The sequence below is a fragment of the Atractosteus spatula genome, chromosome 2 (genome assembly GCF_055471065.1).
Source record: "Atractosteus spatula isolate fAtrSpa1 chromosome 2, fAtrSpa1.hap1, whole genome shotgun sequence".
In the NCBI taxonomy this organism is placed as follows: domain Eukaryota; kingdom Metazoa; phylum Chordata; class Actinopteri; order Semionotiformes; family Lepisosteidae; genus Atractosteus; species Atractosteus spatula.
Window position 1 is genome coordinate 72,499,411 of NC_142707.1, and position 213,360 is coordinate 72,712,770.

The 213,360-nt window shown below is 44.5% G+C and overlaps 5 protein-coding genes across 14 annotated transcripts; 2 read left to right on the plus strand and 3 right to left on the minus strand.

Annotated features, from left to right (window-relative positions):
- Positions 1-2,680: 2,680 nt before the first annotated feature.
- Positions 2,681-11,509, minus strand: rpf2 (ribosome production factor 2 homolog). Its single transcript, XM_088909234.1, has 10 exons — positions 11,386-11,509; positions 10,650-10,782; positions 8,246-8,283; positions 7,985-8,024; positions 7,032-7,113; positions 6,868-6,944; positions 5,668-5,767; positions 4,996-5,098; positions 4,024-4,168; positions 2,681-3,199 (listed from the first exon to the last, which is right to left on the minus strand). The coding sequence occupies exons 1-10, from the start codon at positions 11,406-11,408 to the stop codon at positions 3,023-3,025; spliced, it is 918 nt and encodes a 305-aa protein (XP_088765360.1). The 5' UTR covers positions 11,409-11,509; the 3' UTR covers positions 2,681-3,022.
- A 7,221-nt stretch (positions 11,510-18,730) lies between these two features.
- On the minus strand, positions 18,731-38,343 carry amd1 (adenosylmethionine decarboxylase 1). The gene is made up of 9 exons (XM_088909254.1): positions 37,957-38,343; positions 27,866-27,952; positions 25,655-25,781; positions 25,310-25,412; positions 25,053-25,095; positions 24,217-24,361; positions 23,721-23,813; positions 23,376-23,531; positions 18,731-23,036 (listed from the first exon to the last, which is right to left on the minus strand). The coding sequence occupies exons 1-9, from the start codon at positions 38,064-38,066 to the stop codon at positions 22,893-22,895; spliced, it is 1,008 nt and encodes a 335-aa protein (XP_088765380.1). The 5' UTR covers positions 38,067-38,343; the 3' UTR covers positions 18,731-22,892.
- A 2,139-nt stretch (positions 38,344-40,482) lies between these two features.
- cdk19 (cyclin dependent kinase 19) lies at positions 40,483-106,881 on the plus strand. The gene is made up of 13 exons (XM_088909262.1): positions 40,483-40,739; positions 44,725-44,800; positions 65,632-65,742; positions 66,349-66,489; positions 77,825-77,882; positions 79,518-79,649; positions 87,825-87,968; positions 93,644-93,713; positions 93,893-93,965; positions 94,556-94,653; positions 96,037-96,115; positions 100,888-101,148; positions 106,621-106,881. Exons 1-13 carry the CDS (start codon positions 40,612-40,614, stop codon positions 106,744-106,746), a joined length of 1,497 nt encoding a protein of 498 aa, XP_088765388.1. The 5' UTR covers positions 40,483-40,611; the 3' UTR covers positions 106,747-106,881.
- A 16,859-nt stretch (positions 106,882-123,740) lies between these two features.
- On the plus strand, positions 123,741-182,462 carry tab2 (TGF-beta activated kinase 1 (MAP3K7) binding protein 2). Of its 3 annotated transcripts, XM_088908802.1 has the most exons (8): positions 123,915-124,095; positions 150,946-151,108; positions 170,401-170,591; positions 170,717-172,412; positions 175,390-175,550; positions 176,731-176,824; positions 177,557-177,652; positions 180,497-182,462. In XM_088908802.1, the coding sequence occupies exons 3-8, from the start codon at positions 170,490-170,492 to the stop codon at positions 180,640-180,642; spliced, it is 2,295 nt and encodes a 764-aa protein (XP_088764928.1). In that variant the 5' UTR covers positions 123,915-124,095; positions 150,946-151,108; positions 170,401-170,489; the 3' UTR covers positions 180,643-182,462. The 3 variants fall into 3 exon arrangements, with proteins under 3 accessions (XP_088764925.1, XP_088764927.1, XP_088764928.1); XM_088908799.1 differs by lacking the exon at positions 150,946-151,108 and having other exon boundaries at positions 123,741-124,095; XM_088908801.1 differs by lacking the exon at positions 150,946-151,108 and having other exon boundaries at positions 123,778-124,016.
- A 1,676-nt stretch (positions 182,463-184,138) lies between these two features.
- LOC148840194 (putative ribonuclease ZC3H12D) lies at positions 184,139-199,087 on the minus strand. 8 transcript variants are annotated; one of them, XM_088909489.1, is made up of 7 exons: positions 199,009-199,084; positions 197,256-197,345; positions 194,011-197,072; positions 191,024-191,163; positions 188,619-188,853; positions 187,097-187,203; positions 184,139-186,288 (listed from the first exon to the last, which is right to left on the minus strand). In XM_088909489.1, exons 3-7 carry the CDS (start codon positions 194,592-194,594, stop codon positions 185,249-185,251), a joined length of 2,106 nt encoding a protein of 701 aa, XP_088765615.1. In that variant the 5' UTR covers positions 194,595-197,072; positions 197,256-197,345; positions 199,009-199,084; the 3' UTR covers positions 184,139-185,248. The 8 variants fall into 8 exon arrangements, with proteins under 8 accessions (XP_088765615.1, XP_088765613.1, XP_088765614.1 ...); XM_088909487.1 differs by having other exon boundaries at positions 194,011-197,171; XM_088909488.1 differs by having other exon boundaries at positions 194,011-197,340; positions 199,009-199,087.
- Positions 199,088-213,360: the final 14,273 nt, after the last annotated feature.

The following is a 213,360-nucleotide window of genomic DNA, read 5'->3' on the forward strand; positions in this document are numbered from 1 at the left end:
ATGCTACTTTCATTTGCAAGTAAAATAAAACGCCAAGCATCTGTGAAATTCAGCAGTGCTTACCTCATTCCTTACCATGCTGATTGTTAAGAGGGGTAATTTAATAGTGCCATCTGGGTAATGAAAAGTATCTTAAATCCTGCTTAAGTAGAACGGAGTGCATAAAAGAGCTCAATGGTCTATTTTAATACGAAAACAAAATTAATAAATTTAAATTGGTATAGCGTTTTAGAAATATACTACTCATTCCATACATACTAATCTATACAGCACATGAACAAGTAATAGGTTTATTCCATGCTTAAAAAAGAAAAAAGAGAACACAACGTTTCGGCCGTGGAGCCTTCTTCAGGTGTGAGAGAGACAGGGCAGTAGGCAAAGGTAAAGTAGCGGGAGAACAAAGGCTGGGAGAGAGGAGGAGTGAGAGGCGGGAGCAGGGGACAGAAAGAGAGGCCAATCAAGAGGTGTGAAGTCAGAATGGGTGCAGAGAGGTGTGGCCTCTCTTTCTGTCCCCTGCTCCCGCCTCTCACTCCTCCTCCCTCCCAGCCTTTGTTCTCCCGCTACTTTACCTTTGCCTACTGCCCTGTCTCTCTCACACCTGAAGAAGGCTCCACGGCCGAAACGTTGTGTTCTCTTTCTTCTTTTTTTCAGCATGGAATAAACCTATTACTTGTTCCTTTGCAGCCTACGTATGCTGACGCAGCTACCAACCTGAACTACTACCGCCTACAGCACATAGCTTGGGGCTTCACAGTAAGAGTTTCCACAGCTGGTTAAAGCCCAGGGGACTTTAACCAGCTGTTAAAAGTCGCACCAAGCGAGCATACTCACGTGAATAACTTTAGCAAACACCTTGACATAAATCTGCCCTTTCAGTTTCGCGAAGCAAGATCGAATTGTACCCCATCTATAGCAACACAACCTCTATTCTTAATCTGCTCCGGGGCAGGCTGATGTAAAACCGAGTCGGACTTTGTGGTTAAGAGTTTGACTCAGACCAATAATTCCCCTGCAAAAAATGGTGTCTCTTTTCTTCAGAGATCCATTTGACATTAGAGCTTTGTTCAAGAGATCGCTAAATACCATGACAGTTTCTTGAGCATTTCTGTTGGAAAGATACCGTTTCAGCAGACAGGATATACTCTACACTCACAAACCCCTACATTGTTAATTCTGCTCGTTTTAGCTCAGCGTTAACAGAATTTGAACTCCATGCATAGGGCTGAGATTCATTGCGACTTCTGCAGTTCTTTTACTGTGCTGGCGATCTGGGAACGCTTCAGTAAAGTGACATTTGTTCTGCAGTAAGAAAAGCGATGTTTGCATTAAAACAGTGATGAAGCCAGTTCAGAGATGGGGGTTATTACGAGGGAATGATTGGTAAAGGCCAGGGGGAAATTTTGCCAGGACACCGGAATAACACCCCTACTATTTTCGAGAAACGCCCTGGGGATCTTTAATAACCACAGAGAGTCAGGACCTCGGTTTTACGTCTTATCCGAAGAACGGCCCCTTTTTTACAGTATAGTGTCCCCATCACTATACTAGGGCATCAGGACCCACACAGACCGCAGGGTGAGCACCCCCTGCTGGCCCCACTAACACCTCTTCCAACAGCAACCTTAGCTTTCCCAGGAGTCTCCCATCCAGGTACTGACCAGGCTCACACCTGCTGGGCTCCAGTGGGCTCCAGAGCGATAGAGCTGCTGGATTAAGACGCTTGTTCTTTCACAGGGGGTGTTGCTGGCACAGATGAAGGATTCGTAGGGAGACCCTCCTTCGCTACTGCAGTGCAGTGTGAACACACAGTTAGCCAGATGGGCTGAATTTGATTTGCTTTAACCAGATAACGTAAACCTAGTTTACCTTTGTGAATACAGAGCATGTCTCAAGTCAGTTATCAGTTAATTCAATCCACCTAACTTCAGTGCATCTTGAAATAGTTAAGCCTTCTTCGGGACGCAGCCCCTGGGAACTGCTCAAGGCTGCGCTTAATGAGAACAGCCCCACCACCTCAGGCCGACGCCAGCAGACGTCATAAGCCAAGCAAGGCTGGACCTGGACAGCACTAGGGTGGATGGTAGACCTTATACGAAAGCAGGTTTCTGCTGTGAAGTGCTGCTGCTGGACCAGAAGATGGCGCTGTTCTCACAGAAGTTTCACAGCAATGTCCCATATGGTGGCAGCGGATACTGGGTGTTAACTCTGGTGACCTGGCTAAATCCCACCCTGGTCTTGCTCAGTGTTACTAGCTCAAGTCCTCTGTTAATCAAGCCGGTGAAGTAATGTCTGACTTCTGTTCCTAATTATGTCTGGTAGTCGGGCAACCGGCTTGGTATCACCCAGGTGGTGCTGCCCTTACAGTAACTGCATCCCCTTCAACACAGGAACAGCATAAGAATCCTCCGAGACAAAAGCTTCACTCCAGCGCAGGCAATATTTAACTGTAAGAGTGCAGTTTCTGATCAATGATGCCAGAGAAGAGAAGTTGTGGAAAACACAGAACATGTGGGAAAGATGTCTGGTGTTGTAATGCACAAGATCTTCTCAGGTGACTTATAATAGATTTAGAATAATAAAACCGCTTTCTGGAGGAAAAAGGCCAGTTACAAACCAGAAGAATGACAAAAAAAATTAAGTACAAAATTGTCATCAAAACGAATACAAGGAGAGGCGATTTCTACGAAGTATTTTAATAACCCGAATATGACATCAGCCTCTCTCACTGAATACACTTTCACCTCTCCAGAGTCTCTCAACTGGGATTGTTAAACATCATGTAAAACCCTTTTACACACCCAAGTAAATCTGTATGAATCTGGCTCATGTAGAACAGGTCCGTAGTCGGAAAAGATACTCATCCACCATTTGGATTCATAAATAGCTAAAAGAACCAAATCATTCAGCTGCTCACTGGGCTGATCAGCGGGATCATTATCTCAGTTTCCTGCAGTGATTTGGTCAATCGCGTTCGCCAGGGGTATAACGTGCAAGCGAGTCACAGAGAAGTTGTGCGCCCCAGTTAAGGCGTCCTGGCTTTTTTGGCAGCGCTGGGCCCCCGCTCCGCGTCCCCTCCTCTCCTCTTCCTCAAGCCCTTCATCTTGCGGGTCTGCAGCTTGCCCAGGTCCTGCTTCTGCATGTGCAGCCGGCCAAACCTGGTGCCAAAGGCATCATGGGAGATGTTCTTCTTCTTCTTAGCCTGGAACGGGAAGAAGCCGTGGTATTAATATCCCAGCTCCGTGGGAGGGCGAGTCTGGGAGAACCGCCAACGGCAACTGTATTAGACCAGATCTGGAACCTCTTTGCTGCCCCACTGCCTCGACATGCATTTGAAGTTCTCCCATACAGCTAAACCGGCAGATGCAAACTGACTCTGCTGGGCATAGAAGAGTTACACAGTGGCAGAAAGGTAGACCACTCAAGAAAGAAAACCTAGGAGCAGGAGAAAGTGAAATGAAACTAAAATGTCAAATATTTTAAGCAAGTTGTGTAAATGATATGGTGCTGCTTGGTGGGACAGTGATTAGCATTGCTGTCTCGCAGTGTTGAGGCCCTGGGTTCGATTCCCCTGTGGCTATCTGTGTGGAGTTTGCATGTTCTCCCTGTGTTCAAATGGGTTTCCTCTGGGTGCTCCGGTTTCCTCCCTCAGTCCAAAGTTAATTGGCTTCTAGAAAAACTGGCGCTGGTGTGAGTCTGAGTGTGCGTGTCTGTCTGTGCCCGTGTGTGCCCTGTGAGGGACTGGTGTCCTGCGCCCGCTGTGTGCCAGGATGGGCTCTGGGTCTCCCGTGACCCTGAATAGGATGAAGTGGTTGGAAATTGGATGGATGGTTATGAACAAATTTATTCCATCTTCTTTGGGTAGACAGTATAATACCAACATCTCTTGACTGCTTGTGTTAAGCCACAAACATTTACGATATTTTAAATTACGCATGGTATTCTCCAACTACCATTCGATTTACACCAACAAAAGCACTGGCAACGTAGCAGAACTGTCACAGACACAGACTGTTGTACTTGTACCTTCAGGGCCTTGGGCTGTTTGTGTGCGGTCTTGTAGAGGTCATCAGACGCCAGATGTGTCCTCCGCAAAACAAAGTCAAAGGAGGGACCCATCTCCTCCAGCTCTATCCTCGGAGTCCGGCACCCGGATTTCTTCAACAGCACCCTACACCGAACAAGAACAAGGTGCTAACATTGCTCTGGGGTCGGGAGTCTAATTTCCTCAACTAAAGAGCAAAGAGTTCAGGAGAAATTTCAAAATAGCCTTCTGCATCCCAGAAGGACAGACTGCAGTCAAACAGAGATACCAAGGTTCTCACAGAACTCTGAAGAGAAAATTCTATTCTTTTAGCAGCAATTTTAAAGGATAAAATCCAATCATTATTATGGCTGAATGTGGAGGACTATACAGCCAACTGAAAAACAAAAATTTCCCATGTTTGTTTAGCCAGTCTGTTATTCCAAGCCAGCAAATGTGATGGTGAAAAAAACTGGAAATAATGAAGCCCCACAATAACCTAAATAGAAAAGGACATCAGAACATTTTCCCAGTGGAAATCATATTTCATTGGAAATATTCCTAAACAATTTACACTGACTTCCACCCGAAGCAGCAGATTAAGGCCAGACCATGTCTGAAAAATGTTTAATCAGTAATCATGGCTGGAAAAACAATTAGCAATAATTTTAAAGTTAATCTAAGAGAGATTTAAGGTTTTAAGTTAAACAAAATCCAGTATTACTTATCAATTCACATTTCCTGTGAAGTGTCTCAATTCACGTTTTCTGTCAAGTAACCTGAACAGCAGTACGCTTCCGAGCTGAAATCCTAACACAGGGCGGTCAGTTTTCAGGCCTGTCCTCCGACCGCGGAGAACACGCTCGTGGGCCATGTGACTGAAGCCGAAGGTGCCCGCGGAGGAGACGCGCGTACGCGAGGACTGGGCCCGGCGCGCGAGCCCTGCGGAAGGTCTTCAAGCTCAGGGACCTTACTTGTAGCTCCTCAGGAAGATCTTCCCATCCAGCGCGGTGAAGTGAAGGACGTGCTCCAGCCCCGCCAAGCGCACACAGGGCACCGTCGGCCCGCGGAAGAAATCTGAGCAAGACACCGTTCGGGGGGGGAAGAATGATAACTGCATCTCTCAGGCCCTACACCCATCCAGTGACAAATTCGATCAGTTCATCCCGCTGCCCCCCCACCTCTGTCTTCCCTGCACCTGCGCACTGGTTGTCCTTTACTGACACACCTCAGGCCTTACTGCGACTGCATAAGAGGGGACAGAAATAATGATTCTTTTCAAACAAGATGACTCTTAAGGTAGATAAGTGCAGAGTGTAACATGGTGTGAGTGCAGGAGTGTCCCATTTCACAGAGAATGCATTCGAACGCTTTTACACTGGGGGACAAAGAGGACACAGGGTGTGGCTCTTACAGTGTAGCTCTGCTCCTGGCCTTGCTGCTTGGAATCTAATAAAGGTTCAAAGGTCACAGTTCATCAACAACTGGCTATTTCAGATTGAGACAGAGCAAAAAAGCAAAACCAGTTTCCGACTTAAAGAACAAGACAACCATCTAGTACTTGAGCCACTAACATCAGCGTTGCAGAAGTCCTTCCTGCCAGGCAAACCACTACAGTGGGCTTCGCTCATCGCGGGAGGCCGTACCTGTTAGAAGACTCTTCAGACGTCTGTGCTCATTACTGAGGTCAAAGGCTTCGCCGGCAAAGACCAACAGCGGCTTCGTCCCTTCAGGGAACTTACTGTTCTGAGGTTTCAAGACAAGAGGCACGGTCAGATATCTGAACCATCACCGCACACAGAAAGGAAGACCCATCCCCTGCCTTCCTCAACCCGCCATTTAAAAAGGAAGGCAAAGCCCATGCCTTTCTTCGGACCTTCCTCGACGTTCGTGGTAGGCGAGAAAACGCTCACCACTGTAACGTTTCCGTTTTCAATTTAGTTACACGCACACACAAAAGACCCAAACAAGCAAATACCAAGACGCCATATATAACTGAAGGAAAAACACAGGCGGAATTCATCTTCGTTAAAATCTCGAGTCTGGTAAGGGGGAGGAAACAAAACATTTCGCAGAGCAAATCTAATCAAGGGAGACCATTGAGCAAACTCAGATACTGAGGCATTCAAGAACAGGGGGGGGGCTCAGATTCCAGTAGATGAATTTACACGATCACGGGTTCGAGCCTGGGTCATGTCACCCGGCAACTGTGACGCACAACTGTCCGAGCTCTGCTGGGGGTGGAGTGTGATTAGGTGGCCACGGCTGTCTTGGCTCTCAGTGACCCCTGTGGCACCCCAGGTGCTTGCAGGCATGTCAGTGACAGACACGCCTCTCCACCAATCAGCTCTGAAACACCCGCAGGAGGCGGAGTGGCCTCCGACATCCGAGAAGACGATTGGCTCAAAGGTGGGCAGGGGGGAGGGGTCTGCCTGCCTAGTTCTCCCCTGTGATTGGTCACGGTACAAAAGCCATGAGGCTAGACACGGAAAACGCACTATGGGGGGGGTATTCCAACCTTGGAGGGTACAACTCAAATTACTGGCAATTTTGACACATGAGCTACTGAAAAGTAAACCAACAAGCAATGCTTGTAATTGACCATTGAATCCAACTTCCTTTTTCTTTTAATCATGACTTGTTTTAGTTTCCTTGTATCCATCAAGACTAAACTCATTATCTCCATGGTTACACACTGATACAAAAAATTTTATTTCCACTTCTGCGACAGAGGAAGGGGGGGTCTGGCTGTTACCGCATTTTGAAATACCCTGCATGTTGCTGGGTTTCACCCAAGAGAAGCTCCATCTTTAATATTTACTTTTAGCCCTGTAAGATCGCATTACCTTGAAGTCTTTCAAAGGCACGAACTTCTCCATTCCCAGCTCAATCATGTCCAGCACATGGAAATCAAACATGCGCCCTGCAATTGGTAAAGAACAATCAGTCTTTCAGACCACTTTTGGCCTTGCAGTTTTGGTCTTTCTGTGGTAGGAAGATGCATACGTACCAAATACGAGGTTGTTGGGCCGTTTCTTATTGTGAGAGCCAAATACAAACAAAGAGCAGTCCGACTTCTTTGAGAAGAACTCCTGCAACGGCAAATAAAACAGTACAGCTAGTTTAAAAGCAATCTGGGGGAGTTAAATACTTAATTCCATCAATCCATTTTCTAACCACTTCGTTCAACTCTGGATTACAGGGCAGCTGGAGCCTATCTCAGGAAGCGACGGGCACAAGGCGGGTTACACCCTGGGTGGGATGCCAGTCCATCACAGGGCACACACACACACACTCACATCACGGACAGTTTCCCCAGGTGTCAGCTAACCTACCAGCATGTCTTTGGGCTGCTGGAGGAGTCAGGAGCACCCAGAGGAAACCCCCCGAATACATGGGAAGAACATGCTGTACAGACAACACCCCAGGAACTGCACCCAGAGCCCCAGCAACGCTAAATTGCAGCACCCCCATGCTGCACAAAAGCTTGCTTAACAGAAGAAGTGAATTCTTACATCGTTTCACATTTGAATTCTTTTTTACAGTCATGTCCCTGAGTAAGAATGGAGTATCTTCTAAACTCATGAAGCACCTGACAATATAAACTTCCCAATCCCATCGCAGGCAAATGTACAGCTCCAGAACAGGTGGGTCACACCTAAGAGGCAGACCTGTGAAAGAGTCCAGCAGAGGATCTGAACCCCCCTCCTGGGTATTAAACACATGGAGAAAACGGTAAACCTCAATGCACAAAAGCTCACCCCCTGTCCTGTGCCCGACAGCTCTGCGTGTACATGTGTTTTTCACAGGACCGTTCCTCTACAGAGCAACACGTGTTTAATCTCAAAGTGAAATATTGTTCTGTCCAATGGATTTGCCCTGTGCCCTCGATGGAAAAGTTTGCATTAGAGCACAGAGTGCTACACTGAGTGAAAAGAAGCAAAAGAGTTGAGAGCTGCTTACGATGGATGTTTGGTCCTCAAAGGGTCTGGTTATATTCTTTCTGAAAAACGAAAGAGTCCCATTTTAAACAAACATACACATTTCTTCATGGTTCCTCATTGTTGGAAAGATTTAACTTTACTAAATGTGTACTAGATTAAATATTTTATTAAAAGATAAATTAAAACATAAAATGCATCAATTTAAAAATTACCAGCACTGAAAGCAAAGTAGTAGCCCTTTTTTAACAATGCAGCTCTTGAAAATGTTACTTATACTTACTTTTTGTAAGTAACAGCATTTGGTTTTTTCAGGGAATACTGAAAAAAAGAAGAATGATTTATTACCACAAGTCATTTTTTATGGTTTTAAAAAGATGCATTGCTCTGAAAGTAGAAATGCCCCCCATGTGGTCTCTGCTCACACTTCAGACCAACTGGTGCTGTTCTCGTGTTAACACACTGATGCACGATGACAACACAATGGTTTAAACACTTCAACAGCTCACGGGGCACAGGCCTCAAGATGCTTTCATTTGAAACACTGAGCAGATAACATTTTGAGCAGCGGTGCTCCTTGTGAAGGTGTGATCTTATAAAGAACGACAGACGCTCAGTGACTGGCAGCCACCTGGGGTACAAATCGACAAAATCAGCCGATTAAGACCTTGTGCACACAGCATTTCTATTCTGTGTCCGAGTACGCTAGCGGCAGTGTGGAAAAACTACCCAGCTGTGTTGTGGAGTCTACACCCTGGCTCCTTTGATTCATTTACTACTAGATACAAAACAGTCCTGATGGGTGGAATGGCCTGCTCTCTTTTGAAACCCTTCTTCTGGTTCGTTTAGGATTAGAATAAGGGAAGGTGGTCTCTCGGTGAGAAAGTGCCCAGATGACATGCTGACGTCCTGTCGGGAAATTAAGCTGTCCAGTCCAGAGAAAGCAGGCTGTGTACCTGGCAGACCTGTGGACAGGAAGGTTCACCAGTCCTGTCACAATCTCCGATGGCAGCATGACAAAAGTAGCCTGCATATAAGCTGTAATAAACTGTCAGGACAAAAATGATCTGCCTGCTGATGTTCGGAAGAAACGCTGACAAAATCCCTGCCTTTAGCAGTCGAAGAATAGGCGAGATAGAGCCAACAGAGAGTTGCAGTGGAATGACTCAGGAATGCCGTTCTGCCCTGGACAAAGCTCAGGGCCCACAGCTCGTGCAGCGATCTGGGCGAGCAGTGTGCGGGTGCTTATGTTGCTCAGTCTAATCGGGCCTCTGGACCAGCTTCGCCAGCTGACTGCAGAGGCACAGCAAAAGTGGTATGGCACTGCCAAAGCAGTCTAGCCGAAGCCAATCACATCTATGCATCAGTGCTGGCAGGACTGTGTTAAGATGCAACATACTAAAGTGATATTACATACGGATGTATTTTGATGGATTTTCACCCGTGTGCTGTGATTGTTTTATTTGCACGCTTAAAATATTTGATTAAATCCTTGAGAACTGATGCATTTCCACTGTGCATCAGCACACAGCGGAAATCCTTCCAGGCATCTCTCCCAGATCGTTTTTAAGCAAAAGCTATTCAAATGTTCAAAAATCCTAATGTGGACTCATTAACAAATGATTTGCAGATTAAACGAGTTCCAGACAAATTTCAGGAAAAGGTTTATAATAAAACATTTGAATACTGAAAGAAATACACACTGTTTATGTCCTGGGAGTTTTAAAAAAACAGCTTTATATCCATTTTTTTTGACAAAGAAGTGTACAGTTTATGCCATACCCTTATATTTTCATGGTACAGCTGTACTACCGCTCATGACAGAGATGCACTACAAAGGGCTGTGGTAACAGCACAGAGGATCATAGGATGTGATTGACCATCAATTGGTGAGATTCACATCATCCTCTGTCACAATAAGGCTCAATCGCCCAATCCATCCTTCAGGATCCCAGCCATCCCTGCTCTCTGGCCAGCGGTACCACACTGTTAAAGCACAGGCCACTAGACTCAAGAACAGCTTCTATCCCACTGCAGTGCACATCCTCAACAGCTATCTGCAGTGCCTCAGAGTCAATACACATCTGCACACTGCACTATTTGCAAAGTCGACCATGTTTTTTTTGTCTCTCACTACTACATATTTACAATCCCACAACATATTTATCGTTCTGGTTGTATTATTTGTTAAGTTTGTAAAGTACAGTCTACATTGTGTGGCACTGTCTGCTGTACTGTGCACATCCCGAGAGATCGCACCAATAAGAATTCCAATGTACGTGGTGTAAATATGGCCAAAAAAATCCTCTACTCATGTTGAGGAATCTTCAATCCTACACCCAGTTTCTAGTGGGGGTTGGGGTGATCCAGAGAGTACGCAGGACATATCACTGATCATGGACACTGTGCTGTAATATCCATTCCTTCGGATTAGATGTCAAACCATGGTTCTGGTAACTTGCTCAGAAAAGACCCTACGCCACTTTTAAAAACGAGTTTGTGTTACCCTGGTGTAGTGGCTAAATGTCACTCTGGGCTTGCTCCCTAAATAAACTGGCGATAAGCGATCTCACTTCTCCAGCAGGTCTACCGTGGATGAAGCGTGTCCCCTGCTATATGTCAAGCGCCCTGGGATCCTACACACACGCAACCCCTTACAGGGATCATCGGAGAGAAACGACACTCACAAGGTCCTTCAGAGCCTGGGTGACACTTTCACTGGTGTTCCCCCCTTTGATGAGCATCGCACTCTTCACATTTTCACTGAGCTTGGGCTCCCGGCTCTGGAGAAACCTCTTCGATCGCCTTGTTTTGGGTTTCCTGCAGGTTAAAGAATTGATCAAGATGCACAGAGCTACACACACTGAAAAGCACACTTTTCTGATTTGGGAAGTGAAAAGCTCGTGGAAACGTACCCCCCCCCCCCCTCCCCGCCCCCCAGCCAAAACCTACTGTAGCTGGGACGAACTCTCTCTTGGGCGTTACCAGGATTAACAGTAATACTCACCAATAACTTAACCCCCTGTATAGATACGCCAGTGTTAACCTGACAAGAATTACGTCCTGCATTATTATATTAACAACACAAATTTCAGGTATTTCACTGGAATCTAACCAAACCTTCAAGAAGGTGTGAATTTACACATAGACCGAACACGTTAACCGCCTGCATACCCACCAAACCCAAAATACCATTCATCGGAATATTTCATTTATCCAAGGTAATGAATCCAATTTATAACGCACTGTCCCACAAATGAAAAATTACATTCTTAAACACTGATCAGTTTACTACAGAGTTTCCTATGCAAGTTTCACCGAATACGCTACAAGCTTCCACGTGTTAAACTAAAAATACTCGTGCGGTTGCTTCTCTAATAATATTAAAAGAAACACATAATTGTAAAATGTTTGGTAACTTACACTACGGCATCCAACTGTGTCATTTTCACGGCCTTAATCGATAAAACGCACAGACGTTTGAGGAAAACGCCGTCTCTCCACGTGAATCTAACACAGGAAACAGTATTCAGTTAGACCCACCCCCTTTGTTACGCAATTTCCTCTCATAGCATAAACACGTGTGAAAGCGTACATACGCTCCCCTTCCACTTCATTATCTACTAGTATAGTCAAACGAGGAGCTGCGAGGGTGGCTCAGTGGTCATTTATGTCCATTTGTTATGTCTCTTGGCGCAGTGTTTAGCATTGCTACCTCGCAGCGCTGGGGTCCTGGGTTCAATTCCGGAACTGGGGTGTGATCTGTGTGGAGTTTGCGTGGGTTTCCTCTGGGTGCCTTGGTATATTCATTCTGTCTTGTGCCTACCAGTAGGGCTGTTCTCATGATGTGTAGTATTGAGAGAGAGATTCCTGGGCTTTTACCTGCAGAACGTCTTATTGTAAAGCTGCAAGTTATGTGTAGACTGTAAGATTAGGGCGTGTAGAATGAGTAGTATACAGTGCCTTGTGTTATACATGTTACATGTTGTTATGTGTTACACTGTACATGTGCATCAGAATGATGTGCAATGTTTTTCTTATTTTTTGTAATAGTATAATGTGCAATATTTTTCTTTTCTTCTCTTTTTTTTTTTGCATTCTATTTAAATGTACAGGAGTGCTGGGTGTCCATAAAAAAATTCCCTCAGGGGACAATAAAAATCTTATCTTGCAGAAGTATTCAGACCCTTTCAAATGCTTCTGGATTACAAATGATACCTGCACATCTTTTTCCAATCAGTGTTTTTATTGCTAACTCACGCGGTCAAATAGATTTTTTTTAAAAAAGACAGAATGAGTTATTTATCAGCAGATACCTTAAAAAACCGAAAATGCTGCTTGCACAAGTATTCAGACCCCTGCTCTCTGGCAGCTCGAAGTTTATGGAGGTGAAAGAAAGTGTCCTAACAGGGATCTGATCGCCTGACCGCACAGCCGTGACCCTCGGTTCAATTTTGTACTATACGTTCTCCTCCTGTTCGCGTGGGTGTCCCCGGGTGCTCCGGTTTCCTCCCCCAGTCCTAAGACATGCCGGGAGGTTATTTGGCTTCTGGGAGAACTGGCGCTGGTGGGAGTGTCTGTCTGCCCTGTGATGGACTACTGGTGCCCCGGGTGTGTCCGGCCTTGGGCCCGTTGCTTGCTGGGATAGGCTTCAGCTCCTGTATGGATAAGGCGGTTATAATAATAATAATAATAATAATAATAAACTTTATTTTATATAACACCTTTAAAGGTGGCTTCTCAAAGCGCTTTAAAGAATGACCACAACAATAAATAAAAAGAATACACAAGATAAAACACATTAACACTATAGAGAGGAGACCGTGGTTGGTGGTACTAGGAAAGGCAGAGGGCTGAAGAATGGAACCCGTTCAGTAAAGGCTTTTCTAGAGAAGAGGGTTTTGAGTCTGGATTTGAAGGAGTTTAGAGAAGGTGATCTTTGGGCAGAGAGTTCCACAGCTTGGGGGCATAAAGTTAGAAGATGAACGGGATTAAAAACTGTGATCTACGTTCTCCATCACAAGGAACAGGTAACGGTTCATTCCATGCCGAAAGTTAAAGAAAAGTAACACCACGTTTCGGCTGTGGAGCCTTCTACAGGAGCGACGCTGCTCTTGCTCTATCGTCCTCTCTCTACAATTATCAGCTATGCAGGCTGACAGGCGTGTGTCAATATGCATGAAATCGGGCTTGAAAACTTCACAACTGAACTATCTTTCATACGCTGGTCACGTTTCTGTGTATTTCCTTATATCCGTACATTTCCCTCTATCCCTTTGTTTCCAATTGTACAAGTCCGCGCATCGAAGACACACAATTGTCAAGCTTGCCGCTAGATGTCCTTAAAGGCTAATGGAAAAACTGACGAGAGCTGGTTTCAAAAAGAACCTCGATATGTTTTAGGTTTTGTGGGGGGGGGCATTCATGGAGCACCTGCCTTTTCTTTGCCTTAATAAACTCCCAGTTGATGTATTGAGGGTGTGAATAAAAATGCGAGCTCGACTACTAAGTGGGGCGGAATGGTTTGTTTCTGTGAGTGAGCCATTCTGTCGAGAAGCAGGCGGAATTGCTCGGCACACAGCGTCTTCCGTGAAGCGTGACGGCCATGTAGCAGCAGCAGTGTCAGATCAAGCCCTACCTCGACGGGCAGTGGGCACAGCTGCTATCGGGACTGTCTCACTCGCCCGTAACGATGATACAGCGAATGACGGCGACAGGAAAATGACCCCTGAGCTGGGCGGAACCATTTTGTCTGATGAGGTCGAAAGCAACGATCGGGCAGCATGACTATGACCCAGAACAGAAGGCCAGTGCAACCACCAGAGTCGATCAGGTGGAAAAAGAGCAAAAGCTTAAAGACCTGACGAAGCGAATCTCCAGATTTAAATTCAACTGCGTATGCATTTTCCAAGTTAAAGGGAAAACAAAGCGGAAGTCAGAACAAGCCAAGAATGGGTAAGAACTCCAAAGTAGCTACAACAAAACTCCTCGGCTGCCGAAAGTGTTGCCTCAAAGGCACCTGCAACTCAATACTAGCTTTCGCGCTAGTGTGTTTTTGCTCTAACTGTTCTAATATGATCATACAAAATGCACGGAATTACCCCCAAAATAAAATGCTGAGAATGGATGATCGCAAATATTAATTACATTACTGTAAAAAAAAAAACATCAAGTTTTCACTTGGCTGTGCCAACGCGTTTGAAGGGCACTGTGTATAATATGTGTATACATCTATAGTAACAGTTGCTCCTTTGTTCCTGGAGATTGGGATACTGGGCTAGCTCCAGCTTACTCTCATTATAATGTCTACCTAATTAAAAGCGTCATTAATGACAATATGAACAAGATGTGGCCCAGTAATCAAAATGGCAATACAATTCAAGATCAGATTATAAATTCGTAGTTTACAATACCGGTGTTGTCACTTTGATTTCTTCTTTTTTTGCTTGAAGTTCTTGTGTTTCTGGACCTGTTGGTAATTCACCTTTTATCTCTTGAAAATGCAGGCACCCACAGAGGGTGGTTGGGGTACCCTTGTATGTTTTTGAAAATGTGAGGTGTTGTTTTTTTGAGTACCAAAAAACTGGAAAAGTAAGGACAGCTATGAAACCATGAGCTACAGAGAAGTAATTAAGCCTGGAAGTACAGTAAAATACCCCATGGCTACAACACAGCATTCCTGTGATGCCCAAGTACAGTGGTGTGAAAAAGTGTTTGCCCCCTTCCTGATTTCTTATTTTTTTGCATGTTTGTCACACTGAAATGTTTCAGATCATCAAACAAATTGAAATATTAGACAAAGATAACACAAGTAAACACAAAATGCAGTTTTTAAATGAAGGTTTTTATTATTAAGGGAAAAGAAAATCCAAACCTACATGGCCCTGTGTGAAAAAGTGATTGCCCCCCCCCTGTTAAAACATAAATCAACTGTGGTTTATCACATCTTTGGAAAGCTGAGTTCAATTTCTCTAGCCACACCCAGGCCTGATTACTGCCACACCTGTTCTCAATCAAGAAATCACTTAAATAGGACCTGCCTGACAAAGTGAAGTAGACCAAAAGATCCTCAAAAGCTAGACATCATGCTGCGATCCAAAGAAATTCAGGAACAAATGAGAAACAGAGTAGTTGAGATTTATCAGTCTGGAAAAGGTTATAAAGCCATTTCTAAAGCTTTGGGACTCCAGCGAACCACAGTGAGAGCCATTATCCACAAATGGCGAAAACATAGAACAGTGGTGAACCTTCCCAGGAGTGGCCGGCCGACCAAAATTACCCCAAGAGTGCAGCGACGACTCATCCAAGAGGTCACAAAAAACCCCACAACAACATCCAAAGAACTGCAGGCTTCACTTGCCTCAGTTAAGGTCAGTGTTCATGACTCCACCATAAGAAAGAGACCGGGCAAAAATGGCCTGCGTGGCAGAGTTCCAAGACGAAAACCACTGCTGAGCAAAAAGAACATAAAGGCTCGTCTCAGTTTTGCCAGAAAACATCTTGATGATCCCCAAGACTTTGGGGAAAATACTCTGTGGATTGACGAGACAAAAGTTGAACTTTTTGGAAGGTGTGTGTCCCATTACATCTGGCGTAAAAGTAACGCAGCATTTCAGAAAAGGAACATCATACCAACAGTAAAATATGGTGGTGGTAGTGTGATGGTCTGGGGCTGTTTTGCTGCTTCAGAACCTGGAAGACTTGCTGTGGTAAATGGAACCATGAATTCTGCTGTCTACCAAAAAATCCTGAAGGAGAATGTCCGGCCATCTGTTCGTGACCTCAAGCTGAAGCGCACTTGGGTTCTGCAGCAGGACAATGATCCAAAACACACCAGCAAGTCCACCTCTGAATGGCTTAAGAAAAACAAAATGAAGACTTTGGAGTGGCCTAGTCAAAGTCCTGACCTGAATCCGATTGAGATGTTGTGGCATGACCTTAAAAAAGCGGTTAAGGCTCGAAAACCCTCCAATGTGGCTGAATTACAACAATTCTGCAAAGATGAGTAGGCCAAAATTCCTCCACAGCGCTGTAAAAGACTCATTGCCAGTTATCACAAACGCTTGATTGCAGTTGTTGCTGCTAAGGGTGGCCCAACCAGTTATTAGGTTTAGGGGGCAATCACTTTTTCACACAGGGCCATGTAGGTTTGGATTTTTTTTTTCCCTTAATAATAAAAACCTTCATTTAAAAACTGCATTTTGTGTTTACTTGTGTTATCTTTGTCTAATATTTCAATTTGTTTGATGATCTGAAACATTTCAGTGTGACAAACATGCAAAAAAATAAGAAATCAGGAAGGGGGCAAACACTTTTTCACACCACTGTATATCCTGTCTATTAATCACACAGTGAGTCACACCACTGAGTAATTAAGCACCTGTCTGACAGGCACATGAATATGAGTGAACAGCTGAATCTCAGTTCTTTGGTGAAAAGGATAAACTGCTGGAGACCTCACACTGCCACATCAGGGTTGTCCAATAAACACACTATGCGCTGTGCAGTAAGCTCTCGTTTTTAATGGGCTTCAGATTTAATGGACAAATGTGAATTTTGTATGTAGAATAAATACTGGACATTCCCTGCAATAATGGGGAAATGCTTAAATACTAAAACATGGGCATTGTTTGTGATTTGTGTGCTTTAGAGAGTTTTACATGGTATATTTACGACATTATATAATGAGCTTATATTTTTGATTAAAGGGCGTGGGGACAATTTCCATTGACTGTGCTGTTTGCTACTGCTAAAATAGGTCAAAAGATCCAGATATCAGAGCTGAAAAAAACAATTTGCAATTTAACGGACATTTGACTATAATGGATAAACCCACCCCCTATTACTCCATTAAACCGAGAGTTTAATTTTACTTAGTTCATTTAAGATTTTGAAAATAATTTTTAAGATTACTTTATGAGCCATATACAATTTCTTGCATTAGGAATTTGTCTTTTCGCAGACCCCAGCTTGCTCTCCATGTGACACACAGACAGGGAGAGAGAAGCTGGGGGTCAGAGCGCAGAGTCAGACATTTATACAGTGCCCCTGGAGCAGTTGGGCTGAAGGGCCTTGCTCAGGGGTCCAGCGGAGTAGGATTCCTCTGCCAGCAGCGGGATATGAACTGGCAACCTTCCAGCCACAGAGCCACCGCACCATAATGCCATTATGAAATGACTTGAAATGTCCTCCACGTTCCCAGTACAATGTGACATTTTGCATGGCAAAGCCACATGGTCAAGAATACTATCTTACACCACAACACTGGACTTTGCATTAAAACTATTCTTTCTGTACAGTACATTTATGCTGGCGTTCATGCACAAATTGTCCCTCACCATGGCTTCTCTGTAGAACCTGCACTAGAAAAAAAAACTGCCTGACCACATAAGTGTCAATAAAGTAACATCTTGGGAGTATCTAAACCTTCTCTTAGTAGTTGTTGGTAGTACTAAAACTCCAGAAAGTGCAGTTTTCACATAATGACAAATTTATAACAAGTTCAGAATAAGACAGAATACACTCACTGTATTTGGCAGAAAGGTTACAACATGTAGAGGGGCTAGTTCCTTTAGGCATTTGTATCATTAAAACTGCACTGTGGAGCAATTTGCACCTGGGACATAATGTAATTATTCAGGTGGGTAGCTGCGTCACCATGCGTAGGCTGCAAAGGAACAAGTAATAGGTTTATTCCATACTGAAAAAAAGAAGAAAACACGTTTCGGCCGTGGAGCCTTCTTCAGGTGTGAGCCGAGGTGTGACCCTCACACCTGAAGAAGGCTCCACGGCCGAAACGTTGTGTTTTCTTCCTTCTTTTTTTCAGCATGAAATAAACCCATTACTTGTTCCTTTGCATAATGTAATTATGCTCATACCTGGGATTAAATTACATATGCAAAATAAGAGTGTTAATGGAGAAAGTTTATGTGGTTACGTGAACACACATTCTGCATCAACACTACGATACCCCAGCCATTTTGTTTCCTAGCCAGTCTACACGCATGGGAGATATTCCGTGGGTGTTAATACACATGTTGATGCTCTTACTACAGGCAACTCCAGAGGCTTCACTGCAAAGATTTTGTACTGTATAGCTGTAGGCAAAATAATTGCTATACAAGGGAGTATTAGTTGGAACATTAACATAATGCAGGATGTTTTCTCTTCGTGGAAACATACAAAATACTTTCTGGGTGGTAGTTGCATGCTGTCAGGATCTAGCTACATTGTAAACCAAAGATTGTAAAGCAAAGGTCATCTTTTGAGCTCTGAAAATCTCTTGAATAATGGTTAAGTGATGGAACAAAGAGCAGTAATAATACGCCCTTCCTAACCACAGCCCATTGCCTGAACAGCGTGTGGACTGACTTACCTCCCTAACAAATTAACTTGAGAAGAACTTGCCACTTCATTCCGTGAATTTTGAACCCGACAAGGGAAGTCATGATTCATTTACATTCAATACAATCAGTCCACCCCTTCACCTGTCATGCAAATTAGTCTGAACTGGTATGCATCCAACTTCACCTGCCCGTGACTCAGTACAGTGTGAAAAAAGGTTTCACTCATTCCTCTCAACATCTGCAACTCAGAGGTGAGTCAGACTTACTGGAAATCATCCCCGAATATTCAAGATGACCTGCAATTGTCAGATTTAATGACAACCACTTATCTTAAAATAATAACTTTGTTCATTTGAAGACACAGCAGGCGAAAACACTGCGACACTTGAGGGCTCTTAACGTCTTTAAAGAAAACACACATGGAAAGAGCAATCTTGTTTATTAAAGCATAAAGCTCATGGTACAGATATATTTGAGCACATCCTGACCAACCAAAGAAGAGCAAGAAAAGAAAACGGCAAAGCTTCCCTTCGGAACATCCTGATTCTCCCAGATGAGCGCCCAGTCCTCAGCTCGCCACACGAGAGGCCTGTCAAACTCCCTTCCCCTGAAAAGCCACAACAGGGCATTGAGAAACTACCGAACCACATCGATGGATTCTTCTTCCTTGTGGGGAAAAAGAACTGAACTCTTGAGCATTCTTAACTGCCACCACTCATTTTTGCGTTAAACATTCCCCAGGTCATTTGAAATCCTTAGTAAAAAAAAAAAAGTTACAGAACAAGAAAAAAAATTGGTCCGCATTGAAAACGCACCCCTTCCAACAGGCATCACATTTCCTTTTTTTTCAGTAAAAAAAAAACTCTTGGAAGTGAAAAATGGTTCAGTGGTTTTCATATAAAAAAACAACAACTTTGAATCTGCATAAAGTTCTGAAGTCAAAAATCTACCTAACCATTCAGCAAATCAAACAGATCATGTTTGTGGAAGTGTGCACACGCTTATATCCCTCTGGTTTACACACAGAGCTCCTGTTCCAAAGTGACTGCTACTGGAAACAAACTTGAGGTGCACAGCTTGAGATAAAGCTACCAGCAAGGACCTCCCTATGCTGGTCCTTAAACATAGCAACCCCACATACAAGCCAATGGCACTGCTCAACGACCAGAGGCTTTCAGTGGAAACAGTGCTTGGTCCTTGCTTAAGCTGCAGGTGGTCCTTTGAACTGGAAATGAGGATAAGTTATTTAAAATGTATAGATGCTCAACAAAACATTAGACTTTCTGTCCTTATTTTGAATTGCTTTTAGGGGTTTTCGGAGATCCTACAAGTCATTCCCAACGAGACACTCAAAAACCTTATATTCATCTGCAAATGCTGAAAATACTGTTGGGACGTGGTCTTCAGTGTAAAAACTGAATTTCTACAGAGGCTTAAGACCTGTCAATGAGTTCAGACAGTCTCTGGCAGCAGGAACAGGAGTACTGTGTGTGTTCTCTGAATCACTTTTACACCTATATTCCAGAATTTTAGCATTCCATGGCTTGCTTTAAGCACTACAGTATACACAAGCTGCGAATTACAGAACCTTCCAAGTTTCTAGGAACAGAAGTAAAAGTTCAAAATTTACCCATTTTCATGATGACCCACTCGATAAACATTAGGAAGAATCACCGCCTATATAAACATTAATAGGAAGATTTAGCACGTTAACGCATACAGGAGGAACAGAATGCAGCTCACAACACAGCACGAGTAGTCACAAACACCACAGTGTCACAGATCTTTCAGTCACTGAACAAAGGGCATTGATGCTGCTCCAAAAACTGCAACGGAGTCACATTTTGGACCAATTCACTGCAGAACGTCCATTCACAATAAAATTAATAAAACGGCAGTTTATGCAACAGTTATACGCAGAATAATCCGGGATGACCCTGGCACGCTCAGGTTGGTGCGCGTCTATTGTCCGGTTACCAATTTCTGTACAGAAAAGGTAGATATATTGTTCTCGGAAAGAAAATGCTTTGCTGGACAACCAACTCATTAAGCAAAGAGTCTGAATCATTACTTTCATTCAGTCCCGCAGGGTAGTGTCGGGGGAGCCACACAATCAGCCGACGGTCTCGCCTTACGACCAGAAATCCCTACTGTAACACAATGGGAGGCACACATTGTTCAGCTCTGTCTGGATCGTGTTAGCGCATCAGCTTTGAATAACACTTCCTTGGCACGTCTGCATCCGCTACAAGCCAACCTGGTTAAGGTCTAGGATGAAGCAAAACAATGATCCAGATCTGGGATGAAGTAAATCGCCACTAGTTCTTATGCCATGTTACGGATTTCATGAGGCAGCGTTCTGTTCAATAGCATGGGATTTAGATCCTGTAATGCACTAAATGTTAAGAAGCTGATAAAGGCCAAATGTGCCTAGGCACCAAAGCGCCATTAGTTGAAAAAGGCCGAAATCCTCTATTGACTTACGGGTACAAAAAGAAAAAAGTAGATATAAAAATATACAGCTGAACTATAAACCTGTGATGATCAGGGCCCATGTGTGTGGTAGCTGCTGAGCCATATCACCCTGTGAAACTCAGGGGGCTCCAACTCGACTGCAGTCCTACGGTCTAATGGGTTTTGTACAACCTGGTGTCTCAGTCGCACATGGGTCTAAACTATCAGTACTTTAAGCTGGACCCAAGAAGTTCCAAGGGTACCATTTTGAATAAATCAGCTACAGATAGACTTAAACTACACATCTAAGGTTGGAACAAAAATTAGGTGACACCTGGCCCTCCCAGAAGGATTTTAAACTTCCTAAATCTTCTGAGGCAAACCCCTTTACATCTTTTCTGTTGCAGAGGGCAAAACCCCCCCCCCACTTTGCACTGGATATTTCCACTAATGCCAGAAAGCAATCCATGCAGTCCTTCGGGATCCACTATCCGTGCAGCTGGAGCAGAAGGCTCGGAGTGATCCAAGACAACTACAGGATAACGTGGACAGAGTGCGGGGGGGTCAGGGCGACAACGAGGACGAAGTAAGGCTGGCGATCAGTACTATGGACTAGTGAAGCAGCTGCCGGCTGTAACCTTAGGAAACTAAAATAAAGCCTTTATTTAGTGAAGAAGAATTCTTCACTGAAGTTGTTTGATGCCGTGTATTATGAATTGCTGACACTGACCTTATCAGATGGGCAGGAGTTCAGAGCACTGGCAAGGAAGCCAGAATGTGTAGACAGAACACGCGAGCAATTCGCAGGGACATGGTGGCAAAATGACGAAGGATGCAGGGTACTAAAACTCCCTCGTTAGAGAACTTTATTCTGGCCCCAATGCAGACGTGTCAAGCAGTTGTATCGGCTTTTTATCAACGTGGATTGACAAAAACATCTATGACCTTACGAAACAATGTGTTGACAGCTGCTAAGAAACCTGCAAAAACACATCACATGGCTTGGTTTCTTGTGTAATAGTAACCGTCTCTCTATAATTAACCCGACAAGGAGCGAGGAAACCTGTTCCTTTGACTTAACACTGGGCTTTCATTCCTTTCCTGGAATTCAGTGAAGAATGTCAGTGCTTTTAAAAAAATAGCTCACAAAATTAGTGGGTATTAAATGACAAGCCATTAACTACAAAAGGTTTTTTTTTCAGACATATGCAATGCACACTGGGGATTATAAATGCAATCCTTATCTATATGAGTTAAACTACCTACAGGTCTGCACTGTGACTGGGTTTCAGAAGTTTGACCACAACAAAAAAACAGCAGAAACCTTCATTACAAAGGCTGCCGTGGACTTGTTTCCTAAGTGCTTAGGAAATGAAATAACCGTCTCCACCGCACTCTACCAGAGAGCTCATGCACTGCTAGGCTGCACTGAGCTGCTCGTTCCAGGTCCGTGAGATAAGACATCAGGACGAACAAAGCCAACAGAACTAATTCCAAGTGCTGCAGTATTTCAGTTGAGCCCGACCAGACAGGGGACAGCGAGATTTGGGAAAAAAAACAGAACATCCACTTTTCTCCGCAGTACAAAAAAAAAAAATCCCAGACACTCACACCGAAGAACACAAGAACAAAACCGGTTCGCTCCACTTTGGTTTTTCTGATCCCAGAGATACCCTCCTCAACGGTTTATGCTTTCACTTGTGAAAGTGGTTCAGAAAAACCAGGGGGATGTGGCCCGTTTTGTATATGGAACACGTGAAAGTCACACCGCGCGTGCGGGCGGGCGCGCGCCCGACCTGAGCATGCCAGGGCTCTGGCCTAGTGGGCTCGAAAGCCCTGTCTGTGGGGGATCAGGGGAGACACCTGCAGGAAGGGGCCGCGGCCCCCGCGAGAGCCGGCAAGCCTCCGGCGGCAAGCGTGGAATCTCTCGACATGCACTTCAAGATCACAGCAAGAGTGAGCTAGAATACCTAAACAGAGAAAGGAGCTTTCATGCAAGATATCTAAGTCGTAGATACAGTAATGCATACAATTCACACTGGAGGCTAAGCTGGGGCCCACGGCACCAGCGCGGCGGTCCGGCCGGCCGCCGCCGGCTCGCCGCCTCCGCTTCCTCCTCATCCCCGCGGCTCAGCTCTGCTGGTTCTGCTGGCGGCCCTTGGCGTAACTGGTGAAAACGAAGTTGTAGTCGTTGAACTGGGCCAGCTGGCGGTCAAGACGCTTGTACCCTTCGAGCTTCTGGGCAGACGAGAAGACACTGCGACATTTAGAGCTCTGGAAAATAACCCCCCCCCACACAAAAGCCAGGAATTAAAACTTTGGAAATTGGAATGAAAGACAAAGGAAGGATATTTGTGCACCCTGAGATTCCCATTAATGCATTCACAAACCTCATTTATAAGGATATTATAAACCTACTCATTTGTATCCTTTCAAAATACTGTTTACAGAATGTAAACTTCAATGCTTATGTGTTCCAAGTTAAGGATTTCAGTGAGGTATTAAGCACAAGAGATAAGTCTACACAGTCACTGCAGTCCACTTTCAAAGACACACGCTGAAGTTAAAGCTGTTTTTCTGAAAATTAAAAGACTAATGGAAAACCGTACGAACCTGATTCACAAAAAGTGTAGTCACAAATTTTCCTGGCTTGAAGACATCCACCACCTTTCTGATTAGCTCATCATAGGAGGACTGGGAGAGATTGGTTTCAAAGCTAACATAGGAGAACTCTGGCTCTGGTGTGATGTGGATCGTCCAGTAAGTTCCCTGCAGAAGACAAGGGGTACATTTCAACACAAGTCCAGTTAAAGAGCTTCTGCCTGACTGAGTAATGCCAAGATTCAAACATTCCTAAACAAGGCTAATTCCAAGGGCACTGGTTAGTGGGATGTTGTCAGATTCACACTCTGAGTTAACCAATGGACAGGCCTCATGAGGTTTCTAAAAATTACTTACGTCTGTTTTCATTCCATTCATAGAATAGCCACATGGATTGAACATTGTGGCATCAATCACAGAACCTGGTATCAGGTCACGTATTCCACTCATCTAAAGAGAAAAAGAAGAATTATATGATGGGCTTACAAGTGAAACGAGGATGATTTGCTGTAACTGAGAATTCCAGGTTTCTTTATTAAACTTTTTTACGTAACTGCAGGCTGAAGAGGCATCACTATTGAATTACACGCTTGCGGAAAAAGATGTTAAGCAGGCTTAACTGAAATATTCTGTACAGTCCATGCGTTTAAAACCAGCTACAGAAATTACTGTGCTTCAGACAGTGTACATAACCTACTAAAAGGGTGGATTCTTAAGAGTGACCGAGCGAGCAGCTGTGGTGGTGAGACAGTAAACTCATTACACGAAGAGCTCATCCAGAGCTCAGTGCGCAAGACGGGATATAAAGAGAGCCTCCGTCTCTTTACACATGCTGTAGCGAGGGAAGCCTTACACGAGTGACATCATTTGCAGAAACATCGTCTTTCATGTAGAACTGGTCCATAACCGTTGGGTCAAGCTCACTCATGAGAACTTCCAGGGTCTGATCCGCCTGCTTGTTCTCCCAGAACTCCGGCAGATCCAGAGTAAACAGGTACCTGGGAGACAAGGATCTCAAATCAACCTCCCATCCATCAACGAGGCCTGCCTCTCCCGCTATCAAACAGTACCAGCCTTGAAATGGGTCAGGACTGTTCCTCATTACCCAGCAGTAAAAATGTTCAGCCCTAGCATTAAAAATCACAAGAGATATGAAAGGCGGTCCTCTTCCCTTCTGTGTCCAGTACTTTTGCCAGATATCAGCGCTTGTACTGATGGTTTCACTCACGTGGTTTAATTTCTTTTGCTTTATCGGCTCTTTGCAGCATCTACGGTTATGTTTGAAAAAGATGACAGGTTAAAAATTGTGATATTCCAATCCTAGGCAGTTGCTGCATAATCGTTGATAAAAAAACACAAGTAAATCATTTAGCTCTCCAGCAGCTCCACAGATGTGGATGCTACATTCAACAAGATAACTAAGTTACAATGTGCACTTGCTGGCAGCTGTAGAGAAAATACAATGACAGTAATTCTCAGGACAAAATAACCTTACAGATCACGGATGTGTACTTTTAAAGAGCTTACTGTCCAGGGAGAAAAGTTACACCTGAAAATGAATTATGTCCCTATGCCATAAATTCACCCTCAAGCATTCTACTTAATATCTGTACATAATTTCATTATAATGCGTTCCCGGAATAAAACTGGATCAGCAGGGGTTTTACAAACAAGTCAAAAAAGTCTTACCAACAATCAGAATTCAAACGCCCCATGCAGTAGGCCGCGCCATCTGGAAAACAGAAGGTTTCTGGGTTTTACTTGCGCTGTTTCAGACATCTCCAGAGACGCGACGCCACCTGATCCACCCACGCTCTTATCCACTGGGACCCAGCTCCCGCGCTCACCCCACTCCACGCGAGCCGAGAACGCAAGCAAGCCCAGCCACCGGCTCTTCCCGCGGTACTAAAACGGGCCCCGCGCGGCGAGCTCAGCTGACGGCTTACTTGGAAAGATCTGGCTGAGAAACTCGACTTCTTCCTGGAAATTCCGGTGAGGGAACTCCTGATGGGCTGGCTTCATGAAGTTCTTGCGGGAATAGAAGAAGTTCTGGGGAACAAATCAAAATCAGGGGAAGGCGAGAGCCACATGGAATAAACACCAACGCACTGAGGAGCAAAGCTATTTTAAACCACTTATGAAATGCAGTGTTACTGCAGTTCCCAGGCATCTCTGATCTCACAGAAGGGCAACTAAAAACCTGTGGAACACACAGTCGCTGGAATGCAAAGCCGGAGTTAAATCCTTTCAGTGAAGGGACGGCGGGAGAACACGGCGCCTCTTGCCCGTACCTCGATGGCGTCGAAGCCGCAGTACTCCCGCGCGAGCTCCAACAGAGGAACCAGTGCTTGCAGTAAGAGGGTGGTCCCGCAGGTCTTCAAAATGAAACGTCTCTTGGAGACAAACATGCTACTCTCACTGTGGACAGAAAGGGAAGACGTTAACAAGGAGGCCGAGGCCGAGTCCTACAGGCGGCTTCGAAAGCGGGTGTCAATGCAGAGCAGCACAGCTTTTGGTAGATGCCCTCAGGCTGGGTGAACGCAATGCTATGAAGTGTAGGAAGCAGAAATGCAACAAAACTTCATGCAAAGCCTCCCACCAGCACTTATTAGCTCAAAACGTCACCCTCATAAAAAGGTTAAGCCAACTAATCAAAAGGTGGCTAATCAGCTAGATGTGCGAAGAGATCAACTGCTTGATACACGCTTCTGTTACTGTAACCAGGGCCGGGAGCACTTGGTTCCAAACGCTGAGGAGAAATTCACTGTCTCCAGCCAAGATAAGAGGAGGGTTGTCTAAGCACGGCCGTTGCGATGTTACTCAAAAGAGATTTCACATCCAGCATATCACAATGCACAGCTAGACCACAGTGTTGCTACACGGTGAAAAGCATGCAGGCCAAGTGCAGGCACTTAGAACCAGTGGAATCTTCCTGTTCCTCTCCTAGAAGGCCTTGATTAAATAAGACTGAAACCAGACAATGGCCATCCCAGGAAAACAGGACTAGAGAGTACAGATGCACCGCCTTTTCAGGTAACGCACAAAGTAGTAACCTGATCCAAAAAAACCCCCCACATCAAACCCCTTATTATTCACTATCGGTAAGAAAGTGGGCAGATTTCTGAAAATAATCATACCCCAAGGAAATGCAGTAAGGGTGCAGGATCATGTTTGGACACAGGTAAATTAAAACAGGAATTTGGATTCAGTTCTAAAGACTACAGGGGATTTATGTTTAATTTATGTTTAGGGCACATGCAACTCTGCAACTTGGAAGCCGATGTATGATGGAAGCTGGAGTGCCGATGCGATCTGGCAGCCTGTCAGGGTTTCTTTGTTCTGCTTGATCCCCATTCCCAGAAGAGCATGAAATCTGTATCTTAAGGTAACGGACTCGAGCCAAGGACGACTCAGTCGAAAGGACTTTGCTTCCAGGCAGAGCCAACCACCGTGCAGAGCTGCCAATGAATATCTAAAATTTGGAAAACCTTTCCGATCACAGAGTCCAGACAAGAGCTCACACACAGCACCCCCCCCCATCTGTTCCACAAAGAGATGGCCAAATAACCACACCCGGAAAGCCAGCCAGTGTGTGTAGCCCAGGGCTCCTTGTCTGGAAACTGCCAGAAGCACTCAGGGGATTGGCCTTAGCAACACAGGCCGACACACCTGAAGCACTGGCAAGACAGGCTGGTCTTAACCAAGGTCAGCTTCCCAGGCTGACTGATCAGCTTTGCGCCATCTCACTCTAATCCGCTGTTATTCTCGGAGCCCGTGACCTCCGCCGCAGGGCCGCCGGACAGCCCGTCCTGTCAGACAGACAGATTACAGCAGGGCGCCATCAGGACCGCTGCAGCTCGCGGCACGCCATCTTCGACGAAGAGCCCATTCCCAGCTATTTCAAAGGCTTTACTGCCTTCCCCTGATGACAGGCTGTTTATCATCTCTTCACAACCTGATTTTGAGAAGAAAAACTGAGACCAAAACGAGGCAGGCAAATCCAGACGCAAAGATGAGAAAATAGTCTATCCTCTAGTGCAAAACGTGCTCCGCTTCTCTTCCAAACACAATGACAGAAGAATTCTTCACCTACATTTTATGAACCTTTAAACTGCAAGCCTTGCTAGAGAGCAAAAGGCTCCTAAATAACCTAAATTATCAGCAATGGTATTCCATTTGCTCTTTCCAAAGAAGTCAAGTCACAGGTATTCAGATCGCTCCTTCCTGAATCCAAACCACTTCACACCTTGGAGGCCAAAGACCTTTCCCCCGGGAGCAGTGTCTCCCTTGTTTCTAAAAAGGCTGGCTAGTTCCCTCGGTCGACATCCAGTTCTGCCACAGAGTTTAGCACCAAACTCGTGCTCCTTGGAGAGACTGCAGCCTTTCCCCCACGTACAAAACCAAAGGTAAACTATGGGGTCCTCGCACCCTCGCAGCTCTACATTCCAGAAAAGAAACGGTCAGGGTAATTAAACTGAACGGCTGAAGGAGATGAAACTTACCTGAGTATATAAGCTTCCTGCTTGTCAGTCTTTGTCACACTTATGATCAAACAATGCACATTCTCCAGAAGTTTGTCCCACTCAAACCTAGAGAAACACAAAGTGATTAGCCCATGTTACACACACACAGGCAAGGGAACATATTAAAGTGGCTAAAGACATTCAAAATCAGCATCACTGCACCTATCAGACTATATATTATCCACGATACATCGTTTATTTATTATATATAAGATGACCATATATAAACTGAATTCTCTGTGGTGTGTGATTTTTTTAGGAACATTATATTTGGCGATATGAGTTATATCAGTTGTCCGCTTTACAATTCTTTATACTTATCTCTGCACAGTAATTATAATGAAAAAATAATGGCTACACTGGGTTACTGATCACCCATGTTTCTGCAGGCCTTGACACGGAGCCCTGTGATTGTCGTGTGTTAACGACACTCCAGAGGCAGGAAAGACGCGTGCAACTACAGTCTAGACGTGCAGCACTGCTGTGCAGCCCCTACACCAACACAGAAAGGCAAATGTCAGTGTGCCTTGAAGGAAAAGTCCCACGTCACTTCATAAAAATAAAATCAGGCAAGATGGACTTCATGCCAATAAAACATTCTGAATGGTCAGCTCTCAGCTCTCGCTGGTGTATTTATATCTTAGTCAAGAGTACACGAGTGAACTGCAATCAATTAAATTTTACTCCTGTTGTGCAAGACGAACCCCAAGAGAAAGACACACACTTATCAAGGTTGATTTGTAAATACCGAATTGCAGATTTTTCCCCCCAAAAAGTGGGAAAATGCTTAAAAACCTGGATTATCCTTTATTCCCTTAGAAACTGATTTCAGAGCAGCAATATCTATCCTATGAAGTGATGACCAAAATCGTGTTCAAGATCCACAGTGAGATTAATTTAAACTTTACACTTTACTAGATATTCTAGCACTTTGTTTGCCACACTTGTCTGTCAGGATGAAGCAAATGTGTCGAAAAACCTCAGTGTTTCACAAGCGGCCTGTTCCCCATTTTGGAGTTTGCTACCTGGAAACAAAACCCCACACTTGTACCATATTGTCTGCCAGGTGTTGGCCCAGTCTCGAATTTGATCTACAGCTTTTTGATGTTCATTTGCTGCTCCTGCGGTGTTTGCCAACACGCCTCATTTGAGACCTGCAAAACAGCTTGCTAACTATTCCAGAATCTAGATCACCGATATAAATTAGGAATTGCAGATCCCTGCGGTATCCCACTAATTACAATTAAAAATACAATACTCTGCAGAGTTTTCTATGAACCAACATTCAAACCAAATGCAAGCATTTCCCAGACTTTCTACCACCCGTAATTCGAGATGAATCTTTTGAAGAACTTCATCAAATGCCTTCTCAAATGGTCTATGATATCTTTTTGTAAGATATCTGCACATCCATTACAAATCACAATTTTCAGATGAGCAGATTCAAGATGGGAACTGCTGTTTAATGGGCTATATGTAAAGATGTGTTAATATTTAAAGATAAAATCAGAGCACTTAAGATTAATATTTGACTGTTTACTTGAAAAACATCTCAGCGTATGTCAAAAGAAACAGGCTTATGTGCCAACAGGCCCACTTTTATCATAATGCCTGTGCTAGGTCTGTGCTATCAGTTAAGGACTGTGCAGCAAGGAGTAAGATTTTTTTTCCCACCAAAAACAGCACAGAAACTCTTAATAATTCTTAATCTTAAAAATAAGAACCCGACATTGCAGCCTGTGAAGAAATAAGCAGAAAAGACTACATTTTTTGCAATGAGCCGTAGTGCATTAAAGATACAAATCCCGATATGCAGCATTTTTCCAGGACTTTTTCTGTTTTAATTTTTAAAAATGCTTTCCAGTCTAATAGCTGCCCACAGTGAAAAGATGCAACAGGAAGTGTTAAAAACTTTAATGAAATTCTTTATTAAAATGCTCTCCCTTCTCTTACATCCTGTATCTTGTGCTTTTAGAAGACAGACTGCAGCCAATGTTTTAAATACATTTAAAGTTCTCGGTTTTGTAAGGCAGTACTCAAATCCCTTCATTGTGTGGGAAACCTAATTATTCTGAATTCCACAAACAACCCAAGGAGTCAACATACTGATGCTACAGCGAAGCTGAAAGAGTCATAGGATTTAGGTCACACTTTTCAGATGAATCCTGCTCATCTGTGGTTAATGCATGAGACTTCCAAAGCAGAAGAAAAGCAAAGAAACGTAAGCAGTGACGATGCTCTGTTCTCCTGTCCAATACCACATCGCACAACCTTTCGAACTTGTGGCTCTGCAACAGATCCCAAAAAGCCTCCAAGCACATCGACTGGCAAGCCAATGAAAATCTGCTCGATGAACAGAACTTACAAAGAGCATCAGGCAGGCTCATTTTTCATTGAGCCACAGACAGCTTAGTAACATGGCAAAACCTGCAGGGTTCTGTTCATTTAGCAAAGCGCTAGGTGTGGAGAACGGCCTGGTGAACAGCTGAGAGCACGGCGCTTTGTCACACACTGAGGAGCGAGGAGGACCCTTCATCCCAAACCCAACTAAACAGTGGCAGATCAAACTATTTCACAAACTAGAACAGGCAAAACAAAGGTATACAACGTACTAAAAATGAAATTTCTACAGACGAAACAATTCTGTTGTAAACATTCTAACGCCACACTCCATTACTACTATAGTTAAATATATTTGCATTGCTCCAATTATTCACAGCGGTAATGCAAGCAACACAGGGCAGAAATCCGTCCAAGGAAAATAACCAGTAGAGAACCTAGTACAAAAACACATTCACATCTGACCAAGGCCAGACACTGAGCAGATCCATTCAATCTGATCCACTTGATCCAGTAAGGCTTGCAGTCTTCAACACATCACCTAAGGTCAGAATGGGATATCCTACTGAGGACAGAGAAGCCCCCAGGTGCTGCTGCTGTTCGTGCATGTAACCTGCTCTTGCATCAATTTGCACAGACATGGAAAAGACTCCAACACGCACACAACACGTTTAGGAAATGCACAATTAAAGGGTTTAAGTTAAACATATTGTTGGATGCAATGCTTTCAGTGCTCAGAACAAAAATCAGCAGATACATGTTTTTCCAGGACTGGAAATACCAAAATAATAGAATTAAAACGCAAAGGAAATGTCAAAGTTACCATTTGTTTTTCTTGTTTAACGTTTATTCTCAACATCACAGGTTGATAAAGCGCATGATGCCTTTTTTTGGCATTTTGAAAGAATGGTGCTTGAACCATATGCTAGAACTGATTACTTCTGTTCCTTGACTTGGGTTCAGGTTCCTTCCTGCAGCTCTTGAGGTAACCAGTCAAGGACTGAGTAAAACCATCTAGAGAAATACTGTTCAGGATATTGAGAAATAACAGTTCAAAACCAACCCTATAATTACAATTATACACCAAATATAGCTACACCTAGAAATACAGAGTACAACGAATCAGAGCATTCCCTTTCGACAAATGTACACAAACTGTCCATTTCCTTACCCGCCAGTGAGCTGCTTAGTACAGAACATCACTGGGGAGTTTTCCTGACCTGACCGCAGTAAGGGTTAGCAGGAGCTCAGAAGCAAGGCAGAGCGAAGTGCACTGCACTCACTCCCCGCTGCTCGCCTCCAGAAGACATTCGCCACACTCCGTGCTCTGTACTCTACGCAGCGTGAACTTCCCAGAACTCAGAAACATTACTACGGGACCTGTGGGAGGCCGATGTCAGGTCCAATTTGTGCGCCGAGTCTGACATAACCGGAACGCAAGAGTGCATCCGCAGGCTGGGCTGGAATATTAACCAGACATTCAGAATCACTCGCACGCACTTTGAACCTCAAGTTAAAGTGTAACACGCACACGGTGCACTTCTCAAGCAGCAGCTGTATTAACGCGGAAGGGATCAGGATCCGTCACGGTTCTGAAGCCCATCCAGACGTCTCCACCTTCAGCCCACAACCATTCCAGCGGGGAGCCTATTCAAGGGCAGCCGCTGCGTGAATCCAGCTTCGCCCCGCGAGCTTACTGGGACACTGGCTGCCTCCCAGCGCCGTGAGCTCCTCCTGCACCCCCCTGGGCTGGCAAATGAAACGCTGGCAGACCTCTCCCCTGAAAGCAAGCAAGAGCTCGGCACTCCACGTCCAGGGCGCCGTGGGATGAAGCACGGCAGTCTGCCCTGTTCCCCCCACGTAGGGAGAAGCCTGCAGAGCTCTCCCTCGGCACCGCACGGGGCGCGACTTCACGCCTCTCGAAACCCAGGAGCAGAAGCCCGTCCCGGACACCGCCTGGATCTTCCGGTTTTTACTAAAACTACCAAACCCTCACCTGATCCACCTGGTCTGTAATCCTCCCCTGCACTCCCAACAGCTCGAGAAACCTACCCGACCAGTATTATCTACAGACATGTCACAATCTCTACTTCAGGATTAGTTTAAAACTTCCCTCCAAAACGCCATCTAAACTAACGCTTGACTAACCCGGATTATAAAGATCCTTGCAGATGTGCAGACTTGTTCAAAGCTCACCATGAAGCAAACCCAAATGGGTGTCATTCTGTAACCCTTCGACTAGCACAGGGTTAGTGCTAATTTCTAGTCTCCTCTTATCATCCAAGAACTGCTTTTGCAAAAGTAAACTAAGAAAAAAAACTAAAAGCATAATACGCTTAACCAAGAGAGAGCTCCTTTAGCCTCTGTGGTTCCAGGACCAGGATTGTGACACTACAATAGGAAACAGGCATTCTTAAACGCAAAACACTTCTGGTTTCAAGTCCCCCACATCTCTGGCATTTCAACATTGATTATGTCTACTGTGAAGAGGAACACGCACCCTATAGCACAGTCCCAAGCAAATCAGACTTCCAGTTCCGCCTCATCTGGAATTGGATGGAGTGAAGTGACAGGGCATTCTCCCAGCAACAAGCTGCTCAAGCTAAATGGTTTGGAATGAAGTGGTTTGGAACCAAAACCACACTCAAGTCTGAAAAACTACACACTCACAGAAAATGCACAAGAAAAACCTGAGGTGCTTGACGGATTATTAACTTATCTCTAAAGAGCCTTTCCAAACCTAAAGGCACTGAAACCGTCTTTGGGTAACTGTTAACCATTTTATCAGCACCTATAAAGCTGGTAGCAGAGCTATATTTATAGCGTGTAAACTGAAAGAAACAGGAATATCTTCTTGCCTCTCTTTTCGTCAAACAGCCACTCCACTTGGTTTGTACAATTTAATCAACGAAGCCACAACTGACAGCTCCCGGAGGCTTTGTTTTGCACAACACTGCTTGCGGATTCAGAATTTATCTCGGATTCTTGCACAGTAGTAAGTAATCATTATCAATGAGTCATATACCCAAAAAGTAAAACTAACAAGACTTGTTTGGTGAAATTATCCCACAAGGAAACATCTGCACAGTACTAGTACTGGCAGGAGAGAAATGCAATGAATTTCTTTGTCGTGAAAGTGCTAAAAACATTCAAGTGAAAATGTCAAAAGAATTGCAGCACCAGAACTCAATACAACACTTTCTAAAAGACCTACCTCATCTTACGGAGAAACTACACAACATCTGAGCAATTCAGTTGCAACTATAGTTGAGAAAAAGTTTGTGAACCCTTTGGAATTATCTGGATTTCTGCATGAATGGCTCCTAAAATGTGCTATGATCTTCATCCAAGTCAGTGGTTCTCAAACTCTTTGGACGAAGTACCTTCCCTGATCAAACCAAAGCATCCAAGTACCACCTACAAGTCATCTTCTCATAGAAACCCCAGAAGATCTCAATGACCAACATGAGCATGCACACACACTCACAATAACAAGAGCACTGAGCACTTGGGTCGTACCGCCTTGTAGCCCCTTCCTGACGCTTGCCAACACTAGCAGTGCTGTCTGTGTCGGGTTCAGCAGCAGAGCTGGTGTCGATGGCCGATGTATAATCCTCCTTGTTCTCAACAGGTGTGCGTGACCTATCGGAGCTGGCAACAGTACTCTTGGCGTCTACTCCTTTCAGCCATGACATAGTACTTGATTTCTGTGACGTGTTCATTTTCGATCATCTGTTCTGTTGGCGAATGTGTGGCTAAGCTGTCTCTGAAAGCTCGAGAGGAGTATGACCACTCAAGTATTAGCGTGCACCGTATCAACGTAGCTAAGTAAATAGGCTGTATTTGACAGAAACTAATTTTATTACAATAGAAAATATGAAAACCCATCTCAAGCTTTCTGAAACCGATTAAGTAAATTACAGATGAAAAATGTACATAATTTTTAATTATTCAATTTTTAATTCCCAATTTTTCAGCACACAAAAACAAATTTCCAGGGTCATCAGCTGTACCACCTGGTGGCGCTCCACAGTACCACAGTTTGAGAACCACAGATCTAAGTCATAATAATACATACTTATTTAACAAACAACACACAACATTTTACATTGTCCTATCTTTATTGAACAAATGGTTTAAACAATCAAGGTCATTGATGGAAAACGTATGTGAACCTCTTGGATATTGACATCTTGAAAAGATTAACTGGAGTCAGGTATTCCAATCAATGAGTCAGCTGTTCCAATCAATTTAGGTGTGGGCTTGATCTGCCGTGCCGTATCAAACAATCACGCAGTTTTGGTTACCTGCTCTTCACAACAGAATTGCAATGTGGCCCGATCAAGAGATTTCAGAGGACCTCAGAAGAGAGAGTTTTTGAAGCTCATAAGACTGGAAAAGGTTACGAAAGGATTTCTAAAGACTTGGGGCTCCGTCAGTCCACAGTCAGGCAGTTTACAAGTGGAAGAAATTCAGCACCGTTGCTACTCTCCCTAGGAGTGGGCGTCCTACAAAGATCAGTGCCAGGGCACGCCGTACAATCCTCAAACAGGTGACAAACAACCCTAGGGTGACAGCTAAGGATCTGCAGGCATCTCTTGCACTTGAATAGTTTTCATGAGTCCACCATGAGAAAAACACTGAACAAGAGTGTTCATGGGAGGTCACCACGGAGGAAACCGCTGCTCTCCAAAATAACCATTGCTGCCAGTCTCAAGTTTGCCAAAGACCACCCGGATGTTCCACAGCACTACTGGAACAATGTACCATGGACAGATGAGACAAAGGTTGAACTTTTTGGTAAATGTACACAGCGTCATGTCTGGAGAAAACAAAACACTGCATACCAACACCAAAACCTCATCCCAACTGTGAGGCACGGTGGAGGGAGTATAGTGGTGTGGGGCTGCTTTGCTGCCTCAGGGCCTGGACGGCTTGCAATCATTGAGGGACCAATGAATTCTAAGTTGTATCAGGAAATTCTACAGCAGAATGTCAGGGCGTCTGTCTGTGATCTAAAACTCAAGAGAAGCTGGGTCGTGCAACATCACAATGATCCAAAACACAGGAGTAAATCAACAACACAGTGGCTCCAACAGAAGACGTTCCATATTTTAGAAAGGCCAAGTCAGAGTCCTGACCTCAATCTCACTGAACTGCTGTGGCGTGATCTGAAGCAGGCCGTTCAAGCACTCATCCCAGAAATATACATGAAGTGGAACAGTTTTGTGTAGAGGAATGAGCCAAAATACCTCCTAACCGCTGCGCAGGTCTGATCAGCAGCTATAGAAAGTGTTGGGTTGAGGTTACTGCCAATAAAGGAGGTTCCACTCGTTACTAAATATAAGGGTTCACATACTTTTTCCTTCAATGACCTTGATTGTTTAAACCATTTGTTCAATAAAGAGATGGCAATGTAAAATGTGTGTTTGTCAAATAAGACTGGCTTTATTTATTCAGACTTAGATGTAGATTAGATCACATTTAAGTAGCCATTCATGCAGAAATCCATATAAGTCCTAAGGGTTCACAATTTTCTTTTAGACTGTAGGGGGATGCCTATTTTATTCTGAAGAAAAAACGACTTCTATCCATAATCCAGAAAGTTGGATTTGTTCAGTTTGTGTGAAGGAGAAAAATGCTTCAGCAGCGGCAAATGTTCTCAAGACGTATGAATATATGTGCAATTCCGATCAAGCTTATACTGGGGTTAAACAAGGCAAAATGTCTAAATCCCTCAGTGCAGCAGAAACGTTAACAGTTTCAACGGTAACGGAAGTGCTTCCAATACATCAGTACAACGTTAAAAGGGAGGAAGTAGACTCACCTCCCTTATAACTTCTTACACTGTACTGTCTAACTTTGCTCAGGTCTGTGCTGTACACGTTCACCCCTGACTGCGCAGCAATGTTACGCCACTAGCCTTCCTTGAGAGCACTGCAGGGTAAACCACGGAGAGCTAAAAAAGGCCAGGGAGACTCAGGCCGTTTCCTCATTCCGGCCTCCCAAGAGGCTATAAATAACAAGGTGGCATTTCAGGAACCAGAGGAGCCAGTGAGTAGAGGAAGTCGGCTTCAGACTGGCACAGTCACGAAAGGCTCAGACCTCCATGCGCTGATGACAAACACTCAGGACAAAAAGGAGGCCTGCACCGCACAACAGGCAAGCAGAGAAACACTCGGGTTTTTCACCCGGGTTTAAAGGCCCTTTTCTGGCTCTGAAGACGCACTGGAAAGGCGCCAGCGCAGGGAGACGCCGGACTGCCGCCGAGCGGGTGCCCAGCCTGGCGACGGGTCCGTGCGACCCCCTGTGCAACCCCCCCGGTGCTCACAGAGACGCCGGGCAGAGCCTGGCGGGCTGGGTATGAGATTAGCGCTCACCCGTTCGCTGCCTGGAGGCTGCACTCCTGAAATCAAAGACTGGATTTCCATAGATGGCTCTTCTACTACACCCATCCCCTGAGGGTGGCTGGACTGGGCCCCTCCTGTATGCAAAGTGCTTTAGAGTCCTCTGCAAAATACGCTATAAAATAACACACTGTCAGTCCGAGAACCACCTGCTGCTCGCCACCAGCCGAGTGTGCGAGGAGGCCAGAGAGAAAAGAAAAAAACACACACACATCTAAAGCAAACTCTTTCCTCGCCCCCAAAGCGTGCTCGGGGCTTCCAAGAACTCGCGGAGGGAGCCGCTGGAGCCATGTGCCCCTCGCGTGGAAACGTCTGTCGCGACCCGCCCTCTTGCACACGGAGGGGGTGGGGTGGGGTGTGCCCTTCAGAGCCGCCCGCGATGACTGAAGGGCGCACCCGGCGGAGCTGGGAGGGGCGGCCCGATCGCGCCCTCAGGACTGTCCAACCCCCGCCCCCGGTGCGCCGCGGGGGGAACCGGACCGGCCGCATTCCCGGACCCCCTCCGACAAGGGATGGATCCGCCGACAGTCGGCTCCACGCAGCCCGTGGGGGGAGCCACGTTTTGCCTGTGCGCCCAATTGCATTCACTCGACTGCCCCCACGTGTGAAGCCCGTGTTTTTTCTCCCCCCCACCCCTGACTCGCCACTTTTCTTTCCCGTGGCACCGCCGTCTGTCACAGCCCAGACCACTCGCCCCCCCCCCCCAAGTGGGGGGGGGGAGAGGAGGGGTGCAGCAGGCCTGCAGTGGCAGTAAATCACCAGCGGGCACCGGTGACTGCGCACAGAAAACCCACCCGCGATCCCCCACGCATGCAGGCACACGCATCGCTGGAGACGCCTTCGCCGGCTCTCTCTCCCCGCGCGTGGGAGCCCGGCTCAAACCCCCACCCCCCCCCCCGGGGAAGGCGAGCCCCGCAGGACGAGCGGGGGACAGGCTCGGGCCGAGGCGGGTGCACGGCCGCGGGAGGGAGAGGGAGAGAGAGAGGGAGAGGGGGATGGTCTCGGTGCAGAGCCAGCAGCACACGGCTCTCCCCTCGCCGCCGCCGCGACGCGGACACGACACCCGACACACGACACGCACCCGGGCCAGCGAGGCTTCAAGGCGCCACGCAAAACGGATCGCCCGCTGTCCCCACACGTACATACGCACCACAAATGAGAAAAAAAGACTAAATCGGCCCCGTTTTTTTTTTAGGGGATCGCGTTTTGCAAGGGGGGGGGGGTCGGTGCGATTAAAAAGCGCGCAGCCGAGCGCGGAGGGCAAAGGCTGCCGTGTGCGAGAGGGACTGCTTTCTCCCAGCGGGGTCGCCCGGCCGCACCAACCTGGGGATGTTGCGGAGGTCTCCTGTCCCCTTGCTCTCGTCCTGCCGGGAGAACCACACCTCCAGCAGCTTCTCCGTCCCCTCGAAGAAGTGTGCACCGTTCTCTTCCATCGTGAGGCAACAGACACCGACAACAGAAATTACAAATTACACGTCGGGGTCGGGTGGGGGGGGGGGTGGTGTTGGTGGTTGTAATTTTTTCAGATTTGCGTTAATCCTGGCGAGGTTCGGATAACTTAATGAAATGGTTAATTCAGTCTTGTGTTGTTGTTTTTTTTTAAGCAGTCCAGGTGTCGTTTGCTTGATTTTTTGCCGTCTTCCCTTTGACAGAGAATACCGTTTAGCGAGCGCTAGCTAATGTCGCCGGCCATACTGTGTAGAGCCGCGAGCGCCGCTCGCCCGGTGCTTTTATTACCTCCCTGGCGACGTCACAAGCGGGCCGCGGCCAATCAGGCGCCTCCGAGCCCATGGGCGGCGCGCCCATTGGCTGCCCGCCGTGCCAATAACTCCTGACAGGGACCCGCCTCGGCCTACAGTTACCTTGCGCACGCGAGGAGCAGCTGAGCGTTCCTAATGCCTCGCTTGTTTGAGTGTGTGCTTTCTGGAGGAAAGTGTTAGGACGCCTGGCCTATTGCGAGCGTTTGACACAAAAGTGACTTAAGGTTTGTGCAAGATCTGCTTATTAGGTCTTGGGGCGAATGCAACGCAATAGGGTGGGATACGCATTGCACCCTAGCCCATTAAAGTAACCTTTTCCTCAGTAGGTAGGTGCAAAGGTATGTTGGGGTTTTGTTTTCAAATTGTTATTTAAGCCTGGCGGGGTTTATCTTCAAGTCGGTCTTCATGCATACGTCTGCACTCTGTTTTGTTCTATAACATCTCATTCAACGTGTGAAACACAGCCTTATTTTTTGTGACCATTAACTTTTCTCTGGAAAACGCCACCGGAGAGCGTTCGAATTCCGCTGGATTGATTGTACTGTAAATCTCTAGTTCGTACACACGAGGAATCGTAAAAACAGCATTTCTTTCAGTAGTTCCAGCTACTGGACTCATCACGTGCACCTTTTTAATCACTGTTATGTTCTATCCAATATGGTGGGTGGGACATTATAAGTTAGATGTTGGATATTATACGTTATATGCAAAGTTCCTGATAAACCACTCTACATAGAAGAGCACAATGACACTCCAGTTACTTTGGAGTTTATAATGCAAATGTTTTGTTGAAAATGAGCGGCCATGAATTGGTGTTATCGGATAATTTTATAAGACATGGCGTGCTGTTGGCAAAAAATACCATATACTGCACGTTACTGAGAGATTGAGTTGTTTTCAAACAAAATAGAGTCTGGGGAACGGTGTCAGATGTTTAGAAAACGAGGAAAGCTGTATATAAGTACCACTGAATGACGGTGCATTTGTAAGAATTTGACCTGTACTCAAAAACTCAAGAAACAAAACAGTAACAGAGATGTTCTACATACACATTAAAACTGTAATTTACAATGATTTGCGTCCCGCAGCCAAGTTATTAAATTCACGGACTACTGGAATACACGCGTTGTACGCGTAACAGCTGAGTTATAAAACATGACCTTAAGTTTTCAAACAGTTTTCAGTAAGTTCAAACATCTGCCGTTACTGATGCTTTCACGTGCAAAAGTGCTTCTCCACACGCCGATCGGGACTTCCGCCCCAGTTCGAGAAAACACACAGCAAAGGATTTAAAACCATAACGACAGTCTGCCGCGCTGCAACGCGGAAACTCGAGATCGGGGGGGGGTGTTTCAGTTCTGAGCACATGTAAAATCTTTGTATCCATAGGCTTTCCCGCAAGTACACGTGTTTCACCGACAAGATGTTAACGTGCAACGCTCTGGACCAATTAAATGTCCGGTGCCTCTTGGGCAGGTACTAGTGTGAGTAATGTTACGAGAGACTACCACATGCACAGAATTATACCCCCGCAAAGGGTCACCGGTCCAATACAGAACACACACCTAACGTGAAATGCACACGACTATTATACGCCCGACTTCTTCCTTATTAAAAAAAAAAACACAATTGCGATTTCTGCTCTTGGGGTGACCTCTCCACAGAAGTAACCGAGTCACGGTGTTTTATAACGAACTGGGGGGGGGGGGACGGCATCCGCACGCGATTAGGTAATCCTGGGAAAACAGGACGGCTTTCACGGTACCGGCCACACAGCGACACTGACAGAAGACACCCCCCCTTTAAAATACGCGTATGCGCCCATTCCAAGCCCACTAGACGCGGGAGACGGACGTATGTAGAGATAAACATTGAAACATTAGCCGCCGATCCCGTGCTGCTGCATTTTCGTGGGGGGTTGTAAATCCCGACTGCGCAGGCGCGTCGCCCGCAAGGGGCTGGCGGGGAGTGTAGTTTCGGGACGGCGGGGGCTCCGTTAAGGTAGTCCGCGGGCCCCGTGGGTAAGAAAACCACAACCCCCAGAATGCAAAGCGCGCTCACCCAGAAACGTCAACGAGCCAGTGAACATTAAGCGGAGCAGACCAAAATCCCAAACAAGGAAATGATGGGGGAATTGAACGCTTAGATTATTTAATTAACACATTTAATAATTAATATTTTATTTTTGTTGTAAATTAAGAAGTATTTATGGGTTAAAATGGATTACGATTTCAAAACGAAGCTTGCAGCCGAGAGGGAGAGAGTGGAGGATCTGTTTGAATATGAAGGTTGCAAAGTGGGTCGAGGCACCTACGGGCATGTTTATAAAGCCAAGCGCAAAGATGGGTAAGAAAAACAACTGACATTATGATGATTAAAACCCGGTCATTTTACATGCATGTGCTGCCCCGACTGGTGCTGGAACAGTCACAGGCTTCTCCGACTGGATCTGGGGGTTGTGCATTCCGGCTCGGACCCTGTCCCGGTAACATGCACACCAAATGTTGATTTTTCTGTCACTCCATGTCAAGGGGATTGCACGTAGCTAAACATGGACATACAACACACTTTATTATCCCCTGCAGAACAGCAATTCACCGTGGTCTGAGCAGGGCTGGGGACGCGACCGGCAGGTCCTCGGGGGCGTCTTGAAAACTTGGAAATCTGGTCAGGCGATCAGGGAATTGTAGCGTTAGGCTGAGGCGTGCACGGCGCTGGAAATGTCACGCTGTTTTTGTTTTCTGGAAACAGATCTACTAGAAAGTTATGGTCTTGTTCAACCCCCCTCCCCCACGTTTTCAAGTGTGCATCCTCTAAGCTAACGATGGATGCTGAAAAGCACTGTCGTCAAGCAGTAATCTGCGCGACGGGCACATAACTTGCATATTTCAATGCGGACCCACGAGTCGATACGTGCACACATGTAAAATAAACGTGATCGAGGAGCCTCACTGGGAAGTTGGTTTGGCACGGCGATGTTGCTCGTCAGCCCAGGGTAAATGTTACATTTCAGTGGTTGGCTCGGTCGGTCTGAGATTCACGTGGAAAGCGAGGTCAACCGGGTACTTGAGTTACTGTGTTGCAGCGGGAGCTGTGCCCCTGGTTTTCCGTGAAGGGTCCCGCGGGTGCACGATTGGGTTTCACGGATGCACAGTCATCCAGTACCGGTTCTGCTTGGAATAACCGAAATAAACATTTGCTGGACTGAAAAAAACAAACGGGAGGAGATAAATAACACCGTGAAGTCTCGGGCGGCAGAAAGTGAGCAAAACTCTGCCGCCGTGACACAGGCAGTGCACAGTTTCTGAATCCGGGTTTGCCGTGTTGACAGTTTGTCTGCAGGCCGCCCAGAAGGAGACGGTACGAAACACTGTTTGGGTCAAGTGCATAACTGTGACTTTACACGTCGAGGCCCCGGTTAGCTCCGTCTTCCCAGCCCCGCTCCTGAACTATTCCCGTCTCTTTCGGGGTTTTTTTTCCCTTATTTTGTTTCAACCGATACCTCGATTGTTGAAGCTTTCGTCGGGCTGTTTTGCCTTTTACAATCGGCACCGTGTCGGAAGCTATTTTTCAGAATTCTTCTCGTTTTAAGAGAAAATGTAAAGAGTGTCCGTACAGATCGGTCCCCTATCTGACAGACCCCTACTGCTTCACTGCTGTCCCCTCCTAGTGGTTTGCCCTCCTCCCTGGACTCTTCATGACCTCTTTTGAATCAGTTGTTTACTTAATGGGTCTTTCCTGTCAGTGAGGTCTAGATCACCCCAAGACCACGCAGGCCCAGTTAGTGACTAACTTCTCAGTCCAAGTTAACACTAGGAGGTGTTAAAAGGCATTCTGTTTAGTTAAATGAGCTTAAATGACTGTTGCCCTTAACAAAAGGCTGTTGCACCTGTATGTGTGTGTGCCTAATATTTTCTTCTGGTGTCTGAAACGTTTATTATGTTTAGAGTTAGTTTCTGTTTCTTCCCAACCAGCTTGCTCAGGGAAGAGAACGGTTTGAATTAATGATGCGGTTTCAATTTCTCCTTATTCTCCAAGCACTCTTTAGATGCATACGCCAGTGCAGAAGCCTGGAGTGTATCTGTTGGTGTATACTGTAGTGTCGGTCAGGACCAAGCCTGAGGCATCACTGAGTGTTGTTTAAGTGTCTGTTGAGGAGGTGCGAGTTAGTCTCCTGTAAGGAAGCACAGGGGAGTCTAAAACGAGGTAGCAGGGCTGAGAGCAAAATGCAGTGAGAGTTGAACCGGAGAGCAAACTGACCTTGCTGTCTTTTTTCCCAGGATTCCTTTTTAATAGAGGTAGATACCTGCTGCAGCTTTGTTTAAGACCGGTTGTATGAACATGCCGTCTTACATAGGTAATAGTGTCAACCGGTACCTGTACAGGTACAATGGAATTCTTACTTGCAGAAACAATGCAGACATGAATTCATGACGGTTCAAATGCTGTAGGGTTTTAGAGTTGAATAAAGCTTCTTTTTCTTTTTATTTTGTATTTGTAGTAAAAAAAAAATCTTGAAGTTAGCATATATCTGAGTGTAAATTTTACATTGCTATGATTGGGAACGGGTAAAATATTTGACAGCAGGAATTGTAACTAAGTACGATTCCTGTCCTTAGTGACGATGATTGGCGTCCCTTCCAGGGTGTATCCTGCCTTATGCCTGTTGCTTGCTGGGATAGACTCAACAGGCAGATAGCAGCCTGGGAATTGAACCCAGGTCCCCAGTGCTGCAAAAAAAACTAATTACTCGTAATGTCTATCCATATTTTCAAATGGGCCGAATGATGTCTTCTGATCTGTAACCTCTCTTCATCCTGAGCAATGTAATGTGAAACTAGCACCGAACACTCTTCTGTTGCAGCTACAGTATGTAATCACCAGCCTGCCGATTACAGTGATCTGTAGTGAGCAAGCTTTCAGTGGAGGGCTGGGCTTGAAGCAAGCAATGCAGGAAATGTAAACATGTTAGTTGTGACAGCTGAAAGAGCACAGCAGGCACCTAACAGGAGCGGAGAAGGTGAAAGCAATTAAGGGGAGTTGCCATTTTGCATTTGCTAATGCCGACAGACCTTGCAAGCAGATGTACTTCTGTAGCGCTCATTGGAAATGAGCCTTGTCTCAAAAGCAAGGCAGTTTTCGAAACCAAACAAAACATTTAGCCATGGTCAAGACTGGTCAAGCCATCGCAGTTTGTCTTGGGACACTGATTGAATGTGAACACATACTGTACTACAGTAGTAATCTGTTATTCCAAGCATGATGACATTTACCTAAAGAGCTAGTTTGAGTTTGAAATGTGTAAATATTCTGAAATAAAGCACCAGCAATGTTTTTGTTTGCTTCACCTTTAAAAGGACAATTCTCGTATTTTATCTATGCTGTATTTCACCTGAGATAGCGCCTGCTGGCGGGCCCAGGGCTGAGGTGGCACTGCCTTTTACACAACAGTGTGACCAGACTGACCCCTGACCCCTGACCCCACGCCTACTGCTACTCCCACTCCCTGCGTCTGATAAGCCAGGGTCCAGTCTCTGAGGCCTTTTTCGGGAATTTTAAAAGATCTACACACGTTTCTGAAAAAAGTGTGCTTTTTGGACTCTGCACCAAAAGGCTGATTTTCAGGAATTCAGAGTTTGTTAGTTCAGTTAGTTACCCTTGTTTTGGACATTTGGAGGCCGTCTTCTCCAAGGCGCCATCAGTGGGGAAAAGGTTACATGGAGTGATTGGGTAATTTATCTGTCCCTGTGTCAGATTCAACTGGTTTCATTTTCCTAACGAGCAGGGGGACACAACTCTAGCACCAGTTTCTGGTTTCTCCTCCCACCTGAGCCCTTAATTAGCCAATGAATTACCTAAATGAACTCGTTATTTGCTCCATCTCAGTTGAACGTGGAGAAGTCCTTTCATGTCCTTAAGAAGCTGGAGATTGAAGGGGACTTCTCTGATGGAGAGCAGCCCTTGAAGATCAGAGCTGGGCTCCTCTGCGACTCCAGGTTACAGAACCCTGACATATGTTACTCACCTATGTTTTTGATCCAGGTGTCTGTTACACACCCGAATGTAGAGGAACAGGGTGTCCGCTTGTCCTGCTGTGTCCTCTTGTCTCTGTGGTGTAAGTAGCAGTCCTGTGGATGAGTGGCTGTATCAGGCCTTGAGTGACGCACATGGCCAAGCTGCTGTCTGTCTGCTCTGTACACGAAGCCTCCTCGTGCTGTCTTGGAGTAAGGACAGCCGGCTTTAGTGTGGAGGGGCTCTGCGTGTCCCGCGGATGTGTTTAGAAAGCAGCCGCTGTCGTGCTAAATGGTTTCGTTTGTTTCTTCCCTTGTAGGAAGGATGAAAAAGAATATGCACTGAAACAAATTGAAGGTACTGGAATATCAATGTCCGCCTGCCGGGAGATCGCGGTAAGTGGAAAGATTCCCTCTTTAGGCTACCAGGAGCCCCGATATGGGATTCCGCCTGTTGCTGGAGGACACTTGTGTGGCAGAAGGTTGTTGTGTGACCTCTGATGAGGTCTCTCGCAGTCATTATTCACTTACCGGTTTCATCTTTGTCATTTCTGGGAAATGTGGAAGCAGATGGGATTATCTCTTTGTATTTAGGTTCTTATTGTACATAAGTATTGTCAGTGCCATTTATCTGGTGGTGGTGTTCACTTTCTTGAAGAAGGGCTCGCTGAGACAGAGTGGTCGACTGTAAGGCGAGATGATCTGAACACCAGCGTGATGTCTCTCCTCTCTCTGTTCATACGCACGGGAGCCGGCCTGCCAGGCTGGGACACTTGAGACTTTGCAGGACGTACTGTAAGCAGGAGCTGGGAATGTGGCTGTGTGGGTGGAGGGAGTCTTTATTTGACGTGCGCATGCGGGCTGCCCCACACGTCTGATTGTGGGGCAGCTTTGTTTGAACATAAATGAGGAAGAAGGTGTTTTATTTCAGACTTGTTTGTAATAATCAGGAACTGAAATCATCGACTGTGGCTTACAGACCGCGCATGTGTGGTGGGCTTACTGCCCTCTCAGATATTTATCTCAGGAGCTGCAGCAGCTCCCGCAGGCACAGGGCTGGTAATTCTCATCCAGGCGCTAGTTTTTACATCCATATCAATCTCTCTGTCTGTAGCTGTGAAGCTATCGTGTGCTCAGTAGTTCTACAAGGCTCTGTTCTGCTTATCTAATTTCTGGAGAACTTGCTAAACACTCCAGGGGAAAGGGATGTTGTGGACGATGGACCTGAGAAAACTATTTCTTAGATAAAGTAAAATGTGTGATCTGCTCAAATGACACTGACGCTGCATGGCTCTTCATTACAGAACATGAAACAATATTGTCGGAAAACACGTTATTTTTTGTGTCTCCGAATGATGTAGCATACTGCTGATTGCAGCAGTACTGAGTTTTGGGTCCTCAGGAGAAGCTTTGTTCTGCTTATAGGTTAAAAGCAAGCATTCCTAGGGGGATAGATACTGAATGTTATCCGTGTGAAAGAGTTTGTTTATGAAAGGCTGATATATTGTGCAGTTTCTTCATTGTGTAATTTACACACGTGAAAAGTTTTCAAAACAGTGTGTTCGGAAGCAGTTCAGTGTTTCTGAAGAACATGGTGCCTTTACCCTGGGCGCACTGTTGTGTGTTGTCTGTGCTCTTGCTGTTCCCGTCACTAGTGATCTTTCGGAGTGAAGCTCTGCTGGCAGCACTCGCCTGAGCCTGCCCCAAGCACCTGTTTGTTTCAGCTTGGTACAAGGGTAATTACATGAAAAGCTTATGCTGATGTTTATGCACTTTTAGGTTTCATTGGCTTTGAGCTGACAATGAAACCTGAAGCCCGCAAACACGATTCAAGTTGGATGCGCCGCAAAAGCATGCTTCTGCAGGCAGATCAGTCAGTTTTAGAGCTCCTGTCTCCGCAGGTGCTGAAGTCATTTGCACAGACAGAGCTACAGATTATTTCCTATTCCGTGCCGTCGTTGTCTGTGTAAAATGTGGGAAAGGATAAAGTCAGAGTTGAATCTGAGGCAGTGCACCCTGCTTTGACAGCAGCCCAGGCTGGGCGGTGATGTATGTCAGCAGGAGAGACCTGCTGCAGCCCTGTCTGTCTCCCGATGCGCACCAGGGCGGGAGAGAGGGTTCCAGGAAAAGCTTTGAAAAACAGGCAGCTGGCTATTTTTAGAACAAGCCTGTCAGCAGATTCACTCATTCATTGCTTCCATGCCTCCAGCTCTTTGACGGATAAAGTGTGTTTGCTCTGGAAGAGGGGTTCTGTGGAGCACTGCAGCTAATTAAAGTGTCTCGTTACCTGGCTTCGATTTCTACCAGGCAAGAGGACAAAACAGGCCTTCTGAGTCAACAAGAACAATTTGCGGTGTTTTAGGGCAGCTCTGCTGTTGAATCACGAGGTCTTGTGTGTTATCCTTTGTCATGTTGCCAAGAAACAGGTGCACTTAAAACAGTCCTCTGTGCATCTGTGGTGAGTCAATTAGCCTGGGAAAAACAGGATTCTGTCCCGAGTACATGATCGCCAGCTGGTGTGGTATCAGCTGTAATCACAGCGAGAGTGTACTCCTTTGTCGCCTTTACTTGCGCTTTTTTGCAGGACGCCCATGCAGACCTGTCCGTGTGAATCGGATTCTCTCCATCTCTCCGCAGAAGCTGAAACCTTCCAGAACCTTCCTTCGGCTTAGTGCTTCCTTACCTGTGCTTTCTCTCCCGTGGTCTCAGGGCGTGCGCTCGCACTGCGTGTTTACAGGATGCGTGGCTTCTTCTTGCGTGTGACCGTCTCCTTCCTGACGTGATCAGCTCCAGTCTTCCGGTCACCCAGTTCTCCAGGCAGACATTTACAGGGGCTGTGTTTTCACTGACCCCGATCTGGGATGTGGCTTAGAAAACAATGAAGCCGACTGCAGATATTTCTCTGCATTCTTGAGTTTGTGATGTTTGTATAAGCAGGGATACACAACTCTAGTCCTGGAATTTCTGGATTTCCCTCCACCTGAGCCCGGAATTACCTTTCTGAACTCCCTGTTTGCTTAATTAAACAATTTATACCCTTTCCTTGTTCCTAAGATGGGGATTTAGAGATCTATAAAACCTCCCGGACAGTGTTGCTTGGGGATCTCAGCTGGGAACTCCTCTCATAGGAGATATGAGTTACTTTCTCTCAGCAGTTTAGACACACTTGGATTGTGTGTTAAGTTAGGAGATAATATGACCCAGTCATCCTGCTGTATTGTAAAAAAATTTAGCCTAAAAATTTCCAAGATTCTTCTACCACCACACACAGACACACATTGTGTCCTTTTCAAAAGAAGAGTAAGAGTTTCAAATGTCTCCATTCATGTGCTTTCTAGAGGTTCGATGAACCTCTTCCAAATGAACAGCAATACACAAAACCAGAAGACACATTCCAGTAGAAACTGCAGGGAGTGCATTTAAAGCTGAGGTATTTGTGAGACGCTGGGGAAGTCTAAGGCAGACTACTCAGCTGTTGTACTGAAGCAGACACTCTGGCTTCAAGAAACGACCTCAGGAGGTCAGTCACCCAAATGAACAAACTTTCTTATGGCCAGTCTTCATGCTTGCTCGATTGGCTTGTTTTAGCTAAGCTCTTTGCTTGGTTTTCAGTGATTTAAGTGCCAAAGCCAGTGAAGGATACCTGCCTGCTGTTTAAAGATATTCCTATCTTTTTTTTTCCCCCCTGTGTTTTTGTTTATTCATTGTACCTCATGCTAACGTCACATCTGACCTTTGGACTAGTTCTTCCCTGGCAACACCGACGTTTCTGCGGAGGCATACAATTATCCAGAGGGATCAGAGTCCCTTCGCAAGCGCAGCATCTCCCACATGGGAACTGGCAATGCCATGGATTGTAGGTGCCACGAGGTGGTTAACTATAGGTTTACCTCAGTGCTGGTGTTTAAGTTCAGTACTACTCTCTCGGGGGCAAAGCTTGCGTTTGGTGCTGAAATTGTTTGATCAACATCTTTGAGTGATTCAGGTGCTTCTACCTCAAAGTGAAGAGATTGAAAAAAGCAGCAAACTGCATTACAGTACGTGCACCTCGTGAAGTGTTTGCAGGCTTTTTAGAGATCTTAAACTGCATTTTTGTTTCTGTCCACAACCCATCTGCCCACTCATAACATTTTAGTGGCTCACGCTCTTCTGTTAAGAGGAGGAGAGGGGGGACAGGAATTTCACTACGTGTGTGTTGGCAGGCACAAAAACATGGTGTCTGCAGCAAGGAAAAGAAGACTTTGCCAACTTTGAGACGAATAGTAATCTTCATTCTTTGTAGCAAAGCACTTTGCTCTAAATAAAATGTCCACAAACAGAAATAAAAATGACAAACCTGAAAGAGAGCAATGTAGGTGGAGAAGGTAATCTCCGTTAAACACGGGGTGAGGATCGGGTCAGAAACAAACTAAAGTCAACCTGTAAAGCGCTTTGAGAAGCCACCTTTAAAGGCGCTATATAAAATAAAGTTTATTATTATTATTATTATTATTATTATTAAAGGCAGGAAGTCAACTTGGTTGCAGTTGTAGTTCTGCCCCCTGGTGACAGCTGATGGTGTTCTGTCTGAGCACACGATGGTGTACGCTCTGTGGCAGTGCACTGGAGGAGCACCGGTAAAAGGTCAACGCGCTGGTGTGAGGTTAGCACGGGCCAAGAATAACACAACAAGAGGTGAAAAATAAACAGAAAAGCCCAGAGAAAGTGTACCACCGGGCCTCCTGGCTTCCAGGCTGGTCGTACCCTATTTATGGGGGTCCAGTCTGGTAGAGCAGGGCGCGTGAGGCCACAAATGGCGGTGCGGAGCGGTGGCTCTGTGGCTCAGGATCTGCGCCTGTGGCTGGAAGCTTGTCGGTTCGAATCCCGCGGCCAGCAGAGGAATCCTACTCCGTTGGGCCCCTGAGCAAGACCCTTCACCCCAACTGCTCCAGGGGTGAATTTCAGGATTTAAGATGACCATGTGTCCATGAAATAGCCGCTCAAGGCGAAGGTGAGAAAGACCAGGTGTTTAAAACTGCAGGTGCTCATTAGTCTTTCAGACAGGCCGCAGGCTTCCCGTCAGAGGGGACAGCCATGATGCCCCAGTCGTCCAGTCGTGCTCCGAGAGTCCTTTTCTAGCGCCCTTCTAGGGTAGATTCACGAAAACAGACACGCCGGACTCCTAGACAGCACGGTGCTTTGTGAGCCAGGGTATTTTCCCCATCTTCTGCATTGCTGGCCACTGCGTTCTAATAAGAGCGTCTCTTGGCTGGGCCCTTGGGAACAGCAGTGAGTTGTGTAAGCAGTTGGCACAATGTCAGTAGCGTTTTAGGATTATATTTCGATAAATGGGTCCGCAGCTCCGAAATAAACTGGCTGGGTTATGGACAGGACTATACAGCCACCACATGCGGACAGCTGCAGGGCCTCTGGGATTTGAGCTGTGCTGCTCACATGGCTGCTGAGGTTTAGAACGATCAGACGGGAGTTCGATAAACTTTTTTCTGTCTTGCGCCTCAGCTGCGGCCCAGTTATTCTAGCGGATGCGTTTTCAGAGATATCGTCTCATTGTAGGGTCGGAATAGCCTGTTTTTTGGAAGTTTGTAAAAAATGTTTTCTGCCAGCTCGCTAATGAAGAAATGCCCATACTGTATGTCTTATAAGCAGTTTTTTGTTTCCATCAGAGCCAGTTTTCTCTCGCATCTCTCCTTTTCCTGTCACCTTGTTTAAACTTGCTTTGGAGAAGTTATAGTGAGAAATGCATTTGAGATTCTCCAATTAAACTGTTCTCGTTTTTTTTTCCCCCCATTGTTTTCCTGAAGTCGGCCATCAAAACCCTGCTCGTTTGGGAGAATCTGTTTTGAAGGGATTAACTGTTCATCTACAATGAGCCTTAGGGGCGCTTTGCTCAGTGACTGATGCCAGAGTTCTGAATACCCAGCGGTCCTTGCAGAGACGGTGAAAAAGAGAAGTGGTTTTGGCATTGAAACTTGTGGTAGGAATGGAAGGAATAGAAATGTTCCTACAGCGTAATTGGAGCATTCTGCAACAAGGAATGTGTTCAAACACTGCCCTGCTTGTTTAAACAGTATTAAATGTGCTCCTGCATAGAACAGAATATACTTTCATAAAGGCTTCGGTTTTGCCTGAACTTTGCCTTTGCTCCGCACTTTGCCAATACGTTTAGTAATGCGGTGCAGTGTTTAATCCTGCACTGAAGCTTAGTGTCATAAATCATTCCTCATTCAGTCGGCTTCAGTGTATCTGTGAGGGCTGGGTGGGGCACAGAGCTGAAGAACAACTGTAATTGCAGACCGTATCGCCGACAGTGTTTGAAATTCGAGATTGTAAATACGATTAATACAGCAACCTGACCTCCCCGCCCAATCCGATAGTTTGTCGGCTCAAGAACAGGCTGCCCCAACGACGGTATATTTCCGAATGCTGTCTGTGCTTCCGGCAGGGGTGCAGCCAGCGGAGGCGGTGTGTGCCCCTGGGCTGGCTGGTGTCTGGGGGTTGTGCTGGCCCCTCAGGCTGAGCGGCCCTTGCTTGCCCCGAGGAGCTCCGTTCGTCGGCCCGCGTGCTCCTGATATATCGACTGGTGATGGAAGGGAAACGTGAGCGACACATGGGAGGAGTGCCTGAAAGGTCATTTTGAGCAAATGTAAAAGTTTGTATGAAGTATTGTTAACTCCGATAGATTTGAAGTCGGTAGAGTGGGTGGCCAGATCCACATTGGCCTCCTTAACATGCCTCTTCCAGACAGTGGTGCGGCCTTCCTCGCTGTTTCTTTGCCCTGAAAGATCGTCAGTGCAATGAAGCATTCTGAACCAGCAGTCCTGCAGGTGCAACACATTAAAGTATTGAATTCTGCTGTCTGCAAAAAAAACAAAATCGCCTCGGCCTGGTAACTGGCTCGCCGGATGTGTTTTTCTGCTTTTTCTGTGAATTTGACGTTTCCCAAGTCTTAGATAAGAAACCAAACAAAGGTCACGGCTCCACGAGTGCAGTGGTGCAGGGTTACATTTTGTAGTATTACATGACTGTGGTACGTAACTTTTATCACATAACCGTGGGACTTCTGAGAATTGGGGAGCAGCTAAATTCTGAAATTTGCCTCTGCAGATCTTTAAAATTGATGTAACATGCAGCTTTACTAACTGGCCTCCTTAGGTTTTTCTTGAGTTTCAGAATCTTTAGCCTAAAAATGTCCTTTTATTCCTTATTAACCGATAATGCGCTGTGTATCCTGAGCTCGGTTACATTTTAAAGCAGCGCCTTCTGCTTTGATATGGACTGCTGTTGGGTCTCTTGTCTTTTAGGCTAGGTGGGTGTGTAGGTGTGGCAGAGTAATTACATCTTTAGATAACAGGTGTTTTTGAAGGGGTTCTCAGGCTCTGTGTTTGTGGTAATGGGTTATATTACAGCCTTTCACTTTTGTGCTGTCCAGCTTTGGTTTTCATTTTAGATCGAGATCAATTTATTGCATGAGTGAGCTACTGAACCAACATCTAGTTTAGCCCATAAAACTACAGCCTAGCGTATGTTTATTTTCAATGTGAAAAGCCTTCCAAAACATCTGCAGTCTTTTTTGTTTTTCTGGCGATTCCTACAATGTGACCGGATGTATTTTCTCCTATTGGACAGAAACCCTGTTATATCTCGCTGGCCTTTTGACACAATGCCCATTTTGCACCAATTTTCCATTGAATTCTCTTTAACACAATGGCTTTTGTTTAGGCTGCGTATACAGAGGGTATTTTGGGGATAGGTTTCTACTTAAAGTACAATCGATATTCTTCTTTGTTTCCTTGGTCTGAAAGATGAATTATTTAAGACTGCAGGTGTTGCTAAGTTGTTTCAGCACACGTGGAGTGGACTGGATGCTCGGATGAACATATCCTGTTGCAGTGGGGTAAACACGTATGGTCATATATATCCAATTCCCTGCTACCAATGAATATGAACACCAGCAGGAACAATAGGGATCTGTATTCCAGTAGCTCCCTTCACTCCCCAGGACTAGAGAAGCAGGGGTCATAAGGTAGACCCTGAAGACTATTCTTTTTTGTAAAACACATTACAAAAACATATAAAACAAGCAGAACTGTTCGGCGCAAATGCGGATAAAGTGCTTCTTGTTGGGAATGTCTCGAAAGAATTGAGCTGACAGTGTTTAGTTTTTGCTATTAATGATTGTAGGCAAATGTTCCTGTGCTGCTTAGTTCTTACTGATAATCACTAGTGCTTTCCACTTAGTAAAGCGCTTGGATGTCTTGTTAGGGTCTCTCATAATGCTCTTGCTGGTAAAATGACCAAACGTAAGAAACCAGGTGGTTGTAGCTCCCCACTCCTGTGCAGTTGCAGTTGCAGTTGCAGTTGCAGTTGCAGTTGCAGTGCAGAGTTACTGCCTTGTGTACCTTTAGTAAAGAGCTTCCTGGTGAAGTTGACGGCACTGTCGGACGGTGGAGCAGCTTTTCCTGCAGCAGGAGCCGGTCAACGCGTCATCACACGATCCGCAGATCCCTGATCTGACCCTTCGGGGCTCAGAGGGGAGGGAGAACTGTGCTCGCTTTTATTGTGTTTGCAGACCTAGCAGTCAAGCGGCTCCCCGCTATGTTACCATGGACGCGGAGCCCGTTCCTTTGATTAAAGCGCTCACGCAGAAGGCCGACAATTAGCTGAACCTGAAACGAAGCGGGGCGGCTCGCAGATCCTGGCAACTGGCGAGGGCGAGAACCGAGCGGCGGGCCCGCGGGCGTCCATCTGTCCAGTCTCGGCCACAAGTGGCATAAGGGCACGATCCGCCCTGCCCGTCTGTCACAGGGGGGCACACACACTTGAACACGTGGGGGGGGGGGGGCGAATGAGAGACGTCAGTCAACCTAGACAGCATGAGCTTGAACTGCAGAAAGAGATCGTTCCACCTGGTGCAGGAATGCCGTCGCGAGAACATGCAGTCTCCACACAGAAGGTGCTCCGGGTTGGAGCCAAACCCAAGATATTGGAGGAATCAGCAGTGACTGCTCCTGCACCGTGTTGCAATATCAATGGAAAAATGAGACGTTTATACAGTACCTGTGAAGTGTTGCACCTGCAGCCTTTGGTTTTTGTGCTTGCGCGACCGATCCAAGCCTTGGGTCTGGGCCTCTACAGCTCAGGGCGGCAGGCCTTGTAGCGCGCCTTTCTCTACTCCGCCTTGGATATCGTGAACCACTCAGGTGCCCCCCCGTGGGTGTGGATGTGTAGAAACGCGTGACCGAAGAGTTTTAGGAAGCTGAACATGCACGTTCTTTGTTAAGGGAGATCGCGTGCTTTCATTTTCCCATCAGGAAAGTGCAGGCCGTTATTTCCACCCATCGTGATGGTCAACACCGTTCCACTTGCAGGTGGGCTTCTAGGTTTCACAATCAAGAAGAGCTGTTCTGTTCCTCTGCGCTACAGACTGACAGTCAGGGTTTTGTTGGGATCTGCTGGATCTTGTACAGCTTGAATTTCTGGCTTCCACACGTTGCCCAGGCCTCTAGGTGTCTATTGTTCCATGTTAGCAAAGCCCCAAACTGCAGACAATATATTCTTTTATGTTTCCTGCTGCCTTATTTTTCTTTTCTACAGAGAATAGGCTGGGAATCTGTTGATCCGATGTGCCTTTTTTTTTTCAAAACTAAACATTTGGTCTAACAATAGTGGAATTGTTTCTAGGAAACAAAGTGCTTATTTCAAGAGGCTTGTTGTGATTTAAAATAATAATAATATTGCTGATTTTGCAGTGGGAGTTTAGAGGCTTTCCTGAGAACAGAGCTGCCTGTGACTGATGCCTTTAAAATGCCTTTGAATGAATAAACACATTTTTTATATACTTTTTCGATGTATGTTGAACAAATAATATTTTAAAATGCCTTTTCAACTTAAAATTGTAGAACTGCAGAATGTTAAAATATTTCTTGTAAATCTTATCACTATTTCTTTAAAAATGTCTCTTTCTTATGTGCCTTCTTCAGAACCAGTATTGCAAGGATATGTTCCTGGTTTTTATAGATAATTAGTTGCTTCTTTATATAGTATTTTCTCTTTTAGTTTCATGGAGTAGGTTAGGATGTTAAAATATAAATTCCCAGTATATAAAAAACCACTGTAGAATCTGTTCACTAAGCCACCATTTTAAGAACTATACTTAATATCAATCCATAACACATATTTAACATAATGTATGCGGTGGCTCTGTGGCTAAGGATCTGCGCCTGTGGCTGGAAGGTTGCTGGTTCGTATCCCGTGGCCGGCAGAGGAATCCTACTCCGTTGGGCCCCTGAGCAAGGCCCTTAACCCCAACTGCTCCAGGGGCACCGTATAATGGCTGACCCTGTGCTCTGACCCCCAGCTTCTCTCCCTGTCTGTGTGTCTCAATGAGAGCAAGTTGGGGTCCGCGAAAAGACAAATTCCTAATACAAGACATTGTTTTGTAATAAAGTGATCTTAACTTATCATTTTCTAATCTGCTTATCCAGTACAGGGCCATGGGTGGAACCCAGCTAACCTAGCTGCCAGCCTAGCAAGCAGTGGGTATAAGGCGAGATTCGCCCTGGACAGGACATCAGTCCATCGCAGGACAGACACTCACACTCGCACACCTGGGCCAGTTTACCCAGAAGCTAATTCACCCACCAGCATGTCTTTGGACTGTGGGAGGAAACAAGAGCAGCTGGAGGAGACACACATGAATACGGGGAGAACATACAAACTCCACACAGACAGCACCCCTGGGTCCAGAATTGAACCCAGGGCACCAGTGCTGCAAAGAGGGAATGCTATCCACTGAGCCATTATGTCACCCTAAAATCATTTAACTTTTTTTTAATATATACTTTTCTTGTCAATTAGGACATTTATTTAATTACTTGACATGGCATTAGTGTGTATTGAGGGAATGCATAAACCCCACTCTTCCTCTCCTTAAAAAAGACATTCCAGGTAAAGATGGTCACCTTTCAGTTTTTCTGGCCTCCCTGCAGGCTCAGTACTCCCACTCATTCAATGTCCATGCAAGTGAAAAGACACAGGCAGCATGGAAGACGGTCACCTACAGCAGGACTGACCCTGATGGACAAAAGAGTTTCAACAAAAAAGCACTTGCAGAAGATCTTACTGGGATACAGGGCTGACTTCAAAACAAAGTATTCAAAATCCTCATAGGCATTGATAAAGTCACCCCAGTGAACTTCTTCAGTGTCGCTGAAACAGGATCCCAAGGGCATTTACCTTTGTGAAGAGCGTTCTGTGAAACCACCCACCTTGAAGCTGATACCCTGGTTTCTTTCAGGAAACTGGTGGATGGAATCTTCAGACAAATTAGCAAGTAACTATCAAACGGATAAGATGGACCCAATATCCTCCTCTTGTTTGTAACCTTTCTTAGGTTCTCTTAACTTTTTAAAGAGTTGATATCACTCTAGGTCTGTGGCTTTCAACCAAATTTATTTTTAAATTGACCTTCATCTCACAAAACCTTGAATGAGACACATAGTTGAAATCAACCAGTTCTTCTGGAAAGGCAAGAAGATAACGCTGAATTGTCTTGATTGACAATTGAATTGAATTGACAATTGAATTGTCTGATACATCGTCATTCCCACTTTATTTCTTGTTCATCAATCGATCATGTGATGTTTGATCAGACCGAGCCAAGCCAAATGAGGAGAAGCTCTGTATGGTTTGCTTGGAAACAATTTGCTTGAAAACTGAAACTGACTGAGTGTAGAAACAAATTAACCAAAAGTCCAAACAAGAGCTGCCAGATTCCCACTGCTGTAGGTGTTTGACACTGCGGGCTCCTCGGCGCTCGGCCCGAGAGTTTCGCTGGATCGGGCCGCGGGCTCCTCGGGGCTCTGTGCTTGGCCCGAGAGTTTCGCTGGATCGGGCCGCGGGCTCCTCGGGGCTCTGTGCTTGGCCCGAGAGTTTCGCTGGATCGGACCGTGGGCTCCTCGGTGCTCGGTGCTCAGCCCGAGAGTTTCGCTGGATCGGGCCGCGGGCTTCTCGGTGCTCAGCCCGAGAGTTTCGCTGGATTGGACCGCGGGCTCCTCTGTGCTCGGTGCTCGGTGCTCAGCCCAAGAGTTTCGCTGGATTGGAACGTGGGCTCCTCAGTGCTCGGTGCTCGGTGCTCGGCCCGAGAGTTTCACTGGATCGGGCTGCGGGCTCCTCGGCGCTCGGTGCTCGGCCCGAGAGTTTCGCTGGATCGGGCCGCGGGCTCCTCGGGGCTCGGACCGAGAGTTTTACTCGTTTAGGAGGGATATTTGAATCTCTGCAGACTCCTCAGTGCCCAGCTAGGGAGCTTCACTGGGTTAGGGCGGGATATATCTTTCACTAACAGTACTAGCCTCCAAGCACCTTGAAAACCTGAGGGGTGAGTGCAGTGCAGCCAGGAATAAGGCTTAAGGCCAGCCGACTCTCTCCCACACTGTGCACCATTGCTAGGAGAATGCCCATTGCATTCAGTGAACTTAAAACCTTTGCGAGTTAATGAAATAAAAAAATCCTTAGCTTGACCTAGAATAAGTCAGATAAACTCCAGATATCCGAATTTTCTCCAGAAATCCGAAGTTCTTGTATGTGGTCTGAAACGCCAGTGTGCGGCTTTGAGAATTTTAATGACTGCTGAACCGCAGGTGGTGTTGCATGCTTTTTTGCTAAGTAGGACACGGAGGTTGCTGAAAAAGTGGTAATTACTGTTGAAAGGGAGGTCTCATACTTCAAAATAAGCACAGAAAACTGGAGGTTCTGCTTTTATCACAGACTGGGAAAGAGGATTTTGGCAGGCACTGTGTCCCAGCACTCGGGATTGGTAACCTCGCTGTGCAGAAGGCCCAGCGATCCAGCTGCTGTGGGCAGGTTAGTGGAACTGCAGGCATTGTCATGGAAATGTGACCTTCGCTTGACTCCAGCTGGGTGCTGCATCAAAGAGGAGCCTGTTCTGAGGCGCAGACAACGCCTTTGGGGTGACTGCCGTCCTGGGCGCTCTCTCGCTCAGGGCCCAGCGCCGAGTGCTCTGCTCATCAACACGGCAACGCTGCTGTGAAAGACTTAACATCCGTCCTCCGTCGCGCTAAAACTTGTCATTGGTGTCCAGCAGTTTGAAATCGGGAGAAACTGGAGTGGTATATCAGAGAAAATGTTTTGTTAACAGCCATCTACAATTTTCCAGTATTGAATCAGTGGTTAATCAATTAATCAATCGATCAATTAACAAATGAATCATGAGTGTAGATCTTACCGTTACGTGGCAAAATGTTTTCAATGCCATGTGGTTTTTGGCAATTACAATGAGTCAGTCACCTGTGTACTGAAACAGTTCTGCTTTATTATTGACATTAAAGTTGCTTGAGTTCTTGTAGGTCATTCTGTCGCTTACAAGGGAGTACAAAGGAGTAATGGGGACTCCTCTCCACCACCATCAGTATGCAGCCCCACCTGGATGATGCAGCAGCAGCCATAGTGCGCCAGTATACTCAACCCACACCAGCTCTCGGTGGGGAGGAGAGCAGAGTGATGAAGCCATTTCAGTGATGGGGATTATTAGCAGGCCATGACTGGTAAAGGTCAGGGGAAAATGTGGCCAGGACACCAGGGTTATACCCCTACTCTTTTCGAGAGATGCCCTGGGATTCTTAATGACCATGAAGAGTTAGGACCTCCATTTAACATCTCATCTGGAAGGCATTGCCTTTTTTTTTACAGTATAGTGTCCCCATCTCTATACTGGGACATTAGGACCCACACAGACTGCAGGGTGAGCGCCTCCTGCTGGTCCCACTAACACCTCTTCCAGCAGCAGCCTTAGCTTTCCCAGGAGTCTCCCCTCCAGGTACTGACCAGGCTCACTCCTGCTGAACTTCAGTGGGCTGCCAGCTGTGAGCTGTGAGCTGCAGGGTGATATATCTGCTGGTATATTGATTACTTTTGTATTTTTCTTTCTTGATTTTCACCAGGCTTGCCACTCAACAAGTTAAATAAGGTTATTACTTTTGCCCCTGTTGAATCTGCTGATAATGAGGTGATTCAGTGCGTATGCAACAGTCACTTGAGTGTATCATGGTCAGTCATGAATGATCAATTTATCAAAGTGAGGCCAAAAACAAATTTAGTCAATACTCAAATCCTATGCACTTTGTTTTTTTTAAAGCATCCAGGCATAAATAGAAGAATACGTTTCTTGTTATACTTAGGGTATAAAATGGATGTGGTTTGTTCAAAGTGAAAATTATGCTCCTGAAAATTTCCCCGAGGACTTAAACAACAGTAATTATTTGAATGTAATTGAATTCAGGCTATGATGACTGCTGATCACAGGGAGGGTTTTCATGTTAAGGTTTAAAATGGATTGCTTCCTCCTCGTTCGTTAGCAGTGTCTTTCAGTGTCTGTTCCTTTAGTAATCTTTTCCGCCTCTAAGAAGAAGTGAGTCCATGTTTAAATCCGCTTCAACTCCTAGTATCTCAGTAAGAAAGGTTCTGGGTCTAATGTTGAATACAGTCACGTTCAAAAGCATCTCACTTAGCTTATTACTGAGCTAAGTTCATGCTTGTTGCTGTAGAGACCATCTTACGTATACCTGAGGATTGACATCCTATATGGAGTTTCCCTGCCCAAGTGTTAGAAGAGCACTGTACCTCATGCTCACAGTGCATGACTGTACCTCACAGTGAGCAACTCAGAAGAGTCCCCGTCACTATACTGGGGCATTAGGACCCACACAGACCGCAGGGTGAGCACCCCCTACTGGCCCCATAAACACCTCTTCCAGCAGCAGCAGCAGCCTTAGTTTTTCCCAGGAGGTCTCCTATCCAGGTACTGACCAGGCTCACACCTGCTGGGCTTCAGTGGGCTGCCAGCTGGGAGTTGCAGGGTGATGTATGCATGTGATATTTCTTGGAATGAACAATGGACTTAACACAGTTTTGGAATAAAATACATTATTTCTAAGTTCATCCACTTTAAAAGTATGAGCTAGAATTTGTTTCCCCGCTCAGTTAAGCATTCATAGAAAATGTCCATAAACTGTGTGGAGCATCCAAAATCATTAAAACATACAGTGTATTTTCTGAATTTTTACAGTAGAGTGCAAATTAAGACCATACTTTGCTTCTGTATCTTCTGCGAATTTTATTTGTTGTGCATACAAGTTATGGCACTGTAACTGAAAATCCTGAAAAACTACCAAAATCAACAAAAATATCCAGTTGTTATTGTGACCTACATTTATACACCAAGTACATCAGCTAGTATAGTAAGTGAAAAGGCTTATATTGTAGCCAAATAATAGAAGCTTATGATCTAGCAGATTTTTGGTGTTGATCTGAACAAAATAGGTTCAGAACATAGATTAAGTTTGGTACCAGGTATTAGGTCCAACATACTACACCCATTTGGGTAACAGCTCAGTATTACATATTTTGAAACCCTGACAGGAAACTTTGAACTGTGCTTTTAGTTTGGGATTTGTTTTGCATTAAATGTAATGTTTCCTACAGTATTGTGGGTGTGTGTGGAAGGGTAATCAAATAGCAAATATTCAGCTTTAATATCCATGCATTTTCTAACCACTTTATCCAATTCAGGTTCACAGGGGAGCCTGAGCCTATCCTGGCAAGCAACCTGCACATGGCAGGATACACCCTGGGCAGGAAGCCAGTCCATCACAGGGCACACACACAACCACACCAGGGTCTCTTTTCCCAGAAACCAAGAGACTGCAGCACCCAGAGGAAACCAACGAGAACACAGGGAGAACATATAAACTCCACCCAGACAGCACCCCAGGAATTGAACCCAGGGCTCCAGTGCTGTGAGGCAGCAATGCTAACCACTGCACCATCATGCTTCCCTGAGCTTTAATATGTTTGTGCAAGATTGTCTTTCCAGTTGCAGCTCGTTGTGCTCCCTGTTGCTTTGCAGGAATATACTGGTAATCTCGGAGCTTATTAGTACAGTAGTGCGTCATAAAACAGGATAAGTTTGTAATGGAAAGCACACGCTTGGTTTTCCCTGCTGAAGGTTAAATCGCAGAGGCGCTGCTGCAGGATGGAGAATCAAGTGCTGCGTTGTTCTCCTGACTCTTCTTTTAATTCCAGCTGCACCAGGGGCTGCAGCTGGCGCTGGCCGCATAACAAAGGCATAAACTAATTGCTGCTTATTAGCTGTGCTGTTCTGTGTGTAGCAAGACAGGGCCTGCAGAATACAGTAAGTGATGCATCTTATCAGTGCTCTTCGTTCATTAAGCTTGCGCTGCTCAAAGTGGCAATGAAATTAGACCTTGTCACGAAACCAGCCTTCCTTTTTTACAGGAAGCAAGAAAACACCTGGCATCTGATAACTGGATAGTGAGTTTTTAAAACTAAAATAATCTATTAAATGCAACTAGTCTATAATAGACTTAGTAACAGGTTTCTTCCATGCTGAAAAGAGAAGAAAGAAAACGCAACGTTTCGGCTGTGGAGCCTTCTTCGGGTGTCAGCTACCCACCTGAACTACTATAATGGGCTTATCCTACTACTTTAAGGGTAACATTGTAGTTCTTCTTATTATACAAGGTTATGTCTCTGAAACTTTGATTACAAGGTAGCACAACATGCAGCACATTTTGAGACTAGTTTCTGAACGTGTAGCTCTCCAGTGTTTAGAAGATATAAACAGTTTTTATCCAGCTTGCCAAGAGTTGACCTAAGAGGTTAACAAATGGATGGATGTTTTATCCATCATTAGAAATATTAGTATCACTCACTTCCCCTGTCTATTGGAAAGAGAGCATGTTTGAGTTGTAATTTCAGTTGAAATTTCATAATACAGTATGAGCCATCGCAGATGTTGTCTATACATTTCTAACAACACTCATCTGAAACAACATTTCTGCAGAAATCCAAAACGGTTTGCCAAGTGGGCGTCAGGGCTGGATACCCGTAACCAAGTCCATCCAGGCCTCCCGGGGCTGACCGCCTCCCGTTGACCAGTGCAAGAGTCTGTAACATTTGTGTGCGTCAGCAGTGAAACTGCATGTTGATTGGTGGAGGGCTGAGCGGGAATGACGGTTGCTCAGGGTCACGGGTCATAGGAATGTAGGAGCTAACGGGTTCGGAGTTACAGGTTAAAAAGTAAAGAGTTTGTTCGACTGTCGCATCGTCCTCCTGGGTTGTTCATTTCTATACTATATGTGTACAAGAAACAAGACAGTGTCCACACCCCTGCCCTGGCTCTGAAGCTGCGCTAGGCCAGTTTTCTGCAGGTTCACAGAAGGACAGAGGTTTTACGGTTTCCTCTTCAGCCCTTGAGCAGAGCACCGTTCGTCATCACGCATGGCCATTAAAAGGTTACTGGAGATCCACCGTGCCTCAAGCCAGTTCCCTCGGCTGTTCAGCGTTCAGGGTTTCTTTTACAACCTGCCGTGTTACGGCAAGTGTCCACCAGCTTTTCGGGACCTTCTTGTGAGAATTCCCTGCGCTACAGCTATCCGCCGCTGTCTCAGGTCACGCCGTTCGCCTGCGGTTGAAGAAACGCAGAAAATGAAAGTGCATAAGAGATTAGACCAATTTCCAAACCCTACTGTGAGTTTGTAAAATTGAATCGTTTTCTTGGCGCTTAGACTCCAGCAGGATTTAGACAGCAGTCGCAGAAAAGTCCAGAGTTGAATGTCCCGGAGAGGGCTGGCATATATATTAAGACAGTCACTGGCTGTGGTCTTAATCACAAGATCACGCGCGCACAGAAAAGACACCGCAGTGGTATTCAGACATCTGGTGCTGAACCTCTGCCTCTGCTCACTGAATTGTGCTGGGAAGTCAGCACGAGTATTTCTAATCTGAAGCACTCTGAAAAGATTCTTTCATGTAATGAATTTAACCCCCGATTAAAGCATAAGCAGATGTCCTTCACAGGCTCTCTGCAGTGCAGTGCGAGAACCAACCAGCTAGTTTTTTCTCTTGTCCAGATTGCCGAAGTGCAGTAGATCAGGCTGACGCAGTTCAGATTTCTTTTTGCCATCCTTTGCTGCTCGGTGTTGTGGTGCTTATGTTCGAGTAAAGGTCTCGGTACTTCAAAGGCCAGTGTGGTTTAAATGTTACAGGATGCCCAACGTCAGAACTCCAAATGATCCCTGTTGGTTGTTCTTCCACTCTGTGTATTGGAGACACTTGGCTGATCAGCTTGGGGAAGTCCTGTGGTATGAATATCCATTCGTATTGTTTGCACCAACAAAATCTCATTATGTGTAGTGGTCGCATTTCACAGGGTCCCATCAAAGACAAATTCTGAATCATCAGCTCCCCTCCGTCTCATTGAGTTCTCCTGACGATTGTCTCCAGTCTTCAAGGGACCTGGGGACGTTAGATTTTAATGATGCTGTCATGGATCGTGGCAAGGAAAACAGCCTGATAAGTAGCAAGCCACGTGCTCAGAAAAGAATGAAAAAACAACATTAGAAAACGCGATGCACAATGTCGCCTGTTTCAACACCGTACCCAATGACTGCATCCGTCTTTGAAGTGGAAAGGTCGTTAAAGCCTCAGTAGGGAAGGTTTAATGAATGAACTATAGAATAAGAAAAACAAGCCTGTGACACAGCCTAAGAGATGGCTTCAGCTGTTGGTGCTTCTTCGGCGTTGTGTGCAGATAGTGGGCGTTGGCGTTGGCATTATAAACTATAAATACAGAATTGAAAACATTGTGCAAGGAGAGACTGCTGGTGAAAAGACTGGAGGGTTTATGTTGACACAACAAGTTTGTCTTCCGGACAGTGCGGGAAAGCAATTAAATAGGCGAATGCTAGGCTGTTCAGTTAAAAGCACAGAATATAAATCAAGAGAGGTTATGTTAACACTATATAACACACTAGTAAGAATATTTGTAGAGCTGTGGCCACCGCATTATAGAGAAGACATTGCAGCTCTGCAATGTCCGGAGAAGAGCAGCCAGATACATTACTAGCTATAAAGGAGTGTCCGACACTTAGAGACTAAAAAACAAAACAGAGAAGACTAAGAGTGGACCCGATCCTAATGTTCAAACTCCTCAAAGACCTTCACAAAGTCAACCTGATGGACTTCTTCAGAGTCGACAGTGAAACACGAACCGGAGGACACCAGTGGAAACTGAGCGTTTAAAACCAGGAATAGGAGGCACTTCTTTACGCTAAGGGTTGCGGGTGGATGGAACAAGCAGTCAGGCCACGTCGTTGAGGCCGATACCCTGCCTTCTTTCAGGAAATGGCCGAAAAGACGCCATTGGCACCTGACTACCAAATGTGTTAGAGGGGCCAAACATGCTGGCTTTCTCTTGTTTGTAACCTTCCTGTTACTCTCGTGTTGTTTGTCGGGTTTGGTGCGGCCCTTTGTTTCAGTGCTGCAGAGTCCTGTGAGAGCTGTGCGTTGCTCCTTGTTTTGCTCACTCCTCTTTTGGATGTGTTCCCACAGTGAGCTGTTTACAACTGCTGGCCTGTCTAATGAGCAGTGGCCTGTTTCCAGCACTCGTTCAAGCTGAAAGAGCAAGAAGGAGAATTATGCTCCACACCGAATTAATCAAAAGCCTTGGAAAAGAACTGCAAAAGATGAAATTGTTCGGAAGACTGTGCACGTCCTAACCTGAATGAGGCTGCCTCTCTCATTCTAACTGTAAACCACTTTACGATCTTTGGTGTTTTACAATGATCAAACTGCTTTGTAAGTTTGAGCTGCTCTTCTCCAGTGGCAGCTTGCTTTTGTGAATGACCCTGTTAATGTTAAGGATATAACCCTTTATTGTTCTACAATTGTTGTTGTAGAATTCAGTAGTCATTCAGAAAAATGAGGGGATCCATAATATTTAGTGCCCTTGATATTTTTGTTATTTATGCAGTGTGTGAGTATTTTTCTCCTGTTTGACATGAGCAGTAAAAAGCTGCACAGTAGTTGGATGTTTGCCTGTGTTAAGAGAATGCGCCTTTGCACTGAAGTGGTTTCATGTGCTGGAGTATGAGTTTCTGCATCAAGTCAGGCTAGTAATGTTGCTGTCAAAGGTATGTTATGACAATTTATTTAACATGGTGCTTTTTCTGATCTTGCATCCAGAAATAAATTGATTGACTATTTCTGTGGGTAATTGTGTGAAGAGTGCAGCAAAACTTTTTTTTGAAAAATCAAATATTATCGGAAAAGATGCTCTATCAAATTTGGTCATGATAAATGGTCAAAAGCTGCGTTGAGTACAGCGTCTTTTTCTGAAAGGTAAGTGCTACAGTTACAGACGGTGGCACAGTGGTTAGTTAGCATGGCTTCCTCCCATCGATCAGGGTTCAATTCCTGGGCTGCTGTCTGTGTGGAGTTTGTATGTTCTCCTCGGGTTCGCTTGGTTTCCCCTGGGTGCTCCAGTTTCCCCCCCCACAGTCCAAAGACGTGCTGGTAGGTGAGCTGGCTTCTGGGAACATTGGCCCTGGTGTGAGTGTGTCTGTGCCCTGTGATGGACTTGTTCCCATTGCCTGCTGGGATAGGCTCCAGCTGCCCTGCTGTATCGGTTTAAGCTGTTAGACAATGGATGGATGGAAATGCTCCAGTCATCAAAACATGAGCTCATCGGTACCCTGTTCCATACTTACCAGAAAAAAAAAATCTGACTGTACTGTAAAACAGGATTTGATTGCAGCATCTTAATTTCACAAATCACCTTGGAGGTATGTTTTTGAGATGCTTGCTTAAGCCATGTCTTTTAATTTATGGCACATGTTTCATACAAATAATATATTTCACCAAGTGTTAATTTTGCATATTTATTAGTAGTCGCAGCTCTAGGAAAAATGTGTTGCTGTAGAATGAATGGTGGAATAAAGAAATTTGTAAATTGTAGAATAAATTGTATAGAATAGTTTTTTACAGTAAGTATGTTCTGTATCTACTGTCAAGTACATTAGGGAAACAGAGCAATAGCATACATTTTTGTTGTCTTTTCCAGCTCTGTCTTGTTGCGTATATGTAGTTTCATTAAAATAAATGTCTTCGTCTGTTTAAATGCCTTCTTGTATAACGTTTTCGTTAAGGCAATGTTGCTTAGTAAAGCGCTGTGCTTTATTTCATGCTTAATTCCAAAAATAGTAAAAAAAAAGTCAGTTTGATTTATTTACAGCCCATTTTTTCTCTTGCAGTCTTGTAAGCAGGTAGTGAAGCTTCATATGGCGAGAATTTCACGTTCGCCTGCTTGTTTGGAGGACGTGGTCTCACTGGTGTCACTTTCCCTTTTTCAGCTGCTCCGAGAGCTGAAGCACCCTAATGTGATCGCACTGCAGAAGGTCTTCCTGTCTCACAGCGACAGGAAAGTCTGGCTTCTCTTCGATTATGCAGAGCACGATTTGTGGGTATGTCAGAAAAAGTTAGCCAGGTGTGGCACCCTGTTCGTTCTGAATAATATGGGATATGGGAACAGAGCAGAGCATTTTTACATGAGTCATGCCTGGGCTCAGACGTTGTGATTTGGCACACATACAGTACCTACTCTTCTACAAACCCACGTCATCTAAACACTCATTCAGGAGACTTAGCTTACCACACCTTATGAGTAAATATTGCCAGTCCTTGATGTTTCTGAAACATAAAAAAGAAGAAACAGTTATATAAATCACTCGTATAATCGAATTACTTAAGGACTTTAATGTCTTTGTATGCTCCTGAGTGCGTACATTTGTCATCTGTAATTGCGGTATACGATTTCATTCTTAATTACCCACAACGCATAGAAATAATTGTGGTTTTTGTTCTTAATTACCCGCAAAAGCCATAATTGTAGCTTAGACAACTTAATTATCATTTGGAGAATTTGTCGAAATGATTGAAGCCTCCTGAATTCTAAAAATAAATATTGTCCCTTATTTTAAATGAAAAATAATGGGGTATTCCTGTTGGACAGCTATACCTTATCCAGAAACCTTAAGCAGTGTTTTTAATGTCTCTTTCTTTCCTCGCAGCATATTATAAAGTTTCACCGTGCCTCCAAGGCCAATAAGAAGCCCATGCAGTTGCCCAGAGGGATGGTGAAATCACTGCTTTATCAGATTCTCGATGGAATTCATTATCTTCACGCAAACTGGGTGCTTCACAGAGACCTCGTAAGTAGTGCCTTTCCCAGCTCTCGTGCGTAATTCCCAGAACCAGTAACTGGGCTTCGTCAGTCGTGTGGCGTACCTGTACACCCCAGCACTGTGAGGAGTGGCACGGACTGCACGTGGGGTGCCTTCACTTCATGGTGGCGTTCACCACCTGTCAGGGCCGAGGGGTACCGCTGTGTACATCCTCCAGGACTCCAGGAAGGCTAAGGATTAGTCTCTTTAATTTTTTTGACAGGCATTCTTCTGCAAAATCACCAAATGTTAAATCTATGATACATGCTTATAGACAGTTCCCACAACGTTCCTGTCTGTATTTATTGGGACACTATCTAAATGGTGGTAGTTAATGGAAAAGACAGACGTTTGATTTTTGCCTGTCTTCAGTGGCAGTGCAAGGCTCAGACTGCATTGTCGGTCTTGACCTTGAGAAGCACTCTCACCTCCCCTTACAGCCCCGTGAGATGGCCTTCCTCTCATTTTCCCACACTGCTCTCCAGGGGAAAGCTGTTTTTCACCTGCTCTGTCCTTTCCACTGTCATCACATCTGCCTTTCAGCGCAGAGGGAGTGCAACGGCTCAGATTGTGTAGATGTCCCCCTTTTCCACTAAATATCTCATTGTTTGACAGCGCCATATGTTTAATTTAGGGAATTTCCTACTTAAAAGCACCGATCGCTCCTGCGTCTCGGCTCACAATGGCCACGCCTGTAGCTCTCGAGGAGAATGAGGTAGGCCTGACGATCTGGGGCAGGCGCCCAGAAAGCTGCAGGAGGCGCAGTGTCGGCGAGGTAGCCTGCCCCAGGGACTCACCCCCCTTCCGCTGGCTGAGCCGGTCAGGAGCCCACTGACCTTAAAATATGTGTTTGCACACTCGCCAAAGAGTGCGTAGATTGGAGGCTTAGCGGCACGTACGCTCTCTGCATCCGATTCACAGGATTACTGAAACAGTTTTCTTGGCTGGGAAGAGGTGACTGCATGCAGCAATCACCATGTTGTTTAGACAGAAATATCAATTGAAAATGTTTTCCTAACTCAAGATGTTCATGCATACCTGATATCTTAAGGCATCTTCTTCATTTGCTTTCTACGTGTGGTGTGATGTGGTGTGTGGTCTGTGAGTCTGTGTGGTATGCCAGAGCTAAAATGTCTGCTTCCTGTTGTTTGCCTTACACAGATTAGATGGGTTAAAAATCTCCTGCCAGCTTTATCGTAAGTGAACTAGTTTAATCTCTGTGCTGCCTTTTCTTATCTTCAACCACAGAAACGTCTTAGTGCTCAACCATAGCAACTGGAAAGTAACAAAAATGTAGTTATCTTTGTGTGTGCATCTTCACCCTCCACTTCGCGTGTGTCCCCGATCTGCGAGTGCTTTCCCCACGCTCTGCATGGAGATGAAAAACGAGTAAGCTGCCCTTATGTGTATTTGCGTTATCACTCATTTGAATCGAGTGATGACTTCATCCAGTGCAATTTGCAGCTTGTGCTGAATTGTGGAGCTGGGAGATGTGGGATTTGTACTTGTTTGCACACACAGCAGGACTTCACCCACCAAGCTGCTCCTCTCAGCCCGGCTCCAACAAGTGCTGGTGTTTGCCCAGGATATCAGCTTCAGGAGCTCTTGGCCAGGAGCTCTTGGGCAGTCCCAGCCATAGCGGCGGAGGATGTAGCACTGACTTGAGCTGACTGTTCAATGACCAGACAGCTTTTCTAGGGCTCTACCGGCTGAACCAGTGGAGCTCTATTTTTTAAAATGTAGTTATCATTGTTCGATTTTTCATTTCCTCCATACGGAGGAAAACTCCTAAGTGTTGGAGACAGTGTGGAAACCAAGGTGATCATTGGCATATATTCTGGAACTGCCCTAAAATAAGGCTTTTCTGGAAGGGGTTACATGAGGCCCTGGAAACTATATTTGAAAGGAATGTACCCTTTACATTTGAGGCTTTATATTTTGGTAAACTGGATTTTGTTTGGAGGGGAAGTGATGAATATTTGTTTGGAATCCTTATATCAGGAGGGAGAAAGCTATAACAAGAAAGTGGCTTCTCACAGATCTACCAACAATGAATGATTGGATTGAATTAATAAAGGAAATATATATATAATGAAAAAAATAACATTTTCACTAAAATTACAAATGAAAAAAATTGTCAAATATTGGTCTAGATGGGTTCAGTACATTAAACCTATAAGGTCAGATTTTGTTGAGATACAAAATAACTGAAATTTAATAAGATACATTTATATACAGTAGTCTCCTCCCTTTTCATATTCATAAATGTATACATCTTCCTTCTTTTGCATGTACAGTATATAGTTTTGTTAAAAAGTTATATAATTGTAAAAAAAGAGGGGAACAAACAGGAATTTGTGCCTGTGATGTAAGGCTGAATAATGGTTGTTCATATGTAAAATGGTTGTGTTTTGTTCTCTAAAATAAAAAAAAAAAAAATGTAGTTATCATGGCAGAAGCTTCCAATTGTAAGAGCGCGGCTTGTCACAGTCAGGGCTGCTGCAGCCTGGAGCCTAGTCCAGACAGGTAGGGTCAAAGTGCCAACGAGGGTACAGGACTGCTCTCACCCTGGACAGGACATGAAACAAGCAGCAGTTTATTCTTTCCTTTTTTTAAAACAAATTTTAGAATTGCACGCTACGCTGACGTTGTTGTTTTTTTCCTCCTGCACATTCAGGTGAAATGTGGATGAGTGCAAGGCAGGTAGGCACAGTAGCAGCATCTGAATAATTCTCATCGGTGCCGCCGGCCATGGGCATTAATTATTTACCCCCACAGTAAATCAACACCTGTTTCTTTTATCCGCAAAGAAAACAAGCGCTAAAGCTGTCAAGTCTCAAGTTACACGTTCCAGGCTCTTAATTTATAGCCGATCCTTACAGCCAGCTTAGACATTTCTTCTTGGTTGGGTAAATGTGATCATTTTCTGAAAAAACAAATGGTGAATTTAGTCAGGTGGGAAGTGTGAATATATTGTTTGTGTGATCATTTGAGACCTTGGCAACCGAAGCCAGGAAGTGGAAGACGGGTACAATCAGTATACATGTATATGAAATGCGTACAGTCTGTGGGAGCAGTTTATGGATTAGGAGTAGACTTTTTAGTTGAGCCACCTTTGGTCAGTTTGGATCTGAAAAAGGTGACATTAGTGTCACCATGGTAACGCCTTTACTGATAGCCCTCTGGTGAAAAGCTGCTGCCGTGTTGCTGTCAAGTTATCCTCCCTGAAGTTATCAACAGGAAGGAGATAAAATAGCACCCAAAGTATTTTGGGCCTTAACAAACAAAGCCATAAGTTAACCACCTTTCACCGTTTTCCTTCATAGTTTCAAATAATGTTCCTCCCCTTAAAGCCCTTATTAGCACCTCAGGTGAAAAAGTGAGCCACATTGCTTACTTCTCAGCCTTCTTGTTTTCGGATCCTGGCATTTGTTGTTTCTTTGTCGTCCAGTGCCATCAACAGCTCGTGCTGTCTGAGCATACAGATATCTTAAAGAGTTCCTGTATTAAAACCTGTAGCACTGGTCATGCTTGAGAACGGTTACAGTGCATATAGAAGCACAGATACTTTTTTGACAGTCAGTCATCAAGAAAATCCGTTTTTGAGAAAAAATCTAAATCAAAATAAGAAAGGGAGCTGGAACTGAAAAATGCAGTTGAACAAAGTTGAAAGGGGGTTGTTTGTACCAATCACTCTAGCGTTCCCCTGCAATTTTAATATTTGCATAATCATAATAGTTTGAACGTGTTTTGAATTTTCTCAAGTCAATCAGGCTTGCAAACAATGAAATCAAGATGTTTTATCAATATCACGTCTGTTGCATAGAGCCCCCTCTACAAATGTGCGTGTACGTACTGTAATAGTAATAATAATAACTATTTAATATTATAAATAGTAACTATTTAATAGTACAGCCTGTCACTCTCAAGCATTTTAGAGTGGTCTGAGTGCTGATTTTTTAACTAATAAAATACTAATGTTGTTGTATCTGTTCTGTGTTGTGTTTTGCATCGCTCGCTGTTTAAATTCCCCCTCTGGGGGATGAGTAAAGTATTTGTAATTAAATTTAACAGAATTAAAAGATTATTCTACTGAGATTTAATATTTCTGTGGGCTGTCCTGCCCCTGTAGAGATTTTTTTTTTCCATGTCAGTCTTTACTTTTTTCTGCTTCTTTTTGGCTCGCAAAAAGTTTCTTAATTAACAGTCAGAAGGGGGTATGTTCGGCGGTTTAAAAGTCACAGTTCTTTGCAGTGCTGTTACGGCTATGGCAGCGTGTCAGGATCCAGAAACAGTGGAGAGACTGTTTGCTGAGAGACGTTGATCAATTTTCTGGTTTGCCCTAGTAAAGGAACTCCTCGGTAAATCACTTAGACTCATCAACAGTCCAGAAACACAGGAAAAAGACAGACAGGTAGGCAGAAGCAGAGAGCCAAAAAGAGGCAGGACGAGGGAGGGAGAGACACAAGTGCGTGCCAGGCGAGAGCACTGTGATCAGATCGGCCTTAAAGACCAGATTCTCGCTAAGCGCTGGAACCTTGTTCAAGAGCGCTCGCCTTCTGTGATTTTAGGACACAACGATTTTCTTTAGAAATGCCATTTTAAAGACACCCTCTCCAGGTTAGTAATGCATTTCAGAAAATAGGGTCCCCCCAAAACTTTGGAGCGTCCATCTATAGTAAGAGTGATTTAGCTCTTGGGTGTATTCTGTTCAATTTCGGATGTAGTTTTCTCTCTTTTTGTTGGTGGGTTAGACATGGTATTACTTAGTCTGTGGCATTGTCGTTGTTAATAAATATTTGTTTCTCCCAGTCTGTCTCATGTATTACTCTATCGCCAGAGTTGTGACAGAAAAAGAACCGGTGTGCCTCTAACTATACCAGTCACTCTGGCACATTTTTGGCACGTCTTGTACAATTTGGGGAGTCATGATTAATTATCTTAATTATTAATTATCCTACCCAGTATTTCAGTTTCTTAACCCCTATATTTGTCACAATATCTTCCAGATTAAGAAACAAATGTGCATGCTACGCATTTTCAGGTTATGCAACTGGAGTTATAATTATGGGTGTTGATACATGAGATCTTTCAGATGTCGGCTGAGGCCTGTTACACAACCCGTGTGGTATCTGTCCACTCAGGGCGGCCACTCTGACCATGCGGCGATGAGGCCCACAGACAGCTGACTCAGGAGTGTTAGCGTTTTGCAGGCCTCAGGTTGTTGGTGTTAGGTTATTCCAGCAAGAGAAACCCCATTGCATTCTTCAAGCCAGAAAAGGAACAAGCGTGTTCTTGAGACCAATGTGGACAAAATGGGTGACCAATTTTTGAAGAAATAAATACTTGTGATCTGAATTAACCAGTAAATGTTCTTAAGCTACCGTCATAAAAGATTATTAATGAAGACAGTCTGTTTTGGCAGATGCTGCTGACATTTCTTCTGGTATGCGGGTGATGTGAGTCTCATGCTCTGAAGTCTTGAAGGGTTGAGGGTACGAATGAAAAATATGAAAAAGCAGTGTCAAGACGGGTTCAGTTCCAGACCGGGGGTGCTGTGTGTGTGGAGTTTGCATGTTCTCCCTGTGTTTCCACGGGTTATCTCCAGGTGCTCCAGTTTCTTCCTACTGTCCAAAAATATACAGGTAGTTTAATTGGCTTCTGGGGAAATTGGCCCTGGTGTGTGTGTGTGTGTGTGTGTGTGTGTGTGTGTGTGTGCATCCTGTGATGGACTGGCGTCCCGTTCAGGGTGTACCCTGCCTTGTGCCCGTTGTGTGCCAGGATAGGCTCCGGCTCCCCCACGACCCTGAATTGGATGAAGCGGTGAGAAAATGGATGGATGGAGTGTAAAACAGATGCTTGTCAATTAAAGCAGATTGTAGCAGTGGTGACCTCTGAGGTCATCAGTAATTTCAGCAGGCAGGGGCCTGAGACCCCTGCAGAGTGACAAGAGGATGAGGAAGGCACTGATGCCTTTGAACTGTCTTTCCAGTTTAGTCTGGGACTCATCCCCTGTCTCAAGAAGAAAACCAGCGAAACTTCACCTCCAGAGCAAGTCAGGTCTTAAAGTTTAAGCACACATGCTGTAGATATGTAATCACGTAGAACATTTTGTGTCAACCTGTAGTCAATGAAAAGACCTAATTTCTTGGAGACCTCATGAAAGAACAATGTGCGCTTACACGTTTAAACAATGGATATTACCTAAAAAAATTTTGCTTGTTCGTGATCTGAATATGCGTTAATATCAGCAATATTTCAGTAGCTCCCAAACATTGTTTTTAGGAAAGGCTATCTAACACATAAAACTTCTTTAGACTAGAAGAATCATACTTTATTTGGAATATCGGTCTCAAAAAGTAAGGAGGCTTTCAGCATTGGGACATTAGTGTATTGTGCTTTTTAAAACGTCGTCTCAAAGTAACTTGTTGTTTTTAGCTGGTTGCCGTGATGTCTTATCTTAATCCTTTCCCTTCCTGCCTTGAATAGCCCTTTCAATACCCGGCCTGATTTTTGTTAAACAGATCTGATCATTTATCAAGGTTCCTTTATTGTAAACATTCTGCCTTCTCTTCCTGCGATTGTGGCTCTGTATGAGTTTCACATGTAAGTCAAAGTGCCTCTGAAATGTGTACTTTCTCTTTTTAAGCTTGCCTTTTATGTTTGGAAGGTCATTCAAAGTGACTTAATTAGAAGGGTCAGCTGAACATGCACTTTATACTCCAAAATAAATGTAATTAATTGTCCGCGTTTTGGGAAACAAGCCTTTATCAGCTTGTCCTGAAGACGGTTTGTTTGCCAAAATGCTGACAATTGTTAAATACAATTTATTTTGGAGTATAGTGTGTGCATTGAGCCAATTCTGCTATCTATACTGTTTTTGTTCGATACTGTGATTTTTGAGTGTGTGTTCTTTTTCTCTCTTCTTGTGTTCAAAGTGATTACCTTCCCCAGGAGGTTCGGTCTGTGTATTTCTTATGGTGTCGTGTGTGCAATTCTGGGGATTGCGGGAAAAAAAAGTAGGATGTTGAACAACTGCCACCACAGGTTCGTTATTTGAAAGTATGGCTAGCATTCCTATCGGTGCTTTTGTTACATAAAAACAGCTGTGTACTTGTGGCTTCCTGTGTCATGCAAGTCGATCAGTCAGGTGTAAGTGAATTAGTGCAGGTCTGGAAGAGGAAGCCATGCCTGCGAATATCATTATCACATATGTCGCCACTCTGGATCGGCCATTTCACTAAAGAGGAAACAGCTTCCATTCATCCAGGCACAGAGTGTATCATTCATGTCATAAGAGGAATAAGGAGTCCCTGCTCCCTGCTGGAGGAAATCATGACTGGACATCAGATATGTGACACGCTTTGCAAGGGCGTTTTCAGTGCTACTGAACAGAGGTTGGTTAAGGAGGATTGTTCTCTCCAAATGGAATATCTTCCATCTTTCCACAGAACAGAACGCAGATAGAAAAATGGCTCCTTTTAAATCCTGGAAAGAATCATTTTTGCTTAGAAGTTGATCGGCAGACGCATCGGCTGATTCTCTGTGACACGTCCTGTCGTTTCTTTGTCGCGTGCGGCGCTGTTTCAGATGTGTAGGCCTGAAGGCCGGATTTAGGCGCCACAGTGCTGCTCGTCACATTTGCAGGGCTGGACTGATTATTCTGCGCGAAGGCGGAGCGGCGGCCTTCAGTCAACGTGGGGAAGTAGATTGTCTCTTTTGTGTGCCGCGGCCGCTGTGGCTGGGCGGGATGAGAGCACGTGACCAGCGGTGCCAGCGGCCTGGACTGCCCGTGCTGAGTGGGGATACGCCATTGACCGGCTCTGGCAGGACCAGCCTGTCGAGGGAGGGGGTGGGCCGGCCCCCAGCACCTCCGGGCTCGCCGTCATTGTGAGTGATTTTGCCAACAAAGGGCAGAGCCAGCCACTGGTATTGGCGTGTCAGTGTTTTGCCAGTTTTCTCTTACGCACGCTGTTCCAAGCGGCCTGCGGGCCCTCTGCGGCCGCTGATGCTGTTATGTAACAAACCCCGACCTCCTTGGCATCCCATGTGCTCTTTAGTAACTCGCCTGCTCCTCTGACCTCAGAGCAGATGAAAGCTCACATGACGCTCGGGGAAAATGCTCCTCTTGAGGGGGCTGAGGCCGAGCGTTCGGGGGGGGTAGACCTCATGGCACATCATGAATGACCCGAGGGTGACAGCACAGCCCGACCCGGAGTTTATGAGGTGCTATAGCCGACTGAAACACAGCAGCATCCACCAGAATCCTTACTCATCTGTCAGAAGGGCACAGCCCGGCAGCGTGCGAGAACGGACAGTGTCGGGGAAAGTTACTTTAAAAGGCAGTCCATTACAGCTGCAAGGGATTACTTTTTAAAGTTAATGGGGGGGAAAAATATTATTAAACAGTCAGAACTTTTTCACGTAGTGTGTGCACAAGTGCTGGCTCTACTGAAATCAGACAGGCATTAGCTGGTAAAAGGCAATTCCCCCAGTTTAGAAAAGCAATGGATAATGTTTGAAAATGAACTTTCCCCAACAATCCTGAAGTGAACTATAGACGTATCAATGTGGAAGACATCATTAGAAATGTGGAAAGGGAAAAGGGAAGTGATGTTATTGGGTGGCATTAAGTGCAATTTTACCACAATTGTTTCTATTCTTATTCAAACCATCCTTTAATTTTTTTTTATATACAGTATTTAAGGTCTCCTAGCAAGGAGGGTGGGAGTTCCTTAAATATTGCAAGCTTTTTAAAACTCATGGTCAGCGTTTCAGCTCTGAAGAATACATTTTTTGTCTGACTTCTGAAATTCACTGTCTGAGAAGTGCATTTTGCAGGAGCTCAGGACACCAAAAGCAAAGTTCTTGGCTCGTCCCACAGTAACCCGGTTTAGCCTTGAAGCTGTTGTATTAAGAGTGAGCTGTGTTCGGCTGTTGGTTTCTCTGGCTTTCTTACTGACAGCCTTGGCTGTCGGGTGTTAATACTCGTGGCTTAGAAACCTCAGCTGCACAAAACCTGATGTCCCTTCAGGTGTTCAATGTACAGCACCTCTGTATCAAACTGAATTAGGGAGAAAATCCCACGACTCACCCGAAGGAATACTTTCATTCCTGACTGTAACCTCCCCCCTTTTTTCCATGAAAGACTCCTCTGCTCACCGAGGCTGGGGAACAGCGTTTGTGTACGCTGCAGCACCTGGAAGAGCAGCGCTTTGAGGCGCAGTAAAGCGTGGCGCCTCGAACATTTGCATCATGCAGCTCGTTAGTAGGGCCGTTCCCATAGTAACAGCCCCTGCTCCGAGAGGAAGATGAGTAGGAGGCGACATGCGGCATCACAGATGGAACACGGTGTCTGACAGGGAATGTCCTGAAATGGAAGAAGGCCAGAGTCTCCTACATTTTGCAGTGTTGAGTTTTTTCAGTACAGAGTGGCACTATCAATCCTCAGTGCTCTGTGTGGGGGGAAAAAGGTATGTAGCGTAAATAGACTGTAACTCATTTTCATGTCCTTGGTAAAAATCTTTTGTGCATCCTGGCTGTCACTGGACAGCGTTCCATTAATCCAGGATTACGTTGAGAGTCTCCTTCCAAATGTTCTTTAAATATTTGTTGCCGTATGCCTTAGGGTCTCTCTCTCTCTGAATTTCAGAGCTGTATTGATTATTTTACACATTGGACAGTATACAAATTGACTACACATGACCAGTGCCAACAACTACAGTATATCACCCTGAAGCTCACAGCTTGCTTCCCATTGAAACTCAGCAGGAGTGAGCCTGGTCAGTACCTAGATGGGATCTCCTGGGAAAACCCAAGGCTGCTGCTTGAAGAGGTGTTAATGGGGCCAGTAGGGGGCGCTCACCCTGCGGTCCATGTGGGTCCTAATGCCCCAGTATAGTGGATGGGGACACTATACTGTAATAAAAAGGCGCCATCTTCCGGATAAGATGTTAAACCGAGGTCCTGACTCTCTGTGGTCGTGCACCTGCGATGTCCCTGGGAGGTGTCTGTAGGAAGGACCTGTTGTGGCTCAGCCAGTAAACCAGGGTGGTCAGTCACTGAGCCAGAATGGTGACTGACAGCCGTAGGCAGAGATAATTACATCAACCCAATTGAACAGAGCAGGGCTGTCTTTCCCAGGAAAGGGCCAGCAGAGAGGGAGAGAAAAGGTACAGAGGGAAGACTTAACAACTTGCTATTGTATGTCTGATTCCAGACAGGGCTGAAGCTTATTAATGTAAAGATAGGCCAATTCATATAGCTGGAAACTTTGTCATTCTTAGTTTGTCATCTGACTGGGAGGAAACTAACTCCAGGGGAAAGGCCCGTGTAGAACATGCAAACTCAATACAAAAGGTTTCCCAATATTGAACCCAGCACTCAAGAGCTGCGAGGCAGTGCTCACCTACATGACATTCTCACTTCTTAAGAAGTGTCACTTTAAGATGACTGCTAAATGAGACATTTGACACACAGATAATCTAGTAATTATCTGTACGTCTGGCATATAAGGTTTATTTGAGCCATTATACCTAATTTGATGGTTTCTGTTCATAAAGGATGGCATTTCAGGCTGAGATTACATTAAAAAAAAATCAGTGACTGTGTTTTCTGTCTTATTCCTGGGCTAAATGTTTGTGTTGTCTTCAGCTGTAATCCAATTGAGTGGTTCACTTCTGTTGTAACATCAAGAGTGGGAGAGGCTGTGGAGCAGCAGAAGAAAAGAGAGTATTTGCCCTCATTCTGTAGTAACCATTATGATGAATTACTGTTTTAATATACGGTATAAATGTCTGCGCTTTGTTGAGCTGCGTCAGCCCTTGGTACAGTATGTACCCGCTTCTGGGTGAGCATGAACGACTCTGGGCTGCTGGGGTCACCTGCATGTGACCTTTCCTCATCGGCCAGCTCTGCAAGATCTGGACCAAAGCAGGCTGCACATGTTGTGTTCATGCCTCCGTAACACAGGCCTGTGTGGAAGTGGACGAAGTGTTCATTTTTAGGGGCCTCTTGTCCTTCAGCTGAAATCAAATGGTTGTGATTCTCATAAATAGAAAAAACAATTCCCTGCCTTTTGGAATATCCACACTTCTTTGTCTCTGCTTACTGTATTCAGACTTTGGAAGAATGTTAAACTACAACTTAATCTCTCACCGTGTCTCATACGGAGTGCAGTACAAAAAAAATTGTCCTCAGGATGTAAATGGAGTGTGTCCATGTGCCAGGAACAGCCGTGCTGCGCAGTGGGAAAGCTGGAGGACTGGCTGTTTCTGGGAGAGGAACTCTCAGCGTCTAAGACACCTTCTCCTTGTCCTTTCAGAAGCCAGCCAACATCCTGGTAATGGGCGAGGGGCCAGAGAGAGGAAGAGTTAAAATCGGTAAGTAAAGCAAGATGAGTTTCCCCCTTTGCCCTGTGTAACCTCCGCTCAAAGCACAAGCGAGTGGCTAATGAAAATCCAGCAGAAACTGTGCCACAACGTCGCTCGGAACCGGCTTACAGGTCTCCTTGAGAAGAACGTTTTGAGGACATTTGCCAATCAAGCTCGTTTGGGGAATGGATCTGAGAATCGTCTCCAGCCTTTTCTGGAAGGAAATCAGTTTCAGCATGTCCCTGGGTGGCGTGTTCTGGACTCTCACTGACCTGCACGTATAGAGGCATCTCCTAGCACCAGACACATCCACTGCCCCTTAAATTCCTCGCAGCCTCCCGAGGTTAGACCATGTCGTGTGTAACATCGCACTTAACACTGTTCAGGTGACCTTGCAGTCCTTGATTAACTCCACGGCTCCGGCGTGAGTTTTTATACCATGTTTACTGTGTCAGAATATTTTGTAGCTAGCTTATCACGGCTTCCTGGAAGTGACTGTGCAGTTAGAAGGTATTAAACCAGCTGGCAAACCTGTCCCCAGGACCTGCCAAGAATCTGCAATCAAGACCTGGAGCCGAGCTACGGCACAGGATGTGAATGCTAGTTCAGATAATGTTGAGAGAGTTTCCATTTTATTGTCAAACACCCTCTTCACTTGTATTGCTTTTGATGAAGATGGGTTAGGAATTTGTAAGTGTTTCATGGTGTGCAGTATCCTGTGGAAGATATTCAATCATTCTTGTGCTTATGAAGCAGTGTTTTACAAAAGGTTGCCAACACTGAAGGTCACATTACTTATCCGAGTTAGGTTCCACCCTTGTTTTTTGGGTGTCACTGCCCAAATTAATTTTTAATTAAGTTTTAAAACACGATTTCAGCCCCACTTTTTGAAAATAATTACAAAAGTGCCATGGTGCAAGACCCCTACTGGTGGATACAGTACATCCGTGAAGGATTAAGGGAGCAAACCCTTTTCACTCTGGAAAAATGGAATTCCTGTTTAAATGTTCAAGGCAGGGGGGAGACAAATCTTCACCAGAGCAAACAGGTTTAAAGTTAATCTTTAATTTTTGTTTTATCAGCAAAAGCCCTCAAAATCTGGTCGTGCAGCTTGTTCTGACCTGGATGTCTGGTTTATGAGTTTATTTTACTGCTTTTGTTTTGATTTACGGTGCTATGGAGATGTGAGCTGAGCTCCATGCCCGACAGTGTAGAAAGGCATGCTTTCAGGGCAGGGAGAGAGTGTGTGTGTGTGTGAAGGGACAGAAGGTAAACGGACTGCCCCTCGAAGTGAGGTTATAAACAGTACACAGAAACCCGACAGTGGAAGTAACCAGGGAATGTTGTGAAAGCGAATGCATAAACAATAGCTGTTACACATTGATCTGTGTGAATTGTTCTTTTCTGTCTTTAACATTACCAAGACATCATGTTAACTAAAACAAACGTCACCTGGGATTTAGCAAAATGTCATGCCATGGCAAAATAGATTTGAGTTGTCAGATTGTTTTAGAGGTGTACAGCCCTGTGTTTGATCATTTTGTAGTTATACAATTTAATTTTGCCATGCCCTGCAGATGACCAGCATCTACATTAAAATGTCTTGTCTAAGGCTGATTCCTTTGTTCTTGTTTCTGCATGCAGCTGACATGGGCTTTGCAAGGCTTTTCAACTCCCCGCTCAAGCCCCTGGCGGACCTGGACCCAGTGGTGGTGACGTTCTGGTACAGAGCCCCCGAGCTCCTGCTGGGAGCGCGGCATTACACGAAGGCCATCGGTGAGCGCGCCAGGCCCGCTCTCCCGTCGCGGGGCTGGAAGGCCCGCAGAAACCGCACACTCCTTCATCGTGCGATGGAATATTAGAGGGGGTTGAATTAGATTTGTCCCGGTTTCGTCCGCAACAACATCTCGTGTTTTGCTCCCGATGCGTTGCCAATAAAAGCGAAGGAGGTCGTGTGTGTCGTGGGTCACACACTGTTCAGGTCAGGTGTTTTCAGTACCAACATTAACTCCAGCCGAAGTAAAAGATTCTCAATACTTAAAATACATGCCAAAAGAGAGAGTTATTTGTCTGTGATATTATTATTATTATTATTATTATTATTGTTATTATTGCTGGCACCCATTCCTAGGACAACATACATTGTATACAGCTTCCATTGAGGTCAGAGCAGACATGCCCTGTGCTTGTCAGTATTATTTATCTGAAGGGCACAGACTGGCACTGGAGGTCTGCAGTCAGTCTTGGCGTGGTGATGAGGTTGAGCTGGAGGTCGTGGCGGCCAGAGCACCCTCACTTTCCCTCAGAACGGTGACATCTGTGATTGGTCCGCAGGGAGAGATACTCTGCTCCTCCAGTCGGTGCACTCTGTGTCATTGGCGAGAGGAGTGGAAGTCAGAGTCCTCTAGTCCTGGTTACACCCGTGCACGTGTAGGGATTATAGCAGCAAGCACACTGATCAACAGTTAGCCAGTTTTTTTTTTTAGGGTATTTCTATTTTTAAGAACATTGTAACAAAGGTTACAGATGAGAGCGGGCCTTTTTTGTCTGTGTCTAACTTTCTTAAATGCACAGTTTTTCATAGAAAAAGGAAGAAAAACTAGATATTATGCGTTAAAAAAAACAACAAAGCAGGCTTCACCTACTGTACCTGGCAAAATCCCCCGCGGTGATCTTCCCTTCCAAATTCGCCTGCGCTGTGCTCGGTGTCACCACTCAGCCCTCGCCGATGACAGCTGCCTCGTTACCTGCTGCTGTTGTCCCCGTGCCTGAGAGCTGGGCTGGTGCTGGCAGTGTGCCGCTCGCACCAGATGTGACACGACTGTTTGGATAGAAACCAGGAGGTTCTATTTTTCTCGCCTGACTGTAGAGCCCTGTGCCTCATGCCCGCAGTGTATCGCACAGGAGATTTAAGATGAAACGTTTTCAATAAGGGCGTCCTTCTTGCCAAAACGTACATAATTCTCCTTACACTTGCTGTATACGGCGCTTTTCTGGACACCCCACTCAAAGCGCCTTACAGGTCATGGGGATCCCCTTCACCCCCACCAGTGTGCGGCCCCACCTGGATGATGCTCCAGTACTCTCCCCACATACCAGCTCTCAGAGGGGAGGAGAGCAGAGTGATGAAGCCAGTTCACAGATGGGGATTATTAGGAGGCCATGATGGGTAAAGGCCAGGACACCAGGGTTAACACCCTTACTCTTTCCAAGAAATGCTCTGGGATTTTCAACGACCGCAGGAAACCTCAGTTTTACATCTTGCCGCAAGGGCAATGCGTCCCCATCACTAGGGTACTTTACTATGCAGAGCAACTCCCATCTAAGACCTAGTTTGTTTCTGATCTGTCAAAGTTACTGTGGGCTACACAGGGGGATCCCTAACCACTTTCCCACCTGCCTCTCCACGCAGTTTAGATGGGCAGCTTGGTTTAGATAGTGTCAGGGTTGTATGATACACGATCCACTTCTTAATGATTGATTTCACTGTACCGTACTTTAAGGGCTAAATAACTTTCTGATCTTGGCATCTCTGCCACTTCTGCCTGGGCCTGCTTCAAAAGCTTCTTGGTCTCCATGGTGGGTTTGCTGATGCTCCTTTACCTTATGGGTTTACGAGTTGTGTCGTGGACTTCTATCTCTCTCAGCGGGGACTTGGCCTGAGTGCTGCCTGCTTGTGTTTAAACACAGAGGTTGAATCAATCAGAGTGAATGATTGAAGAGTGAAGATGCAGGTGATTCTTTTTCACCTGGGCTAGTTTAGGGTTGGCGTAGCAAAGGTTTTGAAAAGTTCTGCACCCGAAACTCACATTTTCACATACGTTCAGCAGTTTTAGCTTTATCAGTTAGACGAGCTGGAGGACGTGGATACTGAAAATGATATATACAAAGTCCTGTTTTATGTTTTAATTTAACTGATGCTTCTTTCTTCTCTTCTCATACTGCTTGTCTGACCTGTTTTTTAAGTTGTATGTTACTTATGGTTGTTGCAGCTGCTGTTCTTTGTATTGTGTTTTGATGATTCCTTAATGTCTTTGTGTCAGAGCATACATGCAAATAAGCGTTTCATTGCATGTGTGCATCTGCTTAAAAAACTGAACTGAACTATTTGAAAGTGACAAGAGCATAAGCTCAGGTAGCAACAGAATATAAAAACTTTGCTGTGAGGATGGATAATTTTGTAAGTTAACTTCTAACAGGGTAATATCTATATGTCCTTTCATAAAGCTCTATGTCAAAACAAACAACATTCCGTTTTATTCCCAGATAACTAAACAAATAACTTATATTGTTAACATGCAAACCTCCAAGGTCTACTTATTTGGTAGTTTTATAATGAATGTGTATTTAAAAGTCTGTTCTCCTGCTTCTGAAAAATGAGCTTGGGCTTTAACCATGTGGATGAGAAGCACATTTGAGACACTGCAACTGATTTTGTGAAGAAGAGTTTCCTATTCTTCATCCCAAACCGATCCTTTTTAATATTTCCAATCACATTGTTTACACAGTGATCCCACGTCCCTGAAACACAGAACCCAAAGATGTCCTCTGTGTCAACCCAGTGTGTACGCCTTTGCGTTTAATGCACTTGGATCGTATTTTGCAGTGGAGTTTGAAATTGGTATATACCCTGTACCAGTGCTGACGTTTCAGAATCGCCCTCATTCAGGTGTGTTAGCAGAAATGTAACCAACTGAACCTTCCCATGAGGAAAGAAAACACTTTTGGGCTTGATGGATAAATTCTTTGCCACCTGTGTCTGTTTATCTTGTATCTCGATCACCTGATAAGAGCTGTTTGACAGAGGAAAGGGAGCCAGCTCTTAATAATCTAAGGAAAGGTGGAATAACCTTCTTTATCCTGAAGTTACTGTCTGAACCATCCAGCAGATCAATTCAAAGTATCAGTTAGCACCAGTACCTCAGAGCTCAACTGGAACAAAAACTGCAAACACAGTAGTTCCCCATGATCAGGGTTGGGAACCACTGTTCTAGACCAAAGAGACTCCTTTCCTGATTTTCGCTTCCTGTTATTTCTGCCCCTTGCACCTACAGTTGTGTAGGTGTCAAATCGTATGTTTCTGTGAATCCAAGTGAAAAGAAGCAGAGAAAAAGTTCCTCTGCGTGGTGCAAACTTGAACTTGACATCTTCCGTCTAAATTTAATGCATAATTACTATTTGCAGTTTAGTAGATATTCAGGTTAGTAAAACAGTGAACATGATGTGTGCAAAAGTTTGGGCACTCTTATCATTACGTGGTAACGCCTCCAAATTCTGCAATTTCCCTCACGGGATCAATAAAGTATCTATCTATCATCTATCTATCTATTGGCAGAAACGCCAGCTCCCAAACGCTTCCTGAAGGCAAGTCTTTCGGTTTTTGCCTTGGGAATTTTTTGCCACGCTTCCTTGCAGACCTATTCTAGTTCAGAAATATTTTTAGGTCTTCTTGCATGTCTTGCACGTTTGAGGTCTCTCCACAGATTTTCAGTAATATTGAAGTCTGGGGACTGTACAGGCCATTCCAAAACCTTCATCCTGTTGAGTACCTCGTGGTTGGTTTTGAGGTATGTTTCTGAATGTCGTCTTGCTGAAATATCCACCCGCTTTTCAGCTTCAGTTTCTTCACTGACTCCAGGATATGAGCTTATTAGCTTTAGTTTAATCCATTTTTTCCAATATTTCCTGTGCCACTGGCTGCCACACAGACCCAAAGCAAAATAGATCCACCCCCGTGCTTAACAGTTGGCAAGGTGTTTTTTTCTTCAAATGCTTCTAAATGTATCTGCCGTGGTTGTGGCCAGAAAGTTCAGTCTTTGTTTCATCAGCCCACAGCACTTTGTTCTAAAACCTTTCCAGCTTGTCAAGGTTTTGTTTTGCATACTCCTGACGTTGACCTTTGTGATGAGGTTGTAGGAAAGGTTTCCTTCTGTCAGCTGTCCCAGGCGGATCATTTGTGTGTGAGGAATGCTGTACTAAGCCAGGAGCCATATCACCCTGCAGCTCAAAGCTGGCAGCCCACTGAAGCTCAGCAGGGTTGAGCCTGGGCAGTACCTGGATGGGAGACCTCCTAGGAAGCTATGGTTGCTGCTGGAAGAGGTGTTAGTGGGACCAGCGGGGGGTGCTCACCCTGCGGTCTGTGTGGGTCCTCATGCCCCGGTATCGTGACCCCGGGGTATACTGTAGTGGGCACCGTCTTTCAGATGAGACGTTAAACCAAGGTCCTGAAAGATCATTAAAGATCCCAAGGCATTTCTCAATAAGAGTAGGGAATTATCCTGGGGTGTCCGGGCCAAATTAACCCCCTCGGCCTTTACCGTGGCCTCCGAATTGTCCCCTTGTATGATTGGCTTGCACTGGCCCTGCGATGGACTGGCGTCCCGTCCAGGGTGTACCCTGCCTTGCGCTCGTTGCTGGCCGGGTAGGACACCTTATGGTATAAAGCGGTTTGGCACATGACATGACATGAATGCTGTACTATGGACCTGAGGGCAACTACTACAGTTTCAGCTAAATCCATAGGTTCTCAGATCTGACTGGTTTTTAAGCAGTGTTATCAGTTTTCTTCTGAATCTTCTGGATCTTACCTTGACTTCAACAGTTCCCTTTAACTTCCATTTCATACTGATGTTTCTAGCATTCTAAATTGCGAGCCGGGAGCGTTTAGAGACCCTTTTAAAGCCTTCCACTGATTTGTAAGAGTGAATTATTTTTATTTTCATGTCCGCAGACAACTATTTAGAGGAGCCCATGGATGTTAAAAATAAGCAGAACAACAGTCACCGCCTGAGAGGTCAGGAGGGTCAGCGTATTTGTGAATTGCCTTCACCTGATTTAATTTAGGGCCTAACAAATCAATCACGTTTTCGGGCCTTTGAAAAATACAAATGAAAAAAGTACTAATTAACTTTTGCTCATCAAACGTGACTTTTTTGTTTTTTTCAATTTGTTAAGATCAGCAAATAAATACTAATCGGGCATTACAATTTGCAGAACAATGTCATTGACATCACCAGACACCTGTTTGCTTCATTTTGCCAGATGTTTTGCCAGGCTTTAACTGTAGCCTCTTTAAGTTGCTGCTTGTTGGTGGGGCTTCCTGCCTTCAGTCTCCTTCTTATCAAATGAAACGCATGCTCAGTTGGATTCAGATCTGGTGATTGACTTGGCCAGTTTAAAATGTTCCCACTTTTTCTGTCCCGTGCGGTATGTTTCGGCACATTGTCCTGCTGCATAATGAACTGCCGCCCAATAAGTCTGCTGCCATTCCTTCTTACAAGATCTGTTTATCCCTGAATTCATCTTTAGTTAAGTCACCAGTAAAGACCAGTGAGCCTGTTCTGGAGTCAGACATACATGTCCAAGCCATGATACTCCCTTCAGCATGGTATACTGAAGAAGTGGGGTGCTTATGGTTATTGGCCGTTCCTGTTGTTCTCCACTCCTTAGCCTTTCCATCACTTTGATAGATGTTTCTTTTGGTTTCTTCTGTCCATAAGACCTTATTCCAGAAGTCCTGTGGCTCATCTCTGTATTTTTATTTTTGCAAATGCCACTCGAGCTCTTCGGTTGTTCCTGCTGCTGGTGAGGGGCCGACACCTTGCAGTACAGCCTCTGAGGCTTTCTTGGTGAAGTCTTCTCTGGATTGTGGTACTCGAGATTTGCACCCCCACACTCTGGAGATCGTTTGATTTCACTAAAATACATTTTGGGGGGTTTTCTTAACACTTACAGTAGATATATTTTTCTGTCATTCACTTCATTTGTCTTTTTGTCCTGTTCTCAGTCTGTTCTTGACTCCTCCAGTTCTTTCGTTTTTCTGAAGAACATTCCAGACTTGTTGATTTTGTAATGCCAAGAGCCTTGATTTCTCTGATGGTCCATTTCTTTCCTCTCATTTTGAAAATGGCCTTCTTTTCTGTCATAGTGAGATCTCTGGTCTCTCGTGTTGGGTTTTGTTGGCTAATTTAAGTTAAAGACCTCAACCATGCCTAGATCTTCACAGCTCTTTTTTGTGTGTGAAACATATAAGATAAGATCACTTTATTGGCCCTATACATTTTCATGTATTAGGAATTTGTCTTTTCACATACCCCAGCTTGCTCTCCAGGAGACACACAGACAGGGAGAGAGAAGCTGGGGGTCAGAGCGCAGGGTCAGCCATTTATACGGCACCCCTGGAGTAGCTGGGGTGAAGGGCCTTGCTCAGGGGCCCAACGGAGTAGGATTCCTCTGCCGGCCGCGGAATATGAACCGGTAACCTTCCAGCCACAGACGCAGATCCTTAGCGACAGAGCCACCGCACCACCCCACTACATACGGCGTGTAACACCCAAGTAACACATACTTATGCTCATCTGTGTCAATTAACTTATATCATGTAGTCTGCATGAGCTGCATGGTGTCCTGTTGTTTGTAATTATTCTTATGTTCTTAATTACTTAAAATGTGATATCATTGGTAAGGGTGAATATTTTTGAGAGGACAAATTCCTAAGTAAATTCCAGGTTTTTCAGTCTTAAATGGAGATGTTAACAGGCTTAACCCACGGAACCCCAGGACATAATTGACCATGCCTTGTGATACATACCCAAGTGAAAATGACATGTCCTCACACATACTGTATAGACACATAACCACAGAACTAAGCATTTTGTTTAATCAGGATTCTGGTAACAATTAATCTTCAGTAGCTTTTAACTATGGATTACCCAGAAAATAAAAAACAAGAAAAACAAGTCAGACCTGAAATTAGCTGATCAAAGGCGCATAGCTATAAGCATTGTAACGATGATCAAAAACCTATAAAATAAAAACTGCAAAAACACATTTCTAACATTTTTGTCTGGTGACCAAGTCTGACATCAGCTAACAGATATGTTATGCATCTCAAATGTTTCAGGTGTTTAAACAAACTACTTCTCAATTTAAACCTGGGGTTGTTTGAGTTAAAGTGCATAAGGCATTGCAAGGTGCAAATTATACAACAAATGAATGCTATGTTATTGTGCTTTTATTATGCCATATGAAAAGATAAGCATTTTAGTGCTTAATAGTATTATTTCTGAAGGCGGTTTTGTTATTAATTTTGTATTTTGTTTTGAGGAAAAATGATACTTGCTCCAGTGCTTACTCTCACTGGAACAAGGTCTCAGTACGATGCCTTATGGTCCACAGCCCCCGATGTCATGATTGGCTTGGTCTCTTAGTTTTCGTTGGCTTGTTTTCATCAGTGCTTGCTGTGCAAGTCATCAGACACTTTGACTCATCTTATGTCACCTATGTTGAAAGACTAGTCAGATGAAGCTGTGGGGTATATCTCTTAATTATCACACTGGAGAAAACACATTTGTCGGCCACCCTGCTGGGCTTGCTTTTCCAAATCTAATTTCTGTTGTAACCTGTTAAAAAATATCATATTTTAATCCACAATGTGGAGTCAACACAATGATATTCATCCTGGTCACATACAATAATTACAATTCCGAATTGTACACCTCTTGAAATTCTTTTTTTAATATATGAGCCCTGGAACAATAGTCAAATGCCATATTCTTTAAAAATAATGAAGTCCTTGATAGAATAGTTTTTATTAATAATATTCATATGGACTACCGCTCTTATTCAGAGTGATTTGCATACAAATGCAGGTGCCCATTTATACAGCTGTATTTACTGCATCGGTCTAGACAGTAGTCTTTTGCTCACTGCTGTAGCAACAGTGTCCTCACCTGGGATTTGAGCTTGTGTTCCTCATCAAGAGTCTGGAGCCCAAACCACAGCACCACACTGCTGCCCACCATTCTGTATAAATGCAGAAGAGATTTTGGTTCATAAGTTTCTCTCAAATCTGTTGTGTACCCTTCAGAATTGTACATATATTGCCTCTTTTGTTGCTTTTATCGAATTGCTTTGATGAACATTTGTTTTTAACACTTTCCCTTTTTCTAGATATTTGGGCCATCGGTTGCATCTTCGCCGAGCTTCTAACATCAGAGCCAATCTTTCACTGTCGTCAGGAGGACATCAAGACCAGCAACCCCTTTCACCACGATCAGCTGGACAGGATATTCAGTGTAATGGGCTTTCCTGCAGGTAGACACAATACATTTACATATCAGCTTCTAAAGAAGTAAGACTTTCATGTTTTTCACACGTGACCTGCATTCCTACAGGTTCTAAGCTTTACAAACATCCTGTGTTTACTTCTCTTTGATTCTGTGTTGTGTTTGTGCGTCAACACACCTTCATCTCACAACACTGATATATTGGTCGTGAGGGAGCTCCTTGTCAAAGTTTATACAACTAATTTACACAGCCTTGTTGATGAAAATGTCTTGACAGGTAAGTAATCTGAGACCTGAAGATGGCTTTCATAATATTTCCAGTCTTAGAATATTCATAAAATTATGTAACATAGGTATGCATCTTTTCTACTATATGCAACTTTAATGGCAATTGAAAAAGACGGCTCAGATGTCAAGTGTTAAGTGGACAATGTCAAAAGAAATTCAACCTCCTTACAGTCTTCTACTAAAAACTCTTTAGGAGAGCCCAAAGACCCGTACATTTCTGGCCTAAGGAAGGTGGAGACCTGATCAGGGAAAGCAGTCAAAACCCAGGGAAGATCTGTTCAGTCACAGATCCTTTGTCGAGTGTTTTATTCAGTTCCTTCAGTTCCACAATGTCTAAGCTTGTCTCTAATCAGAACCCGAACAACAATTAACTGGGTGATGAAAGCCGTCATGCAGACGTGTACAGGAATTTCTGCTGTCCTTCCATGGGCTCATCATAGATCTGGAATGAGGAGGTGATCCTGTGTGACTTCAAGGACGCTGCGGTTGTGACAGTCTTTCACGAAGGAGATAAATCCATCTGTGGGAATTACAGAGGGATCTTTCGGCTGTCTGCTGCCATCAAGTTCATTACAAAACTTCTCCTGAATCACTGCTCTTGTTGAAGCACTTCTCCCAGAATCCCAGGGTGATTTCAGACCCCCGAAGGGAGAGGCCCCTTTTACACTCTCAGCTCCTAGGAAATGTCAGGAAACACACTGTCGCCTCTAGTTAGCATTGTTTGACAATGACAGAGACACCTCACTCTGTGAATGAGTGAATTCCTCTGGAGGGTCCTTCTGAGGTATGGATGTCCTCCAAGCATTCATCAGCACGCTCCAACAGCTTCATCATGATGTGTGCAGCAGTTCTCAGGAGTAATCTCAGCACTGCGAGCATGTCAGCTTTTTTTTTCAAGTTTTAAATGGCCCATCTTGACCTTTAAGCCCATTTCCGGGATCCGAGCTCTTTCATGTTGTTTCCCCACTAAGGGGAGACAGCACGGTCCTTTTCACCTCTTCATCAGTCTGTATTGTTGTAACACAACCAGGCACTAGAGTATTAGCTTAACATAACTTCTTTTCACCCAAATCGCTGTGTTCACTCAAATCGCTTCAGCGCAGGTCTTTTTTCCCAGCTCTCACCTTCCTGGCTGTTCCAGTTCACAGGCAGGTGTCCCCGGCAAACAGCACCTGCATCTCGGACACAACGGCAGCCCAGGTTGTTGTTTTCTAGCTCTCGCAGTCAGGGACCGCCCACCTGCCCGCCCGGGGCTCAGCCGGTGCCATCTGGGCGCCTCGGCAGTGGGGGGAAGTTATGCTTGCCACCTGGCCGAGAGACACCCCACTTCTCCAGGTGCCCCACTGAGCCTGGCAAATGAGTGACCCTGGAGCCCTGCCTGTCCCTTGGTAATGTCTAAGCAGTATTTTCTCAAGCATCCCTCATTCACCTGCAAGCCAATCCAGTCCGTGACTAATAAGATCACTTTATTGGCCATATACAGTTTCTTGTATTAGGAATTTGTCTTTTCGCAGACCCCAGTTCGCTCTCCATGAGACACACAGACAGGGAGAGAGAAGCTTGGGGTCAGAACGCAGGGTCAGCCATTTATACGGCACCCCTGGAGAACTTGGGGTTAAGGGCCTTGCTCAGGGGCCCAATGGAGTAGGATTCCTCTGCCGGCTGCGGGATTTGAACCGGCAACCTTCCAGCCACAGAGCCACCGCTCCGCCCGCCCGCTTCCTTCTGGAGCTCTCACTCTCCCTTCTTCCAGGCTGGAGCCGAGACGCAGACTGACACTGTTTTCCTCTTGGCGATTCATATTAGGCTCTTAATTAGCCCAGAGGAGTAGCTAATTCCAGGCAGAGCCTATCCTGACATGTGGCACTTCCTTCATGTGGAATTTCACTCCCTATGAGTGCTGATGACTCAATCAATTGAGCGCTGCCTCATTCCACAGGCAGTCTTGTCCAATTGACAGGTAGCTTCCTCTCACTGCCTCACACTGGCCTGCGGCTCCTTCGATTTTTCAGATGAGAAACACGTTGCCTCACTGAAACGTACAGTATGTCCCTTTGTAACTTGTGCTTTGAACACAGAGAGTCTCCTGTCAAGTCTGGGTTGTGCCGTATGGGAGATCTCAAACACATTGATAAGTTACTTGTGATGATTTTAATTGCTTCCCATCTGCTTTTTAAATAGCTTGGTATAAATGGGTTTTTAAAATAGCTATGTTTTGTCAAGTGAGATACAAACTGTGTTCTCTGTCTCACCAATATGGGTTTTGCCACTGCTCTGGGTAGTTCAGTTCCATCTCAAAAGGTAGTTTAACTTCAGGTAGTTTAAAGACAGTAATTGAGGAGCTTTGGTGCTGAAAGTCCCCCCTCTGGTTTTACTCTGTTGAACAGTTGTTGTTTTTTTCTAGGTTATTTGTATTTTTCTAATAAAAGATAAAATAATTTTGAGGTTTTTGTCAAGCGATATGAAGCCATTTATTTTCAGGACAGTCACAGAAGAAAAAAACAAGTTTAATTGTGAAAATTCTTTCGGACCACTGTGACAGAGGAGAGTATACCCACCTGGGCAGATCGCCAGTAATCGGTCTTAAAATGGGGACATGAGACCTGGAACTGTTAGGGCATTGCTGTTACTGTGGGGTTTGGTAGGCTGCGGCTTCAGGAGAATCATTTTGACATCTGATGGTTGTTTTTGAAGGTTTTAAAGAGACTGATACATACAGGTTAAGTGCCCACATTTGCATGTGGGAGAATCACAGCACTGTGCCGTCTTGTTAAATAGAGAAATTGTGAGATCTACAGAGAGAAGCAGTCAACCAGCAACAGTGGTCTCTGGCTATAGCTCCCGGCTAGAAGATTAACAGCTCGGCTCTCAGTACCTGATTGATTGATTAGTTGATTGATTGATTTGTTTGTTGGACATCGTATTCCGGGAATAAGATGAAGTTTTGGAGTTGTAAGGATTTTTGATGGTTTTGGAGAGAGGTGAGGAGCGCAGTCGCTTGGTAACATCAATCTCTGGTTAGTGCTCCCAGTTAGGAGATTAAACAGCTGGCCCTGTGTTGTGAGGGCAAAAGGGTTAGTTTGAAACATGGCTGGATAGGTTAGGTGGTTGAAGGGAGAAGCACAGTTGGCTTGAATACCTTGAATGTATCCCAAGTCACCACCCAGGGAGCGGGTTTGCTCAATGTGGTTAACGAAGGGAAAACTGGGAGGGGAGGATCAACTCTCTGAGCGTGGGTTAACTCCAAGGGCTAGGAGGCTCTGGTCTTGCCCTCTCCCATCGGCAACGGAGCACACTGGTCAGGGAACAGCAGGCCTAACTGCTGTTGTGTCAGGGACACTGGTTTGGATTCTGGTTAGCGTCCCTGGCCCGACAGGATCAGCAGTAAGGCTGAGTGTAAAGGTTAAATGGCAAAGGTTGCGAATGGTTGAGTGTGGCTTTAGGGTGGAGGGAGAGGGTTACGGGTTTTGGGATGCCAGAGCTCTGCGACTCTGAAGCTGACCGCGGAAGGCTGGCTGCTTTATGCTCAGAGACACATACAGGTGGTGTACCACTCCTGTGAGAGTGTTGGTATTCTTCAGCACATGAATCAAACTGAATTCTAGGCGCCCAGTGTTTCTGGGTCAGTGTCTGCCTCTCACAAAGCTGCCTTGATCTGGATAAGCTAGTAGTGGAATAACTGAGTCTCCCGCTGCTTATCTTTATATTTACATTAAGGAGAGATAAGAGGTGGGAACTGGAGCATAGTGAAGGATCTAAATTTGTTTTAGTGTTACTGAAATGAGTGCAGAGTTTCATGAGTGAGGAAGATTCATAAAAGCAATAACATGTTCTGCCAGTTTTAACAATGTTGGGGATGTACCTGTCCAGAAATACTTTAAAGAATTCTACCTGGTAGCCATCAGTTCCTTTTTATTTCCCATTTTACTTAGTGAACACTGGTAATGTAACTCTTTCACGGTTGAAAACCACCTCAGTCTTATGCTTGAGATTTGGCTTGGTTAGGAAGTACTGTGTTGGTAAGAAGAATGTTTGTGTCGTCGTGTTTGGTTTCAGGTCCAGGTTTGTGCAAATCAGCGCAGAGTGATTTGAAAACACTGTAACGCGAGGTTATTTTTCAAGACCTGAGAGAATTAGTGGAGAGACTGAGCTTTAATGCCCCTGGCTGTTTACAGGGATCCCAGACACCTGAGAACAAAAGCGCAGGCTGACCTCCTTAGAGCTGCAGGGAAGGGACACACACTGGGGTTACTGGGGAAACGAGTTCCAGGGTCACCCACTCTAACCACAGAGCATCACCCTGCCACATGTCTGGAGGGGAAGCAGTGAACACTGTTATATCGTCAATTTATTATGGATCTGGTGTCAGATTTCCTGCTAAATCCCCTTAATGACAAGCGTGGCAGATTTGTTTTTAACGGACTTGCAAGTAATCATCCCATCTTATCGCCAAATTCAAACGTCCTTCGTCTCCGTGTTGTTAACATGACTCCTGCCCGCTCAGTTATTCTGTTATTAAGTTCTGATCTTGCCTGAAAGTTACTTTTGTGATTGGCAATGGAGGGAGACCGGGCAAACAGCTCTAATATTTTCAGGGTGTCTGTAGTTGCTTTTCGGGTGGTGAATATGGGATGGTAGCACCTCTTAAATCATCCTTGGTGATCACCCACAGCAGAGTGGGCGAACATTCAGAATCGTAAAATTCTCGGATGTTAGTCCATTTTTATTGACTAAAGTGTGAGTTTAATTCCTAATTTTTTAATAGAGATGTGCCGCATGGCCTTACCTGGAATATCGTTAACAGAGATTTGAGAACTGGTGACAATGGTTGTTATTACTAGTTGTAAAAATAATAATGAGAAGAGTTCATCATAATTCCGCACACTTTTTTCACGGCTCTCTTCTCGCCAGTCCACTCAAAGTGCCATACAGGTCGGTGCTGCAGGGTGGACAAACACACGCACCACGTGGCAGAACACATGACCTCTGATTTCTGTTAGTTTTCACGTTGCCGGGGTTACCTCTCTCAGGTCGTGTTTGCAGTGTATACTCACCTCAGCTAATGTAACCACTGTAAGGAAGGCATTAGGAAACATTCCAGGTCACGAGTGAAAATAACACTCAAGCTGTAAACCGAAGAAGGCTCCACAGACAAAACGTTGTGTTTTCTGTTTTCTCTTTCCAGCAGAGAATAAGCCTTTATTTGTTCCTTTGCAGCCTACGCATGCTGACACAGCTGCCTGCTTGAAGTTATTGTACTGATTTGTATTGCATTTTTTCTACCTTTGTAAGGTTACTTGCTAAGCAAAAAATAAAAATTGTAAGGATATGGTTAATTTCTACATGTGTACTATGTTTCAGAAGGCGCTTCTTACTGAAATATAATTTATTAGTTTGTCTTTTTTTCGTCCATAGATAAAGATTGGGAAGATATTAGAAAAATGCCAGAATACCCCACACTTCAGAAAGACTTCAGGAGAACAACGTGAGTTGTCAAAGAAATACAGCACGTCTCGCATCCAGCATTTTTCAGTGATGCGCCTCCCTTTGACCTCTGCTTCGCGTAGGCAGTTTGGTTCGGCTTTCTCTTCATTTCATAGTGGTAGTTCAAATTCATTTTGAAATTCATATCTCCTTTTTGTTGCCTCTTTTGATCTTTTTCAGGTATGCAAACAGCAGCCTTATCAAATACATGGAAAAGCATAAAGTGAAACCTGACAGTAAGGTCTTCTTGCTGGTAAGTATCTCTTGAATAACCTCAAAAGGCTTTGCTGCAGCTTTTCAGAAGAAGGAAACACCTCTGTATCGAAACATACACTCTAAAAGCTTTGATTTCTGTGCCCTGTGGCGCTGGAACTACACAAGTAAGCCATAACTAGCCAGCTCTGTCCACAACAAGGGCAAAGTGTGGAAAGCTACTTTTGGGAAGCATGGCAGCAGCCCAGAGCTTGTCCTGGGCGCTTGGAGCACAAGGCAGCGTCTTCAGCCTGGCCAGAATGCCAGGCCATTGCAGAACACGCTCACACGCTTTAGAGACACATGCACGGCTTTGAGAGGTGGGAGGAAAGCAGCGAATCTGTCTGGGGAGGGACATGCAAACTCCACACACAAGGTGCCCGTATCCGTAATCGAACCCAGGTTCACAGAGCTATGAGGCAACAGCAGAGACTGACACGCCACTGTGCTGCCACATAATGTGCACCTTTAGGTGTTAAGTTCTGCCTTTCAAATGTGGTTTCTGTGTAGGCCCTGGATGAATTAGGACGAAACCTGGAATTGCCTGAAGCTGTTTTCTTTATGTTAATTTTCAATGATTTGTTATTTCAGCTGCAGAAACTCCTTACTATGGATCCAACAAAAAGGATCACTTCGGAGCAGGCTCTGCAGGATCCTTATTTCCTCGAGGATCCCCTGCCTACATCTGAGTATGTACAGCACCTCACTTCTCGGTCCCACAGCTGTGTTCTGTGCAGCTAAATCCCTCCTGGAGGGTTCGGGTTAGGGTTTTCACTCGCTTATCAGCATGCATATTGCCATTTCAAGAGCTTTATATTTGTAATATTTACACACAAATATTGTAAATGAGATAGATGTGATCAGACAGGGGCTGTCTGGCCTTTTCTTGATTTGCTTTCTAGTTGTTCGCACACCATGATTAGATGAGAGGGTGTGTTATCTTGCTCTGCGATGTGTGTTATCTGTCCACGACTTCTGTGGACTGGGAATGAAAGAATGGAAACTCTCACAATCAGTGTGATGCAAGTCCAGTATCGATTATCATATGGATTCTTAAGCATCTAGTTGCTAATTTAAAAGGTATTCACAGGCATTTTTGAGCTTGAACGTTTTGCATCCTTTGAAGAAAAGATATATCATTCGTCCTACTTTTGTGTTTTTACCAACGTCCTGGATAATCTACTGCTAACAGAAAACCAACAAAGTCTCTGACGCCAGTCCTGGTATTTTATCTTGTTTTTGGCCTTCTGCTTCTTTGTTAAAAAGTACAGAAGATTAAAGGGCTGCTCATTTCTTTAAAGAGCCAAACTACCTAAAATGCAGAACTGTGAAGTATTGTGAAAACTGAAAGATTTCCTACTTAACCAGTTTGCTCCTTCCTATTTTTATTTGTGTAAGTTATAATTAAATTAGAGATCGTATTTACCTTACATGAGGTGTTTAATAATCATTTGCTGGAAACATTTCTTTAAATGTTTTTCATTTTGTTTTTTTTGTGTTTTTGGAATATGGGTTAATTTATACAAAAGCCAGGAGCTTCAGTTGCTTATTAGACATCTAATGTTTTCTGTTTCTAGTGCTGTCTTATTGGGAAAGTTACAAAAGACAAATGCTGGGACACTGTCAGTTTGTAAAACTTTGCTGCATTGCTATCTTAAGGCATTGTCCTATTTATAATGCAAAACAACAGCTTTGGACACATCTAAGTGATAACAAACACACTAAATGTAGCGTTTCTCTATGACAATAGCATTAATTTATATTCCTCACTAAATACTAAATACAAATTATGTCTTGCCATAAAACTGGGGAATCTGGAAAAAATCCAATGCATTCAGAAGTTATTATAATATTTTATGTAATTACTTTCAATCACTTCTGTAATTTCCTTCACTCTGGTGGTTTCAGGGTCACTTTTCTTGGCAAAATAAGTCCTCACTGATGGTGTGGGCCAGTAATGAGGACAGCTAGACAGGTATCAAAGCCCGGATACAAGGCTGATTGATGTTAATGTGTCCAATGAGCTTAAGAGATTGCTTTTATATAAAAGTTTTGCATTATTTTGCTTTCAGTGTTTTTGCTGGATGTCAAATACCATACCCTAAAAGAGAATTTCTTACTGAAGACGAACCAGAAGAAAAAGCTGATAAGGTAAAAACAGAAATGCACGTTATTAAGATTGTGTTCAATAAACAAGGGTAATACAGCCCACCTGCCTGGGGTAGTGTGCTCTTTGGGAGTTTTATGTGCCAACTTTATAAATATTAACTGAGTAAAATTTCAGAATAACTGGAGTATGAATATATTTTGCATTGTCACACACTCTTGCCTTCTCACCTGCTTTGTTCCAAAAGATGCAATATGAAAATATATATGTTTTTTAATATTGTCAATGTGTGACCTGTTAATCCTGAGTTGTTTTGCCCTCTTGCCTCTATAATATATTTAAACAGCTTTTATCCTGTGGAGTGTTATTTCATTGAGCTGAATGCAAGTTTTTGTATCCAATATCTGGACGTGAATTGTCAGTATTATAAGATCGCTGTAGGGAAAGTACCGGTATCTGATCTGATGTGCTGCTGTACTGCGATGGTTGTGTTCTGTGACTTCTTAGGTGCGCAGCACAGAGCCTTGGTGAATGTCAGAAAAAGAAAGTTGTAAGCAAAAGACAATAGGTACTGGAAAACCACAGTAACACAAACAGACTTGGGTCTTATTGAACAAAGCAGTTTGGCTGGTATTATGTTTTACTGTTGAAAAGTGATGCTAAAAATAATGCTTTATCAGACAGAAGAACAATCTGACTGGTGGCCATTGGTCTTGTCACCACCAAGACATTCAAGGCTTTCTGTTGCAGCTGCCCTTGTGATGCCTCCAGGGGCGTGGTGTGGCAGCGAGTCCTTTTTAAACAGGCAGGTCAAGGGCAGCAGATACACATACAGCACTGGCGTTTATTTTCACACTGAGGGAAGCTTACAGTCAAAACACAAGCCAAACCAGACACACAATCTGCACTCTCTTTTTCTTCTGCTGCGGTCCCTGCTCTGTCAAGAGCTGCATGCCTAAACTGCTTTCCAGCATCAACATTTTTTAACAAAAAGATTACAATGCAATGCCCATATGCCAGTTGGTGAGTTCCTTCTTCCCTCTGGTGTGGCATATAATTGTCACACAAACTGTTTTCTGGGTAATGAGGTCCAGACAGTATCTGCCATCTTGCTGAACCTACTGCCCTGAAGGAGCATCCAAAATGGTTGCCACTCAGATGGTGGCTTTTATGCAGTTCTTATACGGTTTTAAAAAAATCTATAAATGTTCTGCTTGTATTCATGTTCGTATCACCATTTGCAGTAAACTAATCCAGCTCTGTTCATAGCAAGGTCTTTGTAAACAGACTAATCAAAGATTGAGAAACACACTGTGGTCAGTTGCGTATGCAGGGAAGATATAATACAGGAGAAAGTGGAGGAATGCAGGAAACTAATCGCTGTGATGCAATGAGTGAGGGACTTCAATCATGACTGGAAACCAAAAGCTTAACAATTCCGAATTCAGGTACAGATGTAGACAAGGGCCACAAAAATCAATGCCATCGGCCTTCAGCATTATGCTGATTTGCTGACCTGGCTGCATAAAGCCATCTATGAAAATTTAAGAGAGGGGGATACAGTGTGAGCATGCGACAATGCACAAGTTCATGGAGTTGTGCTACTGCGTTACAGTGCACCAGGCCCGGGCTGCACTGCGTGGGTTTGAACCGTTGAATAATCGCCCAGCAGCCCTGACCTAAATGAGATACTATTACAGAATGTGTCCTGACATGTGAAGCCTGTATTATTTGACAAACACTTCTGAGAAGAAGGTTCCTTGAAGTCTGCCCTCTGGCAAGAAGTCGGAGCAGTGGCCGGGCGAATGCAGTCAGTGGGGGATTTTCATTTGCAGGAAATAGCTGGCTGAGTGCGTTCCCATGAGGGATGATAACACCGGCAAAAAGCGCAGTGCAGATGTTATGTTGTCGCTGTTTACACGCAAACATGCAAACCTTTTGAATGCCTTTCATAGCTAAGATGGGCAAGAGATAGGCACTGTCCGCCCTGGAGCCATGAAGCGAGGTGTCTGCTTTTTTGAACATCTTAATCACTGGTACAGCAGGGCAACACGTCTGCACCGGGGGGAGAGGCTGGCTCTGTTCCTCACCTGGTCCAAGCGTCACTCTCGCATTTCAGCAGCGCTCCAGGAGGAAGAGCAGCAGGGTGTTCTGGGAGCCGCAGAAAAGAGTCCTTGCTCGTGGCTCACAGAAACACTGCCGCTGTCTGGAGAGGTAGATGTAGAAAAGAAAAGTTGTACAAAAGCAACAGTTAGAATATTAGAGCTGGAGCAAACTCAACACATTAAAGAGAAATTCTGGTTTGCGAACCAGGTGAAATTACTAGAACAAACAGCAAGACGTTGATAATACATCATTACTTTTCAGCCTTATTCAATTTTCCTGTTCTTGCTTTGAGACAGCGATGACTTGTTTAAAGGATAAGTTAGTTATTTCGCGACTTGCATTAAGGCAGTGTTTTTGGTCATTTTGTGTTGAACTGCCTGCCTTCTAGAAGTTTTAGAAATTTAAAGGGGAACTGCAAAACTATTTTTATATTCCAGGTTTAGAATCGGCATTGATGACCCTATTTCAAACCGCAGTGAGAGCTAAATCTCCAATTTAGATCAGAAAATAGATATGTGACCTGTATTCCAAAATATTGCTTTTGACATTAAGATGGTTTTGCTGAAACATACTACTTGTTAACTCTGCATGCAGGTCACACTGGAACATTTCTGGTGTGAAATGTCTGCTGCACAACCTGTACTACTTTGATTGTACATCAGGTTGCATCAGTCGTTATGGTGACTAGTGAGCAGGAAGGGCCGCTTCACATTGCAATTCGGGGGACCTGTTGCTCTTGCCTGAGGTGAGACCAGGGGTTTGCGACATGGTGACTTGCAGTACTTTCACAAATTTCATGATCGTGTGCTTAATTCGAAATTTGTAAAATGTTTCCATGACGTCAATTAATTTATTTTGTTACCGAGATTTAGGAAAATGGGACTCCAGTTCCCCTTTAAAAAATGTTCAAGTGTTCAATTTAAACAATTTTTATCCTCCCAAAGAGGCATATGCCCCTCGTAAAAGAGGTATTTTAGTCTGTGAATGAAATGTCTTTAACACACACACAACCCTGTGTGTCCAGGCTGTAGTGTAACAGGCGGTGTGTTGTGTGCAGAAGCAGCAGGGCAGGGTGTGTGTGTGCAGGTCTGTAGTGTACCAGCGGCTGTGTTGTGCGTCCAGGTCTGTAGTGTAACAGCAGCTGTGTTGTGTGTCCAGGCTGTAGTGTAACAGTGGCTGTGTTGTGTGTCCAGGGCTATAGTGTAACAGTAACCCGGTGTGTGTCCAGGGCTGCAGCGTGACAGGGCTGTGTTGTGTGTCCAGGCTGCAGTGTGACGGGGCTGTGTGGTGTGTGTCCAGGCTGCAGTGTGGCGGGGCTGTGTGGTGTGTCCAGGCTGCAGTGTGGCGGGGCTGTGTGGTGTGTCCAGGCTGCAGCGTGACGGGGCTGTGTGGTGTGTCCAGGCTGCAGTGTGACGGGGCTGTGTGGTGTGTCCAGGCTGCAGCGTGGCGGGGCTGTGTTGTGTGTCCAGGCTGCAGTGTGACGGGGCTGTGTGGTGTGTCCAGGCTGCAGTGTGACGGGGCTGTGGTGTGTCCAGGCTGCAGTGTGACGGGCTGTGTGGTGTGTCCAGGCTGCAGTGTGGCGGGGCTGTGTGGTGTGTCCAGGCTGCAGTGTGACGGGGCTGTGTGGTGTGTCCAGGCTGCAGCGTGACGGGGCTGTGTGGTGTGTCCAGGCTGCAGTGTGACGGGGCTGTGTGGTGTGTGTCCAGGCTGCAGTGTGGCGGGGCTGTGTGGTGTGTCCAGGCTGCAGTGTGGCGGGGCTGTGTGGTGTGTCCAGGCTGCAGCGTGACGGGGCTGTGTGGTGTGTCCAGGCTGCAGCGTGGCGGGGCTGTGTGGTGTGTCCAGGCTGCAGCGTGACGGGGCTGTGTGGTGTGTCCAGGCTGCAGCGTGGCGGGGCTGTGTGGTGTGTCCAGGCTGCAGCGTGACGGGGCTGTGTGGTGTGTCCAGGCTGCAGCGTGACGGGGCTGTGTGGTGTGTCCAGGCTGCAGCGTGTCGGGCTGTGTGGTGTGTCCAGGCTGCAGTGTGGTGGGGCTGTGTGGTGTGTCCAGGCTGCAGTGTGGCGGGGCTGTGGTGTGTCCAGGCTGCAGTGTGACGGGCTATGTGGTGTGTCCAGGCTGCAGTGTGGCGGGGCTGTGTGGTGTGTCCAGGCTGCAGTGTGGCGGGGCTGTGTGGTGTGTCCAGGCTGCAGTGTGACGGGGCTGTGGTGTGTCCAGGCTGCAGCGTGACAGGGCTGTGTGGTGTGTCCAGGCTGCAGCGTGACGGGGCTGTGTGGTGTGTCCAGGCTGCAGCGTGACGGGGCTGTGGTGTGTCCAGGCTGCAGCGTGACAGGGCTGTGGTGTGTCCAGGCTGCAGCGTGGCGGGGCTGTGTGGTGTGTCCAGGCTGCAGCGTGACGGGACTGTGTGGTGTGTCCAGGCTGCAGCGTGACGGGGCTGTGTGGTGTGTCCAGGCTGCAGCGTGACGGGGCTGTGTGGTGTGTCCAGGCTGCAGCGTGGCGGGGCTGTGTGGTGTGTCCAGGCTGCAGCGTGACGGGGCTGTGTGGTGTGTCCAGGCTGCAGCGTGGCGGGGCTGTGTGGTGTGTCCAGGCTGCAGCGTGACAGGGCTGTGGTGTGTCCAGGCTGCAGCGTGACAGGGCTGTGGTGTGTCCAGGCTGCAGTGTGGCGGGGCTGTGTGGTGTGTCCAGGCTGCAGCGTGACAGGGCTGTGTTGTGTGCAGAACCAGCAGCAGCAGCAGCAGCAGACGGGCCCCCAGCCTCAGGCCCAGCCTCAGCCCCAGCAGCAGCAGGCAGTGCCGCAGCAGCAGGCCCCCTCACAGCAGAGTGGCGCCCAGACCAACGGCACGGCGGGGGCCGGCGGGGGGGGCACCGGGGGCGGCGGGCTGCAGCACAGCCAGGACCAGGGACCCCCCAACAAGAAGCCGCGGCTCGGGCCATCTGGGGCGAGCTCCGGCGCGGGCGTCATGCAGTCCGAGTACCAGGTGAGATCCCCAAGCCTCTCCTTAGTGTGTAATAATAACAAACTTTATTTTATATAGCGCCTTTAAGGGCGGCTTCTCAAAGCGCTTTACAGAACGACAACAACAATAAATAAAAAGAATACACAACATAAAACCCAATTCCAAAACACAGAGGAGACCGTGGATGGTGGTAGTAAGCGAAGCAGGAGCAGAGGGGTAGAGAATGGAGCCAGTGAAGTACAGTAGAGGTGTACTGTAGCTGCCAGGAGAACCTGGAAAACTGCAGCAACTAGACCCGTAAGGAAAGAGAAGACAGCAATGCACGCCCATAACTCCCAGAGGTGCAGCCCGGAGACGGCTGGGCGTGTGCTCTGTACTCCTTAATACATTTCTTTTCACTTGCTGTCAGCGGTTCTGCACAACAGCCTCCCTCGGCTCACACACGTTTGGCTTCCTGGAGATCCACTGGACTATAGGAAGGTTGCCCAGTCACCCACCTTCCCCACGAAAGGAGACCTAGGCTTTGTTTTAAATTAGAAGGGCTGTTAAGTGAGTAAACAGACCTGCTTGATCATATACACTACATTCGAGATTCATATACCAAGACCAACATGTATACAAACACCACCAAAGCACACACGCATGATCAGAAATAAAATATCCTCTTCAAATTGGTTTTCACAGCTTTTCACCTTTCACATCAATCAGCTCGTTAGGTGTCAACACTAATTCCGTGTTCATTGAATCTGGTTTTAATGGGCAACCCAGAATGTCTCTCTTATTTCTCAAGGCGGTCCTTGGCCCTCTCCTCGAGATGTGGACTTCTTCAGTCTCAGTCGTGTGCTGCACTTGACTGACTTGAGGGGCTGAGCGATACATCCAATTCCGACTCCTAATGGAGCTCCTGTGTGCAGAAATTCTTTAACATGCCCTTTGATTGGACCATTATAGGGTTTGTCACGGGGGACAAGTGATCATATAGATCACAACGAGGTCTCTTTCTTTTGACACCTAATGTTTCCCTGCCAATATTGGGGTGACGGAATTAGTGGGGTGCCAAAGGGATCTGTACTAGGACCACTGCTTTTTTAAATCTGTGTCAATGATCTAGACTGTGGTGTAGCTGGGAAACTACCCACTTTTGCGGATGGTGACAATTAGGAAGATTAGTTCCCACTTTTGGAAGCGGCAAATGAAATTCAAAGACATTTAGGTCCAATGTAGACATGTTCCAGCAGCAAAAGCAGGCAAATGGAAAAATTATGAACAATCCACGCCGAATGGGAGACACTGAGCTAGAGTCTACTATTGAAATAGATTTAGTCTTTTTTTATGTTGACACATCATTTATATCTTCTAGACAAGATTTTAAAAAAGGCAAACAAAATACTAGGATAATTAGTTAAAAGCATAGAATGATGTTGTGTTAGAACTGTATAATGCACTAGTAAGGCCTCATTTAGCACATTGTGTATAGTTTTGGTCACCACATTATAGAAGAGATGCTGCTGCTCTGAAGTCAGTCCAGAGACGTGCCGGCAGGTCAGTGCTGAGGCTTAAGGGAGTGTCCTGCACTACCAGACCCTGACTGCTTTCCAGAAATGTCTAGATTAGATCCCTGGCCTCTTCTCGTTTGCAAAATGTTCTTATGTACCAACTTCTTTCAGCAGTTCGATGACAATAATACTAAGAAAAGAACACTTTAAAACTGGAAATGTAATAACCTCCCGTTCAATTTATTTGTTCAAAATGTTTTTTCTCAGATTTTCTGTTGGAAAAAGTCTCTTGTACGGTACAGTATAGTACGTGTTCTTAAGCTCGATACCGCAAATGTGGTATTTCTGCTCAATTGTGATTTTAAAGCACATTATTATATGCAAAAGAGGCCATTCAGCATTCCACTCAGTTGAGCAGATTGCTATGCGGTCGTTCAGGCTGGAGTTGTGTTATTTTGTCCCAGTGAGGTATGAGACCACCTTCAGCGCGAGGAGAAAGGGTTTTTGGCACTAGTATGAGGTGTGCTCTGTGCAGATTAGTCAATGTAGGCCAGTGTCAGAAAACTACTACTGATTTGGCACAATCTGGTTAATGCTAATATTTTGCTTATCACATCTGAGAAAATCACATCCTCCCCAAGTATCGCTTCTTTGGGGTTCTGAAATAATATTTCAGTATTAACTAGGGCTTTCAGCTCAGAAACATTCGTTGTCCTCTTGGGCATTAATGCTCGTTGACAAATGGATTAGTGGCAGTATCAACAGGAATATATTTTCTTTATGTAACACAATACGAAAGTTGAGATTAAAAGTGCTGTCACATATCCTACCTCTTAAAACAATTGAGAGGCATTTGATCAGTTGTTTTACATGTGCCTCTTTTCCAGTATTTCTATCGTTGTCTGGTGACAGTGCTTACTTCTGTCACTCTTCCTTGGGGGGGTTTGTTACGCCTGGTGGGAGATAAACAGTGATGTTCCACTCAGCCCTGTCAGTTGATTGTAGTTCTTCAAAAACTCTACATCAGTCTTTACATTGAAGTCATGCGAGCGAGTCATAAACAGGAACGTCCTGTTCTTTATGTGTTGGATTTTTTTTAGCTCTACTTAATGATGCATTAAACCTTGTACAATTCCATCTAATGGAAAACATTTCTTTGTAGATCTAATTTTTTATGTAAACTTTTAAAAGATCGTCTATTGATTAAGTACTGTTTAAACAAGTTATTCAGTAGTGGTTCATCACCTGACTTTTGAATATGGAAAGTAGCTGACTCTTTCACTACAGTTCAGAATATTCCTGCTTTGCCTGAAGCTTTCTCTCCCTTCCACAAAAGGGCTTTGTTAAACAGCTGTTCACTGAGATATATACTTTCTAATGTTCTAATGTAATGAATGTTTGCCGTAATCCAAAAATTGCATTCAAAAGAATGTAATTTGCAAAGTCGTCTCGGGAATAATTGCTCGAAAACAAACCAACCATTTTTCTTTAATGTTATCTGTCACAAACATAGGTTGTTCAAATAATGTTTTCTCCTGACATTGTATATTTATATTTAATAAGTTGGAATTGCCAATATGTTTGGTTTTGTACATACCGTCCCTAAAAGTACTTTGTATACATTTAAATTTTCTGTTCGTAACAGGAGAAGTACAATCCAGGAGTTATTGAAGACACATTGACTTTATTTGAGTTAATTTTTCAAGTCCTGTTTGTTTAAATGAAAGCAAAGCATTTGTTGTTGGAGAACATTCCAGATCACTGTGTCTTCAACACTGCCTTCTCTCATGAGGAACTGCTGTGTCCTAAAAAATCTGCTGTTTTTTGTAGATGTCGCCAACAGCCACTGTGGCTGTTTCTTTTATTAAGTTCACGACTTAAGCGTCTTAACAAAAAAAGATTTAACCTCTGGATTAGGAACAGCACAAACACAAGAAACATTGTTTGCAAATGAGATGTGGCCATTCTGTGTTCTAGCAAGAAATGTCACATTACTGGGTAGCTTATTCCAGAATCCCACTTTTTTGTGTACCTTAGTGCCTCCTGTCCTGTGTTTTTAAATGCACTTCTCCTTCTCTGGTTTGTGTTGAAAGCTGTAACAATTTAAGTCTTGTATCCTGTCGGTGTAGGACGTTCCGTTGAGCGCTGGAAGGTGCCTATTTGCTCTTGCCTGGCCAGATTCCAGAGCAGACAAATCCTTTCCGTCTCGTGGTGCCCAGCGCCGTGCACAGTCAACAGAAGCCCTCGCGTCTTTCCCCTTTCATTCTTGCTCTTTGTTTTTGCTTCCTTAATGGAATACCTAGTACTTGTCTACAGTCAGTGTCATCTTTCAGGTGTTTTCACTACAGAGCTCCACCTGTGTCTCAAGGGCGTCGAAAATATTTCTACGGCTTGGCTCATAGCCCTGCGAGAGCTCTCTGGGGTGTCTGCAGGCTGTGCTTTTCCTACACTGGAGATATGTTAAGTGCCATTCCGGTGGTTCCTACAGAACAGCAGTTCCTGCAGTAGTGACAGTAATGCATTGACTGGGGTGCGCATAAAGAAAATGGCATTTTGTCTCCCTCTTCAGTAGTGTATAAAGCACCCGACAGTGTCCATTGTGTCCTGTGGAAACACAGACAGCAGTGACAGGGTTATATCACTCTGTGGCACTCAGGGGTCAGCGCTGCAAAGCAGAGTGTCAGTTTTGTCACTGTGTTCTGTCCCTGACAGACTCGCCCTAACAGAACAGAGGAGATTACGCACGACACGATCATCAGGGGAGCACCTAGACAGGACTTCCCTGAGTACGATTAATCTCTTCTGAACCTGCTTAGAAAGCGTTCAGGAGGTTGAGATGTGTCACCTTGCAGCACACGGGTCTATATTTAGAAAGGACTGAGCCTGCACATGGACAGCTGTGGCGTTCCAAAGTCACCGCTCAGCAGAGGTATAAATATCCCACGGAGTGTGTGAGCCCGCACAGGGCTGTATGGACCAGCCAGCTCTCCACATTGTAGCCCCTCATTTGTAGGCTTTTGTCTTCAGACGATGCCTTCTCTGCTTGACTTTTACTTGGCTCTCTCTTGGGATGGACTGACTCTCACTGAGGTCAGTCAGCGGGGAGCTTGATCTGTAACAGTCCCGAACACCAGGTACCGCTGGAGCTGCTGAAAATGTCCGCTGTGTGGTCATGTGTGTAGAATTCCCGTATGTGTTCTTTCAGCACGGCGTTTTCAATCCCACGATGAGATATCTTTGTCAGCCCCGGACTTTCAACAACGACAATAATAATAATAATAATAATGAATGATCTCACAGTGTTACATGTGATGACATTGCAGGGATTTGAAAGAGAACATTGCCATCAAGTGGCTCACAATTTATTGTGTATTCATAACCTGTTCTCGAGTCGTGTGACTCGCACTCCCTCAGTGCCCTCTGAGCCGTGTGGTAATTAACGATCATCTGCGCAAGGACCTTCAATGTGAAGCTCCAAGGACAAGAAGAATAACATCAGCACTTAGGGAGACACTGACCATTCTATACAAACTTAAAGTCAAAACACAGCCCCTGACACCTGTGTTACACTCCCATTTCTTCACTCTGTCGCTCACTGGGATGGAATTAAGAGCCTTGAAGCCATTTCTACAAATATTTTATTTTTTTATTGAATGATCTGCTTCCTGTCTCTTTTTCTCGTCACGCTAAGAGCACATGTGCGGCAGATGTGTTTCCCTTTTCCGTCTTTCAGTCCGGACATTGTTTTTCCTGTTTAGAAATTGACTTGCCAGCAGTTTTCACATCATTTGACCCACTGCGTGCTTCTTAAAAGAAAGTCTTGCTTTTTAAAAATCACTTTGCATGAAAGCTGCTGTAACTCAGTTAATTGGAAACTTTAGATGACTAAACTTTACGATCAGAGCTTGGAATGACAGCTAACATACAGTAAGGGACTCGTGGAAAGGTGAGCCGCCTACTGCTGCTGTTGATCTTTCTTTTTCCCTTCCCTCTGCAGCACTCCGGCTCACGGCTGGGTTACCAAAGCAACATCCAGGGTTCTGCTCAGTCGCAGGGCACTATGGGATACTCCTCCTCGTCCCAGCAGAGCTCCCAGTATCCTCACCAGTCTCACCGGTACTGAGGCGCTTCCACGAAGAGAAGCAGAACGGAAACAAAAAAGGAACCAAAAAGACTGACCGTTTATTCTAGGCCTCTGGTGACGAAGAGCACCAGGAATTGTTTCATTTTGTTCCCAATGTTACCTTGCCTTTTTTTTTTTACAGTACAAACAAACTAAGAAAAAATAACAAGGACTTTTTTTTGTGATACTATTAAATAGACTTGTCTGTCTAAACCCTGCCATACAGACGATGCTGGGGTCGAACCATAGTGCTTAAAGTACAACAGTTCTTCTCGAAGAGGAATTGCAGACCTGTTCATTTCTATACAGCACCTTTTCTACGTGTTTTAACAAGAGCCCCGTTTTGTTTGCTGCTCCGTAGAGTTTTAAGTTTACTTTCGTGCTCTCTTGTTTTGTAAATATTTTTATATACAGGACCGGGGGAATGAGCGCGCAGGAGAATTCCCTTATCCCCCCCCCCCCACAGACTCTGATCTCTGATCTTGATGTCCTGAACAGAGACAAACCTTTCTTCAGCAGATGCAGCTGCAGTCAGCTTTTTACAACCTAGCTCACTAAGGAGGAGCAGCAGCTGAGCAGCCTGCATGTCCTTGCAGGGAATATCTAAATATATAGTATGTATACATTTATGCTCATAATGTTTTGGGGTTTTTTTAATATGGAGTCAGGCAGCCTGTATTTATACAAATGTGCACTACTGGATATGCTGACAGAATCCTCCCCTCCCTCCTGCCTTCCAAGGAGAGTGAGCAGAGAAGACTGCTGTCGAACGATCGTGCTTGGCAATAAAGCAGAAGGTGCTCCCATTCCGCTACAGGTGGGATTCCTCTCTGCTTCCTGGACATCCACACAGGTCGACACCGGGGTCCTTTCCAGACCAGCGCTAGAAGAGAGATGGCATCTTTTCAAGTGATCTGCACATTTCGGTCCCTAAATTCATTGAGACTGGGGGAGTGATCCCTCACGATCCTCAGCCTATCACTGCACTTGCCTAGGAGACTTTTTATTTTTTACTTGGGATTTTTATGAAGCATTGTTTTTTATATCTTACAGCACTTGTTTTCTTTTTTTTTTGTAAAGAACATAGCAGTTGCTGATGGGCTGTTCTCTCTCTCTTTCTTTTTTTACACTTAGAGCTGTCAGGCTGTGTTGCTCAGCTGCCCCATGATGGTATTCTTGGAGTTGTGATGTAGGATTTTGTGGAAACAGCAGCCCTTTGCAGTGGGAATTAGGAAACGGGGGAAGCTGGTTGCGTCTGTTGTCGAGACCATTACCTCATGTTGATTAATTTTGCCAAAAGTACCGCTTGGCAGTGGTATTGTCAGCATGGCCTGTGAAAGGTTCAGGGACAGAGAGAGAGTGGGATATCCTAAAACACTTGGGTGAAGACCCAGATAGCATGGCCCTACACACACCAGATGGATGGAGCACTGAGTATTTCATTGAGCAGCATGCCAGACAATTTTTTATTATTGTTGTTGTTGTTGTTGTTACTCACTTTGGTGGTATCTGTCCTGTGAAAATAAGAGACCGGAGCTACATTGCTGGCCTCCAACAGAGACTAATGTGGAGATGCGGATAATGATGCTTACAGAAACACCAGTTGCCAAGAATGGGGTCTGAATCTCAGAGGCCGGTATAAGGCGATGCCACATCGCCCTCTAATGGTCAGAGAGGGAATTGAGATTCCCACACCACAGTAAGATCTCATGAAACCTCCTGGTGTCACCAAGAAAAGTGACCCGGAGTGATTTTTTAAGCAGCAGATACCAGTCATCCCTTTGATCTCTTTTCCTTTCTGTTCTTTTACCCACATAACTGTGTGAGGATCCCAAAAAGTCATGAAGTCCTGTCTTGTTAACATCAGGGAGCTTACTGGCAAGGCGTAGTTGTACACACTCTCAGTACTGCCACTGCTGCTCAGACATTGGAGAATCTGTAGCGTTCGTACACGGGAACAGTTTCTGATCTTGTCATGGTCAAGTAGCAATACGAACTTGGCTTTTGCGGATGGAAATCAAAGAAACTCCGCAGTCTCTTGGCTCTTCTGGGAGGTGCTTTCCCATTTGTGCTGTGGAGACATCAGAAAGCAGGAGCCTTTTTGTTGACCATTCGTTGACAGCGTGAACCGCCTGAAAACAATTTTCATGACGTCTGATGAAACGACTGCCTTTCTCCCAGTTTTCTCCCTTCTGTGAATCACCATAGACTGACAGATAAAAGAGCTGTTGGAACCCGGAACTTGGCAGCCCTACAGGATGGGTTTCGGACGACTCTTTCTGGGTGTCATGAGGTGAAAGTCAGATGTGTAAAAGGCACTGCTCCTTTTTTAAACAAATTTCTTAGGACTGATCCAGCCTTTTTGTATATCTGTTTTTTTTTTTACAAAATTTTTTTTTTTACATGTTGGGTTTTTTTTTTACGTAACTGTTTTAATTTTTGTTTTGGTCCCAAAAAATTGCTGAGTATGACCGTTGTGATATACAGACTTCAAGAATTGTGGTATACAATGTAACACATAGCAGCAGCAGGTTTTGTCTTGAAGGAAGATGTATAAATGACCCTTTTTGACACAGTGTTAAGATGTTTCCTGAAAACCTTAGTAGTAGCCACATAATGTACTACTCTAAAGCAGTAGGTACTATACTAAAGCTCATGATATTGTGTTGATTTTATCTCATCTCAAGTGTGTTGCAACTGTACTCATCCTCTGTTTCAATGCCAGGGCGTTAATGCAAGTCTGTTGTTCCTATGCAAATGTATATCTACCCGAAACAGATTGGAAATATCATCGTCATTTCACTTGCAGAATCAGTCAGTACTATTTTAGATTCCCGCTACTCCTTGAAAACCTTATGTTTTACTTTCAGTTTTTGGCTTTGGTCTCCAGCACTGCAGTTTCGGAATCAGTACTGTCTTTTCCAGAGGTTGCTTTGCCTTTTTGTCAGAATCTCCCGTCCATATCGTAACATCGTAAGTGAGGATCCCAGACTGAATTAGAAAGGTCCTGACTGGAGGCCTTTGACTTTTGGGATTCAAAACAAAACCTGTGCTGCACTGTAAACGTAAGTGGAGGTTCCTACGTTTCCACTGATGTGTGACGGGAAACACCCTGCATTCTGGCGTGCTAATCTTAGTGACGACGCACTTCTGCAGGAGGGAGTACTGTATATAGCAAATAGCAGAATGGAACCTGGGGGATACATACTGTAAGCTTTGGAAGTCAGTTACGGCCACCAGTCTGATTGGATTCTGACTGGAGTGAAAGGAAAACATGATGAAGAGGAGGGTGTGCTTCTGTCTGGGATGGTGTTGAAATGCTTTAGGGCAGTAATGCCTCCTGTGCAGCAGTGTTATTTTCTGTGCACGTGTGTTATTCTGAGACAGCTGTTGTCGGTAGGGAGCTCTTCAGCGTTTTTGTTCTGGCTTCTTCAGTTTTTCTTTTTTTTTTTACTGAAGTGATGCACTTCAGTACGTGGACAGTGCCTTTTGGAGTCTGGGTATTAACCTCGGCGTCACAGTCCAATTCTAACCTCAGTTTTGCCTTCTTCAAGAGGTTTGTGCATTTCCCAAGTTTGTGTCTTTGCCGAATTTGATTTATTTGCAGCAAAATGTGACGGTCGCTAGATAGAGTGCTCTTAAATGAATTTCTGTCTCATTAAAAAGAATATTGTGGAAAGACGGTTTAGTGAATGAAATGCTTTTCTGTTCTAAGGAATATTAACTATCATCATTTAAATGAATTTGAAATATTGTACATAAGACCACATTTTAAGAGTTCTTCATTATCATGGAATAGAAAAATGTATTTGCTATGGTAATTGTCCTTAATGCACTGTTATTGCCGAACTATTTAGTGGTAAATTAATACTATTTAATATGTTTTGTTTGTTTTTGTTTTTTAATGTCGTTTAGACACTAAAAAATGACAAAAGAAATAAGGACAGAGAATGTCCATTTTAACAATCATGTATGAGAGTTTTTTTATATAGTATATATAAACAATAGTGCACTTCTAAAACTGCACCTGTTCACATTGCCCCTTGTTAATGTGTGTTGCATGTGCTTGTCTTTTTCAGTCCAAACCTTTCAGCACTTAAGTCACTCATTCAGTTATGTGTATATATATACCAATACATTCACAGAGACTGGACATAAGGAAATAGATGCCCACGTTTGGAAGGGTTACACGTTGTCTCATGATACAATACAGAGTCTGCTGCCATTAGTCAGCCCTGTGCTATGTTTCTTAGTTTTCTTAGTTTCTTTCGGTCTTTATGTTGAATTTGAATGTAGGAAAGAAACTGGCTATGCTGTTAACCAGACACAAGACCAATCCTCAGTCGTGTCTCAGAAGCAGAAGCCTTTCCTGCGCAAGGTCTGGGCTCACAAGGTGTTAACCCCCAGAGCACTTCAGAACAAAAATCCATATCAACCTTGCCCCCCCCCCCCCCCCCCCCCCCCAAAAGACTCAAAATGGCCTACTTAATGCAAATAAAGCAAAGAAATTTGGGTAAAGGCGTAAAAAAGGTTTTTCTTTCCAGATCTGGGTGCCTGTTTCCTTACATCTGTTTTCTGTGTGTGTCTATACTCGGACCTTATGTGTAGAATATCTGCTGTGATTCCATAGCTTTTTCAACTAAGGCAATATGAGAATAGCACAGTGCAGGAAAAATAAAAATACTAGTACAGCTGCTTTTAGCAAAGTTGTCTTAATTTCACTGTACAAATGACTGTTAAATGAGAAAAAAAGTCATGTATATTTATTTTATATCCTCTATTGTAATAAAATTTCTTTTGCTTCAGATGTGATGTTTTGTGGTTGTTTTATTTGATAATTCCCTCACTGTTTGCAGGTTTAACTGAAATAAAATAACATGCTCCATTTTTGGTTGTTTTCTACCAGTTTAATTTGTAAGGCATTTAATTCTTTTGTCCCCCAAAATCCCATTATTACCGATAATGGTTTGCATACAAGCACATGAAGCCATGATGAATGTAAGATGGCTGTTAAAATGCATTTTAAAGATTTAAACAAACTTTGGTAAGGCTTGAATTAGTGAATGTGAAAGGGGTTCCCATGCAGTAGTGTTCAATATGGTGTGTATTAAATCTCCAACCTTGAAGGAGACATCTTCAGCTACGCTCTGCATTGCAAAACACAGCTTAAGAATTTGCTTTGATAATTTCTGCGGAGTCCAATTGAAGCACAAATGCTGCATGGATATGTCTACATTGATTTCTTTGTAAGAGAACAGCATCTTGTGTGTTGGGAGAAATCCCATCTTCTCACAGCTTTTTCCAGTTCAGGGACATGGGGGCGCTAGAGTCTATCCCAGCAGGCAACAGGCCCAAGGCAGGAGACACCAGTCCGTCACAGAGCACACACAGACGCAAACACACACCAGAGCCAGTTTCCCCAGATGCCAATCAACCTCCCAGCATGAGCTGTAGGAGGAGACTGGAGCACCTGGAGGAAACCCATGTGAACTCAGGGAGAACATACAGACTCCACACAGACAGCACCCCAGGGCTGGAGCTGAACCCAGGGCCCCAGAGCTGCAAGACAGCCATGTAAACCACGGAGCACTGAATTTGGGAGGAGAGTGACTACGGGATGAAATATGGCATCGATGATGGATGGATGGTCAACTCCTGTGATCTTGTTGGTCAACCTGCCTGTCAAACACACTTGCTGTAAAAGCTCGAACTGATTAATTGCTCAGTTCAGGTAAACTGCTCCTCGTGCGAAATGCTGGGAAGATTCCCCTTCCCACCTGCACAAGAAACCGCATGTCCCCATGTTTTGTTGACATATTACTAAGTTCTGAATTTGCTCAGCTTTGCCCAAAGCAGTTAGGATTCTCAGCGTTGTCACTAAATCAGCCCTTCTATATTTTTTTTTAGGAAACAGTATTGTTACACAAAAGACAAGACAAGAAATATCTGAGTTGAGACACTTTGACATAGCTGAGGTATCTCTGTGGCCTTTTTAATATTTTTTCCAGAACAGTTTCTGTGTCTGTGCAGGCAGAGACAGTGAAGTCGGGATTATGTTTGTGTGGTCATGTGTGTACATGACAGGTCACAATCTTACAACATGTCTTCATTAAATAGTTAAAGTATATTCGGGTTCCGTGTTCACACTGTGGAATTTCATTTGCCTGACGTTTGGTAACTGAAAATATGTGTATGTCCCTTGCAACTCATGGAAAGCAGGCTAATAAGAAAAAGAAGCACTATCCTCATTAATTTTACTTATCCACATAAAATAAATGATAAAAACGACTTCTGTGCTAGCCCATCACTGAGTTAAATGTGTACGTTGGAGTGCTCAGCAGAATGGATTGACACAGATGTGACCACAGCTCCACGCTGGCTCAGAGCCTCTTGCCCTGAATGAGTTATAGAGCTCGTTCACTCTTCACTGTATACACTCGGGCTGCGTCAAGAGGGAGCCGCAATGAATATTTGTCTATGAGTTCACTGGCTGAATCTTTCATTGGTGGTAGGGTATACTGCAGGGTATTTCACTGGAGTAATTCAGGTGGAGTACCTGGCTCAAGGGTACAACAGCGGTGTCTCCTTGGAATTTGAACCCACAACCTTCCAGTTACTAGTCCAGAACCCTAACAATGGCTGCACGCTGCTTCCTTCTGAGTACATGGTCAGAGATTCAGAAAGAATTAGGACTCTCTCCTGGCGCAGGAGCCTGACTGAAAAGGTACCTTCCTAATTCTGTTGGATAAACCTGGATAAAGGTTGGATAAACCTTTTTCTTAATATACTCTATCACATTTTCGACTCTCAATCTGCGAACTATCATAAGACTCTTTTGCGTGCTTTTAATATTAAGAAAAGAAGAATGATGATGTAAGAAATTCATCAGCTAATGTTGCGACATCATTAATGGATGCATTAATAAACCTGGTTTTACTTTAAAAATTAGATTACAAGATCATATAACGAATTCTATTTTCAACATTATATAGTAAATGTTAGGCAACACTCTTGAACTCTGTTGAAATATCATTCTGTAAGATAACATTTGTACTGTTTACATCATCTTATTATGGGCTGTTGATCATGAGTAGGTCTCGGCCTGTTTTCTGTCAAAGCACACAGATCCGTTAGGACTGTTAGTGTGTTGCAGAAAAGGCTCTGACAAACTGAACGTGCAGATGGTTTGTGGGGCTGGGGGATGAAGTTCTGTTCAGCCGCCACTCGGATTTCCTTTTCTAGCGAGAATAAATATTCATCCCTCTACCGATTTCTCAACAGAACCTTGCCTCATGGGAAATGAATGCACTGAGTGCTGAACCTGTGGTCTGAGGATCAATGTTTTGCTCCGCCTGTGTAGTCATTTGTGGTCAACTCTGTGCATTATAAACGACTGCCGTTTGAAATGTCTGTAATTCCAGGAAGCTTCAACATCCACTTCTTGGCAGTGGGAGGTTCCATTTCAGCTGCACCATCGTGTGTGGCAGAGCCAGTCTCTTGGGACTTAGAGGAGCGATCTTGCTGAAGAAGATTCCCCTTCCCTGCGGCATCCCTCTTTTTCCATTGCTCTCTCTACGAGAGTCACCGCGCCGTTTCTGCAAGCCAGATGCCCAAACAGGCTTACAGGCCGCTTACGCTGAGCAATGGATCCTTTCTTTTTTCTCCATCAGAAAGGCTGAAAACAAGAAACAAGCTTGTTTGGTTTTCGGCAACGAATCCATCCTAGCTTTCAGCAAACTGGACTATTTTCTGTGGAATGCTACAGTATGTGTGATGTTACATCTCCTTAACAGATAATTAAGGTTCAATCTGATCTGCTTCCTGCTAACATTGATATGAATATGATTTAAAGACTTTGAGGATTTGCTAGAACCTAAGTCCGATGTCTGTTCTAGTACACGAATGAAAGCTTACTTACACCAGTTACTACACGGTAACTGCTTAGTTTGTTTTTTATTACAAAACAGCACATGTGGGGAGGTTTCTTAAACCGTTGGACCTTGATATATTGTGTATTTTAAACAAAGTAAATATTGTTAAACCTTCTGCTTTCTTAATGCTATTATTTGTATTTTTTGTGCATTTGTCTATGCCGAAGAAAGTCTCAGCCATTAATGATTCACGATCAAGTCAAATGTCTCTCACTGGCCAAGTGCCTCGTCTTATCTTACATTTTTGGAAACGTTTATTTTTTCCGTACGACTTCGGAAGCACTGGCAACATGTTTGTGTGAGGAACTCGGGGGTGCCTTTCATTCACAGAAACAAGCAGTAGAGTATCCCCTGCCTGCAGCTGTGTGCCAGCTGGATCCGCAGGTTTAGAAGCTCTGTTGCCTTCACTGGCACAACCTCAGAAAAGGACACACAGCTGCAAACACTGCCTCACAGTTCTACATCTTTGCCTCGAAATGCAGGGCACACAGCTCCAGTCAACACATACAGTATAAGACCACATTGTATAAATGTCTTTAGCGCCTTTCTAAGGCAGAGAGCCTTAGCTTTTCAGTCAATTTTAAAATATTAGGAAGAAGGAATTGATTGACCTCATCGACAGCAGAAAGTCAGCCAGTTCCTAATCTCGTCGTCAGGATCTGTAATCAACGACCCACTAGGAACGTGCTCATTTCTAATTTTGTGAGGGTTAGTCGGTATGTCTTATTGATCTGGTGTGAACAATATTACTCCCATTTTGCACTTTATGAGCTGCAGGTTCTTCTATAGAGTGGCGCTAGGAGCTGGATATGTTGAGCTTGTGTGGGCTGACCTGTGAAATAACATCACCTTTTTCTGTCCCACCGGTACCAGTTGCGTAACAGCGGGCTTGCCCTCTCTAAAAGCCGAAAAAGATGAAACTGTAAAGAACGACGAGGCTTTCTTTTTGTATCTGAGCGCAAATCTTAATCACGTGTTCATGATTTGTATCGATTGTTTTATACAGGGGATGCGGCAATATTTTCCACGGCCTGTAAAATCACTACATGGTCCAGGCGTAAGAAGGGCTGAGCTTTAGAGCCGCAGTGATCCACAGCGAGCCTGGAGTGGCAGAACAGGAGGCGAGACCGTGCTGCATGCTAGTCAGAGGTGCTCCAGTAGGAAAACGTTCATTGGAATAGCTTCTAAACATCTCTGGCTTGTTAAGCAAACGGGACACCACATATTTTAGTAAAAGTCTTACTTTAGCAGACTCCATAGCCACCCTGGTTTTCACATTGAAGAAGTGGACAGGTTTCTTCCTTCTTGTGTGCTCAAAACTGGTTTGTCTTTTACCACTTGGACGTATTATGAGATATGCTATGCCCAGCTGAAAACCTCGTGATGATACAGCTAAGAGGTACACCTACTGTACGTGTGCACCCTATATTAGTCTTATGAAATAGTGATCGCTTAACCATCTGACCGTTTGTGAACCGCATTAATGTAGAACATTGAGGATTTTATCCAAGTGACAAAAGAAACCCTCTCTTCGTCACTGGCGCAGTAGTAATAGTGGAGTAGGGCATCAGTACAGTAGTGTAGTATTAGTGGAGCAGTGGTTAGAGTTCTGGATTTGAAACTTAAATTTTGTGGGTTATAAATACCATGTAGGGCAATAGCATTGTGTTTTCTCACCTACAGCAGTAGTAATTAGTAATCCCATTACTAATAATATAAATAATATCTAGCATATCTAGCAAAGCAGAACCATTAAGGTTTCCAGAATCAGCAGCTAAAAACAACTTTCTGGAATTATGTTACAAGATATGACTTGCTGAATTGATGGTTGCTGTCAATATTTGTTAAACATGAACATAATCTCACTTAAAGATTAAACAAATTGGCATTTTGATACGTCACTGTCATCTATTTGCTCACATTGAATACTGTATCTATTTTTCTCAAAGCCACAGAGAACGTAACAAGAAGACTAAAAATTGAAAATAGCTCTTCAGAACTTTACTTTTTTTGAAAAGCTATTTAAGAAATAGAAATGTTACAGAAAAGCTAATAATAATAATAATCCATACACTTATATAGCGCTTTTCTCCACTAAACACTATACAGGTAATGGGGATCCCCTCCACCACCACCAGTGTGCAGCCCCACCTGGATGATATGAAAGCAGCCATAGTGCGCCAGAATGCTCACCACCACACACCAGCTCTCAGTGGGAAGGAGAGCAGAGTGATGAAACCAGTTCAGACATGGGGATTATTAGGAGGCCATGATTGGTAAAGGCCAGGGGGAAATTTGGCCAGAACACCAGGGTGAAACCTTTGCTCTTTTCGAGAAACGCCCTGGGATTTTTAATGACCACAAAGAGTCAGGACCTCGGTTTTACGTCTCATCCAAAGGACAGCACCTTTTTACAGTATAGTGTCCCTATAACTATACTGGGGCATTAGAACCCACACAGACCGCAGGGTGAGCGCCCCCTACTGGCCCCTCTAACACCACTTCCAGCAGCAACCTTACTGTAGCTTTCCCAGGAGTCTCCCCTCCAGGTGCTGGCCAGGCTCACACCTGCTGGGCTTCAGTGGGCTGCCAGCTGTAAAAGCTGGTTTAAAAAGGCATCAGCATATTACTCTGTGTCACAACGAACTGTGTGAACTGTATCATTACACCACAAAGAGATGTACAGATGATTCATACCTCTTTCCCAATTATCACAGGCACACAACACAATTACCAGAAGGGCTACAGTTTTGTCTGCTATCTACTGTCCACTCACAGGTTATGCAATTAGTTTTGGTGGACAATTATTTTGGCGCGTACATTAGAGCAGGTTCATGCCTTGTGAGAAGAGACAATAAAAATGATTTACTACCGATGCCTCAGTCCTAGATGGCACAAGTACTTACAAGAGACTTTAACCTCCTCCCACTCCTCTCTCCATGGGTGTGTACGCTCTGAAATGAGTCAGAGCGGCTTGCCTGAGGCGGACATCCTGTGAATAATAATAATAATTAATACTTCCTTGCTCTCATATAGCGCTTTTCAGGACACTCCACTCAAAGCTCTTTATGGGTCATGGGGATCCCCACCACCACCAGTGTGCAGCCCCACCTGGCTGATGCACCAGTACTCTCCCCACACACCAGCTCTCAGTGGGGAGGAGAGCAGAGTGATGAAGCCAGTTCAGAGATGGGGATTATTAGGAGGTCATGATTGATAAAGGTCAGGAGGAAATTTGGCCAGGATGCTGGAGTGACACCCCTACTCTTTTCAAGAAACACCCTGGGATATTTAAAGACCACAGAGAGTCAGGACCTCGGTTTTACGTCTCATCTGAAGGACAACGCCTTTTTACAGTATAGTGTCCTCGTCACTATACTGGGGCATTAGGACCCACACAGACCGCAGGGTGAGCACCCCCTGCTGGCCCCACTAACACCTCTTCCAGCAGCACACTTAGTCTTTCCCAGGAGGTCTCCCATCCAGGCACTGACCAGGCTCACACCTGCTGAGCTTCAGTTGAGCCCTGAAGTGAAGTACTTCACTCACATTGCTTTATTAATACGCACCCTTGTAGCAAAGGTCACAACTTTAAGTTGCTCTGGATAAAAAGGTCAGACAAATGTCCTCACAGGTGCAGACCAGAACTCGACTGTGATTCATTTCCTGAGCTCATTGTACGGCAAAGACCCCCAAAGCAGATCTGCAAGGTGAACAGCTGTCTTATGCATCGATTTGCACTGCTTTGGCTGAGCTGTGGTTGTGCAGGCTTGCACCGCCTGTTGCTGTATGATACATGACGGGTCTTCCTGCGATCCACACCTCTCTGTGGTAAGGGTCTGCTGGTCCAGCTGGAGTGCTAGTGGTTTGGATGAAGGGATAAAAAAGCAGGGCAAAAGCCAGCCAGCCAGTTTTTCCCAGGAGTCTCCCATCCAGGTACTAGCCAGGCTCACACCTGCTGAGCTTCAGGGGGCTGCTAGCTGTGAGTTGCAGGGTGATATTTGAGTTGCAGACATGATATTTCTTGGTATGAACAATGGACTTAACATAGTTTAGGAATAAAATACATTATTTCTACATTCATCCGCCTTAAAAGTATTAGCTAGAATTTGTTTCCCTGCTCAGAGTTCATAGAAAATTTCCATAAACCTTATGGAGCATCCAAAATCATTGAAACATACAGTATATTTTCTGATTTTGTGCAGTAGAGTGCAAATTTAGACCATACTTTGCTTCTGTAGCTTTTGCAATTTTTATCTGTTGTACATACAAGTCATAGCACTGTAACTGAAAATCCTGAAAAACTCCTTTGAAATTACCAAAATTTTTCACCACCCCCCCCAGGTGGTAGCGGCTGTTGGTTATTCTCCAACACACATGGAAATCGAACGCAGCAACAAGAAATGATCAATATTTGTAATGCACAGATTTTAAATGATGTGTGATTCTTAATCATCACCTCAATCAATTTATTCGCAAGGGATTGTGGTGCATTTGCGTGAAGATACGTAAAGCTTTTAAGTTCTGATTAAGTAATATTCACTTTAAAAAACGCACAGATATAATTTGTAAATTCAATAAAATGGGATGCCTTCGGAAAGAGGGGAATACTTTTGCAAGGCAGTGTATATTGAGCAACCCCCTTAGTGAGAAGGCTGGTGGTGTTTCCCTCACTTCAGAGAGAAGATGTCAGGTACAGACAGAGCCTTAAGTGCAGATTGATTTTCTTTTCCGCAGGGCCCCTGTAGTAGCTTTGCCGATCACCAGGGGTCCTCGGACCACAGGCTGGAAACCGGTGGCTGAGACTCCGAACTTCAGTTTTTAACACTGTGCGAAAAACCACTGAACTCACAGAAAGTAACTGTATTCTATAGGATGGTTGGAATGTTTACAAAATACTGTATATAATGACTATTCATTATCAATGAAGATATTTTTATCATCATCATTTGTTCAATTATCCTTGAAAAGCATGGTGGAATGTTCCAAAATTAAATAAAAAAGCACAAATTGTGCGTCTCAGTGGTAGCCTCAGTGGTGTGGATATTTATCAGAGCGGTATATCCACGGTCGTGGCAGTGGTGAAGTCTAAAGGTCATTCGCCATTGAGTTATGACAAATGAATGCGTAAGTGATTCACAGGAACACAACACGCAGCGTCTTCTCATTACAGAAAATCAATGTGATGACTCCAACAGTAGCAGCCTGCATGTACTCACAGCTGTATGGGCTAACTCTCGGTTGGCACGCTGAAGTCCAAGTTATAGCGACAGCATATTCTGAATCATGCACACGCCTTATAAGGCTTAGACCGTACAGAATGTAAAATGAAGTGATTTGCACAGAAAGAATTACAGAAGCAGATTCTCATTAATGTTATTCAGAACAAACAAAACAATGTTTAGGAGCAGAGAGCAGAGCAGGTATTTATCTTGCTTTGTAAAGACGAAGTTTAAATCATACACAGAAAAGGACTTATACAATGTAAATATGCTTCTTCACTCATAAACGTTCAACTGACTAAATCTGGACTCTTACCTTTTCTCTTTCTTACCTCAAGCTCACCATTCTGTTCTTAAGTTCTGTCCTTCATAAACTCAATATATTATATAAGACTGAATGAAAAAAATGTCTAAAGGCCAAGAAGTCACACCTGAAGGTCAGTTGATGAAAACTAAGAAGCCACTATGTCTTGTTTAATAAAAAGGTAAAGGTTATAATTCTAGTTAAACTAATGTCTTCTGTTCTTTTGAAAAATATGAAATAGCTCCAATGTGACCACTTTTCTTTCCTCATCACACGTCTCTGTAAATAAAACTGCTGTTATTATTGCTTTTTATTAAGCACAAAGTAAAACCATATAAATCTGAACACTAGTGCTAAATATGTGAGGCAGGTAAAATAGTTGTTTTATTACGCCATAACGGTTTATACCATGTGTGATGTAACTAGATACTGTAATAATTAAAAATATAATCATGTTAAATAAAATGTAGTCTGAATGTTGGTGCAGTGATGAGTGTCTGTGTGGGTTTCCTCCTACAGTCCAAAGGCATACTGTATATGTCGGTTAATTGACTCCTGGGAAAATCGGCTCTGGTGTGAGTGTGTCTACCCTGCAATTAAAGGAGGGTTATTTCAGATGATGACTAATGTCCAAATATCACAGAAACAGTTCATGGCCATCATTCACTCACTGAGACACTGAGTAAAACAATGTGGAATACACAGAAACATATTTAAAAGTTTTGTTTAATTGTTTTAGCCTTTTTAAATACATTTTAGTCACTTGCATTTGTCTGTCCTTGTTTTTGAATATTGTCAGATGTTCCTGTTTTTTTAATCAAATGCAAATAGCAATTCTACAAGGAAACTACATTGTTTTTTTCTTCTCCAGCTGTTCTTTCTGCTAATTGCTCGACATGTTAGAACAGGTTAGTGTTGCAGACCAACACCCTAGTATCTAGAGTTTAAAACGTAACTTACCTTTGCAAAGGCAAATAGAAATCAACTGCTGGTATAAACAAAGATGCAAACAGTAACAATACTTACACAGCGATGTAACATAGAGATATTGCAGGGACGTGGAACCATCAAGTAAAAATAGATATTTTGTCCAGTTCCTTTTCAAGAGGAAAAGGACACACCATATAAAACATACTGGATTTTCAATGATTATAATATATGCAATGTATTGGGTGTTCGTAGCTGTTTTATATAGAACGTGAATTTTGTATATTTGAGGGTACTTTTCATTTTCGTCTTTAAGAAAAGATTGTGCAGTATGACCTTCTCCCTTCACGCTCTCAGTAGGTTATCGAAAAACTGTAGAAATACAAATCACATCTCAGTAGACTACTACTGCATCACCAAGCTGAAAATAGCGTGAAGTTTCTTGAGTTGTGAATGTGTCTTTTGGGACAGATACAGTGGCAAGGAGGAAGTTAGAACTCCCTTATTCCTGGCAGGGGGTTTGTGGGTTCAGTCTTGGATGGAGCCCTACAGTTAGTAATAATAACTCCTTACACTTATACAGCGCTTTTCTGGACACTCCACTCAAAGCTCTTTACAGGTAATGGGGATCCCCTCCACCCCCACCAGTGTGCAGCCCCACCTGGATGATGCAATGGCAGCCATAGTGCACCAGTATGCTCCCCACACACCAGCTCTCAGTGGGGAGGAGAGCAGAGTGATGAAGCCAGTTCAGAGATGGGGATTATTAGGAGGCCATGATTGGTAAGGGCCAATGGGAAATTTGGCCAGGACGCTGGGGTTACACCCCTCCTCTTTTTGAGATACACCCTGGGATTTTTAATGACCACAGTCAGGACCTCGGTTTTACATCTCATCCGAAGGATGGCGCCTTTTTACAGTATAGTGTCCTCGTCACTATACTGCGGCATTAGGACCCACACAGACCGCAGGGTGAACGCCCCCTGCTGGCCCCACTAACACCTCTTCCAACAACAACCTTAGTCTTTCCCAGGAGGTCTCCCATCCAGGTACTGACCAGGCTCACACCTGTTGAGCTTCAGTTGAGCCCTGAAGTGAAGTACTTCACTCACATTGCTTTATTAATACGCACCCTTGTAGCAAAGGTCACAACTTTAAGTTGCTCTGGATAAAAAGGTCAGACAAATATCCTCACAGGTGCAGACCAGAACTCGACTGTGATTCATTTCCTGAGCTCATTGTACGGCAAAGACCCCCAAAGCAGATCTGCAAGGTGAACAGCTGTCTTATGCATCGATTTGCACTGCTTTGGCTGAGCTGTGGTTGTGCAGGCTTGCACCGCCTGTAGGTATCTCAGCTCTGCCCAAGTGGCCGACCTGCACAAACTCCTCTTTCAGGCAGGAGGGCACTGGGGACGGTTGCAGGAGGATGTGGTGTGTGTGTGTGGTGGGCAGTTAATTTTTTTTCTTGTACTTCATACGCTAAAAGCACAATGTCTTACGAGTACACGCAATGGGTCTCAAGTGCAACATTTTCTACCCATTTTGGGGTCGACGGGTACACAGTTTTGAGTAGACATGGAAACAAAATTGTAAGGCAACTGGATTTCTGATGTGTTCCCTTTTTTGTTTTTCTAAGTATCGCGTTTGTAGCTTTACTACAGGATCTAGAATCACAGCAAGTCCAGTTTTTGTCAAGTATTGGTAACGTATCCATGCAAGATGGACTGTAACATTTTGATTTTGAACGAACTTATTTTTCCACCCTTAAAAAACGACAAGTAAATGCAAAGACAATCTGTACTGTACAAGAAGTGTTCTTTAATTTGAATGGATGTTTATTGAACCAGTTTTCAATGCGTGTACTCCTTTTCAGTTTTTGCTATCGTGAGAATTTTAAAATTGATAACCTGAAAGGTGAAGAGTCCTTAATGAGTTTCCAACTTTACGTGTACGTGTCTTTAAAATGGGGGGGGGCATGAGACAGCCAAAGAGCAGATTTTCTTCTTTTAAAATGAAGGGGGGAAAAAATGATTGTGTCGGCAGGACACGAAAATCGACGCGTTTCTTTTCAAACGCATTAAACGTGGAAGGCGGGCCGGTGCAGTGCAAACCGCGAACCCCACACGCCGGGAAAGGCACCAACCCCGCTGTTGTCCCCGATAATCGCGATACGTCAGCCTGAGAAACTTTTCCGAGATGCTGCATCCCCGTCTGAAGCCCAGGATCCGGCCAGAAATCGACACACACACAGGGAAAAAATCCTCCCACCTGTTTCCCTCCCACGTGTCTAGTAGTTTCCACTTGAGCAACAACAACAAACCCTTTTTTATCCCCCCCCCTGCCTCTGTCCTCCTCAACCCAGAACCTGGATATACCCCCCCCCCACCTCGGACCTTAAACAGAGACGGAAGAAAAAAGTGAGGAAGGAGGGAGAGAGAGAGAGTCAGACACACACACACAGGGAGAACGAAGGGGAAAAAAAGCTCAATCTCGCGATAGGGGCTGGCTAACGCGGCCGCCATATTGTGTGACAATATTTTGATTCGTATCGGTTGTTGGAAGAGAGAAAGGGGGGAGAGAAAAAAAAAGAGAGAGAGGAGCCCGGGGGGGGGGTCGTGAAAAAGGGAAGTTAGGAGGAAGAAGAAGAAGAAGAAGAAGGAGGAGGGAAAGGAGAAGAGGAGCCGTGGGGGGGACGAGTTGCCCGAGACGGTGATCGGCGGGGGGGGCTGCGGCGTGGTGTGTCCCCGCACCCTCCTACCCTCCAAGCCCAAGGCCAGGGTGCTGCTCCCTCCTCCCCGCTTGTCTGACAGCACCCCGGCCTGCGGAGACTCGGCGGCGGGGGTCTCGGGTGGCGAAGGTGGCCCGCGGAGCGGCGGCGGAGACGGTGAGGGAGCCGCCTGGGGCCTGGCGTGTCCGTGTGCTGGGAGTGCGGGAGGGGGAGATCGGTCAGCCTGGCTCTGCTGGTGAGTTTTATTTTCTGCCCGTCCGGTCCCGTCCCGTCCCGTCCGCCTGGCTGGCTGGCTGGCTGGCTGGCGAGCTCGGCGTTGGCCGCGGAGGTCCGTCAAAAACTTCAAAAAGAGGGAGCGGAACAACAACAACAAAAAAAAAAGAAAACCCAAACTTTTTAAGACTCGGCTTTTCCAGGCGTGTGGAGGGTTTTATTCCCTTTTCTCTTTTTTTTCCCACCCTCTTTTAAGTATTCCTAGGAATGCCGCAGTGGATTGGGTTACGCTACTGCAAGATTGACTTGACGCTGCTGTCAAGCGGTCGGTTTGTTATAGAAAGTTAAGTTTTTTTTTTGGGGGGGGGGGTGGGTGTTCGTGGCGTGTAAGGTTTGAAAGTGGCTAGTTATGCATATATTTTGGGGTTCCTACACACGCTAGGAAAGCCTCCCGGGAGCTTGAAAGCAACCCCGGAGCTTTGCCTGCACTTTCCGTGAAAACGGAAAGTCCGCAGGCGACTTGCCTGCTCTCCGCCAGCGGCGACCAGGCTGGGAGCTGCACACTTTTTTTTTATATATCCCTCTGGTTCCCTTTTGCTTGCGAGCTTCACACATGTTGCTGCCGGGGGGAAACCACCAGCTAGAAAGAGAGAGAGAGAGAGAAGGGAGACGGAGCTGGGAGGGAGGGAGCGAGCGAAGAAGAAGGGGAAAAAAACCAGCCTTCTCGTTTTCTGAACGGTGTTTCTGTGGTGCCACACGTTATGGGCGCTGAGCAGTCCTGTCAGGCATAGTTGAGGTTTCAGGGGTGTGTTTGACTGCGTTGTTAGTTAAGTGGGAAACGAGTCCGTGACCGTGCGCATCCCTCGAAGTGCAGGCCTCGTAACGAGAAGACCGGGGCGGTGTGGGACATCCCGTGTACCTAGCGGTGAATCTGGGTTGCACGAATATATTGCAAATGCAACCCCTCTCTTCCTCTTACTGGCAACGGCCCTGTGACATGGCTTGTCTCTGCCTCATCAGCAGCACGGTTAACTCTTGCACCTCTGGGTCAGCTTTTCTTTCTTTCGTTCACTTCAGCTAAGCCTCCGTGCTTGATCAGTAGACATTTAATGATCAGATACCCCCCCCCCCTCCACCCCCTGTTTCACCTGTGCAACCCTTGTTTTGTCACATCACAAAAAATGCAGTCTGGAAGTTAAGTGTGGAACTATTTCATTTCAGGAACTTGTGTATTTTGCAGATCTGCGTTTGGGTTCTGACAACACTGTCTGAGCACAGTAACCCGACTGACTGGCTTGCTTTTTCCTCTTGAGGTCCAGTTATGTTGAAACCCACCCTGCTGCAGACTCAGTATTTACAAGCCCGGCTCGTGTCGCTCTGCAGATATAGGCCACCTCAGCGCAAGATTGCCTCTTCACCGCCTGTGGTTAGCGAGCCGTTAGTGTTATCGTCGCACTTCCCTGTGCCTAGTGACAGTGCTCGATGAGCGTGCTGGCTGTTTGCTGAACGGGGCGGTGTATTCTGACCTCCTGGTTCGGCTTAAGTTTCGAAACGCTGCTCCGCCTGTGTTTTCTCAGGCTTGTCGTTGTGGACCGGCCTGATCCTAGAGGTACTTCGCGGGTCTCGGGAATCGGGGATCGCAGCCCGAAGCCCGAGCAGGGATGATTTTATTCCTGCCGCCCCGGCACGGTGGGCTTGAGGCTGTTTGTGAGTGTGCTGTATTTGACAATGTGTGATTTAGAGGTCGTGGCAGACCTAAGTCTAAACAGGTTTTGAGCATTCTCAGCAGTTTCTAGCAGAGGCTGTTACACGACTTATCGCTGTTATCTCTTGCCCTGGGAGTTTTCAGCCCCCTCCCCCGCTCCCCCAACCAGTAATTATCTGTGAAATGCACCTTTGGTCTCGGAGCGGGGGCACCTGGTGCATAACGTGTTGGGAAATAAAAGAATCCAAACCAGCACAGTGGGTATGTCCTTTCTTTCCATGCCTTCCTGGCGTCTTGGGTGTTGTCTTTCGAGTTCCCGATGTGACGTCCGTGGCGGGGTGCCGCCTGCAGAAAGACAGGCCCCGTGCCCTGTGCGCTGGCGGTGTGACCGCTGGGCAGCCGTGTTGGCGTCCGCAGTGGGACTGCAGTGGGAGTGGCCGGTGTGCTGTGTCTGTTGGTACGTATTGGGCCGGCGGTGTCCAGTCTGTGCTCTCGTGTGGGAAGTGAATCCCGGGTCCAGTCGCTGGCAGCCTGCGCCTGTCCTGACTTGCGGTCATGATTACACTTCGGAACCGCAGGCAGTCGGACGCGGCTGTAAAAAACCCGGTCCCGGTCCGGGGCAGCACGTGCACGTTCGGTCGTTTTGGCTAACTGCTCTTGCTCTTCTCTGAGGGGCATTATTAAAGGCTTTCTTCGTTTTCAGAAATCAAGCGACTTTCGGCAGCTTTCTTTTGTTGCTCTCCTGCTGTTCCAGTGAGCGTGCAGTGCGTGTTCCTGCTCTGTCAGTGGTGTGAGTTCATGTAGGGGAAAGAGGGATGTGAAATGGCTGATAAAAACAAAAACCTGCGTTTCCTAACCTTGAGGTAGTTGTGCCTCTGCCAGCAGCAAGATGATTAATCTATTCTGTGAGCGACCCGCCACAGTCGACTTAAAAATGTATCTCACTTAAAATGTATGTCATGTTGTAGACAGAAAGACAAGGGGGCATCAAGATGAACAAGTATGAAATTGTGATATTTTCTGCGAAGTTGGTCTTAGTATTTGTTTTCTTGAAGAAGGGGTTGTGAATCTACATTTTCTTTCACCTCCAGCTATCACTTCCTTTCAAATAGAGGTTTTTAAATGTCTGGTTGGAAGTTTGTCATTGGGCATGACTTTTTTTCCATTAGATGTGTTCACAGGGAGAATCATCAAATGTCTGTCTTCAGTGAGTTAAATCCTCCAGCCTATTTCAGAAATGGATCTGCCTTTTTGGAGGAAAAGGGTGAAAAGCAGTGCATCCTTCCCAGAGAAACTGCTAAAGACATTTTTTCTTTTCTCTGTCCTGAAAAGCTCAACTATTTCTTGAATTTATATGGCTGATTGTGTACCTGTGACAGGGTCCCTGATAACCTTTATAGCTGTTAGAAATTTCACAGTATATGTATTTTTCACTGCATAATATATGCTGTCTGAAAAATGAAACTGCATCGAACAACATTTTTTGAGGTATAAGATAGACAAGGATATAATTAATTCAGATGGGCAGCTGCATCAGCATGTGTAGTCTGCAAAGGAACTAGTTACAGGTTTATTCCCTGCTGAAAAGAGAAGAGAGAAAACACATTTCAGCTGTGAAGCCTTCTTCAGGTGTGAGCCTTTTTTTTTCTTTAGCTCACACCTGAAGAAGGCTTCCCAGCCAAAACGTTGTGTTTTCTCTCTTCTCTTTTCAGCAGGGAACAAACCTGTTACTTGTTCCTTTGCAGGATATAATTAAGTCTACAAGGAATGTAGCATTGGGTGAAGCTGAAGCAGTGTATATACACCTCCGCTGTCCAAGCATTGGTCCCTATAACATCGCACTGGGGGTGCAAACGCCAGCCACAGAGTCAGTCAGTTACATCTGCTGTGCTCATGTAACCCGTTGCTGACTGTTTGCAGAAGGAGGAGTACTGAGGCGCTAGGCAGTGTTCTGCCTGTTGAAGCTGCCGTCTGAAGGTGATGCCTCGAGACCCCTGATCTGTTTGTCCCGTGGCGGTACATGGGGTCATCCCGGGCGGGGCCCTGCACTGATGTTAGGATTGGCACCGTCGCGTCTCAGAAGTGCACTGATGCTGACATGTGTTAAGCGGTTTTCGACTGTATATATTGTTGACCCAAGGCATTGTGGTAATGTCAGGTTTATTGAAGGTAGCAGCGGCTCGTTAATCATTACAAACCCACTGATGGTTCGAAGTAAGGGCATTTTGATACTGTATCTTTATTGATATAATGTTCTGCATGAATAGCATGGTGTTATGAAATTACAATAATAAATTTTACAGGGCTGCTGTAAATAATGATAAAAAAATACAATGAATTCTTGGGAAGTGTGGAATCACTGAAATCTCTTTACACCCTGATATCTTTAGATGTTGTCCAAGCTTCTGTCCAAAAGAGGTATTTTCATGACAACTGTATGAATGAAATTTTACAGCTTTAGTCTTATAGGATAGAAAATAATTTTTTCCCTTCTTTATCCAACAATTTAATATCAATGCAGTAAGTTTGATAAGCTGTCTTTCTCTATTTTATTTACTTGTATTGTGTCCAATAAGTCTATAAGTGACCTGATGTTCTTTACTCTTTTCATGCCTGATAGTGTTTCCTGGTTGTCAAGGTGTTGTTAGGTGTGGTGCAGTACAGTGACCAGTGATGCCAGGCAGTTGTCAATTTTGGGTTTACTTTATTCCTTAAAGCCGAGAATCCAAGCATATATGCAACAAATGTGCATGTTTAACATTCAGTTTATAATTCTCGGGCATACAGTTATATGAATAGGTTGATGCACAGGATAGGCTTCTGAAGATCCCTTATTGGTAAGATTATAGGCAGAAAAAAGTTCTATTTAGATTTTTTTAGATATGCATTTGTGCTTACAGTTCTTCAGTGAGAGCACACGTGAGGTGCTAAGTCTTGGGTTTTTGAGGGCTTGGGCAAGATTGTTCAGGGAATGTGGTGCTCGCTACAGAATGAATGCCTTGGTATTGGGTGGGAATCACCCAGACGAGCTCCGTGCTGCCGCCTGTACAGTATCCTGAGCTGAGGTTTGTGTCTGGCTGGGCGTGGGCTCCCATTGGTTCCACTTGTGATCTCTGGTTGGCTCCTTAGCCACAGAGCCACTGAATTTATTGGCCATCTACAACTCCTTGCATTAGGAATTTGTCTTTTCACATACCCCAGCTTGCTCTCCATGAGACACACAGGCGGGGAGAGAGAAGCTGGGGGTCAGAGCGCAGGGTCAGCCATTTATACAGCACCCCTGGAGCAGCTGGGGTGAAGGGCCTTGCTCAGGGGCCCAACGGAGTAGGATTCCTCTGCTGGCTGCGGGATTCGAACCGACAAGCTTCCAGCCACAGGCGCAGATCCTTAGCCGCAGTGCCACTGGTCCGCCCTGAAGCAGTGTGTAGCGGTCCATGTTGCATGAGAATAATTTCTTTCTATAGAGTGGTTTTTAATCCATGTTGGACTTCCCACCATCATGTGTGACGTGGAGCTCCAAAAGATGTCTGTTTTGGACTTAAGCTGGGAGTATAGACCTCGAAACAGATGCTTAAATGATGAATCCATTTAATCCAAATCACCCTCATGTATTGTTGAAAACCTGAGCATTTTTCAAATCCCACAACCATAAGCAGTGGAGAATGAGGATGTGTGATTTTTTTAAATAGACTAAGATCCATATTGGTTGTATGCATGAAGTGTTTCACAGCTTAGATTCACAGTTGAGGAAGGCAGTATTTCTACTGAAGGTAGCTCAATGAGGTATATGTGTTAACCAGGTTCTAAAGAGAGCAAGGGGCCAGGTTATTCAAGGCCTTGTAGGTCAGAAGAATATAAGGAGGAGACCCTTTATCCAGTTTAGGGTTGCAGGGGAGCCTATCTCAGCAAGGATGCCAGTCCATCACAAGGCACACAGACACACAAACTCACATTGGGGCCAGTTCTTCCAGAAGCCATTTTACCTACCAGTATGTCTTTGGACTGGGGGAGGACTTTGAAGCACCCAGAGGGAAACCCAGGGAGAACATACGAACTCCACATAGATAGCATCCAAGAATCTCCTTCAGCTGTTCTTTGAAGGAAATCACGGTAACTGGTTCAACAGCATGGTTCCAGTGCATGTAAAGTGTCTCCAGTTCTCAGTTTTAATTCAATCCTTGTAGAGTCTACTTGTCAGAGTTTCAGCAGAGTCGGTTTTAACCTATTTTTTAATATTCTGAATCTTTAGCAACTTTACTAGTTGTAACTATGAGTAATATGTTAAGGGGGACCTCGATTTGGTTCACATTGGATTAGCTGAGTTTCTGCCACATACTGCAACAGTCCAGTCTGAAAAAACTCAAAATGAGCTTCTAGGCATCAAAGGACAGGAGGGATCAAAGTCAGGCAATGCTGAGCCTGAGTTAAATGACAAACAGTAAACAAAATGGCTTATTTGGCAAAATAGACCATTGTTACTTGGTTTATTTGGAAACTCCAAAATGCATTGCACAGCAACGTAATAATATGCTCTGTTAAGGCTGCTGTATCAACATGGCGTTGTGGAATTAAGATGTTTCTGGTGCAAGGCAGGATGGAAGAGAGTAGAGGTTGAGAGTGCAATGAAAGTTGAACTATTAAAGCTCAGAAGCCTGCTTAAGATCCCAATTTTTCAAGAATTAAACACTTGTTTTTGTCCTGATTACAGGGTGGGATTTAAACCGAAAATCCTCTGTTTTGTTTTTAACAGTTTTGAACCCTGCCGATGTCTTTGTGGCTAGGCAACATTGCACAACATACTGCTAAAGTTGCTAAACCCGTTTTAGGCAAAACCCAGTGCTGCTAGTGCATTCCTTTTCCGAAGCATGAAACTGAAGTGTCTGTCTGAAACGTGCTGGTTTGAAAGGCAGCGCGATGATAATGAGGAGACGAGCTACGTGTCTGGCTGAAGCGCAGAAAGTATCTTATTTTTTGTGGTAAAACCTTAATCTGCACAGTGATGAAGATTGGAATATTATTTTTTGTGTGTATTCTGAAATTCCTCCTTTGCCAGTCTTTTGTAAGTCCTTCAGGTTGGTCTTTGTTTTATTTCTGCATTTGTGGAGGGGTGTAAGAATGTCTAAATGACATTTAACTAGTTTTGGGTGTTTAAATGTTCTGTTTCACAGTCTGGAATTAAAGAACACAGAGGTGAAAAATTTGCAAGAGTCCCACAGAAATGAGTAGCTTTAACCACAATTATAATGCTTTTTTTCTGGTGGTTTAGAAGTTTGCTTTATGGGGGATATCGATCCTAATGGTGGTGCCACTTAAAGGATGCGGTGCCAGTCTTGAGTCTTGTACTGTATCATAGTGTTGTTTACTTGTCGATATCGTGTGGGACTTGAGGAACAGCAATGCTAGTTTTATATTTGCAGGTATGTGCAGCGTCGTATTCTGTGATTCAGAAAGAGGTAACCAAACTCTTGGTGAGGTGAAGCAACCCTATAGCACTGTAAACAAGCAGGCTTGTGAATACATCTTTTAATCCGGTAGAAATACTGCTCTCGGCTTTGAGACGGTTTTGCCGACAAATACTACTACAAATACTTGCATGCGGATCGTGTTGGAACATTTCTGCAGGGAAATGTCTGCTGCGCAACTTGTACTTATTCGCTCGTTCAGCGTGTTACTTTACGGTGACTAGTGAGCAGGAAGGGCCGCATCACGTCGCAATTCATGTGAACTTGTGCTGGTGGCGAGACCAGCACTTTGCAACAACATGGCAAGTACACGTTCACAGAAGTTCACGAATTGGTAAAATTGTGCGATACAATCAGTTAATTAATTTCGTTACCAAGATTTTGGGAAATTGGGATGCGTTGAACCAGCTTCTTGCTTTGAAAGGTATTTGCAATCCACACTTCCTTTTTCCCTTTATAGGTAAGCTGGGTTAGAGGGTTGTAGGGACTTAGGGCGAACTGTCTAAAGTTTTTTTTTAAATATCATGGCATGTTTTGGCCTGTGCTTACGGTCATTATGATGTTGTTACCCCTGTCCAATCTGTATGTTATGCATTTATTTATATATACACACACCACATCCACTTGTAAAACTGTTTTGCTTGGTTTATGAAGAGCCCTAACAAAGGTAGGCAGTGGTTAGTGTCCTGCTCGACTGGTCTAGGTCTTTAATCCGAGGATTAGTAGCTGGGCCATCCTGCTGCTCATCCCTGTGCGGACCACGCTGCCGCCGCCCCCGAGTGTGGTCTTCACAGGCCTTGCTGGGCTGAGCGTGGTCTCTTCTCTGTGCATCAGTTTCTCCAAAGATTTCTAGTCAGACCCGCTTCGTGTTCTGCAGTAAATTTGCTTCCTGTTACGGTAGATCAAAAGATGTAGACCGCCGTTGAATTATGCAGGTACGAGAAATAAAAGTAAAATAAATAATTCACCTACCAAATACCGGAAAGGGTGCTTTGCTGTGCAGACAAAATAAAATGGTAAAAGCTGAAAGGGTAAACAGATTGTATTGGTAGGCATATCTTTTTAAACTCTTTGCCCTCCTACCATGTGGGAGAAGATATCGCAGTGTACAGGCCAGCTCAACCAGACTCTGGAACAGCTTCTTCCCACAGGCTGTCAGGCTCCTCAACACCCTGGAATCTACTTGCGCCCACCCCAATTCCAGAAACAGGGTTTAAAACCCCCAGTGTGTTGTGCCTATTGTATTATGTATTTGCCTTGTAATTTGCACTTAGCACTATGTGTATCCTGCCTGTCCTGTCTGTATTTGCACCGTGGACCAGGAGGAACGATATTTCGTTCCACTGTATACTTGTATATGGCTGGAATGACAGATAAACGTGAGCTTGAACTTGAATAAGTGCAATAAATTTGCAGCTCTCCAGGTGAAGAGCATTAGTGCAGGGTAGGTTAGTGAAACTCAGTCATGCTGTGAGCAGTTCTGATTCCTCTGAAGAATGAATGAGCTCTGGAAGTGCGAGAAACTGGCAGGAGAGGAGGTTCAGGACGCTTTTTCATTTTTAGAGCCAGTTGATGTGTTGGGTCATCAAGCAGTCAAGGTGTTTAACATAAATAATGATCATTTCTCCTTTTTATGACAACTTTTAGTTCGTTTCCTGGGAATTATAGAAGCAGGTGGTTATACCATCTAGTGGTCTTTTCCGGTTGTTTGATAACGGTGGCATAGCGATTTAAAGGAAGAATACGTCACTAGCCATCAAAAGTAAAATCATGTTTTTCAAACATCCACTCGAGAACCACTGAAACAGAAAAGTGGATTAAAAAAAACTTGCAGCCCTTAAAACGCAGTGGTTTTTAATTTTTGCTCCAGCTGTAAAATATGATACTAGCAAAGCTATCAATTTAAGGAAAACAGAATAGGATCTTAGTTGGGCTCCCCTGCCTGTGTCGTTGAAATTAATTCAAAACAGCGTGGCTTGTGGAATAGCCAAGGGATAATTGAAGAGGCCAGGGGGAAGCAAAGGTCTTCAAAGACACCAGCACAGTTTGTTTTTCAGACTTTGTGCGCCTTTTCTATATTTGACAATTGGATCGCGAGAACAGCATGCATGCAGGTTTCGCAGGAAGCAGACATCCTTTTTAACTTTTTTTTTTCCTCCCGCTGTAAAGGACAGCACGTCTGTTGAGGCTTAGAGGAATGTCTTAAATTGAATTTATAGTACAGGACCTAACACATTAGCTGCACATTCTTCAGCTTGAAAGGAATTACAGGAGAAGTCACTTGTAAGTAAGAAGAGCAGTCCAGGCGCAGTGGGAGGTATGAGGGAGCTGTCTAGCATCAGAGTAGCACAGCAAAGAAGCTCAAGGCATAGGAGTGGGGATGTCGGACCTGCTCTAGTAATACACTTTTATGAGTTGCTAGAAGGAATGGTGTATTTTTTTATGTCCCTTCCTTCTTTCCCCGTCACTTGTCCTTCCCAGTTTGCCAAAGTCCAGATCCACCCCTCTTGTGAGGGCCGACAGGGATTTGAAGGCTGATGCAGGTCGGAACTCACTGCGGAGCTGAGTTTTTATCTCGGTCCCTTCTGAGCTGGCTTCTCTATGCACGTGTTCAATAGGTGGTCTTTGGCGGGCTCTGACCTTGCAGAAACCAGCTGTAGTAGAGTGGATCTGACAGCTGGAGTGTGCCATCGATGAAGCTTCGGGCAGTAACAACCCAGTGGTAATAGACATCTTTGGTTTGTTGCTGGATTGATTAGTAAGATTAGGTTTGCCCATCTATGTTTAATTGACTTAAAACTATTAATGATATCAGTGTTCACCCTTTAAAAACAAATACTAGTTTCAGTAGTTTTGCATTTTTAGACATTTCCTTCATTGTCATTTTAATCTTGCTTTGTGTGGGTACCGTGGAACTCCATAAATAAAGAAAATAAAGATAACTCCAAAATAAAGAAGAAAGAGCTTAAACATTGTTTGGGCTTCTTTTGGAGGAGGGAGATTTTGTTGTGAGTTCACAAGGTCTGTGAGCTGTAATAATTAGGGGGTGAAATCTTGTTTATAAAGCTACAATATTGTTTTCTGTCAATTTTGGTATATAATATAGTGTAAAAATGAGCAATGGAGCTTTTAAGCAGTGGTAGTGTTCACTATTTCTGTTCTCTGGAGGGAAAAAAAGGTTTCTTGACATTTTCCGAGTGCGGGGGAACTGCTGAGCTTTGTCACTGCACACCTTGCAGGATATAAAAGTCTCTCGGCAGGGATGGGGTGCAGGTGTGCCGGTTTCCCCACTCCCTGGGGTTTTGAACTGTTTGAGCCGTTGACTGTTTGCCAGGTGAGTGAGTTTGTTTCAGTATCTGCATTTGGTTCTTCTACACAGTTCTTGAGTTTGAGTTTGTTTAAATTGGATGCCGGTGAGACCTTCATTGATTATGCCTGATGAGCTTTGACTTCAAGCTTAATTTTCTGCAATTGGTCACTTATTGATTGATATGGCGGCCCTTTCACATGTTGCTGGGCGATAATTCCATAATGATAATTATCGCGATATAATTTTAACAAAAGTTCGATAAATGTTCGATATATATGTTTATGCTTTGCGCATGATATGTGCATGCGCACAAAATACTGCGCGAGTGCGCGTGCGTGTCGCAGACCGGGCAGCTAACGTGGTGGTGTTGACCCACACGGTGGTGGCTGACAGGATTGTAGTTAGAGTGGAGGAATGAGCGACACTGAAGCAACTGTAGTGCTGCCAACGACCAGCTCGAAGGACGATGACATCGTCTACAGAAAAGGTCATTCAGCTTTATCACACTGCTGTATTTAATTTTTCTATTAAGATATTTATTTTGTAAATTTTACTCATGCATATTTTGACATAAAAAAGACTTGAATACTCTCTACCTCAGTTTTGTTTAATGTGTCTGCTGTTTGGCAAGTGTTTGTTGTGTTCTTAAAAAAGTTGTTTAATTTGCCAATTAACTGTCTGGTTTCTTCAACTTTCACTCAGGAGAAAAAATCTGCCTTTAAACTTGAAAGAAATAATGATTTGACATTTATCGTGATAATTATCGATATCGACTGATAGGAACATTTTTATTGTGATAATGTTTTTGGCCATATCACCCAGCCCTACTTTCACATCAGCAATGGCAAACTCCACTGATCCGCAGCTGGTGCTGTGTAATTTTTAAAGTACAGCTGCTATCTTTGAATTACTATTAATTTTAAACCTAGATTGGGTTTCCGGCCATTTAAAAGTGGAGTTTTGTAGTGGCCGACGAATCTCGAGTGTCTTTGGATGAACCCAGGCAGAAGCAGATGTATGAATGATGTTCTCGTCGGGCAGCAACGTTGGGATACAGTGCATGGACTTCATTGTTGTTTCAAGAGGCTTGGCAATCTAAACCAAACCTTTCCCTTGTGTTTAAAAGCTGCGGGCATGGGTAGGGTTTGTGACCTGTTTATCACAAATGTTGTGATCTCGGCTCCCAGAGAGCCCATTGATAGAAGGTGACAGTTATCTAAAGGAAAAATACATTCAGAAGAAATCTGTATATATACTGATGGGGGAAAAAGAGAAACACAACACCTCCTCCTCTACACTCTGGCCCTCCCGTCTGCGTGGAACAGGCTGAAGAGTGACTCATCTGTGAAGAGGACCTGATGCCACTGCTGACGAGTCCATCGGCGCCTCTGTCTGGCCCAAGCCAGTCGGGTGTGAGCAGAGGGCCTCTGTCAGGTCGCCTTGCCCTATGGCCAGCAGCATGGAGCCTCACTGTCCTGTCACTGGGGCGGGCATTGTGTCTGCCGGCAGGTTCAGCAGCAGTACGGGTGGCAGATCTGAAACGATCTCTCAGATGGACCAGTCTGATGTGTCGGTCCTGCTCTGGTGTGGTCACTTGAGGGCGACCGGATCTTGGACGGTCATCTGTCCTGCTGGTCTGCTGAAACCTTCTCTGCAGTCGGGACACAGTGGAGTGGCTTACTCCATAGTGTCTGGCAGTGCTGGCACATGACATGCCTGCCTGCAGCATGCCAATGGCCCTCTCCCTTGCTTCTGGTGACATTCGAGGCACAGAAAACTGACCAAGTGTGGCCTTTCTCTTGGAGTGACCTAGGCTTTGAATTAAGGCCTTTTTAAAGGTAACCTGATCAGGCATTGTTCCACCTGGACCTTGTTGGGTAAAAGTGCACCTAACGAGCTTTCGTGTGATTGGCAAGTTGCAATGCCTCACTGCACAAGCTGTATTGCTGGTCAGGGGGCTTAAAACAAATTGACAACTTTTTGTGAAAGTACATAATCTATAACTATAGTATTCTCATTCCAGAAAATGTTGCGTTTCTTTTTTCCATCAGTATATATTGTATTTTTACATGGACAATTTTAGCTGCTTTTATTGTTCAGATGCTTATGTTTGCCTAGTCCTAAAAAAGATGATTACATATCATTACAGCACTGCAAAGGTGGTAATACTGTGTTGTCTTTCTTCACAGATGATCTTGAATAAAGATCATCTGCATAAATTAGGCTTGCCCAGCCCATCTGAGTCAGCTTTTAGTAGTTATCTCTTTCTGCTTCTGCAGTAACATTAAACATATTTTTGAGGACTTTTTTTTATCTAAAAAAGATGAATGGTTGTTACTTTTGTTGATAAACTTCAAACTCGACCTTGGTGATGGCAAAATCTTTGTGAAGGGATTGTGCTTGTACACACAGCTGTGTGCTACTGTGCACATACTGTAAATTGTGACTCATTGGGGACTCTGGCAGATTCCTATGTATAATGCTTTTTGCTTCCACAAATTTTTGGAATAGCCTTTTAGTTACTGTCTGTATTAAGCTTCACGGTCTGTACACGTGTTGGAATGATATGCGATCCCCTTCTCTTCCACAGCTCAAACAGGATCACTCTGGGGCCAGGTCAGTCTCGGCAGGCCTGTTTTCGTCACTGAGCAAGGATATGAGCGTTATCAAAGTGTTTACAGGCTTTGATGTGTATTGCTTTGGGAAGGATAACATGAAAAAATCGAAAACGTTTGATTAAGCTAGTTTCAGTTTTTCCGCTAATAGTTTTAGAACGGTTCCTCGTTTCGCAATCTGTGCTTCTGGAATTGTTTATGCACAGCCATTTCCAGTTGTTTATGTTTTTAAGGGTAAAAGCACAGTTAATTGAGGGAGGATACTTTTAAACATTAAAGAAGAACTACTTGGAGTAGCAGGCTCCAGTTCTTCTTTGAGCAAAATTCAAAATAAACCAGCAGTGATCATAAAATGAGAGTTTTGAAAAACCTGAAAACAAAAGAATGTGAAAACATGGTCAGGTTTCTACTATGGGGAAGAGCCAGAGTTACTGTTTAAATGTTTAGATAAATAGCTACTTTTTTTCTCAGTCTTCATTACTGGAGGTTTAGAGCTTATCAGACATACCAGCATTCTCTTACTTGACAGCAGTAGCCTTTCTATTAGGTGGGTAAGTCACATGTATTATAAATGAAGTTCTGAAATTATACAACTGCGTTTCACGTTGCAGAGAAGCACAAGACATCAGTTTAACTTTCAAGTTTAGCAGGACCTCGCTCTCGCTCAGAAGCTGATCTGTTAAAAACCACAGGTTGATTCTCAAGTTAAAGTCTTTCAGGGGTCAGCTCAAGAATGTGGGCATGCACAGGTCGTAGGAAATATAGAGACAAGCTGAGAATGAAAGTAGAACTGTAAGTATTGACTCAACCAAGCGCCGGAGAGGAAGTTGTTCACCTTTAGGCAGTGGAAACCCAAACGAGACTCCAGTGAGCAGTGTTAACCCATGTAGCTTTGCACAGATTATGGCTTAGAGAACAGTTGCACCTGGCTGTGGTTAATAAGTCTGTTTCATTTCTTCTCCTAACAACACAAGCTCTTCCACACGGCTCATTTTTCTGAAACTGGGCACACAGGCTTCAGTGAGCTTCTGTTTGTTATATGTGGAGTAAGTCACGATGCGCTATTTACTTCAGTGCTATTGACATGGGCTCTTGTCCAGACCTCGAAAAAGAATGCTAAGCAGTGGAAACAAATGGAAAGTGGAAACCGAAGAACTGGACTGTGGCATTTTTTTTCATGATATTTCTGAATCTGTGAAATTGTGGCGTTAACCTTTACCGTACCTTGCAGGGCATATAGTCAAGACACAGACAGTGGTATGCTGTCCTTAATTAGTGGAAAAATATGTCCAAGGTGTTGTTACTCTAAAAAGCCGTAGCCCCCTGTTTTCACAGCTTTCTGTAGCGTGCATTTCAAATTGCCCGTGCTCTTTTCTGGTGACTAAGCTTTCAGTCTTAGTTTCAACCTCAGTTCAATTTTCTTTTGGATTTAACTCCAGGGTTTTAGGCTGGAAAATTAGATTTTAACCTGAAGTAATTACAGCTTGGAAAGCAGTGTATGAATTTATAACCGCAAAGCTTTTAACTGTATGAGATCTTTTTCTGATAAAAGCAAATCTCAAAAACTTCACTTCAGATCTTTGTTCACTATAAAAATCAAATGGGGCGTTTGCCATAAAATGTTAACATCAGCACGATTATTTTATTTTTCATTTGTGTATAAACAGTTTAGAAAGGTAAATGTCTTGTTTCTGTGGATCACTCCAGAACCACATAGTAGATGTGGTATGTTGGTCTGATTAATTGTTTTGCAGATTGCAGTGCTTTTGACAGATTTTTTATTCACTGATTTTTTGTTTGAAGGGGAACTGCAGCACTATTTTAGAATTGGCATTGATGAGTGCACTTCGAACCACAATGAAAGAAAAAATGTACACGGCGATCTGTAAAAAAAAATTTCCATCACAAAATAGATTAAATGTCCAGGTGTACGCAACAGCATATTCAGTGGTTCAGAATGAGGCTCAAAACGTCTGGTGACATGAAGTGGCCCCTTGACATTGTAAACAGGCAGGCTTGTGAATACATCTTTTTAATCCAATAAAAATCTTGCTTTCAATTTTAAGATGGTTTTGCCAACAAAAGTAACTTGTTAACTCTGCGTGCACGCTGGAAAATGTCTGCTGCCCGACCTGTACTTATTTGCTCTTACATTGCGTTACATTGGTCATTGCAGTGACTAGTGAGCAGGAAGGGCCGCTTCACACCGCAGTTTGCGCGGACTCTCCTGCCGGTGGTGAGACCAGAGATTCGTGACAACATGGTGACTATCCAGTACTTTCACAAAGTTCTTTTTTTCCAAAGCTTTTTTTTGCAAAATGCTTTTTTGTTAAATTTTGCAGTGCTGTCAATTTATTTTGTTAGCGAGATTTAATAACCAGCCTGAGACACTGGGACAGCAGTTCCCCTTTAACTTTTTTGAGGTTTGTACACAAATCCTTTCTGTTCTCCCTGAAATGCTGAAACATTTTCATGAGCATCTTTCTCTCGTCTGTCTTGCCAGACATTTCTGGATGGGCGTGGTGAACAGAAAAGTACACAATTGGCCTCTTGTCAATGCTTTTGTTTGTTGTGGTTTGGAGTGGCTGTACCTTTGGCAGCTGGGCAGTCTTGTCCTATCTTGTTTATATTCCTTAACTGGCTGTGGTCAATTTAAATTACACTTTATGAACTTTTTGGAAGTCTGTGCCATCAGGGAAGCGTTCTGAGCCCAAACAAAAACAGCAGGTCAGGTTTTAGTTTTGTACACACAGAAGTATTGAACAGCACCATTTCATCGCTTGCACATTCGATAGTATTCAGAAGCAGAAGTAGCACACGTTTATATAACGAGATATGCAGGTAGTAGAAAATGAGAAACTCCAATGTAAAGTCACTTAATTAAGTGCTGGGTCACCACATGAAGCCAGTGCAGCCTGTAACAGGGGTGGGCAGCCTGGTTCATACTCTTTTTCCGCTGTTAAATTTGAAGATCGTGACAAGTGCCACGTGTGTACTATTAGCTGATACCAAGGGTTAATCATTTCACATAACTATAGTCTAAAGCGATTCTAACAATGTATTTAATAGCCCAGTAGATCACAAATACTCCCTTAATTAACCAGTTTTAATCTTTTACCTGGCTTTACAGTACGTCGCCAGCAATGTCCTTTGTACGCTGCTGAAAGAGTATCTTATTTTAGCCAGAATATCACTTTTGTTGGCAAAGTCCTCAAACATATCCTCGGCACATTATAAAAAGCTGTTGTTAAAAAAAATCACCGTCTGTTAATGGCGTTTCTTTGTGTGCAGAACATCATGCCGCTGGGTAACTTGCCTTACTGGAACTTTTCTGTCTTTTCTGTAAAATTCCATAGGCTGTCTTTTTTTATATGTTCAGCTCCGTCAGCAGTATCTATACGTGACGATGATTTGTGTTTTGTGTTAAAATGTCTCAAAACACAAGACTAAACCCGATAGTTTCGCAACACGATGTGCAGGTAATCCTTTCTCCTTGTGGCACAAATCCAGAGTTCTCCTTCCTTTCATTTTGAAGCAGTCGAGCTGTCTTTGGCTCTGACATTTTTTCCCCCGAAAGGGTTAACTTGCAGCAATACCAGCCATTCAGCTGAAAGCGTTTTGGCCATACATATAACGCTTACACACACATGTGTAGGGTGTTTTACAGAATATTGCTCAGAGGCTGCCAGTATACCAGTTTATGTCACGGCAGACCCAACCGGTCTAGCTCTGGTCTGTCCGGTTTGCGTGAGGTCTGTGGCCGTGACGTGATCCTCTTCCCTTAGGACTTCAGCCCTGCTGGGATTTACAGCCTCCGGTTCAGTATCAAGTAAGCAGCAGATCAGTTCCCATAAAAAAAAAAACTAAAATTCCAATTTCTATTGATCTGAATTCTTTTTTTTTGGCTGCTTTTTGTGTGCCCTGCAAAATCTCAGTGTCGTGCCACCGGATGCCGACCCCTGGCCTATAGGTACCCTGGAAGAGTCTGCTGGGGACTGGGATTCTGTGCCGTTCCTCTACGAGAAAGTCAGTCGGCTCCTGTCTGGCTGTTGGCGGTCGAAATCGTTGACTTGGATCTCGTTTCAAAACATTCCCAGCTCATAATCTGCGAATGGGGGGGGGGTTATCTTCCTGGAAGACCCTGCCCCTCCTGGGAGGATAGCAATGCTGCACGTTGGGAGTGACGCTGATCACTCAGTACCATCTTGTAGCCTTGAGCATTGACTTTGCCTTCTGAGGGGATAAGTGCACCCAGACCTTGCTGGGAGAATGTGCCCCACACCATTACAGGACCTCCAGACCACTTCACTTGTGGATTAAGCACTCAGGGCTGTACAGTTCTTTAAGATGGCATTACAGGTGCATTCATCTGCTTGTTGAGAGCGGTGGGGAAGGATGATTTATCGTCTCGTATCACATTTTTACACTGCTCTGCACTTACACTGCTCCTTGTGTTCTTTGCACCACTGGACTCGCGAAAGTGCTTTGCCGGGTGTGGTGAGTGATCTGTGACCTCAGGCCGGCTAAGATACCCTGCTCTGTGGAGTTCTCAGCGGACTGTGTTTGATAACGCTGGCTGGTCGTGCCCCAGACTGAAGTTGGCAGTCAGCTGGTCTGCTGTTGGTCACCTGGTTTGCCTTGCAGTTTGAATGAATGCAGGGTAATTACGATCCTAGAGTATGAGCTTCTGTGTCTTTCCCTCCGAGATTCATGCCAGCGTCACCTTAGGCATGTTGCTCGTGTAACATCTAGGAACTGAGCCTCCTGCTAAGCACCCCAACAGTTGCCCCTGTTTGACAGGCACTGAGGTCTCTTCTTGTAGGCATGCTAGTCCCCAAGCATGCTGGGATGTTTGCTTAATTTATGCATAACAGGCCCTCGCTTTCAGTGTACCGTGTCCTTCATGTGCACAGGTGTTGCCTTTTTTTTTGTCCCCTACCTGAACAAACAGATGCATATGGTTCCAGACCTATAATTTTTAGCTGACTTTCTCATTTGTTTTTCTGCATACCTCAGTAGTACATTCACCTACAGTACGTTTGCTTTGGCTACAGATCGCAAGGCCGCTGTGCCCTCAAACTGTTCAGAGTTTTTCAATGGCCATCTGGTGGGGTTTTTTTTGCATTTCCATAACTTCACGATTGAGGAATAGAAACGATTAGTTCTTCTTAAGGACTTCCGGCTCGCCTTTGCTCTGGTCCCGTGTTGGTTTCCGTGCCACTGATCCGTGGAAACTTTGCCTTGCCTTCGGAGCTGGCAGATGGAGAGGGGCCTCACTGCGGCAGTTTCTCCAAGCGGCGCTTTCAGGGTCTCGGAGTCGCCCTGGATGAAATGAATGGCGCTTCGGAAAATTAACTTCCACCAGAAAACGGAGCGCCACAAGTGCAGCGCCTTCAAAACCGGCGCTGTGTGGTAGCCCTTTGTTCAGAGTGAGGATAGTTTGGCAGTCAGTCACTTTCTCCTGTCCACCTGTCAGTGCCAGTCTGCTGCACAATGTGGGGTCCTGCCCAGTTTCGCTACTGTACAGCATTGTCACAGTCTCCCATCCAGTTCTGATCTTTGAAAAGTTCTGTTCAGATCAGCCCCGGTTTGTCCTGACGAGTCCTTTGCTTGATTCCAATTAGTACAGAATTCTTACAGTAGTAGCAAGCACTCTCTGCGTAGAGCAGGCAGGAATTGGCTCGTTTCATTCACTCACAGCTTAAGTATAAGCTTAACGTACCCAAAAAGCAGCTTTGAATGCAGGAACGCAAACCTCTTGCTAGGTGTGTGTTAACAGATCTTTTAAATAACAAGTAGGGCCTGCTTTGAAAGCATATGGGTCTTTATGAATCTGGTTCCTCTGCGCTGTTCTATCGAAAAGCTTTGTATAATGTTAGTGTTGCAAAAGTTATGAATTAGTGACTCATATGTTCAGTATTTATATTGGGGAACATGTATTGCTGCAACACGACTACCACTTTGTGTTATATGTTGTGATTGTAATTTGACAAGCTTGATTACCATTGAAGAGTTTTCAGTGGCTTTGCAGTTGGGAATATCTCTAGCAGCTGTATAGAGAATTTTCTTGTATGAATGTGTATATTCTTACTGTGAAAGATTAGGATGACTTTCTAAGAAAAATTTCAGTGTGTCACAAGGTGACAATTTGGCAATGTATCGCTGAGATCAGATTCACATTCTACAAGCAGAACAGTTGTGGAGGGGCTAGATTCATGACATACATTTAAAGCGCATTATAGCTTCCATAAAATGTGTTTAACAATGCTAATTAAAATTAAAGGGAATTTAAAATATCCGGAAATCTGTCGGGTTACTCATCTGGAAAATGGAATGTGCTGTTAAAAATGGATAGGCCTGGTCCTGAATCAGGTTTGTTACCGTTAGCTGTTCTGCTAATTCTTACTTTGTGGTGGACCTTAAACATAGGCCACTGTTCCTGTGTGTTAACCAGAAGAAAAGCATGAGACCGTTTCTCCTGTGAGCTGCAGAAGCACAGACAAGATGCCCTTGTTGATGCAGCAGCAGGTGATACTGAATTTGTTTTGGTTCACCCCAAAGACATGAATGATCTGAAATAGATTGCTTAGTGTGGAGGAGACCTATAACTTCTTCATCCATCTGAGTCTAGAACTACGTAAATTGCTGCAGTTGTTCCTCATTCTTGTTTATTACTGGATGTCTGTGGGCCACTCTGCGATACAGAGCTAGCACTCATGTTTGTTGCTGATGTCCCTGTGGAATGGACAAACCGCATAGTCGATACTACACTGGGGTCTTGGAATAGTTTCTTGCAGCTGAAAGAAACTCCCACTTCTTTCCAGTCATTCTTCAAGTAATGGATAAGCCAGAACACACTGACCATCAGGCCTTCCCTTTATTAGAGACGCGATGTTCTCTTGTAAAGATGACCAGTTGTTTCTATAAGTTTAAAGTGGCAGCTCTGGTATTTTAATTGCTGACAGCACATTAGGGGTGAGATATCCATATCTCTCCGTTGTGCTTTTACAATGTGATAAAGAGTTTGAGGTGTGTGGCATCATCCAAGCATCGCCATCATCTTGAGTTAAAGTTGTGTGTGTCCAATATGACCAGTCTGGTATGATAGGACGGGGATCTTTAGTTTTGATCATTTGTGGATTTCCATTTCTTTATAACACCCTGTACGTCAGCTTCGTGACAGCTGAAATAAGAACGCCTGCAGACACATCAGGGCGTCTCTAGGTCGCAGGTTCTCTGGCCACCAGAAGACCTTTGTCCAGATGCTGCCCTAGTGGGGTGGTAGGGCTGGCCCTACATGCGGTCTTCCTGCCTGCAGCTGGCCAGCGAAGGTTCGGCTCGCTTACAGTCGCTCAGGTTTCAAACCTTAACATTTGAAAACAATTCTAACTTGAGACTCGAACAGCTTTGCACTGTTAAATATTCATCTAGCCGTGGAAAAGAACATGGTGTTGTGTGCAGTACAATGCAAGCTGGTGTAGTGCTTCAGGAGCCAGAAAAGTTGGGGGAGAAAACCTGTAAATTAGGGAGGAAAACTTTTTTTTTTGGCCTTTGGAGCCTTAAGTCTACCTTTTGGTTTTGCGTTTGTTTTACAGTTTTGCTCTCACGCTTCCATGTGGCTTTTCTCGCTGTTTTCGGTTGCACAGGGGCGATTACACTGCTTCAGTGAAGATTAGTTCATTGATATTTAATTGCCTTCGCACAGTAACTGTTTTGTTATGAAAATTGTTCGCCCTCGGACCTGCATTTAGTTTTACTGGCATTATTTCCATTGAACTGGAGCCAACAGATCAATTGAAGCTTTGTTATGTGTCATGTACTGTAGGAATTAGTTTCTGGGCTGAACACCAGTCAAGTTCTGTGGGTTTAAAAAACCCTGACAGATTGGAAAATGTTATAACCAACTGTCTAAAAAATGTTGTAAATTCACCCTCCAGTTTATTCCCTCCCAATCAGTCTTCATGTCGTGAAATGTTTTTCTTCATCTTGGTTAAATGACAGGAACTTTCACAGTAATTATGAAGTCTAGAGTTTTGGTTTATTTTTATTGAATTTATAACATCCTGGAAGACTCCTAAAGTGTTGAAGTCGGTTCTTTTTAAAGAGCAGCGTGCGTCCATATGATTAGCGTGTGGAATACTGAAACATTAGCATGTGTTTGCGGAGTCAGAAATTGAATTTATGAAGAGTACAAACCCAAAATATTGTGTATGTGGATGCCTGGTGCCTTTTGTAGTAGGATAGATGGCACTTGCCTTTTTTTACTTCGTTACACGAAGTATAAAGGCAGTACCTGTGTTGGTGAACTTCTACCGCTGCACCAACGGGATCACTGTGTGGTACGGCAACACCTCTTCTCTCTCTCGAGAGAGAGGCACTGCAGAGAATGGTCAATATGACCCAGAAGATCATCGGCTGTGGTCTCACCGAGATTAAACAGCTCTATGTGGACCGCTGCCGTGGTCGAATTCTGGCCATCACAGAGGACAGTCACCACCCCGGGCATGAGCTCTTCACCCCACTGCCCTCAGGCAAGAGAAACAAGAGCACACGGACACTCACCACCAGATTCCTCAATAGCTTCTACCCACAAGCAGTGGGATTGGTGAACACATTTAGCCATGCCCCTCGGACCACACCTACACCATCACCATCTACCTCATTATGATTTCTTATTTATTTATTGCACATCCCCAGTCATTGTTTACACGTCTGTATTGTTTCCATTCAAACTGTTTACTTGTTTACTTGTACATTGTCTGCTGTTTGTCTGTCTATTGTCTTGATGCACTGTCTGCACTTTGTGTTTTTACACTTGTTTTAACAATCGAGAGACTTTCTGTAAGTAAGAATTCCATTGGACCCGTACATGTACTGGTTACATACGGCAATAAAGCTCGAGTTCAAAGTTCGCCGTTGCGTTTCTTGAAGGCCCCTGGTTTTCTCTGGGTTTCCCCTATGGTCTGGGCCTGCGTGGTGCCATGGGGCGGCTTGCTGCTGTTTCCCAGGCTGTGCTCTGCCTCCGAGATCAGGTTGCTCTGTGCAGCTCAGTGGGTGTCCTTTCTCCTTCTCTCTGTGCCCCGTGGGTGGCGTTGCTGTGAGTGAGAGGAGGAGTAAAAGATCCAGTTCCTAACCGGGTGGGTGTACAGTACCAGCGGTGACTTTCAGTGAAAATATGACGTGCTCCCAGTGCGGTCATGGGTTACACGCCATGCATACATCTCGGGGACAGAATTAAAAACAGATCTTTACCAGGTTTACAGTGTTTAACCCAGAATATAATGTCACCTTGATGTTTCCACTTTCCCTTTTTTAATCTCGTTTCAAGGCTGGAAAGTCCCTGGTCATGTTTTGGGCACGTGAATTGTGACGAGCAGAAACTGAATCATATATTCCTTTCTCTGTTTAGACTTGGAAGTATTTTCTAAGACGAGGGATTCTTTTCAAAGATGCAGGTGTAAAGTACCTCGCTTTAATGTACTTTAATTACGCTCATTAGCAAATGATCTATGTGGATGTTGCCGTATTATAGTGTTAATTTTTTCTTGGTTGTATTTAGACGGGTTTCTCTGCATATAATTTAACTTTTTTTTTTAACATTCGTAACACTTGCTTAGTGATAATATTCTCATTATGTACAAAGCAAGAAAAATTAATGAGTCAAGTCACTGTTTCACAAGCTTGCACCACAGACGGCATAATTTGTGGTCTATTAGAATAGTTTGAGTTGGCAAAATCTTGGTTTAGAACGTGTTGTATTCCACGTTACCTGTTTCTTGTTCTTCCGGACAGACCTTTTACATTAAAAACATTTACATTGGGGGAAAAAAAAAACATTGTTTAGTGTGAATCGGTGGAAAGCTTTGAGGTGCCGTGCTGTTCCAATCCCTCATCTTCTGAGATTTTCATCGTGTGAAAGAACAGGCTGCCCCCTTTTTTTTGTTAGTTTTTCGCCTGTTCCTGCAGATGTGTTCTTTATCAGCACGAAAGTGGCCCAGTACCCGTGTGCTGCTTAGCGTGAGCTCTGTCCCCAATTCAGTTTGCTGGGTGGAACAAAGCTGAGAAGTGGGTTACGGACGTGTGGCGGCTGTTTCAGCAGCGCTAGGGCGAGCATGGCTGTCCTCCAGAGACCCAGATAAGGCGCGCCGGTCAGAGCAGCTGAAAGCTTGGCTCCCAGCCAGACTCCTGCGAGAGGACTTGAACTCGCACCTCCCACAGCCTCAGCATTTTAAAGCTTTCTGCGTTACAAATTAAAAAAAAAAAGCCCCTTCTCTGAGAAAGTGTTTTTGGACTCGGCGCTGTTGAAAAGCGCTGGAAGTGGACGCCAGTTACTGGTGTGGCAATCGGGGTCTCTCCCGCCCCCAGTCGATCTCCGTGCTGCTCTGGAGACAGCACTGCGTGGAGATCTGACAGAGCAGCCTGACCTCCGTGTCTGGCGCTCTGGTCTTTCATCCTGAGGTTGCAATACACCGATTTTAAAATCCAAGACCTCTGTTGCCAGGAAGGCTTGGAAATTTTAGCGCCTTCATCATTTTTTGTTGTTGAAGGAACAGCAGTTTACTCCAGGTGAACAGGTAGACTCAGTTTATCGTTATGCAATCTTGAACTCCACAGCGCTCTCTTTTCAGATGTATGTGTGGATTTTCATTAAGAAAGTGAGTTTTGCCTTACGATCTTTCCAAATATAACCATTATGAATCTGGAGTTCAATGAAGGAAATAATAAATGTTCATTTTTGAAGTATATCCTTCCTTGTTAAGAGAGACCTTCCTCCTTCTTCATTAATCTCTTTGTTCTGTGACCTTTTAAAGTCCTTACTGCCCAGGTGTGTTATTCACATTTGTTTGGTAGCAGACAGCCATCGTGGTGTCTGAGCCAAGATGGTTGCCAGACACAGAAGTATCCCCAGAAGAAGGATTACAGGAGCACGTTCCAGTCCGGGACATGCACCGTCTCACAGTGTGCCTCTAGACGCCAGTAGCGCTCTGCCAAAGTGCCTGTACAACAGAAATCACACGCGCCATCGCAGCTGAGCTTCTGCTTCTTGGTCTTGAGAAGCCGCAGTGCAGCGGGTTGTTCAGGACTCCCTTCAGTCACCAGTCTGCCACGGCGATTGTGTCGAGCGTGGAGGAATGAGTACCTTCTGGGTGACCTATACCACCTGCTGGCCACCCGCTGTTTCCCGCAGGTCCCGCAGAGCTGTTCGCTGCGAGCGGGGCCGCTGCTGCCTGCAGCCCTTCGTCGGGCAGCCGCGGTGAGGTGGAGCCGAGCTCTCGCCCGGCCCTTCGTCAGGCAGCCGCGGTGAGGTGGAGCCGAGCTCTCGCCCGGCCCTTCGTCAGGCAGCCGCGGTGAGGTGGAGCCGAGCTCTCGCCCGGCCCTTCGTCAGGCAGCCGCGGTGAGGTGGAGCCGAGCTCTCGCCCAGCGCTTGGTCAGGCAGCCGCGGTGAGGTGGAGCCGAGCTCTCGCCCGGCCCTTCGTCAGGCAGCCGCGGTGAGGTGGAGCCGAGCTCTCGCCCAGCGCTTGGTCAGGCAGCCGCGGTGAGGTGGAGCCGAGCTCTCGCCCGGCCCTTCGTCAGGCAGCCGCGGTGAGGTGGAGCCGAGCTCTCGCCCGGCCCTTCGTCAGGCAGCCGCGGTGAGGTGGAGCCGAGCTCTCGCCCGGCCCTTCGTCAGGCAGCCGCGGTGAGGTGGAGCCGAGCTCTCGCCCGGCCCTTCGTCAGGCAGCCGCGGTGAGGTGGAGCCGAGCTCTCGCCCGGCCCTTCGTCAGGCAGCCGCGGTGAGGTGGAGCCGAGCTCTCGCCCGGCCCTTCGTCAGGCAGCCGCGGTGAGGTGGAGCCGAGCTCTCGCCCAGCGCTTGGTCAGGCAGCCGCGGTGAGGTGGAGCCGAGCTCTCGCCCGGCGCTTGGTCAGGCAGCCGCGGTGAGGTGGAGCCGAGCTCTCGCCCGGCCCTTCGTCAGGCAGCCGCGGTGAGGTGGAGCCGAGCTCTCGCCCAGCGCTTGGTCAGGCAGCCGCGGTGAGGTGGAGCCGAGCTCTCGCCCAGCGCTTGGTCAGGCAGCCGCGGTGAGGTGGAGCCGAGCTCTCGCCCGGCCCTTCGTCAGGCAGCCGCGGTGAGGTGGAGCCGAGCTCTCGCCCAGCGCTTGGTCAGGCAGCCGCGGTGAGGTGGAGCCGAGCTCTCGCCCGGCCCTTCGTCAGGCAGCCGCGGTGAGGTGGAGCCGAGCTCTCGCCCGGCCCTTCGTCAGGCAGCCGCGGTGAGGTGGAGCCGAGCTCTCGCCCGGCCCTTCGTCAGGCAGCCGCGGTGAGGTGGAGCCGAGCTCTCGCCCAGCGCTTGGTCAGGCAGCCGCGGTGAGGTGGAGCCGAGCTCTCGCCCGGCCCTTCGTCAGGATCCGCTTGGCTAAATGGAGGAGGGCTTGAACTTGAACTTTATCGCCATATGTAACCGGTACATGTACTGGTACAATGGAATTCTTACTGACGGGAAGTCTCTCGATGTTAGGCGTAGGCGTCGTCGGACTGCAGCGTGGCCCGCCTGTACGGGCTCTGGCCCTCGCAGCAGTGAGGGTGGGGGATGAGCTGACATGGCCGCCCCTGCTGCCCTGCTGCCTCTTGCACTGATCGCAGCTCCAAGCGTGGCGCGCCGGGCCGTAGCCGTTCTCCTTCCCTTCCCGTCGCCTTCCTCACCCCGATGCCTGAAGACGCATCGACCGCACTTTCTCCCGGTGCTGGTTAACCCATGAACGGAGTGGAGAAGCTGCATTCCTCACTGATAAGAACTGCATCTGATCCTAAAAGAATAGGTGACTTAGTGACGTGGATTACGATCATTGTGGTCTGATATTAGCTTTATGAAGTGGTCTGCGAGCTGGCTTTACTGAACTCTTTGATTTTTTTGATTGCTTTTTTTTCCTAGGGTTGTCCTATTCTAAGATGCCTGTAATTTGTATAAATAGCTCTCGGTCTGATTAAAGCAACACTGCGACTGGAAATTTACCAAGATCCATTACAAATGAGTGGTTGTTTTCAGGCCCAATCACCAGAGTAGAAAATTCATGTGAAAACCCCATTTATTCTGTCTACAAGGTTGATCGTTATAAAATGAAAAAATTCTTAATTCAGATTTATTACTTTTTTAATTTAGAATAATCTCCACGGGATGTAGATGTAGGAACGTGGACCCCCTGAGTTTAATTTTCCCTTTGTGACGCTTTGTGCTCAGAGGTCTGTTGTACCTGTGTGGAAAACAGCTGTTGAACATCCTTAAGCGTTCTGTGGCAGTATGTTGCAATGGGCTGTATAACACGCAGAACCTGATTGAAGATTGACTTTGTTTGCCATAATATTACTCGTATGTAAATGTTTATTGTAAACGTTCTTCTTGTTGTGAATGCAACTACAAGCACGTTACATTTTGTTGTACAATATTTTGGTTTAATTGTACCCTAACAATCATCATAAGCCGGTGTTTTCTTAACGTTCTGAGGCAGTCGGTTTTACAATTTTTCAAAATCGTATTACTGTTTGACAAGACGCCTTCATTTTTTACAGAAAATGTATTCATTTTGCTGAATGTTTAAATAAAATCTGTTACTCTGTATGAGCTAGTGTTTCGGAATTATTAATTTCGTGACATTATTTTAAATGCAACAATTATTTTTTTATTAAGGCTAGTTAATTGTTTTACCTTTTTTCCATATTTCGAGAGAATAATCTCTAACCGGAACAAGCAGAATTCTGTTGGTGGATGGATGTTATATGAAAGAATTTGTCGAGACCCTTTCCCCTCTTGTCAGGAGGAGGCGAGACCCCTGCTGTGCTGGTTTCCCAGGGCACGTATCGAGAAGGGCCTGGCTGTGCGTCCGTGGGACTCAAGAGTGCTCTCTGAAGGACGCTGACGTGACTCTTTCCTTAAGGGGTTGTGCCCTCATCGTGGTGCCTCCTGATGTCACGCAAGTGGTATGATGTTAAGCTGCCCGGATGTAGAATGCCCTCATGCTGAATTTTATATCCTCTCTGCTTAGCTAGTCTAGCTTCCCACTGAGCTGTTCTCCAGCAGATGCAGTTTTTAACAGTCTTGTTTACTATAAGTTTTCACCTTGAGAGGACGTTGTTTTATTCTGTTTAAATATGCTGCAGTGTTGTCTCGGGTTATGCACGGAGATCATGGTGATGAATGGCAATATGGTTCTTAGGCAGCCTAACTCGTACAGGTTTTAATCAGCCCTTAAAGACTGATCCTTAGCAAAAGCGATGGTATATTGCACTTTAACTTAATGTGTCATTGGTTGAAAGCATTTTAAATAAATTGCGCCCTTCAGACTGTTGAACACAAAGTCTAGTCGATTGGCAAGACACATTTCCAGCACGAGAGAGAAGCATTTTGTGGTATTTCCTTTCAAGGCGATCAGTAATATAGCTTTCTTTTCAGAAGTTTTTTTTTTTTTAATGTAAGCATCAAGTTCTTGGCAGAAATAACACACGACGATTAGTGGTTTAGGTTAATGTTTTTCTTGTTGGAGTTTCTATTTTAAGTGCAGTTTGTGGTTTCAGCATACAGGCCTAACGCCTTGGTGGGGTCTCGGGAAGTGGGAGACGCAGAGAAGGCTGCAGTGTGCAGGCTTGCTCCAAAGCCGTAAGGAGACCCAGCGTTTCACCTGCGGAGCTCTCTCGCGTGCACGGGTTGAGATTTTAGACTGACGGGGGCGGTGACCTTGATTGATGTCAGATGCGTGTTTCGTGATGTATTCATAGGTGTGGGCTTCCCACTTCAGGGTATCTGCCTGCTGCATTACCACATGTATCCTTTTGTTCATCGTATTACTGGGTGTACCATACTGTCTTGACTGAAGCTCTTGATCTTTACCAGTGAGGTAGAGTGCTGAAAATGATGACGTCACACCAGGTATTCGTTCTGAAAAATAGTATTATTGTATTAGACTTTTTAATTTGTGATGCTTCACAGAAATTAGAAGAAATATATACGCACCGGTTTTCTTCCTGCTCCCTTTGATTCTGAAATATCTATTGAATTTACACGTGGAGAAGAAACAATCATTTCCATTTTAGGCTGTCGGTGGTCAGCTTGGTTTCAGCTGTGTCGCCTGAAATCTGAATTTCACCTTTTGCTGAACCGCTGCAGATCGATGGGCCCAATCAATCATCGTTTCAGCACGAGCGTCTGCTGCGCAGGTTTGATTTCAGCAGAGCTGCTGAACTTGCAGACGAATATGAGCAAACCAGCTAGGTTCTGTGCCAGTGAGAGGGCTGCAAGGATCACCTCCACTTTGCAGGGCTAAGGCTCTAATGTAGGAACTCAGAATCGGGGGAGTAATCGGGGTGATTATGAGTACTCTTATGAGTATGATGGGAAGAAAATCCCAGTACATGCAGTGGACTAACCAGCACCCACTGTATGTAGTAAAGAAGTAGTTAGAGACCTGAGACTTCATATGATAAGGTCATGTCTTTTTTGTCATATCTTATAACGCCTGGTACTTTTCGGGTTACAAATGACACATTTTCATCAGTGAACACTATCGAGGGATCTCCTGTTCTCTGCTTGGGTCCTCTTGCTTGCACTGCTCTGTGTGTGGTGAGTTTTTAACACGTTTTACATCAGTGTGGTCTTTCTGTTTCATTATAGTGAAAGGTGCCTTTTAAAACATAGTTTATCATTTATCTTCACCTAATACAGTAAAGGATTTACTCTCTGGCCTTCGTGAGGCATGAGGGATGTGGGATAGTCAAATAGGCTGGCTAGGCAAGAGTTAAGTCTCAGTGCGTCATCACGTGGGTACTCCCTGACTTCGGTAAATCCGACTTCATGTAAGGGTTGCGTGTGGCCTCAGTCTTGTCCTCTGTGCATCATGAGTTCTCTTCTGTGTGTGTCAAGAGTAAGTTCCCCTGTGTGTTTCTTGCGTTACCCTTAAAGTCATGGCTGAAAATCATTCTAGCAATGTGAAAAGCCATCCAACCCTAAGGATTAAGGTATGTGAAGTTCAGTTGCATACGTTTTTGCAATGCTCTTTGCTTTAATTACTGTATACAGTAGGGTGTCGCCATCTGCAAATTTAGCATTCAGGGATGTGCTTATTCGCGATTGGGTCTGGTATGGAAGAAGAGCAGAGCAAGAGGAAACCCAGCGGAAGGTTGTTACAGATTAGTTGCACAACAGACCAGGATGATGAGATGAACGCAGTGAGTGAGCCTGTCACTACCCAGCACCCACACGGCGGCGTGGTCTCGTGTTTATGCTGTAACAGACACTCCAGGTTTGCTGTTTGCTGTAAGATTGCGATTACTGTTGTTCGTTACTTTAATGGCCTTTAAGCCAATGCATCGGTCATTTTATTATCATATAAGGGAGGGTTACTTGTGTCTTCCGATCATACATAACGTGATACTGTAGCACGTTGCGCAGCTTCATGGGGGTGCACTAAGCTTTATAGGAGTCTGGCTTTTCGTGACTCTGCACCAGGCCCTTGCAACTGTTGAAACCCTACTCAACTGTCATTTTGTAACTATTGTAAGTTTGCATTACAGTACTGTAATAGTGACAGTTGTGGTTGTGAATGTACGTTTTAAGCACACGTGCCAAGTATGGTAACTTGTGATGTGAGCTCATGTGGGACGTGTCCCTTGTGTGAGTCTTGGTGGAGGATGCAAGACAGGGAGATCCAGGAATTGTCCTGCGTAGTAAAGGACGGTTTTGTATAGTGTTATGGAGAAAATTCCAGTCGGCAAAGCATTCCTGTTGGTAAAAGACCAGATACTTAAGCTTTTGCCGTCTTTATATTAAGGAGTTAAAAGTTGCAATTAATATTGCAGCTTAGAACCACTGCGCAAAAGAACATCTCAATAGTTTTGGACATTTTGATGTGAAGTGTTGTGCACTTACAGTGCTTTTTTTTCTGGAGTCACACTTGCTGCTGTGCATCCGGAGTTTGATTTTGTAGAGTGGGCCTGGACAGGTGCACGTGGGGTTCACTTTTTTGCAGTTTGATTTTAGAAAGCGCTTGTGTGGTGCTGGTAAAGCTCATTGAGTTCAAGCGCAAGTGTCTTTCTCGCTCGGGTGTGTGCACATGAACAGGAAAGGCTGTGTTGTGTGCAAGATTGAGTTGTGATGTCAACCTGAGGAAGAGAGAAAAGGAAGAATGTTTGTCCATTTGGCTGCAGCAGGAGACCAAGCCTCATGTCCAGTTCTTTGATTTCTGCCCGTCGTGTTTTTTGTTGTGGTTCCTTTTGTGATGCAGTTCATGTGACGTGTCACTGGTTGCTGGATCTTGTGCATTGTTTGTGATTTTGCTAAATAATTGTGCTACAAGGGTCTGGCTGCTGTTTTTAATATTTTGATGTCCACGCTGGTGCTCTGTTGTTTGTTCAAAAACCATTTGCAGGGCTGTTTTTCTTCCTGCACTGCCTTGTATTACTCCCAGACCCTTCTGTGCTACTGTACAAATTGTTTCTTGCAATAGCATTACTTAGCCCCCAACACATCCGAAATCAATGGAAATGTTTTCAGTCATGTATTCATTAATAAAGGAAATAATGTTGCAGACCTGTCATTTAACTTCCGAAAACAAATTTGACGTTGCTTTGTTTTTGTCTGAATTTATCTGGTGCTTAAGCCTTTTCTTTATCAGTTGTTTGGCTTTTTTCATTAAGGAAAAAAAAAAACCCTAAATAATGCCAAGCGAAACATTTTTGTTACCTTTTTTACTCCTACTGCACAGATCAGTACAGATGTCCAGTGGGATCTCCACAGTGGTACCGCTGATGGCGGTAGCACCGTGGCTCAAAGAGATCCAGACGGTGAATTCACAGCAGTGTGGTGTCATAGAGCACCACTGGTGCTGTTACTATAACCCGTCACTGAATCTAACTACACTGACATGGATCACGTCTGCAGCTATTTTCCAGTGATAATGATGGGCGGCAGCCATCTTGGTCACACAGGAGCCCTATTGCTAGTTGTGTCCCTCCTGTTGGCATTAGATTTCCCTGTAGGGAGCTTTGAGTCAGTTGGCTTAACAGGTTGTGAACACAAGCAGTCTGTGAAGGACCGCATTTCGCAAGACGGTTTATGACCCATTACAGGCATGCAGACCTGAAGAGGCTTTTAATTGATGACGAAGCCATCGATTGAGCACCGCCGAGGGCAGATTCAGTGAACCAGGGCTCTCTGCAGCCTCCTGGGAGCTTGGTGATGGAGGCGCCTGTCCTCCAGCTGGTGCAGGACGCCTGTTACAGGGCTGTGTATCCCATCATGTGTGAACAGACGAGTGGTTCCAAGGTGCACAGCTCAGAGGAGTCAGCCTCATTCTCCACCATGCGGTCAGGGAGTTTGTATGTGGGAGCTGATGTGAGAAACACAATTACACTACTCCCGAGTGGAGTGACACTACTCCACAATTACACTACTCCCGACTGGAGTGACACTACTCCACAATTACACTACTCCCGACTGGAATGACACTACTCCACAATTACACTACTGAAGTTCAAGTTCAAGTTCAAGTTTATTGTCATTACACTCATATACATGGTATATGGTATAACGAAATGCTATTTAGCTAGCTCTCGGACATAAGCAGTACAAAGAGAGAAAAAAAAACAACAACAACAATACAATTGTGTAGCAAAGGAAAGACGGAGACAACAGGCAGTGTGCAAAAAAACAACAACAGGCAATGTGCAAAAAAACAACAACTCCGACTGGAATGACACTACTCCACAATTACACTACTCCCGACTGGAGTGACACTACTCCACAATTACACTACTCCCGATTGGGTGGGTGTTCATGCTTTATTCATCCCCTGGGCCCTAATTTAAGAAAAACATAGCAACTCGCTGTCGTGGAATCGATCCCCGGTCTCCTGCATGACAGGCTGGGATACTTTCCCCTAGGCGAAGGAGAAAGACAGTGTCTTTGTTTCCTGTTGATTCAGCCTGGAGTGAAGTTGCCTGGCTATCCAGCAAAACTGGGAATGAGAAAAATGCCAGCAGTCTCTAGGTTACTACTCTTCTGAAGCTTGAATACCCAGATAAACTCGCCAGGTGTGATATTATGACATACAAGGATGGTTTTGAGCAGGTTGTTTTTCTTAAGTGTATTTTTTTATTTAAATAAAATAATTTGTGTGAATAAAGTACTATGATCAAGGCTGCTTTTGCACAGAACATCCAAACGAGTAGGAGTGAACTCCTCCTGAACACCAGTTGAAATTCAAGCCCTGAAAAGTGAAGACATTTTTGCTGTGTGTGGAATATTTGATGTTCATAGTTCCTTCCTTCATTGTTTCTGTCAAACTTCTAGCACTCTCTAGGAGGTACTTTTTTTCAACACGTCAATGAAAGTGACTTTTCAAACGGTGGAAGAATTGCTTGGTCATACAGTGAAGCAGTCACAGTTGTCATACAGCACAGTGGCGAAAGCACTTTCTCAGGAATGTTGCTGCTGCTGCTGCAGATGAATTGGGCTGTTGTGAGGATTGTGGCCGGGAGGCTAACCTTTCCTCTGATGGCTCAAGTCACTGTTTCTGTTTGGATCCTCCTCTCAGACTGAGTCATTTACAGCTGTAGGGTGAACCCTTGACCTCCATATCCTTAATCAGGGGATCTCGCCATGGGATGTGGCTTGTGATGGTCTTTTATCCACAATATGCACAGTAACATGTCAGCCTTCTCCTCTAGCCACCAAGGGAAATCGTGAAAGATATTGCATTTTTATATGCAGTAGAAGCATTTCATTGCACTCACGCATATGATAAATTAACTGAACTGTATTAGCAGCCAGTTTGCTTATGGTTTAATCCACGACATCTTAGATTTTATCCAGTTATATAACTGGGCGATTTACTGGGTGCAGTAGCATGCTCACGGATACAGTGGCAGTGCCCAAGTAGGATTGATGTCCTCGGACCACCAGTTACAAGCCCCGTGCTCTGGCCTCTCCTCCACTCTGTTTTCTCCTTTTACAAACAGAAGGACAGAGTGCTAGAGTCCGTCTTTTTTTTTTAAACACGGAAGACTGCAAGATAGCCGTGTACTAACGGAGCAGCGGTGGTTTCCTCCCGCAGTCCCCCGGTTATGTTGAAGGGCTCTTGCAGTCAGGGCGGTGTCGGTAGTGGCTGACGTGTGTGTATTCCCTCGAAGTCCTCGCAGTCTTCTTTGCAGAAGGAATGCAGCGGCGCTCGCATTTCGAAGAGGCTGATAAGGTGAACTCAGCATTTTGTCGCCCACAGAAATCCTGCTCCGGTGAAGGGGGGGGGAGGAGCAGGAAGAGTCTGGCTCAGCAGCTATTAGAGCTTCACCCCTCTGCCCTTCCCCTTTCTCGCAGCGGCTGGGAGTGACTAGACAAACAGATGTGGGAAAGTCACAAAAAACGTGTGTTCTTCAGATTCTGCCGGAGATCTGGAAAGCCACATGACGCTGTCAGATGGACAAGGTGGTTTCTTTCCGCTCTGAAAGTGCACAGAGCCGTGTTTGTGGAAGTCACACCTCCCTATGTTGCGGAGTGCCCTTCGGGGGGCGGGCTGTCTCCAGGAGTTTGTGCCTGCCTGCTTCTAATCAGCAGCCAGCTTCACGGTTAGCAGTGAAGAATTTTTGATTTCCTGTCCCCCCAGCCCCCTCAGCTAAGAGGGCAACCCAAAACTAGGTCTCCAGCAAAAGCTGTTAGGCTTGCAGTCCCTGTGCAGGTTTGATCTAGCCTGCTTCGTGAAATGTGAAGCTTTGCACGGTTAACGTTTATGCAGGTTTAGCTTAGAAGCTGTTTTTCTTGAGGCTGTTTTTCATGCTTGATGCCCTCTGCTTTTCCAGTCCCACTCAAGAAAGTACTGTTTTTGTTTTATTTCACCACGTATAGGAAGTGTAGATCTCTGCAGTATTGCAGCTGGAGTCTGAGGCTCATGGGGGGGCCAGTGTCTCGATCTGCTGAAGGCTCGTTTAAATAGAGCCCTGGACTGGCCGGAAAAGACTGTTTCCAAGGGAATTTTTTTTCTTTTCAGAAAGCAGTGCCATTCTAGATTGAGCTGGAACAAAATCCCTAATAGACCATTAAGTAATTTGCTACTTGGATTGAAGGTAAGCGAGTGTGGTATTATGAAAACTTCCTTGATTTTTTTTGTAATACCTTGAAACCGTTTCGGCATAACCTTTGGCAGTAACCCTTAAATACCCGATTTTTAATACATTGTGTTTAGTCATTGCCTGTATTTTGAGGGAAGAGTTATTTTTACAATGTTAAAAGCTGAATAACTAAGACCTCAATTGAACCAGGAAGCAAGATGTGGCCTGCTAATGCTTATTTTTTTATTCTTCAGCGAGAACACAGTTCTGCTTTACCTAAATAAGTATGTGTGCATAAGGCTTATGGAACAGGAGAATGTGTGGAGTGTTCCAGTGTCTTCTAGGAATCCTCATGGCATTCATTTTTGTTTCGGTGTGATGAAAAGCGTCACGAACTTCTTTCAGCTTTGTTTAACAGAAATGGTTCTTTAAACTTGATCTTTGTCGTCTGTGTACACCGAAAAAGAACTAAAATTGTCTTGGGATGTTTGCAAACAAGCTACAGCATGTAGTAATCGGTATCGATCAAGTAGTTAAAACCTTTTTATACTCTCCTGTTTTCAGTGTCATCCAGTTATGCCATAAAAATAACTTTTATTTCAAATCGGTTCTTACAGACCAAAAGCAGAACCGCATTGCAGAATAGATAAATCAAACATCACTGCTTAGTAGCTGGCCTGCACTTCAAGACACACTCACAGCTTAATGAGAACAGATGTGGAGTTGTGTGGCACATCAAGGTGGGCATGAGAGAAAGATCAAAGATTTGTATTCCTTTATTTTAAAACTGAGTTGTATAAAGCCTTACCATAAACTCAATTATTGTGCTTTCCAGGTGTTTTAATTATTTTAAAAATATTTTTTACCATCGCAATCTAAAAGTTAAATTGTTCCCTTATATGTGTGTCTGTGTGATGGATTAGGATCACGTTGACCCTCTAAGACTGTAAGGTGTCGGACCTTGTTTCTGGATTAGTTGTCCAGATTTAATTTAATGTGCTTCAGGCGGACCCTACGTACCGTAACCTGTTGAGATATTGGACACAATCATTATGTATTGTTGCTTATTTAGTGTTTATTTTACAACATCATATCTGCCTTTAAAATGGAGAGCAATCATTGCATCTTCACTACATGCCAAATGTGCTCATTATCCTCCAAGAAAAGTTATTTAGTATTATGCTTCATGACTATTTAATCTCAGTAGTGATTATTTTTAATCATATGTCCCATATGTGTGGGAAAACTTATGCAACAACTTCCACATTTATTTTTGTGAATATATTTACCCATCCCTTGCTATAAGAATGCTTAATTTATTAATTTAATTTGTTATGCAAAGTTTTGCATTATGAAAAGTTTTTAAGGAATGAGTTACCTTCGTAAACAGAGATGACTTTATAAATGTATCAGTAGTAAACTGTGGGACTGGAATGCGTGTTAAAGTACTGGGGGTCGTGATCAGAATAAGGAGCTATCAGGGACTCTCAAAATGCTAAAAATTCAGCACTTGTGATAAGTGCAAAGCATTTTGCACTCATTTTCAGTTCTAGTGTTTTGAAAAAAGGTTGTTTCCTTCTTTCGAAAGACAAGGTAAAAGGTATGTGGTCTGACAAAACAAAAATGCAGAATGCTGTTTTATAGGTAGACACTTCCACAACTATTGCAGTTGCTCCTTGGCAACAGCTGCCTGTTGTACAAAATCGAGCAAGTTGGCTTTCCTTTCGCTTCCATGAAAAAATAACTTTTGCCACTTTTTTTGAACCCCACCTAATTCTTTATTTTTTTTCTTTATTAACAGAATCGCAAAGCTCTTATTACTGTGTTCAGGAATGTATTGCGCATCTTTTTCATCCCACTAGGTATACGGTCAGTAAGATCAATGGTGTTTAAGTCCCCGATCTTGCCCAAAAATGTGTAGTTTACATGGACGGTGTGTACAGGTTTTTTTTTTTCCTCTCCCCCTTTTTTGAATTAAAACATGCCCCTGTCGCACTTGAGGCACCCATGATAAGATAGAGGTTGAGAGCCACAGGCAGCTCTTGTCTGCGAGGCTGTTACAGTAACATTATCAAGCATGCCTGCTTCATGTGTGGGCTAGCGAAACAAACGCCACAGATGGAATCCAGGCTGATAGCTCTGAGCACATCTGCCCCTGGGTGAACAAATGGACTTGGCAGACTGGGCCTGGCCCATAGGCGGTATTTGACACCCCTCTGTAAGGACAAAGTAGTAACTGAAAATGGGGTGGTATTGTGATGGATTTCAGCGTTGTAATACTGTTCTGGTTGAAGCTGCTGATGGTTGTTCTAAGCTTGTATTGACTTGACCTGGACATGAATGCCCCGTTATTGCAGGTGACTGTGAATGGTGGTTTTCAACATCTGTACCTGGAGATGCCAGTATGTGTTGGGAGATGTCTCGGATGTCTCCTTCGGATTTTCCAGCTCTTTCCCAAACCATTTGTTTCCCAGCTCCAGAGAAGTACAGAAAGCTGCAGTGGAAAGTGGTTAATTGTTTTTCTGTGGGTTCTTTTATAGTCCTCCTTCAGCTTGTAGTGCTGGGTGACCCTTCGCCTGCAGTCATCAAAGAGATCTCTGAACTTATACATGATACTCAGCCATACCATGTGTCTTCAGCATTTTATACCCCAGGGCAATAGTAAAGACCTTCACTGGCCTGTATATAGTTCTATAGGCCTCTGTTTCACTTCCACAGAATTCATTGTGCATTGGAATCCAGATTGTTGTTAGCATTTGTTTAAAGGAAGCCTTAGAGGTGTGTAAAAATTACTATTTTTGTTTAATATTGATGAGATTTAACTTTGCCTTCATTAGTACTATTAAAAATAGTGACTCTTTTCATCCAGACTCACTATCCAGTGCGTTCATCTTTATAGACACGTACCTCTCCCTCCCAGGCATTGGGGTTAGTGAAAAACCCTGCAGTACCCACAGCCGCAGTTGGTAACAGTTTGAGTACGTTAAAAACATGGGGTTGGGTTCCCACAGCCTATTGTACTCAACAGTGCCTAATATAAATTTGCATACGTCTCCCTAAAAATTACAAATATAGTGACATACATTATCGCCAGCAGGCATATCATCCTGCAACTCACAACTGGCAACCCACTGAAGCTCAACAGGTGTGAGCCTGGTCAGTACCTGGATGGGAGTCTCCTGGGAAAAACTAAGGTTGCTGCTGGAAGAGGTGTTAGTGGGGCCAGCAGGGGGCGCTCACCCTGTGGCCTGTGTGGGTCCTAATGTCCCAGTATAGTTACAGGGACACTATACAGTAAAAAGGCGCCGTCTTTCGGATAAGACGTAAACCCGAGGTCCTGACTCTCTGTGGTCATTAATAATCCCAGGGCATTTCTTGAAAAGAGTAGGGGTGTTACACCGGTGTCCTGGCCAAATTTCCCATTGGCCCTTACCATTCATGGCCTCCTAATAATCCCCATCCCATCACTCAGCTCTCCTCCCCACTGAGAGCTGGTGTGTGGGGAGAGTACTGGTGCACTATGGCTGCTGTCACATCATCCAGGTGGGGCTGCACACTGGTGGGGGTGGAGGGGATCCCCATTACCTGTAAAGAGCTTTGAGTGGAGTGTCCTGAAAAGCGCTATGTAAGTGTAAGAAATTCTTTATTATTATTATTATTATTATTATTATTATAGTTTAACATATCAAATCACTCCCTTCACCTCAGTTTGAGGTGTCTGGATTTCTCCTGAATGATGAATGAACCTTACATCACTTTTTTCAAACACTGGGATTCGATTCAGATATTGGATGTTTTTCCTGCTTGTTTGACATGTCACTCCTGAGGACTCTTGACACTTTTTCGTTCGTAGCTGCCTGCTTGCACCACAGGCCCTGATTGACACCTCTGCTTATTGTCCGTATGGATGCCTGTCTGACCCTTCTGGTTTCCTGTTCAAGCTCATCTCATTTCTTGCCCTTTTTGAACAACGTTTTTTCTCATCTTGTGCTGGGAGGCCATGGTTGTGAATAACTCGCATCACAAATGGTAAATAAAAAGACTTGAATCGGAAGCGCTGTGAGAAGCACAGTCCTCGCATGCCCACACCAACGAGAGAGGACTTTCCTCTCTTTCTCACCCCCGAAGAAGGCTCCACAGCCGAGACGTGTTTTCTCTCTTCTCTTTCCAGCAGGGAATAAACCTCTACTTGTTCCTTTGCAGCCTGCGCGTGCTGATGCAGCTGCCCACCTGAACTACTTTGCGAAATGAGCATCTGATTGTCTAGCTTGGTGGTGACACACAAGACTGCATAGAGCCATGAACTGGTGCAGGAGCCGCAGGCTTTATAAATATGTTGGCGGGCAGGATCATGTCCGAGTAAGCGTTCCACAAAGTAGGGTATGTGAGGGGGGGTATGAATAAATCTGTATGTTCAACTGTCCTGTAAACTTTAAGACCGTGGAAGTGTTTGTAAACATGCTTTGCATTCCACAATGTGAATGTGTACCTCTGAAGCATCTTAACAATTGCCATTTTTTAATTAATATTGTTCCAATGAAATTGGGTCTGTGCCAGCGTGATGTTTGGAGGATGTAAATAATGCTAAAAATGCCATTGTTGTGTGTGTTTTTGAATAGTCTTTTTATGGGGAGGAGAAATTGACGGTTGGTAAACCTGATTCACAGAGTGATTACTGTTAGTCACTTCTCAGTCTTGAGACTGCCTCTGGCATTTCAGTAACTGCGCTCTGTCAGTAAGTGACAGCCTAGAAAGGGCTTTTTTGTGATTCTGTGTTAAAAACTGTTCCTTTGCGTTTGTTAAACTGTGTAACGTTTTCCAAATTTCTACTTTGTGACAGAAATTAGTGGATTTTTAGAGCCTGAGTAGCTGAACTTTTCCGAGAGGACTCTAATCTGGGGTAGACCACTCTTGCGGTACAGTTATAGTGGTCTGAACTGGTCATCTGTAGGACAGAAAAGTTCATTTACAAATAAAAGGATCAAGCAAATATTCTTGGAGGATTTTTTTTTTCCAGGAACTTGATACGTCGTCTTAGTTTTCACCCAGTAGCTGTTTGTGGTGTTGAAGCATGGCTGAGCAGCTCTGAACTTCAGTGTGGTGTGTGAGGCCCTGCTGGATATCTGGGGAAAACGCCAGCAGCCCTGAGGGTTTCTGCTGCCAATAATTAGTTCCTTTATTTGTTTAAATGTCTTCAGACTACAAGGCAGTTAGCAGACGTATATGACATTCCTGTTATTGTCCTCTGCCTGATGCGGCACAGCAAGAGTTTGATAAAAAGTCCGTCGCTTTGCTGCAGATATGACTTTGCAGCTTGTCAAAGGCTGTTATGCGTCCGAGAGGAAGACGTATCAGACGCAAAGAACATGGCTGACCGGGCGAGCTGGGGTTTTAGATGGGTGGGATTTAACTCAACTAGGCTCTTTTATTTCAGTAGTATCTCACAGGCACTGACGTATTGTCAGATCTTCGATAGGCTGTCCTCCAGAGTCCTGTTAAACAACCTGTGCATTTTCGAACAGCTGTACCCCGAGATGTAAGAAACAGATTTCAGACCCCTCGTGAGCTCTTCAGAAGAAAGATGGCACAAATGAAGAACTACTTTCAGATTGCTGTCTTCAGGTTTTAAGCGTGGCGTTTGTTAAATTGTAAACTTGTATTGAGCAGTGTGGGCCCGTGTGTTTTTGTTAAAATAATGATCACCAGCTCAAGTATATTCAAGCTCGCAGCGAGTTCAGTCTCTGCCTGGATGTGTTGATTTGCTTTTAGACAATAGCAGTTTGAGTTGCAGGTCAGCACTTCTGTTATGGAAATAAATTTACTGCAGTGGGCTCTTTACTTACTGTATCTTTTTTTGTGTTTATTTTGGTTTTTTGAGGGGGTTTGTGAGCTCTTCTAATCTGTCCGAGGAGAGTGGGCTGAGCATTGAAAGATTTCTTCTGCTGAGGGTTATTTTTGATGAACTTCAAAAGGAATACTTGCAGTGTCTTCAGAATGTGAGGTCTGGCCCCTGTCTCCGAGTGCAAAGCCTCGTCTTTATTAAAATAATGATCATCTGCATATATTCAAGCTCACAGTGAGTTAGTGCTCTTCCAGAGTGATATGATGATCTGCTTTTAGACAATAGCACTTTGAGATTTCCCACAGGGCTATTATCTGTGGGAAGGGCATCATAGTAATTAGTGCTGGTTGTAATTGTGGCAAATTTCACAGTGAACTACAAGCATGAAATATAAAAAATATATATACTGCATTTTTCTTGAGGTAAAAGATCATAAACATGTTACACATAGGAGTGTTCAAAATGGTTCTGTACAGTAAACGATGTTTGGAATACTGATCTGCAGGATGCTGACAGGCAGTACCAATATTACCAAGTCTTTCCTCTTGTTTTCAAGTTGTCTGAATGTTTTTTTAAATACAATTAGGAAGAGCATTACATAGTTGTTAACATTTGTGTAACCTCTTTTGTTCCTTTCCTCATTTCTTTTTTGAAGTTTGAAGGCTAAGGATTGGCTCTCCATTGCGGCAATAGCTGAACCAGTTTTTTTTAGGAATGCGTGTTCTGTGCATTTCTTCATACAGTACATACATGAAATTAGCTGCTCCTGTCTTTGCTCTTGGGGAAAATTAGACTGCAGGTACTGCACATGAACAGATGTTTCTGCTGCGTTCTGTTGCACTTGTGGTGTGCTTTTAGCCCAGCTTCTGTATCTGAAAAATAACAGATCTAGACTCTTATTGATCACTAATAAGTGATCAACCTTTACACTGTCAAAAAAATAGAAAAAAATTGAAAACATTTACTCCACAGTAAAATGTGACATTCTTGTGATAAGTGTAACCATACACCATATATCTAGCACTCAATCCCCCTACTCATATACAGTGGTGTGAAAAAGTGTTTGCCCCCTTCCTGATTTCTTATTTTTTTGCATGTTTGTCACACTGAAATGTTTCAGATCATCAAACAAATTGAAATATTAGACAAAGATAACACAAGTAAACACAAAATGCAGTTTTTAAATGAAGGTTTTTATTATTAAGGGAAAAGAAAATCCAAACCTACATGGCCCTGTGTGAAAAAGTGATTGCCCCCCCTGTTAAAACAAATCAACTGTGGTTTATCACATCTTTGGAAAGCTGAGTTCAATTTCTCTAGCCACACCCAGGCCTGATTACTGCCACACCTGTTCTCAATCAAGAAATCACTTAAATAGGACCTGCCTGACAAAGTGAAGTAGACCAAAAGATCCTCAAAAGCTAGACATCATGCTGCGATCCAAAGAAATTCAGGAACAAATGAGAAACAGAGTAATTGAGATTTATCAGTCTGGAAAAGGTTATAAAGCCATTTCTAAAGCTTTGGGACTCCAGCAAACCACAGTGAGAGCCATTATCCACAAATGGCGAAAACATGGAACAGTGGTGAACCTTCCCAGGAGTGGCCGGCCGACCAAAATTACCCCAAGAGCGCAGCAACGACTCATCCAAGAGGTCAGAAAAAACCCCACAACAACATCCAAAGAACTGCAGGCTTCACTTGCCTCAGTTAAGGTCAGTGTTCATGACTCCACCATAAGAAAGAGACTGGGCTAAAATGGCCTGCAAGGCAGAGTTCCAAGACGAAAACCACTGCTGAGCAAAAAGAACATAAAGGCTCGTCTCAGTTTTGCCGGAAAACATCTTGATGATCCCCAAGACTTTTGGGAAAATACTCTGGACTGACGAGACAAAAGTTGAACTTTCTGGAAGGTGTGTGTCCCATTACATCTGGCGTAAAAGTAACACAGCATTCAGAAAAGGAACATCATACCAACAGTACAATATGGTGGTGGTAGTGTGATGGTCTGGGGCTGTTTTGCTGCTTCAGGACCTGGAAGACTTGTTGTGGTAAATGGAACCATGAATTCTGCTGTCTACCAAAAACTCCTGAAGGAGAATGTCCGGCCATCTGTTCGTGACCTCAAGCTGAAGCGCACTTGGGTTCTGCAGCAGGACAATAATCCAAAACACACCAGCAAGTCCACCTCTGAATGGCTTAAGAAAAACAAAATGAAGACTTTGGAGTGGCCTAGTCAAAGTCCTGACCTGAATCCGATTGAGATATTGTGGCATGACCTTAAAAAAGCGGTTAAGGCTCAAAAACCCTCCAATGTGGCTGAATTACAACAATTCTGCAAAGATGAGTGGGCCAAAATTCCTCCACAGCGCTGTAAAAGACTCATTGCCAGTTATCGCAAACGCTTGTTTGCAGTTGTTGCTGCTAAGGGTGGCCCAACCAGTTATTAGGTTTAGGGGGCAATCACTTTTTCACACGGGGCCATGTAGGTTTGGATTTTTTTTTTCCCTTAATAATAAAAACCTTCATTTAAAAACTGCATTTTGTGTTTACTTGTGTTATCTTTGTCTAATATTTCAATTTGTTTGATGATCTGAAACATTTCAGTGTGACAAACATGCAAAAAAAATAAGAAATCAGGAAGGGGGCAAACACTTTTTCACACCACTGTAGATCTGGTGTCTTAAACACAGCTGTTTGAGATGTTTAGCAGAAAAAGGGATCACTCTGCCATGTCTGAATGGATACGTTTATACCCAGAATGTAAACTTGGACAGAAGTCTATGTTCTATTTTTGTCTTCCTCTAAAGGAAGCTTGAAAATAGCGGGGGTTAAAATAAGAAACTGTTGCATGTTTGAAGTCTTCTGTCCAGCGTTGAGCTCTCATTTATAATGTTTTCTTTTTTTTTCAGTGAGACTCATTTGATTAATTGCATGGCATATAGAGACTATCAGGTGTGTTTGTTACAGTAACACTGGTGTATTGTACAAAGCCAGGAAAAACTAAAAAACAGCTGTAGAGCTTTTCGGCCTGTTGTCCTGTGAACCAAAGCTGGAGGAAAGTAGGCTACACCACAGAAACACATTTTTTTTTGCCTTTTTTTAGTTGTATAACGAGACTTTCTGCTGATTCAGAAGTGAATTCCTCATTGAGCCTAGGAAGGCATGCTCATTTTAACTGTGGCTTTAAGATTAGAGTGGCATGTTGAGTTAAGGCAGTTTTTTTTTATCATAAACTGATTAATTTGTTTTATAGCACTAGTTTTTGTTGGTATTTTCTGTAGGGAAGTTTTGAATAGCGTGCATCTGGTGATAGTGTGAAACCATTTCTTTCTAAAACTTGTGTAGTTTATAGTCTTTATTTGTGCCAAGAGAACAAAGTTATCCTTTTCCAAAGGATTAGACAGAATGAAAGGTCAGCAAAAAAAAACTTGGGATGTACACAGTTGCAGTAGTTGTTTTTTTAAGATAATTTAAAAAATAATTTTCAGCTGGATTTGTACTTTGCCACAGTACTTAATGTTTGCCCCCCCCCCACTTAGTGCCGCACTCAAAATACAGTGCAAAGTTTTAGTGGGTTACTGAGTAAGGAGTTTCACATGTGATTGATATACCCATACCTTAACTTCACCAGGGCGGAACTGACATTCGACACGTTACCATTTGTATAATCGCTCTCTGCCTTTTGAACTTTTGAAATTATAACGGGGGTTTTATGTGTGCCCTCGAAATGTTTACAAACTTCAGAGACTCTTCCCAGCTGTGATTGACTAAAACAAAATGAGATTAAGGCCCCTTGATTTGCCCTTGTTGGCTGTGGCTCCGAGGCCTGTCAGATTTGCTCTGCACTGTCGTCTGTGTCCTCTTCCCGCGCACTGCGGAGAGCCGCGCACTGCGGAGTCCTCCCTGTGGACACTGCGTTGGCGCCGTGTGGCATCACAGCTCTTCTTGAACTGTGCCGAGTTCCCTGCTGTGCAGCCCGGCACCTGACTGGCCCTCGTTAGGCTCCGTCCGGTTCTGCTTCTCGGGTCTTTACATGTTATTTAAAGGGAAACTGCAACGCTATTTTTTATATTCTGGGAGTAGAAGGAATGAGCATTGTTGAGTGCATTTCAAACCACAGTAAAAGTAAAATGTCCACATGTTCACAGTAATGTGTAAACCTCCAATTAACATGACAAAATAGGTTAGATTTCCAGGTATGCACAGCTCCATGTTCTGCGGTTCAGGACATGGCTGCACAAAGCTTTCTCTGACATGTTGAAGCCTTATTGCTTTGTGAACAAGCATGCTTGAGAACCTAAAACATGATATATGTAAAAAATACAATTTGATCACATAATTACTTCATTACCTCTGGTAGTTAAATGTTTTTTTTTCTCTTGTACATGATTCTGATCCTCTTGTTGTATTTGTAAATTCTATATGTTTAATACAATTTAAAAAAAAAAAGCATGCTTGAGAACACATCTCTCTTAATCCAATAGAAACAGTGCTTTCGGTTTCGAGACAGCTTTGCCAGCAAATACTACTTAACTCCACAAGCAGATCATGTTGGAACATTTCTGCCGTGAAGTGTCTGCTGCACAACGTGTCCTTGTTCATTCTTACGTTACATTAGTCATCCCAGTGACCAGTGAGCAGGAACGTTGCATCACGTCACGATTTGTGGGAACTCAAATGCGAGTTTGAGACGTGGAATTGCAGTACTTTCACGAAGTTCACGAGTTTGGGCTTATTTTGAAATGTCATTTTTTTTCTGTAACGTCAATGAATTTATTTTGTTACCGAGATTTAGTAACCGGTAGTCAGTTTCCTTTGGCTCATTCATAGGTAGAGGAGTAGGTCAGCTGACTGACATTATCGTACAGTCATGTTGTAATTAGCTGTAGGTTATTAACTACTGTAATTTGTTGAAGGTCTGATCAAATTCGAATTCTGCTTTACCATCGGAGAATTATCCTGTATTATCATCAAATGAAATTGCTGAAGTTCATCAGGGATAGTGCATCATCAGTCTGTGCCTTGGCCAAAACCATCCTGCAGTGTGAATGTCCTTTCTGTTCAGTATGGGAAGATACCTTAATATATGTATATGCATGTTTTTGAATATTGCTTAACATGATTTCTGAAAAGGATAAGTGAATACTTTTCTCTTTGGATTATCTGCATAAAATAAACTTTTCATTCCTATAAATTATCTTTCCAAAAAAAAAGGACAGTTGTAAAATAGAAAAAGAGATTAAGGCCCTTTGTAGGTCGGTGTAGCGAGGAAACAGATCTGTGAGAAAGAAAAATGGTGAAACTGACACTGCAACCATCTTAACTGTGTTGTGTTTGCAATACTAGAACGAAACATTAAGTGTTGTTGAAACTTGAGAATAAAGTTGAGGCCATTCTGAATTGTTGATGCTAGTAGTCTATAAAGAGTGTGAGTCGGGAATGAGCCCTCCAACTTAACTGTCTGTGTACATCGTACCGAGCAAACTGTTTCCAGCTAGTTCAAAGACTGAGATTGTTAGATAATGTGCGTACCAGAGTTTTAAACAATTATTAATTACATTAAGTGAATTATAAGTACTGTGTGTGAGTCAGAAGCCATAAAAAGATCTTTATCTTTCAATTAGGCTTGTAGAAGTAAGTGTCCCTGTGGATGTGGTTTCATTTAGAATATGAACCTTTCTTTGGCAGATGAAGAGGTAATGAGGTTGAGTACAATTTGAATTTGGTTGCCTATATGTTTAAAAGACCTATTTTTAAAATTCCACGCTGACTTTGCGAACTTTGTCGTAAACATCCAGAAGCATATGTACAGTGCAGTCCATAAGTATTTGGACAGTGACACAGTTTGTCTTGTTTTGGCTCTGTACTCCCCTACACTTACTTTTGGTCCCCTGAAATGGGGGGACTATATACAAAAAGGGCAGATTCCTATATGGTTCATCCAATATAGACGTAAATCCCCTCGAATTATAGCCGACATTCTGCACTTGACCCCCATAGTCATTGTTTCATTGCAAAGCCAGTGTGCTGGAGTACAGAGCCAAAACAACACAAACTGTGTCCAGATGCTTATGGACTGCACTGTACTTCTCGCCTGTGGATGGAGGCGATAGCCCCCGAGTGAGCTCAGCTTCCTCATCTCCGTGGCAGAGCGGAAGGAAGGGTGTTGATATTTAGATGCTTTGTAGGTGAACATTTCTTTGAAAGCAGTTAAAATAACCTTTTTTTTTCTTGTTTTCCTTATTTGTCGCATAAATCGGGTCCCCCCACGCTTTTCAGGACCCAGGGAAGTTTGTGCAGCAGGCCTTGATCAGTCTTGCGCTGTGTTTTACAGAAGATGCCTGAGCGCTGGGAGGAGTGCTGCCGCCACTGAGACCTCACACTGCGGAAAAGAGCGATCGGTCCTGACCTGGCAGTACACGAATGGCCCAGGCAAGCCAGCAGATTGACATCCAGGTTTTGCATGACCTGCGCCAGAAGTTCCCTGAAGTACCCGAGGGTGTCGTGTCCCAGTGTATACTGCAGGTGAGCGAGCACTTTGTCACTGTTGGGCTAGTCTCGTAGTTGTGGTGAGTTTTTTTTTTTCAATGCCATTGGAAGCTGAGGGCAAAGATTTTCACACGTGTACCGTATTTCCTTTCCTCCCCTAGAACAACAACAATTTGGATGCCTGTTGCGAGTTCCTGTCCCAGGTGAGCACGGCGTACCTGTACGGCGAGGGGAATCTGCACTTCTCGGACGACTCCAGCCTCGCGGGACTTCGCAATCACATGACCCAGCTGAACCTGGGGCTGCCGTCTCAGAATGCGCATCAGCCCTTGCTGCGGGACGGGGCGAGAATGAACGGCAGCAGAACTCTGGCCCACAGCCTCAGCGACGGGCCCCTTCAGGCAGGACAGCCCAACAGCGAGTTCTTCCAGCAGGAGCCCCAGTCGGCCCCCGTGCAGGTGCCCTCCGGCCTAAGCGTCTTCGGTGTCATGGACACGACGCGGAACCCGCAGCCGCCTCAGCACCTCGGACTGTACCAGTTGGGTGGCAAAGGACACTCCATGGGCTCTCAGCAGGCACCCCGATTTAACCCCATCACCGTGACGCTGGCCCCTAATATTCAGACTGGCCGGAACACTCCCACCTCTTTGCACATACATGGCGGGCCGCAGCCTGGCCTGAACAGCCCACAGGGTAACTCTATCTATATTAGGCCTTACGTTACTCAGTCTGGTACAAGCCGCCAGTCGCAGCAGCAGCAGGCAGGTTGGCCTCCGCATGGCCCCAGTTCTCAGCAGCAACAGGTCTACCAGATCTCCCACCCTTCACAGCTATCTGGCACATGGACTGTCCCGTCGCAGTACAGCTCCTCACATACCTCATCGCACCAGTCGCAGGCCCACCAGACGTCTCACGTCTACATGCCCATCAGCTCACCCACGACTCCTCAAGCACCGTCCTTCTTCCAGGCTCCCCCTGGAGGCCAGCCCTCCTCCTCCTCCTCCTGCACTTCCTCTAACGCGTCCTCTTCCTGCGCTCCGGGCCCTTCGTCCTTCAGCCAGTACAACATACAGAACATCTCCACTGGGCCGCGCAAGAACCAGATCGAGATCAAACTTGAATCGCCCCAGCGGAGCAACTCGACCACCACCACGGCCGTGCTGCGCTCCGGTGGAGGGGCGGGGGCGGGCTGCGGGCCCCGGGCCTCCCCCGCCGCCCCCTCCCCTTCCTCTTGCTCGGCGGCCTCTGGTTCCTCGTCGGTCACGGCCCCCCTGTCCATCTGCGGCCCCTCCCTGAGTCGCAGCCAGCCCACCGTGTACATCGCCGCCAGCCCGCCTCCCGCCTCCACGGCGGGCCCCGACGAGGCCGTGATGGCTGGCTCCGGCTCCCGCTCCCAGCCCAAGTTCTACATTTCGGCCAACGCGGCGGGGGACGACCCCGGCGGCCGCAACCCGCCCACCCTCTACATCTCGGCCAACCCCCCGCTGCAGGGCCCCGCGGGGCCAAGGACCTTGACGGGCCAGGTGAGCATGGGCCCCGCTTACATCCACCACCACCCCCCCAAGTCTCGGGCCTCCGTGGGCGGCTGCGCCACCGCCACCTCCCCCCGCGTGGTGGTCACCCAGCCCAACACCAAGTACACCTTTAAAATCACCGTCTCCCCCAACAAGCCGCCGGCCGTTTCCCCGGGGGTCGTGTCTCCCACCTTCGAGCCCACCAACCTCCTCAGCCTGCCGTCGGATCACTTCGCCGAGCCGGAGGCCCACCATCTCTCGGACCCGCTCTCCGCGCACCGGGACAGGCCCAGCGAGGTCCGGCGGCTCAGCATGGGCTCGGACGACGCGGCCTACACGCAAGGTAGGAGCCGCCGGCCGGCTGTCTCAACGTCTGGGGGCATCGTGCCTCACGGGGGGGGGGGCGCGCTTTGCCAAGGAGTAGCAGTGCGAAATGTGAAAATCTTCTTCAGGATAGTACTGAATTAACAAGTAGTACAGGTGGGGAGCTGCGTCAGCATGTGTAGGCTGCAAAGGAACAAGTAACAGGTTTATTCCATACTGAAAAAAAGAAGAAAGAAAACGCATTGTTTCGGCATGGAATAAACCTATTACTTGTTCCTGTATTAAAAAGGCTTGGCTTGAATATCAGAAGACCATTATTTAATGAGCAACCTAACTCTTTTTCTTTACTTACCTACAAATAAACCTATAAATTAACAAGATTTTTTTGCCTTTTTAGTTTTTAAGACTGAAAGGCGGGTATTTACAGCTAGGATGAGTTGTGAAATTACATCTCATTTGATTTTTGAATACTGTACGCAGTACTCTTATTAGCAATAGCGAGAGCATTTTATTCTCTTTGCTTTTTGCTCTAAAAACTCTTAAAGAAAAACTTGAATATTTCAAATTCACTTGAATTTTAAATGCGAGGTCAGTGTCTTCCTTAGCTGTTTGAGGAGGAAAAACATCCAAGTAGTACATCAAGAAATGTGGGCCCACAGTAGGTAATAAACATCATCCCTATACCCGTCTGTAAGGCAAGCTGGAGTACTACAGTAGCTCGTGCCGTCAGAGCTGCAGGCTTTTCAACGGTTTGTGAAGTTTTACCTCTGCAGTTTTCTGTCTTTTTTCATCTGTGGTTTTGTGTCTGTCATGCTTAGCTTTTGGTCAGTTCTGCGTCTTGATTAAGCTGAAGCACCCATTGACGGATTCGGCTGTTTTAAAGCAGTTTTCTTTCACATCTGTCTGCCTGAAGGTGCCTTAATTTGCACTTTTATATTTTTATATTTGAAGGTTGAGTTAGCTTTGATTTAGACAGGCTTAAGCTGTTTTCTGTCGAAGTTGCCACTTTTTTTCATCCACACACTTAGCAAACAAATCTAGTACGGTGGGAAACAGCTGTTTTGTTAAAACCTTACTGGCTTCTAGAATTACTGCATTTTCATAACAGCTTAGTCTTTTGATAAGTAACATTTTTAGGTTCAACTAAACAGGCCACTTGGTCAGGTTCCCCTTGCTTTGTTATAAATAATGCAAACAAGATGAATATTAATCGCTCAAAATCTCTTAACAGGCCACCCACTGGTCACCACCAGGTGGCCCCCACCTCAGAAACCAGCTTCTTGGCATCTCCCAGTATAATCCATGAAGTTCACAGCTAGAAATTTGGTTTGCAAGTCGCCACTAATAAAGTACGTGGATGTGCTGTGATGTTGGAGAAGTAAACCGATGTATTAACTTACAAGATACCAGACCTCTCTTCAGTTGCCTGAGTCAAAAGAGCAGAGGCACAGCACTTCCTTTTTTGGAGTTTTGACTGGATAACTTGTGATTCAAGTTCCCCGTCTCGTTCCTGCTGCAGTGACTGCTGTGTGGTTGGGCTCAGATGCCAGCTCCCACTCTTTCCATGTCTGCTCGCATAGGGAGTCATTCAGTGTCGAAGCCATTCACTGCCGAGTCATGTTGCTCAGAGTTCTGCAAGTTTTAATTTATGTTCGGAAGAAGCTTGATTCTAGTGCTCTACGTTACAACGAAAGCTAGCAGCGTTTCCAATCACTGTGGGTTGGAAATCCAAAACTGAATCATTCCAGATGGTTCCCTTATCTCTGAAATGGGCTTGCTGCTGATTTCTGCACAACTGCTTCATGTTGTTTCCACTTCCATGCAGAGAGCACTGTTAATCCCTTTAACTGCAGAGCTCTCCAGAAAGAAAGCTGGAAATATTTACAAGCTCGGGTTTTTTTCCCCTTTAATTTCCAGAGTTTGTCTGCAGCCTTGAGGAGCTCATTACTAATGATAGCATGTGTCTCTGTTTCATCATAGAAGGGTATTTCTGTTGTTACCTACCAGAAATCGGGGAAAAAAATCAAAATCTTATGCAAGTGCTTTTGTTCATACGCTGTTCAATAGCTCTTAAGTTGTCAGTGTGAAAACTTCAAACACCTATAATCCTTTGATAAACTAGTTCTACCTTTGTGAACCTCACGAATAGCCAGTTTAATGATCTTGTGCTTGAAAGACTGTCATTGCTGAAAGATGTATTATTAACACACAGGCTGTGTAATAATGTAGGCCTTATTTATTTTATAAGGGGCTGTTAAGGTTACAGTTGAAAGTGAAGTGCATTGACTCATAGCATATTGACTCATATGCTGTGACTGTAGCTTTCCTTTCCTCATGGGAGAAACAGACTCCAAAAGTAGTGAAAAGTTTGTGTAAGAACACTCATTCTGAGAGAGTTACTTATTTCTGTATATATATGCAAAACGTAAAAATGTTAATTAACCTTAAGGTGTTTGAATAATTTGAACATTTGCTTTAATAATTTTTGAAACGAGGATTGTGAAATTTAGTTTTACAGATGAAGATGCCTGTTCCTTTAGACATTGGGTGGAACACGTATTTCTATGGGAATTTCTAACCTTAACCCTTGGATATAGAGCGCTGTATTAATGTAACCCTCTAAGTGCAGTAACAATAATTTGCTGTGTTTACATGGATTATAAGTTGACTTCTATTGCATTTGCTTATTATTTGCACTCCGATTATAAACTTGTGTACATTTTAGACCGTTTTGGAACTCAAAAGTGATTATGGTGTTCTCACTTAGTAAAGAGTCCCATATGTCAAGCAAGATTAGGGTTGATTTCACAACAGTTATTAAGTAACACTTGTCGAGTGCTGAGGTGAAACTTTGTAAAAAAAAAATGTAGCATCAGGTTAAGAACGGAAGTTTGAACTGTTAAACAGCAACCCTTCGGAGACCAGGTGGAGTTCTCTTGTCGCGAATGGGTGAGCCTCTTCGTTCACCGTTTGCCCTGCCCTGCCCTGCCCTGCAGCTTTATTGATACACCAGAAGGCCCGGATGGAGCGGCTATGGCACGAGCTGGAGCTGAAGAAGAAGAAGCTGGAGAAGCTAAAAGCGGAGGTCAACGAGATGGAGAGCGACCTCACCCGGCGGCGCCTGCAGAGATCGAACTCTGTCTGTCAGGTCCCCTCGGTAAGTCCCAGCCGCAGGAGGCCCAGGATTAGGCACGCTGCACGTGTGGCAGGAGAGATCTGTGCTGTCGGGAGACTGCAGAAGTGTCACGCTCGGCGTCGTTTCATGATAAACGTTCAGATGTTGGGTGGGAAGACGCTCACAAAAGATTTTTCTACTGCATCACCGCGGTCTGCCAGCCTCTGAAACAGCATGTACACAGAGTGCCTCGGCCTCCTGTGTTCTTCTGTATGGAGTCGTCTTTCCAGCAGTTTAAGTACGAAGCTTCAGTATGTGTTTCTGTTAATGGGTGCCGCAGCGTTTCGTACTTGGGGCGTTACTTGCCAGTGGTTAAAGACGGGAGACGAGCTGTGAAAATCTGGATTTTCATCAACACAAGGTGTGTGTTCGGTACAATCCAGCCATGTGCTATGTGGAGAAAAAAGCACGCATCTAAAGGTTTTTAGAAGAATTTAATAATGTAAGAACATTTACAAATAAGTGGGGGGGGGGGGGGCATTTGGCCCATCTAGAACATTTTTTATAGCAGCTAATGGATCCGAGGATCTCTTTGGGACATTTCTAAAAGAAGCAGGGCACCAGTTTAATAATGTGGCTGGGTTGCTTTTTCCATATTTTGCGGACCATAATTATACTCGGTATTCTCAAGGAGATATTGGTAGTTTTTTTGTGCACTTTTAACATGACATTCTTGATTTAAAATGTGCACTTTAACAATGTAAATGTCTCCACCCATGTTTTGCCCTTTTACTGCTTCCCCACACGAGGAAGGGGTTGGGGTTAGGGTTGGGTTATTTTGCGTGCGTAGCCTCTTCAGCCTTGGTGTTTTCCATCTTATTTACCCAAAGCCCTGCACTTCTCTGCACGCCGTCTGCCCAGATCTCCCCAGGCCTTCAGTTTGGTCAGCGTCTTTTGGAATTTATTTTTGCAGCTTCTTCTGTTTTGCTGCACCACCTAGTTTGGTTATTGTTTGTGAACTTGACCAGTTGGATCTAATCGAATGTGGATAATGGATATAAATCATATAGAGTCATGATCCCAATATAGACTCCAGTACTCATATCACCTCAATGTGAGCATTTATCCCTAAAAATGCTGTTTTTAAAGTATGAAAAATTTAAAAATGGAATGGTGTTTTGTTATGCAGTGGAGTTAACTTTGTTTTTTTTTGTCTTTTAAGCTTGAGGAAATGCAGCAGTTAAGATGCAAGAACAGGATGCTGCAAATTGATATAGACTGCTTAACCAAAGAAATTGATCTCCTTCAAACAAGAGGTTCGTTTTCTTTAAACTTCTATGAAATAACGGTATTTGCTCTCTATTTCTCAGTTCTTTGTGTAGCGATGAGTTAAATGGAAATTAATGTTCGGCTATTAATAAGATCCTCAACAAGCAAGTTTAGTTGGAAACAAAAGTACATTTTAAACATTTATGATTTCGAATAGTGAGTGTTTGAAATGAGAGTTCTGTGTATTGTAGGTACTTCTATTGTAATGTGAACAGCAGTTGCTTCCTGAATTGTATCCTGTTGGTTGGTAGCAAGGGATTTATGGTCCTGTTGGCAGCACTTCACATGCGCACACATCATTGTGTGTACTGGCCAAGTGGCCCTCAGGAATACCCAACAGTGGCGCACACAACACATGACGTGCGTTTAGAGCAATAGCAGGAATCATTTCTGTTCATTCTGTGCGCTGGAAGAAGTGTGAAATTCTCGTTTTAGTTTCTGTGAAGTTATGGCTTGGCCTTTCTGTGTGATCAGATTTTACTAGAAGATGTTTTTATTGCATGTCCCTCTGTAGATTTTTCTGTTGCATAATTATTAAGCACTGGTTTCACACATCCTAGTTAGCGCAAATCCTGCACGCTTTAATAATTTTACTCTCAGATGATTGATGCTAATGCCACATTTATCTGTAATCTGTAAGTTTTTTTTTTTAAATAAAGAGGACTTTAGTTCTAGTGGTGTGAAGAAAACGATTTGAAACCTGTTTTACATTGTTACAGGACCACACTTCAATCCAAGTGCTATTCATAACTTTTATGACAACATTGGATTCCTAGGTCCAGTTCCACCCAAACCCAAAGGTACTTCAAATGTTGGTAAGTTGAACTCTTGGATGTTTTTCTTAAATTTCTTAAGTTATATGTATAATCTGTATCCTCTTCTGCACAGGATGATGACGTGAACTTTTTCCAAAGGTATGATTATTCAGGAGAAAATACATGTTGAAAAAATTTGGAGCCAGTTTCTTACCCACTGAAGCTCAGCAGGTGTGAGCCTGGCCAGTACCTGGACGGGAGACCTCCTGGGAAAAACCAAGGTTGCTGCTGGAAGAGGTGTTAGTGGGGGCAGCAGGGGGCGCTCACCCTCTGGTCCGTGTGGGTCCTAATGCCCCAGTATAGTGACGGGGACACTGTACTGTAAAAAGGCGCCATCCTTCGGATGAGACGTAAAACCGAGGTCCTGACTCTCTTTGGTCATTAAAAATCCCAGGGTGTTTCTCGAAAAGAGTAGGGGTGTAACCCTGGCGTCCTGGCCAAATTTCCCATTGGCCCTTACCAATCATGGCCTCCTAATAATCCCCCTCTATGAACTGGCTTCATCACTCTGCTCTCCTCCCCACTGAGAGCTGGTGTGTGGTGAGCAGACTGGCGCACTATGGCTGCTGTCACACCATCTAGGTGGATAATGCACACTGGTGGTGGTGGAGGGGATGCCCATTACCTGTAAAGCGCTTTGAGTGGAGTGTCCAGAAAAAGTGCTATATAAGTAAGCAATTATTAATTATTATTATTATTATTACCTGTCTCAAAGTTTCTGAAAGTATTTCGCAGCATTTATTTTGGCTTCTAAACTAGAAGTTATGCGGCTACACAATTTCCACTACTTAAACAAGGAGAATCATTTTCACTGTATGAATGTAGACATTTGGGTTTAAATCAGAATATTTGCATGTATGTTTTCTTGTACTAGTTGATTTTTGTCATTTTTAATTTCTTTTCAGTAAATATTCTATCTTGAATAGATGTTTTGGCCAATTGCAAAGCTTATAGGTAGATGAATTCTCGCGTCAAAAATAACAGTCCTTACACAAACACATAATGTGCTGTCCCACCTACAGTTGACAATATTAAATATAACAAATTATGTTCTACTAGTGTAGCACACTACTGCTTATAATGTCATCACTATCTACCATATCTAAGTCTGAGCTCAGTTTTGTAAAATGAAATTAAGTATTTCTAATACAAATACTCATGGTGGGGATAAAGTTTTTTTTGTTTTCATAAAGTTTCTGATTAGTGTGGCATTTTAAGAGCTTATTTATCTTGTTCAGTGATAGGTGTTATAAAAAATGGAAAATATGGAAAATAAGATTGTGTGAATATCCATATCTAAAAGCAGGAATATTGCTGAGAATCAAGAATGGCTTTTCTTAGCACACCTGTAGGTTTTCATTTTCTTCATCTTTATACAAATTTGTATATATCTAAAGATAAAATTGTATAGCTTTATACTCGGTCTCTCATGCTGCGTCACTTGGGTAAGGCAATATAAGGACATGCTATAGAGAAGCCTGGTGTCAACGTTTTTAATCACTGTCAAATGCCATACAAAACCCTGGCACTTCTTAAATTAACTTGGTTACTCGAATCAGTACTTTTTTCAAACAGATCTTTTACAGTTCTCCTCCTTTTTTTGTGCCCTGTATTTTATTGAATTACTTTGTTTACATCTGTGCACGCTGACTCACTTCTTGAGCTTTAAAAGTTCATCTTTGCCTGCCTCCAGCACCGAGCTTTAGCACATGAAAGTCTTGCAGCCTAGGAACGAATGGTCACCTGAGTAAATATTTTTGGTTTCCTGGCATACTCTTTTGAAATACATCAACCTTTAAGACAAATAAAGGTAAATGTGTACATGTATTCCAAATTATATCTTTACTTCATTTTCCAGCTTGTGTGTATTTCAGAAACATGGGTAAAATAAATTAGACCATGTTTTGTAATTGTAAGTGTTAATTATTCACATTTCAGGTGTTTTTTTTTGTGGTAAGGATCCACTGCCATTTCGGGTGAATTTAATTCATCCTCAGACCCTGAACATGACATTCATGTCATGCATTGCAGTTAGAGCGAAACTGAGTCAGGATCGAGCCCTAAAAGAGCCGGCGGTGGACACCGGGAATGATCTGAAAGGACACTGTAATCCTGAAACAAGATTTCATTTTGAGAAACGTCTTATAATGATACAGCCTTTGCTTCCCATACCATTTGTTTGAATGCTTATTGTATTGTTACCACACCACATTGAAGTCCTTGCAGCTGTAGCCCAGAAGACCCTGGGAGGGTGGGAAGCTCAGTCGTCTCAGCATCTCGTTCTTTTTTCTCTCAGCCAATTTATTGCCACATATGGTAACCACAGTAGGTAGAGACATTTGTGGTTCTTCAGCCTGAAGGCTTTTGTACTGCAGCATACAATCAAACAAAAGCACCACACTGTCCCCCTTTGTCAGCAGGAGTAGAGAAATGCATGACTGATTCAAATAAGCCTGTTCCAGATAGAAGAAAACTATCGGTTTTATGTATGAACTTTTGTAAGGTATCAATATAAGCACTGTCCAGTGTACGAGCATCCTAGCAAGCATGTAATATCCAGAACTTGATCAGATCGACTGGAGAAAATTATGGAAGCTCTCTGTCGACATTTTAAATGTTGAGTCTTGCTTTAAGAAAAAAAACGAAACACTCGACAATAGCTGTCTGAACTTAAAACTCTTTGCGTGTGGGTTAAATTGAAAAAGCCTTTCATAACCAGACTTTGGCAGGCAGCTGTTTCCTGGATTCTGCTGAAGGCTAGAAGCAGACGCTTTGACAAACGTGTCACGAAGTGCCCCTCGGTGACCCCGCTTTGTGCCGCTTCTGTGCCCTCTCCCTCCCCAGACCCGCGCTCCCTGGCCAAGACCCCGAAGACGGTCGCCGACGCAGAGGAGGACGAGGGCGCTCAGTGGAACTGCACCGCCTGCACCTTCCTCAACCACCCGGCCCTCCTGCGCTGCGAGCAGTGCGAGTTCCCCAGGCGCTTCTGAGCCGCCCGGGGCCGGCGCCTTCGCAGAGACGCGGAGAGGACGGGGCTTCTCCGGCAATAAGGACAAGGACAGGGTTTTCTTTTCTCTTAATCGTTAACGTCTTTTGAGTAGAATGCTGTCCACCGAAGGCTTGACTGGATAGTGTTTACAGGTTACGTACTTAAAAGCCAACATAGCTGATGATACCTCACCTTTGGGTCGCCGGCACTTGGGGAAACCTGTCCGTTTTTTTTTTTTTAAAAAAGGTAAATTTCCTAACGTTTTCACGAGGGGCCTCTTTCTTCCGTGCGCAGTATTATCAGTGCCCCCCCTTCCGTGTAGGGGTCAACCCGGTGGGGTGCCAGAAAGCACTTTGCCTCTCCCACCTGCGACGCTGGGGACGTTTCTCATGGCTCGGGGAGGAAGTACGCGCTGTCGCCACACCTGCAGGGGGGGGAAACTACTTGTTTGGACCATGTGATTGGTTGCCGTTTTCAAGGATACTGGGAAGAAACATGCAGTGTTACTGGCTCCGTTACTTGCCCTGTGTCCCCTTCCTTGATTGCCTTTCCACTCTGCATCTGTACAAGCCACAGTGAAACACGATGGAAGTGAAACTGCATGCTTTGTTTGTACAGTACACAGTAATAAAAATACCCCCCCATAGTTTCTCTTACTGTACATAGTTTTAGAATCTGCTTTAAATGACTTTCTTCACGCTGATTTCCTTGTCTTTCCTGTAAGTATAACGTAATAGACTTGATTAACTTTTTTTCTTTAAAGCAAATAAGCACGTTGCCCCTTTAAGCTTTTTACTTGGTATCTGTGAGAAGTGAAGCCTTAAATAAAAGAGCAATAATATGAAACTATGCACAGTTTAGCTTTCTCTGCTCAGTCTGTTCATTGCTCCTGTAAATGTTGATGTTCCACGGATGATCTGCAGATGCAGCTAAGATGTCATACAGAGATCGAGGGTTTTGTGGGCTTTGGAGATTTCATTAATGTCGGACCGAATCTCTTGGATGAAAACAGCCACGTTATCTAACAGCTGGAATGTAGTTGTATATGTCTGGGGGGTTTTAAAATGAGACTCGAGAGTTTTAAAGCAAACGTCAAACCTTGTATAAAAGTGCCTATTCAGGCAAGGCTAAAAGGATATGCAAGATGGGAATGAGGGATGGGGATTTCAAGGCGGTTGACATGTCTTACCCAAAAGCTACCTTGCTAAGGACTTCCAACAACTGACTGGATCAATGCAGTGAGAATTACAAGTTCTTATTTGCAAACTTTCATTTAAAAAAATCCCCCTTTTAAATTTCCAGATATTCTTAACCTCATTTCTATCAGTAAAGTTGCCTTAAGCAGTAATGATGACAATCACCATTTTCCAAATCCAGTTTAAAATCCTTCAGATAATGTCCTCTTATGTTTTGACGACTTGCGTTGACATGACCTTTATCTTTGGATTTTTTTTAAAGATTTGTAAAGTTTGTCCTGCAGTGTGCGGTATTGTGGCACACGTTTCTGTTAGAATGGTTGTTTTATAAATTATGCAAAAACAGTGAAGTCTTCGATAAAAGCTTAATGTGGAAATCATGGAGATAATTTTGGCAGGAAAAGGCTGAAGTTAATTTCTGAAGCACTTACATCAGACTTTCATTTAAAAACAGCAACCCAATTTTCAGCTTCATCTGCAGTTCTGTGTGAAGATTGAGTCTGTTAATGTTTTATTAATAAAAACCTAATTTGGATATCTAAAGTTGTTTTTTGATTTTAGCTGGGAAAACTGTCTTTGTAACAGATAAGTTATTTGTAAAAATTAAAAAAAATCTATTCTGAAATTTTGCCTGGTGCTTTTTTTCCTTGGTAGAATCTCGGTCATTGTGCTGTTTTTACAGAGGGACCGTTGTCAGCGTTTAGAGGACATTTTATCCAGTTCATAGCTTTTCACAGCAGAGGGCACTAGAGGAACATCTTGGTAAGAGAATCCTGAGGATTTGGTCTTTGGACATGAAAGGGAGGTTTGAAAAGTATTTGAACGTCATCCTATTTATCTCGATTAAGTGCACCTCCTTTTCATTTCCAAAGACCAAACTGACAGAATCCCAATTATGCTGCTGCTTCATTTTCGTCGTTATTTTTTTGGGGGGTAAATCTTGTCAAACTTCAGCCTTGTCGATTACTCCAGTTTGCATCACAAGGTGCTACAGAGGCCGTTGTTTTGTTGAACGTCACAATGGTAACTGCATTCCCCCCCCCCCCAACGTTAAGAGTTAAGGCATCGCTCAAAACGCCAAATGAATGTAATGTGTGCTTGACTAAAGAAATCCCAGTGGCAGATTCAAATTCCTACAATGAGATTATCAGAAAAACCTGTTTCAGGTCTTTTGTATGTAAGCGGACTCTAACTGAAACAGATGAAGGCACTAAAAGAAGTCATCCGTCGCTCGTCCTTTTCCACACGTTCTGTTGCCGCAGGAGTCGCATGCGTGTCTGAAGTTGTGTGCTGTGGTGCGTTACTCATTACCGCAGGGGTCCCCCCCCGACTCGTGCTCCTGGTGACCCACAGATCTGTCTGGCTTTGTTCTAGCCGAGTTGTCGTTTAGACAACTCGTCGAGTTCATAATTGACTGGGTCACGTAGTTTAAATTAATCCTGTTAACAGTTTTCAGGTTCTGAATAGCAGGTAGCCTTTTAACTATTGTTTTTCCTAATTAAAATCAAATCCCAAACTCTTGAGTTGAGACCAGGTCTTGCGAAATGTTGCAGTCAAGCAGCTTATTAATTCACTTAAGGCTTCAATTGGGTAATTAAGCTCAGCTGGAATGAACACCAGCCGGTGTGTGGGCCTGCAGGACAGAGACTGGGAACCCCCGGTATTACTGCTTTAGGAGGGATATAATATTGAGTCCCACAGTTGGAAATGTAGGCTGATGCTCCAGGTTGTGTTCTAATGTGCCTAAGTATAAGAAATTGCAATTTAGTTTGTTGTTGGCTGTTCCAGTATTGAGCTCCATAATGGAGAAACTGCATCCCTGGCTGGTAGTGTGTATTTACTATTGGAAACATAGCACTTTGGGTTCAGATATACTGCACAGCTACCGTACATGCAGATGGGATGTGGGATGAAACCAGAATCAAAAGGTGATAAGAGCTTGAGTGCAGGACGAAGTGAAGCTCAGGTTTTTATATAGCCCCCTCAAAGACCATCAAAAAGTATAATCTGAGGTGCTACATGATGCACTGTAGTCTAAAAAGTCTAGAATCAGAGGAGCAGGGACTGAAGAATTCAGGCAGACTCTGAATCCAGTCAAGCAGAGTAATCCTGTTGTCCAGACTCCTATGATGCCATCATCTGTGATGATACTGATTCGTAAAGCTACTGTATACACGTTAATGAAGAAACGTCCAGCACTAGAACAGACCACAAAGCCTGTCAGTGCTGCCTCAAAGTATATCTGATGCAACACCAAAAGGAGCAGACTGAATTTAACATTGTAAAGACAAAAAACTGGTTTGATTATATACGCTTTAATAAGGCACATAATTATCTTTGGATCTATGCCTTTCCCATTTGGAAACCTCATATGACAATGGCCTCTACTGATTTCTTCATTTAGAAGAGCAGGAATGAGGAGATATTAAAAGGCGCTCAATGATTTAACGTTCTGTTAAAGGCAATTCTATAGCTGTCCCTTATTTTGTAACTTTATATATAAAGTGCGCTTGTTTTATAATGCATAAAAACATTCATATATTACATCAACCATCACACATGCATTTAGTACAATTCACCCAAATACTTTTAATTGCTACATTCACTTATGTAATCAAGTATTGTACCTCGATCTATAAACATAAAATGTTTAAACGTATTCATGAATGAAACACCACCATACCCCCCCCCCCCCCTTCATTATGAAGTCCTGTTATACATTGTGAACAGACATTAACAGGGTTTGGATCCAAGCTGGAACAAGATGCATCAATCATGCGTTATGATGCATAGAATTCGGCAGAAAATCTTTTTATTTTTCAATTTTCTGAACATTACTCCTGATTAGTTTTTCACAGCAGAAATCTCTGTATGTTGCTCTGATTAGACCCTGTTAATTCCAGTAATATGAAGTCAGTAAAAAAAAGCAAAGACCTTTTAATGTGTCTGTTCCTTTAAATGAGAGGTGTTATAAAAAGCAGCTTTGACAGTTCTGTTCACACTTGCTGTCCAAGCATGTTTCTCAGTTACTCAGTATTAAGCACCTCACTGTGAGGTTACAGGGTAAAAACAACATATGTATGTTGCTTTAGGTTTTACAATCCAATCATCTAATGCTGAATTTAAATGAAATGCACTATAAAAATTATGTTGGTGTTCTCGTAGCCTATAGAAAGAGATTATGTCTCTTTCAGGATCACTTATATCAAACAGCCCGCATATGAGATCTCTTCAGCACTTAGTTACAAGGTACACTTTAATGTGTAATAATGTAACAACATGATTCTCAGAGGAAGAGTGCTTTGCACTCAGAAACAGTGGCTACGGTTTGCCTAATAATAAAAATAATATAACAGGACGCAAGCTAGTTTAACACGTTCCTCCTTCCATTACCACTATAATACGTGGCACCTAGAAGCAATAGTGGCTGCTTCGAAATTTATGGATGATTGAAATGAGGCTGGACGTGTCCAAGACGTTCGGGTGCAAACACATCACCTGGTCCACCGCGGCCTGAGGGAAGAGGGCGCACAGCTGGTTCCTCACAGTCCTCTTCTGCTCACTCAGCAGCGGGTCAGGGGCCTGGCCACCCACTAGCAGCCCGAACTGACCCCCCCCCCAGCTGAAGCTCGGGAGAGCAGAGGACTTGGGTGGCACGCCGGGGTAGTGGTACTGCTCTAGCTCTTGTTCCTGGTAAGGGGTGGGGTCGCTGTGAGGCAGTACGACATCGCAAGGCTTGGGTCCATGCCGGATTTCGGTCCTGGCACCTCGACTGGGGCTAACGTAGAAGCTGGGGCTCTGAGCGGAGCCGTCCGACGCCTGCGAGGGGCCGGGCGCTCTGCTCTGCGGCGCGTTTCCGTACCAGAAGCAGCAGCCGGGGCGCGAGCTGCCAGAGCCGGCCCCGCAGGCACGAGCGCAGTTCATGCTGTGGTTGTGGCTGTGGGAAGGTAAAGGCCTGCCAGGGCTGCTGTTCCGATGGGGAGGGCTCCCGCTCCAGCACGGACTCCGTGCGCGCGGCCCCTCCTGAATGTACATGTTCGAGATCCTGGCCTCCAGGGAATCGAGCCCTCCGTCGCTCGCGGGACGCGGGAAAGCTGGGGGATCCCACGGGGAGGAGGGACTGTGCCTGGGACTGGGGCTTTCCAGCTGGCGGCTGGGTGACAGCCTACTGCGCGCACTGTCCTGCCTCGGGGCCACCGTGGGCTGAAGGCAATCGCACACGGCCGTCTGGGAACTTTGTTCGTAAAACGCTGGTGGGTTTGGGGCAACGGGCAGAGCCCCCCGACTCGAGGACGTCGCCGGGTTGTTCGGAAGCTGCCTTGTGTCCGGGAAAGCTTTGGGAGAAGTGGACCTGGTCTTTGCACGAAGTTCGTCTGCGACTGACAAGTGAGACTGGTTCGACCTCTCTGGATGATAGAACTTACACTTGATACCGTATGTGCACTTCTTTCCTGAAAGACAGATACACAGCCGGTTCAGGTCGGAGCAACAGTGCGGAAAAGCAGAAAAGCTTAGCCAGGTGGACTTGGGTGGAGTTTCTTGTGAATGTTCAGGAGGGACGACAACAGCCAAGTTCAGTCAGACTCTGCTGTCAGTAATTCATAATCACTCCTGACGTCATTTCCTCACCTAAAACAGCAGACATACTCGACCCTCTTCTCTTGACCTTTCTCTTTCTGCCTCATCCCCCTCTGCAGATGCCCCTGGGTCAGCCCTCACTCTGCAGGGGGGTCCCAGCATCCTCGTCCTCTGGCCAGGAGGTCAGCCCTCGGCCAAGTGGGTTAAGCCGAATTTTATTGACTGAACGTATTGTAACGCATACGGCCGCCATTGCAGGTTGTGCGAGCCGGCGAACCACCGCCCTTCCCTGTGAATAGCAGGGACCGCAGCCGCCGGGCTGACGGGAGATTTCCCTTTAGCTCAACTGTCTGGGTCCCTGTTGAGTGACGCCGGAGGCCCGGGTTCGAATCCCCAGCGGTGGGGGGCCAACCTGAGGCGGCAGCGGCGAGGACGTATACCCATGTGAACCCGGAGCGCTACAGTATGATTACTTCTCGAGTATTGTTAATCCAAGCGAAAAGTAAATCTTAAGGATGTCAAGTCAGGAATAATGTTTCTTTTTAGCCATATACTAAACATCTGTAAACAAGAGGTCGAGTTAACGTATGTTCATCCCAGACACCCTCTGTCCAACTCTGTAGTGATGTTACTTCAGTGAACGAGGAAAGGAGGAGAAACGCCGCCCGCAGAGATTCTTACCATAGGGGCAGTGCTGCCATCTGTGCTCAGGGACTTGAGGTGTTTTTCTAAGGAAGTTTTCGATTGTTGGTCCATTTCTTCCCAGGGGATCATCTGGGGGCATAAACCTGCAGAAGACGGACATCGTGCAGAGATGTGAGCACACAGCTTAGCTCACCTTCTTCCATCTTTCATTCTCATTTTGAATCTGTTTGCCAGCGACTGTTTGAAATGGTTCTAAATAGTCGCAAGGGCCTCTGAGGGCCTTTCCTGGGCTTGGCCCCGCTTATCACATATATTCCCGAATCATAACACAACCTCGGAATAATCGGAATATGTCGGGGGGAGAGGGGGGGGTTCCAAGTCCTCATGGCAGCACGCAGGAATGTTGAAACTCTGGATCGTATCCATGCGTCTATTTTCTAACCACTTTATCCCGTGAAGGATGGCAGAGGAGCTGGAGCCTGTCTTGGCGTGATACTCCCGGGACGGGACGCCACCAAGGGGCTGCGAGTGCATCACAGCGCACACAGAAACGCAGACACGCTCACACCAGGGACAGTTTTTACTAGAAGTCAATAAATAATTATTGCTTACACTTATATAACACTTTTCTGGACACTCCACTCAAAGTGCTTTACAGGTAATGGGGATCCCCTCCACCACCACCAGTGTGCAGCCCCACCTGGATGATGCGCCAGTATTCTCCCCACACACCAGCTATCAGTGGGGAGGAGAGCAGAGTGATGAAGCCAGTTCTGAGATGGCCATTATTAGGAGGCCATGATTGGTAAGGGCCAATTGGAATTTTGGCCAGGACACCGGGGTTACACCCCTGCTCTTTTCAAGATACACCCTGGGATTTTTAATGACCACAGTCAGGACTTTGGTTTTACGTCTTATCCGAAGGATGGCACCTGTTTACAGTGTAGTGTCCCCATCACTATACTGGGGCATTAGGACCCACATGGGCCGCCGGGTGAGCGCCCCCTGCTGGCCCCACTAACACCTCTTCCAGCAGCAACCTTAGCTTTCCCAGGAGTCTCCCCTCCAGGTCCTGACCAGGCTCACACCTCCTGAGCTTCAGTGGGCTGCCAGTTGTGAGTTGCAGAGTGATATGGCTGCTGGCTATTATATGGCCAGCAGCCATATTTAAAATTAAGCTACCACTTTATTTTTGGACAGTGGGAAGAAACTGGAAACCCCCATGAACATGGGAAGAACGTACAAACTCCACACAGGAATTGAACCCAGGGCTGCGAGGTATTAATGCTCACCACTGCACCACCGCGCCGCCCAGTTTGTGTGACCACGTGTGCTTTTGTGTGGCATACGGTATTGTGTTTCCGAGCATTGTCTCGGTCCTTAATTTGGGACGTGACTGTTGTAGAGCACGCAAGTCCTCCCAGGAAAGCTTGATAAGGATTTTAAATGTACCTCCCTGCCGCAGCATAGACATTTGAAGACGTAGTAGAAAGAGACCTAGATACGGTCCACAGAACAAACCCACGGCCCGCACAGACGGCGTTTCCCACAAACCTACGTGTCGTTTGCGAAGGTGTACATGAGGAGCCGCTCCTCTATGAACTTCTTCCAGTGTGGTTTCTCCAGCTGCAGGTCCCGGTAGTTGTCGTTGGACACGATGATCCCGTCAGACTTGTAGGCCAGCTTGATGATGAAGCGGTCGTCGTAGCACACCACCCTCTTCCCGTTGACGCAGCGGGAGGGGGTGTACACCAGGATTTTCCTCCTCTCCAGCTCGTGGAGGACGTGCTGGTCTGAAAGCACACATGGCACAGGCTTCACACACAGCCACACTCACCAGCTAGCTTGTCTGCTGTCCGGATGGTGGAAGATTTTCCACACACACTGAGACGAGAGCATTGGACTGCTTAATGCATTGAGATGGTTTGCCTTTTGAGTTAGAAGCTCGTGAATTATTTTGTCAGCATTACTGAATGTTTTGTACATAACATGTCTCACGAGGTACGTAGATTTGCTCTGAAGACAATTCTTCCCCCTGATAGTTAAACTTTTTTAAGCTTTTGGCACTCCCTACATTTTCTTCAGAACGGGTGTTTGCTCCTCTGAACCTGGAGAGCCTCCTTAACATTGTCCAATCACTTCAAAGTTGATTTATCAAACACACCACAACACAGCGTGTCTTTTCTGTGAGCTCACCGGGGGGAAATAAAAATAAAAATCACAAAATTAAAAGTTACATAATAGCGCAATAACAATTGAATAAAATAAAATAAACTCAATATAAATAGAACTGCTATGTGTCCAGGGTGTATGCAGTACATTAGGTCCAAATAGTGCAGTATGCCAAATACAATGAAAACTGTATGTCCGTGTAACCTGACCATTTAACAATGACCCTTAGGGTGGTTGCTGAAGGTGACTACAGCATGGCTGTTTAGCAGTCTTATTGCCTGGAGGTAGAAGCTGTTCCGTAATCTGTTGGACTTTGACTGAATGCTTGGATACCGTTTACCAGACGGTAGGAGGGAAAACAGTTTGTGACTGGGATGACTGGGGTCCTTGAGAATGGACCTGGCCTTCTTCAGACATCTAGCTGAGTAGATCTCCTGGATGTTTGGTTGCTCACAGCCAGTAATGAGCTGCGCTGACTTCACAACCCTCTGCAGTACTATGCAATCCCGGGTGGAGCAGTTCCCATACCAGGCTGTGATGCAACCAGTCAGGATGCTCTCAATAGTGCACCTGTAGAAGTTGGCCTGGATATGTGATGGCATGCCAAACCTCTTTAGCCTGCGGAGAGAGAACAGGCGCTGCCGTGCTGTCTTGACCACGGTGTTGGTGTGGTGGGTCCAGGTTAAGTCCTCTGAGATGTTAACTCCCAGGAACTTAAAACTGCTGACCCTCTCCACTGCAGTCCCATTGATGTGAATAGGTGTGTGATCTCCTCCCTGGTGTTTCCTATAGTCCACAATCATCTCCTTAGTCTTACTGATGCTCAGAGAGAGGTTGTTCTCCTGGCACCATGCTGCCAGGGTTTCAACCTCCTCCCTGTATGCAGACTCCTCACCATCTGTGATCAGGCCGATGACTGTTGTATCGTCCTCAAACTTGATGATGGAGTTTGAGTCATGCCTGGTGACACAGTCATGGGTAAATAAGAAGTAGAGGACAGGGCTAAGCACACAGCCTTGGGGGCCTCCAGTGTTTAGAGTCGGGGTAGAGGATATGCTGGTGCCCACCTTCACCACCTGCGGACGTTCCGTCAAGAAGTCCATGATCCAATTACAGAGGGAGGTGTTCAGTCCCAGGTCCTGGAGCTTGATGACAAGCTTTGAGGGCACTATGGTACTGAATGCTGAGCTGTGATCAACAAAAGGCCGTGGCGACAGCATCCTCTGTTGAGTCTTTCCAGGTCACCTGTTTCTAAAGTGCAGGAACGCCTGCAAGGTGCTGATGAATGAACTAACCATTCTGTTTATTTACTGGTCGCTGAGGGCTGAACAGTACATCTTGGTCCCACTTTTTCTCTAGCTACTGAATTTAACAAACCAACTACATCATTCATCACAAATTCCAGCTCGTGAGAAAGGGGTGATGTAAGGGTGACCTACAAAACCTGCTGAATCGGGGCTCTCCAGGAGCAGAGCTGGGCCTGCTTGAAATGCTGTACTTCTGTTCATATCATTCATCTTGTAGCCCTGTGCTTAATGAAATGAGAAAAAAGGCAGTCTCAAACAAAGCAGTGCAGTCCGCGTCTACTTCTAACTCGTTTATGGCACACAGTAGTTCTCACTTTTGAAGCTTCACAAAAAAAATGAAACTGCAAACCACATGGTGTGGCCCGCCTGACACACGAGCTGCCACGTTTCCTTTAGCTCTTGAAAGTTTTTAGATTTGAAACGTAGGCTTTGAAGCAATGAAAAGACAGAGCCGTCGCCCCAGCCATCTGTGGACTCTACTTACGTGTAATGGGAGCTTCTGGCTTGGGCTGCTCCTTTCTCCACAAAGGCACAAACACCGTGATGTCATGATGGCCCCTGTCCCAAAACCACTGCACAGCCAGCTGGATCCCGCGACAGGAGAACACTTGCTTGTCGCCATGGCTGCAACAACACCAGCAGGTCAGAGCTCCTACTGTGGCAAAGCCGGTTTACAGGTGCGACTGTGATGCGTTTTAACGGCACCTTCATGCAGAAAGAATGCTGCATCTCCACCAACGCTTAAGTTACAGTTTTGAAACAGTAAACCACTGACTTAATTCACACAGTATTTCACAAGAGGCATTGAGCCAGTCTGCTACTGGGAAAGCCAGTACAGAGGCCCAGGCTGCTGTGTGAACACACACCATGAGCACTGCACGTTCTGTACTGCCTGGCCAGCTAAAGTTCCTGTTTCTCCTTTGACACTAGAACCACAAGTTTACACCAGCTTCTTTTCAAGATATCCCATACATGGGTTCTGTAGCTCATTTGCCTACAGCTGGTAACCCGAGGAAGGTAATTTCCCTTCTTCTCACTGAGCCCTGAACAGGAAGTCTCATGTTATTTTGCATGTAGCAAAAAAGAATCATTGCTTCACTGTTTTTGTGACACAAAGGAAAATAAAAATAATGGCAGCAAAGGATTAGTGGCAAATTTAACAAGAAGTTACATTATAAGGCCTCTGTGTCTAAAATTCTTGAAAAACATACAGCACGTTTAATAGCCCACCATGTGCAAAATGGACAAGACATCTGTTGCATTGCATCATTTTATATGCTATTTTGATGTTTATTATAGTAATTAGTATATCTAATATCATCCTGTTTTAATGCTTGTCAAAATGTGAGGCAATACATCATCGGCTCATTATGAACAAAAATGGTAGAAAAAATGACATCAGATGAATACTTAGTACACAACTAGTAAGGAGGCTAAAATATATTATTTAAGCTTCAAATGGCAATTGAAATATTTAAACCCACGGAGTTAATCAACACTAGTGACCACTTAGGCTCTGACTCATGCTATTCATGATGCATTGTGCAGTGTTGTTCAGAATACGTCTAAAACAGAACAACTATTTGAATAAGTCGACCACATTACTGTAAGACCTGTGCTGATCAAAAACTTCACTCTCTCGGTTTCAATGACATCAGTCTATTTGAATGTTCCATCGCGCCCCTTTTGGTCTTCCAGCTTGCAGAAGTTATTTTCATCTGCACCACTTTGTGCTGCTCAGCAGTTCAGGTGTTTTTCGACCACATGATTGAGATCTATTCTCACAAGCCCTCTTGTACAAAACAATCATGAATTTCTTCTAAAAGGTGGCAATTATCTGAAGCTGGGAGCATGTGGGTTTCGCTTTTGCATGAACACTTTGTGTCAGGTTTGGCATTTGAAAGCCCTTCTTACTTGTCTTGTCGAGAACTGTGCCATCCTCGGTTTTCACAGACAAAGCAAGACTGAAGAATTCTTCATGTGTAATGAGTTCAGCACTAAAACAGACTGCCACTGCCTCTTTCCCCATAACATATTCATGATCAGATAATTACAGCATCTAAATATGTGCCCTTCAGACATGTTTTCTGTCAATTTTTACACAGAAAACAACTTTCAAGCTTCAGACCAACACAGTGTTAACTGACCCAGTGTTAACGCTGGTGACAGCTGAAGATACTTCATGTCGCTCTGCTCATGTGCTATATTACTGTTCCCACATGCGGACATGCTCTCAAACTGTCAAATGCTTCAGCGTAAATCTGCTCCACTGACTGGTTTTTAGGGGGAGTTAAACTGCAACGGTCACAGTTTTGTTTCTGCATGGAGCATTTCCAGGCACAATTATTCACATGGTGGAGGGTGACATTAAGAACGAGCAAAACTTGAGATCTTTGCCTTTTAAAGCTGTTCAGCTAAATGAATCTGAATGAATCTAGAGAATCGAATGGAACGACAGTCAGGTGGCACCTCCACCACTCCACATGGTTTCGTCTTAGTACCGCACTTATTGGCTTGGTATCTGAGGCTCATTTGAGGCAGTCAGAGCTGTAAGGCTTGTGTCCTGCTGTGGGGACGCTCTGTGGGTGGAGCCCTTGACTTTGCGGCAGCAGCTCTTACGAAAAACACGGGGATCTTCTCCACTCTGAGTCTCTAGCCTTAAAAATGGCAGCCGTGCCAGCGTGCTCACCTAACCTGAGGAGCTGAACCAAGTAGAACACTCCGAAGTAGCTGACGTACAAGGAGGCACATACCCACTGTCACCCTGGGAGCAAGAGGCATGTGGATACCACTCTGGGAAATATAAGTATGAAATCTGAACAAATCAGAGCCATTATATGAAAACAGGTCACCAGGAAGCACAACTGCATTCGTATGTTTTGTTTTTGTTGAAAAAACAGGCTACTTTCCTGTGCCAGGCTGTAGCTGACATAGTGCGAGACTACAGATTTGACTTTATTTTATTTGCATTTAAGAAAATCCGCAGCTTTGACTTTCTTGGGCTTCAGCGAGCATGCGCCCCCGGCACCCAGACCTCCGCTTGTGTTTTCCTGTTGCGCTGTAAAAGACACCTCGGCCCAAATGGCAGACAGATCTGGAACAAAACTCTAAACTGCTGCTTCTAAAATACCCTTAATAATCCAATAATCCACAAAGGACTATTGTAGAGCCCCCGAGTGCGTTTCAAGCAGCTGATCACACGAACACAGCAAGCTGTTGTATCTGTCCTACTCCAGTCTTCTTCACTGTCAAGCACACCACCTGAAGACGTCTATGTGTTTGACTCCCTACGTCCAGACCTCCGGGGTATAGTGGGAAAGTTTCAGCATAAACAAATTCAGTTACATTATACAAAAAAAACCTGCGTTTGAGGTGTAAGCCAGCAGATCCTGTGTGGCAACCTCTGCCAGGCAGGGCTGCTCCAGTCTGCCAGACAAGCCCCCGAGGGCCCGGCCCGTGACAGAGACTCACCTCATGGCTACGTTGCTGCCATCAATGACTACGGGTCTCAGGCCGCTGCCAGGCTCTGGGGGCTCCTCCTCCGCCAGCTCTGCGGGGCTGCAGCCCCGGGGTACGAGCTGTGGGCTGGGGCTCTTGGGCTGCGCGCCGGCTGGCTGGGCGCTGCTGCCGGTCTTCAGCAGTTCCTCCAAGATGTCATTCGTCAGGGCGTCCCAGTGCAGGCTCTCCAGAACCCGCACGACGTCTCTGCGGGAGTACCCCAGCTTGAGGAAGCGCTCGATGGTCCTCTGGTGTCTGTCCATGCTCTCTTGGTCTCGGGGCTCCCCTCCTTCAGCGCGCCTGCCGGGGCTCCTCTCTGGTGTCTGCCACCGGGGAACCCTCCCTCCTGCCCTTTTTATTGCATCTGGTTTCAGAGTTTCCACAGCAACAGGCCCAGCTCTGGAAAAACTGACAACCAACGAGTGAGCAGGCAGCGAAGCATTCTCTGACACACGCTGTAAACACAGGAAGTAGACGATCAAGTCAGAGGGGTTTTCAGCCACTTTGATTGTGGTTTGCAGCCTTGATAGAATCTTCTTGCTCTGCAGCTGCAACATCACTCTCACGTCATGTCTCTGAAAAGCCCCTAAGAGTGATCTCCTCAGCAGCAGGTCACGAGGGGGAAAGAGGCATCACTTTAAAAGGATTCAAATCACCTTCAAACTTTCTCTAGCTTAACCTGTGACACAATAACAGGATGCGTGCCATTATTTCAGAATGATAAAAGGTCACATAAATTTGAAGCTGGAGAATATTGTTTTTTCCAGTTTCCCAAGTAACAAGCCCATTCAGGTTTTTAAAAGCCCAACAGGATTGAAAACCTGTAGCTACACTGGCCTGACCTCGGCAGCTAGAATTGGGGACCCCTGTTTTTACTGCACTTAGAGAGATGGTTTTTTTTACAGTGTGACTTCTTCTCTTGCTCAGAATGGCTACTGGGCAGGCTCGGGGAAAGGATGATATTTTTCCCAGAAAGATGTATAAAAGCACCCCCTGACATAATTGACATTCAGAAACATTCTGCAATATTTAGAAATGCCAACAAAAATCTTTTAACATGCATTTATATACAGTGTGTGACCTGCTATTCCCAAAAGGAGCTGTTTTTGGTCATTGTCCTTGATTAAAAAAAGTTAAAAAGAACAAATTTTATTTGTTATTTCTATGTCATTGTTCAAATTATTGATATGCGACAACTTAAATTTCTACAATAAAGAACTGTGACAACTGTGGAGTCTGGATATACAATAATTATTCTTATTAACACATCTGGCTAATATGTCTGTCCAGTATAAGAGAGATCACTTTATTGGCCTTATCTAATTTCTTGTATTAGGAATTTGTCTTTTCGCATACCCCAACTTGGGGTCAGAGCGCAGGGTCAGCCATTTATACGGCACCCCTGGAGCAGTTGGGGTTAAGGGCCTTGCTCAGGGGCCCAACGGAGTAGGATTCCTCTGTTGGCTGCGGGATACGAACCGGCAACCTTCCAGCCACAGGCGCAGATCCTAATAATTTACATTTGTACCCTTTTATACATCAAGGCATTTTACAGGAGCAAGCCGGGTGAAAGTCCTCAGCCTTCTAGTTATCTAGTCATGACCTAACATCTGGTCCATTTGGTAGTTAGTAGCTAATTGATCAGACATGTCATTTATCCAGTTCCTGAAAGAGTGTAGGGCATCAGCTTCGACTATATATACTGTATAGCCTGTTTTACAATATGTATAAAGACGTTCTTCCATGCGCCCTTTCTGTTCCCCGTGTTAAACTGTCTATGCTGAAGAAGTCCACTGGATTGTCTTTGTCAGGGCCTCTGAGGATGGTCAGTGTCTGTTTCAGGTCTCCTCGTGGCGCTCTCTGTTCAAGACCAAAGCTCAGTTTAAGGACATTTCTTTAAGCCTGGGAATGTACTGGGCTTCTTCTCTGGACTGTTTCCAAAGCAGCAATTTCTTTCATTGTAAAGTGACAATCAAACTCGACACAGGACTCTAAATGCTTGAGATTTTAACAACATCCTTCGATCTCTACACCTTTCACTGCAAATCCAAATATTTTGCCTTTTTTTTTGCTTCCCGACATTGTCTAGAGGTTTGAATGTGTCAGCATAAACACCTACGTCTTTTTTAAGTGTAGCCCTTTCTAACACATCGTTTCCCATTTTTGAATCTATAGTTCGTGTTTGTAGTACCTGCATGCGACACCCTGTACATGTCTATATCCTGTTATTGTCTGCCAGGTACATGAGTGATGTCTAAGTTGTAGGTGATGTTTCTTTTTCAGTATATTTTCAGTATATTTCTCAGTATATATTTCATATTCATAGCAATATATGGAATTTGAAGAAAGAAGCAACGGAAAGGCAATAAAATGCATTTTAAAAAATTTGATCATTCATACAGTGCCTTGCAAAAGTTTTCAGGCCTTGTCTTTGGTCTCTTATTTTGTAAAATTACAAAATCGTGCGCACACATTTTTTTAAACTTGAAGTTTTATTAAAGCCTAAATGTTCACACTTATAGAGTTCTAGGGGTAAGATACTGTACAGTATGTCACAGTAAAAGTCAGCAAAAACTTAAGAAAACAAGAAAGAATGTTCATTGCACAAGTATTCACACCCATGAACTCCTTAGCTGGTAGAATCACCCTTAACAAAAATGACACATTACACAAGTCTTCCTGTGTAGGTCTTGTCTCTCTACCTACCTACCTAATCTTTCCACAGATTGTCAAAAGGAGTCAGCTCAGGGCTTTCACTGGGCCACTCATGGACAGTCACTTTCTTATCCTTAAGCCACTACAGTGTAGCTCTGACCTTGTGCTTCGGATCATTATCCTGCTGCAAACACTAGTTTTAAGTTTTCAGCCAACTGAAACAGATTTTCCTCCACTACTTGCCTGTTCTGTACTCCGTCCCTTGTCCCTTCAGTCCCAGCAAGGTTTCCAGTACCCGCTGAGGAGACACATCTCTCTGCCACCACCTCGCTGGACTGGAAGGGATAGCGTTGACGAGGAGAATGTGCAGAACGACCAGCCTTGCGACAAGAAAACGTTCCAGTCTGGTCTCACAGTTGGTCCACAACACCTTTTTCCACATTTGTGCGGGATCACTCAGGTGCTTTGTTGTGAACTCCCTGCTACCATAGAAATGGGTTTTCACTGTGTGCCATACGTGCCAGCTTTGATGACCGGGATACTGCTGATGGATGCACACTTACTCCTTTCTCTGCCGTTGAACTCTGTAGCTCTTCCAGAGTTGTTGGCCTCGCTGTGGCCCCCCTCACCAGTCTCCTCCTCGCCTGGCTGCTCTGTGTGGAGGGACAGTCTCGTCTAGGCAGTGTCTGGGTGGTATGACACACCATCTCTTTCTTGATGATCGAGTAGACTATGCTCACAGAGTGAACGATACCCTGCTCCTGATTTGCATTGCGATGACTTAATCCCTAGCTTGCTTTGAAAGCTCCTTATTCTGTGTGCTTGAGTCCTTGTTTGAAATTCACTACATAACCCAAGGAATCTCACAGAAACAGGTGATTTTAATCAGAAATCAGCTGTTCGTTATTATTGCACACAGGCAGGGACCACCCAACTAATCATGAGGCTTGTTTAGGTATTTTTGTGCATCCAAATTAATATAGGTTTGCCACAGCAAAGGGTCTGGAAGACCTGTGCTATCATGACTTTTAGATTTTCTTAATATCATCTACTTTTTTATGTTTTTCCTTTGAACATGTGACGGTATATATAACAAATATGAATTGCTACTTCGATGTGTCATGACAGCACGATTTGAAACAACCAACTGTGAAAAATATACAAAGGTCTGAGTACTTCTGCAAGGTGCTGTAGTTAAAAACACTTCCGGTACATTTCAGGTTTACTTGTCATGTTCTGCACTTATGGCAGCAAGACATAAGCACAAACTGGTCTCAGCGTAGGACTTAATTTCAGTAAGAGGCATGATGGAAGTATGCAGTAACTCTGGAATGTTTTTGAAAACTTCCAGTTTCTCAAACAACTGTGTCCGTGACAGGCCGACTGTTCTAATTTTTAATATCTTCCAAGTTGGATGAATCTTTCATCATTTCAAAATATGATTCTCTTTCAAAGCAACAGAGCCTGTTTACCATACTGAGTTATGTAGCTGCTTCAAGTAATTGAAGCAGCTAAGTGCTGCATTCTACACACTACTTGTCTCACCACCAAATAAAGTAGAAGCCAGTAGTCTGTGGGCATTCAAAAGTATGTTTAACACACATAGCCCGTGTGGAATGAGAAAAAATGCAACAAACTACTAAAATAATGCAACCTTTTTTAAAGACGTAAAGCACATAAGATATTAATGCTGTGACTAACAAAATTCTATATACAGTATTTTAAACTAAAACAAAACCATGCAGACATTTTACAGTACAAACATGGAACAAAACCAGTTTTGCATAGCTCTTCTCCTTTCTGTTAGCCTGATAAACACTGCGCGCTCATCAAATTGTTTTAAGTATGTCACTGAATTGAAAATCCTTCACAATTTTGCACCACATCCTGTGTCTGTAACCCGGGCTTTTGGTAAAAGTAATTTTTTTAAATCCCTTTGTCTGAAAGATCTTTCTACTTCTGCATTATCATCAGGCTCGTGTTAACGGAGGAGGAATATCTCCCACAGCAAATGAAAATACACAGCGAGTACTCCCACTCCTGACGTCGTTACAGACTATCATTGGTCTTACTGATTTGTGCTGATAGGTTCAGAACTACTTCAAAAAGTTGCAGACAAACGTTTCACAACTAATAAGCAAGAGCAAAAAAATGATGAGAGAGGGACTGAAAGCACACACAGTCTCTCAAAAACAGCTTCAATTCCCTTCATTCTGAGTTCACACCAAGAATGAAATACATTAGAACAGAAGTGTAGGTGAATTTGATTCTTCTTCTTGACAAAAGAGTTTACTAAATGAATGTATTTTTACTTACAGTGTAGAAAATCCTGGAAGTGCAACTTGCTCAGCTGGGTGCCTTGTCCTCTTTGTTTGCTGTGAACACTTCAGCTCTTTTTTCACCTAGTCACATAAGGAAGTCAGCACAGTATTTATTCAGGCCATGGAATTGAGGAAGCAAAGAGTGCATATTGTAGTTAATTTCACTTCCTTAAATCCCTGCTATTACTAGTCAGCCTGGCCTCCTGTGACTCTCTGGGCAGCACTGACTTCCTGGACTGGAGCACACGAGTAGCTGCGAGGTGGCGAGTGACAGGGTAAAAGTGATGAGCCCATCTGAAGAGCTTCTAGGGATCACAAAATATCTTCTTCATGCTGGGTGAAGTTCCACACCATAAGCATTCAGCTACAGGCTCAAACATATTCTGAATCAACCAAAATGCTTGTGGCAATATTTGGATCAATCAGAAAAAAATCCCACTAACTACATCTCCTGGAATCATCATAGATTCATTAATTGATCTTAATCACAAAATGTAAAACCTACACCCTGCAACTCTGTAGTTTCTAGTGGCCTTTTCTTTTTTTTTAAAAAAAAAAGATCGTTTCTCAAGTATCTTCACGTCTCACGTTGCATTACTGCTTAAAATAGAAACCTTGTCACCTTGCAACGCACTGCACATGAGCAGAGTTGAAAAAGGTTGCCTCTGGCCTGCTCTACAACCACAGGCATTCAGAAACCTTACCTGCATCAGGTGGGGTTTCCTGGAATCCACCAGGCTTACATTTCACACAGTAACACATTTCACACCTACAGCTGCAAGAAAGGGCCGTGTGTCCTGCAGAGCACAGTCACTCACCTGGACCCGGGGAAAGCTGGATATTCCGAGGTGATATCACCCAATCAGGTCAAGTACAAGTCTCTTGTCATACAGTACGTACGAAGAAGCGCTCACTTGCGCATTGCCTCGCACGCAATGACGCAACGATGACAAAGAAAAATGACCTCACAATTCCTGGAGACCGGAACAGGGCGGCAGCTGTAGTTTTAAGCAGCATTCAGATATAACACTGAAGTGGTGGCAGTATTTTGAGTTCTGTACAAAAACGGAGGGGTGCCAGTGTAGCGGAGCTCGTTTGGGCACGGTGACGTCATCGCCCTCCCTGCGCGTAGCAGGGACCTCCGCCGCCTGGGCTGGGGGAGCTCTCCTTTAGCTCGCTTGGCTGGCTCCCTGTTGCGTTACGCTGGAGACCCGGGTTCGCGCCCAGGTGTTGCGGGGTGGAGAGGTGAGGGCACACATCAGCAAGGGAGGATTTAAGAGGTGGAGATTAGGAATCTTGTGGCTATGGGAAAGAAGCTTTCTTTGAACTGAGAGGTCCAGGCTTTTATTCTCCTGAATCTTCTGTCAGAAAGAGGAGCATTCCCAGGGCGATAATGGACTTTTCTCTCTTCTTCCTTCTGGCATGTTCTGGATTAAGCATTTAAGGTAACAGGTTTGACACCCTGTAACTGCAGGGCTCTGAGACAAAAAAAAAAGGTGTTTTACAGGTGCACCCAAACTAGGAGAAATGAACCTGTGACTTGAAACACTGAAGATTTCCTGAAAGGTTTCGTACTCTGTCAGAATCGCAATGCAGTAGTCCAGCTGTGGTTCTGGAGGGCCTGGGCCTCTGCAGGTCTTCCATGTCTCTATAAAACAGCCGCACCTGAAGAGATAAACTGGTCTAATGAAACCCATGGCAAGCCTATTAAGTTGGGATGGAAACTCAGATTTCACACATCTATCATCCCTCAATTTATCGCCTGACTCTTTTTTTCCAGTGTTTCTCTACTTCAAATCAGATGTAAGAAATCGTCTTCAGCGTTACCTGTTGCTATGGAGGATTGTGTGCAAATGAGGCCCAAGCAGTAATTCATATAAGACAGCTGGCAGTCTGGTTGTGAAAGAACTGAGATATTACAAAAAGAAACAGATTCAAAACACATTTCATGCTTCAATGAAACATTTATGTAAAAAAATCAATTAAGTTATGTTGTAATGCTAACATGTCAATTAAGCTCCAGTATTAACTACATAATGTTTACCTGTTAATTTATACAGTATATGAATTATTTCAGTTTTGTGGCATATTATCTGCATCAGAGTTTCCAGAGGATTAGTGCAGAGCAGTCCTTGAGCATAATTGTATCTGACAGTAACGGTAAGGGAAGTAAAAGTAAAAAGTAACATCTTTTGTGAAATTTTCACAGGAACAGTACAGTATTGAATATGTTTTATTTTAATGGGGCTTTTACCTAAGGGGATGTTTTGCATCAGTGATAATGTTACTTAATTACTCAAATTACACTAACCATTTCCTTCCTAAAACGTCTATCCTATGAAAGAGACAAAATGACTTCTTTATTTACTTTGTGCTTTCATGAATTGCAAAATGCTAGCACGTGGCTTGTGCTATACCACTGACATACAGGCTATATGAAGGCTAGCTTATCTAACCTGCTTAGCTTTGCTTTCTGTTGCATTTGTGACTTTCAGTAAGGATGCTGTTTGTACTGTATAGAATGAGTGGTTGGTCTTTGATATGCTGGTTTCAAGCTCAAGTTCAAGTTCAAGTTTATTGTCATTATACTCATATACAGGTATATGGTATAACGAAATGCTATTTAGGTAGCTCTCAGACGATAAGTAATACAAAAAAACAACAATACAATTGTATAATAAAAGAAAGAGAGACAACAGGCAGTGTGCAAAAACAACAACAGGCAATTTGCATAAACAACAAAAGGTAACAGGTAATGTGCAAAACAACATCAGATGTGCAAAAACATGCATCAACAGAATGAAATAAAAGCATAGAAAATTATGGGGGGTGAGCTTTTTGACATGAAAGTCAAGAAGTTTGCAGTATAGTACAGACAGTAGCATTACTGCCTTGCTGCCCGGTTTGATCGGAAGCTGAGCATGTCTGGGCCTGGTCAGTACTGGGCTGGGAGAGGTCCAAGGAAAACCAGGTAGCTACTCTACAGTATGTGGTGGTGGGAGAAGAGTGGGTGAATTTTCAATCTAATGCTCCAGTATTGGATTATCTGGGACCCTGCTTTCCTTCGAGTGAGAGGCTACACCTCGTCCCCAACTATGCAGCTGTTAAAGATCCTATTTGACTTTTCAGAAGGGGTGAGGGTGTTTATCCAGTTACCAGCTCTGTTCTGCTCAGCTCTGACAGACTGTGTGACTAACACGCCTTGCTGTAAGCAGAGGAGCAGTCTCAGAAATCATACAGTAACTGCACAGGAAACCAGAATGAAGTGCAAAACGAGCGGTCGTTTATTTAAGGACTCCAGCGTAGAGACATATTCACAAAAGTAAGAGAAGACAATCAACGCAAAGGAGCCCAAAACTAAAGCTATTAGGGCCTTTAAGAAAATTTAGGTTTTGGAAGAGTACTCCTACAAGTATAGATTCAATTTATGATCGGGTACAAACAAAAACCGCCTACCAGATCAATTACTCTGAGCTCTGCCCATGGCTTACCCTGACGGACGGGTAGGATTCATTAGAAAGAGAGATGAGTCAGGGTCCGCACCACAGCACAGAATGGCTAAACAGCAGGCAACTACCACAGCCATGAAAATCACTGTGGATCCACAACAACAATAAGGAAGATGTAAGACATAATGAACACAAGGCACAAGAACAAAAGACATTATTTGATCCATGCATTTTTCTATCACCTTTACCAAATTCAGGGTCACGGTGGAGCCAGAGCCTATCCCAGCAAGTAACAGGCACAAGGGAGGGTACACTCTGGAAGGGACACCAGTCCATCACAGGGCAGACACACACGCACACCAGGGCCAATTTTCCCAGAAGCCAATTAACCCACCAGCATGTCTTTGGACTGTGGACCCCAGAGCACCTGGAGGAAACCCACATGAACGCCGGCAGAATATGCAAACTCCACACAGACAACCCCCCACAAGTCCAGAATTCAAGTCACGGCCTCATTGCTGAAAGGCTACAATACTGACCACTGAGCCACCATGCCACCCAACAGCAGAACAAGATAATAAAAATAATGCAGATGAGTAAAGTTTACTTTAAAGGTGCTCTGGGATGATAGATGAAATAGGCAATCAAACTTATCAAACTGTTAACGAATTTGTCACGGCCAGTCTGTTTCGCTCCACTATGCACTGTAGCGAATGTGGGGTTCGTGCTGCAATAACCAAGAGACCGTTCTTGGGTAGCGCACACAACACTCTTCATTTACGGAGCTCCTGTAGCCTTTTTTCCAGTGTCAGCTAGCACTCAGGGAAGAGACTTTTCCAACCCGTTCGACAAGGGTTAAACACACACAAGGGCAGTTAAATGTATGACATTACATGCACAGATCTGAATGAATCTTTAGGCGATCGAAAAAAGTAAATCGTCAAATAGCCCATTTAGTTTTTGCCAAACATTCTTGCGATTGACTGGTTGGGCACCCCTGTTCTACATCTTCCTGCTAGATCCCAGCTTCCTCTGGGTGCTGTGGTATCCTCTTGAAGTGCAAAGACATACTAGTGGGTTAATCAGTGTCCTGATGTGAGTGTGAGAGTGTTTGTGTCTCTCTCTGCCCTGTGGTGTGTATCCTGCTTGGATTGATTTGTCTTTCATTACATCTTGGACATTGACCCCTCATCCACTGAAACATCAGCTACATGATACTGTACACGCACAAACCCTAAGCACAATCTAGCAAGAAGATGTAGAATGTGCAATGCTGAATTAGGAAGGAGCTGTACATTAGAGAAATAAATAAACAAGAAAACTCCTCACAGATTTAGAAACAAGCCTCCACAATGATGTTGGAGACATAAAGGGTTCCCCAGTCACATCTCAACTGAAACTGTCACCTGAACTGAGTGTGATTTAACAATGTTTTGGTCACCTTTTTCCTTTCAGAAAAGTCTACTGATCAGGCAGTTTGAACACCGGATCAGTGTTAATGGCTCCTTAAAAATAAAAAGGCGATGCATTTTTAACAAGTGCTGAAACTCAGGTCATAATACTGTTAACATGAAATGTAAAATATTTCAAATAACTTGTAGTGTTAATTATTACAGAGTAAGCATATCACATGCCTGATGGTAGTTACAAATTAACGTCTATTTAACAAATGAAATTATTTTCTTTCAGGCACAGTTTGAGAAGAGTTGTATGTAAATGTGGCCCAGTTAGTCTTGAATAAGGAAGTGACCACAGTATAAATTCTCACAAGAAAATCAAGTGCAGTCTGAAAAAGAGATAAAGGAAATCTTCCTTACCTGAAAAACAGAAAGAGTCCTGAATAAAGCAACTATTCACTGTCTGAAGGAAGAAGGAAATTCTCAGGAAATATGCAAAGATACGCAACAAAATAAAATCCATTAAAAATCCAGTACCCTCAAAATCCCCAAACAACTACACAACCAGAAAACTTGCTAGGACACAGTAACACGTTTGCATCTTACAATTACAATTGCAAACACCAGATTGTTTTTAAAAAAAATCAGAAAAAGGTTTTGGTAGGGAAGATGGAAGCAGAGCTCCAGGATAGTGGACTATGGTTAGATTAGCTAGAAAAGAAAGGTGTGACAATGAATGCACAGTATGTTCAAAGACACTGGCTGTGAAGACCACGTTTGTATTACACTTACAGTAACTGAATCTGGAGGCATGGAGGCACAGTGGTTAGTATTGCTGTAAGCTTAGGCCCCGTTAGTGTTTTGTTCAGTGGAGCGGTCTGAGTTGTGTGGAGCTCTTTGGTTCAATTGGTGGCTAGGTTTACGGTACTGTGACTCTGTGCTTTCCGATGGGTTAAGGGCGGAGATTGGGAAGTGAAGAAGAGGGAATATGGAATTGTAAGTGCAGCTGTCCTGGAATACACTGCCAAGAAAAACACAAGATAAGATCACTTTATGGGCCATATACAATTTCTTGCATTAGGAATTTGCCTTTTCACATACCTCAGCTTGCTCTCCATGAGACACACAGACAGGGAGAGAGAAGCCTGGGGTCAGAGCGCAGGGTCGGCCATTTATACGGCGCCCCTGGAGCAGTTGGGGTGAAGGGCCTTGCTCAGGGGCCCAACAGAGTAGGATTCCTCTGCCGGCCGCGGGATACGAACCAGCAACCTTCCAGCCACAGGCGCAGATCCTGAGCCACAGAGCCACCGCCCCACCCAGGGAATGGTCAAACCCAATATCCATCTCCATCCAGTTCCGTTCTGTACCAGCAGAGTGTTAACCATCATCACACGAACCCTACAGTTACATCGCTGGTTCACAGAAGTGGCGGCAAATGTTTCATCTGTCTTTTTCAATTCTTTAGGTTCAATTCTCTGTTGAGCTTGTAGATTCTGCCCGTGTCAGTGTGGGTTTCCTTTAGGTGCTTTGGTTTCCTCTCAAAGGCCAAAGACATCCTAGCAGGTTAACTGGCTTCTAGTCCCTGGAATGAGTGAGTGTTTGTGTCTCTCTGCACTTACAGACTGTAGTCTGAATTTGGCACAGCTGTAGAAAGTTAGAATCGATCTTGTTCAGCTAACAACCATATGACACATCATGTACATGAACATACACTCATTTGACCTTGTTATTCTGGAAGCATACTGTATTTACAGTAGAATTGGCAAATGGCGGATGATACTTTTTGTAGATCTTTCCCTTAGGCAACAGCACTTACGAATTGTGTAAATGACATCACCAACCTTAGTCTGTGGTATTGCACTTATTTTATAGTCCTGGGGCTTTGATTTATTGATTGATTGATTGACAATCCACATGTGTAAATTGCAGCTCATGCCTGGTGATTTTGATCACCTTATGATACTATGACTGTTTATTTGTCATTTTTGCTGTATCTTTGTCATCACTGTTTTCCTTATGTTAGCTGGGGCACCATGAAAAATTACTAACCTCTTTAGCCACATGATCACTGGCATAAAGTCACAACATTCCCTCTTGGAAAACCAGATATATCAGTTAGTTCCTTTGCAGCTGTTACTATCCAGATCACAGCCAGTACCAGAAAATGAGGGGATCACTGCTCTCGCCTGGCGTGCTTCTGAACGGCCCTGTCCTGGCCTGATCAGGTCGATTTGGTTTCCGAATAAATGGGTACCTTTACGGTAAACCTCCACCAGCAGCTGAAGAGAAAACGAATATAAATGTAAACCAAAAGGCAAATTATTCATTTCTTTACTTTCACTTCCTTAGAAACATTATAGTAGACACTGAGAACATATATTTTTTTAAAACCGATGATTTGCAGATGCACGGTAGGTAGGACTTCTACATAAAGGCAGTGGTTTATTGGAAATCAGCTGTGTGCTTGTGTAAAAGCGTCCTTCGCCAGCGCCGCGCACGGCATTGCATAAGGGTTTCCCGGCTTCGTCGCCTCCTACATTCCAAGAACAAATTAAGAAGCAATTGTTTTGCGTGAGGGGGATCCCAAACCATAACTACAAGTTTCCAAAAACAATCACTTCAATTGGCAACCCCCCTCCCCACGCACGCTCACTTACCATAGACACGAAAACCGCCAGAGCGCAACCAGCCCAGCACGCAGACAAGGGAGACCCGCCTCCACGTTTTCCAAACGGCGGCGTGATATTTAGCGCTACAGATACAATCGGATACAAATATAGATATGCCCCTGTTGGTAACATCTTTTTTTTTAAATGAAAAAAAAACACATTCAAAAAGTTCCTTAATGACTTCCATGGAAATGAAATGTATAGAGAAACCTTTTCGCAGACGCGCTTTTCAGCTGTTGCATGATTAGCAGAGTTCTGCAAAGTTTCCGCTACAATTGACAATTCTGCATGCGCCATCCCACGCATTTGTTTGCTGGAAATATAGAGTGTATTAGATATTCAATTTATTTGTACAAAAATCGTAGTTTTGGAAGGCAAATTGATTTTTGATCAAACGCCTTTTCCATATAGAATAAATAATGATGAACGGGTATGAAAAGACGAAGTACAGTATGTTACCCTCGATGTGCCAAACTGTGGTGCAGGACTCGGGTAAATTCACCTTTTTGTCCGAAGAAGCCTAATGATAATTATTCATGACACTGCTGCGTGTGACACTGCAAAGCTAAAGATAAAATAAATATTGTGTAGACACACTTTTACCTCACCATGTAATGGATAAATAAAAGATGCATTAATTAAATCCGTTATGTGAATTTAAAAAACTCCCAACAGTAATATAAAAACCGAGGAACGTGGGTGTTCATACAATCCAGTCTTCCGACTTTTTGTTCCTGTCAAAGTGCCCATAGGGGAAGGATGAAGCACAGCACGGATCCGTTATATTTACAGTATCTGGGAGTGTTGTGTTAATGGAGTTTTTTTACAGAGGTTCAGGAAGAAAGACATCAACCACGTTTTCCCTCAGGCCTGCTACTCTAACTTACATAGGAACATCGGAGAGGCCTGCATCATTCAGCTCATCTTCCTTGCTGGGTAGTTTAGTAGCTGGTGAATCTGACATCTGGTCCAAGATTAGACAAACTCCTAAAGGTGCCCACAGTTTGGGTTGTTCTCCTTAATTCCTTAATTAATTCCCCTTCATTTTCCAATTGTGACCCTGTGTCCCTCTTTCACTGCTGAGTGTGAAGCAATCCTCAGCAATTCACTAGAAGCAATCATCTACTGAATACTCCTTAGGCTTTTGTAGATTTGTAGGATCAAATCTCCTCTTCATGTTCTCTGTTGTGGACTGAAGACATTTAGCTCCCTCAACATGTCCATGATCAACAAGTCTCCTGAGACCAGGAATTATTTTTTGATGTCCATCTTTTAACTTTCTAAGACAATATCTTTTCTGTGGTACGGTGACCAAACCTGAATCACATCTTCTAGATGAGGTAGTACTAGCACTTTAGAACTAGCACAGCCTCCCTGGATCTCAATCAGACGCTTTTTGCAGTGTACCCAAGCATTCTGCTTTCCCACATTGTCTTCATGAAGACAGAGAAGAATCTCTATAAACAGCCAGTTCCCCCTTCATGGACCATCCTGCGGTTCAGAAGCACCCATTTGATATGGACTGTGTATGTTCCTATGATCAGCGTGGACCACTTTGCACTTGTTGATGTTGAATTTAATTTGCCCCCTGTCAGCTCAAACCAAGGGCCTTTTGTCCAGTACTCCATGATGTGACTTCCTGAAAAGCTATGAATACTTTATGGATACTCTGTCTCCTTCCCTGGGCTTGTCTATCTGCGTGCCTCCTCTAATCCAGTCTCTGAATTTGCAGCTACCGCTGGATCAACTGCTCACTCTGCATGAGAAACCTCACATCTTCTCCTGTGGCCAGGTGGCTACCTAGACAAGTGGGTTAAGCTTAAAAGATCTTATGGCCAACATTTCTATAAACATTGGCCCTTAGTCTTAATGAGATGGAGCTCTACAACCTGCATACAGTAGGTCTCTACATATAGTCAGTTCACTCAGTAAGTGTGCCATCTGTGTGCCCTCATCGTTTGACCCAGGTTATTGGCCTGTATTGCCTGAACAGTGCAGAACGTTCAGTGACTATGTTGTTATAAATATTTGTATAACTAGTACACCCCAGAGCACACATCAATATGAACCAAATAAAAATAGCCAGTGCTGGTTCTATTACAGCATCTATTACAAACAAGCATGGAGTCAGCCTCAGTTTCCAGTAAATTAGGTATTCCAGATGTTCCAGAGAATGTGGAGACAGTGTCCACAGTAATTTTGGAATCTATTAAGTATGATATGATAAAGCTGACCATTGTGCATTAATAATCCATAGGGTCTATCTTAATAAATTCAACAACTTTAATGAGTTAAACACAAGCCATTTATGAATGCATTATTGACTTTCAGTGGGAGGCGTTACTCATATAAATATATCTGGGCACAAATGTAAGAAAAATTCTCACAGTTTTTTAGTTGGAGGATGGCACCATTACTGATTTTCAAGAAATCACCCTTATTCACTTGTGTGAGTGAGTGTGATGGTACAGTATGTGATGTCATGAGTGACACAGTGCAGAGTCCTGGAGAGGGAGAGATCTGCCACGATGTGGTGACCGTCACAGGAGCACAGGCTGCAGGGTTAGACTGAGAACAGACAGCTGCTCAGTAGAAGGCCACTGAAATGCTTACAAATACCATGCATTTATTCATTAGCATGTAGATATCGACAATAATTATCCTTGTATTGTTTTTTTTTAATAAAAATGATGTGAAAAGTGGTGAAAACCTATGAAAGTGGTTTTAAAAATGACTCAGTGTGTAGCGTTTGAATGGAATGGTACAACTGGATTCAGATTCAGGGTATCAGATTTGTGAACAGATCCAACATTCAAAGCATGAGTTCCCAATGAATGAGGCCGATTCTGTTGCCAGTATCTGACTCTCTTACGAGGATGTGCAGGCTTTTTGGCCCTTCAGAAAAGGGCAGGTTTGGTGAGGCTCTCAGTTGACTGAGCTCCAGTAACGTTGTGATAGCTTTCTAGGACAGTTAACACTAGCTTTCCTTCTCTAGGTCTGCCGTGATATTCATATGCAAAGCATTTCATACATGATGTCTATTATGACTTAATGGCTGATGCATCGTCCTGTTCATAACAATGCAATCTTCTATTGATTGTGCGTAATGTGCGTTTAATAACAAACCTCCTGTATGTGATTTTCCCCACCCCTTCTTTTAGGGACTTCTCAGTTTTATCCATGCTTGAATGTAAGTGGCTGCCAGACGCTGTCTGTCGGGAGAGCTGCTCTTTCATCCTGACACGCTCACATGCCACACGGCGTCCCTGCAGGTTTCAGAGCGAGGGTTGCTCTGACTTCAGCTTCCGTTTCAACTGGCAACTTGTGAGCCACGGTGAGCGCTCAACACGGCAGGAGGCAGTAAGTTAAAGTGAAATCACAGTAGATATGTCACCAGTTAAAACCCAGGCGAGTAGAAATTGAGGTACTCTCACAACAAAACAATGACGAAGGACTGGTAGAAAGATTAAACATACAGAGTACTAGAAAGTTTGAATGTACGGGAATGTTATACATTTACAAAAATGAAGGAAATCCTAAGGAAAAGAAATATTACAAACAACGAAGCACACCAAAAAACAGATAGGATCATTTACGTAGTGGAGAGACCAGACAACTGATGAAGAGATAAGCAGGGAAAACAAGTGCCACACGAAATGTGAAAGTTTAAGTGAAAGTCTGAGACTGAGAACGTACTGAATGTCATTTTAATTCACACCTGTTAGATTTTTTCTCCGTCATGTTGCAAACTCAAATAAAAATATATTTATACGGGGTATTTTGTCACAAAAATGACTCTATAATGTCAAATTTTTCTCATGTCATTTAAAAGAAAACACTGGGATTCGATTTTTTGTAGTTGAAGCACTCACCCTGTTGTCTATGACACTCCAAATTGAGCCCAGGTACGTCTTATTTCCTTGTCAGACCACTCTGAAACCTGAATGGACTGGCCCTGTGGTCAGGTCAAATGGTGGCCATGATTTCTGAAGAAACACACCTGTCTGTATAAGGTCCCTCAGTAGACAGCGTGTGTCAGAGCAGAAACCTTCCAATGTAGACCAAGGAACTGTCCGTACGACTCTGTGATAGACTTGTGAGGAGGCACAGATATAAGGAGGGCTACAAAAACAGATCTAGGGTGTTGAAAGTTCCCAGGATCACAATCAGGTCCTATATTAGGAAGTGGAATGAATTTGGAATCACCCAGACTCCTGCAAGGGCGGTCCATCCTCCCAAACTGAGCAACTGGGCAAGGAGGAGCTCAGTCTGAGACGTGACCCCATGACCCCCCTGACGATACTCCCACCAGTTCCATGAGATTGGAGAACCTGTCCGAGGACAACCATCTCTGCAGCCCTACACCCATTCCGCCTCTGTGGGGGCAGAGACACTCAGAAACAGAGGGCAAATCTGGGAAGAGAAAACTGTGGGACAGAAGCTGGAATATAACTCTAGAAATGTTCTAACGTAATATCACAGGAAAGAAGGCAGTAGATTCTGCTAAAGAAAAATAGAGAAGAAAGAAGAAAGAATTCAAGAACCCCTGAAAACTGTTAGGAACGGACAGGCCGAGGCATAAAAAGGTTCATTATACATCTGGCGCTTACATTTAATTAAATTATTTCTTATGTAACACATACATAAGTAAAAGCCAGGTGATTTAAAAAAGAATAATGAATTAAGAAATATAGTCCAGTTATGTTTTGGCGTCTCTGTGAGGAAGTGTTACCAAGTAAAATACAGGAAACAGAATCGTCTTTGAAAAAAGAAATTGGAACAAGTAAAAGACAACATGACTAGAGCAAGTTCTAGCTCCTGACACACTCCAAGTTTCTGTGATATTTAGCCCACAAAGTAAGGTTCAGGAATCATTCAAACATTCTGGGTAAAAAAGAGCATGATGAAAAGGAATTCACTTGTTCATTGCCAACGATGTCACAAATACGACCACAACGGATTATGAAGATGATGTACAGAAGTGAGCGCTGAAAACATGGAAATAGCATAAACTGAGGTATTGTTAAAAAAAAAACTTAAATAAGTCACCAGGTCCAGATGGTATAGAATCCCATGATTCCTGAAGAGATTAGTCATACTATGCCACTTAGTAATTTCTACCAGTTTTTAGAAACTGGGGAAATTCCAAATCGTTTGTAACCCTCACCGTATTCTTGTGGTCTGTGAGCTCTGGGTAGCAATACTTGTTACAGTATGTATCGAAAGAGGGTCCTAGAAAACCCACAGTGATCCGGACCTAATCCAGGAACCGGTTCAGCTACCACGACGTGGAAGGGGAGCGTCTGGGATAAAGAGGGGCGGGAAAAACGTTACTGTGCTGTGCGGCAGACTTGTGAGAAGAGTCACGGGCATGACAAGGGAGGGGCTTTGAAAACATTTTGTAAGCTTTTAGTTTGCGCGTTTGTTTATGTTAGAATTAATGATCTTATCTACCTTCTGTGCATTACATAAAACTTTCCCACAGGTTACTGTGTATATTAGCACATGCTGGCCTGCCGGCAGTGGCACAGGACAGCACGTCAGTCTGCTGCCCTGGGGGTCCTGGTCCGTTTCTAAAGGGCTTGCCCCAGCAGTGGCTGTGTGGCAACTGAATAAAGGCTGGGAGATGGGAGATGGGTGGTGAAGCAGGTGCCAGGGCTCTCTTCCTGCTGTTCTTTCGATGCCGCCCGAAATGTGAAGTACTGAACTCTCACTGACAAGCAGAGCGGGAAATACCGCTTTCAGTCCACGATCCTGTACAGAAGAACCAACAGGAAAGGCCCGGTGTCTGACAACTCTGTACCTTGGATTCTCCTGGGACGAGCCTCACCTGCCCACTTGCGCTACCTGCTGAGATCACAGGAAGAGATGGTCTGGTTCTCTCCTCTAGACCTTTGCTCTTATGTTGCTCCCCTGGGGATGAATGAAGCCTTTTGAAATGAATTCCCAATCGTCAGCTTTTTTGCTTCAGTTACAGCAAAGATGATGAAATGGTAATCAGCACACTCAAGACAGCATCAACAACGAACAGGCATTTCTATTGCTAAATAGCAGGCTTTTTCATGTTCAGCCATTGTATCTTTCAGGTCTCGAAACAGCATTACTCATTGTGACCAACAGAATATTCCAAGAAAGACAAGAGCCCCAGGGCCCCTAACCTTTTCTGGAACTGATTTTCAATTTCCAATTCTGTCACAACAGTGGCAACACTTTTTCTTCTGTCTTTTGGATTTTAAATTTCCAGCAACAGGTCAGCAACTAACACACTCCCACCAGCCACACACCCCCCCACACAGACACAGACAAATACTCCCTCAATACTACAGCTTTCCCAGTAAAAAGTGGGAAACAGGGTCCAAATGTATTAGGATTAGGGATCAGAGTCTCTCTGTACACTTTGTTTTCAAACCTTTATGATAATTTATGATAATAAGAGGAAAAAAGGAGCCATCAGAGAAATCAATACGCATATATTGTATGTTAATTACATTTAATACGCCACAAACCTAAACTGATAAGGGTTCACAGATTTAAGCACTCGGGGATATTTAGTGTTGGATCATTTCTGCTAATTAATCAGGTCATGTTCATATATTAAGACTGTCATGCAGATCTAATGATATCCTAGATTTAAAATAAACGAGAACACAGACCAACCTAGGGGTTTCAGCAACCTTGTCTCGTTCTTACATGTATGTCTCGTTACTGCATTTAGCCAATCCACCTGATTCTGTATTCAGTTGCTAATTAATACAACGATCTCATCTTCATCAAAGAAGCCAGAGTATCGGCTTCGGCAACATGGTTTGCCATCTTGTTGCAGACCCTCGCA

Coding starts and splice junctions, on each gene's coding strand:
- rpf2 (XM_088909234.1), bottom strand. CDS start 11,408: ATGACACAGTTGGATGCCGTAGT. Junction 8,025..8,245: donor AATGCTGTTACTTACAAAAA/GTAAGTATAAGT, acceptor TTCGTTTTTCAG/AAAGAATATAACCAGACCCT. Junction 5,099..5,667: donor TCTGAAGAGTCTTCTAACAG/GTACGGCCTCCC, acceptor TGTCTTGCTCAG/ATTTCTTCCGCGGGCCGACG.
- amd1 (XM_088909254.1), bottom strand. CDS start 38,066: ATGGAAGAGAACGGTGCACACTTCTTCGAGGGGACGGAGAAGCTGCTG. Junction 25,782..27,865: donor CAGGAAGCTTATATACTCAG/GTAAGTTTCATC, acceptor TTCTGTCCACAG/TGAGAGTAGCATGTTTGTCT. Junction 25,096..25,309: donor TCTCAGCCAGATCTTTCCAA/GTAAGCCGTCAG, acceptor TCTGTTTTCCAG/ATGGCGCGGCCTACTGCATG.
- cdk19 (XM_088909262.1), top strand. CDS start 40,612: ATGGATTACGATTTCAAAACGAAGCTTGCAGCCGAGAGGGAGAGAGTG. Junction 65,743..66,348: donor ATGCAGAGCACGATTTGTGG/GTATGTCAGAAA, acceptor CTTTCCTCGCAG/CATATTATAAAGTTTCACCG. Junction 93,966..94,555: donor ACAGTAAGGTCTTCTTGCTG/GTAAGTATCTCT, acceptor TTGTTATTTCAG/CTGCAGAAACTCCTTACTAT.
- tab2 (XM_088908799.1), top strand. CDS start 170,490: ATGGCCCAGGCAAGCCAGCAGATTGACATCCAGGTTTTGCATGACCTG. Junction 170,592..170,716: donor TGTCCCAGTGTATACTGCAG/GTGAGCGAGCAC, acceptor TTCCTCCCCTAG/AACAACAACAATTTGGATGC. Junction 172,413..175,389: donor CGACGCGGCCTACACGCAAG/GTAGGAGCCGCC, acceptor CCTGCCCTGCAG/CTTTATTGATACACCAGAAG.
- LOC148840194 (XM_088909488.1), bottom strand. CDS start 194,594: ATGTTGCAGCTGCAGAGCAAGAAGATTCTATCAAGGCTGCAAACCACA. Junction 188,854..191,023: donor GCCAGAAGCTCCCATTACAC/GTAAGTAGAGTC, acceptor GTGTGCTTTCAG/ACCAGCACGTCCTCCACGAG. Junction 186,289..187,096: donor ATGGCAGCACTGCCCCTATG/GTAAGAATCTCT, acceptor TCTGTCTTTCAG/GAAAGAAGTGCACATACGGT.